Genomic DNA, 223,304 nt, shown 5'->3' on the forward strand with positions numbered 1-223,304 from the left:
CCCACAGCACCACTCACCTGCGTAGACCCTAAACCCGAATCGAAAGCTGGAGTCCTGCACCACTGGCCCGTCCTCAGGCAGTGCTTTCACTCAATTTGCCCCAGTGAAAATATGGCTCAGAAACAGAGTAACTTTTTATAACATCATACGATCACTTAAAATATTCTACTTTGACTTCAAGTGACATTGAAGAACTAATACATCCAGGATACAAGCGAGGCTGAACGGAAACATCCATCATTTCTAAATGAAAGGAAACTGATGAAAAAAACATTGTTTGGGGCCTGGGAGGGTAAGGCAGGTCGTGTGAATCCACAGAAGATATGGAGCGGCCATCATCATTGGGGGATTAGCACATACCCACGCAGGAACTAGCTTTGGAAAGCAGAACTAACTCTTTGGAAGTCTGACTTCAGGGTGAAAAATGTTCTTTTGGACTTCCATTCAGCCATTTTTTGCATCTCCAGCACTCTGAAAACTGGGCTCTGCGCTGGGCACCAAAGGGGAGGGAGGCAGTGCTGCCTCCTTCCAGGAGACAGGCAGGAAACCTGGATGCCCAGAGAAGACTCTGTACACGGTGTAGTTAACCCTAGAGAGCCTGACTCAGAAGCAGCTGAAGCTTTTCCGAATAGAAGCTCCAAAAAAAGAGGAAGCAAATCAGAGGAGAGAAAAAGTGACGCTTCAGAATTCCAGAGCTAACACAATAAGTCTTTGGTGTTTCCCGAGCAACAATTTCCCAACTGCAGAGCAGAGGGAACCACACCACCAGTGTCCTCTACCCCTTTTTTTCTGCCGCTGTAAACTGTAGGAACTGTTTTGCCACAGCTCTTCCGTGACACTCTCTTCCACATGGCCACAGCATTCCCACTTGAAAGCAGTGCTGCTCTGGTTGAATAACCACGGAGCAGAGCTGAACAATTGTCAAATGCGGGCAGGCTCAGGCTGAAATAGTTCTCATAAGTTCTCCTCCAGCCACAGTTTTTCAGAATTCGGGAAGATGTCACAAAGCAGCAGAAAACAATGCCTACTCGGCCATTCAACAGCGCGCCTTTTATTGCGGTGTACGATTGAGAAACGTAGGAGATGTACAGCTCACTCAGGAAAAGCTGTTAGCAGATGTGGCTGCTTTGAAATACCAGAGTGTCAATATTCTAACACATTTCATACCAGTGAAAAATTGCACAACTTAAAGACTAGCCCAATCCAAACAAATTAATTACGATGTACGTCTGCTCTGAACCCAGCGGAGAACAGCTCGTACTGTTCTGGAGATCTCTGATTACCAGGACTCAAAGATTTGCCGTGACCTGCATGGCTGAACGCTGAACAGTGGACAGTTAAAGAAACAGCTCGCAAGAGAAGATTCCTGCAGCGCTGGATGGATGCAGTGTGAGAATTACCTACTCGGACAGGAGGAGAACAGCATCACCCTGTTTTTCTGCAGGTATTTGGTCACATTCAATACTCTGCTGTACCCATTCAGCGCCTTTGAAGGAAATAAAGTTGTACGCGTGAAATGGAGTAAAGCATGATTCTTTGAGCAAGGAGCAAACATGCCCTGCAGTGACTTGCTGCTAATTTAATGTACTGAATCGCTGTTAATTTAGTGTACTGACAAACCAAGAGCACTCATGAGCAGCATTTGATAAGGTATTATTTCAGATTCTGACATTCTACTGCAAGTGTCTGAGAAATGTACCCAGATCTAAGATCAAAGGGCTCTTCAAGGTAAATGGCAGGAAAATGACCTTTGTCTTGGAACCTGACTTGAAACTGTTCCTTGTTCTCAAACTCTTTCACCATCAAGAAGTACACAACGGAAAGCATGGCGCTCAGAAATCAGCACTCTGATGCCAGCAAATGTCACCTCGTTGATGAACTTCCAGACTGCAAATGCTACCAAGACAAATCCTCTGCCAAGATGAGCTCTTCCTTTACCTGAATGCCATAGAATCAGGTACAACGTGCCCTCTTCCAGGGCTTGTTACCTTCATTTTTGTCACATGTGAAGTTCTCAAGAAACTCTGGCTGAGCATGTCGGACACACTTCAGCTCAGACTGATTTCTGGTTACGCAGCAGCAGCTCATGCTGCCATCCCTACAAACGTGCGGCAAGCAGGCGGAGTTGCGATTTTCCCCAGTCGCCCCCGTTGGCTTCTCTCATTTCCTCCTGGTCATCCCAGTTCCTCTCACATGATTTTCTGCACCTTGTTGTTGAGAATGCAATTGAAACAACAGGTTTCTTTTTATTGTTTTCTTTTTTTTTTTTTTTTTTTGAAAGTGTTCAGTATTGACCTTGAAAGTTTTCAAAAAGCAGATGTAGCTCTAGCTCTTCTCGCGGTGGATGAGCCGACTCATGCAGACTGTTAAAATCCACTTCAGATTTGCTGCAGCACGAGTTGTAAACAAAACAAATATCCAACATCAGAATGACCGCAAACGTGCTGCATCATGTGAAGCTACCCTCCAAGTACTGCTTCACGTTACAATTCTGAAACGTGCTCTTGGTTTAGAAAGGGTAAGAGTATTGACATCTCATTTCAGCAGAACATTACAAATATTTAAGGCTGCCAGCTACGACCCAGAGCCCACGGGCTCTTTCTGTGTGGGCTCTTTATGTGGGTTTTTGCACCCACATACAGCTCTGCTAACGTCAGCAGGGTTCTCTGTGGGTGCAGAGATGTGTCAGCGCTGCACCCAGCCTTGGTGGATATGGCAGCAGGAAGGATGCGGGAGAGCAGCCAGTGTGAAAACAGGATGGCTACAGGTTGCAAGAAGCAAGGGGAAGGCTGGCAGCCACGCCGTGAGCCGGGCTGAAATGCCCCGCGGAGCTGCGCGTGCTCTACATTGCTGTGCTTGTGAAGAGCCACTCCAGCTCTCAAAGTCTGGAGTCCTCTCACAGTTTTGTCCCCCATTGGTGCATGCAACCAAATTAATGTCACAGGATGGTAGTTTGTCTGGGAAGGACTTACTGACAGGGCAAATAGGTGGATTGCCCAGAGCTATTCCGAGCGAAGGAGGAATTAAGGATTAGGGCATCTCCCAAAGGCCATCGACTGAGCAACTGGCAGGCAGTAAAACCTGGAGAGGAGCTGACAGCAAAGGAAACAGAGGGCAGCAAAAGGCCCCTGTTTGGCAACACCAGCTCGTTGCTTCTCCAGGCCTAGCGAAGATCTGAGCACAGGGCAGGGGTGCAGGTGCTCCCATGGCTCTGCGCCCTGGGCAGCGGCCCCGGGAGCCGCAGAGCGAGGAGGAAGGGCCACAGCCGCCTGCCAGGGCAGGAGAAGGGATGAAACGCCGAGGCTGCCGGGGCAGGCAGCCAGCCCCAGGCAGGGTGGCGGGGATAACTTTAAGCTCTCCCTCAAGTTTGTGGGGGCTTTTTTTTTTTAATCCCTTGCCCTTTCAGTGCAAGTGAGGACTTGCCAGGCTTTTAACCCCAAGTAAACTGTATCTTCTGCCATTTCTTTACTTAGATATTTAGTTTACATACCTCCCAACTGCTGAATTTTACCTGCTCATCTTGTACTGCCAGGAGCTTTTCCCTTTGTGTAAATATTTCTTCTCACAGCAGAGTGGTGGTTCATATTTGTACGGCCACCTTAAAACTAATAGTTCTTGCATTTCTATCCAAGATGAGCATGTAACCACCTCCTGCTGCAGTATCCTGTAGCTATCCGCAGGAGCTGCCACTGCATCTTTGCCCATGTGCACGCTGCCTGTGCCACAGAACTCCTGAAAATTGGTGTATGTGTGTTGACCACAGCACAGACAGCCCTGCAGGCACGTTCTTGTGCACTCATATTTCTGCTTTTGTAAAATCTGGGGTTCAGTCCCATGTCCACAACATTAGTTCCATGTGCTTTTCACATGTACCAGCCTATGCAGGATCCCTTCTTTCCTTTCCAAACTATAAATTAATTTTGTAATGGTTTCATTCTGGGCACCTGAATATTCCCATCTAGTTTCCAGGCGCAAGTTCGTCATCCCCGTAACACTCCCCAAATTACCAGAAAATTGCCAGAAACATACAGCCCTTCAAAACCACTGGAATCATAAAGAAGACTACCTCTACCTCACCTCTAACGCTCACAATGCAGAAGGAAACATGGTTTAAGCCTTCCACAGCTCTCTACTCTCCAGCAGGATCTCCAGTCCCAGCAGCACACTACCTCACCTTGTTAACCGAGCCTGTCGCTTTGTCTCGTCTGCTCCAGGTACCGGGCATTGCTCGTTCCTCACACGACTCGCGCACAGGGGTCTGTTCTAACCGGCACCCGAGATTTTGTGAGGAGCCTGGTGTGACCCCAGCCACAGAGACACACAAGGCTAAGGCAGAGACCACCGCTGCTGAGGAGAGGTTTCTGGCTCAGCCCCCACAGCCAGAGACCTGCTGCCAGCGAGTGCAGGTCGTTGGCAGTAACCTGTGCATTTGGGAGGTACAGCAAGGTCCTCTTTGTTTAAGAAGTGTGTAAACCCTCATAATTACTTGACACAGATCATTGTTTTCCTCTGGCAGATGGCTCAAATAAAAATGTTTGCACTGAGGCCAAGAATGCAAGGTTTGAGCTGTAGTATCATCCTGCGTTTGTAATAAATACCTGCTATGCAAACAAACCCCCGGAACGGCTGTTTCCCCAGATGTCACAAAGTTACCCTGTACTCAGGCTGCTGTTTGATGCTGCCTGCTATCCGGAAGGAGCGTGCAGACAATTCCTTGCCATAATACATTCCAGTAGTTTTTACAAGCCCTTGTCATTAAAGCACCCGAGAAGCTGCCCTGGTCCAGGTGTGGATCCAGCCCCGAGGCTGGCAGAGCTGTGCCACGCTGCCTGCCTCTGCCCTGCAGCAGCACACCAGCACAGCACAGGCTTTTACCACTAAATCCATCTCTTGATCCCGCCAGGCAGCGGTGGCCACCACCAGATTACTCATTTTCCATTGTTTTTTCCCAAAGCTATTCTCGTTAGAAGCGCCAACCTCAGGCTTTTAGCACCTTTTCCACAGAAAACTGGCCTTATATTAAAATAAACCAATTGGGTTAGAAACTAAATTACCATTATTCAGCATGCAATTGTCATTGCCAATTTCCTTTCTTGCTTTAAAATGCAAACGATCCAAAGAAACAAGTAAAATTGTGTTTTGACTGCTGTGGGGAAATGGGTGACTGTCACCAAGTGCTGGCAGGCCATCTCCCTCCTCCAGCCAGGAACAAGGCCTCATATCAGAGGCTTCCCAAACTGGAGGAGGTGTGGAGCTAATAAAAACTTGAATCAGCCTAGAGACCTGATGATTAAATCTTGGAAAGCTGAAGGCCATGTGAGCCGGTTAGGACTGACTTCTACCGTGATGGATCTCCAACAACATGTGAAAGTTATCATCCAGCGAGGCAAACATCCCTGTTGTTGGGCAGCACAGACACGCAGCTAGCCAAGTTCTTAGCAAAACCATCTCATGAGCCCCACGGGGACTATTTGGAGATGTCATCCTGCGCAAATATACCTAGTCCACACAAAATCATCTCAGTTTAAAGTTAAAAAGTAGTCCCACTGTTACCTGCTCTGGAAAAATCCAGCTGAGATGGTTCCTTTTCTTTTTTTCCACCATAGCTGGATCCGCGTAATAGGCACCCACACACAACACATACTCCATTGCTGAACTGATGGATGCTGCTGTGTAGGAAAGCAACAAGGCTGTAATGTCCTCGTTAGCTCGTCCTTTAAGGCCAGCTCATGATTGCCTTGGACGTGGTTCTGCTGTTACCACCGGGGGAATAGATGACCCTATAAAGCAGGCAGCAGCAACGCCCCTTTCACAGCTGTCTCCAGTTTCTCTCCTGAAATTTGGCTGGGTGTTTTCTTCAAGATTCAGAACACAGCTGTAAACCGTTTAGGGATATCCCTATATCCCTCTTTCTCCTTAACAACGCCAGAGAGAATGAAAAATGCGGCCCGTCAGTTTTATAACCGTCAGAAAGAAAAAATAAATAAACAGAAAAAAAACCCCCACAACCCTCTGCAGGGAGGGTCTGACCTGCAGCAGCCCGCTCCGTTTTCTCAGCACGCTGCAGTTTCTGGGGAACCATCGCTCCGAAGAGGTGTTCAGGCCATGGTGGGCAGACCCCCAGCTGCCCGCAGACCCCATGCCAGTGGCCTCCTGCCTTTGCAGGGAAAAGGAAGGGTCACGGAGGAAACTTTGTTTGTTTGGGGGTTTTTCTGGCTGTAAACTGGGGTTACCAAAGCAGCGTGGTAGCTGCTGGTCAGAAAGGCCCCGCTGACCCGCGTTGCCTGCTCGCGTCCGGGCTGTTCTGAGGCCTTGCCCTCGCACAGGCCAGGGGCAGGGGGAAGGAAATGGCGTCCCCTGCCACCGGAGGAGGGAGGATGGATCTCCTTGCCCCAGGTGTTGCCAGGAGCCAGGCGTCAGGAGGAGGGGGACCATGGCTCCACATGGCTGCCAAGACCCATTTGCATGGCCAGCAGGCGAGCCCTGGCAGACACAGGGCTCCGCTCACAGCAGTGCGGATCATCAGGAGCAGGGTTTTATTGTTGTTTTTCCCCCCTTTTCCTTGTTCCTCCTTCTCCGTGGCAAGGGGGTCTGCGGGGGCCTCTCTGAGGAAGGTCCAGGGCCATGCCAGCCGCCTCTGCCCCGGCCCCCCTCAGCCCCCCGGCAGGCTGGCGGTGTCTGTGGTGGATCGGAAATGGCGACAATGCCACATGTCCACGAGAAAAAAAGTGTTAGAAACAGCCCTGCGACACTGGGGAGAGACGAGGAGGAGGAAGGTGGTTCATTTTTTTGCTCCTGACCGTCCCTATTTTAATCAGCAGTTAATTAATCTGTCCCAAGGCTGCGATGCGAAATCGCTTCCTTCCCACACAAGAGGCACACAGAATCACAGAATCACAGAATCCCAGCATGGCAGGGGTCAGCAGGGACCTCTGTGGGTCACCCAGCCCAACCCCCTGCCCAAGCAGGGTCACCCACAGCAGGCTGCACAGCACCGCGGCCAGGCGGGGCTGGAATATCTCCAGAGAAGGAGACTCCACAGCCTCCCTGGGCAGCCTGGGCCAGGGCTCCGTCACCCTCAGAGGGAAGAAGTTCTTCCTCGGGTTCAGCTGGAACTTCAGTTTGTGCCCGTTGCCCCTTGTCCTGTCGCTGGGCACCACTGGAAAGAGTCTGGCCCCGTCCTCCTGACCCCCACCCTGCAGATATTTAGAGGCATTTCTAAGATCCCCTCTCAGCCTTCTCTTCTCCAGGCTGGACAAGCCCAGCTCCCTCAGCCTTTCCTCATAGGAGAGATGCTCCAGTCCCCTCACCATCCTCGTAGCCCTCCGCTGGACTCTCTCCAGTAGCTCCTCATCTTTCTTGAAGTGGGGAGCCCAGAACTGGACACAGTACTGCAGATGAGGCCTCACCAGGGCAGAGTAGAGGGGAAGGAGAACCTCCCTCGACCTGCTGGCCACACTCCTCTTGATGCACCCCAGGATGCCATTGGCCTTCTTGGCAGCCAGGGCACACTGCTGGCTCATGGTCACCCTGTCGTCCCCCAGCACACCCAGGTCCCTCTCTGCAGAGCTGCTCTCCAGGAGGTTCGCCCCAGCCTGTACTGGTGCATGGGGTTGTTCCTCCCCAGGTGCAGGACCCTGCATTTGCCCTTGTTGAACTTCACCAAGTTCCTCTCTGCCCAACTTTCCAGCACCAGTCACCCAGAAACAGGAGAAGGTGACGAAGGTTTCCCTCGCCAGCATTATCGACAGAAAGCAGCACAAAACAAGAGAGCTGGAAGTTGTTGCCGTGAACAGAAAACCTCAGGAGGTTTGTGATGGGCATAGCCACCGCTCCCTGCGGTCTCGGCCGAAGCCAGCCCACCGACAGCCCCCTGCCAGCTGGCAGCCCCAGTCGTGGGCAGCCCTGGACGGCCACCATCACACTCCTGGATTCCACCCCGGGGCGGTGGGCGCAAGGTGAGGCCAGCCCCTCACCTAGCTTACGGGGGGTCTGCCATGTTTAACCCATGCCCGGGACCAGCTCGGCGATTCGCCGGAGCCAAACCCCATGGCAGAGGAAGCGGCGTTTCCATCCCTGCGCCCGGGTATTGCCACACAGCTAGAAATTTTCCAGCAGAACTTTAACAGTCGTCTCCACAGGAGGTTCACAAGGGGTAAATTTAAGCTTGCTGTTCTTTAAGAAATGATTTTTTTTGTTAAATGAGACGTATCTGTGCGCAAAGCACTCCGTGGAAAGTCTGTGTGGGTTTGAGGAGTGGGAGAGAGCTGTGAATAGCTTCAAGTTCTTCAGCAGTTACCAAAAGCCTGCTGAAGATGTAAATTCATCCTTAGCCCTTAGTGCTGAGATCTTCAGAACGTGCAGAGACCTGAGCTGATGTTGTCTCTTATTTTGTATAGACCTCTGTCTTCAAATAATAAACCAATGCTTTGGCTTATGCAAGGCACTGCTGAAGAGGGAGCAAGAATGTCTTTTATCTCCAAAATTGTTGTTTCGTGGCGTCAACACAGCATTTAATAAAAAGCATCTTGATATAGAATAATATTTTAAAGCTTGTTTTCCAAACAATGCGCTTGTTTGCCCATACTAATGTAAAATTGCAGTTCTCCTTTACACTCCAAAGATGACGAAAGAAAAAGATTTTAAGATCTCCCCAAAGGAGAGATTTAATTGTAAAACAAAGCATTAAGTATGACATTTAGCTGAGGTTGTAAAGGCTACAGTAATTAAAAAAGACAAAAACATATGGTGCACTTCATGAGGGTGGTTAATATGATCTCCCAAACTGAACCTTTTTCGGTTCCTGAGAAGCACCAGGAAAATACAGCTATTCGCCTCCATCTTGAGTCGTAAAAGAAGCCTTCGCTTTAGTCCTGGGCAACCAGGAGAGGCACTCTCGTTTGAACTCAGTTACTCTGGAGGAGAATGATTTCCTTTCATCTGCTAAGCCAGATATGAGCTACAGTTATGATCTATTAATGTATTTATAACACGATACGAGGGAAGGACTTTGTCATTAGTGGCTGCCAGCGGATGCCAGCACATGATAGTGTCACACTTCAGCTGGAAGAGAAGAGTCACAAGGTCAGCACTTACATTGCACTTTGGGCAAAAGCTAGGTCACATTTCAGTGATGTTACAGACGTAATACGGACCACAAGAAAGCCTTTGTCAGCAGGGCCTTTGACAGGCTTCTAGCTGGAGATGTCGCAATGCCGTCAGATCCCGAAACAGCGGACCTGGAGATGAAAACAAAACCAAACCAAACCCACAACAACCACCACCACCACCACCGCGTGTAATCAGATAACACACAGAAGCTGAAAGCCAAATCCTTAGCTGGGGTTAACTATAGCATAGCTCTAGTACCTCTACACTCCCTTCCTCCATTTTGGGCTCAGTTCTCATTATTCCATAGTTTTTAAGCTCTACCTTCCCACTTCGGGGTGCGGAGAAACAGACTGTAAGCTCTGAGCTACCGGTTTGAAACTGCGTCTTGTGAAAATCGATGCTTGGTTAAAACCCAGAAGTGTCTTTTCCAAACATGCACGTCTTTTGCTGCGAGGCATCGGCTGGGTACCCACAGCCTGGGCTGGTAAAGTGTTCATTTCTGGCAGTGTGTCGGTACCTGCTGGCTCGCTAAGCCTTCCAGCTGAGACGGCGCTAAGAGTTAAACGAAATGCAATGAGCATTCACAGCTTTTTGGCTTTCAGGAAGATAGTCCGAAAGGCAGCCAAGCTGACAAGAATTCCTGCGGCAGTGAGAAGAGAAGCTCTGGCAATGGTGCGTTTTCCAGGGCGTCTCGCGGGCGCTCTCAGGACGGTTTCAACCTGTTGACTCAGCGCTGCGGCTCGATGCCTTGCTGTGTCTGGGTAAAGGAATGCTCACATTTAATGCAGCGGTGCAAAGCAGAGCGCTGCCCTGAAGAGTTATGGCGATGTGTCCTACCCGTGGAGAGGGAAATGGGAGAAGGTGGGTAACCAGGACAAGGGTGTATGTCGTCTTTCTTCTCCCTGAAAGGCAGGTCAGAAAAATAACAGTATCAGCAAAAGGCAAAACTATATACATGCAAAGAAAAGCTGGTAGGAATACACAGCAGGCTGCCATTGAGCCAAACATGACCCAGTATCACACACTTGCCCTGATGACCCAGGCATGTGACTTCTGCCTGGCATATTGCATATACATCACGATACATAAAGCGTATCACAAGAAGTCCATCTGACGCTGGGCTCATGCTAGTCCCCAGCCCAGTCCCTGGTATCGCTGGGGGAGATGCCATCCACCACACAACCACGCGAACAGAGCGTTGCCCAAGAGCCCTCTTCCTCAGCCCAAGCAGCCACATCACATAGAGCTCCTTCCCCCATTTCCTTTCAAATTGGCCCCAAATTGACAATTCGGCCACATTGCTCTTCGTCATGAACATCAGCACGCAGGAGCGTGTGCTATGGTAACCGCACTCCATGTAACCTCAGGCTCCATCCTCACGTCTCAGCAGGCAGGAGGGCTGGTTCATCCCACACAAGCAAAGTTGGTAGCTCCATTGATTCAAAGTGGCACCTTCAAAGGGAAGGAGAGGAGTTTGGGCATGCTTTTCCCTGGAGGGAAGCCTGAAACTCGTAGCCTTCCACCAGCAGTATTTAGAAGTTATAACTTGCCCAATTAAAGGACGTCACTGGTGGAGAAAAATGGGCTGATCGGTCAGACCTGCAAAGCAATAAAGGTCGGCGACAGCAGCAGCTAGAAGAGCAAGTGCACAGCAACAAGTAGCCCAGACCTTTAGCAAGGGAAGGAAAATTCTTCCCTGAGACATACCTTTGCTGTAAAAGTAAAGTCAAGCTCAGAAAAGCTGGCGGTTTGTTTCTCTTTTCATTGTTTTCTTCTTCTGAAGAAGTAACATGGAAACAAAACAAAAGAAAGAGGAAAATTCCTCTGGCACTAAAGTGCTTTCTGACTGCAACTATTTCTGGATTCCCCAAACCTGACATTTGCAGTTTCATCCCAGGAGAGAACTGTGTGGCTTGCATTTTTAGGAAAAAAATTCTCACATGAATTTGTGCAGATTTGGATATAAATTACTTTCAGGCTCAGCTTCCGTCACGATGGCAAGCCTTGTCTGTGAGTCCCCAACTGTCTGCAGTCTCCGGTAATTGCAGCAGCCCGTAGGTATTCTCCCAAGCTGGGTTTGCTTCATTCATTTGAGCATGAGCTCGAAGGCGAAAATATATTCTCTTCTACCCGACGCCTTATTTAGATGTGAGTTACATAAGGGAAAAAAAGTGTGAGAAATATCAATATTTGCATTTTAAACATGATTTCAGGATGTCTGTCATGGTTCATTCATCTGCTTTTTGGCTCTTCAGTACATTTAGTTCACTTTTATTTGACTGCACAAGCATATGGGTCTCATTATCTTAATGGTAAGCTTATTTATTCTTCATCCTTGCTTCATCCTTTTAACTGCAGTAGGGGGGTTAGGTGAAATATGTTTATACTCAAACTTGTATCATAGCTAACCTGACTGGTAATTCATTATCCTAGCTAAATACCCAAAGAAGCTTTAGGTGATGATCACCTTGCTTTTCCTCTTTTTGGGTAAGATGTGGTACCGTTCTGCGAAGCAGAGGCTTTGGAGGGGGAAGGCCATCAAGAACGGCTGGAAGTGTTTCCTGAAGCTGACTGAGGACTCGCAGCTTCCAGGCATTCATGTTCTGAGCAGGCTGCCTTGGGTCCGGTGCTGCCACATAGGAACCAAGAACGAATGTTCTTCCTGCGGTCGGACAGTGAGATTACATGTCCTCCTCGAGCAACCAGGCAAAGTGCTGGTGAGGAGAAGCACCATCCACAGGTGCTGGATGTCCCCAGCTTAACGCAGGCGTTATTTGGGCCGGTCACTGCCACGGGTGACATCAGGGTGCCACAGATGCCCACGGCAGCCTCCAGCACACAGGCAGGGCAGTTATCCCACAGGTCTGACGGCCACCTCCAGCTTCGGTTTCAGCTCCACAACAGTTTTCCTTAGAAATCTCTGCACGTTACCTAATCCCCTAGGTGAGTTCAACAGCAGCATGCCTTTAACTTGAATAGCGTCAGCGCTGCAGGTCTTTTACCTTTTCTCTTCCCTGAAGGAAGAGAGATGTAGATATAGATATATAAAATCATTAAATGACCGAGACAACTCCTGGGACACAGAAAAAGTGTGTGCTTAGATACATTCCACAGCCTCTGAGCCCCCCAGAGAGAAGGTGGGAAAGGAAGGACTGCTGCTTCGAAAAGCTACTGAGAAAACAGTAACAGAAAACAACCTTCCTGGAGGTGTTTAAAAAACGTGTAGATGTGGCACTTCAGGATATGGTTTAGTAGGCATGGCGGTGTTGGGTGGATGGTTGGACTCACAGAATCACAGAATAGTAGGGGTTGGAAGGGACCTCTGTGGGTCATCTAGTCCAACCCCCCTGCCGAAGCAGGGTCACCTACAGCAGGCCGCACAGGACCCTGTCCAGGTGGGTCTTGAATATCTCCAGAGAAGGAGACTCAATGATCTTAGAGGTCTTTTCCAACCTATGATTCTGTGATTCTATGATTCTATGATGTGAAAAAAGAAGTAGCTGTCTTTGCTAAGGAAATACCACCACAGCCATTTAACACTCCAACCTGAGCTCGGATGTCTAGGAAACACGCGGGTAATTTACCACTTATCAAGTATGAGTGTTGCATCGAGCCTAGCGGTTCATAACCACAGGCCTGCTAGATATTCACAAAAACACTCTGAGAGCACCTCGTTTTTCACTCGAATCGAACCGATAAAAATAAGAAAGCAGTTTTGACCTCCCTCGCAAAATGTTTACGTTACCTCTTCCACTGCTATTTGTATTCCTCTCTTTGCCTTTCTCCCACCGCGGGCGGCGATGGATCCCGAGCTGCCTTCCAGCAGCAGCCCCGCACCGCTCGCTGCCCGCTGTCCCTCGCAGCGGCTTGGTGCCTGGCTGCGGTTGAGGCCGCGCTTAGACCCTGCCGTTCTCCACAGCGAGTCCCTGGGGTGGTAACAACTCGAACGCACGAACGCCAACCTGACACGCCAGAGACAAGAAAAATGTTGAAATTTAATTTCCTAGCTTATCAGGTGGTGTTCAACAGCCTTTCCTCCCTTCAGATTTCATACAGAAGTCTCTCACTTTTTCTTTCCATTGTTCCACCGACGCTGGCAAATTTTAAACTTGAATTAGGTTGTCGCGATGGAGGGCTTTGGGTCTTTCTAGCAGGGGCAGGGAAAAGAGGGACAGTTTGGCTCACCTGCCCTCGTTGTGCTTCCCGGCACAGCAGCTCCCCAGAATTCACCTTATCAAATTCCTTCTAGCCTGCCAAAAATATCTTCCTATTGAAAGTCTACTCTTACATTACACACAAGAGCATAATTTCTGTAAAGAACTACTTTGCGTAATATAGAAAGAGAAATAATGGATGAAAAGGATTAAAGAGAAAATTGGTTTTGTTTCAAGAAATCAATTCCATGACAAAGAACCGTCAGCTTCCAAAAGCAGATATATTGTTTCCTTTCAGATTTCCGCACATAGCCAGCAGGAATATCTAATATAATTCCACTAAAACAGAAAAAAAAGAAAAAAAAAGAAGCACTCTCCAAAATACAGTCTTCTGTATGCAAGAGCAAGCGAAGCTGATAAATTTTCACAGCGAAATTCTCCCTGCTGCAGAAGGAATGTCCCTGGGGCCCTGGGATTACACGGCTTATCTGACCTGTCCCACTCCTTGCTCCCTCCCGCTTCTGCATCTTCCAAACCGGAGGCCCCATCAGAGCTCGGGGGGTTCGAGTCAGCAGGAGCCTGCGTCTGACCCCTGCCGAGCAGTCCCGCGGAAACCGGGGGGATGCTCAGAGACCAACTTCTATTCAGCTCAAGAAGGCGACGCAGGATTCTGAGCGTTTCTTCACAGGGATGCCTGGGTTTGCGTAAATCGATGGTTACATCCCGAGCGGATCCCAAAGGCAGGAGTGCTCCGCTCTTCGCAGGGGCCCAGCGGGAAGACAGGCAGCGTCTGGGAGGCCAACGCACCGCAGACCTCCTCCCACCAGCCCGGGCATTGCGTTCTTCATCTTTCTCCGATTTCCCCTCGCTGGATACGTGGCCCTTGCCATTCTCATAGCCTTCCATGTCTGTCCATCTTAGGCTGTAATTTAAAAGGTGTTGACCTACAAAGCATCTCATAAGGGGCCATTAATGGAGAAAGCCATGAACTATCACACTACTCTCACACGGAAGTCTTAGAGAGGGAGCTAGCTGCGGGAAGCCAGCTTGTCACCGAAAATTCACCCTGATAGCCAGGCCACACAGGGGAGGTTAAGAGATAAGAAGCAACAGGATGGAGGGTTTGGAAAGCGATGAAAGGGCAGGAGCATCCTCTGGTCAGCTATGCCCACCAGCTCAGGCTGAATGCCCAGTGCCAGCTGATGGAACTGTCGGGCATGGGCTGCTCCCTCCCCGACTGCGCGCACAGACCTTCAGCGGCTGTGGGAGCACTGTGAGGCAGTGGGAACCTGCGCTGAGCTCTGACCCGCTGCTGCCTGCCGTCTGGGCTTCTACAGTCTACCAGTCCCACGCTCCATCTTAACAGACGACCTTAAAATGCAGAGGATAGCACCACCCGTCCAGAAAAATAACTTAATAAAGCAGTTGGTTGCTGACACGCTCCAAACTTTTTCCAGTTACGAAGCGTAACGCGCAGCCATCGTTTTCGCAGGAGCTGGGATGCGAGCAATAAAACAGTAGGTAACATCATTATGTACCAACTTGGAGAAGACGGGAAACGAGACTCGCTTGAAATTCTGTTTGCGCTTCTGGCACGGCAGTAACGACAGCAGTGAAAGTGCCAGGGCAGCTCTAAGCCTGGAAAAGAGGTGAATCTCACTGGAATGGCAGAAACTAAAAAACAGAGCTGATGAATGCAGCTGCGGTCCCAATATCATTAGTACTAAGGCTGCACTCGCTTCAAACTCAGCCTCGCAGGCAAAGTTCGTCGTGGTTTCAGTTACACGAGGAATGCTGAATAGCATCAAATTGGTCTGCTGTGACAACAGAAAATCCTACACAGGAGTTCAGCAATGCTTAGCAATGAGATATTGCAGTTCTGGGCTAATAAAGCATGCACACACCGCAGTGCACATCCAGAGCTCTCCGTCGAAGCCCGACAAGTCTCTTCCACACCACCAGTCCCACTCTGGTTTCCTGCCTGCCCTCACGCCGCGGAGCTGCTCGGCCGACGGTGCGTTCTGCACCGCAGTTTTAGCAAAGCAAGCTGTTTTGTATCTCTTTAACGGAATAGGGCCCAATATTAAGAAATGTTCCCTTAATATTTTGAGAATTAATGATGCATGAGTAATGCGGCAGTCCGATCCAAGAAATGTTCCAGTATACTTGCATATTATCAAGTTTTTCCAAACACCTAATTTCACTAACTACCCACAGAAGATTGGAAGCAACGAGTCACCGTGTGAGGAAGCAGCGACCGCGGTTTCAGGAGTCGAAGCAGCCGAGGCCGCTCCGGTCCCTGCCACGCTCACCGAAGGCGCAGGCGAGGGGACCGTGAACAGGCATCTGGAACACGCGCGCTCGCTCGCCGGAGGCTTCTGCAGCCGCTGAAACTCACTTGAACAAGGCGTTTGCATTAATTTAGAATTTGCAAAGAAACTTTCCCGATGCTGTCAGAGGGAAATCTGTACACCAGCACATTTGCACCGTTTCTGCAGCAGTATCCACAGGCACCAGCTGACCGGGCACACAGCTCTTCCTGCGCTGCCGGAGGAATTACAGCCCTGTTTTCTTCTGCTTTGTCAAACCACAGGATTTCTTTCCAATAAAAGCCTCCTCCTAATCGGCATTTCTCGGTGTTGAAGAGGTTTTGGAACTCAAAAGATCATATGGGGTTACTTAATGACTTGCATGTTTTGTCTTGCTGCTGAGAATTTATTTTTTCTTAAGGTAACACTCCGTAGTCTGCCTCGCTCGGCAGCGCTTGTGGGCTGTGCCACACCTCTGACCAAGACGTTGGCGTGGCTGTGTTACAGTACATGCAACTGCCATAAAGCCTGAAGTTTCCTACCAGCAGAATGGCAGTAGATATCAAATATCAGGGTGCATCAAGAAGAGTGTGGCCAGCAGGTCGAGGGAGGTTCTCCTCCCCCTCTGCTCTGCCCTGGTGAGGCCCCATCTGCAGTGCTGTGTCCAGTTCTGGGCTCGCCAGTTCAAGAAAGATGAGGAGCTACTGGAGAGAGTCCAGCAGAGGGCTGCGAGGATGAGGAGGGGACTGGAGCATCTCTCCTAGGAGGAGAGGCTGAGGGAGCTGGGCTTGTTTAGCCTGAAGAAGTCAAGGCTGCGAGGGGACCTTAGAAATGCCTTTAAATATCTGCAGGGTGGGGGTCAGGAGGACGGGGCCAGACTCTTTCCAGTGGTGCCCAGCGACAGGACAAGGGGCAACGGGCACAAACTGAAGCAGAGGAAGCTCCAGCTGAACATGAGGAAGAACTTCTTCCCTCTGAGGGTGACGGAGCCCTGGCCCAGGCTGCCCAGGGAGGCTGTGGAGTCTCCTTCTCTGGAGATATTCCAGCCCCGCCTGGCCGCGGTGCTGTGCAGCCTGCTGTGGGTGACCCTGCTTGGGCAGGGGGTTGGGCTGGGTGACCCACAGAGGGCCCTGCCAACCCCGAACATTCTGTGATGTTTCACTTTTAGAGTCCGCTGTGCTTGCTTTGTGAAGTAAACAGAAAAACGTATCATTAACACACAGATGGTCAATAACTGGTCACCCTCCAGTTTAGCTGCAATTCTCCATCCCTTCACAACCACTACCGACAGTTGCTAAATTCTGTGGTGAGGACACCGGCAGTGTCTGTATGAACTCGTATGCGTATTTTCAAAAGAATGAAAAGATTTGGGACTTTTCAAAAGTATTAGTCATTTTCTAAGGAGTTTTTCTGCAGCAACCTCAGACCGACCTTCCCGACGCTGCCCAGCGGTGGAGCTGGCAGTGGCTGACGCAGCGATGGGGTGCACAGCCCCCCGGTTTGGCAGGGCCGGTCGCACGCAGACCGCCGCGCCGGGGCCCTTGGCGCTCCCTCCTGTCAGCGACGTCTTCCTCCCAGCGCACCCCTGCTCCAGTTTGACACTGGGAGGCTGGCCTGGTGGGGTTTCATAACGATCTGGAAATCCATGGGAAATGATAATGTGTGCACAGTTCACAGGGTGATTTTTTTTTTCTCTCTCTCTCTTTTTTTTTTTTATAAATTTATTGCTAAGGCTACAAAACCAAATGTGGGATCTGAAAGGCAAGCTGGATTCCTTCCTTGTCATACCCTAGCAATAAAGATCTGTAGAAAAAACTCACTTAACCCTTCTGCCTAATGAAAACCAGGCAGAGCTCTGTCTCCTGAAGCTCTTCGTGCTCAGCAGCTGGGAGGGAGGAGAGGGCAGGGCAAGGGCAGGGCAACCAGCGCTGACTGGGATTGTGCCTTCATTGAATTTGCAAAAACTAGGCAGTGCTTTAAATAAACCTACATATTTTTTAATACACTTTTTTTTCAGCAATTAAAACCAATAACTATTTCTAGTGAAAATGCAGGTGATTTTTAGATTTTCAGCGTCACTGTTAGATTCTCCACAGCTATTTAAGCTGACCGGATAAAAGGCAAAACTTTTAACAGAGCAAAGCCAGAGGCTTCGTTCGGTTCTCTGGTTTCCCTGCTTTAGTCCCGATCTCACTTCCCAGCCTTCGCACCGCTCCAAGGATTTTATCTGTCACTGGCTGACCTGAATTTTTGTTTCTAGCTTTCTCTGTTTCCACCCGAGTTCCCACCGTGAGTCTCTCGGCCATTTATTACTCTGAGCCTCAGCTCTCTCTTCCTGACCCTCCGGTCTGTCTCCACCTGATTGCAAGGCGTTTCAGACATACAAGCCTCTTTCAGAACCTCATCGTTTAGCAAAGGTAAATGCTATGGCTCTGCCACCGCGTACGCTGTTCCAGCTGCCAGACAGTCAGAGCAGTAAATAGGCAAATATTTTGTTTGGCAGTAGTGGCTGCAGCAGGAACTTTGCTTTGCAAACTGAATTTGATGTCCAGAGCATTGAGTTCCTTTTTCTAGCGCAATACAAAGCATACAGAACAGTATGCTCATTTTTCTGTACCTAGTATGGAAAGAAAATTACTATAAACCCCATAAAACCCCATAAAAGAATTAAATCAGTGTATCAGTTGGTGGCATTGCTCCTGCAAGACAAGGGACACGCTGGTAGCTGCAGCTGGAGTATATACATATGAAAATCAAACCTCATTATATTCATAAATAAGGAGATGACACTACTCAAATAGATCCTTGAAGCGCAAAATAAAATCACCCCTTCCTTGCTGTAAGACAAAGACAACAAATAAGTAAAGAGTTGTATTTCAAAGAGGTGTGCCAACAAAAGACTGAAGCTGCTGTGGTAACCTTGACAGACAGACACAATCATGTCAACATTTCCCATAAATCCATATGTGGCGTTAAAAATACACGTGGTTTATTCTGCTCCCGGAGAGCGAAACGAAAAATTGCTCCATCTTTATCCCAGAGCAGCTCGCCACGCTGTTGTGCCATGAAAAGACATTTCAGCACAGTGTAAGCTTGGAGCCAGAATTCAAAAATACTGGGGTTTTTCCCTTCATGGTTAAAGCTGCTGTTACACCAAAATAGTCTTTGCTGGTACCGAAACTCCTGCCGGCTTCACAGCCCAGAGACCTTCGCGTAGGAAAGACACGGCGCAGTGTTTGTTGTATCACACGCTCACCCCCTCTGCCTTTCACTTGCAGGTGAGGAGCAGTCCCTGGCAGACTTGTGAAGCGGGCGCTTAGCGTGGACACACGGACGGTCCCGCCACACAACCGCTCTCCGTCCGCATCGATGACCAGGAGCCCGGCGTGCCCCGTTCCACCAGCGCGGTTAAGCACCCGCCGCCCTCCGCACCCGCTCCCGGTGCCAGCGCGGGGCCCTCCTGCTCCTGCCAGGCTACGCGGCTCCTGCCGCAGGGAGAGTCAAAGCCCCAGTCCCCCTCTCACCCGCCTTGCTGCAAGAATATTTTCAGCATTACTGTAAATACCAGTGGGTTTTCCCAAGAGGCAGTCGCGGCCTTCTTGTCTGTCCTTTGGTCCAAACAGCCGCAAAGAGCCAAAAGGCCAATTTAGAGTTGAAGGCAGTTCAGCAAACAGATTAACAACTCATAATAATAAAAAAAAGACAGACATTTTTCATTCCTCCGCATAAGGTGTTTATTAACAGTTGTATTTGACCAGAATACTCACAGCTCCAGTTAAGTCCAGGGCGATCAGGTCTAGTTCCCATTTCTAAGTAACCAGCTCTCTGCAAGACCTCAGAAATCCGGCTACTGCTTGGAGCAGGCTGGAGAGATTTTTCTGCAAGGCAAGGAACGAGCTGGTGGCAGTCGGTTCAACAACCTCCTTCCTAGAGCTGCCTCCTGCAATCCCACCCCAGCGCTGCCAAACTGACTGCGCTCCTCACCCCGGCGTTTCTGCACCCAGCTGAGATGTGCTGCTCCGGGACCCCTGCCCGTCCCCCGGGACAGGTCCGTTCCACATCTCCTCCACACAACCCTTCTCCTCCTCCTTTTGCCCCCCCCCTTACTTTATTCCCTCTGCTGCCCTCGACAGAAGTACAAGTGACCCTGGCTTGTTCACTGTCCACAGGCACCTAGAGCAGGGAGCAGGTCCCTCCGGTCTCCTTTTCTTGCATTCGGGCTCCAGCCATGTCCAGGGTGGTGGGACCTCACTAGACCGGCAGCCTCTCGGGTGTCATTCTGCACCTATCTTTCCTCGCTGCTCCTTAAGAGAAATTCTGCATGATGGACTCATCAGAACAAGCACTTTTTAAACCTGCTTTGGGCACGCAGGGCATTTGGCCCCACATCTCCCTGCAAATCCTGGGCACGCTCACCTTCCTGTATTTTTCTTGCTGCGGGTTGGTCGCACAGTGGCTGTCCTTGCAAGCTGGTCTCCATCCTGGGCAACACTGGGAGGACACGACCAGCACCGTCCCGGCTGGCAGCTGAAGGAGCCTACGGCACCAGCACAGCCGTATAAATTACGGGTGTCTCCTTATTCTGTTCATGCAGCTAGAGGAAATGTTTTGTGGCTGCAAAAGATTTAACACAACTTGACTGAGGGTCTTTGGGCTTGGTTTGGCTGATTTCTTCATGTGGCATACGGAGGAGTGTGTTGTCGGGACGATAAGGAAGTGGCTACAGCAAAAAGTTTTCGCCTACAGCCGGGTCTGGAGCCCCACAGGTTTCTGGAGGCGGGAGAAAGCTGAGGCTCTGCCTACAGCACGCTCTGAAATTCTCCTTTATCACATCCACATTCCCCGCTAGCAGCAGCGGCATTTCTGACACAGCAGTGGCCAAGTGGCCGGCACAGGCGGAGATCAAAGGCTTCCCTGCGGCTCCCCAGCGGATCACTCACCGCAGGTCAGGCCAACGCTCTGCGCTGCGAATCCCGTGACCCTCCTGAACCTGCTGAATCGCCACCAAAAAAATGTCTGCCCCATCCTTGCGCCCGTAAAGCCTACAAAGAGCAAAGCTATTTTTCATTAATTGCTAACTATTCCTCTTGCCAAGGTAGCTTTCCTCCCACTTTTATTCACTTGGAAAAAATTATCAAGAGCCCATTTACTCCAACACTGCAATGGGGCTGATAGTATAGCCCTAGTTTCTCTTCCAAATTCCCACACTAGCAGTCAAATGTTGGCACATAACAACAACTAATCCAGCGTATCATCTACCTGAAAGCTGAGATTAACCATATTTTTAAAGATACCCTTTAAGTGATGCTTAGTAGTCAGTCAAAAACAACACCATGCCTGAAAGAGAGATCTGCAAGCCCAGCTGGAACCAGACACGGGGAGGAATCACAGAATCATAGAATGTTCGGGGTTGGCAGGGCCCTCTGTGGGTCACCCAGCCCAACCCCCTGCCCAAGCAGGGTCACCCACAGCAGCTGCACAGCACCGCGGCCAGGCGGGGCTGGAATATCTCCAGAGAAGGAGACTCCACAACCTCCCTGGGCAGCCTGGGCCAGGGCTCCGTCACCCTCAGAGGGAAGAAGTTCTTCCTCGTGTTCAGCTGGAGCTTCCTCTGCTTCAGTTTGTGCCCGTTGCCCCTTGTCCTGTCACTGGGCACCACTGGAAAGAGTCTGGCCCCGTCCTCCTGACACCCACCCTGCAGATATTTGTAAGCATTTCTAAGGTCCCCTCACAGCCTTCTCTTCCCACTCCAATCCATCTTGCACTTACAGCAGGAGGAGGCTGTTTCTGCGACGGCAGCACAGCTGTCATCGGGGGACAGGGTTTTGGAAGCTGGCTTTAGTCAGCCACATTTGCATCTGGGACTCTCCAGGTCCCTCAGCTCCGGGGCAGCTGTATGCGGTGGGCTGCTCCTGACCGGAGGCTGCCGCAGTCTCCTGCGCCGCTTCCAGCCCCGTCGCTTCTGAGCCCTGTGTTCTGCCAGGCAGGACAGGAAAACCCGAACTGAGAAACGCTGGGGCCGCGTTTCAGTGGGAGCCCCATCCTGGTACCCACATCTCCCTTCACACTTTTAAAAATTAAATGCTTTGGGCGTCTCTGGTATTTTCCTGCCAACACAGAAATAGAAAAAAAAAAATCTGCTAATTGCTCTAAAACAGAATTTAGAGCTCTGCAGCCTCCCCAGCAGTGCAAGCGCTGACTTCTGATCGGCTTTAGTCACAGCCCGATATGTCAGTCTGTGAATATTGTTCTGATACAAAAATGTAAATTTCCCCTTTCCTTATTTTCATGCAAATTTGCCTTTTTTACTTTACATAATTAGTTTCTGATCACTGGTCTTCATGAATTTAAAATATTTGTTCCTTTTCAGTCATCCATTAAATATCCGGTTTGTCTTTAGTGCGAGTGGAAAGCAGCACAGCCATTTCCTTGTTGCCTGGGAAACTCACCTAAGAGTTAGCATCAAGCTAACACGTCAGCAAGGCCCTCTTTCAGACGTCACCCCAAGACAACTGAGGATTGCAGCAGGCCAACAGCACCTGCCCGAAACTCACCCTCCCCACTTCTTGGGAGCGAAGGTTACACCACGTCCACGAGACAAGTGATGCGCTTGCTGGCTGGCGAAGAGGGAGACAGGAGCCATGCTCAAGAGGTCCATATCATGGTACCATTATCAAAGCAGTCCTCAGGACAGCCTAACCCATAATATCTCGCAGGTGATTTCTTTTTCCCCCCATCCTCTTCCACGAGATTGAAATCACAGCACGCAAAATGGTTTGGAAGCAGCAGAAGCTGTGCCTCCCAAGCCTCCCCAGCCCTTAAACAGTGAGGGTTATGCAGTTGTGCTGCACTCCTTACAGCTGGAGGGCTTTGTTTTCACTGATTTTATTTCTTAATACCATAGAATCACAGACTGGTTTGGGTCGGCAGGGACCTTATAGCTCATCCCATTCCACCACCACCACCCCCCTGCCATGGGCAGGGACCCCTTCCACCAGCCCAGGGTGCTCAGAGCCCCATCCAGCCTGGCCTTGAGCCCTGCCAGGGAGGGGGCAGCCACAGCTTCTCTGGGCAGCCTGGGCCAGGGCCTCACCACCCTCAGAGTGAAGAATATCTTCCACTTCTTAAAGTAATCTTACAGAATTAAAGTAGAGATGGTTTCGTGGTTGGCTTCTTCTCCCTCATTCACAAGCAGTCTCGGGATCACAGAGTTCTTTGCACAGCGAACACTACCTTCAAAGCTGACTGAACAGAGCTTCCCTTCTCCCACCAACTGGAGTTCACGTTTTGATTCTGATTTGGTGACTTTGGGAGAAATACTCCTATTTTCACTCATAAAAACCCTGACAAATTTAGTTAATAATTGCATATCCTCAGTCCCTCATAAAGCACCTGGTAAATGTGTCCTCAGGAAGGTAAGCAGATAGGCAAAGATAACTCACAGAATCACAGAATCACAGCATGGTGGGGGCTGGCAGGGACCTCTGTGGGTCACCCAGCCCAACCCCCTGCCCAAGCAGGGTCACCCAGAGCAGGCTGCACAGCACCGTGTCCAGGGGGGTCTGGAATATCTCCAGAGAAGGAGACTCCACAGCCTCCCTGGGCAGCCTGGGCCAGGGCTCCGTCACCCTCAGAGGGAAGAAGTTCTTCCTCGGGTTCAGCTGGAGCTTCCTCGGCTTCAGTTTGTGCCCGTTGTCCCTTGTCCTGTCACTGGGCACCACTGAAAAGAGCTTGGCCCCATCATAACTGTCAGCTCTCTCTGGGTAGTTGGCTGCTCAGACCACCAGTTTGTCACCTCAACTAAAGGTCTTGAAAAAGCAGTGACCCAGGATAAACACATAACGAGAAATGCTGTGTGTTTATGAAGTGTCACTTGATATTCCTGAGACACAGACTCAAAATAACCCTTTTTTTAGATACCCTTTGGTTTTGTCACTGACGAGTGGCATAGTGATAGAATTCGTGTCTCATATGTAGTATTCTATTCAGATACACTAGGAAGAGCAAAACCTCCCTAATTTTTTAAAGATCATTGTAGATAGATAGAATTTCCTCAGTACGTTCATTGAATGATTAAAGCAATCCAAACTGGAAATAACAAAATACTATGTAGAGTGTAATTACATAGAGAATACACTAAAACTGTAATGCAAAACCAGTGCTACCCCATGCGCCATAAGCACAGCACAACAATTTGTAAGAGCACGCTGGGTACATGTGTACCTGTCTAACCTACAAACCTTTGGGGACAAAAAGGCATCTACCAGAGTACAGGGTAATATTTCATCACTAGCCACCACCTTTGGGCAATATTCCATGTCCTTGGCAAGTTTTATACGAAATATATTGTACCTAGGGGATGAGAAAGAGGTAAGAGAAACATCTTGATGATTAAAAGCAAAGAAAGTTATGTACTTTCTTTTGAGTTCATGAAATGCCTTCAAGGCCTCTACTTCAATTTTGTGGTACAATGCTGGAAGTTCAGGCAGCTAACATCCCATACAGCCGCAAGCGGTGTTAGAAATCCCAAGACAGCCTTTTTTAGACAAGAGTGGGTTTGGCCTTGCTTCTTTTTTTTTCCTTTCTTTTTCCCCCCCTTATAGACACAAGATCCTGTGCTCTTCAGCTCATCTGGCCCACCAACACCTGCCCCAGGGCATACAGGACCTGTGCAATGCACAACCAACTGATCCCCTTCTTGCTGTAGCTGAAAAACTTGATGTGCTGCAGCAGTGCTGGCAGCAGCACGGGTCTGCTTGTCCAAGGAAGCACACGGGAATTCATTTAGAGCCTGACCAATCACCCACCTTAAAAAAAAAAAAAAAAGAAAATTTTAAAAATATCGGCAAGGAGATCTCCTGTAGCTATTGATTCAACTTACAAAGAAACTGTGAGGCAAGGTTCACTCCAAGCACCTCCCAGTGAAACAGCAGGTAAATATTTTACAGAATCCTAGGTTGGAAAAGACCTCTACGATCATTGAGTCCAACCATCCAGCCAACACCACCACGCCTACTCAACCATATCCTGAAGTGCCACATCTACACGTTTTTTAAACACCTTCAGGGACGGGGACTCGACCACCTCCCTGGGCAGCCTGGTCCAATGCCTGATTGGAGTTACAACACGGAGCTCCTGTTGTTGAAGCGCTTGACCTGACTACCAGAAGGCCAAGAGGGGATTTTCCCCTGCAAGTTATTTCAGCTGCCACGGTACTCAGAGTTGCCGGGAAACTGCTGCAGTGATCAGCAGCTTGCAAAATGGTCAATGCATATGGAAAAACACCTTGGGGATGACACGGATCTCATCTCCGCTCCTGCTGACTAAGGGTCCTCCATAGGTACAAGACAAGAGGTTTTGTTCTTTGAGACTGAGGGAGCTGGGCTTGTTCAGCCTGGAGAAAGCCGAGAGGGAATCTTATAAATGCTGATAAACACCTGCAGGGTGGGTGTCAGGAGGACGGGGCCAGACTCTTTTCAGCGGTGCCCAGTGACAGGACAAGGGGCAATGGGCACAAACTGAAGCAGAGGAAGCTCCAGCTGAACCCGAGGAAGAACTTCTTCCCTCTGAGGGTGACGGAGCCCTGGCCCAGGCTGCCCAGGGAGGCTGTGGAGTCTCCTTCTCTGGAGATATTCCAGCCCCGCCTGGACGCGGTGCTGTGCAGCCTGCTCTGGGTGACCCTGCTTGGGCAGGGGGTTGGGCTGGGTGACCCACAGAGGTCCCTGCCAACCCCAAACATTCTGGGATTCTGTGATTGGGCTGTTGCTTCTTTTCAATCATCTCCAAGGAAGTTATGCAGTTAAAATGAATGTAGATTATACTGGAGGCATATGGCTTTGGTTTGTTTTATGAAAGGTATTTGGCCCTTGTCTTTCTCACCTAACTTCGCTCTTGCATCCGGCGTATACCGCCAGGGAGTGTCAAGCGCTCGCCGGTGGTGTGCTGCATCAGCTCAGAGCTTTAAGCCCCATTCACTCTTTACGTACCTTTGAAGTGGTTATGGTGCTGCAGCTCTACCCAGAACAAAGATATTCTCATCCCTCAACACACTGCACCGCTGAGGAATTTCATCTACCAGATGGGCTGCAAAGCAAAGAATTGCCACAGACGAGAAGGAATTTACGGTTTCCAGTCATTCCTGCCACCAACCACACTGACTGACGTTTATCAGCAAGAAATAGATGAACAATTAGTCACAGGAATAAAAACGAGGGAGTAGACCCTTGAGATGAAAAGAGGATTATTACTGTTTAACAATCAAAATTATATTGGCTCCTTTTCAAAGTGATTAGGTGGAGAATTTGTAGGGGACGACGCCAAACGCTCAAATGGGAACCCACTTAATTGTGGGAAAAAATTAAACCGGGTCTATGTGCTTTGGTGGGGACTGTCAAACTACTGCTAGTAGGAGACATTCTTCCAAGATTAAGCAAGGAGGACAAATTGCCTTCAACCCTTCTTGCCAAACAGTCATTCATTTGTACAGTTATGATGGGGGAATTTCAGTGTAAGAGGAGGATGAAATCCAGCTCTGGGAGAGGCAAAGACAGCAGCACCGGCCCTCCCGCGCTTCCGAACAGCCCAAGTTCCCACGATCTTCCCTCAGTAAAGGACGTGCTTGAGTTCTGCTGCACTCGAAGGCACTTTAACATGGCCCCAAGGAGCAAAGCGCTTATTTTAGACCACCAAGCCCATGCAGAGCCCAGCCGACGTCGGCGTCCCTCACCTCCGTACCACCCACGCTGCGTCCCGGGGGCTCTGCAGAGCCGGGCTCCAGACACACGAGCTGGGTTATCCCCAAAGTTCTGATGATTTCCCCAAGTTATACTCTGAGCACAGCGTTTCCAGGTTAAAAGATTATATCTATAAAAAAGTTGACATGAGAGAAAAATTCCCTGTGGGTTTATAAAGAGTTACAGAGTCTTTCCCTGAACTATGGTTTATATCATTTTCTTAATAGAATGCAGCTGGCTTAATGAATAGAAATAATCAAGAATAATTTATTCAGTGACCGATGGGGGAAATATCCCAAATAATTTATTTACATTGTATGAAACCGATCTATTAATGAAGGCATTTATTCATATGAAATATGTTCAACAATGATGGTGAAAATTAATCAAACACGTTATTAGCAATTACTATTCCACCATTTCTAATTGAGACATAAAATGCCCTTTAGCTATAGTTTCCATACAAAGTGCACAGTGAAGGAATTATTCAGGTACCCACGCCAGAAATAGTTCAGCAGATCTTAGGGGCAATGGATGCGTCAAACAATATCAACTAAACCCATTCTGGCTAAAAATTGCAGAGTTGTCCTTGGGGTTTCTGGTACTTTCTAGTTATTTTGCATTATTAATTCGGAGTAATGCTTGCACAGAATACCAACAGGAATTTGACAGGAAATTAATGTAGAGACTCCCCCCAGAGATCTTAGATGTTGCTAAGCCCATTTTTCCTTACCCAGAGTTAATGAATAATCATCTCCTTGGCAATGGTTCCTGGAGCAGAGGCTTGTACTTTGGTTCCTGTTAAAGATAGGAAAATAAGAAGTGTCAGATAACGTAGGCATCAGGGGGATCGAGCGAAAGAAACTTAGCAAGTAAATATCCTCCAATGCAGCAACTCATTTACCTGCTCCAACCCATCAGGAATATTAATATAGCTAACTTCAGTCTTAAAGAAAGTTTTATATACAAGTAACGTTAATTCCCGTCCATTCTAAAGATACCTGGATGCCTCTTCCGCATCCGAAAGCGGCACCCCCTCCTCCCTCAGCCCTACGGCCACTTCATAAGTCCGGGGATTTCTTTCATTCTTTCTTCCTCAACTTGCAGGACAACTTCTTCCGTAGGTGCTTGGCTGGTGTTTCATCACGTCATTGATTGCAGGCACAAAAGGTGAGCGCTGGAAGTCCTTTTCCTGTTCACAGAATCACAGAATCACAGAATAGTAGGGGTTGGCAGGGACCTCTGTGGGTCATCTAGTCCAACCCTCCTGCTGAAGCAGGGTCACCTACAGCAGGCTGCACAGGACCTTGTCCAGGCGGGTCTTGAATATCTCCAGAGAAGGAGACTCCACAACCTCCCTGGGCAGCCTGTTCCAGTGCTCCGTCCCCCAGGGGTCAGTACTGGGCCCAGTCTTGTTTAACTTCTTCATCAACGACCTGGATGAAGAGTTAGAATGTACCCTCAGCAAGTTTGCTGATGACACCAAACTGGGAGGTGTGGTGGATACATTAGAAGGCTGTGCTGCCATTCAGCGTGACCTGGATAGGCTGGAAAGATGGGCAGAGAGGAACCTGATGAAATTCAACAAGGGCAAGTGCAGGGTCCTGCACCTGGGGAGGAACAACCTCATGCACCAGTACAGGCTTGGGGTGGACCTGCTGGAGAGCAGCTCTGTGGAGAGGGACCTGGGCATCCTGGTGGACGACAGGTTGACCATGAGCCAGCAGTGTGCCCTGGCTGCCAAGAAAGCCAATGGGATCCTGGGGTGCATCAAGAAGAGTGTGGCCAGCAGGACGAGGGAGGTTCTCCTTCCCCTCTACACTGCCCTAGTGAGGCCTCATCTAGAGTACTTTTGCTCTTGTGCTAACGAGAAGTTGACCTCTGGGGCAACCTCACAAGGAGCGAGATTTCCTTGAAAAACCCACAACTCTGAGCCAGAGCTTAACACCCTTCAAGAAAATTGATTAAATTACCCCCACTTGCCAATTGCTGCGGAGCAGGGGCTGCAGCGGCTCCCGGGGCAAGCCCAGCTTTTCCCTCCTGGATGGGCAACCTCCCCAGACGCTGCGTTCTGCAGCGCTCCTCGGTCTGAGCTGGTCGCTGGCTTTGTGCAGGACAGCGAGACCGAGCGTGAAGGCAGGCCACGGTGAGAACCCCGGTCTCCGTCCCCCCCAGCGCACTGCGAGGGGACCAGAAGGGCACAGCAGCCATTTCCAGGGTCGGAGCAATCTTTATAGGCCAATCCTTAACACCTAACCCGAGGAGAGACAGAAATCCAGTGTTTTCTCCCAAAGCAGACAGCGCTGTCTTCTCCAGAGTATATTTTTCACCATGAAATGTCACCGGCAGCTGCCCAGTCCCCGTTGCACAGCAGTGCAGACGGCTCAGGGGCTGTTAGTGGGCATGGACCCGCTCCCAAACGTTTTATAAAAGGTGTTTGTGAGGCTGGGCAACCAGCTGATGTCAGGTCAGCTCCTGCGTACGGACAGGAGGAAACAGGCACCAGGGACCGGACTACGGACACGCTCACGCCCAGCGACGCGCTCCCAGCCCCAGCAGGCTGTGACGGCGGGGACAGCGCGCTCCCGCCATCATCCCCCGAGAGCGAGCCGTGCCCTGGCTGAGGGTCTCACCCAGCCCCGCTCCCGCCATCATCCCCCGAGAGCGAGCCGTGCCCTGGCTGGGGGTCTCGCCCAGCCCCGCTCCCGAGCAGGGGGAGCGTGCCCTGTACGCCAGTGCTCCACGCAGCCGGTGCTTCCCTGCGCCCCTTTTCATTCCAGCAGCCAAAATGTTCCACAAAATGGTTAATGTTGAGACCCAAGCTCCAGCAAAGATATCAAACTTTTTTTCTCCCCACTGTCTCTCTCTAAATGCTACTGCCAAATTAGATCCAACGTGAAATTTTTTTTGCTCCTCAACTACCTCCAAGTAAACCCCTTCTCCCTTTAGCCAGACTCCCAAGGAGAGCCGGCAAGGCAGAGGAGGACGCTCGGGTCCTTGCGTGGTAGGACACCAACCAAAACAGAGCGTCACCATCACCGAGCCCGGGAAGCGCGAGATGCATGGAATACAGAGGCTGAGCTCCCCGTGACCGGCTGGTTCGTGCCTGTGGTGAGGACATGCAGAGCCATGCCGTGTCCCCACAGATTAGGTCCAGGCACCGCATGGCCATGCCACCAGCCGCCCCGGCCCGCTCAGACCCACGCCAGCGTGGCTCGGCTCAGCGCATCCCACATGGACATACTCACAAAAAACAAACGCTCTTCCATGGGCTCCCCGTGCACCCTGCAGTGCAAAAGAGGATGGGAACTAGATCAGCTCTTACCTAAACCTTTTGCATAGACTATCAACCTGTGACCCAGGATCATTTTCCATTTTTATCTGTATTCAAGGACACAATATGATAAACCCATTGACATTCTTGTATTGTTAATGAACAGCATAGATAAGATTTTTTCCGATAAATGTTAAGAATGTTAGCGCTGCCACACAGAAAATTCTATTCACAAGTCCCATCTCTACACCCTTAGATGCCCCATACTCAAAATTATCAGTCTGAACAAGGGCTGCAACCACAGCAAGTCCCAGAAAACACCACAGAAAGATAAATTCAAATCAGGAATACAAAAATGAAATACGTACACAGCTTAAAATGTAGGTCCAGATCTGAAAAAAACAAAAAAATTCTTGCACACGTGGAGTGGTAATTCTGCCATTAGTGCCACTGGGAGGCCCCTCACTGGCGTCTGTGTGTCCCCACGCCCGTGAAGGCGAGCGGGCGGCAGGGCCAGGCCCCAGCCAGCGATGCGGGAGCGCTCGTGGCAGCTGGTCACTACGGCGTGGGGCTTCTCAGGGGCGAGACCAGAAGTCAACGCTAGAAACCACTTCCCAATATTTCTCCTGCATGGATTATAACTGAGTTTTTCCACTTTGAGCATTGATTTTTCGCTTCTTCCCCTCCTGTTTTTCACTTAAACAACATTCTATAGCTGCACTTGTATAACTAACAAACGGAACGGTACAGTCCTTCTTATCTGGTCCAAGGGGGCCTCCTGAGCAGGGCTGAGCTCTCCCTCCTGCCCTTTGATACCCGACCCTGAAGAATGGGCTTCCGCTCTCTGTGCCTCTGCTCTCCCACCCGAGGGTCCCACACGCCAGCGTGGGCTGGAGGCGAGCAGGGGGACGCAGGAGCAGCGCAGGCAAACAGCGGGCAGCGAACGCTCCCGCCCAGGCACGCACCGCCCGGCCGTAGGGCGCCGAGAAACAAATGGGGTTTGAAAGCTCAGCCACCCCTCAAACGCATCTGGGTCATTCAGCCCCCTAATCACACAGAATCACAGAACGGCAGGGGCTGGCAGGGACCTCTGTGGGTCCCCCAGCCCAACCCCCTGCCCAAGCAGGGTCACCCACAGCAGGCTGCACAGCACCGCGGCCAGGCGGGGCTGGAATATCTCCAGAGAAGGAGACTCCACAGCCTCCCTGGGCAGCCTGGGCCAGGGCTCCGTCACCCTCAGAGGGAAGAAGTTCTTCCTCATCTTCAGCTGGAGCTTCCTCTGCTTCAGTTTGTGCCCGTTGCCCCTTGTCCTGTCACTGGGCACCACTGGAAAGAGTCTGGCCCCGTCCTCCTGACCCCCACCCTGCAGATATTTAGAGGCATTTATAAGGTCCCCTCTCAGCCTTCTCTTCTCCAGGCTGAACAAGCCCAGCTCCCTCAGCCTCTCCTCCTAGGAGAGATGCTCCAGTCCCCTCACCATCCTCGTAGCCCTGCCTGGACTCTCTCCAGTAGCTCCTCATCTTTCTTGAACTGGGGAGCCCAGCACTCGATGCAGAACTCCAGATGAAGCCTCACTAGGGATTCGATTTTTTTTTTTTAATTATTGGGGATAGGTAATCAGCTGTGGGCACTACCCCGTGTTTGATAAGCTCTTATTGACGTCATGAAGTCCACGTTTCTGTTCCGAGCGTTCAGTCTTGTCTGCAAATAAAAACCAAAACCAAACAAAAGAAGGTAAATGTACAAAAGGATCTAGCTTATCCCCAAGGTCTCTGGTGGGCACCAAAGACCTCTGAATAATTCGGAGGGCAGCTCTCCTCTGCCGTCTGCATTCAGCTTTCCTCTCCCTGGGCACAGGCTAGGGAATCATCATTTCACAATAACTTCAGATAACCCTCTCAATTTGTGCAACGTTTCTGCTGTTTCTCAGACTCCCTTGCAAATATCAGCAAGTTCAGAGGCAGAACCGTGGTTTGTGCAAGGACTGTAAGCTGAGGTTGGCAGAGCTCGCCGAGATGCGGGAGATCAGACCCAAATTAAAATGACTCCCTTGAGGTAGCTCCAAGGCGCGACTGAGGGCCGCGTTAAACCAAAGCCTATCCATCCTCCCTGCAAAAACACTTCTCACTCAAAAAAAAAAAAAACCCCAAGCTTACTTCTAAAATAATTTGGGAAAACCATGCTTGCAGAGCCACTCTGCCGAAGGTGGGTTCTGCGGGCGGCATCAGCGCGGGTCGGTGCCTTCCCGAGCGGAGAGCCGGCCGCGCAGCCGGGACTCACCCGCACGTGGGTGCACCGAGCCATGGCCAGACCCCGGCAGCGCTGGGCACCGCCCGCAGCACCCATCACTGCCTGTCGAATGCAAGCGGCGCCTCGGCCGCGGCGTCGGAAGAGCAGAAAGGCTGCTCCTCTTCCAGCCACGAGACACACGCGGCCCTGGCGCGGAGAGCTCAGTCAAGCTAAATGCTGCGACCGCCCCGTCAGCAGCCACTCAGACCCGACGGAGAGGCAGTCGTCACCGGGAGCTCAATGAGAGATGCTCGTATGTTGTAGGACACCGCTCGCTTCATCCGGGTATCCTCATCTGGAGTACTGTGTCCAGTTCTGGGCTCCCCAGTTCAAGAAAGATGAAGAGCTACTGGAGAGAGTCCAGCGGAGGGCTATGAGGATGGTGAGGGGACTGGAGCATCTCCCCTACGAGGAGAGGTTGAGGGAACTGGGCTTGTTCAGCCTGAAGAAGAGAAGGCTGCGAGGGGACCTTACAAATGCCTACAAATATCTGCAGGGTGGGTGTCAGGAGGATGGGGCCAAGCTCTTTTCAGTGGTGCCCAGTGACAGGACAAGGGGCAATGGGCACAAACTGAGGCACAGGAAGTTCCGTCTGAACATGAGGAAGAACTTCTTCCCTCTGAGGGTGACGGAGCCCTGGAACAGGCTGCCCAGGGAGGTTGTGGAGTCTCCTTCTCTGGAGATATTCAAGACCCGACTGGACAAGATCCTGTGCAGCCTGCTGTGGGTGACCCTGCTTCGGCAGGAGGGTTGGACTAGATGACCCACAGAGGTCCCTTCCAACCCCTACTATTCTGTGATTCTGTGATTCTGTGGGTGTTCCTTTCTGCTGTCGCCATCCTTTTGCTGAAGCAGGCCAGGGAAGTGGAAGACGCTGCGTGCACAGGAAGTGCTCGCAGGTGGGTACGTGTCTGTCAGTGCGGATCGTTCCTCTCCAGTTCAGGTGAAAGCAAAGGCGTTTTCAATAATATTTACATCCTGTAACAGCTCCCTCCATACTTACGCAGACCAGGGCAGCAAAAGGAGCCTTTGAAAAAAAGCAGCAGTTACATAAAAATGGTGTTGGGAAAGCAGGAGGTAGAAAAGTACAAGTGCAAGCAGAAAGCGTGTATGATGTAAAATTATTGTATTGTTTAATTGATAGACTGCAGGATATTGTTCTAATGGCATGGGGAAAAAGAAATAATGATCAGTTAACTCATTATTAATGTTCATTTTCTTTTCCAGAGTTGCCAGTGGGTTGAGTTAATTATTAAGCATGACAGTTGGGCTTTAATATATCAGCTATAGATTCCAGTCACAGCAGTCTAGTTCAATAATTGGGTTTCTTTCTGCTTCATTTTGACTAATAGCATACTTACAGCAATTATTAAAATTCATCACAGCACAAAAATAGGCCATTTGAAACCTCACCACAAATGGCAGCACAGTAGACCTCTGCTCGTTACTCAGCAGTGAATTCAAACCGAAAACACCGAGCAGCTTCTCTGGTAACTTCTCAGGGGTCACAACGTGCCCATGGACATTCAGCGAAAGCCCACGGTGCTTCAGGTGAGCCAGGGCAGGGTCAAACAAACGGGCTGCCGACACTAAGAAAGCGCATTCAGACTCTAGAGGAAAATAAACTTCTCTCTGAAAATGCAAATTCAGACGTTATTCTTCAGCCGCAGGTAGTTCCACCCAGCCGTGGAAGATTACCGGCGGCTGTGGAAAGGCGGGTGTTGTAACTCTGTGCCATCAGACTGTTCGTTCAGACTTGATGGCCTCCCTTCGAATGGCCGTTAGTTGCCAAATGGACACAACTTCTGCTTGGACAGGGCTCTGAGCACCCTGATCTGGTTAGCGGTGTCCCTGCTCGCTGCGGGGGGTTCGGACTAGATGACCTCTGGGGGTCCCTTCCGACCCAAAACTTTCTAAGATTCTATGAGGAACTCGAAATCCTCATTGCTGATCTTGCAGACTCTTTAAAGAAGCAGCTCCAACCTGAGCACAGCTCTGCGTAAGCACCCTAAGCTGGAGACCTACAGGCATCAAGGCACCCAGCAGAAACCCCGTGCGTTCCTACTACACCAGAGAGGGACGGCACTTGCACCAGGACTGACAATTAGGCAAGACTTCAAGTGGCAAAAGACATAATTAATTATAAAAATACAGAATGAGAACAGAAAACTTGAGAAAAGCCTGGCGCTCGTAGCCATTGGAAAAAGCACCACGGGACTGCAAGCTGCACACGCGCCGTCACTTCCCGCAGGCCCACCAAATGGATGGAGGGTCTGAACAGCCACGCGCACGCTGCAGGCAACGAAACCACTGCAGGCCTGACGTCTGTTCAGAAGTGAAAATAAGGACAGAATAATCGAGTAGCTTGTTACACAGAGACTAATAAACGCCCCGCTGCTCTGGAAGGCTGCAAAACGTGTGCTTAGGCACGACCCACCCAAACCACCGCACATCCCCTGGGCTCCGCGGGGAATCGCTGTCGCCACAGACCCACGGAAGAGGCAGGGGGAAAATTCCTGTCTGCGCCTTGAAGCTGCAAACGGATCGGTTTGAGTCTGAACAGCGCTTGTTGGAACGTAAAAGCAGAACGCTTAATAATTACAAGTCTGATGAGGAGCGGCTGAGGGAGCTGGGGCTGTTCAGTCTGGAGAAGAGGAGGCTGAGGGGGGACCTTATCGCTCTCTACAGCTCCCTGACAGGAGGGTGGAGTGAGGGGGGGTTGGTCTCTTCTCCCAAGTAACCAGTGACAGGACGAGAGGCAATGGCCTCAAGTTGATCCGGGGGGAGGTTCAGATGGGATATTAGGGAAAATTTCTTTACTGCAAGAGCGGTCAGGCATTGGACCAGGCTGCCCAGGGCAGTGGGGGAGTCACCATCCCTGGAGGGGTTCAAAAACCGTGTGGCTGTGGCACTTCGGGACATGGTTTAGCAGGCATGGGGGTGTTGGGGTGACAGTTGGACTTGATGATCTTAGAGGGCTTTTCCAACCTTAATGATTCTATAACTCTATAATTAAGCAATCCTCAGATTAATATTTGAGAAAAACGAAGCACTGGAAAGATACCGAAGACTTACCTCATTTAGCTCATTCAGTGATGGTTCTGCTTGAGAACTGGAGATCAAACCAGTCGCAAGCAACCCCGTCCTCTGGCCAGTATCTCAGAGTCAGTAGGAAAAGGTGACAGAAATGAGGAAATATCAGTTTGTTAAAAGGTTCGCTCTGGATCAAAACTCCTTTGGTAAAGGAGCACCAGGCTGTCACGCCCGGCGCTTTATCATTTCAGGACCTGGTTAAAAGCCGTGTTTTGTGTGCTCGGCTGCTGCATAGCCCATCATTTGGCTGAACAGGCCGAGGACTGGAACACTAGAGAATGTTATTAGAGCGGTGGAAATGATGCTATGAATGCTGGTTTGCACAGGTGTCTGGCTAAACGATCATCTGGGAAAAGAAATTCTATGTATGTATAATTAATCTACTTTGAATTTTTTGTAAATTAATCATATTGGATATTAAAAATATTCCCTAGTCTCATGTTAAGAAACAAAATAATTCCTCATTATTTTCATTCTGATCTTACTAGAAATTACAAAGCTGGACCTTGGTATCTACCTCTCCTCTTGTTACCTATTGCACTGCCAGAAAAGTGCTAAATGAATGAACTGCAAGCTCCCTGCAGCGACGAGCTGATCTTGCAGCCCTCGGACGTACAGCTACCAGCGCGTCAGACACAGAAAGCTCTTTGGGTGTCTGAAAGCCTGTGTCTCTGGGTGCTTGCAGTAGCTGGTCCCAGTTAGGAGGGGAGCAGCTGCACAGATGGCCAGAGGGACCACAGCCACAGGGCTGCGTGTGCTATGAGATGATTTAAGTATGGCCCACCCAGAGCTGTTTTTTTCAGTTTCTTAAACCTGAAAATTAAAAGATCAAGTTTTATATTGCTAATATTTACTGGCCTGAAAAATTCCTGAAAGACGCAAGTCTTCAGGAGGGACATGAGGGAGGCATTGAAACAAGAGAGACAGAGCTAAGCAAGAGACGGAGACACTGTCCCAGGAGACCAGGGGGAGATGATCAAGTTAGAAGTGTTAGTACCACCCACGGAAGGATGCCATGGCCCATAACCGCCAACGGGCCACAATGTTCAAGAGTCTTACACCAGCAGTGGGAGTGGCAAGGCAGACCTGATGTCAACGGACACATCAAATAGATGGGGAAGTCAGCAGCAGAAGAAAAATATTTAAAAGAAAAAGGAAAGCAAATCATTCCAGATCAGTAAAGTAGCTATGTAAGGAAATGGGGAGATATTCTGGGAAAAAAACCCAACAACAAAACAAAATTAAGGCAGAAAATCGAAGACGAAGCCAGCTCTCCAAAAGCACCAGGCTCCCGGAACAGTGTGCGAGGGTCTCTAACGCGTGAAGATCAACAGACTCGGTAAGTAACTGGCAGTGGCAGGACTGTGGGGCAGAGGCAGACTAGAGAGCCCATCACCTCCATCCCTAGGTATTTTGGCTAGGAGAATTATTCTCCAAAACAAAGCTTCAGGGTTTTACTGTAAAATATTTATGCCAATGTTTTGAAAAATTTCTAGGTTATCAAAGTCTGGGACAAATCTCAGCATCCCTTTTTTGCTCCCCTTGTGTTTCCCCTCTACATAAGCAGCCGACCCATTTTTCCTGGGAAAGAAAGAGGGCAAAGCACGCCAGCCCACACTGCGTGCCGCAGACATAGAGCACGTAACTACACCAGTGCACACATTCCCATACGTGCACATGGGAAGCAAAGAGGTTAGTACGTTGAAATCAGTTTAGAAAATGCTGACCAAAGACATTGCATTGTGCTGGAAACACGTGGACTGCTAGCACGACCGCAAGGAAGGAAGCCATAAGAGAAATGGAGCTCAGGGAATAAATGTTTATAATGCCACAATGCGTACGTACGGTATTTTTCTTCCCCCGTATGGTGAGGCTTAGGTAAACAAGTCCTGCAGTAAAAGATGCAAAGCTTGTTTTAAATACAACCTTTCTTAAATACAGTGTTCTGTGCCAATTATGCGTGTAAAAACATGGTTCAGACAACACTGTGGCGAGAGTTAAAGGTTTTCTATAGCAAGGAGCTCTCCAGAGATTTACTAAAATACACAAGGTGTTAGGTGAAAAAAAACATGCGTCTGGCATTCACTTGATTTCTTCCCAGTTTCGGGCAGTAGCTTTCAGGTAGATGTGAATCCTGGCTCACCTGCCTGAGGAGTCTCTGCCTGAGAATCGCCCCAAGGTATTCAGGCAATTTGCACAAAGGCTTAACATAATCTTCGAGACCCCTGGACACCCTCTAAGATTTTTGGGTTTTGGTTGGGTTTTTTTGTTGTTGGTGGTGTTTTTTTTCCCCCACACACTTCAGTTACAGTGAATAGATCACAGAAGATGCAAGAAGTTCTTCAGCTACCTGGTACGTGGCAGATGTTGCTTTGACATTTGAAATCACAGCAAGCGACTCAGCACAGACGCTGCTTTAGTAATCTTGGAGTGGCTCTGGGCCGACGTAGCAGCGCATGAAGGCAGCGCTGACCCAGCAGCCCAGCAGTCCTCGGAAACCTTAACACAGAACAGTGGCAGGAGTGCACAGGGTTAATCACCCTTGCCTGAACACCCTAACACAGCGTCAACATCCTTTCTCAAAACTCAGTCCCATGCTTCAGGCATGAGAACACATGCCTGTCCTTCAAAACCCCGCCGAAGCACTTGCTGGCGCTGGCACCTTTCTCTAATGAGCTGCTTGCGTTCCCTTGGCAAGTTTCTGTTTAAAAAAAAAAAAGTTTGTTGAATTAAAAAAAACGGCTCTAGAGGTAGGAAGGAGGGGACCGGGCATGGTAGTGCAGGGAAAGGCCACCCATCTGTCTGACGGTAATCATAGAATCGTTAAGGTTGGAAAAGACCTCTCAGATCATCAAGTCCAACACCACCATGCCTACTAAACACCACCATGCCTACTAAGGTAAGGGCCCTTAGGAGAAGGATATGGGTTTTTCAAGCTCAATCCAAAACTCCAAGGGTATGGGGACACTTCAGGCTCCGCTGCCTGTACTGCGGCTCCCGAGGCAGCGTCGGAGGAGGACTCCTCGGAAGCCCACAGAGACTAAACCAATCCTTGAAACGAGCTTTGCTTCAGATGAGTTTGGCTGCCCCTGAATGCTGCTGCAAACCCCAGAGGAGGAATGCCCTTAGATAACCAGGGCTTTACGGGGACACAACTGCATAGAGGGCAAAGCGCGCTGCCGGCGGAGGTCCCTCCCGCAGGGGCCCGGCCATTTCGGCGCCAGGATTGGAAGAAGAAATCACGCAACTGGAAGCTACGTTCAACATCGCTCGTCCAGGACACTCAGTGGGAACAGGGAAGGAGTTTTTAAGAAGCAGAAAGGGAAAGGGAGCCTCTTGCTATCTCTTGAAACTTGCCCCAGCATCTCGTTTCAGAGCAAGAGCCCTCCTGCCAGGAGACAGCCGGGCGCAGACCGACTGCCGCTGCAGCACCCTTCGGTTCATCTGCAGTTGAAGGTGCTTCCTACACTTGACCTTTTGTAACTCCACAATAGCTACATTTTCTTCACACTTACTTCACAGCCTACAAGTCTATTATAAAAAAACCAGACCCAACTCAGAGCAGTCATTTGCTGTGACATTTTGTTCCCCGAACAACGCAACGCTCCACCTTTATGTCAGTCTTCCCGTGGTTTGCTGGGTCGAACATCCACGTCTAGCCCCTGGGATGTGAGTCATTTCCCCGCGTGCTTCCACTCCTGCTGCAGCTGCAGCCCTCCTGGAGTCTAGATGATGAACATATACACAGAAGAAACAATCAGAAAGAACTATAATAATATATTACCATATTATCTGGTAATAAAGAAGGGGAACGTGGCTGATAAGGGTATTCTTATTCAATCTCATGCGACCATACTTCGTGATATTAGTGGTTTGAGCATTACTACCCATCCTCCCAACTGGAAATGACCTGACCCTCTGGTTACACACATCATCTGAAACGCATCACAGCTACGCCTTCTCACGGTACACGCAGCGGTAGGATCTCAGGGGCTGTTTCAGAGCAGACCCTGAGCGCAGCAGTTTGCTCCGGCTCCGAGCACAGAATCACCCCAACCTTGAAACTTCTGAAGGACAAACTATTCAGAGTACCATTACAGCAGGAACTCTGATAGCTATCACGATACAACCATCGCACATCCGCGTTTACAAGACGCAGGGCACAGTCTGGCGCTTTCTATTCCCGAGCGACGCGATCTCATAACCGCACGGCCCTGGAGCTGACGCGTGGCTGCTGCTAACGGAGCGCTTCGTGGTGGGGGAAGCGTGCGTTTCTCTGCTGGAAGAACACAAAATTGGCAGCTCGTGGCTGTAGTTTATGCAAAGCTGTTTGTTCCTCGTAAACAGATTTGTGTTCCTGCAGCGGTGGGGACCCAGGAGACCATAGAGCATCTTGCAGAGCAGTGGTGGAGGAAGGTTGGACCTTCCAGCGTGGGCAGAGTGCTCCCAGGATAGCTGTTTAAATGAAGAGCTGTAGTGAGTGTGTAAGGTTAGATAAGGTCAGAAAATTTTGCTGTGTGAATGAGGTCTCTGCTCCTTGTGTTGCAGGGGTTTCCAGCCATCCTGCTCTGGGGCTGGGCTAATAATTCCTCCCAAACGGAGATGCTGCCACGTTGCGCGTTCCCTGGCTCTGTTTATAACCGCCTGGTCGTTTCTCACAAGCTACGGCTCCAGCCCAGTCCTCCACCCTCTCATCAGTAGCAAGCAAGATTAAAACAGTCCTTCCCCTCCACCCAGAGAGAGGTATTGATACAGACCCACAGCTAACTATGGAAAATATCCATGTCCACAACATCCACCTGATGCGCCTTCAATTAATGCACCTGACATGACTTCAATCAACACAATTAATCCCCATGTCAGACCCCAAACCAGAGAATGAAGGAGAACACGGTGGGGGCTGAGGACCAAGCTGGAAACTCTGGCCCGTTGGGACTCGTGTCATTACAGGTGGACGTGGGGCACCTCTCCACCCAGCCCACCATAACAGCACAACCAGGACCACAACCACGGTGCTCAAAAGCCACTGGGGACGTACAGCAAGACTGAGGTAGCTTTCTACGCTATCCTCCGTTTTTCTTTGACAACGCTGGTCCGGGTGCCCACGTGGGGCGAACCCAGGCCGTGGATGCTCCCTGAGCAGAGATGAACCTTTGGGGATGTCTGGCTAACAGCAGCAAGGAGCCCAGCTCCTCAGAGTTACTGGTGTCTTCTGCCTGCCCTGCAATTAAACAGCCACAAGTCACTTCTCTCCCTCTTGTTTCTTCTCCCTTGTCCCTCAGTCGCTGCATCAGCTCCTCACCCTTTTTCCTCTCTCTCATCTCCTCTGGAAGTCATAGGCTTTTCTGTCCCCTTCCCGGGGAAAGCACCAGGGGCTCCTTCCATTTCCCCAGTCTTCACACCCAGTTTATTCCTTCCACGTGCTGGGAGACACACCGGAGGATGGAGGTGGAGAAAACAGCAGAGCGCAGACCCAGCCATTTATACAGGAGAGAAATTAGGAGCGTACTTAATTATCAGGCTTTTTTTCGTTCCTGTTTTTCCTCCTCTTCCTTCTCCAGCAGCTGAGGGAGTGCTGTAGGGGCTGCTGACCCCTCTTCCTTTCTCCCATGCAAAGCTCCTACCAGCTCCTGAGAGAAGAAAGGAGATCTCTGACCCGGGCTCCAGCACACCCCATGATCCTCCTCCTCCTCCTCTCACAGCAAAAACTGCTGACAAGGGGATTTTTCCTCAAAGCAACGCCGCAGCTCCCTCGGCGCGAGGGCTTCCCACGGCATCTCCTGCTGCCAGCTGAAGGTGACCCGGAGCAGCGTCCCCGTTCCACACGGCCCTGTCCTCCGCGTCCGTCCCCAGCCAGGGGACGGCAGCCCGCCTGGTCCGTCGCATCCTGAGCTCCCTCCGCCCCACGCACGTGGCACGAGCGTCTGATGAGGGTGGGGAGCCGGGGGGAGAGGAAGCCCCTCTGACACGGTGGAGGAATTCATGGCGGTGTGTAAGGGAAAGGGAAAGCGAAGAGTAACTTTTCTTTTAGAGAAAAAAAAAAAAAAAAAAGCAGCTCCGCAGTGAATGTGCTAATTTTTTATCACAAGGTCCAAATATTTCAAGCAACACCTAACCATTTCTTATAATCCTAGTTATGGGCAAGATGAGAAACAGACAGAAACACACAAAAATGGATTGGGAACCGTTCCGCGCCCATCTGACTCCGCTCGTCACCGGGATGGCTCGGAGGAGCCTGGCCCAGGGGAGCCTGGCCCGGGTCCCCCCCTTGCAGCCCGGGCTCCCCGCAGCCCCGCGGCCAGCACCCTCCCGCCCAGGACGCACCGGGGAGCCGGGGCACGAAGGTGATTCAGCAGAGCACGGTCCCGAGGGGAGAACCGCCATCGCCACGGGAGAAGGGCACAGAGATGCAGATGGAAACACGCTTGTGAGCTGGAGCTGAACACGCCGTTTGCTAACGGCACCGCGCTCCTCGCCGCGTAAAGCTGTAAGGACCACTCACATTCACAAAGCCAGGGCTGTGTCATCGCTGGGCTGTTTGGCTTGACTCGGGAGAACCAACAAATCTGGTTTACACGTTTTCAAAAGGTTGCCCAGGATGCCCGGCAGCCCGGGTGGCCGCTCTTCGCGCCCACAGTGAACACCAGAAACCAAAGCAAACCCAGCCGGCAGCCCGGCGCGACGCGCTGCGCTCAGAGGGCTCGCTCCGGGCCCCAGCGGCACGCACGCCGGTACCGACCCTCGTCTGGGAAAGCTGCTGCGAACCCGCCGGGCAGCTTCTGCAGCTGAAATAACACGCCGACCTGTGTGAACTAAATCTTCACAGTGGGCACATTTTTTCTCCTACTGTTTCCAAACAAAAATCAAACAGGAATAGTAAGAAATCAGCCCACCTCTGCTAATGAATGGCAGCGTGAGAACATCAGCAATGTTTCAAGTGAAAAAAATCTTCCTGGTGCACTAAATTAGGCTTTTCCTGGAGTGGAGCAAGAACCTTTGTGCTTGAAAAACTCACTTTCTGGTAAATCCACAGGCTATGGGAGAAGCGGTCTTTTTTTCTTTATTTACAGAATCACAGAATGGTCGGGGTCGGCAGGGCCCTCTGTGGGTCACCCAGCCCAAGCCCCTGCCCAAGCAGGGTCACCCAGAGCAGGCTGCACAGCACCGCGGCCAGGCAGGGCTGGAATATCTCCAGAGAAGGAGACTCCACAGCCTCCCTGGGCAGCCTGGGCCAGGGCTCCGTCACCCTCAGAGGGAAGAAGTTCTTCCTCGGGTTCAGCTGGAGCTTCCTCTGCTTCAGTTTGTGCCCATTGCCCCTTGTCCTGTCGCTGGGCACCACTGGAAAGAGTCTGGCCCCGTCCTCCTGACCCCCACCCTGCAGATATTTAGAGGCATTTCTAAGGTCCCCTCTCAGCCTTCTCTTCTCCAGGCTGAACAAGCCCAGCTCCCTCATCCTTTCCTTGTAGGAGAGATGCTCCAGTCCCCTCATCATCCTCGTAGCCCTTCGCTGGACTCTCTCTTTAATCGTTAACTCAGTTTTTCATTTAGCCTTCCATACCTTTAAAGTACCAAACACACTGCTAAATTAAGGAAGAACCTGGTTCAAAACAATTCAGTGAACCGTTCTGCCAGCAAGAAGACGTGAAACTGAAGTGTCCGTTTGGTTTAGGACTTACTCTGTCACCGGCCGCGGCTGGCTCCTCTCTGGAGCGGGGCAGCTCGCTCCCCTCCGCTCCCCTCTCCCACGCCGGGCACGAGCGTCCTGCCGAGCAGCAGCAGCGGGACGGGGCTGCAAGAAACCCCCACCCTGCTCCTTTCCCAGGACGGGCGTGCAGCCGTTTCAGCAGCACCGTAACGCATCTCCACGGGAGAGAGGGACTTCAAAAGAAAACTCGGTGCAAAGGGAGACGCCAAGGGGGCAACAGCCTATGGAGAGAGGGCAAACTGCAGAGAAACACGACGCTGCTCGAGGGTGCACCATTCACCTCCGAAGAGGGGCTCCAGCGCGGCACCGGCTGGTCCCCAGGTCAGGGCAAACCCCAGCGTGCCCCGAAGGGCGGAGAGGCACCCGCCGCCTCCTGCACACCTCTGGCCAAGGCAGGTCTGGGAAGCTGGGAAAAACCCGTCATACAGAAAAGCGAGCTTCACCCGCTGACACGCCGGGCTGCAAGGCTCAGCGCAGCGAGAGTTTCCTCCTCCTGCTGCCCCGGGTGAGCCCCGCTGCCCGGCTCAGCTGCCCTGGCTGCTGGCCAGCTGCAGGGACCACGGCCACAGGCGAGCTACGGCATGGGACAAGAAGGACCCGAGCCCAAGCCACCTGAGCCGTGCCGGGGAGGGACGCCCATCCCAGTCTGGTACTCGGAGCAAAAGGGTTCCCCAAGCAGGCAATACAGGGGGGAGCCAAAAAGCAAAGGCTTGGGGGAAAAGGAGCTGTTGCGTGGACACAGAGGCTGTTTGTGTAAGGCATTATTAAAAGTAAGAAAAACAAAAGTATAAAGTTCTTGAAACAAAAACAAGCCAGGAAAACAGTGGTAATAATTCTCCACCAAAGCCTCTGAAATTAACCCACACTTTCCCAAACTTTTCTCAATTTGTAATATATGTATACTGCAAGGCAGTGCCTGCAACGTGGGCTGACGCCTGTGGACATTGAGTGCCTTAAGGAACCAACTGCATCATCACCAAATGCCTTATAGAATCACAGAATCATTAAGGTTGGAAAAGACCTCCAAGATGGCCAAGCCCAACCGTCAACCCAAGACCACCATGGCTGCTAAACCACGCCCTGGTGCAAACCCAGTGACTCGTCTCTCACCAGGACACATTTCCAAGCAAGGAGGAGCGGGGACTCATCGACCTGGAGGGCTTTCCACAGAAACGGGAGGACCTGGACATGAGAGCGCCGAAGGGCGGCGGGGAGAGCATCCCGGATGGAAAACCCACAAGGAACCAACAGCATCATCACCAAATGCCTTATAGAATCACAGAATCATTAAGGTTGGAAAAGACCTCCAAGATGGCCAAGCCCAACCGTCAACCCAAGACCACCATGGCTGCTAAACCACGCCCTGGTGCAAACCCAGTGACTCGTCTCTCACCAGGACACATTTCCAAGCAAGGAGGAGCGGGGACTCATCGACCTGGAGGGCTTTCCACAGAAACGGGAGGACCTGGACATGAGAGTGCCGAAGGGCGGCGGGGAGAGCATCCCGGATGGAAAACCCACAAGGAACCAACAGCATCATCACCAAATGCCTTATAGAATCACAGAATCATTAAGGTTGGAAAAGACCTCCAAGATGGCCAAGCCCAACCGTCAACCCAAGACCACCATGGCTGCTAAACCACGCCCTGGTGCAAACCCAGTGACTCGTCTCTCACCAGGACACATTTCCAAGCAAGGAGGAGCGGGGACTCATCGACCTGGAGGGCTTTCCACAGAAACGGGAGGACCTGGACATGAGAGTGCCGAAGGGCGGCGGGGAGAGCATCCCGGATGGAAAACCCACAGTGGGAAGGAAACAGAGCACCTGGCATTTTGAAACGTCGCTGCGGTTTGCCCGCCCGCTCTGGCTCCGAGTCACTCACGACAGGCTGAGAAATCCCCTCGGTGCCGCGCCACAGGGTGCAGCTCGGGGAGACCCGGGAGAGGTCCTGGGGCCAGCCGGGTCCCCGCTGTGGGATGCCACCCCCGAACGCAGCGTCGGACGGCTGCTCGGGGGCACGTCCCCGCTTGGACCGATGCTGCTGGGGTCCCTGGGCGAGGGGACGTGCAGCAAAGGCCACACAAGGGCAAGTGTTACAGAGGCAACCAGTAGCCTGCAGCAAGCCTCTGCTCCCGGTACACTGAGCAGCGACGCGCGCTGAGCCAGCCCGGCGTCGGGCCAGGCCAGGAGGAGCGGGAGAGCACAGAATGGTTTCTGCTGGAAAGAAGAGAGGCCCAGAGCAGGTATTTCAGCAGCCAGCCAGGCACCTTCCCGGGACGTCTCTCCCCCCGCGCCGGGAGCGGGGCAGGGGTGCGACGGGGAATCGCCCCCAGGCTGCAGACCCTCCCCTGCCACCGCGGCCAAGCACCAGCAAAAGAAAGCGAAGAGCAGTGGAGCAGGGCGTTTTCGTTCCCTGAGAAGGCCAGCAGGACGGCAAGCTGTTGTTTGTGTATAAAAGCACCAGTACAGAGGCAGAGGAGTAAACTAATGGTAACACCTGCTCCGAGGAGCCCTTTGGGAGCGCAGCCGCCAGCCCGCGGTGCGCAGGGAGAGGGGGACAAGGTCCCATTCGGCGTCCTCGCAGTCCCCTCCGCAGCGCCGGCCAGCGAGGAGCTGTGATGAGCGACGGGAGCAGCCGTCCATCGCTCTGCAGCCTCCAGCAACCCGAACAGGGAAAGCCACCTCACCCCCAGAACACCCCTGGACACCTCTCCTCTCCCTCCCAGGGGGCTGAGCAGGGGCAACGCTAGTGGATCCAGCCCGGAGTGGCACTTTGCCCGGAGCACAGCCCCCAGCCCAGAGCTGAATTCACCCGACCGAGCAACAACCGCAGCCGAGGCCGGCCTCCGCGGCGAGGCTCAGCAGGTCTCCTCGCCACAAAGCCGAGTGTTGCACCCAACAAACGACACCCTCGGTCTCACAGACACTTGGGAAAAGTCCTCCCCGGAGCCGACGCCTTTTTTTGCCGTTCTCCCCGCAGCGCAGAGCCACCAGCGATGAGCCCTCCAGCACCGGGCACCCGGACCCCACTGGCCAGCGCCTGCAGGTTGTAGAACCACAGAATGATCAAGGTCGGGAAAGACCTCTGAGAACACCAAGTCCAACCCCAACACCCCCACGCCTGCTAAACCATGTCCCCAAGTGCCACAGCCACACGGTTTTTGAACCCCTCCAGGGATGGGGACTCCATCACTGCCCTGGGCAGCCTGGTCCAGTGCCTGACCACTCTTGCAGTAACGAAATTTTTCCCAATATCCAATCTGAACCTCCCCGACGCATCGTGTTACCCATCACTGCCACCTCGCAGTGTCTCTGCCACGCACAGAGTTACTGAAGCAGCACAATCCCAATTTTTACTCTGAAAATAAATCTCTGAACAATACACCACAGTCCTTAAAGTTCCTGTTGCCGTGCGTCGCTGAAGGGTGTGAGTGCTTACAGGTGGCTGTAGAAGACCGAATGCACAGTGACAGGCGAGAGAAGGCTCCAGTAAAATTCGTCTCCAGGCCCACAGCGAGAAGGAACAAAACCTTTATTCTCCCTGCGGTGAAACTGGCATTTGAGAAGCCCTGAGCCTGCGTTTCTTCGAAAAGCTGCCTGCTGCTCCCCAGGAAATCCCCAGACAAGGAAAGTCACTCTCTGACTGCTGAACTGTGGTGATGATGAACAAGAAAGGACAAATTCGCATCAAGACTTTTGTGGCTTAGCCTGGCTGGATGCCGGGTGCCCACCGAAGCCGGTGTCTCTCTCCCCCTCCTCAGCTGGGCAGGGCAGAACAAGGCTCGAGGGTCGGGACAGGGACGCGGAGAGAGCACGCACCAGCTGCCGACACGGGCAGCACAGACTGAACTCGGGGGAAGAGCTTAACGGGTCACCAACCCGATCAGAGCGGGACGATGAGAAATCAAACCAAATCTTAAAAACACCGTCCCCCACCCCTTCCCTCTCCCCGGGCTCAGCTTCACTCCCGAATTCTCCACCTGCTCCCCCCGAGCGGCGCAGGGGAGGGCAATGGGGGCTGCACTCCGACCATCGCACATTGGCTCTGCCGCTCCTGCCTTTTTTGCCATCAATAATAAATTATATTCAGGAATAAATCCCAAACATGGAGGAATGCAGTAGGAAAAAAAAATAGTTTCTGCAGTATTACCTGGGAACCTCAGCCATAAACCTGGGCCTCCCTGGGGTGCATCCTGTGCAGAGTAAATACCGAGCAACAGCATCAGCAGCAGTTTTGGTTTCACAAAATCACGGAGTAGTTTGGGTGGGAAGGGACCTTTGAAGGCCACCCAGCCCACACCCCTGCAGTGAGCAGGGACAGCTTTCACTGGATCAGGCTGCTCAGAGCCCCATCCAGCCTGGCCTTGGATGTTTCCAGGGATGGGGCATCGACCAAGTCTCTGGGCAACCTGGGCCAGGGCTTCACCACCCTCATTGTAAAAAATGTCTTCCTTATATCCAGCCTGAATCTCCCCTCTCCTAGTTTAAAACCGTCACCCCTCGTCCTGTCACAACAGGCCCTAGGTTTAGAGGCTGCTGCCGAGGTTTAGGAAAGGCAGGAACATGGCTACAGCGAGCCGAAGAGGCACACGGAGATGCCTCCAAGCGAGCTGCGGCAGCAAGGGGACCTCTTGCATGGTGAAACCATGCAGCTTATGTACCCTGGCAAGAACCAAGGGTTTCTCCTACCAAAAGGAAACAAAGAAAAAAAAGAAATCAAGAGAGCCTGATCTCAGGGTACATGGCACGGGACAGCAGAGCAGCCTTGTACTTATCTCAGCATATCAGTGCTCAGCCGAGGTCCCCATCACTGACCGACTGCTTTCTACACCACCAACACCTCACCGCATCCAAAGGTTCACATGGATAAGTTAGGGGGACTCGTTTTTCAGGAGGATAGATGGAAGTCCATATCCTCTTCTCTATAATGTTCTCCCACGGGATTTTATGAGGTCATTTGTTGTCTGCAAGATGCTAAAGCCTACAGAGCAGGCTGCAGGTCAGCCCAGAAGCTGCCGTGCTGGCAGACAGCGGCCTGGGCTGGGGTACGACAGAGCGAAGCAAACGGTGCTCTTCAGCCGTTAGCTGAAAAGGAAACAGGAACGGCCTTTTTCTTTTTCCATTTCTCCATGGAAGTCTGTCTTTGACGCGACACCTTTTTCTCTTCCAAAAAGTAATAAGAGAAATCTTCTGTATCTGGTTTCACACCCGTGTCGATGGAGGTGAATGAAAACCCAACAGCGCGACGGGAGCACTGTTGGGAGCACAGCCGAGGGCCCTCACGCTCGGGTTCGCGTGCCCGCAGCCACACGCTGCGACGGGAACGCTCTCCCCGTTTCACGTTCGCACGTCCTGGCTAGAGCCAGGCCCCTCGCACCCCTGGGCTGCTCCCAGGACACCTCCCACACCGCAGCTCAGTAGCTCTGCATCCAATTCTTGATTTTTTTTTTTTTTTTTTTGTGCGAAATTTCCCTAACAGTAACACATTCCAAGATCATTTACATCTTAAGAAACATACTCCTGGGTTGTTTTGTTTTTCTGAAGAAACAAGTTACCCATAAAAAAAAAAATTCTTTTAAATAGATGGGTTTAGCTACTAACTTTGTTTTTCAAAGAAATTACAACATAAAAAAATACTAGTAAAGAAAACCAAATGGTTGGCCCCGTTTCCCCCCACCAATTTAACTGGTGTTTAATTGTCAAAGTATTTTCACAATTCTGGGAAACCAGAAAAAGTCTGGTATTTCTGCAGGAAAAAATAAACTGCATTTCATCTCATCTTTACTCTGGGAAGCACTAAGACACCCCAGTGAGAACTAACCTGCTGCAGAGGCTCTTTTCCGACTGGAGATTTTTACCAAAATCCTTCCAATGGATGCAGGGTGCTGCCGAGTTACAGACTGCCCTCCGTGTGTTTTTACGGATGACCCCTGGTCTTTTCGCTCTCCCTTGTTCCTTCGGTTTATTTTTCTCTTCCAAAAGGACGGAGGCTGGAAGCCCTGGACGGCACCTTCAGAAGCCATCAGGGGTACGGAAAGATCTGCGTTAGCTGCTCAGCAACCCGCATGCACAGCTCCAGGTTAGCTTACCCGGTCCAAACAGGCTGTGTGCTTTAGGAAACGACATTATTGCTGATAAATAGAGCTTTTTCTTTTTTTTTTTAATAAAAACTTTTAGCACTGCTAAAAGGGAAAATAATATTTTACGTTAAAGGCTTCTCTCACTGTCCCAGAGATCGGAAAGTCTCACCCTACAGGCACAAAACCAAAAGTGACGAATTGTGAGTATCAAGCAACCCCTGAAACGCCAAGATGACAAGTATTTTCTGTAGACAATGTTTCCTCTTCCTTATTTACGAAAAGCTTAACAATTTTCCAAAAACACACAAAACCATAACAAAACACAAGCGCCCGACCTTCTCTTACAGAGGAGGGACCCGCTGAGCTCGCAGCCCGCTCCTGGGCGTCCTTCGGAGCATCCCCCGGCCTGCCGTCTCTCCTGGCTCCGCATCGCCGACCCTGACAGACTCGGGGGGTCCTGTGCGAGGCACAAAATGCAAAAAAAAAAAAAAAAAAAGGAAAAGGAAAAGGGTGCCTGTAACACTTTCCCTGACATGAAAATGCAGGTGGCATAGCGATAACTGCTGAAGCCGGAGTCCGGGCAGGCGTGCGCTCTCACCCCGACAGCCGCCGCTCCTTCAGAGCACCCCGAGGCTCTGGGACGGCCCAAGGCCTCCGCTCAGCTCGGGGTTTCAGAGGAAAAAACACGGCGAGGGCGATGTGGCAGGGAAGGGGAAACGGAGCTCAGCTCTTTGGTACTGCGCACCTCCGTCTTACCGTTCCTACACATCAGTTTTGCTGAAAAACCCTTCAAAGTTTACCTGTTTTCCCACTTGGGTCTAAAAGAAGGAGACGACGTGTGTTACCTTTGACAGGAAAGGGAGAAGCCCCAACGCCACGGTGTGGTCCCTACAAAAACACAAACAAAACGCTTTTGCCGACGAACTCGGGACGCGAAGTACCACAAGGTTCAGGTTTCCTGCCAGAGTCTCACGTCGCCTGTCCAGACGCAGTCAAAGTATTTCTTTAATAAAAAACAAACCCAGGAACTCTGATAAAAACCTGGTTTTAGCTGCGACCAAGGTAAATGGAGACGTGGAACCACAACCGTGTTGTAGTTGGACTCGGCTGTGCGGCCACATCACCTGAAAGCAAATCCCCTGCGGTTATTGTGGACGCTTTAAAATGCGTTTGTGAACTGTGAAAGGGATCATGAAAAATGTCTCTTTTCCTAAAGAGACAGCTATATTGTTGTGTAATGAAGAGCAGATGTCAAAAAGTATTTCAGAGACATGAAAAAAGCCTTGGAAAAACAGCGTGAAAGCTACGCTCGCTAGCTTTGCCGGAGCTGCTCCGGCGTCCCGCACAAACGTCGAAGAGCTGGGTCCCCAGGAGCTCCGGCACCTCCGTGCTCTCCCACCCCTTCCCGGCACGAGCGGGGAATCTCCTCCCAGGGGACCCCCGCGTCGCCCGGCCCCCTCCGCGGGCTCTCCCACCGAGAGGCAAGGGCGGACGTAGGGCAGCGGGCGCGCTTCGCTTGCGGCAGCGTCGCCGGCTGACACCGCTGAGGAGCCAGCTCCGTGTTTCAGAGTGTTCAAACCGCAAAACCGAGTTCAAGGTTTCATGTACAATTTTATGAGGGGGCAGAACTGCGGCCAGCTGTTTATCTGGTGTCTGGCCTAAGTGCTGATAAAGAGCTGGCTGGAATTTGTATAATCCGCCATTAATTTATGACAATTTATGACTGTCTCCAGGAAAGACATGAGCACTGCCGGCTCCGTTAAGGGTACCCTCAGCAGAGGCCAGGGATTTAGGCTGCACAGAGAGAAGACTTCATTCATTTCTTGTCCCTAAATGCTGGTGATTTAGGTCAGGCCCAAGACAAAAGACTATGTAAATCTAAAGGCTCCACTAACGTGAGCTCAGCTGCTTCAGCCCAACCCAGTCCCCCGACTGCATCACCCCAGCGAGCCGTCGAAAGCAAACGTCGGCTCCAGTAACCCCACTCCAGCTCAGGTGGTGAGCCCCGAACCTGACACGATGGATGCGCGAGCTGAACTCTGGAGGCATCGAGATCAGGGACGGAGAAAAGCTGCTGCGGCGCGTAGTCCAGGGCCCCTCTCTGCTCTCCCCCCTCCCCATTTCTGTGCTGCCTTTGGTGATTCGTGGCCCGGCACAGACTGTCTCTGCGCTTCCCCTTCTCGCCCATCGCCGAGGTCCCGGCTCCGGATGGGCTCCACTCCACGCTCTCTGCCGAACGCCCCGCTGCAAAACCCCGCAAGGAGAAAGAGCACAGGCGAGCTGACAGAAATAATTAATATCCAGAAATAACTTTGGTTTCCATTCATGATGCCAGATCAGAACAGAATTAATTCGAGGAAATAAATTTGTTTGGCAAACGTGGTCATACTTAAGCTCAGCTTAATACAAAGCTGCATACTCCACTGCCTGCAGTACATTTAAAATTTACACTTAGCATCAACAGAATGTATACAGAACTGATCCTTACGTAAGCTCTGCAAATTTAAAGGAACCTATATTTAAATGTACACGCACTTTCTCATTCGAATTCATGCTGTGAAAAATTCCACGGCCCTATCTGAAAGCCAAGAGACATTTCATTTCAAGCTCTGTGATGGATGAGATCCAGGCACAGGACTGTTTCGCAAAGCACCATCCGTGCCAAAATCGGCATCCAAAGAAAAATTCCAAGAACACTTATGAGGACCTAAATATCAAAGACCTAGTTTTGCTGCACTCCAAGCAAAAGAGAAATTTATCAATGCATGGATAAATCACTTAAAATATTTGTCAGAAGACATTAAAAGGCAGGCACCTGAAATAATTTCTAAAATGTTACTCAATGAGTAATTTTTGGATTACCTTTTCAGTGTCTGATATAATATCACTGTGATTTAGTGCTAAGGGATCCCAACATCTTTACTCATTTTAACGTGGAATTTAATCATCAGAGTTTAATTCCTCCAGATAATCTGACTCTGCAACAGGGTGAAATTTAAAGGAGACCATGCAATTCACAACAAATGCTGCGGAATTTCACCAAAAAACATTTTTAAACCCATCTGGGCTCTTTTCTTTCTCTATCTCCACCTACTTTGGAGTGCTCCAAAACTCCCAGACAGGAGAAAATATTCTTGGCGTCAAAGGTTACGCCACTGCGAAAATTTGGCTCCAGGTACAGAGTTGCCCAGAACAAATTTTCCCTGAGAGCGCTCTTGCCAAGAGACCCAGCTCTGCAGTCCTCTTCCCGGTCTGCCCACCCTGCTGCCCACCTCCGCATCCGAGAACACCGACAACAGACGAACTGCTGAGCGTTGAGCAGCTACTGGAGAGAGTCCAGCGGAGGGCTACGAGGATGAGGAGGGGACTGGAGCATCTCTCCTACGAGGAGAGGCTGAGGGAGCTGGGCTTGTTCAGCCTGGAGAAGAGAAGGCTGAGAGGGGACCTTAGAAATGCCTCTAAATATCTGCAGGGTGGGTGTCAGGAGGACAGGGCCAGACTCTTTCCAGTGGTGCCCAGCGACAGGACAAGGGGCAACGGGCACAAACTGAAGCAGAGGAAGCTCCTGCTGAAGATGAGGAAGAACTTCTTCCCTCTGAGGTGACGGAGCCCTGGCCCAGGCTGCCCAGGGAGGCTGTGGAGTCTCCTTCTCTGGAGATATTCCAGCCCCGCCTGGCCGCGGTGCTGTGCAGCCTGCTGTGGGTGACCCTGCTTGGGCAGGGGGCTGGGCTGGGTGACCCACAGAGGGCCCTGCCAACCCTGAACACTCTGTGATTCTGTGAACTTGAGCAACCTTCTGCTACCGATTGCATCTAATCCACAGCAGTGCAAACGAAGCCGCGATGGAGACGAACCCTATTCACAGCCACTAACGAGAGAAGAATTTGGCCTTTTTTGAACCCAGGACAAAACCCGACCGTGCGGGGGGTGACACAGAGAGCACACGTGGCGTACTTGCTGCCCTGGGGTTCTTTGCCAGACCCTTCGGCCCCGACACTGCTCAGCCGTCCCTCACCACAGCGATGCAGGTGAAACCTCCACTGGGGAGACTGGGCAGACCAGAGCCCTGAAGACCCTCCTCGCTTTGGCTCTCGTACGCAGGGGAGGTGTGAATAAGACAACTCTCGTTGGCGTCCCAAGGGGAACGGCCCAACTCAGGGGCGTTTCTGGGCTAAAAAACCCCACGGCTGAGCTATGATGTACCTAGAATCATTTTTATTAACATTGATGAGAACGGATCCTCATTAAAGGACAGTAAACCTGACAGCACTGAGGTCACCAGCCAGCGACTCGGTGATGGTTTCTGTTTCAAGAACAGAAACACATGATGAGACTTAGGTGAACCACAATACTCGTGTATCAAACCATTAAAACGCTTTATAATAGCGCTATGCTTGGAAGAAAACATTCCATGACTTCAGTAGCGCATACGCTTATAAAAAAGCAGGGGCCTGTGAGCAACCAGATTATTAAATCTGTAAGTTTTTGTCGCACGTGGCGTCGGTGGTTTCCACTCGGATGCTGCACCCACCTGGTTTGTTCGCCTGCAGCAGGCGGGCGTCCCTCGGTAAAGCGCAGAAGATACCAGCCAGGGCCGTGGTTCGGAGAATTACACGTTTCCTCGACTCCAAGAGGGCCTGCCGAAGAACGTGTCTGGTTACACAGAAAATAGATCACCATAAAGAAACGGCACCCGGCGCGGGCCAGGGCCCCCCTGGTGTCGCTCGCTCCGCTTCAGGGGTGGCACGTCGGCGTCTCACAGCTCATCCGTCAAACGGTGGAGATATTCAAGACCCGCCTGGACAAGGTCCTGTGCAGCCTGCTGTGGTTGACCCTGCTTCGGCAGGAGGGTTGGACTAGATGACCCACAGAGGTCCCTTCCAACCCCTACTATTCTGTGATTCTGTGACTTGCCCGCTTGTGTTTGTGGGGTGATTTTGTTTTTCTTCTAATTTTGTGAACATACGCAGAACCCAGTGAACATACCCATTGAAGGCTGTTTTCGTCGCAGATTTAACTCGAGTTTGCTGCACTAAAGTTGAGTCCCCTCGCGTTAGCTGCACGTAAATGAGAGCACACACAGCACTAAATATTACTCGAGCTGCGCAGAGATTGCATTAGCAGCTGGGGAGCGGTGCTAGCTCGGGCTGTAAGCAGCATCCCCGGAGAGAGGAGCCAGCCCAAGTTCAAAAACACAAATAACCGTGTGTGTGTGCAGATGGGCCCGAGAGGCATCAGCAGAGGTAAAGCTGCAGCGACTGCCAGCCTTGGCAAAAAACACCTATTACCTGGTTTCACACACAGAATCACAGAATGGTCGGGGTTGGCAGGGCCCTCTGTGGGTCACCCAGTCCAACCCCCTGCCCAAGCAGGGTCGCCTACAGCAGACACAGAAGAGTCTGAAGCAGCCCTGTAGCAAGTTTTAAAGACAAACTCAGATGCTTTCCTAATAAAACAAACACAAAGTGATTTACATTTATCGTTGCTCATGTAATTGATGTGGGCCTTCAGCTGCATAGAAGTGATCAAGCTCCATGTATTTCCACACACAGACAAGTATTAGCTCCCCATTCCTGACATTCCCCTTTTCCAAGCAGCACTGTGTTCTGAGCTCCCCGGCTTTTACCAGAAGCTTTAGGGCTACAAATCTCAGGCATCCGTCCGTCACAAACCCGTTTCCCATCTGGCTGTCTCTCAGTCAAACTCACACCTCAAGAGACCTCTGCGCTACAACGAGTCTCCACACAACAGAAAAGCTGCTCGGCGTACGAGAAGAGAATCCACCGCAATTATAACAACGGAAATTAATAAAGTTATCATGCATTTGTGAGTGAAATAGTGCTTGCTGGCAGCATTCAGCAAGGAAATCTGCACAGATACTTTCTGACCGAAGCACAGAAATGCTTCCTAGGAAGTGGGAAACGCGCCAGTTTTCCTCCCAGACACAGCCCCTGCTGGTGGTGCTTACTGGGGTTCACACATCTGGACCGCAGCATTCATCGACTTTTAGACAATTCTACTATTTTTACTCTTTTTTAAGTTCCACGAGGTTCTTTGCATCTCCATTATTAATATAACAACGCCAGATTTTCCATATAAAAAGGGGCGTTTGGGATAGCTTGTATTTATGGGGAGCAGACGCCAGCATGAATATTCATCACGGAGGGAGCCGCCGAGAACCAGCGAGATGTGCTGCAGATAAAAGCAGTTTTTACACCACGCACATGGGTACGCCAGTACCGACACCGCATAGGAACTGACTGATGAACGCTTCCAGACCATCCCTGTCTCCTCACAGTTATAGCACCACTTTATCAAAGCCAGAATCCCTCTTAGACACCTCGGTGATTCACAGCCACTGAACGGAGCCCGCTCCGTAACTTCGCCCAGCAAGTTACCTCCTTCCAATCTGCAGGCTACGTGATGCGCAAGCTACCAGGAAATCAGCAGCTCCTGGAGGAGACGCGTTCACCTGATTCACGAGGGACGACTTCCCAGCTCAGTAAGTTCAGGCTGCCATGGAAATGAGTTGTGGGATTTAACACAAGAATATCTACGATTATATTCAGGTATTCCTCACGGTTATAGCAGCTCTGTGAAGACAACCACAATACTTGAAAATCGAGATACATTCCTGCTGCCACCACGGGACTAGGTTACAATTAAATACTCTGATCGGCGAAAGCAGCAGCAAATTATGTCAGTTTACCCCAAAGCATCTCTGTATCCTCCTGCTTGCACCCAAGTACAGAAAAAAATGCTTTTTGACAGACAGCCTACTTTTAGAAGCCTGACCAACTGTTGACAGCTGAGCTCACCCAACCGATGCACGGCTCCTGGTATTGCAGGGTCTTCTAGTGTTGCTCTGCTTTCTTTGAGGCACTGAGCAGTAAGACCAGGTACTTGCCATCACCTGGGGAAGGGCAGCACAGAGGTCTTTCCTTGGGCACCCGCTCCGCTCAAAGTAGAACCTGAGCATGCGGCAGCACTGTGGATAGTTACAGTGCAAAACAAAAAAGTAAATCTTCTCTGAGATTCAGTTAAGCCAACAGAAAGACAACCCCTGTTATTTGGCATTGTAAAGGTGTAATGATTAATATCCCTAATAATAATGAGGCAGTGTCCTCTAGTGGTTAAAGCCCTGGCCACGGAGCTCTGAGCCCAGCGGCCCACTCTTCGCTCGGCAGGTAACTTGTGTGTGGCCCGTGGCAGCTCCAGTCGGAGGAGATCCACTGACATGCCTAACATGAGTGTCCAAATATTTTCAGAAACTTAGGTCCAATGCTTACTCCCTACTTGTAGCATTCAGGGCTTCTTGGGACCTTTTATTTCCTTAAGAAGTCAGGAAGACAGAGACACCTCCCAGTGCTCGCGTTGCACTTCTACAAGGACAGTGTAGGCAGGACATTGAGAAGGGCACGGACAACCCTTCCCCACCCAGGGCCACATGGAGAAGCTGCTGGGAGGCCCACAGTGCGGAATGTTCTAGCTCTGCTTCCCAAATTTCTCACCAAAAAAACCGACATCAAGCCACTCAAGGAGAAGACTCTTGAAATAAGCTTGAATCACACACATCCTAGAATAAGGGGGAAGGGGCGGTGGTGGTCTAGGGGATCCAGCACATCATAGGATCAGAAATACCAAATATACTGAGACTCTGTGGACTTTAGTGCCCCATTTTACTATAAAATTACTGTATTATCAGCATCTTGAGACTGGAGTGGTAATAAGGGAAGAGTTTTTTGGCTCCATATGCAAATCACGCTGTTCTGCCAGTTGAAAATGATTAACTATTTTGTTGGACTACCTCTTAACAACTTGCTGGAAGTCACCGTGCCAAAGCCAGGAAAGGTCTGCTGTGAGATTTCAGCTACCCTGTCAGCCAGCCGCAGACCGGAGAACACGTGCGCTGCACATCCGAACTTTGATTAAGCGAAGCTTTCCATATTTTCTCCCAGAGAAGTGATATTCCATAAGCAGACCAGCTAGATACAGTTCTCACAGGGATTTAAAGATTCGATATACTGAAGTGAGCCATTATCACAGAGTTCCCAGTTAGTTTGGTTATGAGTTCCCAGTTAGTTTGGTTATAACAAGACGACTAGCTCAGGCACTTCTAAGATCTCCTGTATTATAAGGGTTTGAATGATGCCAAAGTACACTTCTGAAAGTATAGCTAATTTCTGCTTTAGCCCAGATTTAAGTGACTGCATCCTGAACATATTATACCAGGTTAGGCTGATTAAAAATATTGTAATTAATAGAATTAGACTAGATAGATACGCATGCAGCTAAATGAATCTCATCCAAAGCACGTAACACACAGTAAAACAAAGGCACCTAACACAAACGCAGTCTGAAGGGATGGAAATTACTTTAATCAGACCTCTCTACTAAGGGAATGCCATCTAGTACATATAATAAATACTCGCAGCTCATTGCAGAGTTGGTGGATTTCCAAGCAATAAGGATTGCAATACATGGAGACATCTTACTAGGGAACTTGATGAAATGCTATAGTTGAGAGAAAATTTTTTGACCTAGTGGGAGTCCTGGAATTTCTCAGAGCATTGCATATTTCTCTCTGCATTTCAGCCAAAACCAGCAGGCCAGCCTTCAACATTAAATGTTTCTCCAGAGCACTTACAGCCTCTACAATGGAGACCAAAAGCCAAATCACATTTTAATTGAGCCAAATCAGACTTCCAAATTCAACACGCATTCAAGAGAGATTTCCTCCAGTTAAAACATAAAACCGCCAGGCCCTTCTGTAATAAGCAAGTAACTTAGGATAGACAGATTGGAGGGTTTAAATGTGACCACGCGCACAGATGAAAACACACCTTCCAACAGCGTTACCATACAGAGGGCAATCGGGATTGCCTTCTCTTGGAGGCACTGGATTTTCCTCTCCAGGATGACGCAACCTATCAAAACAGCTGGGTTTCCCATTAGCTTGTTGTAAACACTGGTCATCTTTCCCATTACGGGGTCCTTGCAGACTCTTCCCTGCGGAGAGAGGCTGAGTAAGGGATGGGGGTGAGATTGCCACGGGGCCAGAGAGGCAGTTTACTGGAAGCAAGCTGGGCCACGCAATTACGTTACATAATGAGACGGACCAAGAAATGGCTCATGAAAAGATTTACACAGTAGCTCAACGCTTGTTAAACTGAGCACTTTGGGTTTTTCAACTGCAGAGCACTTAATTTGTTGTAAATGCAGTAAAAGTTTAGATAATTTTAATAACATGCCTCTTCTGTGATTCGCCCCGTTCACTAGACCTGCAGCGTCTCTGTTAGGAAGGGATGCTAATCCAAGTCTGCATGCTTCTGACGCGCTCCACCCCACAAACCCCTGACTGCTCCTGCCGTAGCACGTACAAAGACGTTTCTGACTCTCACACACATCATCCCACTGAGCTGAGGAACAAGGAACACCGTTGTGGGAGCGGCCTTTAGGTGGATCGCTGGAAGTAGTACATTCGCTTCAACATGAAGTAACTAAGCCTCCCAAAGCCACAGTCAAACTGGACTGAACCTTCCCTTGGACAACGCCAGGAGGGAAACCTGACTAAAGCCAGTCACATTAACTCCCCGCAGAATCACTACAAACAGGAATCTTGCTTGTACGCTCAGAGAACTAGCTGCTTCCATCTCAAGAGGACACCACTGCTGCAGACACCCCTCCTGAGCAGTCTCCAACACTGAGCAGCTTAGTGGCCTATAAATTCACTCAGCATCCCCATCCCAAATTTTTAACACTCCATGCAACACCAAAAGATCTTTTCTCAACACCAAAAGATCTTTTCTCAGACTTAAGTAGTAAAAATGACAAGAGATATAAAGGCAGCAACGATCATTATTGATGTTCAGCTGTATATATTCTAAATCCCTACTGCACTTAGTTATGATCCTGCACTTTTCTTCACGACATATCCAAAGCTCTTCCCAGTTACTGGAGCATTTCTCCTACGAGGAAAGGCTGAGGGAGCTGGGCTTGTTCAGCCTGGAGAAGAGAAGGCTGAGAGGGGACCTTAGAAATGCCTCTAAATATCTGCAGGGTGGGGGTCAGGAGGACGGGGCCAGACTCTTTTCAGTGGTGCCCAGCGACAGGACAAGGGGCAACGGGCACAAACTGAAGCAGAGGAAGCTCCAGCTGAACCCGAGGAAGAACTTCTTCCCTCTGAGGGTGACGGAGCCCTGGCCCAGGCTGCCCAGGGAGGCTGTGGAGTCTCCTTCTCTGGAGATATTCCAGACCCGCCTGGACGCGGTGCTGTGCAAGCTGTTTTAGGTGACCCTGCTTTGGCAGGGGGTTGGACCACAAGATGATCCTCAGAGGTCCCTTCCAACCCCTACCATCATGTGACTCCGTGTTATATCCATTTTTAATGCTACACGGATAACTCAAGATGCATTTTATGGTAACAGAAATACCAAGACGTCGTGTAGACTTTTTCCTGCCATGCTTCTCTCCAAGATGCCATTGAAAAGGTGGATTACATGCTGAAGAATATACATTTCAAAAACCGTATGCTGCCAAAAAGCTCAAAAAACACTGATGATACAGCGCTGCTCCCCAGCTGTCTCTATTACTTGAAGGAGCAAGTGTGGTATTGTCCAAGAACAAGTAATGCTTACAGTTGGTCTGACAGTGCAGTGACCACAAACCCGACTCAGATTCTGATAAGTACTCCTATATATTTTTCTAAACTTCTTAAAAAGAGGAAAAACGCACTCCTCTGCTTGTTGACTAATATAACCAGGTCCTTACAGACAGCAGGTTACTTTAAGGCACCTAACTTTTCCCTCAACTGCTTTGACAAAAGTCTAGAGGGAATTTATTTCCCTGATCATCATATGACTCACTTGTCAGGAAATTTATCATTCAGTTCAAGCAAAGCATTGCTATTTCCTCCATGGAAATGGAAACACTAAATCATACATTTTTCTCACATACCATATTTTGAAAGGTCTGCATTCTTTCACGTTTCAGGCTGAAATGTTCCCACAACTAAAGCTTATTATAAAAGCATTCAACTCTTAAAGCGCTCCCACCTCCAGTCACCAGTCAACCCAAAACACACCCCAGTCTTACATGTAGCCTCGTTCATCCAAATTAAACAACGTGGTCTGTTCACTGGAGATTTATTATCTTAATGTGCTCGTTTCATTGTTGGCCTTGGCAGAGATGTCCAGGTTTAGAACAAAAGATAGCAAAAATTGACAAACCTTAAATCCCAGTGTTACAAAATTCTACTAGATAACAGATGGAAAAAATAATTAGCCCACAACTCAACCATCACATGCTTAATTAGGAGCCCTACTTCGATCAGACACATTCTCTCAGAGATTTTGTCTTCAGGACAGTAATGGCTATTGTTTTTCACCACAGTTGCTTGAACTGGCAAAGAACAAGGCGAGCGCTTGAGATCTGGGGAAGAAAAAAAGCCTATATTCTTCTCTAAATCCAGCCATTTGCTTACACGTTAGTAATTTACAGCCATAAGCTGGCCCTGCGATTGCTGCGTAGGAGGCTATCTTGGTGACAAAACGGGCAGCTCACGCGTTTCCTCGCCGGCCTCTCTTCGCCAGGGAGGAGGAGTTACCCAGTTCTTGGTGGCAGCAGAATCCTGTTATGCAGTCATCATGTGGTGCAAAGTAAATATATGTATGCATACAGATACCAACAGCAACAGTAACTTCCTCTAAATTACACGCAGTCAAAATTTAATCAGTGTCTTGCTACCTCTGCTTACGTTCACAAAGAAATACTGAAAAAGGCTCGTGCATCTCGGTAATCTGCTACACAGCTCCACACTTAATGAGAAAAATATTCAAAGTAAGTGTAAATAGATGAAATGGCTTGTTGAATTTTCTACATTATTCATGTAGGTCAGACCAATTTTCCTCTGCAAAGACCTCTGGCAAAAACAAAATGATTTCTAGGATTGGTGGCCTCACTCTCCCTCAGCGAGTTATTTATCGATAGGGCAAAACCTCGCCAGCTGTCAGATGCGAACTCCTCAGCCTCTGCAATGGCTACATCTTCTCCATCATTTTTGTGATACTTTACATTACTAGTCATGTTTTCACTCCATTTATAAACATTTAAAGATTAATAATTACACCTTTTGAAAGGACTGTGTGCCGATTTATTCATGCAACACACGAGGCACCCGATTAAAGCAGAGCAGAACACCACACACAGGTAACACAGTTTCAAGGCGAAACTTCCACACCCAGTATTCTTCCATTTACAGATTCGGTCACCAGAAAAGACCCGACTTCTGGCTGATGACACAGAGCATCCTTCCCTCTTCCACTCAAGAGCAGCCTGAAAACCACCCATGTAGAGTGCGAAAAAAAGCAAACTACTTCCATGGAAGCAGGGGAAGTATCATTATGAAAACCGCATATTTTTTTCAGATCTACAATTATATTCTCAATGGAATTCTTCCAACTAGTCAAAGGCAGAACTGAGCCAGCACTCTGATTTGCAAATCTTTTCCACCCCCTTTTAAGCAGATGAACTGCAAAACAGCTACAGCAGAGGGAGAAAGATGAAAGACACCCAGAGCCCTAAGTATTCGATACACCAAGGGTTCGGTGTGGTAAAGCCGAGATGCTGCCAACAATGGAAGGGAAAGATTTGAAACAAATGAAAAAACAGAACATTTCTAAGCATTTGAGCGATCAGCTTCAACTCCAAAACAAGCTTCGCCAACTGCCGCCGTTGATTTTCCGCCTCTAGACAGCACTGACGAGCCATCCCAGGTCAAGGGTGGGCAACAGCACGATTCTTCTCCCAGAGATGAGCTACCACCAAAACGTATCTGCCTGGATATTACTCCTGCTCCAAACCTTGAGCCGCTCCCAGTGACTGAAATGACCCCATGACTCATCGAAACCATGGCTGAGCACACTGAGAAAGTCCGCTTTCCCACGAGGAGCCATACCGGTGTCCCCAGGAGGACACCCGCCAGCTCCCACAGCCCCTGGAGCAGGCGTAGCTGCGTTCTGCAGGGAAGGTAACACCACCCAGCCTGGACGCAGCGTGCATCTCCGAGACGGCGTTCCACCGAGATATGCTGCAAGACTGAATTTCCCACACTCTGTACAATTTCAAGGTCTTTGAGCATGCCTCAAAAAAAGAGGAACACGAAGCGTAATTCTGCTGTGTGACCACTACTGAGGGCATCACGTCCACAGCACGGTCATTTTGGGAGTTGTAGGTTGTTTTTTTCCCCTAGCAATATCTCAGTGCTGAAAACTAAATCAAACCCAACCCTCTAAACTGTCCTTCTTGTAGAAACGCACAATAAATCAGGCCCAACTTCGTTGGCGCTGACCTTGACAATTCTTTATAGGTTTATATTGCCCACATCTAAGCTGAAATATTCCTCGCCCTTAGCTGGGAAAGGACTTGTACATGAACTACAGCTTACAAACTGCATTTCCTAACAACAAATATCTCCTGCCCCACCCCATCTTTTTGTTGTCGTTTTTTAAATACAATTGACCTTACTAACAAATGATTCAGACAGTGCACCACACGTAGCTAGCTGTTTTAGACTACACTTGGTGGGGCCTAAAGAAGGACTGGTCGTATGGAAAAAATAAAAGGTTAGCCTTTGGTTTTACCTGTACCCCAAAAACGCGCCGTTTCAATTTCCTCAAGTCCTTTGGGTAAGATCACGACATGGAGACAGCGTGTATAATTCTCCAGCTGTGAGCAACATGAACGTGGCCATGCTACGGCACAGGAGGGGCCGATGTTCGCTGCAGCATTTGGGAAAAATCAGCCTGGCAGTTTTAACGAGGAGGAATATAACAAAACCAGCTGGCAATTGTTCCGAGCGCAGTTCGTTGCCTTCTTCATTTGGTGACTCCGCTTTCTTTCTCAAGCTGTGTAGACCCGTTACATCAAGAGCCTCAGGTATTTAAAAATAAGCTAGAATTACTGCAACTACACCGTGAAGAACAGATCTCTGTTATAGCTTGTCCACTTTCAGACACACATATTTACTCTTCTGAGGTCAAAATAAGGTAAACTTTTTGAATTCTTAATATTGTTCTCAAGTAAACGCAGTCAGCTCTAAAAACCCCACATCTGCAGCTGATCAGCACTGCTGCTGCCACACTCCACGGACCCCTTCAACGCAGCCAGTGCGCTGGCACGGAAGGCGGCTACGCCTTCCGCTGCAGCTCCCACCTCCCACAGCCCTGTGCTGCGCACGCTGCGGGTCTGCGCAGACCGCGGCTTCACCAGCCGACAGCACGGACCACAACGTGCACCCACGAGACAAGCAGCACCAAAACGAAACGGCGAACGATGACTACTTGTGCTGCCTCTTCCTCTGTAAGCCAAGAATTTCTGTCAAATGAGGCTACCTAAGCCTTTCTTTTTCCAAATCCAGTAAAACGTCTTAATTGCTAGCTCAGACAGTTCATTACTCCTCAAAGAACTGTTACTGTTTGAACAGTTGTTAACAACCAGCATCATCTTCATACTGCAGCGTACTCCATCTTCAGCTTACACTAACATATGAGATTACAGCCTTCGAGTACGTTCGTTGCACTCAACATTATACAATCACAGAATGGTTTGGGTGGGAAGGGACCTTGAAGATCATCTGGTTCCAATCCCCCTGCCATGGGCAGGGACATCTTCCACCAGCCCAGGGTGCTCAGAGCTCCATCCAACCTGGCCTTGAGCCCTGCCAGGGAGGGGGCAGCCACAGCTTCTCTGGGCAGCCTGGGCCAGGGCCTCACCACCCTCATGGGGAAGGATTTCTTCCTAATATCTAATCTAAATCTGCCCTCTTTTAGTTTAGAGCCGTTCCCTCTTGTCCTATCACTGCACACCCTTGTGAAAAGTCCCTCTCCATCCTTCCTGTTACTCTACGAGCTGTAGCATTCAGAGTGATGGCTGCACTGCTTGCTGGCCTGCAACAAAACATCTGTAGAACAATACTGCATAAAACCAGATTAATTCACAAAGCAACGGGTGAGGCGGTCTGATGTATCAGCACAGTAGGAGACATCCTTACGGCTGCCGTTCCATGCTGACCATTATTTAAGATATCTCAGAACTCCAGTTCTGCAGGTGGCCTAACACGTGCACAAAGGGCTACAGGAAAAGCAGATCTCTCTAAAACAGCCTGCTTTTGTGATGAAGTGACAAGGATTCCTCGCACACGGAGCAGAGAAGCAGGCCGTCCGCTGCCTGCCATGTAAGAGGGAGCAGCAGGTACCTGCTGCTGTAGCGCTGTAGGAAACGTACTGCAGCTTCATCAACGACCACGTCCTCTCTGCACAGCCGTGCACGGCTCCTCCCCACCTACACACAGCATGCTACAACGGCTACCGCCACACAGCTTCTGGGAGAAAGCAAGAATTCGGGAAAGAGTGCTTAAATAGCATTAAACCCAGCTTCACTTCTCATCCTTGTCTTACGGCTGAGCTAATCACACATTCAGAAAATGTCACCTGTCTTTAGACAGCTTTTTTTTTTCCACAGCATATCTTTTTTTTGAATTTGCTTTTCTAATTAACCAGCATAGAAATACAGTTCATATTTGTATTAAACAAATGAAACCAGACTACAGAGCATTCAATAGCTTTCTGGATTTTTACGACAATATAGGGAAAATTATTCCTAGCAGCAGATACAGCTGATGAAGCATTAGGAGTTACATAGAGTTGTGGTCAGTCACAGTCAGATACAGTTTTCAGGTTAATTTGGCAGCACATGGTCTTGCATCTAATCACAACGAACAGTGTGAAATCTCGACGGACCATGAAACCTCTCCAGCTCTGTCACTCACTGGTTTTGTTTCAATAGCCTACTCCCTAAAGAGGAAATGAATGCAGGCTAGAGAAAACACAAAAGACTTCTTCTGCCTTTTAATGTAAACACTGTATTATGAGAGAAAAACAAATACAATGTGCAGTTTTTACTGCGTTATTTGTAAAACTTGTGCTTAATTAAAGATTGGGTAAGACATGCATCTATTCTACAGATCAGGGAAAGCCCTAAGTCTGAGACATTCCAGGTGTGTGCAACTTGCTAACAGCATTCAAAATGGAACTCTCATCTAGGAACTCTCCAAGCCTTCCACCACTATCAACAGCAAACAGAAGAAATCACACTGAAAGTTGGCTTGAGATGCATTGGTTGGTTTGTCCATTATTTGAGTGACAGTGAAGAGTCACTTTACTGTCTTACAACTCGACGCGTTTATAAGTCAGTGTATACAAGTTAAGGAGGAACTGGAGGGAATCACCTGGGGAGGGAATCCAGGGTGATTTTCCCTTCAGGAATCAAAACACCGCTGTTTTACTATGGCTTCCACTCCAAAACTGCATCTTTGTGACACCTTGTGTACATCTAGAAACAGGAAAAAAAAAGCGACAAAAGGTTAGCATCACTGACAGAGCTGGCGATACTGAACACCAGAAAGAACAAGAGCTCAAGTTTGGCTTTTCTCCTGCTCAGACTTTGTTTGTATGCAGTCTCATCTGTTTCTACGATCTAAAAATAATTCTTTGATTTTCAGTACTTACTGGTTGCCAATTCTGTCCAACAGTATGCTACCAAGCTCTCGTCTGGCCTTATCTCATCACAGGATATTTCTTCGATCTGGGAGCACATCTAATTTGTGTTTGTAGAATCTTGTTCTCTGATGTTAACACGGTATCACCGGCTTTAAGCGTGTTGTTTAACTGCATGCCTAAATAAAAATCCTTTAACCATTTTCTCACAGTCCCCGTGATACATGTAGTGCTGCTAATAAAAACTTGCCCAGAAGTTTGGGGGTTGGGTTTGGGTTTTTGTTTGTTTGTTTCTGATTAACAAAAGGCAATTTTCAGAAACAGTGGCCAAGACAAACACAATTAACCTCAGAACCAATTTCAGCGACAGCATACCATGAAGCTGAAGCGATTCATCCAGAAAGGGCCGATCTCATCAGTATTGCTGTTTGCAGCTTCCGACAGTCTGAGCACTTCCCCTAACAGCATGTTAGGAAACCCCTGTAAACTCCATGAAAAGATACGGATGGCAATGAGCAGTCTGGTGCGACCTCGCAGGGATACCTGAAAAAGGACACAAGATGTTAGCGAGCTCAGCAGGGGATGCCTGGAGCTCAGCGGTGTCACCCGCCAGCCCTTCTCCAGGACCGCAGCGGGAGCTGCCTCTGGCAGCCAGGCACAGGTCACGACGCTCCCTGGCACGCCTGAGCCACGGCCCCTGCTCAAGCTCTCCGTCACAGCGCAGCTGAGCTCGGCCGTTGCTCACGATGCCATTTTTAACACTCTTCTTACAGAAGCTGTATGAATCAATGCTTTTTTTAAAAGAGCACTCGAATCTCACAATGTTCAAATAATTACATTTTAACTGTTCTGGAAAAGTAAGTAAACAGGAATTAGAATCTTTAGAACTGCTTACCTGCTTGAGAACTTCACCCCCTTGCTTATGCCCACAGCAGGGCTGCTTCCATTACCTCCCCTGCTAAGCCAAAACAGTGCTATCCTGAAACTGCGACTGATTACGGCGGTTGCATCACGTCACCTGCAGCTATGTCTTTTCACCTCTGCTTTCCATTAATCCCCACTTCTATGATTATCACAGGATGTAGTCTTGGCAAAGACTAGCTCATCTCATTTACAATAATGCTCCAAGGCAATCATAACATCTTGAAGTTAAGAACCATTAGACACGCTAGTTTTTGGACATCCCACACAAAAAACCACACATCTACTTCTGATATTTGTCAACTTGTTTTGATTCGTAAAGGAATCCAATTAAAATCCGGTTCTGCTTCCATTCCTGAACAAGCTATTATGCATTACTTCTACTCTGGCAGCAATCAAACATCTCTTTCTGATCTGGGACCCTGTTGAGCTGCTTACCCTAAAACACAAACAACTGTCAGCAGAAGCTGCTGTGCATACCTGCCACGTACTCGGCTCCTGGGGCGCACACGCAGAGCCTGCCTCGACACATCCATTTCTGAAAATCTCACAGACTGAACAAGATCCAAACTCTCAGGCAGCTCAGACCAAAACAAGCAAGCCCAAATCCCACCAAGCCCTTACGCTGAGAATTTCTAAGCAGCTGGAGGCCTCTATAAAGCAAGAATCAGTCAGCAGGGAGCTGTACTGCAGCTGGTGAACTGTGCCCACATCAAGTCCTGGTCACCAGCACAAAAAAGCAGAATGTCCCTGGTGACGCTTTTGGTGGAGGGGTGTCCCAGGGAAGATCAGCAAAGAATGAAAAGACATAGAAGCTAGCATACAATACAGGGAAGAAGCAAATAAATCTGCTGATACCTGCATGTACTAGGAACGATTCTACTTGACTCGTACAACAAGCACAGAGGCTCTTGCTGGCTGCGGCTCCAGCATCCCGTGCAAGGGAAGTAGAGAGCGAGCTGCAGCTTCTTGTTCATAAAATGTTCAGTTTCCTTGTCCCATCCCTGCTATAGACCTAAACAGACCTTAAGTCTACTTTGCCCTCTTCCATAGCAAATAAAAAGGCAAAAAAAAAAAATCACAGAATAACCAGCAAGCTTTTGGCTAACATGATCAATTACATTCGTAGGTGTCAAAAGTGAAAGAAGGAAGACACATCTTTGCCTTTGCTCTTACAAAACACTGCAATCTGTTAGAACTCTACTAAAGACTAAATTTAAGACAAGATGCATTATTTTAGGTCAGCCTTGAACACCTTCTCCCCCCCCCCTTTTTTTTTATTTTACACAAATCAAACATGCAGTTCCAGAATAATCATTTATGATTATGTTGCACCTAGGACACCATTGCATAGTACAATTTGGAAAGTACAAGAAATGCCCAAGTATCACTTCGCAGACCACAAAGGCCATACACAGCTACCACCGAGAACTGTGTGCTTGTTGTCCGTGCAAGAGGAGGCAGAAACACCGCTGCACAACTTACTCTGGTAGCAGGACCAGAAGGTTCCAGGGAACGGCTTCAGGGTCCTTAGGTTCCTCAAGCTGTGAGGAGCAGCAAGGAGCAGGGAACCTGGGAGCACGGACATTGATTACTCAAACATAAGCACTACCTGCCCCCCCCCCAAAAGCTGTCTACCCATTATTTTTTGTAATTTTTTTTGTTTCATCACAGCTGACAGTCAAACACACAAAAACTTCCTACCTTCAGTGTGAAAGAAACTGGTATTACCATCCAAAGCTATAATTTCGCCGTGTAAGACTAAGACCACAATACTCTGTGTTTTTAATGCCAAGTTCTGTACTGTGTGCGGACTGCCAGAGAGGCAAATCACATAGATGAAAACACCAAATCTTCAGTTTATTTTTTAAATAAATTTCACACATGGATGGCTAGCAAGAAATGCATGTTCATACACAAACTGTAAGCTATTGAATCATCCTCACTACTTCCTTCTTAAGTAATCTGAATCAAACCTTTTGTCAAAGCTAAAAATTTTGATGGTGGTAGGTCAAGGCAAGGTTTCCAGGATGAAATTTTCAGTGAACTTGCCTAATGATAACAGTATATTAACTATGGAATATGTATCTGTGGTCTAAATTCAAATCAGAAACAGTTTCACCACTTCTTTTTGAAAAATAGTACACATTGTTGTACTGTTCTTTTTGAAAAACAGTACACAGAAGCTGGACATGACCCGGCAGCGTGTGCTGGCAGCCCAGAAGGCCACCCGTGCCCTGGGCTGCATCCCCAGCAGTGTGGGCACAGGGAGAGGGAGGGGATTCTGCCCCTCTGCCCCGTTCTGCTGAGACCCCCCGGGAGTCCTGCGTCCAGCTCTGGAGCCCTCAGCACAGGACAGAGCTGGAGCTGTGGGAGCGGGGCCAGAGGAGGCCCCAGCAATGATCCGAGGGCTGGAACCCCTCTGCTGGAGGAAAGGCTGGGAGAGCTGGGGCTGCTCAGCCTGGGGAAGGGAAGGGTCTGGGGAGACCTTAGAGCAGCTGCCAGTGCCTGGAGGGGCTGCGAGAGAGCTGGAGAGGGGCTGGGACAAAGGCCTGGAGTGACAGGACAAGGGGTGATGGCTTCAAACTGACAGAGGGTAGGTTTAGATTAGACAGAAGAGAGAAACTCTTCACTCTGAGGGTGGTGAGGCCCTGGCCCCTGCTGCCCAAAGAAGCTGTGGCTGCCCCCTCCCTGGCAGGGCTCAAGGCCAGGCTGGACGGGGCTCTGAGCACCCTGGGCTGGTGGGAGGGGTCCCTGCCCATGGCAGGGGGGCTGGAACTGGATGAACCGTAACGTCCCTTCCAGCCCAAACCAGTCTGTGATTCTATAATTTAGCTTGGACCACTTCTTAATGTGTAGAAATACATCTTCTTGTTTTACCAAACAAGTCAAATATTACACTGCATTAAAATTTTTGAAAAACAGGGAAAAAAAAATGTGTTTACCAATTCTAACTTTATAATGAACACTGAACATGCAGTCAATGTGTTTGTTGCTTACCGATCACAAATTTTACAGATGAATCTGAAAGCTAGCAGGCTCTTCTGCAAACATTTAGTTCTCTCTGAAAAGACACTGACTTGTAAAAGACCTCTAACAAACTACTGTAGCCTTAATAGAAGCTTAGTTTACAGTTTAATACCTGTAACAATAAAATACTTAAAATAGGAGTTACAACACAGGTAATGGAACGTAATTTGGAATTAGGAAGCGCCTTTAACCCCTTATGATGGCACCTTAAAAAGGATTTGGATACAGAACTTCTAAGTTCACTTTAAGAGGTCAACACACTAACTCTCAGGGAAGCCATCCGCTGCTGGCAAACCCTGTGCTATTCACCCTTGAGACTCCCTCCAGTTCAGTTTTACATTTTAAGCATGAAAAACACATCTTCTTGTCTTTTCAATAAACTGTTCCATTCAAAGTCTGGCAGCCAAGATACATGTGAACAGAAAAAAAAAAAAGTCAGTCAGCATTGTTCAACATCATTTTAATCTCCACCGAGGGGAAACAATATAAACATGTTAACACAAATGGAAAATGTTTTGGAAAAGACCATATGGTACTATGACAGGGGTTTAGTTTATAGAAATGTTATAATTTCATAAAAATTATATGAAACAATAACAACATCTTTCAGTAACATCAGACAGTATAGAAAAAATAAATCTCAACATCAGTTATACTCTGATGGTCCTGGTAAGAAATTTAAAAGTGCTTTTTAATAACCATTTTGCAACTCAAAATTAGTGCAATATGTCAAATCTGTTTTAAAGCAGACATTTATAGCAATTGTGCAAGTTCTTACAATTAAGAAACTCCATCAATCTAAAAATCAACACTAAGTGAGGTAAGTATTCTAATTAAACATTCCTTAAATAGCTTACACATTAGTTATACTACAAGGAAAATATTGGTGTTCCTTCACAGAAAGGCTCGGACCTAAACATGATGTACCACAAATCAGTGAATACTTGGAAGTTTAAAAAGCTCTTGCAAAATATACAGTTTAGTATGTTTACAGCCCAATGCTAGGAAGAGTACCTAATGCAAAATACACCAACTTAAACAAAACCAGACTTCACAGTTAGTGTACTGAATTTGCTTCCGAATACACCGTTTCATTCCCAAACCCTCCTAGAAGCTCCCATATAAAGTTAGCACATTAACTTCATGCAGAAATTTCACTGTATTTTATCTGTAAAAATGAACAATTTGGTTACCTACTATGACTGCCACTGTGAGGACCATTACTCTTCAAGCAAGTGAAAACCACAGCACTGGGGGAGGGGGGGGAATCAAAATTTACCCTTCCTTGTTTTATACCTGACAAGCTGGCCATCATAAAAGATACCTGATATTTCTACATAATATTTTCTGCAAGAATTCTCAGAATTCTGAAATTAGTTTTTATTTTATCGTAGTTTCTCTACTCTGTGATTTACAATGCATAGTAACTATCGCCTTTTATATGCGAGCCTCATTAAGAAAGGCAAAAACTAGACTGTTAATGCTGAGCCCTTATGGCTCATTTGCATATGGAGCCAAAGGCATTTCATATGTTATCTCTCAAGGTGTTTATAAATAGGATTTAAGTCACTCTCAACAACAGGAATAAAATATAAATTAGTGACATTTCGTTCTAATAGGCTATGGCTTCAAAGCCTACCAACCAACTGAACTGTTTTTTATAGTATTGCACTTAACTTTAGTATTAAACTGACAACTGAAGCCTGCACAGAACTTGTTTTATAACAATATTTCAATAAAAAAGCAATAAATAAAATTAAAAAAAGAGCCAGTAGGTTTAGTCCATGTTTCTCCCACCACAGTCCGAACTGCAGCATCTGAAATAGGTCTGGGACAGTCTTTGGATACCAACTGCATAGCTCCTTCAACATAGCAGGCTACCCATTACAATAAGAGAAGCAATTAAAGCTCTCTACAGTCACGTTATAAACTGACAGTACCCTCGAGTATATGTCTCAATTAGCTTAAAAGGATTTGTTGCCATTGCTCAGGATAGCTTCAGAAGCTAGACACAGTTATTCTGTGACTGCATATTATCTCTACTGTGTTATTTTACAGGCAAGTTAAGTCTTTTAAAAATCGGTTATATTAACCCTGATAATCACGCGGAGACTTCCTGCTCCTAAACCAGGAAGCTGTTTCCTAAAATTTAGTAACTCGTCATTGCAGGGACAAGTTGGCCAAGCCTTTAGCAGAGTCTCTGATCATCTGCTCTACCTTGGGATTTGCCACTCCACTGGCTGCTAGCTCCTTATCAATAAGCCCCAGGTTGTGCAAATTGAGGATGGAATCAGCAATAATCCGCGCTGTCCTCTTCTGGTAGCCTCCCGATGTCACCATCAGGATTGGGATTCTGCGGCTCCTGGCAGCCTTGAACACCACTTCATCTCTCTTCACAATTCCCTGCAAGTTTACAACAGTTACAAAAGAAAAAAAAAAAAAACCACAGTGAATCAAATCTGGTATTTTAGTTCTAGCCTGTGGTTTACAGATTTATAGTACTGGATGCTTGATAAGTGAATTAAGCCCAACATTTTACAATACAAATGAAGTAATTTAGAAGTCCCGTTAGCAGGTTTACAGGCATAATAATTAAAAAAAGGAAAAGCAGCAAATCAAAAATCCTTGACTTGATTTTAGAACACACAACAGATAAAAGTCTTCAGTATAAATTCCTAGAAGAATTCCTGCTCAAAGGCCATAAAGTCTAAACTGACTACAAAATTTAGAGATGTTCACCCTACAGGTGAGGAATTAAGACTAAAAGATTATTTGAATTCAAAGCTCTTTAGTTTGTGCTCAACTCGCACAGCACCCTCTGACAAGAGTCTAGCAACTTGATCAAGATTTCAGAAACCTACAGAAGAACAAAAAAGTCAAACAGATTTTACACGTTCACAATCACTAGCTGAATTATAAGCTTCCAGTTTCTTTCAAAGTTAATACTAAAAGAATCCATGGCTGAAGGGGGAATTGCAGAATGTAAGTAATGATAAATCCATATAAAGGAAAATAAATTCTAAATAACCTCTTACTAACAGAGTAGGGGATGGAACTAAAAAATAACAGAGACTGCTGACCAAGAGGTACTGTGCTGTCATTGAAACCATACAACAGAAGACTTGGAGTCTTCTGGGTTTCAAATAAGTACAGGTGGGGAAAGAGAAATCAGAAATAAGTAAAAATCAAATTAAAATCTACTTTTGTGAAAAAAGTAAAAGCAGAAAAAAACCAAAGATACACAGGAGGCATACATAATCCTTTACAACTCCTAAAAAAACCAACATAATAGACAGCAGCTTACAATGGACAGCTCAAAATTTACAGTAACTGCAAAAGCTGGAGAAAGGAAAAGGCATTAAAATGCAACCAAATATAAAAAACTAGGGAAGCAGCAGCAAAAGTGGACAACAAAATGAGTATGCACCACTCAGACTGGTCAGAGGAAGACTGTAAATACATCAAGAAATCTCACCCTGCCATCAAAAAAAGTCAGACCACAAACAAATGGTAAAAGAACAAAATTCAATCGTAGCTGAAAAAATATTTAGTGAAACTATACAACAGTAATGCTTTTTGTATAGTTTGACACAGCCCTATAAAAGAACAATGGGAGTAAGGAATAATAACTGAAAAATAAGACAAAGAAAACTGAAGAATTCTATTAGGAACAGATCCTTGCAGGAAGCACCAGAACTAGAGGGTGAGGCGCACGTCCCTCGGGAACCCTCGCGGGACGCAGCGGACAGCACAGCACCCCGGGACTGGCAGCAGTCACTACTCACAGGAGCCGAACCACCTCATCCCTGCGCCAGCATCGCTGGGGCTGAGCCTGGAACAACTGAGGGGAAACACATGGGCTTACCCCAGCATTTGCACGCCACCAAGAAAGAAAATACTTCAAATGAAAATGACAGCCCAATACAGTTCCCACTTACAAAGATAAGAGGGACTTGCCTGCTACACCTCGAGTTTTCCAGCTATAGCCTCAAGCACCAAGAAACTATCACTCATAGCACTCTGAAGAGGCATAATTTTGAGTAGGATTAACACTGTAGAAAGATTTTAAAATATGAATGACATCTACAACTGTAGGACCGAAGACAGGGCTACTGAACCTTGAAGAGCTAAATTATCCAGGTTCAATGTCCTCAGTTCCGGCATTTCCAGCAGCCTGGGATTTTGAGCGTGGTAAAACACACCATTCACACCTAAGCCAACAAGATCAGAGCGAGCAGAAACCCTGCTGTCAATTCAGAAAACATGGGCTTGAGCTACAGAAACCTTTTTTCCATCAGGCACCTGAGCCACCAGTCACACAGAGAAACCGCACTCCACCTTTCATCTCTGCTTGTGACCACAAGTATCATTTCACCTTCCTGTCTCCTTTCCCTACCCAGCACCCAACAAGCTACAACTACTCATTTTTCTCAGCTATTAACACTGTTCCTTCTCAAACAGCAGAAACAAATTTTGAAAAAGCACATCTTAAAGTTTTCTCCATCTGTCACTAAGCTTCCAATCCTCTTGGCAGCCACTGCTTTCCAAAAAGCTCTGCTCTACCAAACGAGGTCTTACACCTGAGGTCATATCCTCTCCCAGGCCAAAATCAAAACAAGTCCAAGCCCCTAAGCTCTTCCTTTCTCCTTAGAGACTTTTACTCAGCAAAGGAAACAAAACCTGGCAATTCAGAGCAGCTCCCAAGCCACCCCACGTTGGGTCCATCGAGGACTTTGCAGGCAGTCAGCAGTGAAGCAGATGCTCAGAGACAGAGAGGATACGAATGAAGAAATATATAAGGAAGCCAAACAAAAACCAAACCAGCAAGGAACTAAAGCTGTGTGCAAGAGGAAGCATTTCAGAAGTACTGCAGAACAGAAAGAAAACTGAACAGATCGAGTGAGCCCACGAGCTCTCAAATCACGAAAGCACTTTTCTATGTTGAACTGGTAGATGCTAAAAGAGAACGAAATGTGAAAACAGGAGAGACACAGAACCGAAGAACTATCAGAGAAGGAATCATCAATGGAGGAAAAACAAGATATGTATATTTTTATTTATTTTGAGAAAATGGAAGATGAAGTCTTCTAGGAAGCTATACAGAATAAATCAAAAATTATACCTTTTCTCCCCAGTTTGGTATCAGGTTAACTGAACTGAAAAAGGGTAATGATATTTGTATAGAAAATGATGTGGGAAGGGGAAAAAAAAGAATCTGTTCATATGCTAACAACACACAGACAGGCTGCACAAAATCACTAGAACTGGATGATACAAGAAGAGCCGTTTAAAACGGCCAGGAATCCTACAGAGGAAATTAAGTGTAAGATATCTACTGTGGACAAGAGATGAAAAACGTATTGCAAAATGGGTTACATGAGGGGAAAAGAAACAAAGAAAGAATGAACCAAACAGGAAAAAGAGGTGTCAGGTAAAGTGGGAAAATATATAGCCCTCTGGTTAATGTCTGGAGGTTCAAAATCAGCGTATTTTTGAGAGAAGTGACATCAGAACAGGCACCTGATGAACAAAATTATTTAGAGGCAGAAAGAGACAACAACAAAAAAAAAGTATGGTGAAAGAGCAACAGAGATGTGTCTGTATGTATCTCTCACAGGAGAATGCTCCAGTTGAGTCTAAAGTATGCACCCTACCTTCCCCTAACGAACTGCCCAAAGCAAGTCACTCTCGGGACTGCCTTCAGTACCCAGCGAGGAGGGAAAGGCTGTAGGTATTTTAGGATTATACAAACCTGAGGCGAAATAGCAAGTCCTCCCAACGGATCGCCATCCAGAATATCCGTCCCGGCATTATAAACAATGATGTCAGGTTTTAACTCATTCAATGCTCCTTCCACGTGAGTATGTACCTTCTGAAGATATTCTGTGTCCTCTGTACCCCACTCTAACTCCACCCTGCGTTTTATGGCACCTAAAAAAAACGTTTCAATGATACCGAATAAACAAAGCATTGCTTTGAAAGCAAACGCAAGACTTGGAGTAAGCAAGACAAACAGATAGTATTTCTGGAAATTCTGTAAACACGTTGCATTTTCACAGAACCTTGAATTAAGGAAAATTATTCAACTACTTGTTTTCCCAGCAAACGTAAGCACAATGACCTTGAAAAAATTCCACTGAAGAGAGAAAATTAGAACGGGGAGTGGGAGGGATATCTCCGAGACACAAGTAGAAAATGTTATTGAAAAGCAGCTGGTCTACATGCCCATTTACCAAATCAGCAAAGAAATCACAGAGAAAATTATTAACTGAAAAGTAACCTAAATAAAACATAAGGGAAAGAAAACACCGAATTCCTATTGCAGAGAAACAGTTGGGGAAAAAAAAACAACCCAAGATAAATATCACAGACAAATTAAGATATTTTTATCACAACGCTCCAAATTTAACAGCAAGGGATCACGAATTTATGTGAACTGCTTCATAAATACATAACAAGATTCAGCTTTGCCCCAAGCATTTTCAATTTAATGTTCTTACCCTGTAATCCCACCAGAAGAGCAAATATCTATTCTTAATTTAAATCAAATTATTTCTAAAGCTTCTAATAAAACATTAGGAGTAGAAGAGGAGAGTTGAGAAGGTAGAGGAAAGAAACCCAAGGTTATGCAGCCTAGCTCTGGGTGCTTTTACGGACTTATGTGTAACTCTAAACCTGAACTAATCAGATCTATATCAGAGGTGTTTCAAGGTATGGCTTCCACCTCACCACACCCAGTGCCTTGAATTAAATGATGTGGAGTATTAAATCTTAAGTGTGGATGAATCCACTCACCAAATGTGCATGAATGCATTCAACACAGAATGATACTTGTTCCCATGATGGATGGGTACGTTTTTTTCTGGTTTCATGCTTGTTCAACATCAGTGAAGCACTTTTTCTTCCCCTGATTTTACTGCGTGAACACTAGTTCCAAAGATTTTTGTTTATGAGATATTTCCCCGAATTCTTATATAAATGTTCGTGAAAGTCTGCACAGCTGTGCTCTTCTGAACAGCACTTAGAGCCTCTTCAGGGTAAAGGCTCCATTAGCTGGATCGAGCTTTAGAGAAGGAGGTAAACACATTAGCACGGGGAACAAGTAACTATTGTTCTGATAAAACCATCAAAAAGTTGAGACAATTGTGAATAAGATTGCATGCCTCTAGGTCTCCTGCCTTCATCTCCACCACAAAACACAGAATTGCAGTGATTAGTTATTACCCAGATCAGGGATTACTGATGGACACAGCGATGGAGCTGTAGGTTAGAACGAACACAGCTTTTGCATTTGATAGCCTTTTGCCCATCTCTTGCTAACTAGTGAATATACTTCTACAGCTTTGAAAACAGGTAAAATGGCACTCAGATCAACAGCAATGCTTTTTTAAGGCCTCAAATTTGAGTTTCAGCTCCCGACTTTTTATGCTCGTCCTTCAGTGAGCTAGCCCTTTTTTCCATCCATCATCTCCTTTCTCTTCCTAAGCCTCTGTGTAATTCCAAACTACTTCCCCTTAGGGACTCCACATGCTTATGGCTAAGCATTAGGCAATATTAGCTAGTCTTTTTTTCTTTTAAATGAAGTGTACAGTGCAAAAACTGTACAGAAGAGACTCCTGTAATAAAACCTGGAGAAAGTAAGTATGAAGTCCAGGGAGACAGTTCTCAGAGTTTACTCTCAGGATTCAAGCTCTCCGGCTCAAGCCTCTACCTCCCCCTTCAAAAAGATGCCCTTTCTGATCTCCTCTTCCTCTGGTCACCTAGCAAGAGAAAGTCTGAAGGATTTAGCCACCGAACTCCTGTTTAGACACCCTTATACAAACTACAAGGAGGACCTCCATATTCACATGCCTTTGGCTGCAGCCTTCTGCGCCTCACACGTCATCTGTGGCAAGGGAATGGCAGTATTCCCTGCTTCCCAGGAGAGGGGCGAGTTCAGTATTTCAGAGCTGCTAACAAGGGCTGACTCTGTTTTGGTCTTAATCCATCTGTTCAAAACGTTGCCATTTGATACACGAATAAAGGGATGCTTTTCTCAGGAAAAAAATAAATCTTCACACGCTTACAGTTTGTCTGCTTACAGTCATGCTGTGCTTCACATTGTCATTTTTCAGTTTAATACCTTGAAATACATACACTACAATTTTCAAAATCTTTACTAGTTAAAACGCAAGAAGTACTATGCACTGCACCTAATTCTGGCCAAGAATCCAAACCAAGTAGGCTTTTCAGAATGACAGCGTCATCGAAGTTCAACAGCAGAAGAACATCTCCCCCAATGAACCATGATTCAGTTAACACATTAAGCCTGTAATAAATGACACTGTTACAGAATCAAAGATTAAATAAACTGCGGGCTTTTGCATTCCAATTTAACCATTAGCAAAAGCCCCCTAATGAATTGTGACAGGCCACCAGACACAACACCACAGTAGGAATAAACAAGAGGATAAAAAAAAAAAACAAAATCAGGCACCAGCTCTTAACATTTGCATGACTCCCTTTTGCTTCCCAATTTGTTTCACAATCAGATGCATTTTGTTTTCTAGATACTTATAAAACAAGTTCTACTGGAAAGACACCACGTAAATCTCAAATTATAACTTTCAAAAGAACAGGAAACTTTTTTACACAGTATTAACCAATCCTGAGTGAATTCTTTTCTAAATTTAGTGTAAAGGAAAGATTAAGTTCTAACAGTTTTCTTTAGATCAAGGGGATTAACTCACTGGTCTAAGCATGGCGTCAGCTTCTGAATGGACTGCTAACACAGTCCATGCAATACTCGCACCTTGCATTCCAGAAATTCATTCCAGAAGGGAGGGAAAACACCACAGTATTAACACCATTGTGATACATCGCAGTGATCATTGAAAATGGTATCTCCAATGTGAAATTAAAAAAACCCAAAACCTCTAGTCAACATTGATGCAGAGAAACCTCTTAGTAAATGAAGAAGTTATTTAACAACACAGTAGGTCTTTTACATTATGGAATATAAATTTTAATTATACTTACGTTTAGCAAACCCATCCCCTGGATAAATATATCTGTTGTATGCATCCATAATATACACCCGATGATCATCCATAAAGTCCCTCTCATGGCCATTTCCCTGAAGGAAACACAGTTAGCTATGCCTAGCACACTAACACAGAATTCAATAATTTGCAAATTCTAAAGTAATTAAGACTACAAAGGTCTAATATTTAAAACTCCTGTGTCATTCTCTTCTTTATAGTTTTGGAGGTTATTTTGAGGTGTAGAGTTTTGGGGGCTTTGACAGTACCAGTCTGAAGACTGCAGGTATTATCAAAATCAATGTCCTTCTATCTCTGTGAAGATAATTATCATAGATGTCATCGTACATATAAGAAAAATAAACGAAAACTAGAAGCTAATTGTCCTCAGCAGCATCACAAAGGCAACTGTGGCCACCAAACAGATCTCTCATCTTCCAATTGTGGAAAAAAAGTCACTTCCAACTGCTGCATGAAGAGTCATATTCTTATAGAAGGATTAATAAACAAACAAAGCAGACTACAGCTCTTGATAATTCAAGCCTTGGTGAGACAAGTAATCTCTGTCAAAACTACGAACACTAAAGACCAAACAGTTTAACCTAGTTTGACACCAGCAATTCCCTACAAAAAGACTGTATTTGGTTTAAAGATGGATACCCAAGAGAAAACTCAGATTCTGACTATTTCCCTCCCCATTTCCAAATTTAAAATAGTATTCTTTTGGCTCTCCTTTAGACTTTTTTTCCCACTTGTATAAAAATCCCCTTTTCACAGCAATTACTAAGATAATTTTGTTGAAATCAGTGTATCATGCAGGTCCCCAGTCCCCACCCCACCCCTCCTCGAATTTCATTTGAGCTATAGAAACAAACATTTCCACAGATACAACTTCTGCCATTCAGTTAGGTCATTTATGTCCCCGGACAGTTAAGCTACATTTCTGCTACAATTCCCCTCCTGGGAACAAACAAATAAACAAGAAAGAATCACTGGGCTAAAGTCAGCCAACATGCGTGAAAAAGGGCATGAGAAGCACCAGAACTGCCTTTCTTCATGCTAAAAAATAGCAGTCCCTACTCATTTCTTCAGCACCTTTCTTCCACACGGAATCTGCTCACGAACAGAAGCCTAGAACAGGAGATCCTCAGGGTGAACTATGTGCTTAGGCAAGGTGAAAGAATAGCAACACTTGCAAGTTGAAAATATCTTTAAGCAGACATAGAATATCTAAGCAGACTTCAGAAGGACCTGCTGAGCTACTACTTCACACCCCCCTCATTCCCCAAAAGCAGAATTACAGAAAGCGGTGATTTACTGGGCGGGCTGAGATTATCAGCATAATGCCTGAAAATCAAAACACATTCCAAGTTGTCTTGAAAAAAAACAAATAAAACACCCCAGAAAAGCACAAAAAATGCACACCCTGAGAGGTGGCTGAAGAGATCCATCAACACTGGACATTTTTCTATTGCCTAATCCATGTCCTCGTTTCATGGGAATTTTAGGCTGTCTTAACTTGCAGATAAGAGAAATGACAGAAGATGGAAGACTTGCAGCCATTAGGCTTCCTCACTGCAACGGAGCTACTTAACAGTGGTTTATTTATACATACTAAATTATCTTCAACACTTCAGACGGGACATAATCTTGGTGCATCAGGTGCTACTTCAAAAATACTACTACCCTCCTTTCAGGATTTATTTTGGAAATCCTACCAAAGATGAGATTTGTTCTTGGCACCCACAGTAAATGACTTCACCAGGTGAAGAGAGGTTTTCTCTGCTTCATCAGCCTGAAGCCAGGCTTTCCGTTAAAACACTGAAAGTCAAACTCCTTCCCTGCAAAGGTTGCTGCAATGATTGTGCACGCTCAAATAACTGTAATTGTGTTTTAAGAGATTCTTGTTTCCTCCAGGATAAAGATCTACTCTGGAGACTGTTATGCAGTACACAACACAAAAGTATTTTTACATGTAGCCACATGATGGAGCTACAATTCAGTTTAATTTTATTAAACTGGCTTAACAGCCTTTTGTACCATAAAATAATTAAACAACTAAACCATTCCTAGTTCCCATCATCTATGATTAACTTTGTATTCTGTGAGTTGAGATTTTATACTATTAGAAAAAATGGTATTTATCACACACTTCTATTTTGAGCAAAACATCTGCAGCACTGAATACAGGTAAGTTACTCACCTGATGAGCATCCAGATCAATAATCGTGGCTTTAGACACCCCTTGTACTCTTTCAAATAAGAACTGGATATATAAGCAAAGAAAAACATGGAGAAAATTATGAAGTTAGGCGACAGATTACACCGGAGGCTTGAAGCTTGCACAGTATATTACTGTTCTGACTTGAATGCAGCGCACGCTTATTCATTTCATTCACCAAATAAATGGCTAAACAACTCTAACACGTTCAACGACAAAAGCTCTAGTTATTTCACATATAAAGATAATTTCTGGGGCTATGCAATAAAAAAAAAGAAAATCTATATGCTTCCACCATGAAACATGCATTTCAGAGTCATCTGTGCAGGTATCTACCTACCTGCCGAGAAAGTGGGTGGGGAGAGGGAAGAAAGTTATTTCTGCTCATCTCCTCTTTCTCCTGCAAAGCACCAGACACGACACAGGACCGAGGACGTGTCCTCCTACAGCATCCCACTCTCACTTGTAAGGCAGACGCCGCAGACAGGCACAAGCCCACAGCACCGAGCCAGGCGACGGCAGCCCAGGGCAGTAGGCCCTGTCGCAGTGCCCCTGGCCGCTCACGGGTGTAGCTGCTGCATCTCCGCGCCCCACGCCAGCCAGGCAGAGAAGGACAGGTCCACCTAGGGACCACCGGGCCGGTCACGGCGTGGGTGCTCTTAGGGGCTGGAGTGGAACCAGCGTCAGCACAGAGAAAGCAACAGCAACAACTGTGGGCTGGGACAGGGTGAAGCAAGAGCTGCACAGGCCCCGAAACATCGAGGAGCTAACTTTGCGAGATACACGCGAGGCTCAGCAGCAGGAAGCAAGAAACAGTCCTCTCTGATGGCATCCAACTCTACAAGCACAAACCCAACCGCTTGTGAAAAGCTGCTGGAGGGACTGTATGCATCAAAGCCACTTGTACTGACAGAATTCATTTCTTAGTCCGCATCCATGAAGAAAAAAAAAAATTATAATTCTTTGAGTCTTAATTTGACAAGTTACTATCTTTAATACAGACATGGTAAAACCCAAAGATTTTGTACAAACTGTCACCCGCTATAATTTCTCAATCTGTTTTTTAATGATAGGGAAAACAGACCACTGTGGATTACTTTTCTGCAAATTACCATGTGGAGAAATTAGGATGTTATGTCATAGCGTGCTGCAATCATTAGAGCTTTTTTATGCTTGGTTACTACTTATACTTTCTAAATATTCTAGTATACAAGCATGCCATAATACATTTGATAAAAATAAGCCCTAATTGCAGAGGGCTCTTGGTTCAGCCTTTCAACCGCTAAATACCAAATGTATTCATTCACATTCAGTGATTATTTTGGAGATGTTCACATTTTTATTCATGAATTTGAACCACTCTGAGCACTGTATAGTGCAGCTTGATTCAGAGAGACGGTTTCTGTCTCTGCATTCGTACTGATTGTAACCACTGAAACTCGTGGAATTTTCAGGTTCAACTGCAAGGCTAGGATAATTATCACTGAGGATATTAAAAGGCAATCTGGTTTGATTTTGAGGGGTTTTTTTTGCAAGAAGACATTACTAATGCAGTTGTCGTGGTTCATATTTACATCCATAATCTGACCCCTGCAGCTCTTCCACTTCACAGTACTGCAAATGCGTGGTGTTCTGCAGCATCAAGTACCACACCATTTTCCTATTCCTACCATCTGTAGATGGCTTTATTTTCTCCTACTAAGATGTAAATTAGCTCTTAAGAATTTATGTGGATTTTTTTTCCATTTGCACAAGTAGTAGAAAATACTGGTTTAAGAGTACTCCTTACCTTTATAGCCAGCGTGATATCAGCATATGCACAAAATCCTCCACCTTTATCACTTGAACAGTGATGAAAACCACCCCCTAAACACAGAAATGTTGAAGAGGTGAAAAGTTAAGATACCAAGGAACACAGATGGACTTTGCAAAGAGACAGAGATCACCTACACCTTTTTTTCTTTAGCAAATGCCATGCCTAGAGCTGTCCAACCCCTACCTAGCAACACAAAACCTCTCGCAGGGTTTCTGTACAGATCTCACACGCAGCCCACCGGGCCGTCAGACAAAGGATCTGCAGATGCCCAGATTCTGGGGAATTGTCCCTTGAACCAGCAACCACCTTCGGAACTGAGAGCCGTACGGATGCAACGCTGGTGCCGCCGTGACGAGGCACGCCGCTCCGAAAGCGCAGCTCCCCCCGGCATGCCGGGGCCGCATGATTAACATCACAGGGCAGGAGGAAAGGACATGTGGAAAGTTCTTTTCTACGCTGAACACCAGTTTCAAATAATACCAAAAAAAACAAACCAAGAACTATGATGTTATTATTTGCACACGCCATTGGCTTTTGCAAACACTCAGACCAGAAGAACCTTTCAGGACTCCTCTTTAACACACACACACACTCGTTACACCAAAAACAAATTACTTCGACCTCCCCCTCCCCAAACCTACTTTTATACAAGAAACCAGAACGTTTTGCTGAGAAATCCACTACAAATATCTAAGCAAGAAGCTTAACCAGCTCACTGTATATATCAGGAAGTATGACAGGCTTTGGGGTTTCTTTTTAATGTCTCTAATTTTTAACATTGGATATTCACTCTGTAGAAGATGTATGTAAGGATTAACCGAAAAAAAATCCCAGAAATGACGAGCTCTATGAAAAAGACAAGTTAATTCTTACACGACACAAAATACTGCTTCATTAATTTACTGGTTTTGCATTACTATTTGCTATGAGCTGGAGAGCAGATTTCTATTCACTATATTCTTCATAATTCATTCATTCAAGTTTTTTTCAGGAAAAACTGCACAGCCAAAAATAGACACTAACTGGTACAGCCCTGCTCTCCAGCTTATCAACCAGTCGCTTGACCTGGTATAATCTATAAATTAGCTGACAAGTTCTAGGAAAGTTATTTTAGAATTTAATGAAAATAAAGATGTTATTGAAATATTTACATTTAGTCCAAACACTTTTCCTTAATTTTTTTTTCACACTACTGCAATCCAAACACTTGTCCTTATATATGGTATCGTATTTTTATTCAGTTATCCTTTTTTCTTTCAGAAAAAATATTTTAATTGTAGAACTACAACATGGGCGATAATGGATAAGAAAACAACTCCAGTAGTTTTACCACTTTTTTTCCTTTAGAGTTAAATTTAGTTAAACACAATCCAGTCACTGTCTGTTATTACAAACAGAATATACATCATGCTAAATGAAAATAATATGATTTTAAACACAGTACTTCAAGTACCATTTCATGCACTTCATTTGTACTTACCCACATTGATCGCCCAGCCTCTATCAACAGCAAGTTTTCCTGCCTTAAGAAAATTACAGTGAGAACTTCGCGAATGAGCGAGGCAACCACTTAACACTGCCTGCTTCCACCCCAGATGCAGCCCTCGGCACTCGGACACGGTCCCCGAACCACCAGCTGTTTTACCACTGCAGGTCATCCTGAATACGAACCACACAAAACTATCCTCAGCATCATTAGCTGAAAAAATATTTGCTGTTTCCTCTGTATTTCATTCTCTGGCAGTTGAACAGATCTACAACTGTGCTGTGTCAAGATGAACACTGACCCCTAGCAACCATAAGAAAAAGGGAAAGTACAAGTGCTGGTAAAAGGAAAAAAAGAGCAAGAATCTCCCTATGTCCTTCCTATTCATGTAAAAATAAGCTCAAAATCCTGTAAATACAGATTAAGAGTTTCAGCTGGGGGTAGGGACAGAAAAATGCTACAGTATAAAGTGTCATCTGACTACATTTATTTTTTTAAAGTACATAACACACTTTTACCCTGCTTCGGCAGGAGGGTTGGACTAGATGACCCACAGAGGTCCCTTCCAACCCCTACCACTCTGTGATAACACACAGTATAGATTACTATCAATCTTTTTCCCTCCAATACAAAAAACTGTACCTGTATCTCTCCTTTGAACGCAAATGACATTGACAGAAGGGAAAGACTGACAGAAGAGATACACGAGGTTTAAATGATGAGATTTTAATTTTAAAAACTGACTTGTTTTGGCCAGAAAGAGTCAAGCAAGTGTTTAACTGCAGTATTCCTAAAGTGTCATGTCAAACAAGATATTACTAGCTATAATTAAAAAAAGAGAGAAAAAAGGTAAAAACAGATTATTCCTTTTCATAATCACGAAAAATAACATATTACACATCATATATGAAAGGAAGTTTGGACAGCCGAGAATTCTTCATCACCAATACTTATATTTGAACAATTCTAATTTAGTATTCAGAAAACTACTGGGAAGGTAAACATCATCCCATTACAAACCTGCTAACTTACAGAAATTAGATCTTGAGAAAAGACTGCAGTTTCTGAACTATAAAACCCATTAAGTCAGAGGGAAAGCACATTATCTGTGATTTGGCATACTTCCTAGGGATTCCTCGCCAAAAAACAATCTTCCCATATTGCTAAAAAATCATTTAAAAGTACAGAAACTCAACAGGAATTCTGATGATAAACAGGACCATCAGGAATAGCAGCAGATTGTCTGTACAAATTTTACTGTCTGATGAATCAAAACTGCTACATACCTATTTCCCCGTAACAAAAAGGGAAAAATAGCAACCCACGGCATCAAGGCCAATCCAAAGGTGCTCACCGATGTCTCCCGTCTTCCAGGGTGCATGACACAGAGACACAACCCACAACTAGCGACCAGCTCTTCCACATGACCACTTTTATCACTACTGAGCACACATTTACGAAACAGAGACAACACAAGCACAATGAAGAACATCACAAAACTAAATGAAAGTATTGACTAGTTAGAATCATAGGTTGGAAAAGACCTCTAAGATCATTGAGTCCAACCATCCACCCAACACCACCATGCCTACTAAACCATATCCTGAAGTGCCACATCTACACAATATTTTGGACCCCTCCAGGGATGGGGACTCCACCACTGCCCTGGGCAGCCTGGTCCAAGGCCTGACCACTCTTGCAGTAAAGAAATTTTTCCTAATATCCAATCTGAACATGCCCTGATGCAACTTAAGGCCATTGCCCTTCATCCTATAGCTGGTTACCTGGGAGAAGAGACCAACCCCTGCCTCACTCCACCCTCCTGTCAGGGAGTTGTAGAGAGCGATAAGGTCTCCCCTCAGCCTCCTCCTCTCCAGACTGAACAGCCCCAGCTCCCTCAGCTGCTCCTCGTCAGACTTGTTCTCCAGACCCCTCACCAGCCTCGCTGCCCTTCTCTGGACATGCTCCAGCCCCTCAGTGTCCTTCTTGTAGTGAGGGGCCCAAAGCTGAACACAGTACTCCAGATGCTGCCTCACCAGTGCCCAGTACAGGGGCACAATCACCTCCCTCCTCCTGCTGGCCACACAGCCCCTGATCCAAGCCAGGATGCCACTGGCCTTCTTGGCCACCTGGGCACACTGCTGGCTCATGGTCAGCCGGCTGTCAACCAGCACCCCCAGGTCCTTTTCTGCCGGGCAGCTTTCCAGCTACTAGAACCAAGCTGAAATAGATTTCCCACACATGTATTGTTAATACCCTAAAAAAATATCAAAGGTAGAATACTAGGAAACTCTAGACTCCTCCCAATTATTTTTCTCTTCTACCATTTCCTTCGTTCCCCGTTACTACTGTACAGAAAGGCAGTGTGGCTATACTAAGGGAAGACTCCGCATGTTCCTGTTGAGACGGGATCGTGCAGACCAGGACCCCCCATCTCAACAACCCCTGCCGACTGCAGCCAGGAACCCAGCAGAAGAGAGAACAGAGCAGGAGTCTGAAGTGCTGAAGGACCACGTGGAGACAGAATGGAGCTACTTTTTCACCTGCAAGTGACAACAAAATTTTTTAACTACCTTGAACTACACGAACCACATCAAGCTGGAATTCTTTCTCACCAATACTATCCAGTCTATAACGTCAGGGATTTTGTTTTTTAAAAAAAAAAAAAAAAGTGCAACTACCCCAGACTTGCCAGCAGCCCAGTGAAAGCAAGATGGCTACACACACAGACACCAGCAAAACCAGCTTGGTGCCATCTCCAGCTCCCGCTGGTGAACTGCCAGGGAAAACGCCCCAGGCAGTGCACGCAGGTTTGCACTGGGGCGATGCCCCGTGTTCCACTTCCAGCCTCTCTGCTCCTGCCAGCTCATGCCTGCTGCAGGAGGCAGCACTGTTTGTTATCCAGCCTGCTGCCACTATCCAGTAAGTCTAAAGATTCATCCAAAACCGAGCATGTTCCTTCCAAACTCATTGACTTAAATTCTCCTTACAGGTTGGTTTAACACTTTCAGCAGTTTATCCGGTTTTCTTATGCTTATGCAGACTTTCAGGCTCCAACAAAAGCACCAGACACAAACACTTTCACTTATTTCCTCACCTCACTGCTCTTTAAGTTACATCCAAGAAAACAGAGCAACACAAGAGAATTAAAGCAGAATTAGGAAGCGAGATTTAAGAGGCAAGAACACCAATAGCTGGAGAAACAGTGCAAGGTGGGCAGGATACACGTAACTTCTATTTTATAGGAGAAAGCCATTTGCTACTCACAAGCCTGAATTAAAACCAGAGACTCAGGAACATGCAAGGATACCGAAGCACGGTAAACGTCACAGGACTCACTATTATCCTCATGATTTAGGAAGAAACCACTGGCCATTTTTATTTAACAGCTCAGAGCAATGAGCAGCAGTTAACTCGCTTCACACAGAAAACGTCAGCCTCAAGGAGGTGACTTGTTGATCGTACCCTCCACTAGCCCCATGTCTGAAAACTTTCTGGAAATCTTCCTTTGCTACTCCTCTGCTACGATCACGACTCTCACCTTTTCCTCCAACCACAAACAAGACTTTTCTAATCACATGCATATGTATGTCGACACCTGTTTCAACGATTCCGAGTACTTCGCAGCACCATGAAGTTACATTATGGAAGTACTACATTCCCCACTAGAAATCATAAAATGCACCAGTTTGCAACATAGCTCAAACATGATGATATGCTCAAACTTTTTGAAAAGCTCCAGACTTTTAAATATCTATGACCAGTGTTTTAGAAATTACAAAGAGAGTTAAGATGACATGCTTAGAACAGCTAAATTGCACTGTTAGAAAATGTTTCTGAATCTGAGCAGTAGATATTTAAGCACAGTCACAAGTTGTCCAGTCCACTCTATTCCTTTCTCTACTACCTTTTGACACAAAAAAACTAGTAACTGGCACAAAGTTACTTTTACATACACATTTGCAAATCCAGCAGCTGGACAGGACACAGATTTAACAACAGAGTACTAAAATACTGAATGAAATTGCTGGTTTTTTCCAATAAAGAAAATTCCGGCACCAAGTAATTCTATCATTGAAAAAGTAAATACAACGGAAAAGCAGGATGTTTCATCTTGCCTTAAAATCTGGTAACAAATGGCTCTGCTTTCATTTCCCATAGCAAAACCCAGGAGGACTGAAACCTTACAGCGCCCGGATCCACTTATACACACAAATGACAGTAGCACAGTTAACCTCACATCAGCCCCACGAAATCAAAGATGACTTGGGAGAACTGCTTCACTGAACTTTTGGGCTCGCTCACATCATTCTCATAGGTGACACCCCAACAGATTCAACGCTGCTCACCGTTTCCAAAAACCATTCTGCACTACCTTTTATACACTAGTCACAGAAGAGCTCTTTATATTATCTATGTCTTTAATGAATTCTTGATACACTCGTGAAGGTAAGCATTTAAAAATAAGAAGCTTCGATTCCACTGAACAGATTACTAAGTATCTACATTTCTGCTGAGAGTAATGGGAAGCTACCTGCTAGCCTATTTCTGAGAAGAATGCCATTACTTCATCATTCATATGCGGCTTCCCAGCCTTGCTCACCTTTAATAGCTAGTGGTTGCAATAAATTGTATTCTCATATCTGGCACAGACGTACCCTGACAGGTTTGCCAACCCACAGAACAGTGCTCTTCAATAACTGGCTTCAAATAGATACTGAAAAAGCAATATGGGCATCTACCCTTTTCACACGGACCCACTGTAACAGCGACCTTCAGGAAGTGCAGCTAAAATGCAACAAACATCTATTTGCACCATAGTATTAATAGTTTCAGACAGGATTCTTTGTCTTTGATTTATGTAACTGTTACAGCTCAGTTCCTGCAAAGACAGATTGGGACTGTTACCATCATCTCCCAGCACCATGCTGTACAGTTTCTGAACTTCAGCTCTAATACGACATGGAATGATAAAACAGGCAGAAACAGTTCCATTAGTTACTGGTTTACAATTATGAAGGCATCTTTTCCTCAATATACAGTTTAAATAACTCATTCCTGGCTCCAGCTATTAACTGTTTTCTTTCCTCCTACTTCCTCAACATGTCTAAGGGCAATTCTCAGGCAAAATAAAGTGTCTGGCGACACTTACGCAGCCCTTCTAACCAGCGCACTCATTTAACTAATTAGAAAACAACTCTGTTAAGGTGAAACAAGCTATGTCCCACTCGAGTTCGGCTGAGCTGCTTATGTAGTATTTACAATAGAAAAAGTAGCTAAACTAACTTTAATCATTAAAACGAACAAGGTGGTACGATTATTAAATTTAAATATTTATCTAGCAGCCAAACCACGCCTCTCTTCCCATACAGTGCCAAGGCCATTTGACAAACCCGTGCTTTAAGAACAGCTTCTACATGATCAGTTTTGACACCTCCCATTCCTAGAATTAGCCTGTATTTGAACGCTGTTCAAAACTAATTCAGTTTCTGTATGTGCTGTAAGTCCTGCCAGATCTAGCACTGCTTGCCCAGGCTGCCCCTTACCGTCTGTCCCTCCCGCTTCTGCAGGACCATCAAGTCAGGCATGTCCTCCACCTCGGCAGCTGCTAACGAGCCGCAGACTTCGCTCTCGCTTTGGACTGTACACTAACTCGCCTCTCTACAGGCCTCCGGGGCTGAAGCCTCGGAGTGACACAAAATCTCACAGCTCCCAGGTTTACAGAGCTTTGATCAGTAAATTCAAACACGGCAGAAGTGAATCAAGAGCACCTTACCATTATTGTTCCTCCTGTCTGGGTTCGCAGGGGTTTCAAAACTTTTCTCTGAACAACGAAATTGGGAAGAAAGGCAACCGGTGGAATTTCTGTGATTGTAGCCACAACAAATGACCACTGCAAGGCAGGGGAAAAAAGTTCCAATTAATGTAGCCTGTCTTAAAGATGACATTTAGAATTCTCATCAGCTGTTACTTTCTGAAAAGGAGCTCACAGGTCCTTAGCAAGATTTTTAATATTTTTAGATGAAGGTGACCACAACATTCCTTCTTAGAAACCTCCAAATAGGTTCATCCTCAAGTTGTTAACTAGAAGAATCACCACTTTCAACCACCATCACTAACTTTTTCAGAGTTTAGTATCAAATGGTAATAAATCAGCAATTATTCAGCAAGCTACTATTTCAGAAAATCTAATATCCCTGGGATTGGGAGGAAGAATTGCAAAATGTCCTTCAGCAGTATTAATAGCAAGCTACGCCTGATATATTGTTCAAACCTAAAATATCTTTTCCCATGTCAAGTCAAAGGGATATACCAAGGAGAAAGGAAAAACAAAAACAGACAACTCAACAAAGAAGTTCAAATAGTGAAGCAAACGCACAGTGCAAATTTTAGCATGGCAAACTGATTAAAAATCATTTAGCATATTAAACACTTCTGGAAAATGTTTCAAGGAAACGTGTTAAAAAGTCATAGCATCAAGAATATGATTTGAAGGTTAGAACACAAAATATTTGCAATATGTAAATTCTTTTTTTGCAAACACATAGATTACTTCAAAGAACTTGTACTAACATTGCTACCAGCGATAACACTTCTAAATACATTTCAAAGTGTAAGCCATGAGCAAGAATATACCTCTTCTTCCAATACTGAAACACTCAGGTACTCAGAATTACAAATTTGACGCCCTGTACAAAGATTCTGAATAGATCCTATTTTCTTCGACATTAGAAAACTTGACAAGATTCAGCACCTGTGTTGCCTGACCGCTGTTCGCTGTCTGTTTACAAGCGAGAGGAAGGCCGGAAGTACAAGCGGTCAGTTTTCACCAAAGTTAAGCTACTCAAAAACACTTCAAGCTACTCCGGCTTCCCAGTTATCAATGTTACAACCACAAAGTCCTACTGGGTGGGGTGGAGGGGTGGCACTACTTGTGAAGTTCTTAAGTACTAACTATATGATGTCAAGAGTTCATTTTAAGCTCTTACTACTTTCATATTTCTAAGGCATTATTCTGTTACCATACTATCGACTCTCCATCAATCACAAAGTGCTTTAACTATTTGGTAATAGTCAATCTTGATAAAGTCCTTTTGCAAGACGTTCTAGCTTTTAAACAAGCATAATGTAAAAAACTAGATTCAGTCCTGCTGTTCTAAAATGGAACTGAAAAGGTCACACCTGGAGAAAAGAAATTTTGGGTTCTAATGTGAACGATGATCATAGAATTTCAGAAAGTTTTAACAGTTTTAAAAAAATCTAATCGCAGCTGGAAGAAGTGGGAGCGATAAAGACGCCCATCAACAGACAGGCTGCTGCAGGGGCTTCAGCGAAAGGAAGGAGCCCATCCGTGGTGCGAGCACAGAGCCAGCAACGCTTCCTATTCGCAGCCCAGGCGCCAAGCCCAAAGGCAGCACGGCTTCAGCCTTCGTCCCTTGCTGTGATTACACCATCCCTGCCATCTGGGGGAAAAGTCTGGCTGTGAGGAAAGTCTTGGGGTTCAAGAAAGCAGCTACGGACTAATGAAAATGCCCCTCAAGACACCACGATAACTGAGAGGTGTATTGCCCCAAACTGTGGGCAGCTTTGCGCTATTTTTCTTCATTGTGCTGATTCTGGTTTCCAACTTGTCCTGCAATAAACTGCCCTTGAAGCTATGTATATACTCGAAAGAGAAATCAAAAGGAAATGGTTTTATATAATTCTATACTTCTTCATGTAGTAAAAAAAATAATTTTAATATTAAAAAAAATGACTAAATTATGATTTCCAGGCCGTCAGGTAGCTTCTATAACACAAGTCTTTCCACATATTAGGTTCTTTTGATAGACAACAAGCCCTTCAAATTTTGATAAAAAAAAAATCACTGTTGTTTGCATTCAGATTGCATATATCAGAATAATATCAATTACTACTTCTTTTGGTAGATACTTGCTCTCACTCAGCCACCACCAAATTACTGATTCTGTAGTAGAGCTTTGTAGAGATGTAATTATGTAACTTAACAGAACTTAGAACTTTGTTTGGATTCAGGGAAGAGTAATAATCATACATAAACACTATTCAATAACATGCCTTCACTCACTCTTTCCAAACTCCATTTAACTCCTTTATTTCTGTCGCTCTTATCATAAGTTTTTTTAATTATTACCTTCCTCTGTTTTGGGTAAACAATTCAACGTATCAATCTAAGTTTCAATTTTAAAAAAATATCCCTCCCTGTTTTCTTCACAGGAGTAAAGCAGTCCGGCTAACCCTTAACCAGGTATATTTCCTTTAATACATGCCTCCTACCAAATTAACTACTAGGCAGTATCATTAAATGTAGCCAAGCGTAACACTGCACCAAGATAGTACACCCAAAAAAAACCCCCAAAATGAACACACCCCCCACCCCCAAACAACTTCAAGAGTTCTTAATTTGCCTTGCTTAAGCCACCCAAACTCTATAATAACATATACATTTAATGAGGATATTCTTGTAGGACTGTACTTATGAAACAGTATTAATTCCTCACCTATAAAAAAAATCTTCTTAGTAAGGTTAAATGACTTTACAAATTATTTCAAATTATTAGCGTTCAAGGACTAAAATTTAAAGTGAAAAAACTAATAGTAGGAAGATACAGCTAAAGTAGTTGCTTTTATGCTGATACATCCTGGATTAATACAAACAGCACATTAACGATCAAAACCAACCTCTGATGCGTTGCCTTTTATGTTATTCACTCATTGCATTCCAGCATTTTAAAACAGCCAACACCACGTCAATTTTTTTTTTAAATATGCAATTTTGTTCTTCAACTTCTAAATTTAAACTGTGCTTAAATCTTTGATAAGTTCTTGGAGCTAGTCCCAGCCTCAAGACAAAACTCACGGACTTCTTCATCCCACACCAAGCAACTAACATGATTTTATATGCAGAAGGTTGCCTGGGACAGAGCTATTCAGGTCCATCTTCAACGGACGAAGAAAGGAGGTTTTGAGCTTGAATTAACATAAGGTAAAATCATAAAGGAGAGTCCGAAGCCTGTGATTTTCACACAGATTTCCAGGTCAAGGTGCCAATGCACTGTTAGCATTAGGAATAAAGCACTGCGCTGGCAGAAGCCATTGACAGCCAGGTGACACCCCCAAGAACACCAACTAGCCAAAACCCAATTTTGGTGCATCAGTCTCCCACCCGGTAACTCGGAAATATTAAAAGGAAAGAGACAAATCACTGTTCAACCAAACATTACCTCAAAAGGTTTACTAGCTGCTTTAGCTACAAAGAATGCCCTACTCCACTTGCACAGCGGTGTAAGTACTGACACCTGCCAAACCTTGCTCCCCGTGACTAAGTATCCTTGTTCAGCATTTTCTCCAAACACACTCAAATACCATTACCTTTAAAATAACATTTTCATATATTCCTACAAACCTTTACTTGACACTTTAACATTTACAAGAAAATTTAGGTAAAAAGGATCAAATCCATTTATCTGCTCTCATGACCTTTTAAATTCACATTTTACAGCAAACCACTGCTCACCTCCATAAATTTTTCACCAATGAAGTCTGAAAAAAAATTAAACAATGAAAAAGCACAGCGTCAGGAGCAAACAGACAACGGACGGCAGCACAGGCACTGCATGCACCGAGGAAGTGGGCAGGGGAATTTCACAGAATGACAGAATGGTCGGGGTTGGCAGGGCCCTCTGTGGGTCACCCAGCCCAACCCCCTGCCCAAGCAGGGTCACCCAGAGCAGGCTGCACAGCACCGCGTCCAGGCGGGGCTGGAATATCTCCAGAGAAGGAGACTCCACAGCCTCCCTGGGCAGCCTGGGCCAGGGCTCCGTCACCCTCAGAGGGAAGAAGTTCTTCCTCGGGTTCAGCTGGAGCTTCCTCTGCTTCAGTTTGTGCCCGTTGCCCCTTGTCCTGTCGCTGGGCACCACTGAACAGAGTCTGGCCCCGTCCTCCTGACACCCACCCTGCAGATATTTAGAAGCATTTATTAGGTATCCCTGCAGGCTGAACAAGCCCAGCTCCCTCAGCCTCTCCTCATAGGAGAGATGCTCCAGTCCCCTCACCATCCTCGTAGCCCTCCGCTGGACTCTCTCCAGTAGCTCCTCATCTTTCTTGAACTGGGGAGCCCAGAACTGGACACAGCACTGCAGATGGGGCCTCACTAGGGCAGAGCAGAGGGGGAGGAGAACCTCCCTCGACCTGCTGGCCACACTCCTCTTGATGCACCCCAGGATCCCACTGGACTTCTTGGCAGTCAACCTGTCGTCCACCAGCACTCCCAGGTCCCTCTCCACAGAGCTGCGAAAGATGCTCGTTTTACCCAAACCAAACGCCCACGCTTTCAGCCACCGCGTCACATCTGCTCGCTAACGCAGTGCACACAGCCTAAGACACGTTCTGTGCTGGTTTACCTGAACACCTCAAGCAGCCACAAGCACCACAGGCTGAACCGACTGTTTTGTGCGCCTGCTGGCACGGCCATCCCTCCCAAGAGGCCCACCGCCTTCCCCAGCACGCTGCCCACACCACCACACGACGCTGGCAGGTCCCTCTGGTCTCCTAGCAGATGCTCACAAGCAACTGGGCCAGAGTCAAAGCACACAAGCACCACACTACACTCCCTATAATCACATCGACCAACTTTTCACTAGGCATAAAAATTAACATTTGTAATAAAATTATTCACTTTTAATTTTCAAACCTACATAATTTGACAATATATAAACCATTAAAATTTGTAAGTTCAATTGGTTGATCGCCTGCTTCAGAACACTTTCAGAAAGCACATGTTGCATTCCACTGACACTTAAGCATCGTCCTCATCACTTGCATTTCAGTATTCACTCACATATGTTAGGACAGATCTTCTCACAGTTAAACATGGTTCAAGTGAAAGACTTCTGTAGTGTGAAACTAGCTTTAACCTCATTGCACAGCTCCTTCCAAAATTTCAGAATGCCAATACGCAGGAAATTCACTATTTTACATAATACTAGAAAAAGGCACTAAGTGGATAATCTGCTTGCAGTACTTTTCCAAAGTCCAGTCATTACCTTAGAGACCTAAACTCTTCAAAGGAATAACAGGGGGAATCACCTCAATTCAAAAGGCCAAACTTTGTTCCAAGGACTGGTCATGTCACCTAAACAAGGGAAACAGGGAGACCCTTCCTGCCTTCCCACACAGAACTCATTTCCAGCCCTGTCTCATCTACTTTGTGCATACCATTCTGTTTCTTTACAACCAACCTCCCTCAGCTTCTTCAACTGCTGCTAAGACACCAACCATCACCTTTTCTTGCAAGTATATGGAATTTCCTACCAAATTCATGCCCAAATTTTAAATGAAGAATACTCAAGTGAGCCATTATTTTAAGAGACCTGGGCATCCCCAGAAACACAAGCACCTTTGCAGTCTTCAGAGCTGATCTTTAGTCATTTAGGCCATTCATTGGTAGATCTGTATTTGTCTGAATTAAAAGAAAAAAAAATAGCACAGCGGACATTGGATAAGGCAATACAGAGGATGCCCACAGCCTTTTCATGTCTAGCCACTGATAACTGTGAATGTAACAAATGTAACGTATAGGGGATGTTATCACTTCAGGTGGTCAGAATCATTGCACAACCAAAACAAGTCTTGGCTCTTTGTGAATAATTGGGAAGGTTCTAAGATAAGAGACACCTGAATAATCCCTTTAGGCCTTGGGAGAACAAGTATGCAAATTACACAGATAAGGAGGCTGCAAGATGATCTCAAGACCCCCCCCAACTATGGAAGGACATTAACACCTACATTGAGCTCTCGGAAAAACCATTACTATGATAAGCATTTCTTGGAAGTGTAATTAATATGTATGTTAACATAGCATAAATACCTAGTAACTGTGTCTCTTCAGTGCACATGTTTGGAGGAGAGATCCCCCGAGTGCCCGGCACCATAATAAAGAATATCTGCTTAATAGTCTGCCGACTATTGAGTCTTCAACTCTGACTTTTCACTGCATCACCACGCTAGTTTTCATTTGCTGCTAAGCACTTTTATCTTTGCTGCTTGGCAGCAATTTGCTGGCATGACCAACACAACGTCTTCCAGTTTCTACAGCTGCAGGAAATACGCTCACAAGAAAAGGGGAACGAGAGATGCACAGCTAATCACACCCGAATGCACACGACGGTGCTGGTTCTGAACACCAAGACACAAGTTCTACAGACAACTCCCTGTGAAGCCATCCTGTAGGTACAAACAATATTATGACGACATTCCAAACTGAGCTATGCACACTATGCCCTGCTTCAAATAAGTGATTCAGTAAAAAGAGGTGGGTGGTTCTATGGAATTAAAAGCTCAATATCAAGAATAGCTGCAATAAGATCAAACCTAATCATGTATGAAATTGCATGTAACTTTCTAGCACAGAATGAAGATGCGCAGGAGCGCTCAGAAAAGGAGCAAGAGTGAAAAAAGTTCACACAAATAATAGATCCCTTACACCGAAAAATGAATCATTCCAGAAATAGCAACACAAGGACTCTTTCACTGTGGAAGGGCAAAGATGACTCAAAGACAATGTCTTTTCAACTTTGAAATGGAAGATTATTTCTCACACAAATCCCTTCTCTGCCCTCCAAGTAAAGAGTTGCAAAACAAAAGCAATGTCACCTGCACTCACCTACTATCTAATTCCACCCACAGATGACCAAATGTATTCAGAAACAGAGATTTCGCCCGTTTATGTTTTAAATTACGTTGACATTTAACAACTGGATCTTTCATTTAGAAATACCCACCGAATGCTCTTCATCCCCTGTGAATGTGTAATCCTGTATGAGCTGGTACTGGGAACCTTCGCAGACAACCAGCACGCAAGGTTATGCCCCTGCACTGGTCTTTCAGCTCCCTCCATATTCCACCAATACCGGCAGGGTCTGAGTATGGAGCCAGTACTTTCCCCCCCCAGCAGAATCCCTAGGCAGATGTTCTTTTGAGATTGCATAAACCCCAAACCCACAAAGAAATCCTTGCATTAAAAAACATCCAATAAAGTACTCCATTTCAGAACCATATTTCACTAGAGTAAACCAAAACTTGCACTTTTGAAGACTAAAACCCTGGTACTAAGAAGAATATTATTTACAAGTCAAATATTTAATTTTTCCTTATGTTCATTTAACTTTCCTGAAATATTATTTCAGGTCACCTATACAACACGGTAGACCCTCTTCCTCCCACCGCCTCTCCCCCCCCCCCCTTCCCCCCTCCATGTGAATTGCCTACTATTTCTATGTTTTTCTTTCAATGATGTTATCAACATTGTCAAAATATACCATTCTATAATCTGTAGAAGTCGATTCTATCACAAATTTAGTAGATATGTTGCTTTTGACACTAGTTCTATACAGCTTGCTTGAGAAACACATTAATAAGTACAGCACCTTTAATTTATTAAGGTAGCGCCTTGTGTGAACAACCAAGAGATCTTCATCAGTAGCTTCCCGCGCCTGTACAATCAAGTCATCTGCAATTAGTTTTTCTTCTGAAACAGGAGAGAAATAACAATTGGCATTGTATACCATCGCTCAACTTCTCATATTCCACCCTGCCAAAAAAGCTACTTTGACCTTGATGTAATAACTTCATCTGTAATATAAATCACTGAAACAAAAGTTGTTTACCCAGCGTTTACAAATTTTTCAAATACATACCCTCTCTACATGTAAGTTATTAAGGTAGTGTGTATATGATAAATACTGTTTACAGAAAGTTTTCAGAGTGTAATCACGGTAACTTGTTTAAACTGAAAGAAAAGCCAGGTGATGACAGAGGATGGACACACACAGAAGCATCACAAGACTCCTTACAGTCTAGGGCCTGATACACAGGGGAAATCTTGGTGCTCATACCATCAAATATTCCTTAACATGCTTTCAGAAATTCCACAGTTGATACTAGTATTTAATTCCCTAAACCAGAGGGGAATTAAAAAAAAAATTCAAACAAAATAATTGCTTGGATGTTCATGGAAGCGAATGCTTACACCTAATTAGGATATTTCTGTCACATCTCTAGCTCCATTTAATTTCAAGAAATACCAATGATCAGCTATTAATTCTTCCCCTTAGAGACCAAAAGACAGTTTATTGTAAAGCCTAGCTTTATAAGAGCAAGTTACAAAATATCACTCCAACATTTCAGCATGTGATCAAAGACAGCACCTGGGAACGCACACATCTGGATCTACCTGCCAGAAAAGTCAAGTCAGGGTCAACAAAGACAGACAAGCAGTGCGGAAAAACCACCTCGCTGTGCATAAGACCACTACGAACAACAACCATGCTGACCTTCCCAGACCAATTTTGATATTTAACTGCTGCACAGCTGCAGCCTTCTCTGACTCTGCCTTTTCTCCAATTTCATACTTGGAGAAGGAGGAAAACAACTGGCAAATGGAGAGATTTTGTTCTGCAGTGTTATACAAGAACAGCACCTGCAACAAGATTTGTTTTGGCAAGCATGTGTTTCTCCTGACTGAGGCTTGAGAAACATTTCATTCATCCTGAGTGTCAGACAGAAAGCCAAACTGCTAACGATTCCATTCTTGAGGAAGGAGAAGGTAAGTGTAGAGAGATTTTCACTGGTGCTCTTCTAGAAGATGACTGGGAACTGGTAGGTCAGCTGTTGCCAGAGAATAATAGGAGCACCCTGAGGTATCCTGTGGCTTCTTTCTGCTTTACAAAGCAAGGAGAGTAAAACAACTGGGAAAACTAATTTTCTGTGAAAGACTGAGAATAAAGAGCAGACACTTCACACAGAAAAGAGCTAGAGGAGAAGTCTACACAGAGAAGCAGCAGAAATGCAGAGGTTTTGATTAATTAAAGAAAACGGTCATGGAACCCAAGACTTTACTATTTAAGGTTGTTAGAGGGAAGATACCAAACTCTACTAAAAGGAGTGTTAGAATTTGTTTACCCTCAGTCAAATGAACACAAGGCAGCCTGAAGTAAGAAGGGCAACACCTAACTGCAACAGATCATCAGTTGAAGGAGCCATTAGGACCTCGTAAATGCAAAAGGCCTGGCTCTCAGGCAACCTTCGTCTTGGCAAGAGAAACAGTTTTGGTGGGGGTTTTTGTTGTTGTTTTTTGGGGTTTTTTTTTTTTGTTTGTTTGTTTAACTTGATGAGCAAGCTTAAACTTTAGATGAAGAGATGCCAAGATTTTATAGGCCCTGATCCTAACCTTGGTTCTTACATTTCTACTTCCTTCATGTATTTCTGCCTACAACTTCCAATTTCTTTGAATGGCAATAACGAGCACCATCACAAAAAGCTCTGCCTGTCGCCAGTGGCGTCTCAAAGCTCTTCCCAAACACTATCAGAATAATATCCTGAGGTTGATAAAGAATGCATTTATACAAGCTGCACTTCATCTTTCAGCCCGAAAAGCACCACCTCCCAGCAGGCTGTCTGCAGCCTAAGCTGAATAACTAAGTCACACCCCACAGCAGGCCGGTCATTAACACCCATAGTTTCACAAGCCACAAGGAATGTCCCAGTTCTTGTTACACCAGGTGTAAAGCAATGGAAGCACAAGGCCATAGGCAGCCAGACACAGTACTCCCGAAGGGCAATTCAGGCCTTGCAAGCTGAACCCTTTGTAAGCTTGCAGCTAGCATAGGAAGGATTTTCCATTCAATGCTACAAAAACTGAAGTTTGTGTTCTGTTTCCAAGCTTGGTCCTCAGAAGCAAGAAGAAACTTGAACTGCAAAAGGCACCTATCCTCAAGAGGAAACTTAAAGGAAACCTTGTTCTCACACATTAATCTAGAACTGAAAGAAAGTCTCCATATCATTAAAAATCTGTTGAGTACCAAAACTTGGCACACTGAGCTACGTCCACAAGGCTCCAGCATTCTGCATCTAACTCGGGCCAGGCTGAAAGTCAAGACTCTTCGTGCTCCCTTAGGGGTGGAAACAGTTCTCAAATATCCCACACTAACCTTTGCTGTAAAGGCCAAGCAATGGAATTCTGCTCACTTCATGCTCTCATTTGAATCACAAAGGCTAGGAATATTTTCAGATGGTCTAAGATGTTGCTATGCTCATGTTTCTCCTTACCTTAAAAAAAGGTTTATGGAGTCTTGCAATGCTCTGGGCCAGACTGAAATGAACCAAACTAGCTACTCTACTGTATTATCCACACCTCTGGGGAAAGCAAATCATTCAGTGAGCTTGAATTTTCAATCACATTTCACGAGTTTCGCTGTACAGACACCACGGCTGAGCCAAAACCAAAACTGTGGGTTTATTCAGTGGAGCGGGCTAGAACATACATTGTCAACAGACTGTGAAACAAACCTTTGTATTGGAAAGCCCTAGTGCAGGATGTTTGCTCTAACATCACAATTCCATCCTTTCAATATTTCATATGCAAGATCTTCAACAATGTGTAACACGTGACATCCAACTCACCTCAGAAATCCTACAATCAATTTAACTTGCTAAGATGTAAGTCTGCAAATATATAAAAATACTAAAGTATTTCAAATATGATTAAAGACCGTAACTTAAATCTACACAATGAGCAATGACAATGTACAGGCACTATTATATCGGCAATTATTAACATAAGTCTGCATTAACTATGTAAATTCTATTAGCTTTTGTGCAAACATTGGTCTAAGAGGCAACTCCTGTTAATTTACCTTTTAAGAAATTGATGACTTTTCCCCATTTCCCTGCATCAAATGGATGCAGTTTCTCAAGTCCCATGAATGTGATGTTGTAGTCTGGAGAATATATGATAGGCCAGCATGCTGATGGAGGATCCTCATACAGCCCTGTTCTGTGAGGCCTTGGAAAGCAAAAAGCAAACTAGTCACCATTTTTAGCAATTATTTACAAAGTCCAATGTTTTTCCACTAAAATCGCAAATTAGTGTCTGCATTAATACCAACTTTACATCAGGAATTGCTCCTGAAGATGCTATTTCCCGTGGCTACTGAAGGAAACACCAGGCTGTCTAACTGCTCTCCAGCAACACCTCCCACCTCCAGCCAGTAGAGTTAAACTCTTGAACTAACCACTAGTGGGAAGAGAAAGAATAACTGAAGAGTGAAGAAAGTACATTAATGAATTCCGCACACGAAGCTCACCGCTGGCGTTAATTACTGGAAACATTTGCATTTCTCCCCTCGTCTTCCCAAGGTCATCAAGCAGCACCTCTGTCTCAGAAGGTGCATCCGGCTTTAGCGACAACGTACCCGTCAGCAAATACACTACCAGCCTCACATTTTAAACCCTGCATCAAACAAAAAACTGAAAAGAACCAAACCCCACTGCTCCTACGCACGTTGCTTTGAACAACACCAGGCTGGCAAGGTTTCTAGGGTCCTTTCCCGGGAGCAGCAGGGGATTCCGTGCCCAGCTCCCAGGAGGCTTGGCTTCGCCCCTGCGCAGCGTACAGCCATGGCACACGCTCTCCCGTCTGCACCCCTCAGCCACCGCTCCCCCGAGCCCTCCACTCTCCCCAGCGCCGGCCCGGCCGTGCCCTGGGTCACCAGCGCCCACAGCCAGCGGACGCTGGACGCCGGCGTGGGCCCAGCGCCAGGGGTGACCCCGTGCCCACCCAGCCGCCTCTGCCCCCGACCCCGCTGGGGCCTCTCTCGCACCCCGAAATTCAGCTGAAGCCCACGAAGGGCTGTGCAACCCACACAGAGGGTCCTTTGTCAGGTGAACAATAGCAACAGAAACCCCTTATTTCCAGCTTCACTCCGAATCCAAAGCCCAGCTAGCAAGGACACAACCAACCCACACACGGAGACCACGGAGATGTCTCACCAGGCTGCGGCCCCCACCCCGCAGACGGAGCCAGGGCTGCCCGCCCCCCCCCGCCTGGCAGCAAGGCCTCGGCACCGCGGGGAATGAGGGACGGGCCCGCCGCCCCGGGGCCCTCCCGCCCGCCTCGGGCCGGGAGCGGGGCAGCTGCCCCCGGCGCCGCTTTTGGCCGCCCGGAACCGCCCACACCCGCCCGGGGGCAGCCCCAGGCCGCCGCCCCCCGCGGCCCAGCCCCCGGGCCCGAAGCCGAGCAGGCCCCTCGCCGCCCCGAGAGCCGCCTCCCGCCTCCGGGCCCCCGCCGCCCTGTGCCGGTGCCGGCCCCGCCCGGCGCGGTACTCACATCCCCCCGGGTCAGCGGGCGCTGGCCAGGCCGCGCAGGGTCGGGGCGGCCCGGCACCGGCAGCCCCCGCGGCCCCGCCCCGTAGGCGCGGAGGGAGGCTGCGCGGTCCCGGCGGCGGGCGGGGTGGCGGAGGGGCGGGCGGGGACGGCGGCTCGCAGGGAGAAGCGGCCGGTCTGGGGCTGCGGGGGCTGGAAGGGTTCCAGCCCGGGGCTCGGCTGCTTATACCGGCTGCCGCGGGGCCTCAAAGCGATTCCACACGCGCGGTGCCTTTGGATAGGAAACTGCGGCTTCTCGTTATAAAATAAAATTAACGAGGTGGAGACAGAGCAGGCCCGCGGGAGGGTGAGGAAACCAAAGGTGCGATAGTGATGCTCTCTAAGGGAGCAGTTCTGTCGGGTCGAGATCCACCCGGGAGCACCATCCCTGCGTTCAGGCACGCAGGAAATAAGCTAGTTTCCAGCCAAAAGCTGATTTCTAGGCGTCCTTTACTAATCGTGCTTGAATATATACCCAAAAACGGTTCTTGCGCAGATACGCGGCTAAATCAATGACAGCATCGTGACAAACAGCCCATCGCAAGCAGCCATATCTATCAAACCAAGGGCAGGTGTACAGAAGCGCTCTTTTCTCACGAGGAATAATGTCTCTTTATGAGAGTTCAAGATAAATGTCTTTCTTCTTAAAATATGCTGGCTTTGGCTTGGCATTCAGTTTTGATGGATGCCTGGACTTCACCTTGGTATTTCTTTAGCAGCAGGGTACTGTTATCCCAAGAAAACATTCTGTCCCTTTGACATTATCTTTTAATTAACATTTCTTTCTGTTCTGGCCCTTTGTGCACTTGCCTCAGTATTCGTTCAGCATATCTACCTTTTATTCCTGCTTACTGGCTACTGAATGCTTGGTGCTTAATTAGCATTTCAGTCTTGTTTGGTTAACTAGATGCAATATAATGTGTTGTTATTTCATTTTCATTTAAAGCTTTAAACAACTTAAATTTGCAGACTAGTTTCCATACTTGTGGAGTTTCATAAATTGGTTGTGTATGCGCTTTTCCATTAATCATTCGCATCTAAACTGTGACACCCACACTTCTCCAAATGGAAAGTTTACTTAGTCATTCATTTTTTTACCACCGAAAATCAAGTGAAAACATCTGCTCCTCTGTTCCAGCTAACCGTGATGTTTGTTGCTTTCATTTCCCTCCTCTTCTGCCACAGTAAGCTGGATCCTGACCTGCAGGCCGGCTCCCACCAGGCCCCGCGGCAGCAGCTTTTCCTTTCTGCGGCAGTGGCAGGGATGTGCTCTCTTGGAGGCACCCCGTCGTGGTTTAGTCCTGGCTGGCAACAAAGCACCACGTGGCCGCTCGCTCACTCCTGCCCCCTCAGTGGGATGGGCAGAGAATCGGAGGAAAGAGTTAAAACTCATGGGTTGATATGAAGACGGTCTAATAGGACAGCAAAGGAAGAGAAAAATAATAATACTAATAAAAGAATATACAGAGCGAGTGATGCGCAGTGGAGTTGCTCACCACCAGAACCCGATGCCCAGCCCCTTCCGGAGCAGCGATCCCTGCCCCCCGGCCAACTCCCCCCGTGGATCTATTGAGCGTGGTGCCACATTGTATGGAATATCCCTTTGGCCAGTGTTGGGGTCGATGTAGCTTGAGAGTTAGCACGACTAGGCCGCTTAAGCAAAACAGTTCGCATAACTGACCAGGCCGCTGGAAAGGGCAGCTAAGAATAGCCATTGAGAAAGTGCTGACAGTGCACATGATGTGGGTTAGCAAAAACAAGATGTGTTCAAGGACGTGGAGGCGGCCTGTTGCCATTGGCGTTAGTGCATAGTTACCAATCATAAGGGAACATGGGGTGCGTGAACAGCGCGTGATTTATGTGCAGATATGAAGAATGTATATAACCATGCAAGCGGAGCAATGAAGTGAACTGACTGTGCATTGCACCAATGTGTGAGAGTCGTTCCTGTCCCTGCACGGATGCTGAAACTCGGCATGCCAGTTTGGTTCAGCTGTCCTGGCTGTGTCCCCTCCAGCTTCTTGTGGAAATTCGCTCTGTCCCAGCTGAACCCAGGGCGCACCCTAAGAAGTGCTGTGCGAATGCGTCTTCGCTCTTCTTGGGGTACCGTTCTTTTTGTCTCCAGCAGAAAAAGAAATACAATCAAGACATGTACCTTTTTCAGTGTAGGACACACTATTTAAGATATTATAAATTCAAAAATATCGTTTGTGTTATATTATTATTATATTATTTATGTATCATTTATCGTATTTACCATTTGGGCATTCTGTGATTGTTACTCTTTCTATTCCAAGGAATGGCAGTTGTGGACACGGAACACGGGCAAGCCATTTGCACGCGGGCAGTCCTCACCCCAGCCGAGGTCCGGCCCAGCTGAGGAAACATGTACAGCTAGTTTCATCACCACAATGAGTTTCACGGCTCTCAATTACCCTACTGCAGTTAACAGCTCTAAACAAGCCGTATGGGGCATAACATTGTTGTTCAGTCTTATCTTTTTGTGTAGGGAGGTAATTATTTTCTCATGAATTAGGCCCAAGATACGCAAGAGAATGACCGCGCTGGATTTTGGACATTCTGTGACCTCCAGTTTTCTGCGAGGAGACTTTTCAAGGCAAATGGATTAGGAGACCTTACAGCACGTTAGAAGAAACAGTGCTGAGCAAATAAGGACGTTTTTACTTCACTTGTCACTTTAAAAAAAATTTTTTTTGAAGAAAAATTGGGGTTCTCATTATTTTTTACAGCATTGCAATATTTAAAACAAAGTGAAATTATAAAAAAAAGTCAGTCTGTCCTGAAATTGTATTTTAAATACATATAAGTGAAATATTTTGATTTAAAAAAAAAAATCAGACCCAAACAAGTACTAAACTTTTAAATGAATATACATTCACAAAATGTAGTGGAATAGCTGAATCCACACTTTTGGCTGATAGGTATTTCCTTTCAAAGTTCTGCTGAGTTCTAATCTTCTCTTTACAAATTAGAAAAGCAGGGCAACAAGTGTAAGTCAGCAGCAAATATGAGAAGATGATCTGTGTGGTGTGGTTGACACGCGGGAGGGAAGGGATGCCATCCAGAGGGACCTGGACAGGCTGGAGAGGTGGTCCTGCGTGAACCACATGAAGTTCAACAAGGCCAAGTGCAAGGTCCTGCACGTGGGTCGGGGCAATCCCAAACACAAGCACCGGCTGGGCAGAGAGTGGCTCAAGAGCAGCCCTGAGGAGAAGGACTTGGGGGTACTGGTGGGTGAGAAGCTTAACATGAGCTGGTAGTGTGCGCTTGCAGCCCAGAAAGCCAACTGTGTCCTGGGCTGCATCAAAAGCAGCGTGGCCAGCAGGGCGAGGGAGGGGATTCTGCCCCTTTACTCCGCTCTCGTGAGACCCCACCTGGAGTCCTGCGTCCAGCTCTGGAGCCCCCAGCACAGGAAGGACATGGATGTGTTGGAGCGGGTCCAGAGGAGGCCACGAAGATGATCAGAGGGCTGGAGCACCTCTCCTATGAGGAAAGGCTGAGGGAGTTGGGGCTGTTCAGCCTGGAGAAGAGAAGGCTCCGAGGTGACCTTAGAGCAGCTGCCAGTGCCTGGAGGGGCCGACAGGAAGGATGGAGAGGGGCTTTTCACAGGGGTGTGTAGTGACAGGATAAGGGGGAACGGCTCTAAGCTAAAAGAGGGCAGATTTAGATGAGATATTAGGATGAAATTCTTCCCCATGAGGGTGGTGAAACACTGGCCCAGGCTGCCCAGAGAAGCTGTGGCTGCCTCCTCCCTGGCAGGGTTCAAGGCCAGGTTGGATGGAGCTCTGAGCACCCTGGTCTGGTGGAAAGGGTCCCTGCCCATGGCAGGGGGGCTGGAACCAGATGATCTTCAAGGTTGCTTCCAGCACTTACCATTCTGTGATTCTATGATTCTATAAGTCTCTTACAATAAAAGCCCGTACTCACAACAAGCAGAAAATAGTTACAGACCATACAGAAGGCAGCCTTCTCTAAATTTCTTGGCATCCTTCAAGATTAGGCCCCAAATGCACCACGAAAGTGAGAAAATAAATGAATTAAAACCCAGCTCATGCAGTGTACTGACGTTATTTCTCAACTGATAGCTCTATTTTCCCAAGACAAAGGAAATGTTTTCTCCTTATACCACTTTGCTTCTGTTGAGACAAAGTACAACTTGAATGGCTTTGACAATATTATGAATAACGCTGGGGTCCTGTGCTAAGGGAGTTTATTAACTGCTGCATACTTGAAAGCACAGGCAGATTATTGTTATAATAAATAACCAGCACGCTATTAACTCTCAAGGTTTGGCCTGTTTAACGTGCTCTTTGTCATCCAGGAGATCATTCATCTCGTGTTGAAAATCATGAAAAGCACCTCTGGGAGGACAGACCTCCTTCCAAAGAGAATTATATTTTTATAATGGGCCTCCGGTTTGAAATGGATTCCATTAACAGCCCTGTCCTTCCGGGGAACTCTTTTCAGCCTGTTCACACGCTTGGTCTCTGTAAAGTTCAGGGATCCACTGCTGCGGGTCCATCTGAAGGTGGGTCCCAAAGCCTGAATTGCTAGCAAAACCAGCTTCTAGCAAACAGAAAACTGAGTCTGACTAATGACCCATGTGAAAGAGACTGGATGATCTAGCCTGCCAGTAATTGTGCCAGTTTATTAATCTATTCAAGTAGTTTGTTGTATATTCGTTCTTTATGAGGGAATTTGGCAAAAGCCCTTTGTCAGCTTCTCAACCTCCCACAGAATAGAAGATGACTTCTTAGTTATGATGTTCCATGATGGTGAAATTACTTAAACATGATGAATAGTGAAACACAGTAAAGGTTTTTCCATGCAAAGAAGCAATGAAGTTAGAGACCAAAGTCAGTGGTAGCAAATTCATGATACTGTGAACTGTGGGACTGTGGATCCAGTCATCCATAATCTGTATCAGTGATGCAACCTTTGGGTCACCTGCCTCATGAGTGAAGCAGTAGGATGCCAGATTAAGAGTTGTTGCAACTTAAAGTATTATTTTAACCTCCTAGAAACTTTCCAGTTAGTGCCTGGAGCTGGAATAATGCAAGTGTTAGAATAATCCCGTTAGGTTTGAGCAGCTGACGGGTCCAGCTATGCTCCTCCTCTATACGGCGGCAATTTAGCTACCTCCAAAGCCTCACCCCAGCCTGTCCTCGATGGAAAAAGAGCAGTGTGCAAATCAGCTCATTTTGTTTCTGTTGTGAGATGCAAAATATCCTTCCTTAAAGGGCGAGACACTCTCAGTACTGCAATAAAAGCCACGTCACAAATAATTAGAGTTGAGGCTTTTGAAACAGGTTAGCATGAAGAAATGTGCTACAGATAAAATCACGGATGAAAGACTTATAAAGGGACGTAAAGAAATGGGATTGTTATTTACACTGAGATTTTTCCTGTAAAAAATACTTAATACTAACTCATTACCTGAATTTCTACAGAAATTTTAATTAGTGCTTTTCAGTCAGAAAACAGTATTTTGAGAACCTGTGCTGCTTCAGTCTCTTTGATCCTGAGGGTTTTGATCTGCTGCGTGGTGTCGTGACCACGTTCAGGCATTTGCTTCTGTGGTGTGTAGAAAATGTGAAATTATTGATTCCTGTAATCCAGCAGAGCAGAATAAGGTCTGTGCTTTTTATAGCTCGGAAACTGATACAGTTTTCTTCCCTTGCTGTGCTGAGAGTAGCTGGAAATGGAAGGCCTGAAGATTTCTTAGAGATACCATTATTCTCCTCACAGTCTTATCTTCACTCTTATTAGCCTAAGCCCTTCTCCCTCGCTGAATTACATCTAACTGAAATCCTCAGTTGTTAGAAGAATAGAGCGTGATGCCACTAACCACCACTTTGTGCCTCCAGTGTCATGTGATTTTCAAAATGAGAGATGTAGGCTATTGCAACAGAATTCAGATTATACAAAACCCAGCAAGGGTTTATCCAAAACAGACTTTAAATGGCCTTTTCGAATTTGCCAAAGCAACTCAGCTTAATGCCTTGAGCTGACAACCAGTGCAGGAAGCCATAAGACTGGGTTTACTCTCAGACACTGTAAACATCTGCAAGTCAATATCGAAATGGAGAGAACTGTATTCAGTACAGCGAGGTGCTTTCTGAAGCACAAATATTTTTCAGAGAAGAGATTCATTTACAGGGCGAACATGAGCCCAGGACAGAAATACAATTAAGTTAATACCACATTCTTTGTTACCTCAGATTTGTCTCCAAATTAATTTGTATCTATTCTCCTAGAGCTTATTTATAAATGTGTATATGGTATACTTCTGTAACTTCATTGCCAGTTACAGAGACAACCTGAAGTTGAGTACTCTAATATCTATGAAAATCAACAGGGTTGTGTATGATGTGTAAAGTTTTCATAGTACTCAGTCCTAAGAACAACCAGATACACAAAAACTGTTTTCATCTAATAATCAGCATGTTCAAGTGAGTGCATTTAGTTGGTATTTGCTCTGTCCGGATTTTTAAGTGCTTTGGTAATATGAGTGATATTTAGGCTGTTCATAATACGCAAGAAAGGGGCAAAGTAAACCACAAATTTCTGTCCCATATTTTCCAAGTACATCCAATAGCAATACATTTAGACACCTGGTACACAGCTGGTGGAAAAAGTGTAATAAACGTTGGCAAAATGTTTAAAAGTATATTATTGCTTATGCTAACAGGAAAATATTAAATCTCAAATTTCAGGACATCTTTTTGTTTCTGATGGCCTCATGCACCTTTCCCATTAATAAGGTAACAACTGCTACAACTTTCAATTTAACAATTGTAACAATTTCCTAGTAATTAGTATTGGTACTTAATCAGATTGGGGGTGGACGGATGGGGAAGGAAATGCAGTTTTACAGAATATTGCTAAAGATATCAATAAGTAGAAAGGAGAATTCCCACTGGAATAAAGTCTAGGAAGGGACTAAAATGTCCAGTCAACAGTCTCACGAGAAAAAATTAATCAGAATCATTGGTATGTCCTTTAGATACACATTATATGTTTTTTGGCATTGCAACATTCTTTCAAAAAGGTCCTATCCCATAAGTAAGGACATTCAAGCTTATGCTGGAAAACAAATACAGGCAAAAGTTCAAGTTCCCCTGAAGGAATCTTCTCTGAAATGATAAGTTTATATAGAAATCTGATTTAAATATGTAGGGCAATTATATTTGACAATTACTTTGTTACAGGTGAAGCGTAACCAGGAGCATGACTTTTCTGCTACCAGCAGCCCAATTAGCATTTGCAACAACTAGGAACACTTCAGTGTCCCAAGGGCAGTCGGCGTTCGGTGAGGGAAGTGAGGTGTGGCTTGTGGGAAAAATCATGACACAAAATAGACTTGAAATATTTCCAAACCCATTATCCCTTTTCAATATGTTCATATTTCTGTACTAGTTTTAGATTCAGAAATGGCAATGCAACGATGCCCCAGGAGAGATCCTGAAGGAATGCCACTATCAAATGTTTACCTGAGCGCAGTCAAGAAAGGCAAAGGAACTGGAACAATATGAACCATTACTAAACAACCTGGCTTTATTCCAGGCTTTGTAGGTTTGATAAGCTCAGAACTATTCAGAAACTCTCCTTAACAGCCAAAGGCCTTCAGATGAAATTCCTCACTGGCACCATGAGATGTTTACCATGAGATGTTTAGATAGGGATGTCTTGCCATAACTAGATTGGACATTTTATTTGTTCTCAACTATCACAACTTAGAGGTGAATTATCAGATAGTTGGCACTCAAACTATATTAGGCATCATGAATTAATATCAGCATTCTGAATTGCTTGTTTTAGCAAACAAGCAGCTAGCACAATCCATATGTCTGGCATTACTAAACAGATGTTTCAGCTGTGAACAGCGATGATGTAATGGTCACCAGAAGACAGACATCGTAAAATGGAGTTGAATAAGGCCACGCAGCTTCCAAGCTAATTGCCCCACAGCACTGCATTCAGCCAAGCTGTGGTTGTTGAAGGGAAGAACTAAACTATGATAGGAAGTATTTCAAAAGAAATTTCAAAAGAAAAGTGGCATATATGGAGGGATGCTAGGGATATTCAGTGGTTTTTTTTAAAGGGCAAAGAACACTCCTTCAAGTCATGATAATCAAATTCCCTAAGGAACTTCCCAGTGGTATTTTTACATCCCTTTTTCAGTCACCTTAAGCAACATATTTTTTAAAATGGACTTAATTGCTGTTGATCCAGAATTGCATGTACTGCTCACAGAAATTAGAGGGAGTAGACAGGACTCTGCAACAGTGCTTGCTCTGCTTTGTACCCAGGAAACTCTTAAGGAAGCCAGACATTCATGAAGGGAAGATAAACCCTACCAGCAAGAAAATAAGGTGCCAAAGGAGAGCCTGCCTTGGCTCTATATGTCTACAGCATGACTCTGGGGTGCTCTGCTGGGTGGCCAGAGCAGCTGTCAGCTAGAATCTACCCAAAATCTAGTTGTAGTAAATGTTGCTGCATCACAGTCCCACATATGGGACGTGATCCGTGTTTATTTTCTGTAAAACAAAATAATTTTCTTAGTTATATCGCAATAAAAATTCCTCCTGGTGAAGAACCATGCAAGACACATATGCATATATTTGTATATAAAAAGTTAATAGAAGCAATATGGGAACAAAGACACACTTAGTGCACTCTGATGCAATCCCAGTTTAAGAAATAGTTACTTTTTAGGAAGTATCAAAGCCAGGGATCCTTCATAATCTCCACAAAGGGGAGAAGAGTTTCAGAAAAGATGAGCACCTTGTGTTTTCTGCACCATCTTCCATCTGACTAACACTTACAATCAGAGCAAAACAAAAACCTGTATTTCAACTATCTCAGCAAAACTCCTCTTAAGGTGTAAGAGCAGCTCATTTCTTAATTTTATTCCACAGGAAGTTATTTTGACAAAGACGTGCTGATCACACAACCTGGTAGTAATAAACCTCCCTCATTTCTAAGGCTAATAGGCTGCTCATCAGTTGAAGTATGTCAATGACCAGCAATTAGCACCCTCGTCATTTAGCTACTGTGATTGCACCAATTCTTGTATTAGTGCTGCATTAATTGCAGCTTACATCGTCTTGATTCGGGGTGTGTGACGATTTAAAGCAGCAGCAGGGGGTGGAGACTTTCTTTACTGCCAGAAAAACTGGAAACAATCACCAAAACAATGGGTAAGGCAATCCAGCTCGCTCACCTGCTGTGTCGCAGGCTTCCTTTTCTTCTTCCTACTCAATCCCTCTCCCTCATCAGTGAGACTCAAGAGGGTATTTGTTGCTCTCTCAAGTTTAGCTATTACTTTTTTTCTTACGAAAGGGATTAACTTCAAGGTGAGTCAATTCTGCTGGATCAGTGTGGTCTTTTCTAGGGCTTTAGTTAGAATTATTTATCTTTGTAAAATCCTTGGGTTATATGACTACTATGAGGGAAACAAAATCTTCTATTTGGGGCTTGGCAGAGCGGCCAGGACTTTGCAAATTTACATCTATGTAGAAAACTGTTATGGCTGACTATGGTGAACCAAAATACTCAATGAACATTATTCTTTATGGGCTTTCCCCATCTGAGAGCAGTATCACCCTTGCCTCTGAAACTGAGTTTGTAATAATTAGGACCAAAGCTTTTCATCAAATGCTTGCCAATAGTGTGCTGTTTAGGGAGTGCCTGAGGTTGGTATTACAGAACTGTTTATATATAAAATTAACAACAGTAAAACCTAAACATGTCAATGTCAGAAATCCTTGAGTATGCCCCTAAACTAGGGCGATTTGAAGGGGTGGTTGTGAATTGTGCATCTGTGGCTTAGTTGTCCACCAGTGTATTTAGTGTTACCTCTCCTATAATTATGACTAATAGAACTTTTCTGGCTTGCAGAAATGTTGAGGAAATCTGTTCACTAGTGGTGGCTCTCGGATGGGTGAATGGGACAGAAAAGGAAATTAATTTTTCTTCTGCAGAGCAGGGTTTGAATCATGTGCAGTAGATAAGGCTTCAGGGTACATGCTTGAATAATGAGGAGAAAACAGAACAGCGAAGTATCATCCCTTCTGCGCCCTGGAGTAGAGCAGGGGTTCTTCAGAAAGGTCCCTGTCCATATACCAGCACTGTTTGAACAGGTCATTAAAGATTACAAAATCTTACATGTGAAAAAAGAGGTGTATTAAGTTTGCCCAAGTAATCTTATTCTGGTATTTTCAGTGGTTTGGGGTTTTTTATCATTTACACCATATTTTTTATCTGAACTTGTCCGTGTGTTTTTTAACAGCCTGCCTTCTGGCAAGCTATTATTGGTTTATCTGAATATTTACATGGCTAAACAGTGGCATTTGGTGAAAAAGAAAACAAACTAAATACTGGTGTTTTTTCCCTGAATGGATTACCTCGCTTCTAAGACTCAGTATTCTGCTCCCCACAGTGCAAAACTAACCAAAATTGGAAGCCACCTTCCACACAAGCCCAGCTGAACAGTCGCAGTACACTTCATTCATTTAAATTGTCAAGCCAGCTAAGCCTTTGGGGAGGCACCTTCTTCATACTTCCAAATGTGTTTAAGCTGAAGGCCGGAGGCATGAGATCAGTCATAAAATCATAAAAGATTACTTTTATTCCACTGTAAATGCTCCATTCATTTGGTATGATGCCAGTGTTCTACTGAGAAGACCACAAAACCTCATAGCATGTTTTGGACTTGTCCTGGGTTCAGCTGGGACAGGGACAGGTCTCAAGGTAGGCTGACAGATAGATATGTCAAGTTAGAGGTAATTAGAAACAAACTCCCTAGTAAATACCTAGCTCCAGAAACAGCAGATGATAAGCTGCACGTAATATTTAGACAAATTGATGCTGTCTCCTGGCAGTGTAATATGCTTTGGGTTTCGCTATGCTTCATCTTTCCCTCTTCCTGGAGTACTTGGACAGGGCTGATTGACTGGCAGTGATGTAGAAAGGACAGGTACTGTTTATCCCTTTCTAATTTTGGCAACACCCCCCCTAATTTGACCTCTCTAGAGAATGTTCCTCCTTCCTGCTGTCTGCCTTGGAACACTGAGCAGTTTGTCTAATAATTAACAAGGTGGGTAATCACATTTGTCTGCCCTTTCTATAAACCAGGATGCAAGGGAAGGAGGAAAAGGGGTGAAGGACAGTGCCGTGTAAACACTAAACTCTGGGCACCTTCTGTTCTTCAGTATCAGGCATGTAAGCTGTTGGTTCAGTAATCTAAAAGCAACTCCCTACGCTTTACAAAAAGCCAAACCGCAGCAGTTTGCAAAGTGCATCTGTTTACTTCAACTGTATTACTAAGCCAAGTATGTAATGCCCATTTGTAATACCGTAGATAAAACGTAATTAACAGTATTCATTCCTTACCAGTGTAGGTTAGTGCGTTGGGGATTTGCTCTGTTATCAGGCAAAAAGGCAACAGAGATGAAGAGTAAACGATGAACCGCAGCAAAATGCAAACACATAATATATGTAAGTACCTAATCGGATATGATCAATAGCCAGGTATAAATTCAGGTCACCAGCCTGAACTGGAAGTCCTGGCTTGCAGGGCAGATAAGCTCTGGTTTGGGAATGATGTGTTGTCTCCGATGGTCTCTAATGTGTTAAAAGACAGACTTTTAAAGTTTTTTGATTTAAGTAGAGAGCACATTAAAAAAACATTGATTTTCTGCTTGGCAATTCATTACAGTTCCCTCTGAAAGAAAAGTAGATTTATCTGGTTCAAAAGGTATCTTGCTTGGCCTTCTGAGGCATCAGAGTTTAACTTTGGTCTCTACCCGCACCAGGCCAGTGGCAGGGGAAAGGAATGTAGAGTCCAGGGCTGGATTCAGGCCCGTATTTGCAAAATGCCAATGTTTTGCTGTTGCTAAATGTAAGCAAACGTGAACTCCAGACCATATATCCACTTCAGATACACTGATCTCGCGCATCTGGATCAATTTATAGCAAAAGATGCAATTTAAATGTAACAATTCCGAGGGCATGCGGTGTACAAGGGTAAGTATATGCATACATCCATCTGCTGAGGGGCAGAGCGCCTGTAATTATAATGCTGCAATTTTTAAAAGAATTTGGAAAGTCAATAAAATATTTAGATCCTTTACAGATAGTTTTTGCACTGAAGGAGTATCTTGTGATGCAATGAACTGTTAAATTAGGTCTTTTGCAAGAAGATCTAGGATTAAGAAAAGAGCATAGTTAAGAGACTGAGATGTTTCTTGATATTTGACTTCTGCAGCGAATGGTTTTTTTTGCAAATATAGTACTCGCACACGCACCTAGTCCTGCAATATAACTCGTCTTTAGTTCATTGCAAGACAAAAATCAGGCATAAGCTGGAAGTAAAAAATCTTTATGGAGCTTTCAGCACCATTTTTTTTAGTGGAATAGAATTACATTCCCTAAAGCTAAGCAGGTGCGAGATCAGATTCGAGAGAAAACTCCACAAGGTCAAACAGAATGTGTTCTGAACTCTTGAAAATGAAGTACATCATATTACAAAGCTACAGAACAGATAGCGTAGGGTATTTTTTGTTTTATTGGATTTGTGGTTTAAATTTAAAAATAAGGGCTATTCATTATTTATTTATACAGAAAAATCTGATTTGTCTTCTGCTTTTCATCAAGTGCTTTTTAATTTGAAAGGGTCATTTGATTGTAATTAAGCCAAATGTTAGTGAATAATTCACTACCCTTTTCCTTCATCCTGTCTTATTAATTAGTTAGAGCCAAAAGGCTGAGACTTTCAAATAATATCAAATGTTTATTCAAATAATTGGTAATAATCAAAGACTCAAAGCTGTTACAGCAGTCAGTTATGAACAAAGAAGATTCTGTTTGTGAATTGAGAACTAATAAGTGAAAAATTAATTTTTCATCAACTTAAATATTTCCAAAAACTTAGGCCTTCATACAACTTACTATTGGGAATCTCTGTGAAATTTAATTTGATAATTACAAGGATGCCAATTTTAGCTCTTTTAATTTACACTATTGAATAAAAATATGGGGCGATTAATCCACAAAGAGAAAAGACATGCTGCAGAGTCGCTTTAAATCTTCTTTCCTCTTTCTACGAGTTATGTCAGATACCTAGTTATATGAAACATCATGGCACTTCTAAGGGTTATTGTAATCTGAAACATTTCAGGAATTTTACATTTTTTTTAAGCAGGACTCTGTGATTGTCAAATAAGCCAATGTTGGGCTATATGGAGATTCTTCTAATTTTACTGATGTGTTTCACACAACTTGTTGCAAATCTCTTACATGAGAAAAGTAAGAACAAATGTTGGTCCACTGTTACTAAAATGAGCCAAAATTTAAAAATTGCATGACAACCTGTTGACAAACACCATCCTGTGGCCATCTGGTTCTGGGTTACCACCACAACTCCAAAGGCTGTTTGGCAATTCCACTGGAGAAAAATAAAAACTACAGTTTCGCTCTGGAGCAGAGTTCAACTTGCAAAAACACTTAGTCTTGTAGGATTACTGTTGCTTACAGTGTAACTAACCTTGGCTCTAACCTCTGCATGTGTAATGCTAATGAACTTATAAGTTGATCTTCCTGTCTCTTTATCCCCCAATTAGTATGCAGAAAACTGATCTGAGGTGGTGAGTACTTACAAGGGACTCAAACCAATAAAAAAAGCAAATGGGGAGAAAGGAGAATACAAATGTGTCTCCAGGATCCCAAGAGGAAACGTTTATAAAGAACATAAAAAATGGTGTCATCAAGATGCCACTAGTTAGGAGAAATAGAATGGAAGATTGATGTTGATGTGCTCAGGGTGATCATAAATGAATAAAAGTAGACTGATGACATCTTGTAGAGAGCAGATCTTCTCTTGATATATCGACAGAAGGACATTCAAGAGAATACCACCAAATGGCACTGAGCTTGATAAGGAAAAGCAAAGGGAGGTAAACTGTCCTCGCAGATTCCTATGCCACCCAGCATGTGTTACAAGAATGGGCTTCCTGCTTCTTGCGTCAGAAACAAAATAGACATGAAGATGGATTTAGGAATTATTAGAAACACGGCCCTCCCCTATCATGTCTCATGTGAGACAGAATGACCCTAGCTTATTGTAAAGTTTAAGTAATACTGGAACTAATATTTTTCCACTCTATTGTGGGTCTTTTCTATGATTTTTTTTTTTTTTTGTACTACAACACCCTCTTTAGATTTTTGACTGCTGCTGGGCATTGAGAAGAGTTTTTAATTGTGCCGGGTGCTCTCTTTTCCTTTGCAGTTAGCAAGAAGTTAGAACAGGGCCATGCGTACAAGCAGTTCAGATTTTTCATTCTAATGTGTTCTACTCTGCATTTGTCAATGTCTGAATTTCATCAACAATTATGCTGCCAGTTTGTCTAGTTCTGTTTCCATTAAGTTCATCACATCCTTCTCTTATAAAGACTTACACTAAATAATTTTGTCATCTGCAAATCCTACTGATTTCTTTTTTTTTTTTTTTTTCCTACCCCTCATTTCTGCCTTTCTGGATAATTAATTAATGTATTAAATACAGATACTTGGGACATACTAATATTAACCTCCTGCTGAATTGAAAGCTGACAGCCTAATGAATTAAATTTTCTACATAAGAACAACAGTGTTGACAGTGAAAATCAGGATGACTTGTGATTTATCCCTAATCTGAAGGAAAAAAAAAAAAAAAAAACAACCACCCAAAACTCTGCAAGTACAAACTCCTGCAATTTCCACTTACTTTTATGGGACATGTGGAAAAAAACAGGCTACTTAAGGAAAAATCCAAGCCAATTAAAAAAAGAGGAAATTTCACCTCTGTATACCTATTTTACTTTCCGTTTACAGAACCACTGAGCTGTCAAACAGTACCTTAAGCATTTTTTTTCCCCTATGAAATTGTTAGAAGTGCCTTGGCTAGAATATCCTTGGAATGACAAAACTTGTTTAGGTATGTGATCCAGAGAGGACAAGGTACAGAATTTATAGCTAATAAAGCCTAAAGTAAAAGATGACCAAAATGAATTAAACTGACGACTACTGTAGCTACAATCATGTTCATGCTTCCTTGTCAAAGTCATTTTAGCTTTTTTTTAGATACCACAAAATTTCTCATACTCCTCTGACACTTTGACACAGTATCTGTAGCAGACACTTTTGTAAGCAAAAAATATATTTGGAACAAACATCACCAAGCCACACACAAAAAAGGGCAGTTTCTTACTGTTCTGCTACTGTTATAAAAACAAATGTATTAAAACTTAGATGTGTTATAAACATCAGCAGAATGTCTAGAGTTATTTCTGAAACTTATACTTCAGCATGTAAAAAGTGTGTAATTTATACAGCAGCTTTAAAGTATTCTAATTAGTGTCTCCCAAGTACAAATTCTGTTGTTTGAACTTTGTATCAAAGAAGAGCTAGAATACAAAAAATACTGATGAATATTCACATGCTCTTGAAATGAAACTTTTTCACTCGTCAACATTTTAAGACATCAAATTTTGTTAGCACAAATGTTCACAAAAAGTATACAGGTGTAATAATGCATTTAAATTATTAACTTTTTAATGACCTGTATGACTGAGCTTTTTCATAGGAATCCATAAAGTTCTTTGGGAAATGCGCCTTGTCTTACTGAAGTTTTTAATACAGGTTCTAGTCAAAGTGGATTATTTCGCTTAGGTTAGAAGAAGATTTTACAAAATGCCTGAAGGCATGTACAGGTTTGTGATGTGCGATGCTGAGAAAATTCTGCTAAAGTTTTAAAAAAATTGGAGCATTCTGCCTTTTAAGTCCTATTGGATGCTATCTGCATCATTAGGTACACACATTTAATCATTGGGATCGCCAGCTTTAGAAACTAAGACCCAATCTCAAAGATAAATTAGGGGCCTAAATCTAAGTGAAGGTCATGGTAACCGGACTAGACTATACTTTCAGTGGTCATGCCAGAGTAGGGCAGCATTCAGTGTGTCCTAATTCTTCTCCATATATCCACCATGGCAATTTAGACGTTTGTTGTTCAGTGGAACATTGGTCCAGATGGTACAGTCACATTTACTCGGATCTGTACAGGAGATTTAACATGTGCAGCAGCTGCGTCCAAGATTTTCAGGGGCCCAGCAAGAGCTAATGCTGCTGTCCTGTCTGAAGAAAATTCTAGTCAGCCTCCAAATTTCACCCCAATCACATTTCCAGACATGATATAGGCCACCTGGGAAACCCAAACATATAGGAGACTGGGAAGGTGCTTGGTATATTAGACAGGCATTTTGAATGTTAAGAATGGAATTTCTAGCCTAATTTCAGATTTCTTTTATTAGTTTTAGTTGCATATCTGCAAAATGGAGATAATGGGCAGCTGTGAAAACACATTCATTAAATCCCTGTGAGGCATGCTGTACCGGTGGTGGTAAGGTGGCATTGGAAGCTGCAGGACAGAACGGTCAAAAGTGAATATGGGGCTTGCACACAACTAGGATGAGTCAGTCAACACTGAAACAAAAATCAAAAAAGGAGAAAGATGTATACATGTACAGATGGCCACAAGCAGCAAAATTCAAACAACAAAGGCCATGGAGTTTAGCTTGCTGTGCCACACTTGGGCATAATTTTACTCTCGCAAGCTGTGTCTGTGTTGCTGGGACTAGACCTTGATTTGCCAAGATTCTGAAAGTATTTTTCAAAAACAAGAGATCTTTAAAATCTCTGTCCAGTGCCTCACTATCTGCAGTGAATTTGTCTCAGTGACACTGTAATTAACTTTCTGTGTTACAAATCAGCAGTTGAAAATTCATATTGCAAATAACTTTTTTGTTTCATGAATGATATCTTTTTTCAGTGTTGAATATTCCATTCCCCAAGGTAACTTGACTGGTAGGTGGCCTACCTGGAAAAGTCACCCTGACAGGAACTGAGGAGACAAGATAGAAATCGGTTCACACATCGGCTCACTTCAGTGCAATGTGTACATGGTATGTTATACTCCGCTGTCTACTAAGCTTTCTATGGCAGCAAGTGAAATCTCCTTTGGAAGGACTCATACACATAACAGAATTTGTGTTAGGTTTCTTCAAGGTCAGCAAGAAGTGCTGAATTTGTTCTCCTTACGTATATATCAGAATGGAAAAAAATAGAATTTGAATTAAAAATTGTAATTTTATGGTTGAAATGCGTGCTATTTACTGCTCGTGTATATGGAGAAGTACAGATGAAGTCTGACAGTCCTGATGTTTAGGTACAGAAGCCCTCTAGATCATTGCTGGTGCTGAGATAAGTGAGGCCAGATGACTACTGCAGGAAGAGAATGGGAGAAAGAGAAAAGATGATGGAGTTTTATAAATTGTCCCATGTTGGTGTTTAAAGCATAGAAAATAACAAACCAACTCAGAAGAGTGTTAGCATTTAAAAAGACTCAGAATTATTGCACTTGATTGCCCACTTACAATTTGAGGTGTACGTACCATGATTTGCAATCAAGTAACCTTGAAAAGATCACAATTTACTTTCCTTAGTACTATTAAGTGGTTAAACATATACACATGCCTATTTATAAATTGTATTATTTATAATTAATAAATTATAATTGTATTAATTATTTTCAAGATTTAAGACTACTGTATTTTCCTAAATGTCTCTGATGTATTTAAAGCAGAAACAAAGGTTGGGATTTTTGTTTGTTTGTTACTCGTCTCATCTGGTGAATTCTCATCACTCAGGCATTCATTCAGTTGCTCAGTAAATAGCTCATTAATATGATTTCTAGCTGTGTATAAATGCACACCGCAAAAGCGCTATTATGTAACAGTTTGAAAAGAGAGCTATAAATAACCTACTTTAATAACCATAAATTTACATCAGAAAGGTAGATGAACTCTGAAGTGAAAAACGTTTATTTTTATCTGATGATAGTGTTTCATACTCTCGGTGCTATCAGACTCGTCCTGAATAATTGAGTAAGGTCATGGGGTTTTATACCATCTGGGAAAGTCTGGCATCTCAAACGGATTTATACGACAGGAACAGAGATTTAAAAAGAGCTGCGTTTCTCTTGTGGGACTCAATCTTACTTACCTGGTACACATTCAGAAACTCCCGGTGGCATCCCTGGCAGATTAGACTGTGCAAAGAAGGCAGGTTTGGCCCTTATTTTACTGATTTTTCTAAACCCAAGTGCTGCTTTCTGAATAATCTGAAGGAAATCAACCTTGATGGAATTTTAAATTTTCCTGTCTTATTTCCATTAACTGGCTGCCTTAATTTTAGAAATTTACTGAATTTATGCCTTCCTTTGGTCAAACATCTTCTCTTGGAAGGAAAATACTGGCAGGCATAACCAAGGCGTTCAGTTTTATAGATGCTATCAATCCATCATGATCTCCGTAGAGAACAGTTGTGAGGCTGAGAGGATGTCCTCGTAAAATCCTCAATAGGCTTATGAAGATACAGGAAGTCTAATTCAGTAAATTGAACATGATAACTCTACTAGTAGAGAAAGTGATAAAGAAATAATTGAAAAAAGAATATTGGTTTATGTACTCTGTAAGTTCATGACACCTCTTTTAAAGTAATGAAGTGTAATTCCCCCTCTCACCATTCGATCTCAGTAGCTAGACAGGAGCAGCGGAACAGAGACATCATGCAGAGGCAGGAACCTATCCCAGGGACTTCTGGCGGCAGGATCAATGCCCAACTAACGAGCTGTGCTAGGCAAGCTGAACTCCTGTGTACATTTGCATGTATGTAAGATCTTCCATTTAGTTTTCAAATATTGCATGGTTATAACCACATGCTGAAATACAACGATCTGTGAACTACCAATTCCCATGTGCCTTTTGCTACTGCTAAGGGACACCAGGTGTAATCTTGTTCCTCTGTTGACTGTTTAAGTACCTTTTCTCATACTGGACTAATACTTCTTTGGCTGATGTTTCTTTGGTGGAGATATTTTGCAAGGCTCTGCCGCTATGAGGATGGAACCAGAGGGCAAACTAAGCAGGAAAAAAGCACAGCAATGAAAGCCATAGAGCTGGTCAGCCGAGAAGTACACATAAAGCATTGTATTTTGAGACCAGCGATGGGTAAGATAAAGGGGGCAGCTGAAGTGTTGTAAGATGCAGCCTGACAAGGAGGAAGGACACTGACCATCTTTCCCAATGATTTTTGCAGCATACAGTTTTATTCCTCAGCTGAAATACAGACAGCATCAGACAAAAAAAAGGCCCATCACTGTTATTCTCACCGTTAGTTACTATTTCCAGACTGCTTTCTTGCTCCAAGTCTATTAACCTGCCCTTTTCATCTCCTGTTCAGCCTGGTGTAGGCAACTCCCCGTCTCGTCTCAACCAGAGCCTCATCCCTAGAGGAGCAGTCTTTTCATTAGATGTGTTACTGTTATTTGCCAGTCACTCTTTAGCCTTTAAATCAAATACTATTTCATTTGAAAGGTTCATGAGCGTGATAGTGCAGAGTATTTTCCATCGTTCTGCTGCGTGAGCCCTGATTCTTCCAGTTTAATGAAACTGTTCTTAAAATTAAATTGCACACAATGCATTTAGCTGCTGATACGACACAGAGCCGGCCCTATACTATTAACATGTGCGTACAGACGTACTTGCAAGGGTTATGGTTGGAACTGTTTTGAGTTAGCTTGATCCAGTACACTTTCAGATAATTTTCCACACCTCACTGCCTTATCATTTTGCTGGAGTTTCACCTTCTGAGTTGCCACTGTTCAGAGCTGGGGCTTTTGGGGTGTTTGGTTTCTGGGATGTTTTTTGTGGAGAAGTGTTTTTGAAGATTTTAAATTATTCAGACACTTGAAAATATGAAATGCCTGAAAATAAAGTCAGATGTTCCTCGGCCAGATGTTTTTTTGGTAACCTTTTTTCCCCTGAATGAACTCTAGAACCTGAGGTTTTCTGCATTCAGACTCAGGCGTTGATACAGGAAAGCATGTAAGCATAACCCTAATATTAGATACACGCTTTGTACTCCTATCAAGCTGGTTTGGCCTTCCTAAACGTGATGAGCCCCGCAAGTCCTTGTACTGCCGAAAGACATGAGACACACATATTGTATACCCTTGAGATCTGAGGGCTGCGGCAGCACTGAGACAGCTCCAAGGAAGACAGGCAAACAGACACGTCATCACTGTGCCATTCAAATACTTCCTTCTTTTGAACAAGGATTTAAAGTTATTTCACTGAGAACAGAAGATCACCTCATGATATACTGATAGATGATTTTTCTAGCTTTATAAAAAATTTTTCCACCAGAAATTGATTAATTTAAAAGATTTAAACCAAGTATATGTCTCCTTGCTTCCTTGGGAATGTTTTCAGATCTTCAGACCAACCAAGTGAGTTTGCAAAATCTTTCCGTAATTCTCCCCCTTTTATTTTCATATGTCAGTAGAAACATTATCAGCACCTGGTGTTTTGGTATTTACTGTGCGTATTTTGATTTCCTCTTAAATCTCTTTAAAACCTAATTCTTCCACAAACAGCTCAGCTGCTTGGAGAATAATCATTTATTGTTTGCCTTTATACCTCTCACAAATAAGCAGCTCATTAAAGTACTCTCTCTATCGTTCTGTAATTGCATACTTTGAGACTAAGAAACTTTCATTTTTGTTCTTTATCAGACTTACTCAGGTGTACATTGATATGCATGTAAAATTATCTCAGAATCCTAATATGTTTATCCTGTTCCAATTCTCCACCATGCCAGCTAACCTACCCGCCAGCTGGAGGTATTTAATTTGTCTGCACTGTCATTTTAGGATGCGCTGACTCCATACTGGTCTGATCACTGCAGCAAGGAAGAAGAAAGTAGAGCGCTGCAGCAACTAGACAAAGTCAACCCGTGATTTCAGAAACTTCTCACAGAGCATGCAGCTACACCATCTGCCTCCTAGCCTACTCTTCTCGATCCAAAATAGTCTCTAATGCTAACGCAATGCTGCAATGCATGACTTTCAATTTAAGTAAACTGAAAATTCGCTTCATAATTTTACTGCGTAACGGAAACTGCAGAGTTGCTCATCACTGTCTCCTGCCTTATTCTACTCTTGCAATTGCTCACTATGCTTTTGAGTATGCTCTGAAAAAGAAGTCAGACATTTAATTGCTGTACTTAACTGTCATGTTTCATCAATAAGCCTTAAGGTCCTCACTGCACGTTGCTGTTCCTTATGAAAATCACTCAAGTCTAAGAAGTATTCGAGAACGACAATAATTTTCCGGTAACACCTTGAATACTCATCATCACACACTGCTGATGAAACAAAGTAAAGACATAATGCGATTGCAAAACCTACTTTTAAAATCTAGGAAGTACTGGGATACAGATGTTTTCTCACCTCATTCACAGCACAAGATGCAAGGTACTTATTATCTATTTCTTATCTACTCAGTTGTAATTATACTAACTGTAAACACATTGTAATGATTTAGTCAGGGGTTATTTTATCACATCCCTCCCTAATACCTGAGTCTTTCTGAGTCGTTACTGAACTTACCTTCATAACATGCCTGTGAAGGAAGGTTACAGATTGATTGACAGAAAAAGCAAAGAAAAAAACCCAACTCTGTATTTTGGGGAGGAATTTAAGGTGTAGTGGCTTGATTTGCCAGAGCTTTTAATACCATATATCTTTCTGAGCCCAGCTCCCAGTGGCTTAAATTGCAGCTGTAAAGTTCAGCTCTTCTCTAAATCAGAGGACACAATTTCAAAATGTGCACTCAGAAGATGAGTAATATACAAACAGAAGCTGCAGTGAGAAGTGAACTGTCCAGCAGCACAGAGTCCTCTGGGACAGAAAATGGAATAGCCTTGCTGAGGTACTGATAAATAAAACACTAGCTGAATAAATGCTGAAGGAAAAAAAAAACCCACAAACCAAACTCCTAGGTAAATAAAAAGTCTTCTGTAAGTTTACTTCCTTAGAATAGATAAGAACTGGTTAGCTTCTATACTACCTAAATCAGAACTGGGTAAGCTCTCAGGTGATGTCCCTGGACAGCATTTGATCTTCCTGGGCAGAATTCAAATGGCTTAGTTCAAAGATGATTCTCCCCTTCTTAAAATCCCTTCTCTCACTGAGTATATACCACCTCTCTGCCACAGGTAAGGACAGACAGATCCTACACAGAATAACTTTGTTCACTAAATAGTGTTGATTAATTCCAGGAGCATGACCTTTCCCACGCACCATGAATGGCGAGGAGATCCCACCACCAAAGGTACATTGGAATGATGATACATATAAATGTGTACTGAGAACAAGGACAAATTAAGATTGCAACACCAGCCTTTTGACTTAGAGAAAATATAAAGGTCTTTCAAGAGGACTTTCAGTTGTGTTCAAAGTTACTAAAAGACTAAAATTATTAAATGCCAAGAAAGTCCATCCTATGGAATCATGTTTGTCCCTAGATAAACCACCAGTTCATTTAAGTCTTCAGCAAAAACATCCGTACCAAAGTCAACTGAGCAGTACAATGCCATCCACTACAAAGTCCAATCACTACCCGGATGCAAAATACACATTTTGTAATGTGTTTACAAAATATAGGGTAAAAAAAAAAATAAAAATTGAGACTTGTGATTCCTGAATTCTCTTCCAGGCTCTGAACTCACTTAAATGATTACAGATCTGTCAGTAGTGATTAAAACTTCTTTCCTTTTTCTTCTTCTTCCTACACTGTCCTACTTCCCACACTGTTCCACCACGCTTTTGAGCAACACACAGGAAAAGGCTGAGCTTGTGTTAGGCCAGCTGATGGAATCTAGCTACTTACTGCGCTCCTTGGAGGAGCTCCAGGCGGCTCAGACCAAGGCTGCTTGCGGTATTCACCTGGTTTGCAGAGTTCACGTGCCACCAAGTTCCTTGTCTCCACTTCTTCACCTTTGGTCTGCCTACCGTTGCGTTTCCCTAGGGCACGGGGAGTACAGGAGAATAAGTCTTCTAGCTTGAAGGGTAGGAGGATGTAGAGAATTGGTATTGAAGGAAGGGGTTAAAGGGATTGTAGTAGATGCAGCCTTGCCTAATAGTTAAGGAATTTAGTAGAAGCAGCACTGCCTGATAGTTACTGTGCAGAGAACTGATAGTGCTTAAATTAACTGAGGCAGAGAGTCTTGCATTTCCTTACAAAGGGGGTAGTTGCTGATAAGGGCTGTGGAGTTGCCTAGGACTGGCTAAGACTGACCTTAGAGTTTGGATGGGAGCCAGAAGAGAACTGAGTTAGCACAGGAAAAAAGGTCAACCAGCAAACACCGTGATGAAGAGGATGGGCCTTCATCTTGGGACCCCACAGGACCACCGCCAGGAGGTACTGCACAAGCGGGGTTGGGTCATGCATACGTATAGGTGGATTGGAAAATCTGATGAATATTTAATACTTGACTGTATAAACTGAAGAGGCAAGTTACTGCCCGGCGCGCACGACTTTGGTGGGGCTACCCCCCGTGCCGCCCGGCGCCCAATAAACAAACCTACTCTACAATCTTACAGATTGTGGAGTCTGTTTTCCGCGCGTCAGTATTTTTATGAGAAAGTAACGGTTTCTGAGCTTAGCTGTTGGCATCACTGTAACATGCGCACTGGAAGAGTAGAGCACGTAACATAATACCCGTATCCTCGATGGTTTTTTTAATAGGGTTTTTCTAATCCCCAGGATTTAATCCATTTAGGGTTCGGGGTTTTTTAATTATTATCATTATTAACCCGCAGGTCCTATTTTTAAAACGCGCCACCTCACCCCCTCTCCGCCTTCAGCAGCGCTTGTGGAAGCTGCTGACCCGCCACGGCCTTCACCTCACCGCAACCGCTGGGCTTGCCCCGCCAGAAATCACCTCAGGGCAGGCGCCGCCCCCCGGGGCGGCCTGCCCCGCCGCTGACGTCCCTCCGCCCGCAGCGCTCCGCCGCCCTTTCCCGCCCCCGGCGGCGGCGGCGTTGCCCGTGGCGGAGCATGGCTCCCCCCGCGCCTCAGGCGCTCTCTCTCCTCCTCCTCCTTCTTTCCCTCCACTTCGCCGCCTCCTCCAAGCTCAACATCCCCAAGGTGCTGCTCCCCTTCACCCGCGCCACCCGCGTCAACTTCACGCTGGAGGCCAGCGAGGGTTGCTACCGATGGTGAGTGCGGGTGCCGCCGCCCTTTGTCCGCCGCTTTCCCCGGCCCCCCTCACGCCGCCGCCGTCCGGATGCACCTGCGGCGTTCCCTCAGCCCGCGGCGGGAAGAGGCGGCGCGGCGGGGCCCGGTCGGAGCCGTTCCCCTGAGGGAGCCGGCAGCGCAAGGCCTCCCCTCGCCGGTTTCACCTGACTCCGGGTGTTTTTTGGGGGTGACCCAGCCAGCGTGGGGGCAGGAATGGGGATAATCCCTGAGGGGAAAGGCTGGGCTGTGCAAAGCATCGCTGGTTTGTTGTGTTTTTTCTTCTGCGGTGGGCGTTAAACCCGCTGGAGAGGGGCTCTGTGTGGAGGCCAGGGCTGAGGACGCCCTGAGGGGAGCTTCCCGCCATGGCTGGGTGCCTCACATGCGCCTCACGCCCCACGCGTGCCCACCCCGCCGCCCCACGGGGATTTTTCTTTTTCCTTAGTCTCGTCTTCAGAGGCAACTGAGTCTTTAAAGCGGTTTGGTTTATGTGGTGAAGTACACTGTATAAAGCTAAAACCCAAACTCGTCAAAGCACTGGTAAGATCTAGGAGGTGTAGGCCATCTTTGCTGTTTTGCTAGTGAACTGCTAGGTGAGGCTGTGCTGGCTCCAGCATTCCTGCATGTGCCGGGCGCTAGCCAACAGTCACAAGTATGTAGCCCTTTGCAAATCTCACTGAAATCTCCCCGCAGCCCCACGTGTGTGTGGCCAGCACGCCTACGCTGCTGGTGTAGGGATACCCTCCCCTGGCTGCGGTCAGCAATGGGGGTCTGGCAGCTCCTGGTCTGGCGCGTGGACACGAAGGAGCCGTGGCGCGTCGAGAGCTGCTGTAGGCAACACCCTGAGCACATCACCTGGGGACAACAGAGTCGCGTTTTGAAAGGTGAAAGCTTTCCCCGTTTGCTCGGCGCAGAGCACGCGGGGTGCGCCCGGGGGACTGCGGGCTGGGAGCCCTCGCCGGGGGAAGGCTTGCGGCTGGCTCTGACGGGGCAGCTCCAGGCTGCGCTGAGCGCCAGGGGCCAACGGCAACGCCACGGCGTGCGCGGGCTTAGGAACCGTGTGGCAGTCTTCGTGTTAAAACGAGTGTTACCAACTCCTCGTCCTTCCTTCAGCATACCAGAATCGCAACTGGGAAGAGGAACGAGCAGCAGGTGCCCACCTGGAAAAAAAGGTGGCAGTCAAAATGTGTTTAGGGTGATAACTTCTGTACGTGCCAGATGGATGCGTGTAGCAGTTTTCAGTTGTTCTTTTGTGCCTGACAGTTACTGAAATACAGCTTGTAGGGCTGTGTTTTCACTCTGTATCAGCTTGTTTGCCTGGTGGCCCTGCACTTCTCATCCTGGGCTGGTTATAAGCCTTTGATCTGTGACAGCTTACACAGTTGAGGATGTTTGCGCACAACAGCAGTAGTCAGAGTTTCTCCAAAAGTTGACTGAAAGGAAGTTACTAGATGAGCTGCTTGTGGTCGCATAATTTATTTTTTATGTAGACCATTTTAGTGAAAATCTCGCAAGTATGGGATTTTTCTTTTTCCTTAGTCTCGTCTTCAGAGGCAACTGAGTCTTTAAAGCGGTTTGGTTTATGTGGTGAAGTACACTGTATAAAGCTAAAACCCAAACTCGTCAAAGAACTGGTAAGATCTAGGAGGTGTAGGCCATCTTTGCTGTTTTGCTAGTGAACTGCTAGGTGAGGCTGTGCTGGCTCCAGCATTCCTGCATGTGCCAGGCGCTAGCCAACAGTCACAAGTATGTAGCCCTTTGCAAATCTCACTGAAATCTACAGATGACATGATGTAAGATTGTATTCTGGGGAAATACCAGATTGGGTCCACATATGTATCTCTACTGAGGGTGATTTGTAGGCACTTCAGAGCACGTTATATTGGTGCCAGTTGCCAGCAATGGGTCGTGTCCCTCGTGCAGCTAGGCTTCGCTGTGCTTTGCCATCCTTTCCCTCCGTCTGCGCTTCAGAGATTAATTCTGGCTGAGAATTAAAGAAACTATACCAACTTCACACAGAGTGGGTCGTCATTTTCTGTACCAGGGTTGTAAATGTGTGTTTATTCACTTCTGCTTTGCAGGGACGGGCAGGATGTGGGTGGTAAAACTCAACGTGTGCTTACAAAACCATCAGAAGGAAGCAGTAGATGTGTGTGTGTGTGTGACTGAGCAGAAGCAGTGCTGCTCATCACCGTGCTCAGAGCACATTTTCCAGATTGCATCTGTTTCTCTCTCGCTTTCCCTCTACATTCCTTGCCCCCGCAGGCCTGGAGCTGCAGGGGATTAGAAAGAAGCGTGCTTTGGAGAGGCAGGCAGCCCCCCAGCTACTTGCTGACAAGTTTCCTGTACTTTCCTGTTAGAGCCATCAGTAACAGCTATTACTGGGAGGAGGCCGTTAAGCTGAAGAAGTTAGGAAGTACCAGATGTAATGGCTTCAGAAGTAGTGACTATTCCTCACCCAGGATTTGAAAAATGGTGGGTGGGTTTTCATGCACGAAAGCAGGGATTTGGAATGGAAGTTATAAGATTCAGGCCTTTTGTGTCTGGAGAGGGGACTGAGGTTATGTAACATGGGTGACTGCGCGCTTAGAGGTAGCGTATGAAAGCTGTTCTTGTCTTACAGCATCATCTGTCTTCAAAAACACGTCCTTCTGAGTGTTTGAGGGACTGTGTTACTCCCCTAAACATTCAGAATTCATACCTGAGTGTCCAGTTTCATGAAAAATCAGTCTGTGGCATGTTGTGACCTTATTTCAATCCAGATTCCCTTTGGGGCTTTCACTTTACCTCTGAAAGCAAGAGATACGGAAAGTGATTGTGGTGGTGTCTGAGAATTCCAGTGATTCAAAGGGAAAAGGTCAAATTTTATCATCATCCCAGCAGATTGGGAGCAATGATAAAGTTGCAAGCATGGCTTTAAAGTATTTTCTGATTTTCAAGATGCTCATGCCTTCTGGAGTTGGAGTTGCCGTTATGTTGAAATCATTTTTTGGTAAAAGCTTTGTTTTCGAAGCATACAGTGTTCCCATCTGTAAATATTGTACATGGTGCTATCTGCAGGGATAAAACACAGTCTGTGCGGGTGTATTTAGCATTTAAATTACATCTGTATTTATCTTTTAATTACCTTAATCCAGAAGTTACACCTGGAAGAATGAAAGCGTTCAAAAGCAGAATTCTCTCCTTGAAATCTGCTTTACCGTAACACTGGGGGGGATCAACACACAAAACAGAACATTTTCCCCCAAGGTGTACAGCATGACGCAGGGTATTTATAGCAGAAATTTTCTGTTGCATATAAATATGCTTACATTTCTGAAATATTATTTCATATCTTGTAGAATTGAGGTACGTGGTGAGAACTGGTGGAAAGTTTAAGCTTCAGGAGTTAGCTTTGAGAGACACAAAGCGGATGGGATTTGAACCGCTGGCCGCTGAAGTTGGAGGGTTTGCGATGGAAAGGTTACAGCTACAGAACGAGCTCAGAATTGGGTTGAGGTATCCTTGCTGGTAAAGTGAGAAGGGCTGTGCTGCTGTGGCTCAGGTCTGTATTACCTGGGTATGCTGGCTGAAGAACCAGAGCGGGTAGTGTGAGTCGGTGGCATAGATGTTCTGCCAGAGTTGAAGAGGCAGAAGAAATAGTTGTCTTTTTTCTCTTAGCTGATGTGCCAACCTGCAGTGCAGGTTTACCTTTGAAAAAAATATTTTCTGAATCTGAGCATAACCTGCCAGAGAAGGAGGAGTAGGGACTGCTGTTGATTTTGGGCAGCTTTCATTGCTGAACATCCATGCAGTATTTTAAGGCTTTTGCTCTCTTGGGGTGTGGTCTCACCTTCATGACTGCAGTTTTAAGGGTGTCTACATGTGAGAAGATTTAACAGAGTGGATAATCAGAAATAATGCAAAATGTGATGTTTGTGTTTTGGAAGTAAACTGCTGTTTTTTAGTTTTATTTTCTAATTTGATATCGGGCTAAGCTGATTTCAGAACAACTTCTGTAGACCAAACTTCATTTATTTCGTTCTCTTAGCTGGAAGGTGACTGTCACTAGTATGGCATGCCATTTTCCTTCATGCAGCTAGAGAAGCTACAAAGATAAGCACTTATGGTAAAATGCTTTTGGCCACCAGCTGATTTGACAAAATATTGAAGTTACAGTTGGACATCTGGGTTGGATTTTGAGAACAATCATCAGTGCCTTAAGTCTGCTTCCGTTGAAGTTAATGGGCACGCCAGCTGATCACCATTATAAAATCCCACGAGCAAAAGCTTCATCCTTGGCTCATTTGTGATGTTTCCATTTGCTTTTAAAGCAGAACTGGATAGAGAATTTTTTTCTGCTTTTTGTTTTCCCCGTACAATAAGAAACATCCTAGGAGAGGACTGAGTGAACAATAGAGAGATAATCTGCCACTGTATGTTAAAAATCCTTAAGAGTTGAGGGAACTCTGCCAGGCTTCCTCTGTGTTTTCTTTGGAATGGGTTCAGTTCCCATATCCTTGGTTGTCTGGGAATCTATTTTTTACCATGCGGCTACAGTTGCCTGGATGCTGCTCTGGCTCTTGTGTCTCTCTTCGGTTTTGTATGTCAACAGTCTTAGTCCCAAGAGTGACTAGAAACAAGGCACCTAATGTACTGGTCAGTCCAGTCTTACCAAACTTCTGAAAACCTTTACTATCCAGTTGTCCTCTGGCTATGTATCTGCCCACGTGCCTAATACAAATTCTAAAAGATTAGATCAACTGACACTCATGGTGCATCTCCACCAAGCTGCATTTTTGCTAATTTCGTCAGTTCAGTTTAGTCTGAAGAGCTGATGAAACGATATAAAATGCTGGAGCAATGAGAACCAACAGAGTATTGCTATGGTGAGGGAGAGAGTAATACTTGCCTGATCTTTAAACCAGCTGATAAATAAATTAAGTATAATCCTTGAAGTATTCACATGTGATATTACAGAAGTCGATTAAAAAAATGCAGGCATAGGTTTGGGTAGATCTGTAGGTACACTCTTGGCACACGGTTCTGTGTCCAGGGGGGACGAAAATCGTGAACGAAATGGAAATCAGCAAGAGGACTGGTAGTCTTTATTGCAAGTGTCATTAATTCCTCAGCAAGCAGGATTTTATTCTGAAGGAAATAAATGGTTGAGGCTTCTGTTAGTGTTTTTTTCTTTACCTCTTCACTCTTCTTTCTAGTGCTTCCTCCCCTGCCTTGCTCTTTCTTATAGATGCTGGCATGGGATCAAGAGCCAGTGCTAGAAATGCTTCCCGTTGCTTGCTTCTCAGGATCTAATTTTGACCTCTGACAAGCCTAGCTCTCAATATCGCACACTGACATGCTGCCAAAGATCTGCTGTAATTGGAAGATGATATAAATCAGTCTTTGATGTCATTTTAAATTAAAAGTTTCTTTTTCTCATCCATCTAGGCTGCAGTACTGATCCCTGTGTATAGTACACCAGAGTGATGCCACCGTAATATACAATCTATTTGATTAGTGCCTTATCCTTTCTGTACTTGACCCTGAATCAGTTGTAGCTGTGATCAGAATATGCTTTTGATGTTGCCAAGTGATATTGAGGGGTCATCAAATATTTCATGTTACAGTGTGAAGAACAATAGTCATGCAGATTGTTTTTTAATATAAATCAGTGGTAAACCAAGTCTCAGAAAGGCCCTGCTTCACCTGCCCAGTTCAGGTAATTGCTTAAAATAGCAGACATCCTGTTGGTAATAAAACTAAAAATGTCTTTGTATTAAAAAAAGTAAGAAATTCAGCTGATGTGTTACCCTCCTTTTTAAACTACTGTTAGAGACCACAAAGTATTTAATCTAGGGTTCCCTACTCCAGTGACAACTAAGAGTTAACTGGCATTCAGCTGTAAAAGCTTAGAAGTTCCTTTATAATGGTGGAGTGTATGCAAGTTTACAGCTAAAATTTAATGCACATTTTTAGTTTATCTTTGTTCCTTCCTTTTTCTAGTCTGAAAAATATCCTGTAATTAGATTTAGTTTCACAACATTGCTATTAGTGCAAACTGTAGTGGTTATGTATTACAATACATAGCTGTATATTAAGAGAACAAACACAGAACACAGTGAAACCCCTGTTGTGTTGTAAACACAATCAATTTCAGACTGCAAGAACATAAAAACCTCAATTAATTAAAAAAAAATCTGTCAGAGAGTATTAAGCAATGTAAAGGACTAAATAATAGAAGTAAAAGTCAATTCCACACATGTAATGCTTATTGAAAAATGCCTGCGTGCATAGTAAGTCAGATCCGCCTGGTCAGCTTAAAAAGCCTACTAGCCGAGTACAGGAAAAGCCTTACTGGTGGTGAATACTAACGTTGTTTAAAGAAACTTGCTAAATGTTGGGAAACTGTTTCATGGTTGCCTAAGAAGCTACAGAACAACAGGAAAATAATGGTTTATTGACTCTTAATCATTATACAGCGAAGTTAAATATAATACTAATATAGAAAACAAATAATATTATTTTAGAAATAGTGTAAACCCTAGTGTAAAAAAAATATGCTCATATTTGTGTACCTTGCTTAGGTATCTAGAATATAACAAATGATGTTCAGGCTTAAGCTTCTATTTGCTGTTTAATTTATCCATTGCACACTTCTGTGGGTGTTTTTTTCCTTGACTGGATAAAATACTTTGAAATTTCTGGTTTAGCAGTTGCTACTGTTGTTTCAGAATCCTTTAAAACTAGTCTTTGTGTAAGCAAAGTAGTGTTGGGAGCACACCAATATTATGTATTAATAATTCATGGAGTTAATGAATTTTGCTGAAGACAAAAATATCGTACTGCTATGCAGTGTGTAATGAACGTGTATGCTGACATTAGTGTGCGCAATTAAAAATGTTCCGATTGGGATTTTGTGTCCTCAGATTGCAAGCTACTGGGGTCTCATTGTTTGGACAGTATAGTATGATAAAATCCAGACCCAGAAGTAGGGAACCACAGAGCTGACACAAATGTGTTTTTGTTTCGTGTGGAGTTCCTGGGAGAAGTGCAGTGTTCACTGTCTTACCAACTGCTTCGAACCACAGGAGTCTCGGTGCTTGCACGACTGGGTTTGTCTTCAGAATTGTGCTTTTCGTTGCTGGAGGATGAAAACAAGATTTGCAATTTTGTTCCAGTGACTACAGCCAGATTGGTCCATGTTCACCTGGACGGCAACTGTTAACTCTAAAATAACTGAACATACTGTGATATGTTATTTTTTTGAAATGGATGCAGTTTTAGTTAACGAGAAAATTTGTTCTTGGCTGTTCTGGATTGGTTGGTTCTGCCAGTAATGAAAGTAGGTAAAAACCTGCGTCTGCGGAGAAGGGCATGTGTGGTATTGCTATTTGTTTGAAACTCCCCTCGGCTCCTTGCTGAGTTAGCACGTCTTTCCCATGGATCGCAGGTAGGCATTTCTGAACATCCTCCAGAAGAAAAGTCTAAATCAATCCAGCTTCACCGTCTTTACCAGGTGGGGATCTAGTGACGGGTTTACATTGCGTTTACCAGGTAATGCAGTGTTTTCGTCAGAACTGCTGTTGTCATCTGGGAGCAGCAATTCCTGAACAGCTTTGTCATCAGTGCTTTCTTTCATTGTGTTAATGCTTCAGAGGACCCTTGTGAAAGAGCTTTGACTCAGGATCCTGAGCAAAGAGCCATGGCTATTTCAGGCCCTTAATCCATTAGTGGCTTAAGCAGGGTGCTGGGCTCTGAGCCGGACTCCCAAGCAGGCTGCCTTTCCGCTTACTCTGTGTGACTCCTGCAGGTGTAGCAGGAGCGAGGAGTTGTGTAGAGCAGCTGCGACCCAGTCCTCCCAAACCAGTTAGCAGCTCACCCCGGTTTGGAGGGGTGACTTTCTTTAACTATTTGCAAGAGGTGTGGCCTGCTTGAATACTTTAATTACTGTCATTACTAGCTCAAATTTAATCCCAAGAGGCTTGGTTTTCAGTAACGTTTAAATTTTTTTTTTTTTTTTTCCCCCTCATCTTGACATGTTTGGCCCATGTGAAGTGAGAACTGGGCTCAACATGTGTGGTGAGCTTTCCACAAGCTCACTCCTGGAGCAGCTGTCTTTAGAAAAACCATACAAGTCAGAGCAGGAAAGAACAGATGCATCAGTTTTAGGTCAAAATTCCCTATAGGCTTACATGATGATTATACAACTTTGCATGTCTTACACAGTGTTTGCACAACTCAGCTAAATGGACTGGACCCCTTTTTTTTTTTTTATTTCTTAGTAGAAAAGTTTGTCTCTCACTTGTTCAGAGCCTCTGTCACTGCAAATATACACAATTGTAATGTTCTGCCATCAGGGAAAACTTCCAATTTTTTCAGAACCTTGTTTCAAAATTGTTTTGAAAATGCAGTTACAAGTGGTGAATGGAGCTTTAGCTAATAAAATTATTTTACCTTCTGCTTCAGTGTTCTGTATGTGTTTTCGCTTGTTCCACACCTCTAAGCTAATAAATAGTCAGGCTGAAGGCTTTGTAACTTCGTTAAGTAGCTGGGTATAGCTCTGAACTGGCTGAATTGCATTTGGTGGTGAACATGCCACAGCAGAGAGGTTGCTGTGTTCGTCTGCCTGGGCTCTGGCGGGCTTCTGGGCTGTGCTTCCCCCTTTCTCAGCCTGCGCTCGCTTTTGCTGCAGTCCTTGAGGTCCTGCTGCAGTCCTCGAGGTCCTGCTGCAGTCCTTGAGGTCCTGCTGCAATCCAGCTCTTGTGAAGGTCGGGTCCTGACCGTGTAGCGCATCTCATGTGAATTGTTTTGGTGGCTTTTAAACCAGACCTTTGATTTCTGTCTAGCAGTAACTGAAGTCCTGCTAACACAACCAAATAATTTTGCAGGTCCTCTACCAGGCCGGAGGTTGCGAGCATAGAGCCGACAGATCAGGATGAGCGCAAGTGTTCGCAGAAAGCTGTTGTCCAGGCGCGGTCCTCGCAGCCCACACGTCTGACAAGTATTATCTTTGCTGAAGATATAAGTAAGTGTTAACTTTTGTAAGCACACCACTACTTGTTAATGGACATGCTGGCATCCTCCAGAAGCAAAGTAGAGATTTCAAAGTGCACAAACCAAGAAATGTCCATTCATATGCATAGTCATTTTAGACTTTCCTTGGGCATGGTTTTTAAGTTGTGTTTCTTAAAGACCTCAAGTAAGTGTTAATGATATTAATGATACGTCCAGGAAAATGGGTAATTCTTTTTTTAAAAAAAGCAGGAGGGGTGTGTGTTGTTTAAAGCCATGTTCAGTGCATACTTTTTATATAATGCAAATTCAAATGTTTGGCATTTAGAAAGCTGGAAATTGCCTTCGTGTCTGTCAGACAACGTACCTGGTTAGTTATTAATGACAGATAGGGACGCACAGGTGCTCAAATAAATGTCTTGCAGTCACTAAATCAAGAAGTATATAGGGGTTTATGGTCTCTGGGTAAGAGCCATTAAGTTCTCTAGGACATGAGCCATGGCTGACACTTGGACTGCAGAAACTTGTAATATGTACTCAGAAAACGTGTGTAACAGTGTAGATGGAAATCACAATTTTTTAAGATCTATTCTAAAGTTCAGGGAGGAAGAGAACTGCTTTTCTTGCTTGTTTAGCCACGATCACCATTTGACCAAGAGTTCCTTAATCAAGGTCATGACCTAGTTTCAGTTCCTTCAATGTCAGTGTCTTCTGTCACTGTCTTAAATCTGAGATGGATTTTGTCTTGGTGCTCTTGATGAGCACATTGAGTGTTCTGATTTCATGTTCTTTTTTTGATGTCTGTTCAAGTGACTGGACAAGTGCTTCGTTGTGATGCTATAGTTGATATCATTCATGGCATCCAAATTGTGTCCACAACAAGAGAACTCTATCTTGAAGATTCGCCACTGGAGCTAAAAATTCAGGCTTTGGATTCTGAAGGTAAGAGATTTACTAGTAGGAGATAAAATCTATATTGAAACTCTTTAATTGTCTGATATGTGCAGTGGTTTATTTGCAACACAATTGAGTGTTAGAAGCCAAGCTGAGTAATTTAAAGAGTTCTCTGGATAGTACATTTCATAACCTGTTGTTCTTGTTGAAGTGTAAAGTCTGCATACCACCTGAATAGGAAAATCAAACACTGCTTGATTTCCGACAACTTTTGCTTGCTTTTTTCCTTATTTTCCCAGGAAACTTAACTCTAGTGCGAAGGGTATTTTTAAAAAGCAGGATTTAAAATAATTAAAATAAAGGTGTCAGCTCTTAACATTTCTACCTCCAGGTCAGGCATAAGAATGTAACGGAAGAAGTCCCAGTGCTTCTCCTCTTGTAATGTCCCATCAGGATTTAACTAGGCTGAACAAGGCTGCACAGGAATGTGTAGTCTGATTTTTTCTCTTTTTTTTCTTTTGACCTGAGATAGTCTAAAGAAGTTTGCAAAAGGACATTTTATCTGAGTTCAATCAAGCATTCAAGAAGATGTTCAGAGATGATGTTGAAGACGTACCACCTGTTGCTTGAATTATCCCTTAGTTATTATAGAACCACTCACTTTCGGGAGGTGCCATTTAGGCTCATAAAAGTCAGTGCATTTGGAATGAATGCATAATTTAATAGGAGCAGAAAACTGCTTTTGATATTATCTGTAGCATCCACTAAAGAACCGTGATTCTGGTAAGAATTTAATACTTTGCTTTCAACAATTGATTTTTATGCACACATCAGCACACAAACCAAGTGATTTTTAGGCAGCTACTGGGCTGAAATGATAAGCAAAGCAGCTGTAGAGGTTGAATTGTTTGTTTTGGGTAGTTAATGAGACCATCCTACATTTGTTTGTAAACTGTGACTGCCAGATTATATGTGGCAATATGTTAATAAGGAAAAATAATTTTGTTTTCTTATACTATGTGTAATACTGGATGCTTGGCATTTCTGTAAACTCTCCAGCGTGTTCAATGGACAGATCTGACTTGGAAGCCACCCAGGTTAGAGTCTCAACAGGAGCAGTGGTTCAAAACCCACAAAGAACGTTTAATCGCCGTGACTGAAACAAAGTGTTGGTTAGAAGCTGTAGGACTAAACTTCCCGATCTAACTTTAGGGGATCAGGATATCAAGATACACTCAAAAGCTTTGAAAATCAGTTCCTTTTGACCAAAATAACCTTGGGATCCATCCTTGGGAGACCTTTGGACATATTGAACTCTCTGTGGTCTTTCTTGTCATGGTAAAAAAAAAAAATTCAAGAACAGTGGCAAGTTTATTGAAGGACATAATTGTTCAGGAGAAGTCAGAGAAATTAAGAAGAGACTCTGGAACACTTTTTTTTTTTTTTTTGTATTTGGAAGATGATAAAATAAGTATAAGATAATTATCTGGTTCAGTGAATGTTGGGGAAAAATCTGCCTGAGTTTGCTGAAAACTTGAACAAAGAATGTGTGTCTAGCCTGTGACTGCAGCCTGTACCAGAGGGAGAGAGAGAAGATGCTTTGTATCAGCCTTTGTATGTACACAATGTTGTACTGATCTAGCTTTTTCCCTGGTGTGTAAAGTTGTTAAGTAGGCCCTAGGGATGTACTAAGTGTGATGTGTTTTGGGCTGATGATGATTAGTGCATCTTTCGTTGCCAGATTGTTGCATCTGGTAGGGGTCAGACTGTTCATGGTCCAATATTGGACCAATGTTGATGATTCTGCTCCTGTCAGTATTGATACATCTTCATGTATAGTTTCTTTCCTTATTCTCTTTTATATATATATATACATATATATGATCCAGTTATTTTTTTATAAGCTGTATTTTTTAATCAGTTACATTAATTCAGATTCCTTTTTGTAGAAGTTTTTAATAAGCCACTTCAAATATAAACTCGATCTCCAAATACTCCTTTTCAAATATTACTAATGCAAGAGAGGAAGATGATCATGGAGATCTTTGACCAAATTAAGTATAGACTGTAGAGGGGGAAGAAAGTCATACTATGTATTGTTTTCTTTTATCTGTTGAACTTTGCTCAAGTTATTTTGTTATGGCCGAACTAGAGGTGAGTTAAATAAGAGAAAGACTTAAAGATGTGAGTTGGCATTTCTTTGGCTATGAGTGTGCAACGAACACTGGCTTCCTGCCACAGCAACGGAGCAGAGCACATCAAGACAGCTGTCGTTCTTGACTGGGGTTTGCTCCAGCCTTGCCAGTGAGAGCTGCTTTTCTGCTGAAGCATCACAGAGGAGCAGCTCTGGCTGGCTTACGGCTGTGGATCAGGAGCACAGGTCACTGGCTACACTGACATCTGAGGAGCCTGGGCTGGTGACGTTACAGCTGGCCAGGGCAGCTGGTCTGCAGCTCCTGTGACAGCTGTGTGATCCTGCAGGACATCCAGGCCCAGTGGTGGTTCAGAAGCTGTAAGGAAGGTTTTGTGCTTTTGCTGCCAGTTTGCTGCAGCACTGGCTGTGTCCAGGCATAGCCTCTCTGTGGTGCCACGATCTGTGTTTCTCCACTGGCCTTGGTATTTTCAATTGGAACTAAACAAAAGGGTGTAATACAGCTTTGCAAAGCTAAAGCATGCATCATTAAAGAAAGTTAGACTTGAATGCATGTGAAATAATCCAGTCTCAATCTATTTTCATTATATTGCCTTGTGTGTTTAGAGTGTTCTGTTTAAAATCCTATCTGTTTGGGACTTGGAGCTATCTGCAGTAAGTTGTATGGAAATGGGAGAAACAACATAGGCTGTGCGTTGTGTTAACTTAAAATATTTGTGTGGCTTAAAAGTGTCATAAACCTTTGAGCTTAAGAATCTGGTAATAAATTTGCTTTGATTCTTTGTTGATACAGATATAAATGTCGATGGAAGTAACACAAATGAAAATATATTTTAAAATATAGTAAATACTGGGGTTTCAGTTCCGTGTTTATTTGTGCCAGTGGACACTGCCATTGAGAGTGACACTCTTCTTGAACACTGTTAAGATCTTTGAGATCAACAGCTCATTACACTTAAATGTAATCATGAGAAATCTTTGGTTTCTGTCTGTTCATTCCTTTTTGTTCCTTTTCATCATTTGCAATTTCTCATGTTCTGATGGTTCACAGTGTCTGGAAAGAAGGTGCTCAGTTTGAGATCTTTGGGTGAAGACTTACTCCTGTTATGGGTAAATCTTGGTTGTGCTCAAAACCAAAACAGTGTGTGTGGGAAGTGCAGTCGTCAGTGCTGTGAGCTCAAGTTACCCGAATGGTAGCTCAGATCCAAGTGTTTCAAAATGAAAGATTGTGTAGCAGGTTTTTATGATGTCCTGCTTTTATCCAAGGAATAATAAGGTTTTTTTTGGTCAAAGGGGAAAGGAAGTGCTGGGTGCCAAGGATATCTTAGGGGCTGACAAACGGAGGAGGGGTAGTGACACCTGCACCTACCTAGTGGGCTTTGTGAAAGGCATAAAGTGGAATATGGTGTTGTGAAATGTGAACAGAGAAGCCAGTTAACAGAAACATCTTAAATTTGCTGAAGTCAGTAAAGCAAGGCAGACTGTGATTATTATTTTTTTTTTTTTAACTAAATACTGGTAGTGCTACTTTTGGAGGTAAGATAGAGAAATTTCCTAGGGGAAAAAGTCATAGTTTGTTTTCCAGGAAGACACTATTCTTGTTATTTATTTTTGTTTTAATCTGATTGGTTGATTTATAGGAAACATTTTCAGCACATTGGCAGGGCTAGTCTTTGACTGGACAATAGTAAAAGACACAGAGGCTGATGGCTTCTCAGATTCCCACAATGCGTTACGGTAAGCTCATTTAATTTCTTCTCGAATGTCGCGTGTCCACTAAGTTTGTGTATAAATATTTCCCCACATCTAGGCAGTTTACTGAACTGATGCCTGAAATAATACTTATGGGTCGATTGTTTCAGATATTTATTTTTTTTAAGTGCCTACTCAACAGCCTGGGTACTTTCATCCCTGTTTAATTTAACAAATGATAGTGTTAATGAGCAGCCCAGGTAGCTCTAATGCAACAACTAGAAATAAATAGATGCAATTGTTGATCTTCCTGAAGTGTCTTGTGCAAAGGAAAGATGTGTCAGTAAGACTGTTATCTCAGGATTTCAGCAGAGACATTTATTTTTAAATTTTTTCTAAGGAAAAAAAAAAATCCTCTTCGTTTCAGAAAGGAGTGCTCCAAACTATAAGTGTTTCAGGTTTCAGTCAACTCTTAGTTCTGGTGTTGAAATAGCTTTCAGAGTAGTTAACCTTTAAATTGGAATGGACCAAGTGGCTGCTTCTAAGCTAGATACTGCTCTCATAGGGTTGGGTGAAATAATTCAATGAAAGGTATTAAATACATTGTCTTTCAGACAAAGCAATGAATGGAAAGCGTTTGCTTGATGAAGAAGCCATGGTGCTTGGCTCATCATCTGTACTGACTCTAAGAATATGTTAACTGGAATTTATAAGTGCTGTGTTTTGTGGAAACTTCTATCCAAACTCTTGAAAGTGCTTTTCAACTCAGTAATGAGATAGGTGTTTATCAGCGTTTCTGTATAGTAAGGAAATATTCCCTCCATTTAATGGAGGTGGAGTTCTTGCCCAGAAGTCAGAAAACTCTCCAGTGGCAGGGAAAGGAATAGAATCCAGACCATATGATATTTTTTTCTTACCCTCCTGTATTTGCCACCAGACTATCTTTGGCCTCTGGTTTGGTGTTGGATTTTTTTTATTTTATTTTACTGAGCATGTGCACTACGTAGTCTTACAGTGATGACTTCATTGTTCTGTTCTTCAGTGGCTTCAAACAGAAATTTGAGTTTCTATGCTTATTAAACTAACCAGAATTGAAGGCTACTTATCAGTATCTTGTGTGGGATATTTTTTGTTGGACTCCAAGAATTTTGTCTTTGCACTAACACCAACTGGTGTCAACACATCAGGATTCTGTTATCTAGTGGTATTGTGCTAGTATTCATTGTACTATGTGCCATGGGGAATCTTGACTTTGCTCAGCCTGAATGTTGGTAGAAAAGATGCCTCCCTGATACATGTTAGTTTGACCAGACTGCAAACACATGAAATGTGAGGTTTTCTCACAAAACAGTTTACAGACATTTCTCGAGTACAGCTTTAGTCAAAACTTCCCTAACATGCACTAAGTTTGTAAGATGAAATAGATTCAAACTCATGCACCAGAGCCTTCAGTTACTTCAGAAAACAGGTTCCAGCAAAATGTGGGTAGATTGTGGAACATGAAGATACAGTTCCCTACATTATTTTCTTTAAAGAACCTGGCTTTATTCCTATGATGATTCTATGACTAGCGTGTGGGGAAACCAGTTCTCTTAGAAAGCACAATGGTTAACCGTTAACTTCCATCCTCAAGCCTATATTTCAAATACATTGGAAAAGGGGTAGGGGTAGTAAATAAGACTCTTTGCTACTGGGTAAACACAAACTGCAATTTTGCAGCCTTAGAGAAACAAAAGCACGGCATTAGCTGAGGAAAGGCCTTTTTGCCCATAATACACTTGAAGCCACAAGTGTGAGCCTGTGGCCTCTACCTACACTGAGAGCCAGACAGCGTGCAAATTGTTCAGTGGGACTTATGATCCAAGTCCTAGTCTGTATGGAGCTTTTTGTTTCAGTATAACTATTTGTTAGAGATGTGATTTTAACCAAACTGATACTGATATATGCTCTACTGTTAGTACAGCTATGATAACTTTTTGTTCTAATGACGGTACAGCTTTGTAAAATGAATGATAAACCGCTATGAATATGAAAATATTTATGTCATGGCAAATTTCTTTCCCCTCTGTCATATCACTGAAATTTCTAACGGTTGCTACAAGTATTCTGCTTGTAGATTTTTTTCATAGCCATTCATTAAATGCGTCCTAGCTTCTTTGTATAGGTCAAAGTTATGTTCTGGTTTGTTAAGCTGTTGCTTTTATAAACGTAAGCTTCGGGTCTTTCACTTCAGTTTTTCTGCAATAATCTAGAGAGTTTTTGCAGTCTACACCTGCTGTAAAAACTGGAGGGATCATTGCAGACAACATGTGCAGTCTTCTGATATCTCTTGAAAGCCCACAAACAAGCTTCAAACAAACTTCACAGAAATTAGCTGCAGATATCTTGAAGAATGAGTAAAATTTGGATATCTGGTCCCAGGCAGACATCTTAAATTTGCTTAAAAATGGTAATAGCTGGGAATAGATGCTGGTGTTGTTTCTCTGTGGGTTTACAATGATCGGTTAACAGTTTTCTATTCACTTTTTGGTTCATCTTTCAGTATACTCAAGTTCTTAGAATCCACTTATATTCCACCTTCCTATATATCGGAGATGGAAAAAGTTGCCAAGCAGGGAGATACCATTTTGGTGTCTGGAATGAAAACGGGGAGTTCTAAATTAAAAGCAAGAATACAGGAAAGCGTCTATAAGGTAAGAAACTTGCATTCAGCTTTTTTTATTATTATTCAGTCTTATAGTCCAATGTTACAAAACTACTGAAAGTTTGCCCCACGGAATTATTCCCACTGTGGGTATCGGTGCTGCATCTCTGTCTTACTGGATTGCCTCTGTAGCCTGTATCGCCGAAAGGTGACAGTGCTGCTGTTGATCACCCTGCAAGGGTTGGAGTTTGATGCAGCTTCCTTGGTGCCGTTACCTAACCCAGGACCGTGCACGTGCCAGAGATCGTTTCTAAACCTAGCTCTCTGACAGAAGGCCCTGCGGCAGAGGAATACACTTCAAATACTTCTGGACAATTTGATTATTCCTGATAGTCATTCATGTTATATATCTATAACTAGAATCATGCTGGATAGGGCATTGGGCCTTTAGCTCTTTTTAAAAATAACCAACTAGAACAATTTAGGTCTTTTTTTTAATAAATGAATACCTAGAACAAGGATTGCTGTCTTGGAAATACCTTTATTTCCTATTGAGCTTGACATGAGCGTCATACGAATACTTTGTTAGTATCTAATTCTGCCTAATTAGATCCTGGCCCCCAAGGAATGGCTTTTGGATCAGAATGTCAGTGCTACAAGGGTGTTAAACTGCAGTATCGGCGGTCTTCCCGGCTGTTGTGTAGAACCATGCTGTTTCTTTCTTTGTAGCTTGTGGTGACTGAGTTTTTCATTTGACTCTGGTAACAGGGTTGTTTTTTGTCTTAATAGAACTCACAAACACCTGAGAGAATTTTTATGGGTTATCGCTTACAGGCATACTTGGCATTGTGCTAGTATCGACTCAATACTGTACTTAAAAAAAAAAAATCCTTCTATAAAATGGTAGGGTTTTCTGAAGTTCACCTTGTATCTGCAGTCTGGTTTTGCAGATCTGTGTTACTACCTGTTGTAATTCATGTTTTTGTTTAAAGCAGAATTGCCTTGGGCTATCTAACCCATACCTGTAAAAAGTGTTCTATGAAAGTCTTATCTAAATGTGTATAATACTAGTAATGTGGCACAAATAACAGTGCATGTTAAGAATTGTATTTTTGTTACAGTTCTACGTAATTGTGCTGAATATAATTACATGATACTGGTCTGACTTTTTTTTCTTGAATGCTTGTAGCTTGGTTAGTTTTCTGTTTTAATATTTATTTTTCTGAATTAGCTTTGAACTGATACTGTAAATGAAATCGAAATAGTATTGTTCCATTTGCAATTTTTTATGGCTTTCTGGTTCGTAGTTCCTTTAAATCTTTCACTGCTGCCAGACTGCACATTTTCAGTGAATATCCCTCGAGCTGTAATAGAATTTGTACAATTATCTGTTGTATTCCTAATTTAATAGACCAGTGAGTTTGATACAGATTCCTCAGTGGAGTTATAATGGATATGCTGTACGGAGCTACCGCGTTTTACAGTAGGGAAAATAAATTTCTAGATGTCTGAATAGTCGCTGTGCATCTGTCTCAAGTTTTTCTGTGTTCTCCAGAAAACTGAACCAAAATGATGTCCGGACAGACTTGATTTTTTTCTTCAGCCTTGCACAGTATGCACAGAGCAGATATCTATACCATTCGTTGTCCCTTGCATTTCCCTGTTGTGACAAAATTTGAGATGGTAGTGAAGAGCCAATTACAACAAGTAATATTTTTCACTTCTAGATTATAAGTTATTGCTGCATGGTCTGTTTCAAACAAATGAGCTGCTTTAAATGTGGTTGCTTTTTTTTTCTTCCTTCAATCAATAGCATGTACATCCTGCAGAAGTCAGATTGCTTATTTTGGAAAACATCCTTTTAAATCCAGCATATGACATTTATCTTCTGGTAGGAACATCAATTCAGTACAGAGTTCAGAAAATAAGGCAAGGGAAGATTACAGGTTTGTCCTGTTCTTTTTTCCTTTTTAACGCTTTGTGTGAATTCTTAACTGCTGAGAATTTTTATTGTGTTTAAACTACTTTGTTAATATTTGATACTGTTTTCCTAAACCACATGGTGATACAGCTGTTTAGCTTTTTCTGTCAAAACAATTCTGTCTGTAAAGGATATATTCTTGCAGATTTGTAAGGGTGACTTAGAATAGGAGCTGACACAGATGTACTCATTTGTTTCACATGGATTAAGATACTGTGTCTTGCTTAGTTAGATCAAATTTCAACCAGTGGATTCTAACAGAAATTTTTTTCTTGACAAATGGGTTTGCTCCATTTTTGCGAGTGCGGGTTAGTTGACTTTATGTCCATTTAAAAGAGTGGAAGTTGGTAATTGCATCTGTTGCTTACAAGGAGCCTGTGCTGGTAATGACTTTGATGGTGGGTTTTTGGCTGGTTGGTTTGTTGGGGGCTTTTTTTGTTTTTATAGAAAGTAGGTAATGTTTTACTAGGCTAGTTTACTAGGTTAGTAAACTAGGCTCACTACATCAGCTGGTAGCGCAGAACAGAGCAGCAGAAGTTGTCAGTAACACATAGGAAGTAATTTGACCACTTTTGAAGCTGGGGATGAATGGGATATTGGTCGAAACAGTGGGATGATATTAGTTGGAAATCGCAGCTTCAAGGAAATTGGAGTTGGGGGAGAAGCTTATTTTGTGTTTATGTTGATAGATCACAGAAATGCTCTTTCTATAAGACAATAAAATACTGGTTTAATGTGTGCACTAAGTATCAATAAAAACTAATCACCAATAATTAGCAGCATCCAAACACTGACACACTTGCTTTTATTGTTTCATATGATGTCTTGTTTTACGTACAGAATTAATGATGCCATCTGATCAGTACGAACTGCAGCTACAGAACAACGTACTTGGTCCTGAGGGAAATCCGTCGTGGTCGGTTGCCAGGTTGGACCAGGCAACGTCGGTTGTGACTGCATTGCAGCAGGGACAAACTAACCTTGTACTTGGGCACAAGAGTATCCTTCCTAGGTGATGCTTTTCCATCCAGATCTTTGTGGCAGCAGACAAACTTTCCACCCTTTGCAGCACAAAAAGATAAAATTATCCACATTTGCACCAGTAGTGTTGAAAAGCAGGAGCACCTGGTAGAGCCATAGAAAGCAGCACTGCTGTGAATTCAGTCTCCACAGAGCTGCCTGATGCCTTGAAATGTTCTAAGAAATTAGGTTGGCAAAAGTTCAACTAAATCATGTCTGTTCCCCTCAGTCAATGTGGAAATGTGATGGGGCTTTATGTAATTTTTATATTTAGAACATTCTGTTCTCTAGTGGGGTCTCTCAGGGTACTGGGGATAACATTTATTTTCAGTGTACAATTAGCTTTGAATATCTAAAGAGGCACAAGGAGCCCCAGGAACAGGGGCCCCAGGAGCTGATCTTTACTTGACTTTTGTCAAAACTTTTCTGTTCCTTTACTGAGACCTCAGGTATTCGCATGCAAGGCGTTTCCAGACTACCAAACAGCACTATCTATGTTGTAAATCCTGGGTATTTAGGTTGGTATTGGCTGCAGTTTTCCTGATAGCTTAATATAATTTCTTGCCTTGTTTTTGTGTGAGTGTTTTTCTATGTGTATATACACGCTTCAATTTCTCATATTACTTTTTATAGAAAAGTAGTTTTATTCGTGAAAGTAGCTCAATATGAAATAGGTTTAGTAATAAATACATACTGTTTTTCTTTCATCTCCATATTCAGCAGCTTGAAACAATGAATGTGCATCTTCAGAGCGTGGGCACCAGAAGCAAAATGCTCTTATCCATTACATAAAGAGGCTGTTGGTTTGTGCTGTTCAATATTTCCTGTTTTGTAGGATTTACAGTTCATCCAGGTGACAGATGGGTCCTAGAAACAGGCAGACTTTATGAAATTACAATTGAAGTGTATGATAAATCAAGCAATAAGGTGTATTTATCTGATGTAAGTTGAAATGTCGATATACTTCTGAGTGTCTGTTTCCTAAATCTTGGCTTTCTGTGAAATTAGTTCAGCAGTTTCTTATTTACGTGGAGTTAGGATATTTCAAAGCATATTGCTTCTTGCCTTTTCCTTTTTTCCCTTTGTTTTGTTGTTGTTTGGTGGTGTTTGGTTTTAGTGTTTTTTTGGTGTTGTGTTTTTTTTTTTTTTTTTTTTTTTTAAATAAATCACTCTGGGTGATTCAGGTGAAAGTGCCCATTGGAGTCTAAGTGCTGTAGAAAAAAACGGAAGAAGCTGGACAACGCACTCCAAACACGTAGCATAGACATTGCACTGGAAATTGCAAACTGGTGTAACTGCCAGAGAGCAGTACTAATGCGGTACTTCACCTTACCAGTCCCCACCAAATACCCTATTGCCACATCTAGAGGCTGTCTTTCCTATTAAAGAATGAGGTGTAAGTTAGGCTGATGACACTCTTGAGGAGCTACCTGTTCCCTTCTGGCTGGTTATGGGACAAGCTTAGATGATTAGCTAGCATTAAAACACTTCACTGTTTGGTGGTTAAATAAGGTGAAATCTAGGCACTAGGTACCAAATATACATTGCTCTTAAAAAAAACAAATAAAGAAACCCAACAAAATTTAAATAGATCATTTGCAAGGAGCAAAATTTTATTAAATTATTGCTTTTCAGAATATCGAATTTATGTGAATATTATTTTATTTGCACTTATTTGCATCTTGAGATGTAATCTGAGTTTCAGCTAGATCTCAGAAATGTGCTATTGGGGCAGTACATTTGCAAGTTCTTCCCCTTTTCAGTTTAAGAATGACAAAATTAAGAAATTATTGTGAAATATGAATTTTTCAGTGGCAAAATTAAGAAATGATTGTGAAATATGAATTTTTCAGTGGCATAAGTATTGGTATGTTTCATGTTAAATTACTTTTTAAAAGTAAATATTTTCTGTGGAGTTAGTGCTGTGTCCAAAAGAGACTATCTTGTTGAAAGACTGAAACTTTCATAGAGAAAACTCTTATTCAGTTTCAGATAAGTTTCTTTGAACTATGTTATTAAACAGTTGTTTTCTCATTCATTTGTTGCTAGTATGTTTATGGCTGGCTGTACAGTATTAATGTCAGTTACCTGTGGCAATATCTATTTCATGTTCTGGTTTTAGAATATCAGAATTAATACAAAGCTGTCCAAAGAATATTTTGAGGTGCTGAAGTCATCTCTGAATGGATCATATCATTATGTGAAAGCAATAAAGAAGGGTCAGACCATTATTGATGCTGCACTGACATCAGTAGTAGATCAGGTATGTTTTTCTAGTAACTCTTCTGCTTTACTGGTAGGCCTAAAAATAATTCACTTGTGCAATAGTGACTGAATAGCAACATAGTAAAAGGAAACCTGAGAATTACATGGGTCTAAGCTGTCTTTGTTCAAATAGATTAAGAACCAACGTCTAAAATCCTTACTTCAGGAAAACTGTCAATTAAGTCAACAGTGGATTTGCGTAAATAAAGACTGGGATTTTGCTACTGAGTGTGTGGCAAACGCCTGTTAAACTAGCAGTGAACAGCACTGAGTATTTTGTTCGTGGCAGATACTTATGTGGGCACATATCGTTTCCTTATGCTGATGCGAAGGTCCTCTCACATTCTCTGAGTGAATTTTACAATTTATTGTGGTAGGATCAGCAGTGTCATACCCTGGCTTTGTTCTGCATTCAGTTACATTTGGAAAGTTTTCTATAATTTGGTAAGTGATGTTAAATGCTGGAATGAAAATCTGCCAAGTGTATCAGCCTGCAAATTTCTTCCAATTAATACTCATTAACTTTCTGCTAGTTGAGCAGGCTGCTGAATGTATGGCTAACTAGGGCACGTGGTGTGAAAGTGAGTTGCTTTTGCTTGGAACTTGGAAAATTTCAATGCTTCAACCCATTTGCTGTGAAATTTTAGTGATTCTTTGAGTGGGATTTAGTAGATCCTTGTATACAACAAACCATGTTCGCTCTCTGTGTCAGAGAGGTACTCTTGAATGAAATGAGGTCTACTGAGAGCTGTTACAGTTTTCCTCCAGAACTTCAGTAAGAAACAGTATGTTGCGCCAGAGGGTTATGGGTTTACAATTCCAGCAGAGCTGTAAAGGCCAGTTTTCGGGATGGGCTGAGGAATGGGTCTTTTAGGCTAAGTTTTGTCTTCACCTGTTGCAGAGTGGAATGAGCAAAGACATGCAGGTGTGGAGTTACTGAATTACTTCTCCAGACAAGGTCTCAAAAAACAGGAGTAGTGAAAGAGGGTATTTCTTATTGCTGTTTGCCTCTTAAATGAATGTGGGCCCCTGTATCTCCATAGTAATACTATTCATTTAATGCAATAGCACACTTTGCTGCACTGAGCTGACCATTTGCTCACAAGTAACACTGTTCATAAGTGACTGTACATAGTTGCTTTCCTTTCTCTCTGATATGTTTCGACAACTTGTCTATATGTAAGGACTAAACCTTAGTTCTAGGAAGCACTATGGTGTCATTTATTATTCTGTGCTGTTGCTTTTTGTAGGATGGAGGCGTTCATACATTACCAGTTCCAGTGCGAAACCAGCAAGATGTTGAAATATATGTTCCCATTGTTCTTTCACCGAGCATTTTGACCTTTCCTTGGCAGCCAAAAGCAGGAGTCTACCAGTACACCATACAGGTATGCCAAAGAGGTGTCTAACTGCAGGAAGCATTGCTCCAGCAGGCGCAGTGAGGCCTGTAACCACTTAATATAGAGTTGACTTTGGATACTTCAGGCACAGAGATATCCAAAACTTCACTTGCAGGAATTTCGTTGGATGTTAGTTACAGGGATTAATGTGTAGTTTAAAAAAAGCACACAAGAAACCAGCAAACATAAAGACCCCACCAACTTTTACCTCTTGTCTCTCATTCACTTCCTCTCTCTCTCCCTCATGCATGCACCACACACAAACACACCGAGTGGTTTGGAATTACAGAAAACATCCTAGGTACAAAACTTTGTGGTAATAATTGGAGGCTACCATTTACTGCAAAGGGATGAAAGTATGGGAGTACTTTGGGGTGCGAAGTGACTGCAAAAAGGGCATGACAAGATGAATGAGCAGCACCCTGTCAGCTGTTGACATCAGTATCCTTCACTCGCCACACATCTCATGCTTCTAATAAAGTTACAGGGAGACAAAGGCCAGTTTCATTTACTGTATGCCCTTCTAAAGGGACTTTTTTCTTACATTTCTTACGTGTGTCTTTGCTCCCATGCTGCTAATCCTTCCATACACTTCCTGAGGTGAATGGCTTGTCTTCCGGTATCCAGAGTACAGTCGAACTGGAAAAAAGAAGATTGTGCTTCCCCAGCCCGGACTCTTATCCCAGCACAAAGATACGCAAGTGTTGCATGCACAGTTCCTACCTCTCCCTTTTAGCATGAAGTAGTGCTGAGTTTTGGGTCTGTCTTCAAGTAAACAGTACAAATAGAGTCAGCAGGACACGTGGTGTCTGAAGTAAATAAATGAATCTCATAGGGATAAAATTGCATTCTCTCGTGTAAAGCTGAAGTTAACACCATTGAGTTTAGCGCTGTCATCTGTACTTTTAATTTCTGTGGGATTAGAGTTTGGTTTAGTTCATGCTATTCTCAACCACACCAGCAGAGTGTGGTAAAAATTCTTAGTACAAATACACATTTTCAGCACTTCATCATAACTTCTGCTAGAGTTTCCCCAGCGTGGGAAAGTAAGCGTGTTTTCTGTTTCCCACCGCTTTGACGGTTCTATTCTTGTCTCACCTTATCTTGTATATATTGTCAGGTATCTCACTAGAGAACATTCCTTCGTGTTACTTCAATAATTGCATCAGTATTCTTACTTTACTGTGAGGCTTTTTCATTAAGAACGTAAAAACTTTTTTTCTCCCAACATCTAAATTAGTTTGCATTTACTGAAACTGAGAACATTTTCTCAATCTGTTCATTCAGCAATACTAGTGGTTGTTTACAATAGCACACAGCTTGACTGTTGTTCCTGCCTGTAGATTAGCGTTTGCCACCTCCTCAATAGTTTTTGAGTCAGGCTATTTTAATTTGGTGAATAGACTTTTTCTGAAAATAAGTTGAAAGGGATTCTTGGATCTAGCCAAATTCTGTTCATAGCTAAAGTAACTCCTTCCAGATGGTATCAGAATGACTTTTAGGTTTTACTTTGTCAGCTGTCTTTTTTTTTTTGTTGTTGTTGGTTGCTTTGTTCATGTTTGTGCTAATAAGATGGCTTCTGCTGCAAGTAAAAAAGAAAAATACCAAACCGTTTCCTTCATTCCTTCCATGTATGAGAGAAGTGCTGCCTTTGTGAGGTTATTTTTTTTTCTAGGGAGGGTGTCACTGTCACTGGTAACAGTTTGTGGAGTTCAGCTAACAGGCTGTGGATAATGATTAGACTGAAATAGAAGCTGATTTATCCTTTCTCTCCTCAGTGCAAACGGACTGCTAGTGACAAAAAGTGTAATAGTAATGCATCTGGTTTGTATGATCAGGAGTTGTGACTCCACAGAATTATAAAGAATTGAGTGTTTCTATTTTTTGTTCTCGGCTCATTTCCCTTTTTTAACTGTAAATATCTTTAGAAAACATTCTGAACTTCTACATTCCTTAAAATGTTTCTCGCAACATCCCATGCATCTCCTTCTGTCACACACTGTTACGTATTTTTCCATTAGTGTGGTGCTCTTTCTGTAATCAGGTTGTACAGGTGCTCATGAGAAGGAAAAACGGAAAATGACTGTCTTGCCCCCCCCTCTTCCTGGTAAAAGTTATTAGCTAAGCTGCTGCATAATTTAAATTTGCTTATTTTCCACGCTGTCCTAGACTAGATTTATTATCTTGTCCATTTTTAGTTTAATTATAAAACAGGTTAGAGCAAATGCTGAGGAAGTTAAAGAAATGAAAACAATACATGTAAATAAATATTTCTGTTATGTTCACCCTTGTTTTACTCTGATGGAACTTTGAAATTTATTTTGGAGTGCAGTGCGAAAGTCTTTTTTTTTTAAACATGCTTAAAAAATGCATTATTCTCAGTATACCTTTCTGCACAGTATTTGTCTCAACAGACACTTCCTATAGCTCACAGTAATGATGTTTAAAACCTATACATTTTACAGCATTGTAATGATTATGTTTCTTCAGTAGCTAGTATTGCACATCTAGGAGGACAATAATCTACTTGTGCTGGCAAAATGTTTTTTGGCCCTTCACTTTATAAGATACGAACGTGCAGCAGGTGTAACCCTGTCCTGGCTGCAAAGTGCTCATACAGTGTGTCTAATAAGTTGTCTCTATTGATGTGCACCAGAATATCAAGTAACTAGTTCTTACCCTGCTGCAGAATAATTCCACTCACTTAAGCTCTTCTAATCATGAAAAAACCCTGCAAGAGTTGGGAGCTCTAGGAGAAGGGAGGGGGTTTCTGTTTTGTTGGATTTTTTTATGGGAATCTGCGTGATAAACCTGAGCTTTTAAGTTGGGCAGTGACTGATTCCTTCCTTGCACAGCCATTGTGGGAGTGTAGGCTGTAAGTTTCACAGACCATTGCAGTGCTTGTGGCAAGAGCGGGTGGTTTCCGTATGTCCATGACTGAGTGGGTGCTGCAGCAGCACGTTTGTTGAATTGGCTGCAGGGAGACGTGCTGATTTTCAGCATAAAAATAAAGAGGTAGTGCCAAGAAGAGAGTGACTTCCCCCTCTTGCCTCATTCCCTCCCTGCCTCCCACCTTCTCTTTTCTTCCCTTTAGATCCCTTAACAATTCCCCTCGAAAGAAGCTGGTAGGTACAGAGTGTCGGGTTAGCAGCTCTGAGACCCATAATCAGCACTTTGGCTGTCAGCAACAGAGAAACAATGGGAGTTTACCGAAGTACGATAATCCCACGTACCAGGCCTCTGCTGTGCCGGTTTCTGAAACGTTCTGCTGACTCTAAGCACTATCAGTCACTGGGAGTTCAGAGCATCAGATTTCTGCAGCTGGGAGAGAGATATTTGGGTTAGCGGCACCGGTGAGCACCTAGGATACGTGCATGAAGAAAGCTGAAATTAAAATGAATGAAGGGTGGTAATCTTCTCATCTCTTACTTGACCTTGCTTATTTGAAAGTTCTGAGGTGTTATTTGGTTTGTATTTCCTCAATAATAGCATTGCCATTGCTCAGTGTGTCCCTGGTTTTCATGCGAGATATTCAAAGGCTTGGCAGCTAAGAAAGATGAGAACCATATACTTTAGAAAATATTTGAAAGACTTTCTCTCTATTCTAGGCTCATGGTGGAAGTGGAAATTTCAGCTGGTCCTGTTCTAACCAGGCAGTTGCTACAGTGACAGTCAAAGGATTAATGACAACTGGAAGTGATATTGGCATCAGTGTTATTCAGGCAATTGATGTTCAGAATCCGTTGCATTATGGTGAAATGAAGGTAAGACTCTTACTTTCCCTGATCACTCTTGAACATGGCTTCTGGAACCAGTGATGAAGCTGAGAATGCCATAGGCATTCCCCTTTCCAAAATGTTCTCAAGAGATTTCCCCGCTTGGCCTGTGGCAGGTTAAGCGCTCAGTTTCAGAGTTTGTGCTTCTGAGGATTAAAGTGCTTTCCACTGCATTAGCTTTAGTCCTGTTTTTGCCCCTTCCCAGCTTCCTTGGCAAGTCTGTTTCCTTGTTGAAAGTTTTGAGTGCAAGAAGGAGATAGTAGTTTACTACTGGCCTGGCCATCTGAGCAGACAAGGCAAACTAATAATGCTCTACAGGGTAAGAGGTGGGTGTTTCCCCTCGGTATAAAAGGATGAGAGATATCATCACGATGTGCAAGGAAATTCCTGCCTAAAGAAGTGGCTGAAATGCTATACAGTGCCACATAATGAACCTGGATACCAAAGCTGGCCAAGAAAAAAAATTATCCTTTAGGTAAATAAGGAGAAAATGGGAATGAAAAATACACCTCCCAAGAGGGATTTTGTGGTCTCTATGCAAATCATACCCTATTCTTAGGATCTGGTCAGTGTGTGATATGGAGTGAAGAAAATACAGGAACAGTATATGTAATGGCCTCACAGGAAAGAGTGTGCAAAGACAGGTGAAGAAGGTGCTCTGGTTAACATTGGTTAACACTGTAAATCTGCAGTCTTAAGTATTTTTCTCTAGAATCTTACTGGTTTGAAAATACCTCCTTGTGTCCCTTAGACACAAAAAATTTCTTTAATGAACCTGTGTCAGTGCTTACTGTCTGTCAAGCTGTGAAGAACTGCCAGACCTGTCACATGACACAACAGAAACTAAAAGTACGTCCTACTGTGGTGTATATTCGCGGCTGTGAAGTAGTACTGCTCTGCTCCCTTCACAAATTCGGGCATTTTCATATGTGCTTTAACTCTGTTCCTTTTGCAAAGAGCTGAGCATTGGAATGGAAACCTGACAGAGAAGAGGAAATTTGCTCCTGACATCAGTAAAACTAAGAGATAGTGTACCAAGCACGTGTGGCTGAGCTGGGATCCAGAGGCTGTGTTTGTCTAACTAGCATGGTCATGAATGAAATAGGCTTGTTTACGCCAAGCGGATCCTACTGAGGCTGGCAAACAACCTCCCTCCATCTGGCTACGGCTTGGTGAAGGTGACGGTCTTTGTTTCTAGGGAGCATAGGAACTGATTTAGGAAGCACGCATTGCAAGCCCTGGGGCAGTGCACCTTCCTGCCAGGGTACATGCCTGTAATTTAGCAACTGGTAGGGAACAAGCTGATTGCATCAAATATATACATACATTCGCTATACAAAATATCTTCTAATTTTTAAGTATTCCCATGTGCAGCACTGCACTGCTGTTGCACCAAAGTCCCTCTTGACAAAAGTGTTAAAAAATGTGTTTGGTCAAGACTGCTAAGTCATCATCTGTCCCATAATGAAGAGAGCGCTATGCAAGCAGGTATCTTTCCTCCTTTTTTTTTTTCTTTTTTTTCTTTTTTTTTTAGTATTTGTCTTTTGGGAAAGATCTTTCTAACCAAGGTTTACTTCGAACAACTGCATCTACTAATGCTGGGTTCTTTGAGGGGCAAATGAGCTCGGGGTTTTGTGCTCAGATTATTTATGTCAATTCTACAAAATGGATTTGAGAGGTACTAAGTTTCATGCTTAAAATAATGACTTAAATGCTTAAAATAAAGGCACAAATTAAAATTCTTGCAGAATTTAGTGTACAGACTTGCTCTGAAATTCTTCTCTGGACAACTGAGGATGCTGCTTTTTAGCAGTGCAATGGATACCGGCAGGAGATAGAGGAATTAAGATTTTCGGTTATAACTTTGTATCCTCAAACATAAGTCAAAGCCTGAAGACAGAAGAAATGTTTCTCCCCATATGAGCTTTCAGAGCAGTGTATTGCACAGTCTGAATAGGTTATTTTTGAATGCCTTTGTTCTTGTGTTAGTAATTGCATTCTGTGTAGAATAACTCTGAAGAGTTTGAATTACTGACCTCAGTGAGCAAGTTGTAAGAGCAGTTAACTATGTTCTACAAGGATCACAGTTTTAACTCTGTACCCTGTGGTTCCATAGTCTATCCTGAAGCTATTTGCGGATGGTTAGCTAGTTAAGATATTGGAAATGAAAAACTTTGATCATAGTGATTGTTACAAAAGATGCAGTTAGTCTGTGGTGGATTCTTTAGCATTAATGGAAAAAGTAGCAAATCAGAGTAAAAAATAATACAGTTAAGACTTGTTCATCAACATACCAGCTACAATAGCATGGAAGATCTATGTCTGCCGGTCTTATCTTTGAAAGTAATCCTTTTGATTTCAAAAGTATTTCTCACATAAAGATCACTTTTGAAGCAGAAAGTTGTTAGAATAGTAGATATTTGTTAACTTATTTTAGGTTTCTGACATGCTACCGCGGGGAAGTGTTGAGTCCTGGACACCTTTAAAAATATTTTGCCAGCAGAAACACAAGAAAGAAGAAAAAGCCATGGGGGAAACGTTTGGGCCGTTAGTTACCTTAACTTCTGCATAGCTGCTGCTGCAAGCGGTGGAGGCCGGGGAGCCTTGCTAGCGACGTCAGGTCTAGCTCAAACATTTACCATGGGAAGGTCAAGGTTGGATACTAAATCTGCCCCAGTTGGTAGTAGTACCTCCTGGAGATATCCTGCAGCTTAGTCCACACTTTAAAATCAACAAAGCGGAGAAGAAAATTATAGAAGCAGCAGTAAAACGATCACCAAACTAACGTGAGCTTGGACAGGCTTTTCCTGGCCCTTTGTGGTGCCTTTCTGCGGCAGGTAAACACAAGAGCAGTGTTGAATCTGAAAAGAGCGGTTCTCAGCCATCAGAGGGAAGTCAGCAGGTAGAAGTATATGAGAGGGCTAACTAAAGTAAGGAGAGAATGTTGAAGTCTATTTTTCTTCTTTTCTGGTACCATTTTGTGGAGTTGTGTTCATACGTCTCTGCCCTGTGTTTCTTTCCTCCTTCAGGTGTACGTAACTGAGCCTAGTGGGATGGAGTTCACACCGTGCCAAGTTGAAGCACGTGTTGGCCAAGTATTGGAGCTGCCCCTGAGGATTAATGGTCTAATGAATGTTGAAACGGGCGAGACAGTCCCACTGAGCGACTGCTCACACTTTGATCTGGTTGTGGAAGTAGAAAACCGTGGTGTGTTCAGGCCACTTCAAGGTGATTTGACCCCTTCTCTCTTTGGAAAGTTAAACTAACATGTTATTAAGTCACACATTTCCTTTAAATCACTATTTCAGTTGCTGTGTACAGTATTCCCAGAGAGGTGCTTAGCTTCAGAGGTGGGGGTCAGAGCAGTTTGATTTTGAGGATGTATTTACTTTTTTATGCAGAACTTCCCTTTGATATTTTTGATGTTTTGAGCGACTGTGAAAGTGACCCTGCTTCGGCAGGAGGGTTGGACTAGATGACCCACAGAGGTCCCTTCCAACCCCTACTATTCTGTGATTCTGTGATAATTATTTTATTGGATGCTATGTAGTCTTCCGTATGTCTTTCTACTGATTTAGTGTTTTTAACACACTCCTGTAACAAAGCTGATGGGTTTTCTCATAACAGGGGTCCACATATACTGTGTTTTCAGGTAGCACTGAAAGACTTACGAGAACACTAAGATTAATAACTGCTTTGCCCAAATTGTCCTGCACTAATTCCAGTTCTGTAAAGATACTGTTCATTGTTTGCTCACAAGGACCTAAGACAATCAGCTGCTTAAATCTTGCCAAAGCTCTGTCATCGTTAAGGTCATTGCTTTGACATATGCCTCTTGTCGGGTTTATCAAGAGTATGGAGTATGCATGCTATCTTCAAAGATTGCCATTAATGTTGCTGGGCTAAGTGGACATTGAGCAATGCGCTGATTCCCGTGTCCACTGAATTCAGTGTGTTATTCAGATGTACTGTTATTTTTTTCCAAGTTTCACTTGTATGGAAGCTTTTTCCTGTGCTATTTAGCCAGTAAAACCAGTCTGCATTGTACCATCTGTTTGCCTGAGAGGCAGCTATTTTAAAGGTTGCTATGTAGTATGCTGTTGTACAGTTTGTTTTAAAAGAAGAAAAAAATAGACCCCTCCCGAACCCCCAAATGTCCTCTAAGCAAGCAGAGAAATTTCATGAAAATACCTTACCTTCAGCTACAGAAATGATGTATTGCCTACAGGTTGAGTTGTTTTGTGCAGGAAAGCTTGTCTAAGCAGTGTGACTTATTTGTGCTTAATTACAAGCCAGTTTCATTTTAGAACAGCAAGATGAAAATATTCACTAAGAGACAGAAGTTATATTAGTTTGTAATAAAGACTCATGTCCTGTTTAGGACAATGTGAAAATAAAGACATTTGTGAGACATGGATACTTCACTAGGTGTTGAGTTTGAGATGAAAGACAGCAGTGAGTATTTTTACCCATTCGGTTGGAGAACACATCTGTACTCTGGTGGAAATGCTTTTGTTGAGAAAAGCCGTGCTGAATTTGCATTAAAATGCCTGGATATTTCTCTCCAGTACATATTTATATATTTTTAATTTATCTTACAGGAAGGCTTAAGCCCACTGCTGATTTTTGTAGTGGAGTCAGAGTGAAAGCTGAAACTCGAGGATACACAACACTTGTTGTTAGTTACACCCACGGTCATGTCCACCTCAGTGCTAGCATCACCATTGCTGCTTATCTACCATTAAAAGTAAGTCTGGTTTTGCTGTTTCCAAAGCAGTCCATCAGTTAAAATGACTTTAAATGACAAATCGCGAGTTGATATTGTGTGATGAGTATGTTTAAAAAAAAAAACTATGTGGGTGGTTGATTCATCTCTCCTCCGAGGAAAGACTGAGGGAGCTGGGCTTGTTTAGCCTGAGGAAGAGAAGGCTGAGAGGGGACCTTAGAAATGCTTCTAAATATCTGCAGGGTGGGTGTCAGGAGGACAGGGCCAGACTCTTTCCAGTGGTGCCCAGCGACAGGACAAGGGGCAATGGGCACAAACTGAAGCAGAGGAAGCTCCAGCTGAACCCGAGGAAGAACTTCTTCCCTCTGAGGGTGACGGAGCCCTGGCCCAGGCTGCCCAGGGAGGCTGTGGAGTCTCCTTCTCTGGAGATATTCCAGCCCCGCCTGGCCGCAGTGCTGTGCAGCCTGCTGTGGGTGACCCTGCTTGGGCAGGGGGTTGGGCTGGGGGACCCACAGAGGTCTCTGCCAACCCCTGCCATGCTGTGGGATTCTATGAATTTTTTAACCCTTTCTCTGTGGAGCATATATATAAGTAGAGTTTGCCTACATGGGCATTGCAAGCCAACTGTAGAGGAGCGAGTAGTGTGATAGTGAACTAACAGATTGTTGCAGCTTCTGAAGTGGAAAGTGAATTTGATATCCTTGCCCATTTTTCAGACTTTTGGCAAGAGAGTCACAATTGCTGTCATCTGAAGAAATACGCAGGACAGTAATAGGACTCGATCGTCACGTGAATGAGGATGTATATCTTGTTTTGCCCAGCACACCTGAATTAATAAATTACTTTTCAGCAGACTCTAGATGGGGTTGAAAACTATGTGAGACTCAAATCGTTTGTTTCTTGACTGTTCATTTTACTTGATTAAAAAATGGTTTAATAAGGTCATAAGGGGGCAGTCATAATTCTGTGTCCATAATTGCAAATGAGAGTAGTCCTAGCTTACGATTTCTGCTTTCATAGAATATAAACTAATTTTTGCAAGAAGGCAACGCTGATTTGCCTATATGGCAGTGAAAATGTATGGATTTTCTCTACAAATGGGAGAAACATATTTCACTGTTGGACAGTTCACTAAAGAAAATAGGAAGAAAGAACTTGAGTACAGGTTTCATGTCTGGAAATACGAAACAGTATGCTTATGCTACCCTCATCTTCAGAGATCCAGCACTGAATCTGCAAAGCTGAAGTCTAATACATTTGACCATAGCTTTTTCCCCCAAATCTGGAACAAAGTTTGTACAAATCATACAAATCTGTGACTGTAATGATATTTTATTTTTTGAATGTGCTTTTCTGTCAAAGATCTTCAATAGTTGAGTATAATTCTTTGTAGATGCTGAGACATCCTGAGCAAAGTGTGTAAACTTTCCTGGTTTTGGCAGCCCATGTGAGACAGAGACATAGTCCCTTCGATTAGGAATGTTTCACATGTGTGTAAGTGTAGAACAGTGATTTCCACATGCTTTTCCCTCCTTTCTGTAGAATGATATGTATTTGTAATGCCCAGAAATGAAGGGCACAGGCATTTTTCTGTCAGATATCTATTTAAAAACTAAAAATTATAACACAAAAAGTGGAAGAAAGATAAACAGGAATCAAAAGGCAGGCAGACATTGAACACTAAATCTCATAGCTTCAGAATGAGTCTTCACGTTTTATACTGCGAATATAACCAGGGAGTGAATGGGAGGAGAGAGGAGCATTTATGTCAGCGCTTCCCATGACTTCTGTCTCTTCATACGAAAATGCACCTGTGGAAAGGATTGAACCGTCCTTTTTGTTAGCTGCTATTTCTTTTTTACTAAACTCCTGAGTAATATGATGTTGTGGAACACCAGCTACAAATGGTTATTGTGTATTAAAATGTCAGGTTAATTTCTGTGATGATAAACAGCACAGGCTGTCCCAGTGACGCACATCAATGTAGAATTTATTGTAGAGATTTGAAGTAAGACTTGTGTAGGAGAATAATTACATGCACAGAACTGCGCTGGAGAAGCACTGTCAAGTGAAATGTTTTTTTTAAAGAGGAAAATTTCATTTATTTGGAGTACTGTCTATTTAAAAAATTTAGTAGAATACTTGCTCTCTAAATATGCTCAGAAGAGCATATTCAGGGTCTTTTTCTTGCTGTAACTCTTCATGGAAGAGATGTGATTAGAATGTAAATAAAACTTTTCATTGAATCCATGGATTCCAGTGAATAAATCTGACTGGACAGAATCCCTGTATGTGATACTAATTATTTTGGTACAGCTCTGTTCTTAAATAACCATGCTTACAAACCACTGTAGGGGGAAAAATCGTAGCCTAATTGAAATAATAAATATAATTCTTCCTTTAAGAAGGTTCTTTTGCAAAGTACAACCAAACTATGTGTAAACAGAATCATTAATTTCTAACTGTCGTTCATTACAGACTATTGATCCTCCATCTGTTGCTTTAGTGACTTTGGGTTCCTCTAAAGATATGATATTTGAAGGAGGACCTAGACCATGGGTACAAGAACCTTCAAAGTTCTTCCGGAACATCACTGCTGAGGATGCAGAAAGTATTGATCTGTCTTTATTTGGACCTCCTGCATCACGAAATAATATCCAGCATTGGGTCAGAGTATCTTGCAAAAGCCTGGGAGAGCAAGTAAGTGCTGGAAGGTATTTGTGTTGTCCTCCATCAAACACTGAGCTAAGGCAATTGAGAACAGGCTTCAGACAGGTTTATGACACCATATACCTTTTATGTAACGGGTAGTTTTTATAATAAGCGAGTAAAGAACTTGGGTAAGTACATAGTTTATGCACTGTGATGCTGATACAGGTTTTAGAGTGAGCATTTCATAACATTATGTTATAAAGTGGTTTATGATGGGTTTATTGCAGTATAAAAGCAACTCAGAAACCTGATGTTGTAAAATGTGTTAAACAGATCCTAGTAAGTGCAGCTTCAGTTTGCATAAGTAGGATCATAGCAGAAGGTTACTGCAGTAAACTGACTTTTCAGTCTGACCTGCTCCTCTTAGCCAAATTACCTTCCAGTGTGATGCTGTCTAGTCAACAAATGATAACCATATGAATTTACTGCTCTGATATTTGTGTAGTCTTTGTGATAGTGGCTGTCGTTGTTTTCCACCTGATCTAGTTTTCTCCAACATGCAGAAGTGATTTATCCTGCTTTAGTCACCCTGCCCGGTTTATAAAGCATTTAGCTTTGATTTATGTTTTTCTTCTGTAATTCTGCAAGGCCTAAGCATTTTGATGTGGTTGCCAAATTGGTCAACACGTTTCCTTAGTGGACGCTGTACAAAGTGTAGCTATTTCTGCAAGTGCGAATTCAGGAAGGAACAAACTTTTTTGTTGTCAATGGCTCTGCATGTATTGGCTGGCTGTCCTCAGTGTTGTCCAGATACAAATCGCATCTGTACGGGTGGATAAGGCAGGTGATGAGAGCTACCTTAGCCTGCTGGGATAGTCTTCTCTGTGTTTACATCCACTTTGTTTTGTTGAATGCTAAAAAATAAATGTAAAATAAAACGTAAGATGTTTTTAAACACACTGACGTGGCTACAAATACTGTTCTGTTCTCACTCTGCAAGGAAAACACCTGCCTGTTAGCATTTTAAGTTACAAAAGATTTGTTGCTTGACTCGAGTTTGATAGTAACAAACATCAGCACCTAGGAAAAGTTCGCAGGAATAGTACTTTGATAATGGTATAGAACTATTCTTGAAATATGCACCTCTTTTTACATCTTCCTGTGTCTTAATGGTGCTGCAAATCCCCAAGAATCATATTTTTGCGTGTTCATTTTGACTTTAGAGTGTAACTGAGATGTATGCAATAGAATATGCCTGAACCCAGTAGTCCTGTTCTCTCTCCTCACTTGTCTGTCTTCATAATTGTACAGGTTATTGCCTTAACAGTTGGAAACAACCCCACAATCACCAACCCTTTTCCAGTGGTTGAGCCTGCTGTTGTGAAGTTCATCTGTGCTGTCCCTTCACGACTCACTTTGACTCCTGTTTATGGAAGTCCTCAGCCTGATCTCTCCTGCCCTTTGCTACAACAAAACAAACAAGTGGTAAGCGTGAGGAGTGACAGGAAAATAATGTGTTCTTAAGACTTAAAAATCAGTGTTTGGACCTCCACACATGAAATAAAGCATCTGACTTCCTACAAGAGTAGCAGTAACTCTAGTGGTGTGGGCCACTTCTGCAGAAGTAATGATCACCATAGGAAACTCTCATTCAGAGTCTGTAGGTAGATATTGTCTTGAGATAAACGTCTTTTTTTATTTAAAAGTAAAAAAAATGAGGGAGAGGGTAAGTTTTTCCGACTGCTGTTTCTAAGAAAAGTACTTTTTCCCCTATACAACTTAATTCTAACTATTCCACTGAGTGATATGGAGGCAGATTTTACCATACACACATTATTACATGAGTGTACATTTGTGAGTGTCTGATTAGTAAAGGCACAAACAGTGTGGGTGTGAAGATACCTGTGTAGGCCTATACAGGCAGTGTTGTTCAGTGATGTCAGATGTATTCAGCTTTGCGAATCTGAGCCATGATAAATGGGCAATGCATACATGTAGGTTATCAAGCATAAAGAGCTTTCTTCTATATCCCAGTGAGTTCTGTCACATGTTGGCTGCTGAGTAAATTGTGTGTTTTGTCGTGTTAACATTACCAGGCAAATATAAAAGTCATCCTGCTTTCATAAAACTGCAATGCGTATGGAGTTGGTGAATCATATTAAGTAACTGCTATGTAATAACAAGACGAAAAGGACTTTTTTGCGTATTAGAAATCACTTCAGAGTTCACCTGTTTTTCTAGCTCCGTTATATGTCAGTTAGACTACATCAGTGCTATCGCTAATGCATTTCACAAGATGAACATTAGAATTTTGCGCTATGTCCTCTCACAAATAGCAGTATTTTTCCTTATTAGTTTAATACCAAAGATGACGTAGTTGAGCTGTGTGGTTCAGTTTTTGTTTAAAGGTAATTCACTGGCTAACCTCATACCCACCCCACCCTCCCACCCCCCCAAAAAAAACCTGTGCAGTTGAAGTACGGCTTAATGACTTTGCATTGATGGCTCATTTTAATGAACATTTACTCGTGTAATGAGGGTATAATAAATCTCATGGAACTCAACATACATTTTTTTCTTTTAATGATTAAAAAAATCCTCTTGCATTTGTTCCATTCAAAGTATTCATTCTTTTTCAGGTTCCTGTTTCAAATTATCGCAATCCAGTATTGGATTTGGCTGCGTATGACCAACAGGGCAGTAGATTTGATAACTTCAGTTCTCTTAGTGTTATCTGGGAATCCACAAAAATGTCCTTAGCTACTGTTGAGCCTGATATGCCAATGGAGCTGACTCTGAAGGAAGATGGAAACGGTCAGAAGAAAATGCACGGTACAAATTAGTTTAAGTGACCATTTCATTATTTGAAGAAGGTTAGGGTTAAATCTAATTTGGTAATGTCCGAGCTTGATTAAAGACTTTAGTGTGATCTGCAGTTTGATTTTGATTTCAGCTATTTCTCAACATGCATTTTGAGTGTGCACTATTAAAAAAACCAAAAAAAAACCCCAAAAACAAAAAAAACCCAAACAAACCAAACCCACAGATAAACCAAGCCCAGTGCCTAGAATCTGTCTTGAGAGAAAATCCTTGTCTGTTTACAATGATAATGGAAGAGAGTAGCAGTGCACATTTCATCTTTTTCTTCCCCGTTACTAGATTTATTGGACTTTTTGTTTGTTTCTAGGCTTACAAAATGTTCTAGTTCATCGTGAGTCTGGAACAGCTGCCATCTCTGCAACTGCAACAGAATACCAGCAATCCCATCTGAAAGCAGCTAAAGTAAAAATACCGGTACTCAGAACTCAGTTGCCATTTTCTAGTGATGCTTAATGTATAGTGTTCCAATGTATTTATTTCCTCAGTGCATAGTAATGTAGAAACAAGGCACCTCTGTAGATGATTCTGAAGACAGATTCATACCACAATGTTTTTTAATGTTCTTGGCTTTTCCTGCTTTCCTCTGCACTACATGCTGCTATCCATATCAAATATATCCAATTCCTTTTGTTTTTTCTTTTCCCACCAATCTGGGCAAGGGGATTGCAAAGAATTGTTTCAGTTGGTTTTGTTGCGATTTAGGTTTTCTAACAAATTGGTGAAGCTGTGCTGCTTGTCCTTCACTAAAGCAACCATGTGCTTAGGTGCAGCTGTCATTGGGGAAAGCAAATATATTATTTCCACTGCAAAACTGGGTAGAAAGGTTCTGCATGAGCAAACCAAAAGCTGGCTGATATCCTCCTATGGACCATATGGGCTCTGACTAATAACTTTTTTCTTTTTTTTCTTTGGTCTCGCATCGATCATACAGAAGGGAGAGACTACTCGTTTGTACAGTGCCAGTCATAAGCCTAGGCTCTAATTTTACAAGTCATTAACCATTCCCTGAAATACTTTAGTTTGTGGATACTCAACATAGGTAAGAACAACAGCAAGAAGTAGTGATGATGAACAGAGACGGCAGATGTAAACAGATGGCAATTTTCTGTTTGTGTCACTTTTTTAACTGAATATAAAGGCAGGTTTCAGCCTATGGAACAACTTGACACACATAGCAACTGACTCTTAAAATATCCTCCTTCGCTGAATTGGAATTCTGTTTAATTTTGCAAAGCAAGATGTGTGTGTTGAATATAAGTGGTTGTGAATCATGTACCATGAAAGCAGAGTTGAGACAAAGAGTAAAATACGGAGTTAGAGGTTACAGTATTTTTAATTCAAAGCAGGTAAAAGATGGGCACTAGTAATGTGAAATATCCTATGGCCCAGATTTCTGTCAGTGTGTCACAGGTTTGTCATCTGGATGGTAAATTTATTTGGAAGATGATCTGTATTGCCAGTTGGCTCTTGTGTTTTCAGTGAAGTTTCTAGTCTGCTTTTGTTGGGAAGCATGGTGTAGATGCATTTCCACTGAAGAATTTAACTATAACATATCAAAATTGCTGGATTAGAGACACAGTTACTTTGCCACCTAAGCTGGTTGGTTCTGTATCTTTTTTTCTCATAAGAAAGTTGAGATATCATAGAATCATAGAATCGCTTGGTTGGAAGGGACCTTAAAGGGCCATCTAGTCCACCCCCCTGCAGTGAGCAGGGACAGCTTCCACTGGATCAGGGTGCTCAGAGCCCCGTCCAGCCTGACCTGGAATGTTTCCAGGGATGGGGCATCGACCGCCTCTCTGGGCAACCTGGGCAAGGATTTTACCACCCTCAGTGTAAAGAATTTCTTCCTAATATCCAACCTGAATCTCCCCTCTTTTAGTTTAAAGCCATCACCCCTTGTCCTGTCACAACAGGCCTTGCTAAAAAGATTTTCCGTATCTTTCTAATAAGCCCCCTTTAAGTACTGGAAGGCCACAGTAAGGTCTCCCTGGAGCTTTCTCTTCCCCAGGCTGACCAGCCCCAGCTCTCCCAGCCTTTCCTCCCAGCAGAGGGGTTCCAACCCTCAGATCATTGCTGGGGCCACCTCTGGCCCCGCTCCAACAGGTCCAGCTCTGTCCTGTGCTGAGGGCTCCAGAGCTGGACGCAGGACTCCCGGGGGGTCTCACCAGAGCGGGGCAGAGGGGCAGAATCCCCTCCCTCTCCCTGTGCCCACACTGCTGGGGATGCAGCCCAGGGCATGGTTGGCCTTCTGGGCTGCCAGTACACACTGCCGGGCCATGCTGAGCTTCCCATCACCCAGCACCACGGAGTCCTCCTCAGGGCTGCTCTCCATCCCTTCATCCCCAGCCTGTATTGATACAACAGGATTGCCCCGACCCATATGCAGGACCTTGCACTTGGCCTTGTAGAATCTCATGAGATTCACACAGGCCCACCTCTCCAGCTTGTCCACGTCCCTCTGGATGGCATCCTGTCCCATAGGCATGTCGACCACACCACTCAGCTTGGTGTCTCTGCGAACTTGCTGAGGGTGCACTCAGTCCCACCATCTATGTTATTGATGATGATATTCAACAGTACTTGTCCCAGTATGGACCCCTGAAGGGCACCACTCATGACTGATCTCCATCTGGACGTTGAGCCGTTGAGTAATGTGTTGTAATAAGAACACTTGGTGTTCTGCTATCATTTTGTAATTTACTGTGCTCTGTTTTATTAAATCAATATGAAATATTCCTTCTTACATTTAGAGATAATTAGAAAAGTGAATTCTATAAACTTTGCCTGGAGTTCAGAGAAGTTTGTTGTGTTTCAGTGACACGTATATATACATGTAAAATGGCTCTGGAGTTCCCTTAAGTTCTAGTCTCTGTGTTTAAGTTTGAGAGGCATCTTTTTGGTAGTTGAAGAGCAGTTGCACATACTACTTCTGCTACAGTTACATAGGCTCATGTGTTGTTGCTTAAAATCAGGTAATTTGTCTGCTTTTTTTCAAATACATTTGAAATGGACTACTGTATTCTGATTTCATACTTCTTGCTTACAGAGAAAAACACAAATAAAAATCTAATAGATGATATATTAAGATGTCTTGATGGTTGTTCCATGTTAAAGTGGAGCATCCTATTATGTCATTAAGGAAAGATGGCGTCCTTTCTACATCAAGGAAATAATTCTACTAATTAGGTGAATTGGGTACATAATACTAACTTCCTCTAAAAACCATTTTGCCTTTCTAAGCTAATGTTATTATGAGTGAATGATGAAATTTGCATCTGGACCAGTGTTTATGTACTTATATTTAAGGAAGAACTTCTTTTAGTGAAAGAAAGAATCTATGAAGAAACCTGAGAAGATGAGCTTGAAGTAGAAGAAAACATTCTGTCTCTATGCTTTATTATTTTGTAGGAACTTATAATATGTCTCTGAATTAATATCCTATCTGTCTATGTCAGACTTGGTTAGCTGGTCCTGCTGCATCTTTAATGCGTGGGCCTCTGTGCTTTGCCTTGGTCAGAGGTGCAGAGTACAACAGCGTGTCCTGTGTGTGACCTTACCTGTGGAAGAGGGCTAGCAGCTAAGCCGGTTACTAGGTCTGGTGGACATTCTATTAAACTAAACGGCTCCAGCTCTGGCTCCTTGTTCATCTGCTTTAAGCATCCTTCCCTGCATATACAAGAGACTTGCACTATTTTCTGACTCTTAGTGTTTGCTGTAACAGCTAGAATTGTTTCTTTCAGTATGAACCTCTTCTGCCAGTGTCTGTCATTATTGAACTGATCCTAGTGGAAGATGTAAAAGTGAGCCCTACTGATGTCTCCATTTACAATCACCCTGATGTACAGGTAAGGAATTATTCTGCTACGTTCTAGCTGCAGGGGGGAAAACATCAAAAATTACATGATATGTGTAAGGATACCAGTTTTAGCAATGTACTAGGAAGATGCAATCTAATTTTGGATGCTTTTCTGGTTTTGCAGGCAGAACTTTTCATCAGAGAAGGTTCTGGATACTTTTTCATTAATACCAGTGTTCCAAATGTTGTAAGAGTGGCTCATGAGGTAACTCAAGGTATTGTTTTGGTGAGTGAAGTATTTTTTTGGTGATCTGAAGATCGTTCTGCAGTTTCATTGCTGTTGGTTGTTTTCCAGTACAGATGGTTAGAGAGGCAGTAACTGAATCTCGGACGTGCCCGCCTGTTGCACTCAAGCTTCAGGCAGGGCAGCTTTGCACTAGCAATTTCAGGTATAGGAAATTGTTTCAGAACAGTTGTGATGCATGCGTATACGATATCTCTGTACAAGATAAAAGCCAGTACTAAGTTGCTCTTTACCCATTACAGTTTTGCAGTAAAATGTTCCTAATTTCATAAACACAAAATGAAAAATAATGTGACAGAATTATTCAAAAGTGTTATGCCAAAGATTAATTAGTTTCTAGAATAATATTGGAATATTTGTTGTAGGCCAGTACTTCTGAAACCTTCAAATTCCTCTCCCAGTGCTATTTCAGAACATTTTGCTATTGCAGTGTTTTGTCCTGATTTTGTGAATAATAAATACTTGATTTCTCATCTCCATGTTAAGTTTGTAATGCCCTTTTCCCCTAGAAGATGCAACTAAAGTACAATTATGCTTGACTTTATCCAGGCTCAGGATATGAGATGCATTCTACAGTGAACGACAATAAAACTATGTATTGGCGTTGTAGCTTTCGTTAGGCAAGAACTGGAAGTGACTCAAGTTGTTTTAAAGCGTAGTCTTTACAGTTTTATAATTTACAGAGTTACCTTGTAATAAATAATGCTGAAAAGGTTGTGAAATAATGATGATAAAGGTGGATTTTTTTCATTGTTTAGAATAGGGAAAGTATTGGTGAAATATTTTGATTGTCTTTAGCTGTTGAAAGTATAAAGTGGGAATATTTTTCCAAATGAGCCAGTTAAGCACAGAGGTGGGGGAAAAACAGAAGAGATGAGCTTATTTTTGTACATTGTACGCTGTTTCAACTCTTAATAGTTTTTCAGTCAGATCTCCCTCATGGGTTTAGCAGTGCTTTCACTGATGTACACAAGATAATTTCAGAACAGAGCAGTGAACTTCAGTAGTGGAACAGTGCCAGCAAGATAGACTTTGTAAAGTACAAAAAGAGATTTATTTTAACTGCCTGTCAGATTAAAGGAGATAAAACTCCACTTTTTAACGCATTTAAAAACCATTTTGAAAAATACCCCTAACTCCCCACATTTTAAACATTTGGTAGTCCTGCATTCTGTGTTTGAGTTAAATCCCAGCATTGCCTATGGATTTTTCTTTCTGTGGAAGCCAGCAGAATGGCCAGTGTAGAGAATCAGCAAGTTGGCAGGCTGATGCCGTGGAGCCAAGTGGAGCCAAGTTGATACAGGATGATTTGATAGTAAACTATTCTGAGAAACTAAATTAAAATTATCTAGAGCAGTGATTCTCAGACTTTTTACTGGGGCTGCCAAGGATAAATTCTATACCTCTTACTCTCTTTTTGACAGAGCAGCTTTTCTGGACATGGGTGGTAGCATGGGGGAAGAATGAATAGTGGTAAACGGCAAAATGTACCGTATGCTAGGGAGCCACTGGAGACCTCACAGGAGGTGAGAATCGAGGAGGTAGCTGGGACAGGAACAGTTTTGAGAAGTTGTAGTAGCTCTTCTTTCTGTTTCAGCCCTCTGCTCCGGTAGCTTCTTTTCTCTGGTCTCCCAGCCCAAGCTGAGCTCCATGACATCTCCCACCCCGTGGTCATGCTGGCTGCCTCCTCCTGGCCACATCCCCTCCTCTGCTTTGCCCTCAGCACCTGCATTAGCCACCTGCTTTGGGAACTGCTGCTGTGCTGATAGCTGACATTAGAACTTTATATTCCTTTCTATTTTGAGGTAAGCGTGCTGCCCTCAAAGAACAAAATGTCAGCTCTTCCTGCTGCTCTGACGGCTAACTCCTGTAGTGCTGCCAAGTAATGCTGTGAATTGTATTAAATTCCTTTGAACTGGGGGCCTGGCTGTCCATCACCCCTTGTTTCAGAGTTCATAAGCCCGATGAGTGCATAGAATAGGACACCAAACGTCTGCCCTGTCTCTGGCCAAAGTGAAGGTGCCTGTGAAGGTAAAGAGAGTAGTTGGGATAGTCCCTGAGATGTGTGGCAAGGTCAGGCAAGTTGCAAGAGCACTGCAAAGGTGATGTGAGCAAGGTGTGGATGCACGACCTTGAGAAAGTGTGGGGACGACTTTGGGATTGGTGCCTAGTTCTGAGGTATTTGTGAGCAGAGGTCTTTTTCCTCATTGTCTGATTCTCGCTGTGTCCTGAGAAGTGTAACATATACGTTCTTTGTATAAAAAAAAATAATAATAGTTGTATCAAAGAAATACCTGATTTGTCAGTTGTCGTCTTACTTGGGAAGATCTGCTGCTTTATAAGCATAGTCTCTGTCCTTGATTTTTTTTTTTTCCCCTTATCACTTTGTTTTTCCATCCACTAAGAAAAGTTTCGTTGCTCTGAATGATTTGTTGTGGGTTTTTTGTCCTCATGGCAGAAGGAGAACAACAGGGTGCCAGACTGCTTGTAGATTAAGATACGTTAATTCAATTGCTGCCCAGAGGTTGTGCAGTACTTCAATAGTATGATACTTTTTACATACATTTTACAGCTTTACTTTTACTTTGGTGGAAGAATTATCTGCGTCTAAGGCTTGGAGACTTCTGCGCCCAGCTGTGTCTGCCCTGGAAATGATACAAATTTTATTCTGTGAATGACAGACAAATGAAAATAAGAAGTGCTATAATAGAGTTTTCTTTTGGCATTGCAGGTGCATCCTCTGCTTCCAGGATCAGTGACTGTAATGATTCATGACTTGTGTTTAGCTTTCCCAGCACCAGCTAAAGCTGAAATTTATGTATCTGATATACAGGAACTGTATGTCCGAGTTGTTGACAAGGTTAGTGGCTTTGAAACCAGTGTTACTAGCTGATCCAGATTTGCACCGATTCCTTGTGCTGATCATGAACACAAAGATGAGACATGTACAAGACGATACGATGTGGTGGTTAGGGCCCTCAGCTGCAGCTGTATGACCGTAGAGAAATAGTTTGATCTCCCTGTGTTTCTCTTTCTCCCTCCCAAATTTATCCTTTGAGCTTATAATTCTTTCAAAGTATGAAGTGTCTCTTACTTCATGTTCTGTGGGGCAGCAGTCTCAACTTCTGCATTTACGTGGCAGTGCTAATTCATAATTTATGTGAACACGCTAATTTACATTTCATGTTGTTTAAAGTGCATGAGAGCAATTCTTTTAGGAGTAGGTTTTGCCCCAAGGTCATTTTACATATGTCATGCTTTAAAAAATGAACGAAAATAAGTTACACAAACTAAGTGTTGATGTTTCTGGGTGTTTTAATTATGCCCTTGCCAGATGAAAGACCTGAATTCATTTATTTAATTTGACGCTAACCATAGCTGGCAGAGATTATTTCTAAAATCAGTGCTAATCTAACCCTGAGGCTTTATCTCTAATACCCTGCTAAAAGTGTAATACCAAATAAAATGGAAACGTTTATGCTAATAACTAAGGATAGTTTAAATGAAAAATGACTGAACGTGACTGTGTTTCAGGTGGAGATTGGAAAAACAGTTAAAGCTTATGTCAGAGTTCTGGATGACTCTAAGGAACCTTTTCTGGCAAAATACTTTGCTGTCATGGATCTAAAACTAAGGGCAGCGTCTCAGATTGTTTCGCTTGTGTAAGTTAATGGATTTTTTTTTTATTGATCTGCAAATGTGTTTAATGACAGAATAAACAAAAATCAACTAAAGGTATTGGCTTGGAGGCATGGTAGTATGCAATGACAGAGATTTTATTTTATTTTTGTAAAGTTCTAATTACCTGCTAAATGGTAAAAAATGGTTATTTGTAGGGAAATTGCCTAAGCTAACAGTCTAAATCTTGTTGACTGATGAATGGGACTGTATTCATACGCTGTAATATTTAATGAGCTTTATGCGTCTTGGAAGCGGTGACTTGGCAAATAATGTCAGGCGGAGAACTCTGTGAGGACGTAGCTCATGTTATCAAACTCATTCTGTCTGTTACTTAACCTTTTAGAAACAGGTAGGCTAAATCATCCCGTTGCCTCGAAGCTCCTTATTTCCCAAGCTCTAAATACAATGACTAAAATAATGGAAAAAAAGCTTTTTTGGGCTGTTGATTTTTAGTGTTGAGATGATCAGTAGCAATCATTCTGCTTTGTATGGGGAAGTGTGTGTGCGTGTTTGCGTCCACCATGCAGTACTGCTTGGCTGTAGCTGTCCCACTCCATTCAACGGCGTCATGGCATGTAACCAAGGCTTGTGCCACTATTGTCTGTACTGGTCAAATTGTTAGTGGGCTGCCTGGCAGAGCTTTGGTCTGTACCAGCCAACGCTCTTGTTTGATGTTCATTGCAGGTATTTCATTTTAAGATAAAACACAGGCTACAAAGAGGCATTTGATGATGTTACATGTAGAAATGTGATGGTTACCTTAATTTTGCTTAAGGCATAGTCACTTAGTCATCCTAATGATAAAACTGCTATGCACTAAGTCCTTTGCATTTGTTATTTATATAACTTATTCAGTGAACTTCTCTGTTTTAATGTGTTTCTTTGCTACAGCCCACTCGGTGAAGCTCTTGATGACCATACTGCTGCTTTTCTAGTGCACGGGGTGGCCATTGGTCAGACTAGTCTTATGGCAACTGTTGCTGACAAAAGAGGACAAAGAATCAACTCTGCTCCACAACAGATTGAAGTAAATAATTTCAGATAAAATACATGCTTAAAGAAAATCTAGGTTATGATAGAACAGAATAGTATGTTATAGTTAATTTATAGTACATTAATTAATTTGTGAGAAAAAGTAAACAGATTGTTCTGTCCAGAAGTTATCCAAATGCTAGTCTGTTTCAGATTTCATGGCGTTTTTTAACTGCAAGTGATGAGTAAAGTTTCTGTATGCTGAATTTACTGTGGTTAAGCAAGTGAAGACCCAGTTTTACAGCTGTATGTACTGTTTTGTGACATAATTTGTCTGATTGAAATAGCATGAACACAAGTATTCATATTTCTGTTTAGGTCTTTCCCCCATTTAGACTACTGCCAAGGAAAGTGACCCTAATTATTGGGGCCATGATTCAGGTAAGGCATCTTCTTACCTATTTTCTTTGTTTCTTTCATAATATCTATTTTAAAATAAAGGTTTAGAACTCATTTTTCAGGAGCAGATATTCAGCTTGGCAATTTAGCTACATTTACACTGAGTACTCCTCCTGACAAGAATAGTTTCATTCCTGAGCCACCTTCCATATTACTGTATTGCTGGATCAAAGGTTTCGTATGTATTTGTATCAGTGGAGTGTCAGCTTTTGCGGTGTTAAAGACCAGCACACATTTAATAAATCTGTCACCTCTATGAAATTACGCATAGTGGGCTAGGTCTACCAGCTGAAACACAGAGCAGAGCTGTACCATGTGTGGTGAAGAGAAAGTAAGGTAGGTTTTCTCTGAAACTTTCTGGGCTGGATGTAGCATCAGCCTATTACATTCTACGAAGCACATAGTTCACTTGTGTGCTTAGCTCACGTATTTCCCAGTCCACCACCATGCAAGGACCAGTGTGGAGGAGAAATAAGCCCTGTGATGCTCTGAGAAGGTTCAGACAGCTTTTCCTTGCTGAAGACATTGTGGTGCTGAGCACGGAAGGGATGTACTCTCTAGCATTAACGAGTACAAATATCTGATGGGTTAATTTTAGTTGTTCTGTGTGCTATTAATTATAGATCACTTCAGAAGGAGGCCCTCAACCTCAATCCAACATAATTTTCTCCATCAGCGATGAGAAGATTGCATCAGTGAACAGCACTGGACTTGTCAGAGGATTGGCAATTGGGAATGGAACAGTAGCAGGATTGGTGCAAGCTGTTGATGCAGAGACAGGGAAGCTTGTCGTGGTGTCTCAGGTAGTGTTTTATGATAGTGTTTGAGGCTGAAAGAGGCTCTCTAAATCATGGGTTTGGCCCAAAAAGGATGAATAGTCTTTTTGCATTAGTAATATTATCATGTGTGCTAGATTCCTGGTTTCCTTAAGGGGATGAAAAATCGGTGTTTCTTACTCCCTGGCCTGTGAATTTATGCATGTGCTGACACAAGTGATACTTTCAACAGGTAGCTAAATCTTGCTGTAACTTAAAACAAAGTTCTACTGATAACTTGGGGAGTTGTTATGAGCAGTCTGGTATCTTTAGAGTTGATCTATAAATCGAGAAAAGTGCATCTAAAGAAGCCTTTCTGAAACAGCAGAAGGTTGTCCTTGCCTGCATCGCCTCACAGTTTAGCAGCATCTTATGTCAGTAGAAGTCAGAAGGACACTGTTGCATAAGAAACGCTTTGTCTCTTAAGCTATAGGCAGGCTGTATAGAAAGCTGTCATTCCGTGCTGTGGTCTGAATCAGTCTACGAAGTTCAAGCAGAACATTCCTGATACTCCATCAGAATCTCTGTCCGTACAATTTCCTGCTAGCTGGGTGTAAGGTTGCTGCTGAGCAGGCCTATCAGGGAGCACAAGTCCCTGGGACTTGCAGGAGACTAAGAACAGTGGAACTTGGGCTAAGTCTTATGGCTCTTTGTTCGAGGTGAAGGCAGGACAGCTGCTGCACACCACAAAGCTCTGCTGCTAGAAAGATGTCACTGCAGGCCAAGAGGAGACAAAGTAATTTAAAAAAAAAAATCTAAAAAAAAAAAAAAAAATCTGTGCTTTGTAATGCTGGGGCAGCAGTCTGCCTTGATGCTGTGGCAGGAAGCAGGATGAACTTAAAAGCTAAATCTGCTGCCCAGTGAGGTCCAGGTCTGACCTTTCCTTCCCAGTGTACAGTAGGAATAAAATCTATCAGGAATGTCAGTTTATGTGAAGAGGAGACATCAGAGTATCACGTATGTCATCCTTTTATTCTTGATTGTCCTGTTTGCTGCTTACCATTCTCATTTCCTTCGAATAGTGTCGAGGTCTTCCTTTACCTGCTGGGGTTATTCATCCCCCTGCTCCTAGGGACCACTATGATCTAGCCCCTTGCAGTCTGTCACCTCTCAGCTCCATCATTCCTGTCATCAATAATTTTGAGCAGAGCTTTTATGTTTTTTGATTTAGGTAGAATTTTTAAATGTCTATCAATTCACAAAGTTAATGCTTTTGCAGTTTTTTTTACAGTCCTACTGAATTATGTCCATCTGTATTTTCTGTGATGAGTCACGTGCAAGTCACATGGTAATAGCGATTAAATAACGATAAAATAGTGACCGGATCCTGAAAGTGAAATATAGCTCCCATTTGACAAGTGCTTACAATGTCTCCCCTTCCTCCTTTTTAGGACAAAGTGGAAGTTGAAGTAGTACAGCTGATGGCTGTTAGAATTCGTGCCCCAATTACACGAATGAAAACCGGTACACAGGTTAGTTGATTTATGATTAGCTTTTAATGCCTTAAAATTTTAACCTGCAAGCTGTGACCATTCTGGTAGGTCGTCTGATAATACCACTCTGGCTCTCGGAGGCGTTTCCTGCTCTGGGGGGATACCACTGCTCCTGCAGGAATGCATGTGCTGTCAGTGGAGAAGCTCCAGAGCTGAACATATTAAAAGAGAAATCAGGACAAGTTTACCTTGTACACCAGACTGATTTTCAGAAATTCAGGCCCTGCTGAATGTATAGTATGTCTGCTATATCCAATACAACAGATAGTGTTCATATTATGTTTTAGTAAGTCTGTGTTATGAGAGTCTGTATTTCCCCTATTAGTTACTCATTGCAAAATGGCTGGTGATCCTAGCTCATTGGTCCCAGGTGAATGAATAGCTTTGAAAATTAAAAATAAAAAGCTGAAAAATTCCTTGTTTGTGTTTATATGTTATGTTGTCTTAATTTTTAGTTGGAAGGGAATGGGTGGAGAGGGACTTTTTACAAGGGTGTGCAGTGATAGGACGAGGGGGGAACGGCTCTAAACTAAAAGAGGGCAGATTTAGATGAGATATTGGGAAGAGATTCTTCACCATGAGGGTGGTAAAACACTGGAACAGGCTGCCCAGAGAAGCCATGGATGCCGCCTCCCTGGCAGGGCTCAAGGCCAGGTTGGATGGAGCTCTGAGCAACCTGGGCTGGTGAAAGGGGTCCCTGCTCATGGCAGGGGGGTTGGAACCAGATGAGCTTTAAGGTCCCTTCCAACCCAAACCATTCTGTGATTCTGTGTTTTCCAGAGCAGAGTTACAGGGAGATCATCCAGATGTAAAAAACATAAGAATGTATGAATTAACTAAGGTGAAGTGATTTGATGCTACAAATGGGGCAAAAGAATTATTGAACTAATCTTTTCTCATGGAAAACTGGTACTTGTTTTTAGTAGAGCATGTAGCAAATGAGAATAAACCAAAATTTACTTTTTACAAGTTGGTGGTTATTTGAGTCTTCTGCATGATAAATTCTTGCAACATACACAGCAGCCAAATCATTTTCTTCATAAGAAGTACCGTCTCTTGATCAATGAATTTCAAGTATAATTATGTGTGCTCTGTGGAGGTTTGGTTAGCATCCTAGAATTACCTAAGAAAGCTGGTTTTTCTGTTTCTAGATGCCAGTTTACGTAATGGGCATCACCGGCAGCCAGACTCCTTTTTCATTTGGCAATGCGGTACCGGGGTTAACGTTCCACTGGTCTGTCACAAAGAGGGATACTCTGGATATCAAGACAAGACACAGTGAGGTAAATTTTGTGTGTGTGTGTATGTGTATGTATGTGTACTTGTATGTATGTGTATCTTGGGAAAAGGAAACTGCCACATAATGGGAACTGAGAAAATATTGTTCCTTCCACTTACTCAAAATGAAACAGCTATTGTCAATGTTGGGTGTTGTGATTCCTCTGCATCAATGTCAACTTGCTCCAGGAATAAAATTTTAATCATTTTCTTCTGTCCAAGGCTTCTTTTCAGCTTCCTGCAAAATATAACTTTGCAATGGATGTTTATGGCAGAGTAAAAGGAAGAACAGGCTTGAAAGTTGTTGTGAAGGTCCTTGATCCTGCAGCCAACCAGTTTTACAACATGGCAAGAGAACTGTCCGATGAAATCCAAATTCAGGTATGATGATGTTCGTCACAGTTAATGTTTTAATATCTCTTTCAGAGCTGAATTAAAGTCTCTATTTGATGAAGTCAAGAATTTGAAATGCGAACGAGTAGTTCCAGCTTTGAGCCCTTACTCTTGTTTGTATAACATTCTGCTGTTTAGAAACCTCCAAGTGCCCCAAGTTTTGCTAAGGTTTACATTGAACAGTCACACGCTGGTGTGATGCCTGAAGGAAATTCAGGAGTTAGTTTTTGTTGTAGACCCCCTGAAACTGAGGTGACTTGTCTTGTGGATAAGCACTGTTAGAGCTGTAAAAGAACTTTGCAGCTGTAGTTCCCCTCTGCACAATAACACTTCTTGTCTGTAGTGCTTATCATACGTGTCTAAGCAAAAGCATGTTAATTTGGATCAGGAATTAGCTTCTGAAAGGAATCTCCTGGTTGTTCCCACTTACTGTGCTTTGGGGGAGCAGTTTCAAAGTATGTGAGCTGGATTCCTTTAGATGGAACAAAGCTGGGAAATGTGCTTGAGGGGTGCACCTTATGTGGGCATTCAGTTCATGGGCTTAGATTTGGGGGAGTCTAAAGTAACGTGGGTGAACATGGGGTCTCCAGCACCATTTCACTTGACAAACCTGCTTTTTTCATACTGCTTCAGGCTATGGCTCTAGCCGTAGAAATGAATGCTCTTCAGAATAATTTGTGTAAGATGCTGCCATCGTCGAATATTAATTTTTAATTTTCTGGTTTTTTACTATATATTATACAAGGTAAAAAAAAAAAAGCATGTTACAGTTTTATTTGAGTGTTTTTGTTTTGAAGGTGAAATAACTGGAAATAGTTGCTGCACACAGCATTAGGCTAAAATGCCTTTTGTTTTCCAGGTGTTTGAAAAACTTCATCTAGTCACTCCAGAAGTAGAAGCAGAGCAGATCTTAATGTCACCAAATTCCTTTATTAAACTTCAGACAAACAGGTTAGTGATCAGTTTTCATACTGTGGTTTGTGTCAACAGTTTATCAAAACTGTAAAGCAATTCTTTTTGAAGTAAGCTGTTTCAGTCTTTGAAAGAGTATCGCAGTACATCCATGGAATACACAGCTTACCTGGTGATTAATAGTAACTTATCTGTACTCTCAGGCTCTGTCAAATCTTGTATTAGTTAGGTTGTAGCTAGAAAGTTCGTTCAATATTTGGAACTTTAGATCCTTATTTTAAAAGATGCTGACTCAGTTAAAGCAGTAGCCTGCTTCCACTAGAGTTTTTTTTTATGGGCAGTCAAGGCTTTATGCAACATACTTCTCGGTATTTCTTATACAGAGACTATGACTAGATCTGGAGATTAAAATGTCCTTACCCAAATGAGAAGCCCTTTTTACAGAGTTTGTTTTTGAAGGCTGACATTTCAGACTCATTTCAGGCTTGAAAATTGGTTTTCCTAGCATGCAAATCGGCAGATATAGACAATAGGACATATGCTGAGGGCGAGGCTTCTAGATGCATTTACTGTTTAGGGGGAGGTCACTGTTAGTTTCAGTGGAGCTCTGATGAGCATGGTCATTCAGCATCTGCTTTTGAAACAGTTATTTAGGAGCCCTGTCATTTGTAGTCACTTACTAATGTGGTTTTGCGATCTCTGCTGAGCCGTTTTTCTGATTAATTAGTCATTAAGTTGCTAGATACCAGTTTGTACGTTTCCTTGTCCCATTATCTTCACTATCCGGTGTTGAAGCCCTTCTGTCTGAACTCTACCACCAAAACCAATGACACTGTTGCCAAGAAAAGGGCAACTAAAATCCAGCTTTAATGCTTTTTTCCTAGTATAGAGTATTTCTATCTCAGTGGAGGAGCTTGGGAGAAAAAAATACGTTTACAGATCTTTCAGAAGATGTGATAAGTGATGTTTAAAAGTAGCTAATGTCTCAGAATGCCCACTAATTGTAGTTTATGTATTTGCTCACTTCATTAATATCCGCATACCATGGTGAGAGTTATTCCAAAAATCACCTTGTCTATAAAACCTTTTCCAGGAAACTGAAGAGATCCACTTAATCACGTCCCTGACTTTGTCTCTAATGCCAGCATTAGCCCTGGCAGACTCATCTCCCTCAAAATATTGTTTACAGAAAATGACGACAGAAGCTGCCTGTTGTATGTAATAATGCCTCAGCCATTATTATTTGGAATCAAGTTTGCATTAGTGAATGATGACACTGCAGAGCAGTGGATGGGAACTAGATTTTGATACATGCCTAAAGCCAGAGAAGACTTCTAAGTGAGCTTGAACCAGAACTTAAACTTTTCTTTCTTAGGCTAGAACATGGGTGTTTCAGCTTTTATTGCAAACATGTGGAAGAGGCACATACCAAACAGCAGTATTTTAGATTTGCATAATATATTGGTCTAAATAAGGATTTACTCATTTAAGGGGGTCCCCTGGCTTTATGTTTTTCTGTTTTGTTTGTTTTCTTAAGGGACCGAGTGGCTTCACTGAGTTACCGTGTCCTGGATGAACCAGAGAAAACCCCTGTTATAAAAATGGATGAGAGAGGTTTCCTTAACTCTGGGTCTTTGATAGGATCATCAACAATTGAAGTGATTTCACAAGAATCATTTGGGATCAACCAGACCATTGTAGCTGCTGTTAAGGTAGTATTGTCTCTCTTTCTTTGCAGTTTTCTGTCAGAAGTCTATCTTTACTACTGCAAGAGGGATGGCTAACTGCACATTTTGAACTGTACTTATGTGAAGTATAGGGATTAATAGTCAGTTCTGAGCCTTGGAAAAGAGTTTAGTATACTAAACTAGATGGGTAAACATTAAATCCCAGCAAATTCCTAAATTTGGTACACTTTACAAAAAGTCCTTTGTGTGAATGTGCCTTAAAAATTAAAAAAAAAAAAAGTTTGTCATAAAAATCTCTTAGAAAGTTGATAATTACAGAATTTCAAGTACAGGTAGATGTTAATGTCATGAACATGGAGTTGCAGTGTGTGAAAAAGGTAAATATCACACACCTGTTGTGATGTACCTAAGTGATACCTAGATTTTCAAGACATTAGAGGTATAATTGTGCAGTGCCCCAGAATTTAATTTTCTCTGCCATTTCCCAGCAGTTCAGCTTTTACGTATAATGAGAATCTCTGCATGAGAAAACCTATCTTATCAGATGCAGTAATTTAGCTGCTGTTGCCTGTATTTGGTGAGCTGGCAAGGAGCACGTCCAAGGCTGTCCTGTGTGCCTGAGGTACACTGAAATGTGGGTGCTTCAGGGAAGGACAAATCTGTAGCAAAACTCAATGGTTTTTTTCCCAGCTAAATGAAACATCTTTCTTTCTTTCTCAAAACTTCATCTGTTGATTGAATACCGTTAGGTGAAGTCTAATGTATCTTACTCGTTGGGTACTTAGGACTCTCACACTCCTTCACTTCGAAAGTCGCTGTGCCAAGAACTTTCTACATCCAGCAACATGAGCCTCGAGATACCCACTGCTCTGCTTCCTCTTATCCCTTTTAACTCTGTCAGCATCTTTCCTGTGTCCCGGCTAACGGAGAAAGATATAGAGTTGAGTGCTGACTTCAAATTATTTGTGAGTTTAGTTATTACAGACAGTGTGAAGTGGCTAGATATTTTGTTTGAATTTTGGTTTTTACCATAATGTTCAGCTTTGTCTGTAGGACAGGATGTAGGTCTGTCGTCCTGGTTGGAGAATGAAAAGAGAAATGGTGGCTTAGTTTCCTAATGCCACTCCTGCTGCTAGCTGGTGGCAGTGAGTTTCTGCAGCTCTGTTATGGATGACCTTGTTTCTTCCCTTCACTGCTGGATCCGGCGAGTGAAAGACTTCTGATGAGTTTGGGGTTGGCTCAGATGACATTCAGTCAGCATATAGTGGTACTGAAGTGAAGTTCTCCCTTTGTGCCTTCTTCCCATACACGGTTAGGATGGCGCAGAACTGTGGAGGCAGTGCACTGTGGTGTTCAGCTTCTGAGCTCTTTGTAGTAGGAACCGTTGCAGTTCAGCATATTGCACAACTGATTTGTTTTCCTGTTAGGGCTATACCACTTTTATGGAAATAATATTTTTAACCTCATAGTAACCCCAAGAGGTAGTACAGTGCTGCTCCCTTTGTTTTATGGATGAAGAACTGAGAGAGTTTGAGTGGTTTTGCTGAAGGTCATGTAGAAGAACTTGTGACAGAGCAGGAGAGGAGCTTGAATCTGTTGTGTCATTCTAAGGCGGAGTTCTCTCCTTCACAGCGTCCTTCCCTTCAGAAGTTCTTGTTTTGTCTATTTACAACTGTACACAATTAAGAACCCAACTGCTGCAGCAGTGTCACTTAACACTTAGACCTTCAACTTCGCTCGAAAAAAAGACCAGCTTATATAAGGCAAGGAGGACAGTGAAAGTAAGGAGTGACAGCGTGCTTAGTGTGGGAATAAGCTAAGAGCTTGCCCGTACCAGCTGTACTCAACTGAATATTTTTTTAAAAAAGAAAAATACTTTAAAAACTGAGGTGCTTTAACAGTAAATAGCTGTTTTCATCAATATTTAAATTTAGCAGTTGTCCCTTGTGGGACTGTTTCTGAGAGTTTAAAGCAAAGCAAGCTTGAATATCTGTCAGGGAAATGGCATTTTTGTTAGCTTGTAACCTCAGCTGGTTGGGCAGATGAATATATGCACTGATATTTTAAATGGTTATATCAGCCTGTGGAGTAGACAGCTGTATATACTGATATTCTAGCCACTTTTTTTTTTTTTCACGTTCACCAAAGATGCTGTTTGCTTAAGGCCAAATTTGTCCTTTCCTTTTTAAGTTTTGACATGTACCTTTTCAGATTGCAGACTGTTACATTTTAGCTGAGCCTCTTAGGTCAGAAAAAAGGAATTTTCCTACAAGATAAGCTTGAGGGCTTGTTTTAAAATAGTTTTCTTTATGTTTGAGGGCTTTTGCTTTCTTTATCCTTCCATTATTTATTTTCCAACAGCTGTAAGAGAAAGAACAGATACAGTTGTTTTTGTTGGGTAATTTTGCTCGTTAACCTAGATAAATTAATCAAGAATTGTAGTATGTTATTTAAAAAATCTAAACAAAACAAATGGTTGTGAAGTCTTTGTCTTCAGACAAACTTCCTTCATTGGAGTGTTACTGCAAAAACGTGGGGGTGTGCACGTGTGGATGATCCAGCAGGCTTTCCTGAAGAACGTGGAGCAGAAGGCCCTAACTGCAGTCTCGGTTGAGGAGAGGCATTGAGGCCACACGACGCAGCCTGCTGCCCCGTTAGGGTTTGTCGGATGCCAGTTCTGACGGCGTTTGTCGCACTTCACTTCCACCGGCCTACGCCTCGGCGGGCAGCCTGGCTGCAGTGTCGTACGGCCAGCAGTCGCAAGGCCAGCGTGCCCAGGGACGGGTCGGAAAAACCACCCCCGAATGCAACCCGAGGAAGGCTCGTGGGTGGTGTTCCTCCCTGCCTCTGGGAGCCCTGCTGACAGACCCCTGTTTGGGGGGCAGCAGCTGGTAGTGTCTGTGATGTTATTTAACAGGGGTCACTAGGGAACAGCTTTGCAGCTATTGCTTGCGTTTCCTCCGCTGGACAAACCTTCGCTCAAACAGAGCCAAGGCTGTTAGAAACTCTTCGTATCATCTTGGCTTTCTCGCCTGGGGCAAGGGCACTGGGGAAGCAGTGACCAATTTGTGCCCTTACTCTCACATACATTGCAAGTTACTCTGGTTCTAGTAACTGGGGGATGAATTACACTTTTTATTTCAAGAATTACTGGGAGAGAAGTCTAGGGGCAACTCGTTCGCTTGCATATCCAAGCAGTCCTAACAGTTTTAATTTATAGAATAATAATGTAGTCTCTGAAGTCTGTGATATGTGTTTCTACATCATTATTGCTTGCTTCAGTTCCCAGTGCTATTAAAGTAGTAAGAAATATCTGATGGGAGGGTGTAAAGAAGACAGAGCCAGACTTTTCTCAGCAGTGCTCAATGGCAAGGCAAGAGGCAATGTGCAAAGACTGAAACACGTGAAATTCCGTCTGAACACAGGACAGCACTTTCTTACTGTGGTGGCTGTTGAACACTGGCACAGATTGACCAGAGAGATTCTGGAACCTCTGTCCTAGGAGATGCTCAAGACATGAGGGGGGGCTGAACTAGACAATCTCCAGAGGCCACTTTGTGTGATTCTCTGAAATATATGTATTGATGATAAAAGCTCCATGTCTCAGTACTGTCATAAGGCTAAACATATAGCAAATGGTTCAGAACAGAAGCTTTGTGTACTTGCATAAGAAGAACCATTTTGGATTACTGTTTTTATGGAGTCATCAAAAAAAGTAATTTGATTTTGCATTTCACTGCTAATGTTTTTACAGGTCTACCCCATCTCATATCTAAGAATCTCCATGAGTCCTTTTCTGCACATACAAGACAAAGAGGCAGTATTGGCTCTCCCCCTGGGTGTGACACTGACATTTACAGTCCATTTTCACGATAACTCTGGAGATACTTTTCATTCACATAATTCTGTGCTCAACTTCGCCACAAACAGGTAGGTATCTAGCATAGGTGTTAATTATAGAGAACAAAAAAGGCCAAATATGCATAGCCCAGCCACAGCAAGGAACAAAGATTGTTGCAAAGATATCAAGTGAAGATACAGCTTGAACTGGGATTAGCAAAGAAAGGAGTTTGTCTCAGGTCTTCAGAGGCACCTTAGCAGAAAGAAGAGCTCCAGTTAGCAATCGATAGTCTCTAGCAAGTGGAAAGTTGCCCAGATAAACATGATCCCCAGTGGGGCGTGCTGGGGTGCATTTCTGCTTTAAGTGACTCTGAATCATCAGACTGCATACATCAGTGGCCTATGTAAACAATTGATCTTCTTAGCATTTGCCTCATCTTGCTGCTTTTTTCCGAGTGCTGTGTTACACTGACTCACTTAGGCCTTACATAAGATGGTGAACGTTCTGGATCAGGAGCTGTCTCTTCAGATATGCTTGTACAGCCTTTGCACAGCAGAGCCAAGCCTCAAAAGGCCTTTTGGACTCTTGCCTCAAAGAATGATAAATATTATAAAACGGTCGTCTTTGGTCATTAGTAAGCAATCACTAATTCCATTACTTAGCTTGTTTTCTGCAGAGCACCTTGCAGTTGTAACACAGTGATCGTGATTAAAAGGGAAAAAACCAGGGGTTTAATGCAAGATTTTCTCATTCTCCTACCTAAATAATCTGCAGAAATTTCTGTAGCATACAGAGAAAACACTGCCCTAGCTTCCAGAACAGACATGACGGAGCTGCTTCAGCACAGGGCTAATTATTAGCCCTAGAGAGAGGAGCACAGCTTGTTAGCCTCAGGTGCTCGCCGTGGTGGCCCAGCTCTGTCGCTGCCAAGACCTTCACTGTCTCTGTGCTGCTGGGGTGGCAGTCTCTGTGCTGGGTGCACTTACTGGAGCTCCTCGTGTCAGCACGTTTCGAACGCTGCCTTTTGGTAAATACCACAAGTCACAGTGAAATGTGATTTAGCATTTGAAGTTATGGTTGGAAAGCTGTATGTTGGTGTTTAAATTTCTTTGCTTCTTAACTCCCTGAGAAAAGGGAGAGGATACAGATTACCTCATTCTAAAGTTCTACAATACTTGAAATTAGGAAGTAGTTCTCATACATAATTATGACTGCAGTATTTCCTCAACATAATGATGTGAGAACTGAAATTTCCCTCAGTAGCACCTAAATCATTTTTACATTTTCCTTATTTTGTCAGACTTCATTAGCAGATAACCATTGTTGAAAACAAGAACTCAACCATCTAAACAGAGTTCAATACCTACTATTTATTGTAGAGCTAATGCCATGAGCAAACTTGCCTAATACAAAAGCATTTCTTTTTATCTGTAGGGATGACTTTGTACAGATTGGGAAGGGAGCTACAAACAACACGTTCGTAATCCGGACTGTAAACGTTGGTTTGACCTTGCTTAAAGTCTGGGATGCAGAGCACAGTGGAATTGCAGACTACGTCCCGCTGCCTGTGCAACACGCCATTTTTCCTGAGCTCGTAGATGTGGTGGTAGGGGATGTCCTCTGTCTGAGTACTTCACTGATGAACCAAGAAGGTACGCCGCACTTCAGTCGCTGTGTTTTTGCAGCTATATAATTTGACATCAGTGCGACTTTCTCGTTCTGAGAAAGCCTAAATGAATAATTTATGATGTTCGTTGAGAATCAAATGTCACTGTTCTTGTTAATGATAAAAATAGGTTCGATCAACTCCTTTAATTTTAATTGTACCGTGCAATATGTTGCTTGTGTTGAATTCACGAGTGTCAGAATTCAGGCATTTCCATTCCGTTAGCTTGAAAGGCTTGTTTTTATAGGAATCCTGCGACTGTCTAACTTCGCTTACGCTACTCAATTTTTGGTACTAACGGGCTTTTGTCAGAGTAACTGCAGGTCAGTTTAGTGTTGGGCTGCCAGTCTACCATCACATGAGACCCTAGAATCTAGTTTCTGTGAGTGGCGAGGCGTGTTTGGTGGGTAGGACCATGCTGCCCATGCAGTGGGTGCGAGTGCTGAGGAAATGCTGCAGGTAGCACGACGGTGTTGAACAGTGTCCGAACGGTGTGTCTTCCCAGGCCCGCCGGGCGTCTGGAGCTCCTCCCTGGGGAGTGTTCTTCAAGTCGACTCCAAGACAGGCGTAGCAGTGGCAAGGGATTCTGGTGTGGTCACTGTCTATTATGAGATTCCTCGATTACTTAAAACGTACAGAGAGGTGAGGCACTCTTAAATCCTACCAGAACTGCTGATGTTTGTTTACTTCAGGTGCTTTTTCACCAAAAATGTATTCTGTCATGACGCTGTTGTTATATATATTTAGAAACATTCTTTTTAGAGGAGAAAGTGTTAAAAATGCAAATGGTTGGAAAGTATTTAGTATGTATCCAAATGCATAATTTTTTTTTTAAATCATCTAAGTTAAGGAGGATAATTTAGCATAATATTTGCTATTTTTAGCCTATACTGTTCTTACAGTGTACATTTTTATTTCTTTGCTTGGCTAAGTTGTTTGCAGATGCTAAACAGTTTTTGAGTATGGCTGCTTTTATGAAGGAAGTTTCACGACAGGGTGAGATGCCAACATGAAGTTTCTGAAGTGTTGTACCATACTGCGATGCATCACTGATCAGAACCACTCGAATTATTATGTTTATCTACAGTGCAGTCGTACTGTTGACACAATTCACTGTATCAGCTAACATAAGCACTAGATATTCTTTTTAAATTAAATTAAACAGAGCTTTATGCCTATTAACTTATGGGTGCTGGGTAGGGAAAAAAATGATTTTACTAGCTGAAATTGCCTTGGAAGACAGTTTCTGAAATCAGAGAAACGCAGGATTTCTTATAAAGAGAAACACGACCTCTTGGAGTCTCCTCTTCTGTTATGCATACAAGGATGTGTGTGTTTCACAATCGATTCAGTCTGGTTATGCCTTAATTTTTATGTTAAAACAGGTTTTGGTAATAGCGTACTTCATCTTTTTTCAGATACTGGTTAATACACCTCAGAGGACTACAGCAGTGCATGTAAGTGGAGCGAAAACAAGCATACAAGGAGTTGCAGCCTCAAAAGTGATCATTTCAATTGGGGAAAGAAATAAAAACTTGAAAGGTATGATGAAAAAAAAAATCTTTATCCTAATCGTTTATTGCATATTCACGATAGGTGGTTTTGTGGGGATTTTTTTGTTTGTTTGGTTTTAAGGGTCTGTGAAGCTGGTGCAGCAAGATCTCTATGAACCTCTAGTGCCTTTCCGGAATCCCAGGAGCTTGAGAAGAATCTTAGGGCCATGTTACAGAATTTGGAGGGTGTTCTGGGGCACTATTAAGATATCACAACTAATAAAATTTGTAGCTAATAGAAGAGTCAGCAGTTAATAGTCAATCAGCTGATTGTTTGCTTATATGTTTAATTCCAGTTGCCTTCTTGAAGTTACTATTTTTTCTTACTGTGTTTAAAGTAGTTACTGTCCTTAAATATTTTACAGAAACTATCAGCAGTTAGAATCAATTCAAAGATTAAGCATCACCTTGTGTCCTCTAATAAGTTGTATTTTGTTTGATTATGGTTCCTTTTAGGCTTTTGCTTATCACTTAGCACTTGTTCAAATAGTATTTATTGTGCTTTGTGTAAATTATTAGCCTACCAGAAAACCATCTTGCCAGATACTAAAATATAAATCGAGACTCCCAGGATGGTATAACAGACACATCTGAGCTGAAAATTCTCTCTAGTTCACTGTGCCCTGTAAATAAGTTATTGCTGTCAAAAAAAATTCCCACAGCACATCAAACTTTCATTTGCTGTCTCTTTGGGATTAGACCTGAGATGGGACAGCTGTACATGATTTCCAGCTATTTTAAGATCATCATAACCTCGTGAAACTATTTCAGAAGGTGGCAGAATAACCTGATGTTTCAACCCATGGTTTTGGTTTTAATTAATTAAAATTAATTACTTAGAATTTTCTTTGTTACTTAATTAGAGATTAGTTAATTTTTCTTCTTCCCTTTAGGGGAGTGCTTGCCTGCTCAGGTTGAAGCCATTGCTGAATTACAACCACAGTCCATTATCAATTGCCATCTAGATTTTAACAACGATGCGTTTGACTTCCCAGCACGTGATATTTTTATAGCAGAACCTGGTTTTGATGCAGTTTCAGGTAAGGCGAGACAAGATGCCACGCTCCTGGCAGACACTTGGAATTCTGCTGTGGTTTAGTCCGAACGCCCTTTGACCCAGCAGATTTCCTGCTGAAGCCTCTGAGCTTTGCTGTGTAGGATCGCAGGCTTCGGTGAGCTGTTTATATGTACTCTCCTTGTTCAGAGTTTTTTGTCTGTTGCAAAGACGTTTATTTGTTTTCAGAGAAAGGCAGAAATCAGTGGCAGCCCATTGCGTATGTTTTGCAGAGTTGTAATAGCAAGTCAGGAAGAAACTCAAAAGCATTATTTTGCTGGGGGGTTAGGGGAACAAACTTTATTATGTTTTTTGACCACAAATGCAGGTCCTAATTTGGCATGCTCTGTAGAGTCAAATATTCTTTGTGTTTAATGGTGGCCTTTTAAAAGCCCTGCCACTGTAGTTACTGCAGTATAACTAACCTCAAGGATTACAGTGAGGGAAATAGCGTAAATGTGAAAACCTGGTAGAAGTAATACATTTTGAATTCTTTGAATTCTGCAATTTGAAGGTTTCTGGAATTTATCATGCTTTCAAACTTTCCTATACAACGTGAGTGCTGTAATTTCTTACAAAAGGTAGAATTCTTATGTATCCCCAAAACAACATGAAATGGGGCTTAAAAGGAAAGGAAATCACTAGATACTGGGGAAATGGAAATAAAATTGTGAAAGTCTACATGTTGTGAAAGTCTACAACTGTAACATGATTTGAAAAAGAAGCAAACCATCATGGGCTGTATGGAAATAACATGAATTATCTGTTGGACTAGTCCCTGTTCCCATTGTGTAAAACACTATTATACCTTGCATAATAGTGACTGCCTCTGTTACTTCGTTAGGAAAAGAAAATAAGGGGAAAACATGTACCTAGCAAGTTCTGCTTGTTACTTATGCTTTCTATCTTCCATACTGGGGGAGTTTTTTTTCTCTCTTTATCACTAATAATAGACAAATAGGTCCCGTACGAGACTAGAAACATGATGAATATCTAGGTTTTAAGGACGTTTTTATGAATAGTAAACCATGTCTCCACAGAATTGATGACGGTGATAGTAACTGACTAAAATTCTAACATTAGGTGAAGAGAGCATGAAATAGGATGTTAAATTTTGTTTTCAGTAAAGCGTTTCTTTCAATATTAACATAAATGTTATATTCAAAGTGGAATTGAGTCTCGCTGGCGTGCTATAATAAAATGTGACTGGAAACTGCCATTTTAGGCAGTTTATCATGATGTTTAGTTTGGGACAAGAAGTATCTTGTGTTGTTTTAGTACTGGGATTGTGATGCTTGGCCAGCAGGCACACTGTCCTGTTTCAGCTGTGCGCTCCTGATTTTGCTGTTTGTTGAATTTTACCACCTTTTTTAGTTCTTCTCTAAAGAAGTCACAGAAATCTCACTGTGCATGGAGAAAAAACCATAAAGATGAGCAATTAGCAGTCAAACTGCTTTTGTTTTTGTAGGCCATTACACCTGTTCCATCACAATGCACAGGCTCACTGACAAGCAGCTGAAGCATCTCAGCATGAGCAAAACTGCGCTTAGAGTTACAGCTTCAGTCCAAGGCAGCCACTTCTCTGGAGAGCGGATCAGCACGGAGGTGCCATTTAATCCTGGGTTTTATGCTGACCAAACGGAAATTCTCCTAAGTAAACATTACCCAAGCTCTGATGTGAAAATATTTGGTGCCACTGAAATTCTTGATACCCTAGAGGTGAGTCTATCGCTGGGGAGTATCACAACACAGTTGAAAGCATTTGAACTGTTGCATGCAACTTTCTAACCCAAAGCTCTGCATGACAGCTTTCCTGTGTCAAGATTGCTCCTGAGATGATTTGGAAATACTCGGCTTGGAATGTATTTCTCCTCAGTTTTCACTTTTGATTCAGGGTGGTAGAGATATGTCAGGCTCACCAGCGCACTAACTGGGGTGTGTTAACCAGCTCTCAGGTGGGGAGCAGAAAATCTCCCTGGTCCCTCGCAGCAGCAGTAGGTTCTTGCTCGCTTACTTGTTTGACTGCCTGTGATTGGTGTAGCCCAGTGAGGGATGCTTTGATTTTTGCCTGCATGAGGTTAGCCCAGACCTGCAGAAACAGCAATTAATAGGGCAAACTTAGCAGCAAACAGAGATGAAGTGCTGCAGGCATCCCTGTAAAGTTACAACCGAGTCTGACCACTACCGAGGAGTGAGCTCTCTGTTTCTGTGGAATAGCGTTTCTGAAGCAAGGCCTGGAAGATGGATGTGTGCTGTGCTTTCTCAAGCAGTCTCTTTCAGGCTGGTGTTTTTCCTCGACAGGTGAAATGTGGGTCAGCAACAGTGAAGGCATTTGAGAAGGAGAAATCCTACGGGCTGCCTAGTTATGTAGTCTACACCATTAGCCTGTCTGATCCAAGAGTGTCCAGCCAGGGATCCTTGTCAACCACTCTAACTGTCTCCAGTCCTGTGACTGAGCAGTCTATCACTATCCCAGTGACGGTGATGTACTTGACTGACAGAACCAGCGCACCAGCGAGACGTAAGTTTATCCTTAGACTTCATATGCCAGAATAAACCTCTTAACTTCCATTATTGTTCATGAGGGTATCAAATTTGGTGTGTTAAACTCTGAGCTGGCAGCTAACGGCATCATTGAGATGTAAGCTGCTCTCTGTGACCAGACGACTTGAATACAATTGCCATTATGACTGAAGCCGAACATATTTTCCTTTTGGGTCAGCCCAAGATACTCTGAGTTGGCATAAATATCCCAGTGCTAAAGTGTCTGAAAGTAATTTTTTTTTTTTCTTACTCTGCTTTTGTTTGCTCTCAAGCATGCCTTGTTATTTTGAAAGCATTAGCATTTTGGGGCTGAGAAAGTAAAGAACATGTTTAAGATGCTGTGTATCAATGTCTTAGGCCATTATTGGCAAATTTTGAAGACTGCATTGGAAATAGTCACTAGAATCAAAGTTGTAGTATCTAAGTTGCTTACACTTACTTGCTATAAATAAAACCCTTATTTGGCTATTTCAGTTTAAGTTAAGAACTATTAACTCTTAAAGCAGATGGGAGAAGATGCTCTTTTAACTCAATATTGTCTCCTCTTAATCGATTCTACAGATGGAGCCAGTCTATTCCAGCACTTTCTTGATTCTTACCAAGTAATGTTCTTCACGCTTTTTGCACTACTAGCAGGGACAGCTGTTATGATTATAGGTAAGAGAATGAAAGGTTGCAGAAGTGTTTTTTTCCATAACTTCTTGCAATGCATTAGCTGTAAGATATGAAGGAATAATTTCCGTGCAAAATGATTTGGTTTTGTTGGTTTTGTTTCTTGTTTTTTACGATGTCTTGCAGCCTATCATGCGGTTTTCTCACCGAAAGAACAGCACAGTCATCCAGCATTTACCCCAAGGACAAGTCCTCAACACAGCCATAGCAGTAAGCAGCTGTTATAAATGAATTCATTCATTAGTCTAGCTATGGTGTTTGAATTGAATGTAGGATGGTACGACTATGAGAAAGCTTGTATACTGAATTATATTACAACAAGCACTGTGCCAGTTCCTAGGAAATTTGTTGTCCGCCCCGCTGCACCCCCGACCTCCTCTTTCCCCATTGTTAATTCTTTCGAAACTCTTGGCTGGCGGCAGCCACGTTGGACATAGGGAGTGGGTTGAAAGTGTAGGAATTCATGCAAATCACCAGCTGGGTAGAGGCGAGAGGTCCACAGTTCTGCTCCTGCTGAGGGGAAGTCAGGCCGAGCTCAGCTGTGCTCGGCAGCGGCTGGCTGGTCGCTCAGTCCATGCGACATCGATGCGCTGCAGCGCGTGCGGCGTCCATCTTGTGCCACCCGTGTGCTGCGAGGCCCTGTGAACGGGGGCTGCTGCAGGAGACGGGGAAGGGCAGGCCTCAGGGGGCAAAGGACACCGGTCTGTAGAAGACTTGGTGGTGTTGCTCAGGAAATAGTTCGTTCCTGCACTGATTTTGATCATGCTGTCATGTTTTGTCTGTTTTTTTGACATCATATTTATTCCCTGTTTTACCTGTTTGCAGTGTTGCAGAATCAAACTCTCAGAAATATGCAAAAGATACCCATTCAGTTGGGAGGTCTGTAATCAACAATGGCTATTAAAACAAAATTCACATTATTAAAGATATATTTCAGTTATGGTGAGCTGCAGTTCTGTTTGTAAAAATGCGTGCCTGCCGCTTCTGATAAAATAAGGCAGATCCAAACTGAAAGTTATTTGCTGAGGTGAAATGTGTTGTGTCTCCTCAGAAGACTTAATCAATTCTTTAATTAAATTCCTTAGTAGGAAGACCTTTTCTAGGTCTAGGAAAAATTTTGATACTTAGGTCTTTTCAACACGCAAGAAGCTAAAGGGCTTATTTCGCTTTGAATGGATCCTTAGGCTCGCTTGCCAGGTGTTCAAGCAGATGATCAACAGCAGTTGTTTGTTTCTTACTTCTTCCACTGTTCCTGAGTATAATTGGGGTGTTTTTTTTTCTTCTTTACCCCTGTGTTCTAGGTTTTCCTGTATCACCTGTGCTTTCCCTCAGTCCTCAGTCCTCAAGCAGACAAACAAGCCCATCATCCATGCTCTGGAGCACTGGTTATGGCTCACGTTAGAGACAGCAGGATTCGTCTTCATGCACTAGGGCTGGAAAGCTCAAAAAAAAAAAGTAAAAAAATCGGTGCCTTGAACAGTAGCAAATTTAAGAACTTTCACAGTTTCTATGTAATGCAAGTCGTCTCTTGAAAGTAACTAGCTTCATAATTTTTTTTTTTTTTTTTTTTTAGAGCTTTGCAAATGTTTTTTATTTCAGTGCTTCAGTTCCCTAAAACCTATTTTATCTGCTGTTTTATGCTCGGTTGACAACGATGACTGGACAAAAAGCAGTGTTTATGCTAAGCTAGCTTTCTTGAACTCTTCAAGCAGCTAGAAGTTATGTCTAAGTGATAGTGATAGAGGTTTTTTATTTACTTTTTGTAAAAGATAACTTTATTTTTAATGAACTTTTTTAAAAAGGGAAATAGAAAAACAGGTCAAATATGAGCCAGAAATACAAAGGACTATATATTTCAAAGAATTATTTTTTTATTTTGAGTTCCAAAGACTCAGGAGTGTACTGCACTGATAAATGTTCTTACATTTAGCCTTACAATGTGATTCATCACTGTAATTTGCTGTTGGAACAACTGTGAATAATTTGGATGTTTTTTACAACAACAACAGAGAAAAACATGCCGATCTTATTGTGGCTTCCTTTGGGTACAACTGCAGTATTCCTTTCTTGTTACTGTAAGCACTTTTTTTGGACTGAGAATGTGAAAGCGTGTGCCTTCTAAGAGGACCTTTCTTCTGGTAGTAAATATTTTTCGTTGAAGGCAATTATCTTACCTGTGTTCTGATTAAATATAATACATTTATACAGGTCATTTCACATGTAGAAGTACCTCAATAGAAACTGAGCCTCCTTTTATTACCACTAGTCACCTCGTGCACTGGAAAGTAAGGGGCTTGTTTCACCCTTACGAGTGACCTCTCGGTGGGTTCAGTCTGCCTGTCCCTAAATGATACAGCCACACCCAGAACCTTCAGTTAAACTATACAGTAAGATACCACTGGTATGACCAGACTTGGGAAGATTTGAACCGTAATATCCTACTAATAAGTGCTCGTTTGTAAGTCAGTAAAATACAATGTAGCATTTAACTGTGTAAGTATTAATGTGGGGGTTTTTGGTTGACTTTTTTCTTTCTCTTGCTTGGCTAGGACACACAGATGTAAAATGCACAATTCTTGGTACATCAGAAAGTACTCTGCTAAACCAGGCAGTTGATCACCGTGTGCTCAGATATGTTTTGCTTTCTAAACGAGATGGCAGTGAGGTATGTTGACATGAACTTTTTTCCAAATTAAGTTTAAACAGATGAGAAGGAAAAATTCCAATTCTAAGGAAAAGTTCTAATTCTTAGTCCTAAAATGCTTCCCTGAGAATCTCAGTTGGAATCCTTTATTGTGAGGATTATAATCATAAACACAGCAACTTTTAATCCAGAAACAGTATTTTTCAGCTATCAGATAAGGGCTTTGTTTACGTGTAACAAGTATCACAGTTTTAATTGTGAAAAATATTCTGGGTGTCTGAACTCTCCTAAGGACCATAATGAAAGTCATCACTATTGTTCTGTTTCAAAGAACAAAATATTTCATGCGAAATATATTGTGCACAAACCTACGTGGGCAAACAGTCAGAGGAATGGAATGCAGACACAGTTCATGGCGTGCAGTTGTGTTTCATGCAGTGTTACAAAAAAGCAAGAAGGTTACATGTTGTTATATTGAGTTGTATGTAACTTATTGGCTAATTTTGGGAAAGCTGTGCCTTACGTGCTAGTACTACTTAAAATTGACTATTCGGATGTAAATAATCATTTGTATCTGTATTATTTAATAAAGTTAAGATTCCTTTAGTGTCCTGTTGATGAACTTTCTTGTGTTTCGGCTGTTCAGAATTTAGCACTAGACCGTATTATTTCTACTTCACCTCCTACAGCCCCTCAGTACTTGCAGTCATGATTTTACACTCATAATTTTCGCTTTTGTTAACAATGTAATATCTTTAAGTATTTTGACAATTTTTCATCTAGTATTTATTGTCAGGGGCCTTTCCCAGTTGTCACTAAGCATCTTCAATTCCTGCTGAAGTCGGTGATGGCTGAAGAAGCAGCTCTTTGTTTTCCAAGTTTGTTCAGATTTCCCACTGGGTTCATTTGGGTTTTTGAGGAAAGGTGTCATCTTTCTCCGCTTCCATTCAGAGAGAAATGAAAGGGCTGTGAATACCTCAGTGCTACTGCGATGAACATTTCTGGAATGCTTACAGCGAAGGTTTTGCTCTCCCCTTCTTTCTCTTCCCCGTTCAGCTTGCCAGCCTGGCGCTGAATGTCCTGACAACTGAGCTGCTCCGAGCGGTGGGAGTACTTTGGCAAATGCCCACTGTTTGTTCCACCTCTTTAGGCAAGTGGTTGCAGTCTGCTGGCGTGTGTCCTTGTGAACTGGGATATGCCACTGTCCCCATCCGGTATCGGGGAGGTTTCGATGCGATCCCAGGAGACGAGATTAAGATGCAAACGCAGTCATATGCTGTGCAACCTTGTAGACGTTATTTTCGGTGAACCGGGAATCGGAGGTCTGGGGGGGGTGGCAGCGGGGGGGGGGGGGGGGGGGCGGAGAAGACGAGACAGGGAAAAAAAAAGGTAAAGTCAGAAAAACCCCAGCGGGCGAGGAAAAGAAGTGCGGGGGGGGAGAGGATCAGTTACCACCACCACGGACTCGGCGATGTCCAGCGATGTCCCGTCGGCTCAGTCTCTGTGCAGGCGTGGAGCCCCGGCGAGAGTAGGGCCCAGCAGCCAGGCGGTGAGGAGGAGAGCAGGAGGGCGGCGAGGAGCATGTGCTGCCCTTTTCTAGGGGCATTTTCGCATGTGCAGAGCATGTCTGCATACGTGCAGTTCCTGCCATGCGTGTTGCCCGCTTAGACAAGTCCGGTTTTGCCCGTCCACGGGCTACTCTGCGCAAGCGCTTTCCTGCAGGTCGTTGTGGTGGCTTCCTTCCAGAGGCCAGCAAGAGATGGCAATAGCGACGTTGAGACAAAACCACTTTGTAGCGGTCTTCTACAGCCACGAGCTAGAGCTAGAGGGGAGATAAGGAAGAAAAAAATCCATGGAACAGGGAGCTGGTGTGGTTCAGGAGCCAACCTGCTGGCGAGCCTTCAGGAGCCCGAGTGGGCTGGCGGGTGGCTGCTGTGTGGGTGCGATTTGGGGATGTAAATTTTTCTGAGCATGTTGCTGCCAATGTAAAAATGATTTTTTAAATTTATTTTTTTTTAATTGACTAAAATGAGGTCTGGGTTTTTTTGCATTTGATGCTGAGTTTTTAATCCATTCAGTTTCTGCTTGTTCCAGAGTGTTCGCTCCCCTGGGTGGGAGAAGGGCTGCTGGGAGTGTGTGTATTAGAAGTTAGATGTCTTATGTGAGTTGACTTGTCTTTCTAAGTTTCTTAGGTAACAAAACAATCAGTGCTGCAGTCGGACCCAAACCTTGGACCCTTTGCATTCGGCAGGATCTTCGTCTTTGCTCATTAGCAGAAGCAGGATTTAATGCATGCCAGCAATGGCAAGTTCATCACATCATGTTGGTTCTTGGACAAAAAGTTTTTAATGGGCTGACTGGAGCTTCATGAACTAAGAAAAAAGCAATCTCAATCTGTGAGTAGTGAAATCGCTCAGCAAACCACTGGGACTGCCCTTGGGTTCCCTGTCCAGGAGGGCTCTGTGGCAGGAACCGTGCGTTACTGAAAGGGCCTGTGTTAGATTGGTACCACGGGACCTGCGCAGGGAACAGGTTTCCCTTTCACAACTGCAAATACTGACTTTGAAAACCCAGTTCTGAGGTGTTTTTTCCTTCAGAAAATGGGAGCAAACAGCTGCTGCTGCTGCAGAGAGGGTGGCAGCTCAGCAGGCCCTGGGGACAGCTGTGTGGGCAAGAGCTTTCCTCCCAGATAGGACTGTGTTGCTCTGCTTTAGATTGTCAAATAATCACCCCTGTCCCGAGCTGTGCTGTCCTGGGTGTCAAACCGCAACACCCTGCCAGGGCAAAACAATATTAGTTGTATACAACCTTCCTCCACCTCGTTTTAACTTTTTTTTCTTTTTATTAAATTTCTAGTGGAGGAAGGGGAAAAAAAAAAAAGTTTTACCGTCTTTTTACTTGTCGTATTTTTTTCCCAATCCATGCAGATTTGGAGTGTTGCAAACTTGAATGAGGAAAGTCATCTAAAAGGTACAGCGGTGTTCAACAATTAACATCTGCAAGGATTAGGAAAGAAGAGGAAATTTCATCTTTAAAATAAATTACCGTGAAATCCCAGTCAAGTTGTGACATCTGCATGGAGGGAATTCATCCCTGAAGGGGAAGGGGATGGCACGCTAACAAAACAGGCAGTGTTGGCTGAATTATGGTTGGCAGATGTTCAGGTACTTGGAAGGAGGGAAGCATTAGGGAAACATTTAATAATAATATTATTATACTGAATCATACTGAATAATGATATTATCATATTGAAACGTGACAGAAAAAATGAGAGTACTCATTAGAATTGCAGTGTACTCTTAACTGGTTCCGAAATACCTTTCTCTACTAATTAAAGTTAGCCTTAGGTCTCCTGTGCCTCTCTGAGGCAGAACTATTGAATGAAAATCGATGTTAATCTCCTGCTTTTTGGTAAAGTGGCGTGCATTGCTCTCCTGGTTACCGTCGCCAGATCTCTATTAGCAGGAGGATGCTTGCCTGTGGCAGTGGTCATAAAACATCCCGTTTCCATGAGGACGTCTAGCCTGCGTAGTTCCCTCGTGTAGTTGCAGTGAACTGATGAGGTGTGAGGGAGAAGCAGTGTCTTCCATGCGTGCAGCCAGTTTTTGTTGGAGCCATCTCCAGGATTAGGACGTCTCCATCGTACCCACGCACAACGGCTGGGCGCTGCAAAGGTTCTTTATATGAAGACTTTTAAGTTTTATAGGTGTTACTCTAGCCTCTTTGCTAATCACTGCATTTACTTTAAGATAATGGCACGGTTCTCTTCCCTGTTTGGTTGCTGCTATGTGCATTCTTAAGGTACCTGCATCTCAGTCATTCATAAACATCCTCTGAGGATTTCTTAGTACAGGACTCTCCAAGAAGTATGGGGCCTTCTCCTTCCAGTGTCCCCAGTTAGAGATACAGCTGGAGGAGAGCAAGGTCCAGTCGAGGCATGTTGCTCCAGCTCTCGTCCCAGACTGGGGGTCTCCTGAGAAAAAACAGCCAGGTGGTATCCACTGCAATCGCCTTTCGAGCTGTAGGCACAGAGAAGTTTGGGCAATCTCCTCAGCCAGTTTTGGTAAGATATCTGCATGTTTATCCAAAAACTCTGGCCTACCATTGTGCTTGGAACAGGCCAAGCACAAACGGGGTGCATGAAGGAACGCCAGGGGAAGAGTCTTTAGGAAAAAAATCATTTTTGAAAAGTAAATCTTGAAGGTCAAGTCTTGCTTTGTGTTGGTTTGAGGAAGCAGTAACAGCACAGGGTGCCTTCTACTGTACCAGCGCAGCAGCCAGCAGGCTGCACAAATAAACACTGATAACTTGTATGGAGAATTGTGTCTCTGAGTGGGCAAGTTGATGCTTAGGTACTTGTTTGTAAACCGCTGCCCCTGGGTCTGGGCTGCTGGCTCAGCTCTGCAGGGCACTAGCGCGTACGTACGTGTGTGTGTACGTACACACAGCCTGCAGCCTGTGCGTCAGGCGCTCCGCTTCCAGGCGCAGGGAGGGCTGCGTAGCAGAGCCTGCCTGCCTCTGTTCTTACCCACCGTCTCGGCCTTGCCTTGCAGGATGCCTCCGGAGAGCCCCTGCCAGCGGTCTGCCTTCTGGGCCTAGCTACCTGTTCACGAGAGGCTTCGAAACTTTGTTGTTCGCCAGCGTCTTTCCTGGCCGTTTCTGTGACGTGCTGCTGGCACCTGCACGGTGCTGCGCCTCGCCGTGTCCCTGTAACTGCAACGGAACACCCTGCTGTAGGAACTGCACCGGGAGAAGCCCTGGAGACTGCGTTTGATTGCCAGGCAAGGTACGTGCTCTCAAATGAGCTACTCTAATCTGTTTCCTGGCAAGGCATCTACAAGTTTTATTCATGTATTTAGCTTTGTGTAGCTATGTTAGTCTGTATAGCATCGGTGACCCTGCTTCGGCAGGGGGGGTTGGACTGGATGACCCACAGAGGGCCCTTCCAACCCCGAACATTCTGTGATTCTGTGATATGATTAAAACCATTCATTTCAGCTCGCTCTTTGTTGCCTCCGTAACAAGTTTTAGGTCATTGCTGGCTTTAAAATCCGGTCTGATCTCTACGACACAGGCCCTCTTACAAGAAATGCATCAACTTTGAAACTGGAAAAAAAAGGCATTTAGTGAGGAATGGTTATCTGAATTAAGATCTTCAGGTGACATTAAATATTCCATGTGTTTTTTGTTAGCAAAATTCAGAAACTTATGCTTTATTTTTAGTGTGAATGAATCTGGGTTCACTTTTCAGCTGTTACCTTAAATGAGACAACTTCCCTGTGTGAATTAGGGGCAAGATTTAGTGATACCGTTTCTCAAGTTTTTCTGCTGAAGCTTGCAAAATTAAAACAAAAATGGGAAACTATTTTTTTTCTCCTTGATTCATATTTATCATCATTGTATTTGAGCTGTGAATTTGCCACCAGTAAGCCATTTTCCATGTTTTCCCTCATACCAGTTGTCCCTTCTATCTTTAGAGCTATTTTTAGCACAGGTACTGTGTTTACTGCTGCAGGTGGCCTGCTCCAGAGCTTTTTGCATTAATAAACTGTTTCCTCCAATTTATAACATCCTCACGATTCAGCACAGCATCTTGTTTCTCTGTTTAGCGTGCTAACCGTCTCCATTTCAGTGCTGTGGGGTCTGTTTTGCTGTAAGATGCGGTTGCTGTTTTCCATTTAGCTGACGTGTACATGTTTATAATTCACCCAGTCATTCATTTTTTCCAAGTTCTTGCTTCTTAGTCGCCATGTTCTGTTCTGAAGTGCTGTCTCCATTCCCCTTAGTCCAGAGGACTAGCTTACGCCTCTTGCACTTAGCATAAAAGATAATTTTCAAGCTGTTGTGCTTATGGATATGTCAGTGTCACTGCTGTGACTTTTTATTCATTTTTTTTTCTTCCATTTTTCATAAGGGGGGGGGTTCTTGCTCGGTGATGTGAAGCTGTAGTCCCAAACATTCACTTTTTGTGTTAGAACTCTGTTACTTCCGGGAGTTATTCTCATTGCTGACAACCATGTTCCAGTGCGGACAGTGAAAAGAAACCTTAAACATCGTGATGTTACATAGCTTTATTTCTAAATCTGGACTGCACCCATCCAGATGTTCCAGTGGGCACAGCAGTTGCACGGTATCTGTACCTGTCTCTGCGTTCAGAACATTTTAATGGCAAATTTCAGTATGGATGAGAGAGCGGCTGATTTACTTTGGTTCTCCTGGCAATCCTCCCAGTAAGTGGCTGCTTTGCACACACCAGCTGTCCTGATATCATCCCAAAGAAAGGCCCAGGAGTTCAAGAGATATTTCTTCTGCACCATCCTTCACGAAGGAAAAGAGACCCCTCATCGGAGCCGGTGTCAGGCTGTTTTCATTTGTCCTCCAAAGCTCACCCACCCCTTGCAGTTCAGCTCCTGCGGCCGTCAGCAGACGGAGTCTGTTGTGAAACCCAACCTGGAGCGGCCAAACGTCGAGCAGGATTATGGACAGCACTGCGACCCTTGATGTCCCTGATACTGTACGGTGCTTTGGATTTTCTCGGGGAAGCGGCAGAAGGAATAAAGGAAATACCAAACGGGTTGAAAGTAGGAGAGACAGAACATAGACAAGCAGTCTGAGGTGCTTGATTTCTACGTTACTTCTGTTTCCATCAAGGCTGAATTTTGACCTGTGGAGGGGAGGAAGGGGGAGCTAAGGAATGATAAAGCACATTATGAGGAAATGTAATGAGCAATCAGACGAAGGAATTGACTGTTCTCTATAAACATAACAATAGATCAGAGGCAATAAGTTTGATGCTTTATCAGAGAAAAGGCTTCAAAGCAAGGCTTATGGTGGGTATGGCAGGAAGTGTAGTAGTTCTCTGAATGTTGCTCTTGGCAGAGAGTCCACTTAGAGCTCAGCAATGAGGTCAGAACCGCAGCAGTTTGAAGAGGACTATACCAATGTGGAAGATGTTTGAGCCAAGGAGCGGTTCCGTTGCTTTCTAAAGCCTCTGATCACTGGATGGCAATGTCGGGCCAACTGGCAATGCCTAGAAAACACATGGCAGAGAGTCCTGCTAGGAGATCTCTTTCCCCTTTACCCAAGACAGATCAGGATCACTCCATCTGCATTTCTGAAAATCAGCAGATAAAGATGATGCTGACGTGCGTGTTCTCCTCCCTCAGCAGAGATGTGCCTCCCCTAGGGAGTGATGGCTGCACATTTGTGAGAGAGGTGCACAGAGTCAGAATCTTTTAGGATCAGAAAACACTGCCCTGAGCTGCAAACATTCTTCTCTAGCATCAGGGAGCCCACGCGTAGGCGTCTTCTGGATCTTGTCGTCATGGATGTCCTTACAGATAAGGACAAAGATACATAAGAAAGAGCTTCCAGAGAGGTGGTTTTTCAAAACTTTAACCACTCTTAACAGCAGATATTTAGTGAGGATGTTCTGCAGAGTGATCCTCTAAGGGGCAGGGGAGGAGCTGAAAGGGAGATAGAATAGAACAGCATTTCTGAGCAGGGGGAAATAGCATTTAATAAAAGGACGTTCCAGTCATGATCTCAACATGAAAGTTAAATGGGCACGAGCCAGACAATACCGGGCCTCATCTGGGGTAGTAACCGGAGGAAATCATCTGGACGCAACAGCTCCTCACAGGAAAGCACATCAGCTGGGCCTTCGGGACCTGGGCGTTCAGTCGCATCACTGGGCATATCCCCAGTAATTAATCTTAAGCAAACACGTGTTAATAGCTTACAGTGGCCAGCTTTAAAAAAAACAAAAAAAAAAGAAACCAACCCAAAAACCCCAACTGAATTGTCTAGCTAAACTTGGTGACTAAAATACAGTTTACTGATAAACAACCTCTGAAGTTCTGGAAGTAGTTTTAAACAATTGTTCTGTAGCAAATGTTTTTGTCTTTGAAAGAGACAAGAGGTGGGAGATGCTTTTGTCTCTTGTGGCATATGCTTTACCGAAAAAATAGAATTCTGAGAATCACTTAGGTAGTAACAAACGGCCCTTAGTAACAAAATAGTGAAAATTGTCATATTTTACCCAGAAGGAAGGGAAAAAACTCATTTTCTAAAGTAATAACTTGTAATTTGACAGCATGAGTCACTTGTGTTATTATGAATGAGTCACAAATAGAAGAGACACTAAAAGAGTTATTTTTCAAAATATATTAAGGTAACAAAGAAACTACCTCTCACAAAATGTTGCTAATAAGGTAGCAATCCATTGGACAATCTGAGCCAAAGCTTATTTGAAATATTTAACAAATTTACTCATTAAAAGTGCGACTTTTATGAACTTCTTTTAGTATTGTAAAAATCTGTGTTTAAGGCTATTTTCAATTATTTTTTCTGTAAAAGCCAATTAGTCTGCCTTTTACAGAAGCTGGATCAAACCCCTAATTAGAAAAGCACTAAGAAGCCTTCAGTTTCAGTGTTACGACCCAGCCTCTACCAACAGAGATCCACATTTGAACTCTTCTGCCACGCAGAGTTTGACTCAAGTCAACAGGAGCACAAACATAGCTGTTAAAGCTAATTCGGTCTCACTGCTTTGTGATTATTCCTGCGCCTTTTTGATCTTTAATGCGGGGATAAATGGAATCTGGGGGGGAACTTCAGAGTAACAGCAGTGGCATTTCTAGCCTGGTCCTCTAAAGAAAGGCGGCATTTTTGGCCACACTCTCCCTGTGTCTGTCTGCTTCCACTTACTGTTTGAATTTTGAGTGTGATCCCAACCATTTTAGATTATAGAATGGGTATCTGGAGCATAATTAAGTTGACATGAGTTTTGCAAAACTTAATCCCTGTGTAAAGAGAACTTTTTATCATTCTATTTTTAGTGTTGTGAGAGCTCATCCTTTGTGAGCTTCTAGATAACGCACAAAGACGCAGGCCTTTACAAATGCCCAATCCATATGAAAATTTGTAGTGAGAGTTTGTGTGAGGATCAAACCTGTAGAAAAGCAGGCACCAACAGGATTTCTCTTCATCCCAAATAGAGAAGTTAGGATTTGATTATAATATAGCTTGTGAACGGAGGAAGATGGTGGAATAAAGCAGCAATATCCAGCACAATAGCTACCATGCAACATATAAATAGAATCAGTTGTGGAAAACGGGAGATTTAATGAGACAAAGCTCCATGAATGGTACAAGTTAAAGCCGTAAAGAATAAAGTGAGGAATTTACATCTTACAATTGTTCTGCATTGCTGAATGGATTTCATTGTTGCTTGGAGTGTTTGCTCATTATTAACAATAAAATCTGCAACAATGGCAGGCACAAAACCAATATCGAGTGGAAAAGAATGAACTTGAACAAAAGAAGTAGGAGAACAAAAAGGAGTGCAGACTTTTCTATATTCTCACACACGTATTAAATGAAATTTCCTTGGTTTCCTATGACTAAAACAGCAAACCAGTACACGCCCCTCGTGCTGGGCTTGGAGCACAGTCATAGAATCATAGAATCATAGAAAGTTTTGGGTTGGAAGGGACCCCCAGAGGTCATCTAGTCCAACCCCCCCGCAGCGAGCAGGGACACTGCTAATTGGATCAGGTTGCTCAGAGCCCTGTCCAACCTGGGCTTGAATGTTTCCAGGGATGGGGCCTCCACTACCTCTCTGGGCAACCCCTTCCAGTGTTTCACCACCCTCATTGTAAAGAATTTCTTCCTTATATCCAGCCTAAACCTACCCTGTTTTAGTTTAAAACCATTACCCCTCGTCCTGTCACTGCTGTCTCTGCTAAAAAGATTGTCCCCATCTTTCCTGTCGGCTCCCTTTAAGTACTGAAAGGCTGCAATCAGGTCTCCCCGCAGCCTTCTCTTCTCCAGGCTGAACAAGCCCACAGTCACTGGCGAACTTCTCTTCCCTGAGGATCTGGCACGGCAGAAGCAGCATGGCCGTGATCGATGACCTTGTCAAGGCACCGAGAGGTTGGAGTCCCCCGTTGACCTCGGTTGCAGATTTCCAGGCTGACGCGTGTGCCACCGCTCAGTGCTTGCCATGCTTTATTTCACCCCCCGCTTGCCCGGTGTGTTCCCCGTCTCTGTGTCTGCGCCCTGCCGAGCAGTGCAGGAGGCAGGAGGAGGGCCCTGGCACGGGCTGTGTATGCTCTCGTGACACCGGTAGCCTTACAATTTCACTGGTGGCTTCTGATATTCTCAGTGTCCTTCAAAATTCACACACAGGCTCATCTAGCTCCCATTCAGTTGTAAGCATTGGTTTTGTATTCTCTTCTGAAGAATGTTTTGAAATAATTAAGTTAGATTACATTTTATTCAGTGGCTTTTTGTGTTGCATGTAGGTAGAAAAATTACTTGTCAAAGACATCGGGGGAAATGGTACAGTTCTGTGAGTTTTCTTTTGTTTTTATACACTGTGCAGCAACAGCAGGTTGACCTTAACCTGTAAAATACCTACCAGCTACGTGACTACAGACACATCCTAAAGAGCTTTAGATCTAGCTGGTTTGGCTGAACCAGGGGAATTATCACAGGCAAGCTGTGTGTTTTTTTAATTTTTTTTTTTTTTCTATTCTATGCATTCTGGAGGACAGCAGAAAACGTGGAAACTGCTGTCAGCCCTCCTAGACAAAGGAGCTAGGGTGTGAATCCAGCCACAGCGAGGTGAAACTCAACAGGTTAAGCTGTGACTGACTAGATAAGTTCCCTAACAAATACTGACTGCTGTAGCTGTAGATGGGTATATATACAAACCTCCTCGCCTTTCGGCCGCAGAACAGACAGTAGTCTGCGTGCAGTGCTAGAATTCAAAACGCAGGGTGAGGGACTGAGCGTATGTTGCTCTCCTCACCTGATTTTCTCTTCACCGCGCTCTGTCGTTCATTGTGACTTGCTAGTCATCTTTGGATTTAAAGCTCATGTCTAGGTCCTGACGGTGATTTGGGGGTTCGTTCGCTTGCTGGATTAATATTTTATTTTCTGCTGGTTGAAGATTGGCCAGTAGAAGTGAATCGCCTTCAATTCTAGCACAGTAAGTATCTCTTGGGGAGAAAAAAGAAATCTGTTGGCCTGAGCATCTGACCCCAGCTGGTTCATTCTCACTGCCAACTGTTTCTTGCATGAGAGGAAAATGAATAAAAATACCAAACAAAGAAATATTTTTCAGCAAGTACCCAAACATTTCAGGGTAAACATCCTTCCCGGAATGCCAGGGTTTGATTCCAAATAAGCAGCGGAACTGAAGGATTATTTTGATAGTATTGCAGAAATACTGGTCTACTGGAGATGTTGAAAGGTCAACTGGAGTGTTTCGTGGGGTTTTTTCTTGGTGTTGGGTTGGGTTTTTTGGTTCTGGGCATGCTGCCTTCACAGAGCACGCGCCCTAGCACGCGGGGGCTCTCACAGTCTGTGTGTTACACGGGTTCTAACCGTGGCTGTAGGCTCCGTATTCCTCCCCTGCTACAGATCTGTGAATATGTGTGAGTTTTCTTTGTCTGTCTGAGACTCCACCTCCTCCTTCAGCAGGAAGAGATTGATGAATTGAGGTATTGAAGAAGTAGATAGGAGTTGCTACCACTCTAAAATTATTTAATTAAATTAGTAATAATTTACCCAGAGCTATTGGGGCAGGGGATGGATGGATGGATGTGTGCACAATGTAGTTTAGGCACAAAACATGATACAGCCATTTAATTTTTCTTCCAGCTTTACTGAGTATGCTTTTCAAAGCAGCCAGGTATAGATCCCTCTTGTTTGATTTTTAGATTTACAGTTGCAGTAACAGGGTGCAAAGTGCCGCGTTAAGAAGAAGGTAGAGGCAACATCGTGCTGGTGATGGTGCTGTTTCAAGGTCCCGGAACGCTGTAGCACACACTCCAGATTAAACCAGATAGTTTTTGTGACCTCCGCTGTGCGAAGCAATGCCTTGGATACCAAAACTTCTTCCCCACCTTCTTCAGTTGAAAATGTGGCAGTTACAGACACTATTCAAAGGGGGAGTCAAGCAAAACCTAGGCTTTTCTCTGCTAGGCTTAGATATTCCCTCTGTATCACAAACTAAAAAGATCTATATATGAATGTGGATTTTTATTTTTTCCTCCAAGAATGTGCTGTAGTTCTGTGGACATAAAGCTCACTTTTTTCTTGATCTTGGCAATGGTTCCACTGCTGAGTGCAGAGCCGCGTCACCTAAGCCACTGGTTTGCTTGTGCCTCTGCGAATGTTCCCGCATTTGGCTTTGCCAGCCACGCGCAGAATTAGTGGTTTTTTTTTAAATGTTGACAGTTGAAAAGTGTTAAGACTTATTTCCAAAAGAAATTTTGCAAAATCTGAACTTGCATTTATTGATTTATTTGTTTATTAGCTGGTCTGTTTCTGGACAACTTGGTGTGGAGAGAACCCTCTCAGTGGCAAATCCGTAACACACCTGGAGGGGTCGGTCTGGTACCAGTTGGTGGGAGCAGTGGCAAAGTACCTACACATAGCCTGTGGGATAACGCTGCCCACATCTGCACCTGCAAATCTCAGCAAGTGCAAAGCTATATGAAAATCAGGTTCTTCTCCAACCTTTTCATTTTGGTTAGGAGAATGGTGATAAATAACTGCGGTACCTGAGTAACAAAGCTCAGAGTCCATAAAAGAGCCTGTGTTCTCCTAGTGCTGATTCTGTTGAGAGTACTACGTTGCCTCTTGGGCAGAGAAACGCCAGTTGATTGATATTTTTACCTCTAGCTTTTGTTGAACTAACATGAGACAAATATTTTAAGTAGATTTTGGTGTGGCATCAGCCCTTCCCTGCTACCCACGTGCCTCATTCAACCTGACTAAGCAATTTCTACAGAATGGATTGAATGTCACCAACTTACTGACGGTGTACAAAGACCTTCTGATCGCTTCCCGTTCCAAAGTGCCATTCGTGACCCGTGTGCAGCATATTCTGCAATAGAAATGATTTCATTTGGTTGTAGCCACATTAGTGTGTAGCATGGTGTTGGTGTTCGCTGGTTTCTCACCAAAAGAAGCTGTTGATCTGCATGGTGCGTTCCGCATACTTTCCATAGGAGTGACACTAGCAATCCAGCTTAGTTCACAAGAATAGGAAACCTGGCCTGTGTAACTTTCTTGATCTTCTTGAGGCTTTTTTGTAACATGTAGATGGAACTATAAATCCAATGTTTGTCAAAAGAAGAAGAAAACAAAACCAGCTTCCCTCAGCTGTTCCGTGCTTGGGTTCCTTACAAAATCTGTATATATTCTTTAGGACAAAGACTAGAGAATGATAAAACATCAGAAAAGGGGGATTCAGCCTTGCTGTTTTGCTTAAGCCTGACGTGCCAGGTGTACCAAAATACGTGTAAATGAGGCTTCTGTTCCTCCTTAAGTTTTCTGTTCCATGCACCTTTCTGCATCCATTCAAAAAACCAAACCATCAAAAACATAATGGAAGTAAAGCTGAAAGATTAGTGAGGTTTCCACTTAAAAGGTTTGAATTTGCTGCTTTAGAAAGTAGCAGTGCTTAATAATCTTAAAGACTCATATGCCATCAACACTACAGCAAATGTGTTAAGCTTACATAAGAAAATATATCTCATAGATTTGACCTGGAATCTGAAAGTCAAAGCGTGCTCTTTTCAGCTAGTGGGTTCTTTTTCCCAACTTTAATGAGTAACCATATTTTTAATGTGCTTATTTAATAGTCCATCTATTTTTAAAGGAACTGTTCTTACATGATGCTTAAAAATCATGTTAAAGTACTGTGTAATTCAAACATAGTTAACAGTTCTGTTGGTGATGTGGGAAGAGGAGTCTAATACCACTCACTTCACTGCATCTATGTAGGCTCCAGAAGTTGTTGTTGGTGGTGATAATAATAGGCATTAAATTACAATAACCTCTATATTAAAATGAACAGAAATACCAGTTCAGTATGAAAATGATTGACTTACACTTAGTGACTATTACAAAAAAAAAAATCTTATATGCTTGGAATTCTGTGGTTTCTCATTTTATTTAAATCCAGATTTTTTTGTAATTTTAGGAAAATGAGCTCCATCTTAAGATTTTTGCTTCCAATATTGACTGTCTGAAATTCTTTTCAGCGCTTTATCTTTTTTGGTCAAACATAGGTTTGCAAGTAATATGCCTGTGGAAAGCACACAGCTCTTTCAGTTCTCCTTAACACAATATATTTTGCGCCTACAAAGAAGTTCTAATAAACTGGCCTTTCATTTCTTGTGCCTGCTGAGGTAATTAAGCACAGCTGAACCCTGTTAAGAGTAAGAGCCACTTGGAGGTGGGGTGGGGAAGTGGAAGGCTTGGAGACACACCACCCGAGGCAGGTGGGTTGTTTAGCAGTGAGGTGGTTGAGGTGCAACCCTAGGAAGGTGCTTCACAGCTGGATCGTTGTGGTTAAAACAGCGAAGGAAACAACAGTGAAAAATCCGTGTGAAAACACATGCAGTACTCCTTCAGAGCAGCAAGCTTGCCTCTCGGTCACTTGGCACGTCAGCTGCCTGTTCTTACTGAAGGTCATGTTTCCCATGGTATTCTCTGTCAGTCTGTTTTGAAACATAACGTTAGACAAATAAAATTTTTCTTCTGGCCCTCCCTTGGAATGAGAAGTGTTTCTCAACGATTTGCCTTCCCTGTTGCCATTCCACAGTTAGCCTCTCTGAAAGAGCTGTTCCCTCTCGTGCTAACAGTGACGGGCAGCGAGCTTTGCTGCTGGGCTTTTAGTTTTTAATCTCAAATAATTTATATTATATGTGATTAGTAATAGAGATTTGATCCTTTCCTGCAAATCAATCCTTCCATTTTAGTCTGAAAGCTGTAAACAGAACAGCGTGTGAAACAGCTGCTTTTTTTCTTCTTCTTTTGTTTTTTTAAGGTTATATAATGCTGAATGTTTCTTGGAACAACTGTTAGTAATATTCATACTTAAAATCAGTGCTAAGGCTCATGGCTCGTATGTAATTATAGCTTGTATGAGCCATAATTAGGTACCTAATAGATGAGATGAGGTTATAACACATGATTTGAAGTACAGCATTTTCCTTAATTTCCTAAATCTGACTTACAACATTGTTAAAATAACAATCCTAGACAACAAGATGAATTTCGTGTTCTGTGTCATCCAATTTTATTTCATGCATCAGGCAAGAGAAAACCCTACCATAACACTGCCATAAACTTATTTTACTTTGTCATAAAGTTATCTAAGCCTGTCATAATTTTGAGGTGATTATTACTATGCAGTGAAGTCTGCAATAATGTTTCTGTCCCGGATTTAAGGACTGTTCAGTCTGGAGAAGAGGAGGCTGAGGGGGGACCTTTTTGCTCTCTACAACTCCCTGACAGGAGGGTGTAGTGAGGTGGGGGTTGGTCTCTTCTACCAAGCAACGAGAGGCAATGGCCTCAAGTTGGGTCAGGGGAGGTTCAGATGGGATATTAGGGAAAATGTCTTTACTGCAAGAGTGGTCAGGCCTTGGACCAGGCTGCCCAGGGCAGTGGTGGAGTCCCCATCCCTGGAGGGGTTCAAAAACTGTGTAGATGTGGCGCTTCGGGACATGGTTTAGCAGGCGTGGTGGTGCTGGGGTGGCGGTTGGACTTGGTGATCTCAGAGGTCTTTCCCAACCTTAATGATTCTATGAAAGGCCTTGGTGATCTTAGAGGTCTCTTCCAACCTATGATTCTATGAAATGCCATGTGCCAAGATGGAATTTATTCTCCCCTAATAAGGTCAGATGAGATTAAACAAGTTATTTCCTGTTATTAAGAGAAGTTTACATTTTAATTTTGAAATGTATTTTGTTTTACATTGTTAAATACATCTTGTTTATTACATTGCTCTTATCTAAAATATTATTTCAAGCTACTTACTTGTTAAATACATCTTGTTTATTACATTGCTCTTATCTAAAATATTATTTCAAGCTACGTACTGCTTACACCTGCTAGCTACACAGAATAAAGCCCTCTATGTTGTCTTCAGTTCCCCTCCAAGTAACGCTAACAGTGTGACGCCTGTACAAGTTGGGTGTTATGTCCCTGGCATGAAGCTGGGTAGTCCCTGTCAGTTGGAGGTCTCTGCCCCTGCTCAGCTGGTGCTGCTGCCGTCGGCGTTCCAGACTGCATCCTCTCCGGGCGATGGTCACAGGGAATCAGGGGGCAAGAACTGTGTAAGCGTTCCTTCCACCCCACCCCCCCACTAAGTCAGGTCATGGTTTCTTATTCTAGGTAGTGATGGTGTAAACCACTCACTCTGGTTCATAATATTCATCCCTTTTAGCCCAACTCAGTTGCTGTTTAGGAACACGTTTTATTTAACTTACTTGTGTCCCTGAGTCAATGAATTACCCAGCACAGGCAGTCCTTAGAGCAGGACTTGGAGTAGTCCTTCCTCCTGAGCTGGCAGACAGTAGACATGTACCTGCAGTGCAACGACTTACCAAGTAAGAGCATTGACAGAAGAGAAACTGTTGTTCCTTAAGACACATTACACATTAGACATAGGGTGAGCAGACATCAGGTGGTTTCCAACCAGTATTTCCGAAGAGGCAAGACCCCCGTTCCAGCAGTGGGTCGCAGGAGTAGGTGTGTGTAGACAGTGCTGGAGAGTGACGTTTTCCTCGTTAAAGGACAGGGGGGGTGAGGGGGCAGGGAAAGGCAGTGTGTTTGGGGATTTGGAAAACGCACTAAGCCGTGGTTTTCAATGTAACTTTGGAATATCAGATGTTTGGAATCTGTGAACTTGAGATACACGAGTTAGATAAAAATTGTGCTATTTCAGGAAACCTTTAAAGTGAACTATTTTCCTTCAAAACTGTGCAGGTTCTTTTGTATCTGTTCTAGCTGTGCCTGGCCTCCTACCTGAAGACAACATCCTTCTATATGCAGATACGCATCCTAAAGTGCATTGGTCTTTATATGTCTGTCAGCAGCACTCTTCCCTCTGACTTGGCAGGTGAGCTGATCTAACAATCTACGAGCACCCAATTCCCAACCCTGTAAGTTCAGGACTTCCTGGCAAATAACATTTCATTTGGGTAATAATAGTCCTACAGACCAAGAATGACGGCTTCACAGTCTTCAGGCTTCTTCAAATATCTCTGCAGCCTTGTTCAACAACGACATCTTGTCATTTAGACACCCAGAAATGAGCTTAACATTTCGCCAAAGGAAGCTCTCTGTACGATTCGGCTGCTGGCTTTCTGCTGATTCACCCGGTAAGTGTAAGCGTAGTTATTTTGATATAGTTGGACTGTGCACTGTGATGTACACATATTTTCATGAAATCTGTCAAATGTCATTTTAAAGTCATTAAATGTGCTCTGCAACAAAGCAGGCAGAATTATAGAACAGTGTGCCTTTTGAGAGCACTATTGTAATGGTGTCGGAATTCATCCCGGCTCTTGCATGTAGGCTTATCTGTGAATAGCATCCTGCTGTTATGATTAGCGATGGCTATCATGAACAAAATCTCTTTGGTTTCAGCAATAAAATAAACCAGTTTATATATAGAACCCACTATTCAATGGAACCTTAAATATTTATTTCCCACTCTTCTTGCCAAATAATCTTCAAGGTGAAACCTTTCTTCTAATGAAACAGTTCCAGCAGTAAAAGCCACGTCTTCAGGGAGTCACGGTTTTAGAAACGAAAGCCAGCAGCAGAAAGCAAGCTATTAATATTGCTCCTCTAAACAAAACGTCGTTGAAATTCAGTGAGCTTGATGTAATTGTGTCTTACTGTGATGAGCTTTGTGGTGATCCCCGTGGCGATGGGCATCGCCCACTGTTTCAGGCTACTGCAGACCCCGGAGTAAGGAGCTCGCCTTCGTGTGTTACAAAGGTACCCCCTGCTGCGTCTTCACACAGGCTTCGGTCTTGGCATTTTGAACAACAGTAGTCTCCGCTTTGAAGTTTTGGTGTTGGTAGACCACTCACAAAAAACAGTTTCTCACAGGGTTTGGTAAACCACTCTATAAAACGAGAATGTCTAGTTGTACAGTTCACATTTTCACCAGTGAAACTGAGCAAGAGAAAGCAAAGCTTTTTCCCCCTCAGCCTTACCGTACAAAGACTTCCAGGCTTCTGGGGGTTTGGAATAGTTCCAGCTAAAGACTAACGAGACAAGATTTAGAAATAGTTGGAATTAATCTTTGATGAGAGGAGGGAGAAACATTCTCTGAAAGAGAGTTATTAAAGAATTGTTGTTTAGGCATAAGTAATATGTAAGAAAGCAAAAACATTTGAAAGTGAAATAAAGTCACAGCTGCTCAGAAGTAGCCTTGCAAGCATAGTAGAGAAGGTGTTGAGCAATGCATTACAATGAAATATAGAGAAGCAGAAGACAGCTTTTACATCATAAGTAGGTTTGCATTTCATAGTGAGACTAGCAAAGGAAATAATGCTAACGGTCTTCATCTCCCATTTTTATGCGAGCCTGGATGTGTGGAATAAAAATTTGGGCAGAGATAGCAAGGAGGGAGAGGAAGGTTCTCTTGAAGTAGTTTAGATAATTGGAAGTTGTCTAAAATTCTGGGTCATCTTCCTTTTTGGGTTAATATGCTAGATCTTTGTGGGAGCCAAGAACATTTGTTTTGCTGCTGGAATTTGACCATAATGTTTCTTTGACACCAAGTCTCATGTATTGCACTCCTAAGTTGTGCTTCAGGCGCTCTCTGAAGTTATCAGGATAGATTTCTCCCATTCCATCTGCATGAATATATAGGACTGTGCTGAGTTTGCTATTAATTTTTTAGATTGTTTCATTCCAGATAAATAAAATATTTAAAGTGAATATTTTTTGCAGCACCTGCAGCTGCTCAGAAAGACAACATGGCATATGCAGCTGAATTCAAGCAATAAGAACAACCGCCAACTTAAAATATTTTCAGTGCCAATCAGCTTTCGGAATTGTGTTGTTCGCTGAGAACAGGTAGTTTCTAAGCTGTGGGTCTTTGAATACTTCAGCTTCTGTGTATGTATTGTAAAGGTGTACTTGTACATGTTATGAGTGACTAATCACCTAGGTCCATGAATTTGTTTGTCGTCTTGATTAGCTTGTTGCTCAGGCTGCTAGTTCAGCATCCCTTCCAGCTGCCTTCATGTCTGTACTTTCAGATAAGCTCTTAGCACGCGCTGCTCCGTCACTACTTGCTATTCCAAACTTTCAGCAGCAATTTCCCAGTGTTCTGGGGCGGTGGTTTCTTTTGCATTTTGGAATGCAGATGTGACAGTCCAGAACTAACAAAGCTCAACTAGAAATGGGCGCTTTCTTTGCAAGTGGCGCGGTGACGGGAAGGGCCGTGCCTAGCGTAGCTGCTAAACGGTGGCTCCGGCAGCAGGAGCGTGGCCCTCCCCTCGGAGCCCGTCATTCGGTGACTCTACAACAGCTCGTGTACAGATGCTTCTGAATAACAGTTTTTGTCTCTTTTATCAGCACATCTTGATTCGTATGGCTATGCAAATACGTGGCTGCGTTCGGTGACTAACTTTCATTATGTGGATTGAAATGTGCAAAAAGACAAGTTTGTTCCTGGCACAGTGGTGCCTTGATTGCCTGCAGCTGCTGGATTTGCACGTGGCTTGGATTGTGGTCATCTGTGAAAACGCAGGACCGTTTATTCAAAGTTCATAATATCTTCTAATTTTCCATTTAATGGAAAAAGATTTGAACATGAAACCATGAGAGCTCGTTTAACAAGCGTCCAACGCGAGCTAAGACCCATGTCTTAGGCGTTAAAGCACGTTTCATTTGCCTCCGTTACAACGTGGCTCTTGTCATCCCCTCACTTGGCTTACCAAGCTTGTAGAACAGTGCGTGCTGTAGTACTCCCTTTGATGAAGTTTGCAGAAGGGTGTCCTCAAGAAGGAGTAGAGCTAGGTTTAACTCGTGATCCATCATGGAACTGGTGCTTTCTCCCTCCTTTACCACTATGTTACACTTTACAGACCATCATTTTTCTGTTGGTTTATACCAGTATTTGCCCTCCCCATAACGGAAACTTTCACATTTTTTGTGTTCTGTAAATTACATTGTCTGGAACATTAAAACCTGTAAAACTTTTCAGCTGAGGACTATTTGTTTGGGATTTTGTGTGGAGAAGAAAGGAGGGAAAGAGTGGTCGTTTCTGGAGCCCACAGCACTATTTTAGTGCTTCATATAGAACCATAAAGGATTCTAAACTCTCTTGTTGAGAATCCACGTGTGATGTAAATCACAATTGTTAACCTCACCTTATCATTGGGAAGGTTGAAGTACAGCGAGAAACGATTTGCCCAAGGACCCTCTCAGACCAGCGGCAGAGCTGAAGAGAAAACCTGTGTCTGTGTGGGGTTCATCGCTCAGTCCAGGACACTGTCGCACTGAAGAGAAATAGGGTAAATGGAAAATACTAACATAGAGTTAGTAGCCACACGTGATGTCGTCTGTGATACACAGCTCGCTCTGGCTCCCAGAGACACGTTGCTAGCTTTCCATAGAAAATAATTTGCCTACAATGCTGAAATGCTAAAGCTATTGAGGAAACTTGTCGCAAGTCAGTGGTCAATAAACTAGCATCTCTTTTAAACCTTAAAATAATGACTACTACTTTCTAGCACAGCTGAGCATTTGAGTTGGCTGCCAGGAATCAGTCAAAATGCCCCTTCCCTGATGATCAGCTGTGCACCAGCAGAGCAGCGTAGGGCTCGGAAAGAGAAGCAACACGCTGGGTTTTGACAGTCTGCGCTGCCAAGCACGTGAGCATGGCACTGCGAAGAGCCTCGCCGACCACGAATCATTCACCGCAGCTCGGCCAGGCGCGCTTAGCAGGGCAATGCCCTGAGTCCAGCGCTGGTGTTTCTGCAGCTGACTTTCTGGCATTGAACGTGGCCGTTGGTGGTTTAGACAAAAGAGGTGTTCTTGTTTGCACCACAGGTACGAGTGTTTTACTGTTAATGCAATACATTTCATTACTCACGTAAATGGGAATCTGTTTCCACTGTGTGCATTGCATCAGCAGCATTATGGTTTTCAAATAGAAAATATGTTTCTTAATGATAGTCTTGCCCAATGACATATAAGTATTCAGCTATTGAAGTATCAAAGCTTGGTATCTGCGATAAACTCCTGGTATACGTCTTTCCTTTCTTCTTTCTTCTTCCCCATTTATTTAGATTTTTCTATTGGGGGGGGAAGAAACCAAAAATGTGCCTGATTCATCAAAGAGCTTAAATATGTATCTAAAATTATGCCTAGTTAATTAGTTCCATTTAAAGTTGTTCTACTCAAATGCATAAACTTCTTGGCATACTGCTGTTACATACTAGATCAGGGCTTTGAGAAGAGGAAGAGATCCATATGGAAATTATTTAACTGCATAAAATTTCAGTCAGTAATTCAAAAGCCTCCTGCTAGGTTCAAAGTCCAGACAACAAAGCTTTTTTTCAAATAATTAGTTGGTATGTATGTATTCCTGAAGGATTTTGAGATGTTTAATCCAGCAGAAAATTGCTATCTGGTGGACAACAGGGAAAAAGCATGACAACATTTTACTATTATTATTTTTAAAAATGTAGGCAATTATAACTTGACAAGAATACAGTGAGTAGCTCTGTTCCTCTCATTACTTATAATCTTAGTGTGTAGCTAGTACTGAAGTCATTGTCAAAAACATAGTATTTCTCCTCATTCCCATCAGTGGTTTTCTCAATCCAGTTAGTGGCAGGGAAGAACACTGAAAGGGCCAGGAAAACTCACCTGATTAACACCTGTGGCTCATGAAGTGTGACAGTGCGACACGTTGGACCTCTCACTGTCCTCCTCACATACAGACCCGCAGCGGAGGGCTACGAGGATGATGAGGGGACTGGAGCATCTCTCCTGCGAGGAGAGGCTGAGGGAGCTGGGCTTGTTCAGCCTGGAGAAGAGAAGGCTGAGAGGGGACCTTAGAAATGCCTCTAAATATCTGCAGGGTGGGGGTCAGGAGGACGGGGCCAGACTCTTTCCAGTGGTGCCCAGCAACAGGACAAGGGGCAACGGGCACAAACTGAAGCAGAGGAAGCTCCAACTGAACCCGAGGAAGAACTTCTTCCCTCTGAGGGTGACGGAGCCCTGGCCCAGGCTGCCCAGGGAGGCTGTGGAGTCTCCTTCTCTGGAGATATTCCAGCCCCGCCTGGCCGCGGTGCTGTGCAGCCTGCTGTGGGTGACCCTGCTTGGGCAGGGGGTTGGGCTGGGGGACCCACAGAGGGCCCTGCCAACCCGTAACATTCTGTGATCTGCAGTCAACGGGGTCATTGTGGAAGCGCGGGAGCACAACGATGAGCTCCAAAGCATGCCTTTCCCCTGCAGACCCTGGGAACAGTCCTAACCCGGACTGTTGTTGTCATTGCTGCGTGGTTGTCCCCGTTAAGCTTGAAAAGAATTCCAACAGTGGGGAGAGCTGCTGCAAAAGACCCTGACAGAAATCATTTGCTTCCCACATGGATGTTGCAATTACATGTGCACAGATAAAGTAAGCTTAAATGAGGGGTAAGAGTCTGACTCATTGTAAGTCAGCAACAAAACTTTGAGGTTGGAGTCTTACAAAATAAGCCTTAAAGCGTTGTATAGAAATTCTAATAGACAACTTTAATACAAAATTTAAAAATTGTGGAGCAGTTGGTGGAACATATTGCAAAACAAATGCTGTGACCTTGAGGTATGAAATAGTTAAACATCTCGTTTCCGGAAGTGTTTTTAGAAGTAAATCTTAGACTGTAGGAATACAGGCTGTGTCCTCTGTTCTAGCAGGCACGGCATTACTGCGTCATGGAGTTGGCAAATTGCTGAGGTGTAAGACTACCTGCTAGCAACTACGGAGTCGAATGCATGCGCGTGTTGGTGTAGGTACTGCGACACCGTCTCGGGCAGCAATGCAGGAATATCTGAGGAGTGTGTCCTGTTCCCTCCCATGGTGGTGAGGCAGCTGGGGTCCTCACTGGGGAGTGGGACAGGCTGGTGTTATCCAGCTTTGTTCACAGGCATATTCTGAGCCATGGCTAGAGAGGATGTTTCTTGGGGTGGTGCAACCTTTGGGCAATCTACGGGAAGACACTTCCTGCAGCCCCTGTTCGGGTAGGCTACCAAGATGGCCAACAAACGACTGGTTTGTAGGTCATGTTACCTGCAGAGTGGTTGAGCTGCAATTTAACCCTCTGCTTTGTTGCTCTGCTGGCAAATTTACAAAGCCTCCAGGGATAACTTGCTTTGGCTTTTTTGGTACGTTCTTCGTAATGAGGACACTTCCCTGCAATGCCGTTCAAACACCCGAGGACAGTCAGCACTGTGAGGAAGCATTCGCTATTGCTGTGGTCTGGCCCACGCCAGTGAAATCCGGGGCTGGCGGCACTCGGCCTCGAGTGCTGCGCAGAAAATCTCCCCGGCCTCTTCCTGCTCAGTGAACAGATCGGCTGTGCAAGCACGGAGGGAACAAATCTTCCTAATTACAAGGTGTTTAGAAAGCTAGTGAGATAGATTGGTATTTGTTGTTCTTTGAACTTTAGAATTATCCTAATAATCAGTATATTGTGTCTTTTTTAAGGTTAGAGAAAGTTCAGACTCTGCAGATACATCTGGAGTGCAAATACCAAGCCCACATAGTGCCAGCACCCTTGGTGAGTCTTGATGTGCTCTACTAAATGCTTTGAGACCTGGCGAAGAGCACTGTAAAAGAACCAGGTGGTGTTTATTGCACGAGGACTCTATTTATATGAGATCTTTTCATTACATTTGAGGAAGGATTTGTGTCCTTTTCAGAATGTTAAAGCCAGAGTACGTGTCAGCAGTCTCCGATCTCCACAGTGCTGCTACAGCAAGTTCTTATTTTGAATGGCCTTTCCTCTACTTAGGATTAATGTATTATAACCTTCATTATTTTTCCTTGTTGATTTGCAGTATCTTCCTTTTCGTGAACCCTGAATTTCTGCTGGTAGTTCCAGAATGATATTTTTAGATAATTTAAGGTTAGACTATATCTAAGAAACCTGGACTATAGGGACCACGAATGATCCTTTAGTCCTCCTCGCCATGCCAATGAGGATAATGTCAACCTAGACTATTCTTGATAGATGCTTATGTAAACTCCCTTTTAAATCCTCCAGTGAAGGAGTGTCTGCAGCCTGCTTTGGTTACCCGTGTGCTGGAGCACTCCGAAGGTGACCTGTCTGGGTGCTGCAGTTACGAACATCTTCCACCGCAGCCTTTCGTTTGGCGGGGGACCCCCAGGTGCTGCTGCACGCGTAGTGCGCTGCCTTGCTCATGGTAGGACGCTCTGTAACGCCTGCGATGAGCTGGAATTCGCTGGGCACGCTACGAGCATGAGCAGGCAGCAGCACCAACCATGTCCCAGCTCGTCCCCAGCTCTGCTTATGTCATGGTTAGACAGACGGGGAAGAGTGGTGGGGGGTTCTGGTCTTGAAGGAGGGGTGGGGTTGGGGGGTTGCATAGTCTTCAACCTTGCATTTTCTTCATTTCAATCTAAAGCTGACTTCTTGTATTCTCCTCCACTGTCATGTAGAACAATCGATATTGTCTTTAGCGCAATGCCTGGAAGACTGACTTTCGTGTTCTTCTCTCTTCTGGCATAAACAAACCTATTTCCTTTGGTTAAGAGTCTACGCAGTGCGTGTTTTCTACCACGTTTATCACTCTCTCTCTAATCTGTACTTACATTCAAAGCATGCAGCCAAAAACTAGATATAGCAGTCCAAATGATGCCTTGCCTCCACAAAGTAAACATGGAATAATTACTTCCTATTTCTTGTGTATGGATCTCCTCTTAACACAGCCTACCGTCAGATGCTTTCCTCTCAGCTGCCAGAAACTCCAGATAGATTTTTTTTTTTTTTTTTTTTTTTTTTTTTTTCTTTTCCCCAAAGTATTCTGTGAACGCTTACTCATAATTTGGTATTTCCCATTTGCAATATTTTTCTTTCCTCTGTGAAGAGCTTGATTTTATTAACATTAACACATCTATAATAGATGAAATAAAATGTAGTCATTAATATCTCAGTACAGGGCTAGAAAGGTGAGGGATGAGGCTAGTTGACTGGAAACCAAGAGGTTTCTTGGGCAGGAAGAGCAGATTTATTTCAGGCGTCAGTGAGGGCATTTCTCAGCAGCGTGGAGCTGCCAGTCCGCGAGCTTTGTTCCTGTGCTGCTGTCCTACCCCTATGCCCCCACAGCTCTGGCAGAGGCTGAAACGAGCTGCTTTTCCCTTCCACGCAGCACCCTCGTTCTTTGCTCTAGATCTGTTAATTGAACGGCAGTACCTTTATTAACCTGGACCTAGTGCCTGCTTCGATTAGAAAACAGAGCCGTGGTTTTGTTTCGGTGAGTTCCTCCTTCCCCGCAGTGCAACGCGCTGCCGCCATGATAAACCTGCCACGCGTCCCCTGCCATCTTACTTAGTGAAAAGAAGGAAGAAAATAAACGTGTTTAGCTGAGAGGCAGTCCTCCTAACAGTTTATTCTTATCCATCCCTGCAGTTTCCCTTTTGTTCTAACGGTTTAAAACAGCCACAAGCTGGAAACAAAGCTGAGGAGAGCTGGTGAGGCTGACTTCGTAGCACTCCGCTGTTGTTTCAGAAGCAGATTTCTCTAGCGTGACCTGGAAGCCCGGAGTAATTTGCTTCCTTGATAGCACTGTAACTCTGGAGTTACAGCTCTGAGCTGCAAGCCCTGAACCCCGGAATTCTTTTCTGCTTTGGATTTGGAAACATAGTCAGAATAAAATTAAGCCAAATCCCCCCACCCAACCACACAAAACCTGGATAGCACGCAGAAAGAGCTGAAGGCCGCTTTAGAAATGCTGCAGGAAGATGGCGGACAAAGGGAAGAACAACTGCAAACCTGGCCCAAAACTGCAAGACACCAGTTTCCCAGTATTAATAGGCAATATATTTGTAGCATCACAGTGTATACATACATATAGATATTTATATGTATAAAATTCTGTATGTTTGTCACATCTTTCGTGGTCTAGGATGGGAAGGTACCCCTGGGGTCACTGCACCGATGAGCTTTCATGTAATTCCTTTTCAGAAGGGGACATAAAGCAAATGTAAGGACTGTGAGAAAGGAATTGCCAGTTGTCACAACAAATAGGTACTATGCCAGTATCTTAACTATAAAATACTGCTTCTTAGGATTTGAGTATTTCTTTATCCCAAGGCAATGAAGTCATAGATATCAGTAAGAATTCTTACTACATGTATATACATATTTTTCTTCCTTTGAGTTTCTCTAATAATGTAAGTCATGAAATCATAGCAAGTCTAGAAACAAAAGTGTTAATGCTAAGGGATCTTTTGGGGATAGAAAAGCTCTAGAAGATAATACAGGGCTCTAGATGGCATCTATTTGTTTTGATACAAAAAATAACACTAGCCAAGTGACATTGCTTGGGTGCTTAAAGTCATCAGCCGTCTATTGGGTGACTTTTGTTTCCACAGGCTTAAACAACGACATGTTTTGTAATATATCGTCTTCAAGGTATTTGAGGAAGAAAATGGAATTTATGGGGGGGATCTAGAAGAAGATGTGTTTACACACTAAATAACGAGCCGAGAGTCAAATCCCTGTTCTGCTTTTTTCATGAGCTTCAGAACAATGTGTGGACAGCTGCAAAATGATTAAGATTTTGACCAGCATTTAGAATAAGAATTATAGTTTCTAGTTGCATTTTTTCCCTGTCTCTCTCCTTTTTCGTTCTCCCACTTTTCCCTCTTTTTTCTCTCTGTTTTTTTTGTTCTCTTTTTTCTCTTTGTAAAAGGAGTCTTCTTAACAGTAAGAAAACCAAGGAGCGCAGAGTCCTGCATTGCTGTTTTTACTGCCCAGTTGCTAACGTTGTTGCCTTCTCAGAATTTCCATTGTGTTGGATTTCTTTTTATCTTTTTCTCTCCCTGTGCATCCCTACGATCTCCAGTTGCCACTGAAGCGTTTTGTTCACAGTTCTAACTTCCATCCTTCAGAAAACTCCCTTCACATTATAATTTTATTGTGGTTAATAACAGCACATCCCTGACATTTCTTTAACAGCAGTGTCTTGACTTGTCGCATAAAAAAAACAGTGACTGTGTGAAAATCCGGAGTGCCTCCTTCTTTCAGGTACAATAAGCATAAACACTGGGCATGCACTGAGACATTTCCTATAAATTATTGAGCTGCCACGGCTCTTACCTTTCTGTTTTTAGCGCACAGTGTTTGTGAGCTGTGGAACCAAGGGCCTGGAATTTGTGTTTACAGTTGATGTAAGAAAACGAGCGAGCCACCCTTGCTTGCTTGCTCTGCTCTCTAGAAGTAGGCTACAACAGCTTTTCTGAGCTGCAGGTGGGTCTCATGTTCTGATATGCACTCTGATATTGATTATATAGTTATATATAATAATACATATTTCATACATATAGTATTTTTAATCCATAATTTGATGTGCTTCGGCACAACACATTAACCAATTGGGCTGTATTAGCTGTAGTTAGTCCTATCCAAAGTTGCTGGAGTTCTAACTCCATTCTCACTGAGATCAATGGAAATGTTTTCACTGATGTGGTTATTTTAAATGAAAGTATAACCCTGTCCGTGCTTATTTGCAGATGTTTACCCAGACATTTCCGTAACAGTTTTGTGGGGTCTTATACTTCCTATGTTTTGATTTTGGGTGTAAATGTTATGTTGTTTGGTTTTGATTAATTTTTGTGTGCGTGTCAGAATTGTGGAAGTTTCTTACTAATCTCACCTTCCTGATGATAAAGACTGGGAGGAAAGCAAAACAGTACTGTGTCTTTTGAAATGCATGGCTTGCCTTGATAGCAGCGTATCAGAGAATGTCAAGAATATCAAAAATTACAACACTGCTCCTTTGCACGTCAAACAGCCTACTGTGAAATAAATAGCTAAAAGGAATTTAAATAAAATTCTTCAATGCAGCAGTTCAGACAGAAAGTATTGAGACGAAGGGAAATCCATTCTGAGTGGCAGAATCCTCCTTAATGAAAGTTGCTGATTCACATTCAGCGAGCAGACAGCTGCGAAGATTTAAGACATTAAATCTCACCAGCTGTTAATCACTCTCCAGCTGGCACTCATTGCCTGTGGATTAGATTGAGCTGGCGAAATGTGGCTTCAGAGACTCGCAGGCTGACTGTTCCAGGCAAAGCTGCCATTGTCAGTGGCTTGAATGAATATTCAGTACCTAGATGAGTATACCCTCTGGTCTGCCGGGAGAAATCAGCACTAGCGAAAAGCAGGGCTCAGTACCATCTTAAAGTGCTGCGGCAACATCAGTTAAAGCTCGTTTCTGGATTGGTGGTTGTTTTTTTAATGAAAGCGACTGCATCTAAGCTGGGGAGTCTGGGGCTCGGTCCCAAGACTGGCGGTGTTCTCCGGCCATCCCCACGCCAATGCTGGGGACGACACCCAAGTACACATTATTTGTCACTTCCACCCCTGCTATAAATAGGTAGAAAAACAATGCTCGATGCCAGAAGGGAACTTCTGTGTTCTTTGGCTATATTAATTTATTTTGGGCTTAAAATCTAACACAAACACTCCATGGAGAATCTTATTTACTACTTCTTTGTTTGATTCCATAACTCCTAGTTTTCTTTAGAAGCAGAAGTAAAGAGACAGGGCAACTTCCCCCTCTCAAAACAAAAGGTAAAGGCAAGAAGATGGTCAAGCAGTATTTCAAAAGCAAGGGCTAAAATCCACAGCCACTGCAAACTTGTTGTTCGTTCAGCTTCTTTCAGTGAAGCTGTGCCTCTTGCTAGCCGGCAGTCTGTTTCACTTCACAGCAGACTGACTTCACGTACAGAAGGAGCTTCATCTTCCCGCTAATTAACCAACTGGACGAGGAAACGTCCATAATATTTGTTTTGCATCCTTCCTAAATTCAGTGAGGCTTTTAATATAGCCCTATAGTGTAGAAGAATAGAAGATACCCTATCCAAAAGCACCAGACAGGATCTTGAGCCAGAGGTCAGTGTTTCCAAATGACTTACTCGTATCGGAAATATCCAGTCCCAAAGAGCGAGCATCAGTGAGTGCAGGGTCAGGAGAGTGACATCAAGGTGGCAAGCAGGGTTCTTTCAAACTACTGTGAGCAGAAAGAGAATAACTAAGAAAGGTGTTAAATCGGTCTGCCTTCAAATGGGAGTTTTGGTAGAAGTTTTAATAAAACAAGCTTACCATGAGACACTCGACTTCTTCTTTAGGCATTGAGTCTTCAAGGGCAAATTAACGAGGAGATTCCTGTTCCAAAGGAGAATGCGCAGAGGAGGTTGTGTTACAGGGAAATAGAGCACACAGCCTTTCCGACCTGCTCTGCACTCCTGCGAACATCAGAAGGTCCAAGGATGCTTGAAAATGATGGTACAAGCTCTAAATATTCTACCTGCTTCCCTGATTATTCTAAAGCTGTAGTTCCCGTCTTGGGCTGCTCATTTGCTAGCTGCTTCGGAAAGCAGGAGTCAGTAGCAAACACCAGTCACTTGCCAGAAAGCATCCTGAACGGGGCAGGAACAAATTGTAAAAATGAGGACAAAACAGGGACCTAAATTTTAACAAGTGTTGTCCTTGGTTTTTTATGTCTGTGACTACGACACCTGATTTGCAGTTTGGGAGCTTTGCCGTGATAACAAAAGTCTGCCCGTAACGAGGAAGAGCTGAGAGTTTTTCCTGCGTTGTTCTCTGCCGAGAGTGCTGGCGGCTGGCCACGCTGCTCGCTTACTGTAAAGAGGCAAATTATGCTGAAATTATGCCAGTTCCTGTTTGTGTTTTGTGGGGTTCTTTTCCCCTGCAAGTGCTGTGCCAAGCTAGTTTTAAGCTAGCTGTTGTATTGTATTAAAAATATGCTGGAGTTGTGGAGATCATTCTAAACGCCTGCTTCTGAGCACCAGCTTTCAGTGTGGTCACGGTCTGTGTAGGAAAGATCCAAAGCATTTTACAAGCTGGGAAGCTGGCCCCAAACCCTCAATCCCGTCAGTGTTCAGCGTGGAACCTGCTCTCCACCGCTCCCCGAGACTCGCTCTGTGTTGGGCGCTTCCCAGCACGCAGCCTGCCGTCAGAGGAATCCCTTCGCCCGGGCAATGGACACGGGGCAATGGGCACAAACTGAGGCACAGGAAGTTCCGTCTGAACATGAGGAAGAACTTCTTCCCTCTGAGGGTGACGGAGCCCTGGCCCAGGCTGCCCAGGGAGGCTGTGGAGTCTCCTTCTCTGGAGATATTCCAGCCCCGCTTGGACAAGATCCTGCGCAGC

General features: G+C 44.0%; 2 protein-coding genes and 1 long non-coding RNA gene across 8 annotated transcripts; 1 reads left to right on the forward strand and 2 right to left on the reverse strand.

The window, feature by feature from the left end:
- Positions 1-25,321: 25,321 nt before the first annotated feature.
- On the reverse strand, positions 25,322-27,514 carry LOC142362721 (uncharacterized). Its single transcript, XR_012765248.1, has 3 exons — positions 27,309-27,514; positions 27,041-27,105; positions 25,322-26,437 (listed from the first exon to the last, which is right to left on the reverse strand). It is a non-coding gene; the product is annotated as an uncharacterized LOC142362721 (long non-coding RNA).
- A 42,184-nt stretch (positions 27,515-69,698) lies between these two features.
- Positions 69,699-102,067, reverse strand: HDAC11 (histone deacetylase 11). Of its 6 annotated transcripts, none has more exons than XM_075432681.1 (10): positions 101,981-102,067; positions 100,509-100,657; positions 97,242-97,342; positions 89,573-89,689; positions 83,791-83,833; positions 82,284-82,360; positions 80,477-80,539; positions 78,272-78,368; positions 75,006-75,184; positions 69,699-71,656 (listed from the first exon to the last, which is right to left on the reverse strand). In XM_075432681.1, coding segments are annotated over exons 1-10 (1,071 nt in total). In that variant the 5' UTR covers positions 101,983-102,067; the 3' UTR covers positions 69,699-71,413. The 6 variants fall into 6 exon arrangements, with proteins under 6 accessions (XP_075288796.1, XP_075288802.1, XP_075288798.1 ...); XM_075432687.1 differs by lacking the exon at positions 101,981-102,067 and adding an exon at positions 101,644-101,757; XM_075432683.1 differs by lacking the exon at positions 101,981-102,067 and adding an exon at positions 100,959-100,977.
- Positions 102,068-126,015: 23,948 nt separating this feature from the next.
- NUP210 (nucleoporin 210) lies at positions 126,016-193,668 on the forward strand. Its single transcript, XM_075432564.1, has 40 exons — positions 126,016-126,199; positions 135,086-135,222; positions 136,020-136,151; positions 139,896-139,992; positions 142,490-142,640; positions 144,405-144,537; positions 145,413-145,571; positions 146,042-146,110; positions 146,428-146,534; positions 147,715-147,855; positions 149,108-149,245; positions 152,866-153,021; positions 156,063-156,261; positions 157,635-157,780; positions 160,238-160,459; positions 161,723-161,896; positions 163,051-163,243; positions 163,599-163,705; positions 167,035-167,139; positions 167,275-167,376; positions 170,126-170,254; positions 170,929-171,056; positions 171,967-172,102; positions 172,426-172,488; positions 173,130-173,309; positions 174,713-174,793; positions 175,966-176,097; positions 176,315-176,473; positions 177,345-177,436; positions 178,935-179,109; positions 182,840-183,015; positions 184,361-184,578; positions 185,098-185,234; positions 186,011-186,134; positions 187,039-187,185; positions 188,668-188,918; positions 189,501-189,720; positions 190,305-190,400; positions 190,542-190,625; positions 191,717-193,668. The coding sequence occupies exons 1-40, from the start codon at positions 126,039-126,041 to the stop codon at positions 191,815-191,817; spliced, it is 5,658 nt and encodes a 1,885-aa protein (XP_075288679.1). The 5' UTR covers positions 126,016-126,038; the 3' UTR covers positions 191,818-193,668.
- Positions 193,669-223,304: the final 29,636 nt, after the last annotated feature.

The sequence above is a fragment of the Opisthocomus hoazin genome, chromosome 11 (assembly GCF_030867145.1).
Source record: "Opisthocomus hoazin isolate bOpiHoa1 chromosome 11, bOpiHoa1.hap1, whole genome shotgun sequence".
Taxonomy (NCBI): Eukaryota; Metazoa; Chordata; class Aves; order Opisthocomiformes; family Opisthocomidae; genus Opisthocomus; species Opisthocomus hoazin.

What these genes read in the sequence shown, in the direction of transcription:
- HDAC11 (XM_075432681.1), bottom strand. An exon ending in AGTCATCAATTTCTTAAAAG is followed by an intron (nt 97,343 to 100,508) that starts GTAAATTAACAG and finishes CTCCTGTTTCAG; the next exon opens with AAGAAAAACTAATTGCAGAT. An exon ending in TTGATCTGGATGCTCATCAG is followed by an intron (nt 78,369 to 80,476) that starts GTGAGTAACTTA and finishes TGTTTCCTTCAG; the next exon opens with GGAAATGGCCATGAGAGGGA.
- NUP210 (XM_075432564.1), top strand. Translation starts at nt 126,039, where the DNA reads ATGGCTCCCCCCGCGCCTCAGGCGCTCTCTCTCCTCCTCCTCCTTCTT. An exon ending in TGCATTATGGTGAAATGAAG is followed by an intron (nt 153,022 to 156,062) that starts GTAAGACTCTTA and finishes TTCCTCCTTCAG; the next exon opens with GTGTACGTAACTGAGCCTAG. An exon ending in TAACTCAAGGTATTGTTTTG is followed by an intron (nt 167,377 to 170,125) that starts GTGAGTGAAGTA and finishes TTGGCATTGCAG; the next exon opens with GTGCATCCTCTGCTTCCAGG.